Genomic DNA, 263,582 nt, shown 5'->3' on the forward strand with positions numbered 1-263,582 from the left:
TACAGAACCAAGATGGCGGCCCCCATGGGGTCACGTGACTAGGGACCAACATGGCGGCAGTCACGTGACTGGTGACCAAGATGGCGGCGACCGGGGGTCACGTGACTCGACAGCTGGGATGATGGCAAGTGCTCTGTGACGTCATTTACGGCAAGATGGCGGCCGGTGACGTCATTTACGGCAACGTGGCGGCTGTAGGGGTGACGTCATTTACGGCAGCAAGATGGCGGCCGCGAGGGGGGTCACGTGGTACGGGGGACCAAGATGGCGGCCGTCGTGACGTCGTGATGACTCATCAAGATGGCGGCGCCCATGGAGTCACGTGACCGGGGACCAAGATGGCGGCGGTCACGTGACCGGGGAGGCAAGATGGCGGACCCTGTGATGTCATCCAAGATGGCGGCGCCCATATGGTCACGTGGTGTCGTACAACATGGCGGCGCCCATTGAGTCACGTGGTACGGCAGCCAAGATGGCGGTCGCCAGTCGGTCACGTGATCGGCGACCAATATGGCGTCCGGCGTGATGTCGTGATGACGCGTCCAAGATGGCGGCGCCCATACGGTCACGTGGTCGGGGATCTAATATGGCGGCGCCCAGTAAGTCATGTGGTGTGGATCCAAGATGGCCGCGCCCATGGAGTCATGTGATCCCTGGTCAATATGGCGGCGGTCACGTGACCTGGGAGGCCAAGATGGCGGACCCTGTGATGTCATCCAAGATGGCGGCGCCCAGTGGGTCACGTGGTGTGAGGACCAAGATGGCGGCCGCCGGGGATCACGTGATCCGGGAGACAAGATGGCGGCCCTGCGCGGTGACGTCATTTACGGCAATATGGCGGCCGCGGGGGGTCAAGATGGCGGCCATACGGAGTGACGTCATTTACGGCAACATGGCGGCCGCGAGGGGGTGACGTCATTTACGGCAACAAAATGGCGGCCGCGAGGGGGGTCACGTGGTGCGGGGGGGCAAGATGGCGGCGGGGCGGGTGACGTCATTTACGGCAAAATGGCGGCTGCCGGGACCGGGATTTTTTTCGGGGTTTTAGGGGGGTTTTGAGCGGTTTTCGCGGGTCGTGCGGGGCTGGAATGGCGTTCCGGTTTGCGTGGGGCCGGCGGTGGCGCGCGTGGGGGTCCGGGGGGCGCGGGGTGGGTGGCGCCGTTTCGATCGGGCGACTGGCGGGGACGTCTATGCGCTGGGGTCCTTTCTGGGGCATGTCGCGCTGGTGATGTCATCGGGGGCGCGCCGCGGGTGTAGTGTGCCGCGGCAGACGGCAGGGGGCGCTGTGCATGCAGTACTGATGGGCGGACAGCAGGGGGCGCTGTGCATGCAGTACTGGTAAGCGGACGGCAGGGGGCGCTGTGCATGCAGTACCGGCCGGCAAGCAGCAGGTGGTGCTGTGCATGTAGTACCCGGTTGCAGACGGCAGGTGGCGCTGTGGGTGCAGTACTCGCGAGTAAACGGCAGGTGGCGCTGTGACTGCGTGATCTATATGTAAATGGCATGGGGTGGGGTGCTGGCTTGCAGGGGGTGGGTCTGGTGAGGGGGGCGGCCATGGGGGTGGGGTGTGTGGGCACCATGGGAGGGGTGTGTATGTGGGTGGGGACTGCTCATTACTATTGATTGCTGACAGGTGGGATCCCTATATACTGTATATAGTAAAAAGAAGAAAAACTATATGTCCGGTGCAGCAGTAGGAAATTTCAGGCTCCCGGGGAGTAAATGGTTTGTTTTTTTAAATTTTTTTTTTTCTTTTTTTACTCCCAGGGAGCCTGAAAGTTTTTACTGCTGCTTTTTTAATCTAAAGCTAGAAAGGAAAACAGAGAGAGAGAGAGAGAGAGAGAAAAGGAGAGAGAAGGAGGGAGAGAGGGAAGGAGAGAGAGAAGGAGAGAGAGAGAGAAGGAGAGAGAGAGAGAGAAGGAGAGAGAGAGAGAGAAGACAAGAGAGAGAGAAGACAAGAGAGAGAGAAGACAAAAAAGGGAGAGAGAGAGAGAAAGGAGAGAGAGAAGGAGAGAGAAAAGGAGAGAGAAGACAAAAAAGGGAGAGAGAGAGAGAGAGAGAGAGAGAGAGAGAGAGAGAGAGAGAGAAAAGAGAAAAAAGGGAGAGAGAAGGAGAGAAAAAAGGGAGAGAGAGAAGGAGAGAGAAAAGAGAAAAAAGGGAGAGAGAGAGAGAGAGAAGAACAGAGAAAAGGGTTGAGAAAAACAGAGGGAGAGAGGGAAAAACAGTGAAAAAAGACAGACAGAGAGTAAAGAAGAAAATGAGACAGAGAGAGTAAAAGGCAAAAGAGAGAGAAAAGAAGGCAGAAGAAAAGGAGACAGAGAGAGAGAGGAAAGAGGACAGAGGAGAAAAGAAGACAGAGACAAGAAGGCACAGAGAGACAAGGGAAAACGGAAGAAGGCCAGGATTTAGAGAGAAAAGAAAGGGGTTAGGGTTAGAGTTAAAGTGAAAACTTGGGGTAGAGTGAAAAAGGAAAAGACTAAGAGCAAAAAAGACAAACCAAGGAAAAGGAGAACACAGAGGGAAAAAGAAGCAAGAAGAGTGAGAGTGACAGTTATAAAGAAAAAGAAATAAGGTGCAAAGTATAGACAAAAGAGAGAAAAATAAATACAGTCAGAAACAGTGAAATGGACAAAGAGAAAAAGGAAGCAGATGGAAACAGAGGTACAGAAGCAGAGACACAGTGTCAGAAAGAGTGAGAAACAGAAACAAAGGGTTAGAGACAGATGGAAATTAAGTTATCAATAGAAAAGGAAAGTGAGGAGCAAAAGGAAGAAATACAGTGGATAGAAATGACAAAACCACACCAAAAAAAGGACAGGAGCCACGGTGGGGGTAGGGAAGGGCAGGGGGTATCTTTATTTAGGGTGATTCAACTTTATTAAATGAATGTTTTTATTTATTTATACATCAGCAAAATACATGGAAACAGTGTATACAAATGCAAGTGCAGATACAATCCATGGACACACTGGTAAAAGTCTATTTTACATACAGAGCAATACAGCACTTAATGCAAATGTAATAAAGAGCAAGACATATTAACAGAAAGTGATAACCTTTTTCTATTTTCATTACATGTTGATTTATTGTTACAGGAAAACAACAGGAAAACAACAAAAGGACACAGAAAACAACACTCATCTACCCCTTCAGCTTACACACAAACTCACCATCTCTCTCATCATAACTGCTAAATTACTCCCCAGCAATCGTTGGTCCTCGGGGACGTGGTTCCCGGGAGCCTCCAAAAAATCCTCCTGCCTGACGAAAACCCCGGTCCCTGGACGGTCCGCGCCCAAACTTTGGCGATGAACGTTGCCTCGCAGACCGACCGGGACCCGGGAAAAAAAAACCCAGCCGGGGGGAAAAAAAAAAAAACCCCCCGGCTGGGGATTTTTTATTCTAAATTTAAAAATTAATTTAAAAACCTGAAAAGCAAAAGTCATGTAAGGTTACAACCCTTCAACACACACATACACACACACACCTCCTTCAGCTTACACACAAACCCACCCTCACTCACACCTCAACCTCTCTGCTAACCCCCGGCACGCATTCGCGCCGCTCCTCGGGAACATGGTTCCCGGGAGCCTCCAAAAAAATCCTCCTGCCTGACAAAAACCCCGGTCCCTGGACGGTCCGCACCCAAACTTTGGCGATGAACGTCGCCTCGCTGACCGACCGGGACCCGGGAAAAAAAAACCCAGCCGGGGGGAAAAAAAAAAAACCCCCCGGCTGGGGATTTTTTATTCTAAATTTAAAAATTAATTTAAAAACCTGAAAAGCAAAAGTCATGTAAGGTTACAACCCTTCAACACACACATACACACACACACCTCCTTCAGCTTACACACAAACCCACCCTCACTCACACCTCAACCTCTCTGCTAACCCCCGGCACGCATTCGCACCGCTCCTCGGGAACATGGTTCCCGGGAGCCTCCAAAAAAATCCTCCTGCCTGACGAAAACCCCGGTCCCTGGACGGTCCGCACCCAAACTTTGGCGATGAACGTCACCTCGCTGACCGACCGGGACCCGGGAAAAAAAAACCCAGCCGGGGGGAAAAAAAAAAAACCCCCCGGCTGGGGATTTTTTATTCTAAATTTAAAAATTAATTTAAAAACCTGAAAAGCAAAAGTCATGTAAGGTTACAACCCTAGAACCCTTCAACACACACACACACTTCCTTCAGCTTACACACAAACCCACACTGACTCACACCTCAACCTCTCTGCTAACCCCCGGCACGCATTCGCGCCGCTCCTCGGGAACACGGTTCCCGGGAGCCTCCAAAAAAATCCTCCTGCCTGATGAAAACCCCGGTCCCTGGCTGGTCTGTGCCCAAACTCTGGCGATGAACGTCGCCTCTCAGACCGACCGGGACCGAGGAAAAAAAAACCCAGCCGGGGGGAAAAAAAAAAAACCCCCGGCTGGGGATTTTTTATTCTAAATTTAAAAATGAATTAAAAAACCTGAAAAGCAAAAGTCACAGACACAAGGTTAAAACTAGTCAGCATGTGCTCACACACACAGACGAGTGGACACAGACAGACACAGTCATGTGCTCTCACACACTCTCACACACTTTTCCCGCTTTTACAGGCTCGCTGTGGCCCTTACTCGAGACGCTGAAGAACGTGCTTCGACGTGTCTTCTGACTGCTGCTCCTTGACGTCAAATGGTAGAATCTGGGGAAATCGGTAGCCTCGAGGACCTGTGAGACGATAGGAAGTGGTCAACGAGTGGCTGACAGCTAGGAATTGTCCCCGCTCTGGACCAATAAATTTTCTACCCAAAATCCCATAAAAGACAGATGAACAGTAAAGTTTTTACAACTGTTCTACCTAACTATGACTACATGCCAGGGCAGGGCAGCTCCAGTCATAAGTGGTATAAGTACACACAATATAAGCCGATATGAGTACACGCAATATAAGCATATTCAATATAAGCCGACATAGGTACACGCAATATAAGCATATACAATGTAAGCCAACAAAGGTACATGCAATATAGGTACACGCAATATAAGCACATACAATATAAGCCGACAGAGGTACACGCAATATAAGCATATACAATGTAAGCCAACAAAGGTACATGCAATATAGGTACACGCAATATAAGCATATACAATGTAAGCCAACAAAGGTACATGCAATATAGGTACACACAATATAAGCCAACAAAGGTACATGCAATATAGGTACACACAATATAAGCATATACAATGTAAGCCAACAAAGGTACATGCAATATAGGTACACACAATATAAGCCAACAAAGGTACATGCAATATAGGTACACACAATATAAGCCAACAAAGGTACACGCAATATAAGCCAACACTTGAGATAACTCTGTGGAAGATTAATTGTTGGGCCCCATACTCTTTGAGAAGATGGAACCTACAGAACAACTGCAGTCACTTGAGGAGGGTGTAAGACGCTCCCTCTAGAAGTCCAAGATAATAGCAAGGAAAAAAAAGCACTACCAAAGCTGGTAGTGAGAAGGAAGATGGATGAGAAAATCTTGTGTAATCCTTCCTGTCTCAAAGAGTAAAAATGTAAAGATGCCAGAATAAGCTATATCTGGGAAGGAATGTGAGTAAAATACTGCCTATATGGCACAAAATAGTGCCTGTAAAGCGTCAAGACGTAACAAAGGCCTATGACACAGAAGACAATAGACACAGACTACATAACACGGACACGGATGACACAACATAGACACGGATGGCGTAACACAGAGACAAGAGTAAACTGCCTAGCACTTTTAACTTATGGACCCGAGATTCCTAGCACAAGATGAGCCAGTGGCTGATGATGCCAAAGGAAAGAAAGCCCTATGACGATGGCACGTGATGATGAAATGGAACTCATTAAAAGCAGTTAGTGCCGAAGCAGTTAAGAGGATGCTCGAGAGGCTCGGCGAGCCTAGATAAGGAAGCCGACTGCCGGGTGACCGTGGCCCTAGCTCCGGACGTGAAGGCGAGCTCCTCGGGGGAAAGATCCGTGATGACGTCGAGTCGAGGAAGATGGACGACGCAAAGTTCCCGAGAATGTGGAGATGGGTTGGAACTGCCCTGCCCGGCAAAGGCTCTGGTGAGGCTGAGGAGAAACCATCTCCCTTTACTTCCAGAAAGCCTGTCCTGCTACAGACCTCTCCCCTAAGCTGACATCTGATTGCCTCCTGTGAGAGTAAAGGTTTTTCCCCTTCTCCCGGCCACAGGCCCTGACACTTAGCTTTTGGAAGAGGAGCGGACAAAATCCATCCTCGGTCACACGTGGAGGTTGAGATGTTCTCCACATGTGCTTCGGTGCCGCCGTTTCCAAGCTTTGGCTGAGAGCCTCCTCAGGGTACCTAAGACAAAACAGAAAAGGTGACTATTGCCCTCAACAACAGTAATCCCTGGGACTGCTCCGCACCACTGCCCCGGCTCACCTCAAATCTTGATTTGACTCCAGAGACTGCCCAGAAGATACCTGCAAAGAGAAAAGGTACATGCTTAGCGTGCTGCTGCATAAAATTCACCTATGAGTCAGCCTGCCTAAATGCCAACTCACCTGCCCTCCTCTGTTCCTTGGCGTGCCTAGGGCAGCGACAGCACCTGCAATGAAACAAAGCAGAAAAGCATGCTGAGATACTGTGAAAACACAACCTCCCAAATCTGACAAGTATGCCACACCGATACCTTAAGCTCGCACCCACCTGGCACGGATATGCTCGGCTAGGATAGATTGCAAGCGGACCACCTAAAATTAAAAAAAAAAAGAGATGCTTAAAGCTGCACCAGAAACTGAGACCTCAGCAACAATTGCTTCTGTACGCTAGTCAATGCTCACCTCGCCCACTTGGCCTTGACTGCTGCTCTCAGCCTTGACTTCCTAAAAAGAGAGACAAAGAACAATGCTGTAACAGCCACCATTTATGCTTCCTCTACAGAAACAAATAGTGCCTCACCTGCTTTGGGGAATCCCCTCACCCGGGATGGGGCCCTCTGGCACAGATTTAATCCATCTGAATCTGAAAAAAAAGTTAGGACAAGAGTTAAACTGTTGCAGGATAACTTAAGAGCTCCAGATATCTTGTGTCCATCTACAAATCCCATCTAGAGTCCAACTACACCCCACATTACAAACTTCAAGTCCCCGGGACTTCTCCTATTGCACCGGACTACGCAGCAGGGCAGAGCAGCTCCGGCACAAATGTGTGTGCAGACACCCGTGACACGGGACGGGACGTGACAGACAACGGGGACGCGACATGGACAGAAATCTCCTGGCAAGGAAAATGGCTGTGAGGACTGAGAGAATGCAAAAGGAGATGACCGAGGTCAAACTGATGGTGGGCTGAGGAGGCTCAGAGAACCCTGAAGGAAAAAGATGCTAACTGAATGATTTATTCCAAGAACTGCAAAGATGGATGCCCAAGAATCCTATGGTCAGAAGCCTCTACCTGCCCTCACATTCTTTCAAGTCCTAGTCCGCCATAATGGATCCTGGCGGGGTATAGCTGTCCATACAGCTCAGAACAAGACCTGAAGAGACATCTGACTGGATGCTTACAAAAAGAGATGAGAGTCTGATGCCTGTCTGAGCTCCCGAGTCAAAAGTTTTATGGCCTGGGTGCCGGGCCAAGGAACGCTGAGAGCACAGATGCTAAGACTGGTGCCAAGGTTTCTGGTAGGCCCCTCAAAGGGCTAAGATAAAAGACATGAGACACCCAAACAAGACATAATGCACAGTAGACAAGTGACACAATACACACCGGGACTGCTCTGCCCTGCTCACCTCAGCACTGTGATCCAAAGTGAGACTTTGCTTTTAGGGGGCCTAAGGGGCCACTTCTTGGCTACCCTCATCTCCAGAGCCAACTCAAAACCTCCCCCCCCCCCCCGGAGTGCCAACCCAACACCTCGCTTTCATCCCCTCTGTGGGTCGTGGCCCTCTACTTATCTCTCGGACATCTGGGGATGCCGGTCCGTGTCAGGTGCGAAGAAAGGCCGCCTCGCCTGCTGGGAAGTTCCTGCTGTCACCTGCTGTTGTCTCTTAGACAGCTATATTAAAGAAAACCAAACATCAACGCCTGACCTTGGCAGCCCATCGGCCAAAAGCACACAAGTCTGCTACTCACCCTTCTCCTAAGAAGGCCTGGCACCTCCTAACCGTAACCCTCTGCCACAGGTGTAATGCATTTGCACCTGAAAGAAAGTTAGAACATATGTCAAACACATGCACGATAACTCAAAAGCTACAAACACCTTAGGTCAATACAGGAATAGCATCTAGAGTCCAAGTACAGCCCACATGACAACTTTCAACTCCCCGGGGCTTCTCCTATTACACCAGGCTATGTGGCAGGGCAGAGCAGCTCCGGCACAAATGTGTGCAGACACCCGTGACACGGGATAGACAGGACACGACAAAAAATGGGCACAAGACACGGACAGAAATCTCTAGGCAAGAAGGATGACTGAGAAGATGCCAAATGAGACGACCGAGGTAAGACAGACCGATGGCGAGCTGATAAGGCTCAGAGTGCCCTGGAGAAGGAAGATGCTAAATTGAATGTTTTAGTCCAAGAACTGCAAAGATGAATGCACAGGAGCCCTACGGTCAGAAGCCTCTACCTGCCCTCACATTCTTACAAGTCCTAATCCACCATAATAGAACCTTGCAGGGTGCAGCTGTCCATACAGCTCAGAAGAAGACCTGAAAATGCATTTGACTGGATGCTTACAAAGAGTTGCAATTCTGATGCCTGGCTGAGCTCCTGAGTCAAAAGTTTTATGGCCTGGGTGCCGGGCCAAAGAAACGTGGAGATCGTGGCTGCTAAGAATACTGCCGAGGTTTCTGATAGGCCCCTCAAAGGGCTAAGATAAAAGACATGAGACACCCAAACAAGACATAATGCACAAAAGACAAGTGACACAATACACACCGGGACTGCTCTGCCCTGCTCACCTCAGCACTGTGATCCAAAGTGAGACTTTGCTTTTGGGCGGCCTAAAGGGCCACTTCTTGGCTACCCTCATCTCCAGAGCCAACTCAAGACCTCCCCTCCCCGACCCCAGGAGTCCCGACCCAGCACCTTTCTTTCATCATCTCTGTGGGTCGTAGCCCTCTACTTATCTCTCGGACATCTGGGGATGCCGGTCCGTGTCGGGTGCGAAGAAAGGCCGCCTCGCCGGCTGGGAAGTTCCTGCTGTCACTGGGCTGTTGTCTCTCAGACAGCTATATTAAAGAAAACCAAACATCAGTGCCTGATCTTGGCAGTCCATCGGCCAAAACCCCACAAGCCTGCTACTCACCCTTCTCCTAAGAAGGCCCGGCTCCTCGGGTCGCACGCTTCGGGCACGCTCGGAGGCCGACGCCCGTCCTGGGGGGGGTACGCCTGGATTAAGAGGACAGGAGGTGATGTGGCGTTGCTGAAACCTGAGTGGACCCTCGGTCCTCCTCCCTACTTCCCTGACTCACCGCAACTCCTCGGCGGTTCCTGACTGCTACCCGGAAGACGGGGCTCGTCAGGGTGGAAAATTCGGTCCGTCGGCCGGTTGGGGACGGGAGCTTGGCGTGCTCCGAGTGGATTGCCTAAGGCACAAAAATGAGAATGGAGACTTAGATTTGCCCCCTTAGAATTCAGACCTCAGCAACAAGAAAGGCTACTGCTCACCTTGCTCTCTTGAACTTGACTGCTGGGATCCAGCTATACTTCCTAAAAATAAAGACAAAAACCAGCGCTGTAACAGGGTCACACTTGACACTCCCCCTGCACAGACAAATGGTGACTGACCTGCTTGTGGGAACCCCCTCACCCAGGATGGGGGGCTCTGCCATGGATGCAATGCAACTGCACCTGAAAGAAAGTTAGAACATATGTCAAACACATGCACGATAACTCAAAAGCTACAAACACCTTAGGTCAATATAGGAATAGCATCTAGAGTCCAAGTACAACCCACATTACAAATTTCAACTCCCCGGGGCTTGTCCTATTACACCAGGCTATGTGGCAGGGCAGAGCAGCTCCGGCACAAATATGTGCAGACATCCGTGACACAGGTAAGACGGGACGTGACAAACAATGGGCACACGACACAGACAGAAATCTCTGGGCAAGAAGGATGACTGCAAGGACTGAGAAGATGCCAAATGAGATGACTGAGGTGAGACCGATGGTGAGCTGACGAGGCTCAGAAAACACTGAAGGAAGAAGATGCTAACTGAATGATTTATTCCAAGAACTGCAAAGATGGATGCCCAAGAATCATACAGCCAGAAGCCTCTACCTGCCCTCTCGGTCTTTCAAGTCCAAGTCTGCCTTAATGGATCCTGGCGGGACATAGCTGTCCATACAGCTCAGACCAAGACCTGAAAAGACATCTGACCGGATGCTTCTAAAGAGACAAGAGAGTCTGATGCCTGTCTGAGCTCCTGAGTCGAAAGTTCTATGGCATTGATGCCAGGCCAAGGAATGCAGAGATCACAGATGCTAACAATGATGCCAGGGTTTCTGACAGGCCCCTCCAAGGCCTAAGGTAAAAGACATGACATATGCAAACACACATAATACACAAAAGACAAGTGACACGATACACACCGGGACTGCTCTGCCCTGTGCACCTCAGCACAGTGATGAAAAGTCAGGCTTTCCTTTTATGGGGCCTAAGGGGCCGCTTCATGGACACCCCCCACCTCCAAAGCGGACTCAAAAACCCCTCCCAGTAATTCCCAAACCTGCACCCTGCTTTCATCCCCTCTGTGGGTCGTGGCCCTCTACTTATCTCTCGCGCATCTGGGGATGCCGGTCTCGGGTGCGAAGAAAGGCCGCTTCGTCAGCTGGGAAGCTCCTGCTGGCACCGGGCTTTTGTCTCTTAGACAGCTATATTAAAGAAAACCAAACATCAGTGCCCGATCTTGGTAGCCCATCGGCCAAAACCCCACAAGTCTGCTACTCACCGTGCTCCTAAGAACGCTCAGCTGCTCGGGCCGCACGCTTCGGGCATACTCAGAGACCGAAGCCGTCGTCACAGGGGGTGTCTGGGTTAAGAGAGATGAGGTGATTTGGCATGGCTGAAACCTGAGTGGACCCTCGCTCCCCCTCCCTACTTCCCCTACTCAGCACAACTCCTTGGCAGCTGCTGAAGGCCACCTGGATGGCACCTTTAAATAGAAGAGTTCAGGGTTTCATCACCAGGTCCTGTAACGCATCCACAGGGCTCACACGTGCAGGGAACCCGGTGCATCGGCCGGCAGGTGACGGGGGCTTGGCAGGCTCCGAGTGGATTGCCTAAAGCACAAAAAAGAGAATGGAAGCTTAGAGCAGCACCAGAAACTGAGACTGGAGCAATAACAGCTACTTCTCTCCACTGCTCACCTTGACTGCTGGTATCCAGACTTAATTCCTAAAAAGAAAGACAAAGAACAGAGCTGTAACAGAGTCACCACATACACTTCTGCTGCAGAGACAAATGGTGCCTCACCTGCTCGGGGGAATCCCCTCACCCAGGATGGGGCCCTCTGGCACAGATTTAATCCATCTGAATCTGAAAAAAAAAAGTTAGGACAAGAGTTAAACTGTTGCAGGATAACTTAAGAGCTCCAGATATCTTGTGTCCATCTACAAATCCCATCTAGAGTCCAACTACACCCCACATTACAAACTTCAAGTCCTCGGGACTTCTCCTGTTGCACCAGGCTATGTGGCAGGGCAGAGCAGCTCCGGCACAAATGTGTGCAGACACCCGTGACACGGGACAGGACGTGACAGACAACGGGGACGCGAAACGGACAAAAATCTCCTGGCAAGGAAAATGGCTGCGAGGACTGAGAGAATGCAAAAGGAGATGACCGAGGTGAGACTGATGGTGAGCTGATGAGGCTCAGAGAAACCTGGAGGAAGAAGATGCTAACTGAATGATTTATTCCAAGAACTGCAAAGATGGATGCCCAAGAATCATACAGCCAGAAGCCTCTACCTGCCCTCACGTTCTTTCGAGTCCTAGTCCGCCATAATGGATCCTGGCGAGGCATAGCTGTCCATACAGCTCAGAACAAGACCTGAAAAGACATCTGACCGGATGCTTCTAAAGAGACAAGAGAGTCTGATGCCTGTCTGAGCTCCTGAGTCGAAAGTTCTATGGCATTGATGCCAGGCCAAGGAATGCAGAGATCACAGATGCTAACAATGATGCCAGGGTTTCTGACAGGCCCCTCCAAGGCCTAAGGTAAAAGACATGACATATGCAAACACACATAATACACAAAAGACAAGTGACACGATACACACCGTGACTGCTCTGCCCTGCGCACCTCAGCACAGTGATGAAAAGTCAGGCTTTCCTTTTATGGGGCCTAAGGGTGTCCGCTTCATGGACACCCCCATCTCCAAAGGAGACTCAAAAACCCCTCCTGGTGGGTCCCTACCCTGCGCCCCGCTTTCATCCCCTCTGTGGGTTGTAGCCCTCTACTTATCTCTCGGACATCTGGGGATGCCTATCCTTGTCAGGTGCAAAAGAAGGCAGCGTCAACATCTGGGAAGTTCCTGCTGGCACTCTTGTTCAACAACTCTCTGTTGTTTCTTAGTCAGCTACATGAAAGAAATCCAAATATCAATGCATGATCTCTGCAGCACACTGGCCAAAACCCAACAATTCTGCTACTCACCGTTTTCCCAAGAATGCCTGGCTCCTGGAGCCGCACCCTTCGGCCGCGCTCCGAGGCTGATGCTGTTGTCATGGGGGTAAGCCTGGGTTAAAAGGAGACGAGGTCACGTTGCATTGCTGAAACCTGAGCGGACCCTCGCTCCGCCTCCCTACTTCCCCTACTCACCGTGACTCCTCGGCTGGTGCCCAAGGCTATCCTGGTGACACCTTTAAACAGAAAAGGGAGAGGCTTCATCAACGAGTCCCGTGATTCTTCCGCAGGGCTCAGGAGAGCGGCACACCCGGTGCGTCGGCCGGTTGGTGACTGGGGCTCGGTGTACTCCGAGTGGATTGCCTAAAGCGCAGAAGCGGGAACAGATGCTTAGAGTTGCACCGGAAAGTGAGACTTGAGCAATAACAACTGCTTCTGTACCCTACTCAATGCTCACCTTGCCCACCTCATCTTGACTGTTGATATCCAGCTTTACCTCCTAAAAAGGAAAAGAACAGTGCTGTAACAGAGTCACACTTGACACTCCCCCTGCAGAGCCAAACGGTGACTAACCTGCTCGGGGGAACCTCCTCACTCGGGATGGGTGGATGGATTTTGCCCTGGATTTTATCCTTCTGCGTCTGAAAGAAAGTGAGGACAAAAGTCAAAGGGCTGCAGGATAACTTCACAGCTCCAAACATCTCCTGTCTATCTAGGAATATCATCTAGAGTCTGGCAACACCCCACAAACTGCAAGTCCCTGAGACTTGTCCTGTTGCAGCAGGCTATGCGGCAGGGCAGGGCAGAGCAGCTCTGGCACAAACATGTGCGGACACCCGTGACACAGAACATGACAAACAGGGGGATAACAAACACAACACATTATGCTTGTGGTGAGGGTCTCAAGGGGAAAAGGCAAAAGGGACCCCAAAGACACACTAGGTAACACGGTACACCGGACAACACACCGTGGACCGGAACTGTTCTGCGCTGCCTGCCTGAAAGCTGCCATCAAAAGTAGAACCTCTCCCTTTAGCTGTCCTAAGAGGCCCCTTGGAGAAGATTGCTTTTCCCTCTGCTAATTTTTAAATCTGTCCCAGGAACTCCCAACCCCCTACTCTCCAATCTCCAGGCCATGGCCCTGACTTATCTTTTGGATGATCGGTGATGTGGATCCACGTGGCACCTGAAATGAGTCTGCCTCAGAGGGCCCCGTGATTGCCTGTTAGCCTCTCGGTCAGCTACAATAAAGGAAAACAAAACCAAAGTATAACTACAGAGTTATGTGGGCCAAATCCCAGCAAGTCAGCTACTTGCCCTCTTCTGAGTGTGCCTGGCTCCTTCAGGCTCCAGCTTCATCCTGATTTCAAGGCTGTGGCCATTATTATGAGTGGCACCTGGGTTAGAGAAAGGTAAAGTGAAATAGCATTCCTATGAGTGCAGTGGATGACCTTGTGTGCTGTAAGACATGTGAATGCCTCTGCTCGGCTTCTAAAAGGCCTTGGGTGGGGGGCTCAAATAAACACCCTTTCTCACCCTGCTGCCTTCAAAACCACCCCCCCCAACAATAACTCCTAACTGGATACCTGCTCAGCCTCCCTCTCCTAGTCACAATCCTCAACTCACCTGAAGCCTCAATCTCAAACGTCATCTTTGACACTGGGCAGATCCCTCTTGTGACAGGATGAATCTGCTGAAAAGTGTTGTAGTTGACACAACCTGGAGCCTCTGGAAGCTGTGCTCTTCCTAAAAAAAAACAAAACAAAATAAGAACAAAACCAGAAATTACAAATGCACTTTACTACCCCTAAACACAAAACCCAAAATTGTGAACTTAAATACTCCCTGTATTCTATGCTGTTTTCTTCACAGTATCTTCAAAGTCTCTGTTGCTTTAGGTACCCAGAAACACCTACTGAAAACAAGCTGAGATAAGCTGAAAGAGCCTCTTGACTGAAATGAGAAGAGAGCTCTTATCCTAGCACATCCCAGAGAGGGAATGAACCCCCTCAGCAAAAGCTGGGGTTAATATACCCCTGATGGTGCCCGCCTCTCGTTCCCATGGCACCCAGGAAAAGGGAGGGGGCTGATCCCACCGGGCATAAAAGCCCTCAGAGAAGCTACAGCTGTTTGGCTCCTCTGACTCAAATTCAAGGGGAGCAAAGGGCTTGTTGTAGAAGAAAACTCTTTAGAAAAATAACAGCACTTTCTTTTTTGCAACAACTACTCGGAGTAAAAGGGCAGAAAACTGGTAAGAAATATAACTTTCTGTTTAGGCAGCATAACTAGATAAATTGGGTAATTTGCTGTTAGCTTACTTATAATTATTCCTTAGTGGCTCCTAAGTAGTACTTCACATGTGACTGAGCTGGGTGGAGAAGAATGCTTATGATATGAATAGTCTAAGTCTCCTTGGGACCTCTAATTAGGCCTATCTACATTATAAGTAAAAATAAGAAAAATAAAAGCTTCCCAGGCAGTGTCAGGGTTAAGTGCATGCCAGGCTCACCCTGCTCTGAGGTACTTGATCCTACGGCACAGAAAGAAGGGCCCTGAAATGTAGTTTTAAACCCTTAAAATGCTGAAAAAGGCAGAGCTTCCTTCCAGTGCACACCTTAAACAGAGGAAACGGGGCAGCTACCTCTACTGAAACTAATACAATGGCAAATAAATAGCTTCTGCCCTTTAATTTATTCTCCTTAAGTATTGCGAAAAGAGCGGTTTTCATCACTTTAAATCTCTCCAGTGATGAAAAAAGAGGGATTTTTCCCTCAGTTCAAACTCTTATGGAGGGATAGCTGGGCTTCTCCCTCAATTTAGGCATCAGGACAACAAAAAGGGGCCAGCTACCCTTAATTCAAGCCCATAAGAAACCTTTTCAATATTTTCCCCTTCTACTTAAACTGGAAAATAATAGAAAATGAGGACTCCCTGTCAATTAACACCCCTAACAGCATAGAAAAGGCAGGGATTCTTTCAACTGAGACCATTAAAATTGCAGGGGAAGCAGAGTCCCTCCCAGTTTGAACACAAAAAATAAAGGAAAAGGAAGCTTTTTGCCTTTTTTCTAAACCCTTTTTCTCCTAATAACCCCTCTCCTTTCTGGGAGTGCTGTGGAGGGTCTGGGGGCTCTGGGGAGGGACTGGCACAGTAAAAGGGGAAAGTTGAAAGCTCTCTCCTGGAACCCCAAATGCTGCCTGCCCTGCTCAGATGCTGCCCCTTGGCAAAAGGGCTCTTCCCTTGGCATTTTCTCAAAGTGATGCTCCGTGCCCGGGTGGGTCCGGCTGCTCCCTAGTGCGTGCTGGATGCTCCGACTGTAGTTCCTGGAGGGACCCTTGGGATGCCCCCGTTAGCCCCTCTGGACTAGCGGCTCCCTGTGCGAGTGTGCCCGGGTAACCCTCTGAAAGCAGCTGGGCACACGGGGGCTGCTAGACCTTGGAGTGGGCTTGAGGTGAAGAAAGGTCCTGTGAGGAGTTCCTTCCCCTGCACAGCCCTTCGTCTGCCCCTTAAACCATGGGCTGCCAGACTTTCCTTTCTAAGGAAATTAACCGTCTTTCCTTTCTGTGTGCCCGTGGCCGAAACTGCGATTCGGCCTCCAAAACCTCACGGACCGCGGCTGCCGACGCCGAGAACTCTTGCCGCCCTTGGAGTGCCACGTGCCTCCTGCGAACGGACGTCGACGCGCAGCGGGGCTGAGTTTGGCTTTATGGGGAAGAGGGCCAGCGCAGGATTTGCTCCTGCAGGAGCAAAGCTGCCCCTGCCGAGAACTCGGGCTGCCCTGGCAGTGCCGAGCACCTCCTGCAATCTGGCGTCGGGAGACACGGGGGGTGAGTTTTTCTGTGCGGAAGTTCTCCCAGACCAAAGCTGAGAGCATCTAACCCTAACCACAACAACTTAGCTGGGTCTAAAACTTACAACCTTCGGACTGGCAGCGTGGGACCCAACCCGCTGTGCCGCCGCTGGCCCCTTGCTCAAGCATTCTGCTGCAGTCCTAAAACTCTGCCTTTTTGGAGGGTGTTTTCTCTGACCCTGACCATAATCTTCCAAATATGCCAAAGACTCATAAAATGGCTTTGAAAAAGCCCCAACAATACCCTAAGTAGTCCCAGAAAAGTCCCTTCCAAAATCCCCTAAATACCTTTAAAAGTCCTGGAAAAAAAAACTCAAAAAGACATGCTCAGTCTCCGAACTCTACCTCTTGCTGTCTAGCCCACAGATGTCGTCCCTACCTTTTTGCAGTGGGTCTGTTGTCCTCTGAGGGTTCTGTCATTGTGCTGCTGTGTGAGGGTTGCTGTCTGGTCTCGCTGTTAGGGTTGCTGCGTTGTGCTGCTGTTGGGGGGAAAAGGCTGTTTTTAGGGGGGCTGCTTAGGCTGAGGTTAGGGCTGGGGTGAGGGGTGGTACAGCTGTACCCTGTACCCCTGATCTCCACTGGACTGTCCAGCCCTCAAGCCCTCTCCCTTTACCCCTCAACCGGTCCCTCTGCCCCCCAGCCCTCAGCTCCTGTGTGTCACCCTTAACCCCTCTCCTTTGCCCCTCAGCCCCCAGCTTCTCTGTGTCACCCTACAGCTGCCCCTGCCACCCTCAGCATCTCTGTGTGTCACCCCCTGTCCCCTCTCCCTGTTCCTCCCTCAGCTCCCAGCCTCTGTCACCCTCAAGCCCCCACAGTGCCCCTCGAGCTGCCCCTCAGCCTCCATGTGTTGTGCCATGAAAAGACCCTAAAAAAACCTAAAAATTCCCTGAAAACCTCCTAATCTTCAAAATGTCCTAAAAACCCCATGAAAACCTAAAAACAGCCTCAGAATGCTGTTAGAATACACTGGAAATATCCTACTTTTAAAAAACCCCTAAAAATCCCCAAAGAACCTTTAGAAATCCCTAAATATACCCTAAATAGTCCAAAAAGAGCTCAAAAATACCCTAAAAATTTCCTCAAAAACCCTAAAAATACCCTAGCCCTAAAAAGTCCTCCACATACCCTCAATAGTCCTAAAAAACCCCCAAGAACACCCAAATCCCCCCCCCAAACAATTCTTAAAAGTACTAAGAAAGCCCTTAAAATACCCTAACAAAATCTTTTAAAAGCCCTGAAAAAGCCCTAAAAGTATCCTAAACGTTACCAGAAAATTCCAGGAAAACTCCTCCAAAAAAGCCCTAAAATATCCTTTTAAAGCCATGAGAAAAACCCTAAAAACACCCCTAAAAAACTGCTCAGCACCCAACTCCTACCTGTCACTCTCTAGACCACAAACATCATTGCTACCTTTTTATTAGGGTTGCTGCCTGCAGCTGCTGGGAGAGTTCTGGGGCTGTCCCAGTATTGGGGTTACTGCCTTGTGCTGCTGTTGGAGAAAACTGGGGTCCTAGGGGTGCTCTTTAGGGTGACCTTGGGGTTGGGTTGAGGGCTGCTGCACCTGTACCCTAACCCTACCTGGTACCCTGTGTCCTTTGTACCCCTAACCCTCGGTGTGAGCTCTCCATCTGTCAAGCCTCCCCCTCTTTGCCCCTCAGCCCACAATGTCTGCGTGCCACCCCGAGACCTCTGACATTGTCCCTTGGCCCCCTGGCCTCCACCGTGCACTCTCCACCTGGTTAGGGGTGGTGTGAGGGGTGGTTCACCTGTCACCCTCAAGCAGCCCCCACTTTGCCCCTCAAGGCATCTGCTTCCCCTCACCCTTTTCTTGTCACCCTCAAGCTCCCCACTCCCAGCCTCTCAGCATCTCTGTGCCACCCTGGAGCCCCCCAGTTGCTCCTAACGCCCCCTTCTGCCTCTCAGCTCCCCCCATCCTCTGTGTTACCCTCCAGCCCCCTCCCCTCAGCCCGCAGCCCCTTGTGACACCCTGCAGCCCACAGACGTTGTCCCTGCCTGTCTCGCCTGGGTGTTGTCCTGCTGCGAGAGCCGCGCCGTCCTCCGAGGGTTTGGGCTCCTGGGTGCTGCTGCAGGGGACTCACGGGTGGGCGGTGGGTGAAGTAACGGATGGAGCGGGAAGTGTGGTGGGACGGGTTAAGGCCAGAGTGAGGGATGGAGCAAGGGCAGGCTGGAAAATAGAGTAGGGTTAGGGGTGGAGAAAGGGACGCAGCAGCAGGGGGCTGAGGTGGGGAGGTGAGTGTTAGGAGGAGGCGTAACTCCATAACTCCAAGACCGAGTCTGCAGCCAACGAGAACTCTGAGTGACCTGGGAGCGGTGAACGTCTTTGGCAAACTGATGTAAGGAAACTGGGGTGATGAATTTTGTTTCCCTTGGAAAAGGGATGGCATTTGTGTCCGTGGGCCTGCACCCTGCCCAGGACCTTTGATCTCCAAACATCGCAGGTGAGACAGGGGGTTGGAAATTTTACTCGGGGTAGAAACCAATTAAGTCTGCTGGTGAAACTTGTGTAGTCTGTTAATTGGTGTGCTTGCAAAAAGGCCTGCAGAGAGAACAAAGGAAGTTCGAGGCTACTGCTGGAAAAAGAGAATCTGGGTTACAACTGAGTGCACAGCCTCGTCCCTGTTTGAGTAAAAGTTTGAGGTTTTGCTGGCAGTGTCACCGAGTGCTGAGGGGTCCCCTGGTCGATAGGGCAACTTGGGAGGGTTTGCTTCAGGCTTTGCTTGTGAAAGGTGTGAGAAAAGCAAGCAGCTCTGAAGCAGATGAGCCCCCTCTTGCCTGCTGAAGTGTTGGATAAATCAAAGATAAACCTCAACGTCCCTTCCCACCCAAACCGTTCCGTGATTCTTTGCCCTGGAGGCAAGGGTGCACCTGTCACCCCATTTCTCTTCACAGAGCAAAGCAAGGCACAATTCTTCCCAAGAATATTTCTGGGATTCACATTCTCTGAACCTCAGAGGAAGGAAAAACAATTCTTATCTCATTTTCTGTGCCTGTCTTTGTGCCGAAGTAGAATGCAACGTGGAGATTGTTCACCCAAAGTGATGGTGTTTTGTTTCCTTGGCCTGTCAGGGCCAAGTGTGTGTGTGTGTCAGGACTGTTGGGTGACAGTAACGAGTAGTGTGTGGTGTGTGCGGGGTTGAGTACTTGGCAGAATCGGTTTAGATGTAATGTAATATAGTATAATAAAGTAATTAGCCTTCTGATAAGGCAGAATGCAGATTGGAAATATTTGCACATATGATATTAAAGGACACGTGAACCACCTTTCTGTGAGACAAAGACACAAGACTTGGCCCATCCCTAACTTAGGACACAGCTAAAAAATAATATATAATTTTTAATCTATTTTTGAATAACTCTCTAAAACTAATGGCAGATGATATAGCTATTTTATCTGGCAAGCTTCCGTGCAAAATTTCCTGCTGATGCTGGCTCAGACGGACGGAGATTTGGGAGGAGGGGGAAGAACAAAGTGCCACAGGGTTTTATTGGATAAGCCTTGAAAGGTTTCTGCAAGCTTCTATTGCAAGGCTGATGAACCTTGTGTTTGTTAACTTCAATTTTGCTCAGTGTTTTAACCCTGCTTTATCTCCTGTGGTCCAGATGACACATTTACACATCGTTAGAAAATTCAGTGGGATGCTCTTCAAACAACATGTGACTTTGCACCAGTGAGGGCAGAAACTTGATGGTTTTACCTCAATCTATAGTTTTTCAATATTGCTATAGAAAGTGCTTTTCTGTGAAATGTCTACTTTGGTTAGATCATGCAAATTGAGTGCTGGCTACTTCCATAAGTTGAAGAGTAAGAATAACTCAGGAATGTTTCATCATTTGTCTCTGCACTGGTCAGAAATGGTAATTTGAACTCCAATCTGTAGAAATTTAGCAAAAGAAGTTGGACACTTGGAGGATAAAAATAGAAAAAAATGCTTTGGAAGGATTTTTCCTTGCTAGTGAGTGAGTTTCTACCTGTACGAGCATCAGGGGGTAGCACGGTCGGGATGGACGGAGACGAGAGATCTCTGAAGCCAGGTCGTGGAACTTGGGGTTTATTGCAAAGGGCCTGGGTGTGGGGGCCTGCTGGGAGCTGCCAGCCACAGCTCAGAGCAGGCCTGAGAGAAGAGAGGGGTTGAGAGGATGAGAGGGTAAGAGCATAAAAAGGTAAGAGAGCAAAAGCATAAGAGAGTAAAAAGGGGTAAGCGAGTAAAAGGTCAAGAGAGTGAAGTTCCCATTACAATACAATAAATCATCTTCTGTGTTGAATATTCTACTTCTCACTAACCAATCTAGTACAATACACAAATCCTATAGCATTTCCATACGGCCTATAAGAATCACTACATTACCATACCATGTCACATTTTAAACCCTAAAAGCTCCTCTTTGGACCCCTTCTGCCAAGCTGGTAGGGTCTGCTCGGCCCCTTGGAGCTGTCTGCAGGCAGAGGGTGTTGTTTCATCAAAGGGGATTACCTTCAGCTGGCCACACCATTGTTTTCCTGTTGTTCAGTAACTGAGGGATCTCAAAGCTCGCTTTCATTTCAATCTTGCTTATAGAAATGTTACCTCATCCATTCCCGTTTGTTCCCCCACTCGTTCGCGGCTGCCCCAGCCCCTGTGCCGGCGGAAGGGGCAGGGGGGTCCGTCCTGCCGTGTGCACCGTGGGTACCGCGCTGACCGCACCGAGGGGGGGTCCCGTCTGTCCCATCCCCGGCTGCCCTGACTCTGCTCGGCTCCCGCCGCTGCAGCCGGGGTCCGTCGCCAGTTTTGTCTCTGCCAGATCAGCCGCCGTGAGCCACGTGGGGCCGATCCACGCTGCAGCTCGGTCTGCACCGGAACAGCCCCTGGGCGATCCCGGCTGCAGACCCCGCCTTTGGAGGACCGAGACTCTGAGCTGTGCCGATCCCCTCGGGCGATCCCGGCTGCAGACCCCGCCTTTGGAGCACCCAGACCCTGAGCTGTGCCGATCCCCTCGGGCGATTCCCCCTGCAGACCCCGCCTTTGGAGCATCCAGACCCAGAGCTGTGCCGAGTTCCCCCGTCCTGCCCTGAGCTCCGTTCCCTTGGTAACCACAGCTCCGGCTGCTCAGGGGAACTCTCTAAAGGAATCACTTTATGGAAACACTAAAAGTTCAGGTAAAAGAAAGCCCTCTCCTGATTCTTCCTAAAAATACGGGAGAAAAGCTATAGAAGATAAAAATCCAAAAAGAATGGGATAAAGGGATTGGTCTATTTCCATTAAAAGAGGTTCCCATAGGAGGGGGCGGACCAGGGTTTCTAAATGCTCCTTTGACTTCGTCTGAGGTCTGAAATTTTAAGAAATAAATAAAAGGGATATTTGGAGGATCCCATAGGCATAGCTGAACAATTAGACCAATTTTTAGGTCCAAACATTTATATTTGAGAAGAGATGAGGTCTGTAATGAAAATAATATTTTTCTCAGGAAGAAAGGCAATTAATCAGAGCAGCTGAAATAAAAGCTTAGGAAAAAAGATAATCTGTGGGGACCCCCAGAGAAGACAAAATGCCAACTGTACCTCCTGAGTGGGGTAAAAATAATAAGGAGGGGAGTAAACACGTGAATAATTATCGTAATTACATAATCAAAGGAATAAATGAGACAGCATATCAAAGGCGAAATGCAGGGAAAAAAAGAGTTTTTAAGGGACAGCTTTTAGAGGGGAAAGAAGAAACTTCAGCTAAATAGATAAACAAACTTAAGAGAAATAGGAAAATGGTCCTAAGTAAGTGGAAGATCTGAAAATCTTTAAAGAGATGGGCACAGAGGAGGAATAGGGAGGTCATAAGCTCTAATTTTTTGGGGGGGACAAATACCATCTGGAGCCTGTGATAACTTTAAAAGTGGGTCCCCAAGAAGAAGAATTGGAATTTGCAATAGACACAGGGGCAGAGAGAACCTGCCTGTTAAATATTCCAAAAAGTTATAGTGTGAGCAAACATAGAGTGAAAGTAACAGGGGCAAAAAGAGAAAGTTTTAAATTTCTGCTCATTAAAGATGTAGTAATTGAGGGAAGAAACTAGAATTTGGATGGGAGATGTCTTATTGGTCCCAGGGGCAGGTAGCAATTTATTGGGAAGAGTCTTACAAGTGCAATTAAGAATTGGAGTTATATCAGAAAATGGGAAAATGACAGCTAGAGTTTTAAAATTAGGCCAAGAGGATGAAGAAAAAAAAATCAACAAAGAAGTTTGGGCTGGAGAAGGAAATAGGGCAGGATTAAATATTGACCCCATAAGGGTTACAATTGAGAGAGGAGATTGTCCCGTACGTGTACGTCAGTATCCTGTATCTTTAGAAGGACGGGAAGATTTGAAGCCAGTAATAGAAGGACTAATAAAGGATGGGGCATTAGAACCTTGTATGTCTCCTCACAATATCCCTTTTCCCCCAGTAAAGTCTGATGGGAGTTATAGACTAGTATAAGATTAAAGGGAGGTTAATAAAAGAACTCAGACTCACTACCCAGTGGTAAAATATCTTAGACACTTAATAAATAAAAGTAGCTAGAAAACCAACCATGAGAAAATTGCAAGGATTTTATTCATTCTCCCTCCCTCTTCAAAGAGAGAGATCAGAAAATTACCTAGATTATTGAAATATTATAGATTATAGATTGAGGGGTACGCACAAGTAGCAAAATTCGTGTATGAAAAAAATTGACCGAAGGAGATGATGTAAAACAGACCAAAGAAGATATTGTTAAATTAAAAGAGTTAAGTTAAAACTAGCCTAAGTACCAGCTTTAAGCTTACCTTTGTTAGAAAAATCCTTTATCATTTATACATAAATACAGAAAATGGAGTAGCTCATAAAATTTTAATTCAAGAGTAAGGAAGAGTAAAAAAATATCTAGTAGCTTATATATCAAAGATGTTAGACTCAGTAAGCCACAGCTAGCCAGTAGGTATTTAACAGCTACTGCAATCCTAGTAAAATAAGGTTGTAAGCCTACTTTTGGAAGTAATTTAGTTAGGTTCACTTCATACCATCTGAGGTGTGTTGAATAAAAAAAAAAAAAAAATAAAAAAAAAAAAACCAAAAAAACAGGTAAGAAGAGAAGAAAGAGAGAAGTTGAAGTAGGGAGGTGGTTATCAAACTCTGAGATGTTAGAATGTGAAGTGATGACATCTTGGTGCTAGAAGAGAGCAGAAGTGTGAATGCGGGTTTTTTGCATGAAAGGCAGGGAAGTGTCTCAACACACGGTTGTTAGGAGGTTATTCAATGCCGAACTGAGGTCCAGAAAGGGTTTAGCAGAATGGGCTCTCCTTGAAGGGGAAAGAGGATAAGTTGACTAGAGAAAGGAAAAGAATGTCAGGAGCACCTGGGGACGCCAGGTTTGGGGTTGTCAAGGTTGGGAGGTGTCTGACCGCTCCGTACGAGCGGTGGGGTCTCGGGGGCCGCGGCAGGCACCGATCCATGGAGGTGACCCGGCGGCGGTGCTGGCAGCAGGGGACACACGGGTTTGCCGGGCAGGAGCGCGCTGGCTCTGTGGCGGAACTGCCGGGGGGCTCCCAGACTGCCGGGGTCCCGAGCCCAGGATGGCAGCGTCGGCCCCGGTAAGTGGGCTGAGACAGAGAAGGAAAGAGAAAGAGAGAGAAGAAGAGAGAGAGAGGGCAAAAGGGACCCAAGGCTGCCCCCAGGGTCCCCATGCCCCTGGCTGCTCTCCCCTGCTCCGGCCCTGCAGCGAAGTGGCAGCACGGCATTGACAGCAAGGCCGTGAAAAGAGCGGGAGGGGGGCTAGCACTAAAAGATAAAATCAAAGCAGAGATTGCTGACTCTCCAAACCTCACAAAGTGGTTTGTTTTTCTTAAGTAAGAAGGTTTTTGGTCTTTTCTTTTGTGTGTTTTGTTTTACTGTTAAAAAGAAGTTTTTTGGTTTTTGTTTTTTTTTCCTGAAGAATGGGTTTGTAAGGCTAAAACAATTAAATGCTGCCCAAAAAGTAAAAAGCAATAGATGTGATACATCTAGTGTTAAAATTGGTCTAGCTTTTCTTATTTAACTAACTGTAACTCACAAAAAGAAGAACTTGCCTCTGCAGCTATTAGCACAGCTGGATAGAAGAAGAAGAGGCTGCTGTGGAAAAAGCTTTTAGCGAAACCCAGAAAGTTTGGAAGAAAAGTGAATGGTAAAAGTTAATGCAGTATTATCTTACTTTTATTACTATGCTATTAAGAAGTCCTATCCAGGTACTACCGAAGCAGCAATCAGAATCATAGAAAAAGGGTGAATTCATGCCAGCAGAATCAAAGGACTATCACATTTAAACCGGGTGATACCAAACTGACTTTCCAATGGGGACTGAGTGGTAATAGTTTGGAAAAAGCCAAATGATCCAAGAAATGTACAAAGAATAACACTGAATTCAGAAGTAAGACAATGCTTATACCACTGTTTTCAAGCACTGCCTGAACATCTCCTTAGGGGAGGAATACTCCAGATAGAAGGATCAAGACTGTTTTTGTGTTCTGACCTTAGCCTGAGAATTGTACAGGGGAGAAGGGGAATTACCATTTCCATCAGTAAACTTTATTTGATTCATTCCAATACTGGACATGCTAGCTGGGTTATAAGTAAATGCTTGAATTGTGAGAATAATTAGTATTGTAGTTCACAACATTTATGCTCTTATTGCAAAAAGTGTTAAAGTAATAACTTAGCTTTGTGGATGGGAATTATTAGTGCCTGGTGAATGAGAGATACCTGAAGAACGGTAAGAGACCACAGTTAAAGGGTGTCCAAAGCAATTTGCCTGGAAATTAGTTAAGAGAAAGTGACAAGGAAATAGAGGGCAAGACCAGATTGGCCTCTGTATTTCGCCACTGAGAAGATCAAATACACCTGCTGTGGATTGCAACCTCACAGGCCTGGGAGATGGGAGTATAAGGCATACTGGACCTCTGTTATTCCCCCTTCTGGCACTCATTTGTTCTCTTTTCCCTTTCGGGATACCAGCAAGATCGTGTCACAAATGCTACAGAAAGCATCACGTGGAAAGAAACCAAAGTTCCTCTTTAATTACACACACCTATGTCAACAGCCACTGTTATAACCCATCCAAATTAATAACCTGTAGGCAAAACGGAATAAATTATTGGATTACAAGAAACTTAGGAAAATGTGGTAATAGATTTGGAATTGAATGTCTAAAAGGAGAGAGATGGATTTGTTTTAAATTTAATCTTGAAGATACGGTTCAAGATTTGGTAAAAAAAATAATAAACAAAAAAGTAAAACCAGCACAGCAATTGAACTCTGTATTGACCCCAAATTATCTATTGAGTCGTATTACAAGACTCCAAGCAGTTATGGAAATGATAGCAAATGGAGCCGCCCAGGCTTAGAGTTATTATCAAGTCAGCTGAGCCAAACAAAACCTGTAGTGTATCAGAATAGGTTGGCTTTAGACTATATATTGGCCAAAGAAGGGGGTGTTTGTGGAAAGTTTAATATATCAGATTATGGAAAATTGATGACCACAGAAAAGTCATTCTAGAAAAAGCAAAAGAAATCAAAGAAGAAAAAAAAATATATATGCATATAATAACCGAGGTACCAGTCCAAAAATTAGAAAACAATGTTAAAACCTGGCTGGTAGGGTAATGTATTAGAAGAAATTAAGATCTTTCATTTTATGTGTTACAACTGTTGTTATATTTCTTCCTTGTGTAATCCCCTGTTTATTTTGCCAGCATAGTCCAGAAGATGCAAGTAGATAAGAAATATTGCTCAAGCCAAATGATTTACAAAGAATAGGAGTGGGGATTGTGAAAAATGCATGTATTTTATGATTGGCTTTTCAGAAATAATAAAATGAATATTATATGTGTTGTGTTAGAAAGTAATGCTGTATTAATTCTCTTAAGTAGTGTGTTAAATATAGTTATAGGTTACAAAAACTGTTAAAATAGAAACGATGCTATGTAAGATACTTTTTTTAAAGAAAGGACTTGCAGTGAGATAGCGGCCACAGGACACCTGAATCTTTCAGAGAAAAAGAATTTATTGCCCTCTTATCAGAAGAAACGAACTTCTCCCCGCCTCCAAGGCACTGTTAGGATTAGAAGGAAGAAGCTGATGATGAGCAGACAGAATCCTGTGTTTGAATGGAATTTATGCATCATGTATGAAGTGTATGACTATGCAACGGGCTATTGCTTTTAAGGGTTAATCCTTTGTTAATGGGGGTCCTTTTTCGGGCCCGTGCTGCCCAGAAAAAGGTACCCCGAGGTCCGTAACTCTTTGTTTTTGTTATCTCATATTGTCCTAATTCAAATTGTCCAAATTATTATTACTCTGATTGTATTACTATTTTTATAACCATTTTATTACTATTAAACTTTCAAAAATTTCAAAAACAAGTGACTGGCGTTTTTCAAACCAGTCTGTTAGTTGAAAATTATCAAAAGATTGTTGTGAGTTTTCTAACTTTGGCATTAATGCTGGCGAATTTTGAGGATTTACTGTCTCATTTTGGGTTGAGAAATCTTTCCCAAACACTGGGGGGACTCTGGAGCTATTTGGGAACGGTTATTTATCGAAATTCTTTTGCGTTGGGATCAAAGGGTTGGCATTTGCAGGGGCAAAATAATTCTGTCTGTCCTACATTTATTAAAGCAGCTGTCATATTCCACCCTCCTCCTCCTCGTCGCACGGTTTGTGTGCATGGATGTGGCTGTGCAGACGAATCATGACACAAAGTAGTCCCACTGGGTGCTAGGAGTGTGAAGGCGAAAACACGGAGGCACACCAGGTATCGGTTGCTCAGGATGACGCGCTGCGGAGGGATCTCTCGGTGCCCGGCAGAAGGAGAGACGCGGAAGGATACATGCAAGGCACTGCAGTTTTCCCCTTCTGTGCTGCCGTGTATAGACGCAGTGGCGGCAGAAGTGGCGTGACAGGGCACAGGGATGCCGGCTGTGCCCGGACAGCAGCACGCAGCGGCTCGGAACCGGGACCGGGCTGTGCCAAAGCTGCGGCGAAAGCAGTGGGGGGTGGCGGCGGGGCCATGGAGATGGGAGGCTGGGCTGGAGCGCCGCGGCGCCGGCACGGGGTGCCTTGGGTGGCTGGGGCGCCCCGGTAAGACAGTCATTAAAAAATTATTTTAAAAGCTCTGAAAAAGCCCTAAAGGTATCCTAAACATTTCCAGAGAATTCCTAAAAAACTCCTGCAAATAAAACCCAAAAAAATCCCTAAAAATCCCTGAAAAATCACCTGAAAGACCCTAAAAAACTGTTTAACCCCTACCTGTAACACTGTGGCCTCCAAACATCATCTCTACCACCTATTAATTGGGGTAACTGCAAGACCCTCAAACACCACCACAATCACCAGCTTGAGTTGGTCTGGACAGCACCAAATAAAATAAAATAAAAAGCTTTAAAAATTAAAAAGAAAAGAAAAAAAAAAAAGAAAAAATAAAAAAAGAAAAATTAAAAGTAAAAATAAAAAAAAAAAAAGCTTTAAAAAAAGAAGAATCAAAACTAAAAATTAAATAAAAAATAAAATTTAAAAAATAAAAGAAATGCTTTAAAAATAGAAAAAGCAAAAAGTAAAAATGAAATAAAAAAATAAAAAAATAAAAATAAATAGTTTAAAAATAAAAAATTAAAACTAAAAATGAAATAAAAAATAAAATTAAAAGAGTAAAATAAATGCTTTAAAAATAAAAAAATTAAAAATAAAAATTAAATAAAAAATAAAATTAAAAAATAATATAAAAAGCTTTAAAAATAGAAAAATCAAAAATAAAAATTAAATAAAAAGTACTTAATAAAATAAATGTTTTAAAAATAAAAAAATCAAAACTAAAAATTAAGATAAAAATAAAATTAAAAAAAATAAAATAAATGCTTTAAAAATAAAAAAAATCAAAACTAAAAATTAAAAAAAATAAAATAAATGCTTTAAAAATAGATAAAGCAAAACTAAAAATGAAATAAAAAATAAAATTTAAAAAATAAAATAAATATTTTGTAAGTAAAAAATGAAAACTAAAAATTAAATAAAAAATAAAAAAATTAAATAAATGCTGTAAAAATGGAAAAATTAAAAATTAAAATTAAATAAAAAAATTAAAAAATAAAATAATTATTTTGTAAGTAAAAAGTGAAAACTAAAAATTAAATAAAAAATAAAATTAACAAAATAAAATAAATGCTTTAAAAATGGAAAAATTAAAATAAAAATTAAATAAATAATAAAATTAAAAAATAAAATAAAAAGCTTTAAAAATAGATAAATCAAAAATAAAAATTAAATAGAAAATAAAAAAATAAATGCTTTAAAAATAAAAAAATCAAAACAAAAATTAAGATTAAATAAAAATAAAAAGGAAAAAGCTTTAAAAATAGAAAAATTAAAACTAAAAATTAAACAAAAAAGAAAATTCAAAAAATAAAATAAATGCTTTAAAAATAGAAAAATTAAAACTAAAAATTAAATAAAAAAGAAAATTACACAAAAAAATAAAAAGCTTGAAAAATAGAAAAATTAAAACTAAAAATAAAAGATAAAAATAAAATAAAAAGCTTGAAAAATAGAAAAATTAAAACTAAAAATAAAAGATAAAAATTAAATTTAAAAAAAAATTAATTAAAAATTAATAAAAAATAAAATAAAATCCATAAAGTGCTGTAAAGTACCATAAAAGTTCCATAAAAGGTAGTGTCGTAAAGCGCGACCGTCGTAAAAATGCACCTTTTACGACAGCCGCGCTTTACGGCAGTTTTACGACAGTCGCGCTTTACGGCAGTTTTACGACAGTCGCGCTTTACGGCACCTTTTACGACAGTCGCGCTTTACGGCAGTTTTACGACAGTCGCGCTTTACGGCACCTTTTACGACAGTCGCGCTTTACGGCAGTTTTACGACAGTCGCGCTTTACGGCACCTTTTACGACAGTCGCGCTTTACGGCAGTTTTACGACAGTCGCGCTTTACGGCACCTTTTACGACAGTCGCGCTTTACGGCACCTTTTACGACAGTCGCGCTTTACGGCAGTTTTACGACAGTCGCGCTTTACGGCACCTTTTACGACAGTCGCGCTTTACGGCAGTTTTGCGACAGTCGCGCTTTACGGCACCTTTTACGACAGTCGCGCTTTACGGCAGTTTTGCGACAGTCGCGCTTTACGGCACCTTTTACGACAGTCGCGCTTTACGGCACCTTTTACGACAGTCGCGCTTTTCGGCAGTTTTACGACAGTCGCGCTTTACGGCACCTTTTACGACAGTCGCGCTTTACGGCACCTTTTACGACAGTCGCGCTTTACGGCGCCTTTTACGACAGTCGTGCATTAGGGCACTACCTTTTATGGAACATTTACGGGGTTTTTTTGGTTTTTTTTTTTTATTTAATCTTGATTTTTAAGTTTTCTATTTTTAAAGCTTTTTTTAATTTTTTAAATCTTATATTTTATTTAATCTTTATTTTTAATTTTTCTATTTTTAAACCTTTTATTCTATTTTTTTGATTTTATTTTTTATTTAATTTTTATTTTTAATTGTTTTATTTTTAAAGCTTTTTATTTTATTTAATTTAATTTTTTATTTTATTTTTATTTTTAATTTTTCTATATTTAAAGCTGTTTATTTTATTTTTTATTTAATTTTTATTTTTAATTTTTCTATTTTTAAAGCTTTTTATTTTATTTTTTAAATTTTATTTTTTATGTATTTTTTATTTTTAATTTTTCTATTTTTACAGCATTTTATTTTATTTTTTTAATTTCATTTCTTTTTTAATTTTTATTTTTAATCTTTCTATTTTTAATCTTTCTATTTTTAAAGCTTTCTATTTTTTTTTAATTTTATCTTTTATTTAATATTTATTTTTAATTTATCTATTTTTAAAGTTTTTTATTTTATTTTTTATTTAATTTTTAACTTTTTATTTTTCTATTTTTTAAGCTTTTTATTTTTTTTTTTTAATCTTTATGTTTATTTTATCTATTTTTAAAGCTTTTTATTTCATTTTTTATTTAATTTTTAATTTTTAATTTTTAATTTTTCTATTTTTTAAGCTTTTTATTTTTTTTCTAATTTTATTTTTTATTGAATTTTTATTTTTAATTTTTCTAGTTTTAAATCTTTTTATTTTTCTAATTTAATTTCCTATTTAATTTTTATTTTTAATTGTTTTATTTTTAAAGCATTTATTTAATTTTTTTGTTTAGTTTTTTTAAAATTTTTCTATTTTTATAGCTTTTTTTTTTAGTTTTTTTTATTTTTAAGTTTTCTATTTTTTAATCTTTTTATTTTATTTTTTTATTTTATTTTTTCTTTAATTTTACGTTTAATTTATCTATTTTTAAAGCTTTTTATTTTATTTTTTATTTAAATTTTAATTTTTAATTTTTATAATTTTAAAGCTCTTTGTTTTATTTTTCTAATTTTTTTATTTAATTTTTTAAAATTTTTTTTATTTTTATAGCTTTTTATTTTATTTTTCTCGTTTTATTTTTTATTTATTTTTTATTTTTAATTGATTTATTTTTAAAGCATTTATTTAATATTTTTAATTTTTTTTTATTTAGTTTTTATTTTTAATTTTTCTATTTTTAAACCTTTTATTCTATTTTTTTATTTTATTTTTTATTTAATTTTTATTTTAAATTGTTTTATTTTTAAAGCTTTTTATTTTATTTAATTTAATTTTTTTTAATTTTTATTTTTAATTTTTCTATATTTAAAGCTGTTTATTTTATTTTTTATTTAATTTTTATTTTTAATTTTTCTATTTTTAAAGCTTTTTATTTTATTTTTTAAATTTTATTTTTTATTTATTTTTTATTTTTAATTTTTCTATTTTTACAGCATTTTATTTTATTTTTCTAATTTCATTTCTTTTTTAATTTTTATTTTTAATCTTTCTATTTTTAATCTTTCTATTTTTAAAGCTTTCTATTTTTTTAATTTTATCTTTTATTTAATATTTATTTTTAATTTATCTATTTTTAAAGCTTTTTATTTTATTTTTTTATTTAATTTTTATTTTTAATTTTTCTATTTTTAAAGCTTTTTATTTTTCTAATTTAATTTCCTATTTAATTTTTATTTTTAATCTATTTTTAAAGCTTTCTATATTATTTTTTAAATTTTTTAAATTTAATTTTTATTTTTTATTTATCTTTTTTTAAAGCCTTTAATTTTATTTTTTTCATTTTATTTTTATTTATTCTTTATTTTTAATTTTTCTATTTTTAAGGCTTTTTATTTTATTTTTTTAGTTTTATTTTTTTAGTTTTATTTTTTCTTTTAGCTTTTTTTTAGTTTTTCTATTTTTAAAGCTTTTTTAAATGTTTTTATTTTAATTTTTTTTTAATTTTTCTATTTTTAAAACTTTTTTTTTTTTTTTAATTTTTAAAGCTTTTTTTTTTATTTGGTGTTGCCCAGACCCACTCAAGCTGGTGATTGTGGTGGTGTTTGAGGGTCTTGCATTACGGCACTACCTTTTATGGAACTTTTATGGCACTTTACAGCACTTTACAGTTTTTATTTTGTTTTTCATTTATTTAAAATTAATTTTGTTATTTTAATTTTATTTAATTTTTATTTTTAATTTTTCTATTTTTAAAGCATTTTATTACATTTTATTTGGTGCTGCCCAAAGCTGCTGTAGTGCATTTTGATACTTTGTAATACTTTGAAGTAATTTTGTTTTGTATCCCCATATTTTTCCCAAATGGTTTTTCCCAAACTGTACCCCCCTCCTTTTACCTGTGTTATCCCTCTCCCAGGATGAGATCATCCCCAAACCCCCACCCTGGCTCTCTGTCAATCACTCAGCCTCCCATCCCCTCCATCCAGAAGTTTCAGTCCAAGTCGTCCAGTGATGAGCCAGAGGTTAGGGGTCAGGCCCCCAAGCCTTGCCCCATACGCTGTCCTATATGTCTATCCCCCAGCATCCATCCCTTAGGGTCACTTAATGGTTGGTAGGATGTTATCTACTTTTGGTTTCCACCTCCCTTTACATGGAACCTTGGCACATCTCCCGGGGCTCTTGGCAGGAGGCTCCCTGAGGTGCAGGAACTCCTTTGGGACTCCTAATAAAACCTTGGATTAACCCCTGCTAAGAGTTGGCCCTTTATCTTCTACCGATGTCTCTGGTGTCTCTTCTGCTGCAAAGGCGACGAGCCCAGGTGCCCTCAGCACCCTCGGGGCACAGAGAGTGTCTGCCCCCAGCCCAGGTGCCCTCAGTACCCTCGGGGCACAGAGAGTGTCTGCCCCCAGCCCAGGTGCCCTCAGTACCCTCGGGGCACAGAGAGTGTCTCCCCAGCAGCCCAGGTGCCCTCAGTACCCTCGGGGCACAGAGAGTGTCTCCCCACCAGCCCAGGTGCCCTCAGTACCCCTGGGGCACAGAGAGTGTCTCCCCACTGTCGGCCGTGTTGGGGCTGCCCCCGCCCTGGTGTCTGCCGACTCAGGACTGGCCCAGGGTTACTGAGAGGCTCGCACAAACCTGCTCGGCTGCTGATTGTGGTGGTGTTTGAGGGTCCCCAGCACAAGGGAAGAGATGAGAATCTTGACTCCACCTTTCAGAAGGCTGAAATATTATTTTATTATCTCTATTATATTAAAAGAAAATGAGATATTAGAACTATACTAAAAGAGCAAGGAGACATCAGAAAGCTGGAAAGGAATGAATAATAAAAACCTGGGACTGCTCACAGCCCCGATGCAGCTGGACCATGATTGGTCATCAAGTAGAAACAATGCACAGGAGACCAGGCCATGATGCCCCTGTTGCTAAACCATCTCCAGCCCACACTCCACAGCCAGCAGATCGTTATTGGTTCCATTTCTGTTCTGAGGCTTCTCAGGAGAAAAATCCCAGCGAAAGGATTTTCATCAAACACGTCAGTGCCAGGTGATGGCACAGGCAGCATCAGCCGGCAGAGGTCACTGTGTCATCCCTGCCAGCCCAGGTGTCACAGCAAGGAGGAGAGAGTTCACCCAGTGCTCACCCTGTGCTCACACAGCCCTGCAAAGGGACCGGCTGCCAAAACAGAGCCGTGCCATGCCAGTGTCTGCATGGCAGAGAGAGGACATGAAAAGCCACTGAGGAAGCTGCCACCTCCTCCCTGAGCTCTGCCCTGCAGGCCGGGTCATGGGCAGCCACTTTGGGAATGCTGCATTTGCTGCCCATCAGCTGCTCTGTGTCTGACAGGAATTGAAATAGCCCAGTTTTGGGTTGGTGCTGAGCAGAGGGCAGTGAGGAGAAAGGGAGAAGGCTGTGCTGCAGGGCAGGTGGATCCAGGCAGAGCCAATTTGGGGAGCAATAATATACTATATATTATAATTTTATGTATTTATGTATTTGTTTTCTATATTTATGTTTACCACTATAATTTTATATTTATTTTTAAATTTATATTTATTTCTATTTCAAACTATATATTAAACTATATATTAAAAAAATATATAAATTCATTAACCTAACACATCAGAACCACAAAAATACTGTACCTTTGTCAGCACCAGTACACAGTACACGCTCATCCATCGCAGCATATCAAAACAAAACCTATTTCTAACAGAACAAAGATTCCACAACATTTAACCCTAATAAAAACTCAAATAAACTTAACTGTAAATAAATTTTAAATCCCACTATAACTAGCCCAAAACCTCCATACATTCTAATCATAAACTTCCTCCTAAAACAATATCTCAAAAACCCAAAAAACTCAAATACGCATTGAAAATGACATAACTGCTAATAAAAACAAACACCCATTAAAAATTAAATCAAACCAACTCACTAAACTCAAAACTCTACAACTGACCATAAGCATTACTAAAAAAGCCCCCAAAGCTCTACCTTTATGCTAACTCACAAATAATAACCAATGATCTAAAAAAATTATTTTAAAAATTAAAAAAAAACTAATTAAAAGCATAAAAATAAAAAAATATAAACTATTAAAACACTAAAAAATATCACTACCCAAATTAAAAAGCAGATTGCCTATAAAAACCCACCATATAAATGCCTGTGTCCCCAAAAATAAAACTAAAAAAAACCCCATTGAACGAGAAAGAAATCGGAACTTAGGAACACTAAAACCATAACATTCAAGAAGTTACACCATATCCCTTATCATACACCAACTACAAACAACACAAAACAATACAATCAATTCTTAAAAACCACCTTAAAACCACTACATTAAAAAACCTTTCAAAAATTAAAAACTGCAATTAACAAAAGCCATCTAATAAATTAACACCCAAAACTCCAGCAGCCCAGCTGGCCCTATCAAATCTCTCTGTTGATACATACAGTAAACAAAACCAAAATCCCAGTAATACCTATCAGAAGTCTATTAAAGAAACCTATTGAAATTAATCCTACCTCAAATACAAACCAGCCCATCCATAAAGATAGCTTCACTCAAAAAAAATTTACACAGAGTTAATAATACCAAGAAATAAAACAACACACAATATACCACCAATGAATATAATAGTGAAGGAAAAAAAAACCCATATTTTTTTCTTTTTTTTTTTTTAACTAACTTCTTTTATTAGCTAGAACAAAAGATTTTGCCAGGACTGTAGCAACAACTTCTTCTTCTCCTTCCTCTCCATCTGAAATGTCCCTTCTCATTCCCAAATTCCTTACAACTTCTGAGTTTAAATCCAAGCAAAAAGCAAAATTTGTGCACTCATGCGTTCCATGCTCCTGTCAGATTCTCTGTTTCACTCCACATCTTCTTACACTTTCAGTCTGAACGCTGTTCTGCCCTGATGAGTTTGACAGAAGAATTGGCACATGGTAAGAGAGGATTTCCCTCCTTCCCTCCCTCCTTCACTCCCTCCCTCCCTCTCCAAAGCTGGTTTCCTTAGCACATTTCAATCAATCCCAAGCCTGTAATGATGCACACTCACCTCAAGGCTCACAGCAAGCATGCAGCAGCTCAGGCTTTCTTGGTTCCAGGGGTCTGTGCCTTAGATAGCTGAGAAAACTTCTGATGACCCTCTGTTCCAATAAATTGGAATGCAAACTCAGCTTCATTTCAGAGCCTCAGTGACCCCAGCCAGCCCCTTCCTCACTTCCCTGTGTCACAATGACTTGCAGGCAGAAGGATGCAAAGCAGGTTTTTGTCTTTTCTCTTGAGTGTCAATAGGTAAAATATTTAGGCTTTGAAATAACTAATGACCCTCTCTATGAACTATCCCAGGGACAATTTTAAAGAAAAGACAGAAGATTGCTGGTAAATCTGTATTGGATAAGGAAGAAAGCAGCAAGGATCCGAGGCCAAGAGCGTGGCCAGGCAGTGTCACATCCCTGCCACGTTGTGACAAGGCACTACAGCTGCAAAGCTCCAAAGCCTGCAAGCCCTGGAGCTGCCACATGGATGGACCTGGTTCCCTTCCCAGGTGCCCAGAGGGACACCTGAGGGCAGGTGTCCCCCCCGAGGGTGCACCCAGAGCCCCGGGCAGGGATGGAGTCACTGGCTGCTCTCTGGGGATGAGACCCTCCCTGCAGGTGACACCGGCTTGTCCTCTCCCTGTGGGACAGGACCTCCAGTGTCTATGACCAGCCTTATTTTGTCAGCATCCAGGTGCTGTGTTAGAGCCAGAGGGGTCAAGGCTTTCCAGAACCATAGGATCCTTTAGGTTGAAAAAGTCTTCTAAGGTCATCGAGCCCAGCTGTTGCCCAGCACTGCCGAGCCCCTCCCAAATCAGGTCCCTAAACACCACTTTTTGACATCTTTTAAATGACTCCAGGGATGGGGACTTCCCTGGGCAGCCTGCTCCTATGCCTGACCACCCTTTCAGTGAAGAAATTTTCCCTCCAATCCAATCTAAGCCTTCCCTGCTGCAAGTTGAGGCCATTTCCTTTTGCCGTGTCACTTCTTACCTGGGAGACCTCGGTACTTCAACCTTACCTGCTCCTTCCCTAGGCGGTCTCTGGCTTGGCTGGGTGAGAGGAGGAACACTCCCACCACAGGAATGGCAGCTCAGGAGGTCCCACACCAAGGCCAGGGGGAGCAGCCGTCCTCGCCAGAGCTCGCACGTCCCTTCTTCTCAGAGATTGGCTCTGCTTTTCCTCCCGGGCAGATCTCTGCTGAGTGCTTCAAAATTGGCTGTTTGTAGGAGGGGGAAAAATAGGTTAGCCAAGTTTTTTATCTGGACTTAGCTGATGTCCTTGCCTGCTTTGCCTCTTCCTGACTTCCTTCTGCTAAGAAAACAGCTGCCTTTGGACTTCTAGGGGCAACTTGCACGTCATGCCTGAAAAGGAACTACAGAAAAGCGCCTCATTTTTAAAGCCTCAGCCAAGAAGACAGAAAATTGCAGCTTCTCCATCCCCACTGCCTGCAGAGCTGGCATGCACCAGGCCAGCCCTGCTCCTTCTTCAATTTGTTCCCAAATCTGCTGGAAGAACTGAAGGCTACTTTGAGGTTCCACTGCTCTGCTTTTCCCGAAAAGATCTTCGAGTGCTGTTATCTCTCCATGGGAAGGGCCTTTCTTGTCTCACACACTCGGTGACACAAGGCTACACGAAGCTGCAGCAGCCTCTGCTCCAGGTGGAAAGGGCTTTCTTTCTCCTCTGGCACCTGGCTGGCACAGGTTGCTCAGAGATGCTGTGGCTGCTCTGAGATGAGGCTCTGAGCAACCTGGTCTAGGGAAAAATGTCCCTGCCCACGGCAGCAGGCTTGGAATGAGGTGATCTTTAGAGCCCCTTCCAACCTGAATTATTCCATGATTCTATGAACTGAAAAAACCGGGGAAAGAAATCTGTAAAGGTCACTAAATACATAAAAGCACATCCCCATTGATCCAATACTCACCAGCCCATCCGGCCAAGGTCAGAGCTCTCTGCCCACCAAGGACACGGCAACCAGCAGGGACCTTTCTCCCACTCTCCAGCATGAACCTGTGAAGCCAGAGAGAAGTTTACAGAGACCGGGAGGCGGCGGGACGGGACGGGATGGGACGGGCAACTGGGCTGACCTTGCAAAGCTGGCGGCAGAAAGGACGGGGAGCGCCACGACCCCGCTCCGCCTCCTGCGCCGCCTGCCCGCCGCCGCCCCGCCAGGATTTTCCAGCCCGCCCTCGCTTCCACCGCCTGGAGAGGGGCGTGCGCGGGCTCGGGGGGGGATGCAGCCCTGTTCCGACGCCGCTCACCCGCCCCCGCCTGCTGCCCCCAGCCCGCGGAGCACTGCGACCGCGCCTCCGCCACCCGACGAAAGCGGCCCTGCCGGGCCGTCCTGGCCCCGGCCATTTTTCTCAGCCATCGTATCCCTTTTGCACTCCTGAATGTCCTTCACCCCTCCCAGCCACTTACCGACCCCACCCCGCCCGCCTCTCGCTCGGCAGCCGCGTCCTTCCCCCGCCCCCCGGCAGCCAGCGGCGAGGGGCAGGGCGCTGGCTCGGGGGGACTGCAGTACCGCTCTCTGGCCACAGGGCGGCAGACATACCGGGGTCTGAGATTTTTTGCCGCCACCTTGAGAAGGTCAAGCAAGTCCGCGACATCCGCGACACGCCACTCCCAAAATGGCGGCCTCTCGGCTGCCTGTCGGTGGAGGGCTGCACTTAAGCGCTCTACCCACAAGGCGGCAGCACTGCCGCCCACCCCAGCCGGGGGTGCCGCGCGCCTTGAGGCTGCAGACAGGGAAGGTGGCAAAAAAGAACAGGGGCGATCCCCCCCAAAAACTCCTCTAAAACAAATGCCAAAAAAAAAAAAAAAAAAGGAAGAAAAAAAACCCCAAAAAACTGGTTCCAGCCCATTAAAAACAAACAAAAGAAAACTAACCCTTTTTTTTAATAATATTTAAATGTATTTTATTTATATGTTTCTCATAATTATATCCACATTTATATTTATAATGTATATTGACGTATAATGCAATTTATATTCTATATTACATATATTCCTATATTTGTATTTCTTCTTTTATACATATCTTTATCTATTGATTATATATTTCTATGTTGAGATTTATATTTATATAGTGCTTATATTATTTAAAATAAAACTCCTGCTTCTACCCAAATAAAAACCAAAAAAGCCCTTTATGGAATATTAATCCCAATATTTCCAGGTGGGACTTGCCTGGCCTCATCTGACCCTTGCTACTGGACCAAAGGCGGCAGCTGCTGTGTTTCACCTCAGAGATACATTTGGCCGGCTGGATGCTGCAGCTAGGTACTCGGAACAAATCCAGGCATAGTAGAAACTCAGTTTACCTCTGGTGGAAAAGGTTCAGGTGACGGTGAAGAGAAACAGGAGAGGATTCTAGAGTTTTATTCCAGGATGATAGACCTCTGAATCTTGTAACAGCTCCCAACAGAATCCAGACCGCATGGTCCCGTCTCCTTTTAAGCCCGGGGACAAGGGGAGGGGAAGGCACAGGTGAGCCACCAACCAGGTGGGAGGAGGGGAAGGCTCAAGGGATAAAGACACTTGGACAGGCCAATGAGCCCGGACCTGAGGGGCATCTTTTGAACTTCTGCCAACCACACCACGACCCTGCTGGAATGTTAAGATTGATGGACAGCACTTAGCAGGAGGGCAAAGGGGAAAGGAGAGGTTGGCACACCTGGGGGGGTTGGGATAGGTGAAACAGGAAATGGCATCACACTGCAACAGCCCTTTCTTTTAAATATTTTAAATATAAATTTTAAAAATTAAATACTTACATTTAAAATTTATTTTTTTTTAAATTTTCATATTTATATTCACATTCACATCTAAAATGAATATTGATGTATAGTGTTATTTATATTCTATATTACATCCCTTCCTATTACTTCTATTTATTCGTATTTTATATATATTTTTATATATCTTTAGATATTGATTTTATATTTCTATATAAAAATATATAGAAATATAAAGTTATAGTTCTATATAGTTCTATTTAGAACTATATAACATTATTATGTATATTCATATTCTTTAAAATAAAACCCCTTCCTCTAACCAAACACAAACCAAAAAAGGCCCTTTCTTTTCAACTATATTTAAATTTATTTATATTTCTATTTTTCATAATTATATTCATGTTTGTATTTATAGTTTATATTGGTGCATTATATTTATAAATGTACATAACAGACATCAGAATGTAATAATATATTTTTTTATTATATATCATATGTACTGCTAATACTTCTATTCATGTAGATTTTTAATTTTTATATATATCTTTATGATATTTCTATACTTAGATATCTACCTTTATTTATATTTATAAATTTTATAATAAAAAATCTCCTTATTACCATATAAAAAAAACCAAAAACCCCCTTTATTTTAAACTATATTTAAACATTTTTATATTTATATTTTTGATATTTTACATTCCTAAGTAGTTGTATACTATATTTACTATTATATATTACTACATTCTATTATATTTACTTTTCTGTGTCCTGTATTTAGATATAGAATATATATGACATATAATAAGATACATACAGTATAATTTGTAATATGTATTGTATTGATTTCTATTATTTTGTTTTGGTATATTTATATACATAGTATATATTTAAATACAATATTTTTCCCTTGCCATTTAAAACCATTTAAAATAGAATGCAGGAATTCCCTGTCAACCCTGTGATACCCCTAACAGCCTGGAAAAGGCAGGTTTTCCTTCAATCAACACCCTTGAAACCGCAAGTGAAGGGGCATCACCCCCAGTTCAAACATAGACAATAATGAAAGAGAGGAGTTACTTCCCTATGTTTAATTTCTTTTGTCCTCATAAGCTCTTTTTTTTTTTCTTTTTTTTTCTCCTGGAGGCACCGGGGAGTGATTGGCAAGGTGAAATTGAAAAGCGAAAGGACAAAAGTCTCCGCTCCAATCCACACGGGCTCACCTGTTCGGCTGCTGCTTCCCGGCACAAAGATTCGTCCCTCGGCACCTCCATTAATCGATGCTCCGCGTTTTCAAGTGCGTATCCAGGTGCTCCCCCAGACCCTGTGAGAAGCTCTCGCAGTCCTTCCATGAGACAGCACCGGGAGCCCCCCATGAACCCCTCCACTCAGCATCTCCATGCAAAAGTGGGCTGAGGCACCCAGCATGACCCCCCCCCCCCCCCCTCATTTGCCACCCACCTGCTCCTCCATCACAGTGTGGCTCCCTTTCCTGGAGACACTGGAGTGCCCGAAATGACATCAGTGCCCCAAGTCTTCACCCCCTTTTCCTGACCCCCAAAGAAGGCACAGAACGAGTCCGACTGCCCTGGACAGCAGCACAGCGCTTCCTTCAAGCCCTTTCCACATGCACATCCCCCCGGAAAGGGATTCTGCTGCAATAAGAAAGGGAGGGCAGCCCCCAGAAGGGTTGAGGTTCCTCCCCAGCCTCGCTGTCACGGGCCAGGGGCAGCGAGAGGGAGCGGCACAGACGGCGGGGACGGCACGGCAGAGAGCAGGGGCCGCTCTCAGCGCAATGCCGGGAAAGCCGCAGCTCCGGCGCTGTCGGCCGGGGTGCTTGGCCGGCACGGGGGGATCCGCCGAGAGCCTCCGGCCCCGCGTGGGGACTCCTGCAAGGGCCGAGGGGCGCCGGGCTCCGGCCCTCGGGGCTTTATTCTCCGGCAGCCCGACCCCCGCGGCTGCGGGGGAAAGAAGGAAAAGGGAGACGGGAAGAGAGGAGCGATAGCAGGGGATGAGAAAGGGCAGGGAGGGAGGTCAGACTGTGGAGGAATGCGGGAGGGGAAGGGAAAGCCCGTGGTGGGGGGGAAGAGGGACGGCAGACAGAGGAGGGAGAGAGGGGGAACAGAACGGAGTAGCGGGGTAGGGACAGGACAAGAAGAAGTGGCGGGGACAGGGAGTCGGGATTGGGAGGGAGACGAGAGCAGGGTCTCAGGGACAAAGAGGAGTATGGGGAGGAGGAAAGAGAGGTAGAGAGAGGGACAGGCGGGGAAGCCTCACAGAGCCCCGGCTCCACCCCGAACCCGCCCCGCCCTGCCCGTGATGCTGCGCTCGGCGAAGCTCGGCTATTATCGGCTGCATACGCCTCTTCGGCTCAGCTCGGCTCCGTTCGGCCGAACTCGGAGCCGCTCGCTGCGTTCGGCTCAGCTCGGCTCGCTGAGGGCGGCGGCGCCGCCTCCCGCCCAACGCGCATAGCTCGCCGTGCTCCTGCTGCCGTCCCACGGACACCCCCCACGGAAGATTAGACAAAGCAGTTTCTATGTTAAACCCTTTTTATCCTATAAGGAGAAAACTTCTCTACCTCCTTCGTTTCCTCATTTTTCTACTTTGATGTCAAAATCAGAGTTTCAAAAACCTACTCAAGTACAAGAGTTAGTAAATAGTCAATAAAGTAGTCCCGTAAATTTCATAACCTACGGAAAAAGTTATACTTCTGTTTCCACAAAAAAAAAAAAACCCACATGAGAGATTCCTACTCACTGTGTCAAACCTTATTTAAAACACACAAAAAAACCCAACATAAATAGTTCTACAACCAAAACAAAACTAATAAGCAACACTAACTAAAACCACACATCCAAATACAGTGTTTATCAGTCACCAATCCTAAAAATCCATTTTCTACATAGCTTGTTAGTATACCTCTTAACAACTAACCTTACCCCTCACAAAATTTAAATTGTAAATCAAATAATCCAAAACATAACATAAACTTAAAAAACAATTTATACACTCTTACCCAAATTAGTTAAACCACAAAAACTATAATTACTAAAAACATCACCAAAAAATACTTGTATAATATTTAGTTACCAAAAACCTCAAACAAAAAAACACAAAAAACTTACCTCAAAGTATCAAAACTATCATTTAAAACAATTAACATGATTAAGACTTAACATAATAACACATCAAAAAAAAAAAAATACATAATCACTCAAACACAAATTTACTCCTCAATAACAATTCTAATGGGAGCGACAAACTGGGTCTGTTGGCCAGTTGCTGAGGGGGTATCAGCGTAATACTAGTGGACCACCTAAAGCACACAAACGAGAATGGAGGCTAAGAGTCGCACCAGAAATCGAGAGCTGAGCAATACCAACTGCTTCCATCCACTGCTCACTGATCACCTTGCCCACTTACCACATTCTGGTAGATAACCTGAGAGCTACACACACTGGTGCAGTCAAACAAGTGCAATAATTACGATAAACAGATTTCAGATATTCATTATAAAACATGTTTTCATGAGCTTCTAAAGCCATCCCCAACTACCCTGGTCAGATTGAAAAACAGCCACAGACAAAAAAAGTAATGCTGAGTCTGTTTTAAAGTTTTAACTGCATATTACCAAAAGGATGAAAGCACTCTGTGCCTTTTAACGATCAAATTGAAACTCGTTCTCCCCATCTCCAACTCTGACGTTCGCAGATCTCTTCCTGATCAACAGTTGTACTGCTACAGGAGAAGCCCACTATCACAGTAGCTGGCATAAGAGAAGTCACGTCATATTACCCAGGTCTACCTAACAGAGGACACGAATAGCAGAACTTTCAACTATCAACATTTACCAGTAGTATTATTGTCTAACATCATTTGTGTTTGGAGATATAAAAAACGGGGCACGAAAAGCTCACAATAGAAAAGAATAAGCCTTTATGCTTGTTAAAAAAAAAAAAAGATCAGAAAGCATACTTTGATAATGCTTTTTGTATTTACAGAAGTGAAATATACGCATTGAAAATACTTCTGTATACCCACTGTTTTTGTTATGACAGCAACGAAACATTATCACAAATTGAAGCCTGGAAAGTGCTAGAGATTATGTCTAAGCATAGCTATTTAGAAGACAGAGTTTCATTCAAGACCATAAATCATTAGGCTATCAGTCAAGGCTGATCTTTGATTATAGCAGAGAAGCTTAACTATTTTTAAAGTTCTTGGTCTTTAGCTACATCTCACATTTCATCCAAAAGTCTTTGTGCACTTTAAAACATGCAATCTCTTTTCTACGTTTAACTAGTACTTATTAGGGCTAAATTACAATAATGCACACAAGTAAAAACATGGGATGTTTAGCTCAACAATCACACCACCAAACCCTCTTCATAAATTTATTATCTACACTCAAAACTCTTCAGGATTCTAAAGTCTAGTGGGCCACAAACAGAAAACATTTGAAATATACAGTCACTTATAACAAAAAGTCACTAAATATGCTAGCCCTAGTTAACAGTGCAATTTGCTTTAGAAGGGGTCAATCCTAGTTACTAGTTTAGTTCAGAACGGGTCAAAGACACTCTTCATGAGCCAGCATTCAGCCGCTACACTCAGCTTTAGTCCAACCCGACAGTGGTGAGCACCTACTTGGGGGACAGCCCTTCTAAGGGCATCTGCCACAGCTCAGATCACCTTCAGTCTGCCAGCTATCAGTTTAGAGTCTACGAAGTTATTTTTCTTGGGGCTACCTGAGGTCTTGCTCAAATGCTCAAAGTCCGGACATGTACGAGTGAAAGCCCTAAAGGAAAGAAAGGCCCATGACCACATACCTCTTGACTACAAAGTCTCTGCCTACAGCTCTTTTCTTCGTGCTATCTCATCTCTCCAGTCAGGGCCCGTGAGCTACTCAGTAAGTGCAGTTCGCAGTCGCAGCAGAAATATCTGTAACAGTTCATTTTACCAGCTTTACAGAAAGTCTCCAGTGGCATTTCTAGAAAACAAAAGGACACAATGCAACAGGCCACATAGCGTACCACACCAGATAATGGGCTCCGAGTATGCTCGAACTAATTTTTAGCTCCTTATTTCTAAGGGGGAAAAAAAAGAAAACCGAACAATCGTTTTTCCTCTAATGCAATTAAAGTGCAAACCAGCCACCTAGTCGAGGACTATCCACACTTCCCCACGTAAAAAGTCGCTTACGGAAAGGGTCTCTGGCCTCTGCAGCACTCCCCAGGCCAGACGATATCCTACCTATTTCGGAGGCGTGTATGAAGAACGACTCAGTCCCCACTAAACGAAAACGAACAGTAACCAGCAGCGAGGAAGCGCTGATGGTCGGCCTGTGCTCCGGCGGCCTTTGGGAGCCCCACGGAAAGCCGCAGCCCGCTGCTCGGCCCACTGCGGAGCGGAGTTCCGCTGCTTGCAGGCGCGTGACCCACCGCCGGCGCGGGCCCGGCCTCCGCCGGAAAGGGCCTCCCGAGGGGAGGGGGCGGAGGGGGAGAGCTGGGGGGAAAGGGGAGGGGGAGTGCGCTGCGGCATCACGGCGGCTGCGCGGAGCAGCCCCGGAATGCCTGAGCAGGAAACTCCTTTTTTGGGCCGCGGAAGCGCCATAAAAGGCATGGAGGAAATGCCAAATATGGTCGGTGCTGTTCCGGACGGGGACAGCGGAGACGGTGCTTCAGTTTAGCCGGGGCCGCCCCCGGCGCGCTCCCGGCGCTGGCGCGGCACCGCGACCGCTGGAGGCCGGCGGGGGGGGGGGGGTGGTCTCCTTCGAGCCAAGCCGGGCGGCCGTTCCTGTCGCTAGTGGTCAGACCTGAATTGGGTTTTAAATCACAAACAGCTGAGGTTTAGTTCCGAACAAATGGGTCTTCTGCGCGTAAGCGCAAAAGCAAGAGGTTTTCGCTTCCTTCCTCGCCGCTGCACTTCCTGCAGGGGGAGGGTTTTCCCCGCCAGTGACAACACCTGCTGTTTCCTTGGGAACAAACTCCTTGAAACCGACTCATCCTACTAATTGGACTAGAAGCAAACTTTTTAAGAAACAGAAATCCTGTCTTCAGGCCAACACCAAACGAAAGATCTTGCAGAAAATGTATGGGCAATGCTTTCTCATAAGGCATTTTTCTTCCCTGAAATTTGTTTTCAATTTATGGGACAAAGGCCACGAAAGTAGTGGATGCAGAAGACCCATGCATTTATTTCCTTTGTGTTACGCTAGCAAGGGTGCACCGCCTTCATTCCTGTATAGCCAAGCATTACTCCCTTACTTGGACTGCTTTTCACACAATGCACCAAAGAGAACCTATCTTCTTTTTTCCTCTTTGGGCATGAAAATTACTCATTTCAAAATGCTCTGGAGAACCTGGGGCACCCTCAGGCTCATCAAGCATTGCTTGACAGCCTACTTGGTCAGTTTTTAGCACAATCAAAATTCCAGAAGGCTAGACCAGGAGAGAGTAATTGTGGCTACTTCAGAAGAGGTGGTGATGCACCTAATGCAAGGACATGAGTCCGCCATCCATGTTTTTTGAAAGCAACCAGACATAAGATTGATTTTGTCTCCTTTCTTTAAACAGGGCTTTTTTTTTTTCCTGGAGACAAGTGGTTATGTGTTGGCATTGAAGCAACTAAAAGAGTTGGGATTGCTGTGGTGCAGTCTTCCTAAGTAGTAATTTCAAGGAAAGTGTAAGTCTGCACAATTTGATGTTTTATTTATTTTTTTTCTGAAGGGTATTGTACACCAAATATCCCAATGGCAGAAAAGCGCATTCAATGTGTTTAGAAGCCAAACAGTCACTTTCATTTTAACAAACACAATTACAAAGTAAAAATAAACCACAAAATAATGAACTGCATGTTCATAACATACAAAAATCGCTGCCTACTCAGTAGGTAACTACAACATTCCAACTCCTGAATATATATATATATATAAATTTACATTTTTGTAACAAAAATAGACTTTGAGAGGTGGAGGGGGAGAGGGTCTGGGGTTGGTTTGTTTTTTTGTTTTGTTTGGGGTTTTTTTGTTGTTTCTCTGATTATTTGTTTTTGGGTTTTGGTTGTTTTGTTTTCTTTTTTGGGGTCTTTTTTTTTTTTCTTACATTCCATCCCCTGGCCCTTTCTCTTGCTCCTCTCCCCACCCATTCCCTGCTCTTCCTTACATTCTTTGAGTAACATCCCTTCCACTTTAAGGCAAGATGCAAAGCATCCACTCACACAAACGCATGACGTCAGCAAGGCTTCACAAAAAGGCACCAAGACTTGTAACTTTTAAAACAAAACTTCTGCCACATGTGAGTGTCTCATCAGATGATAATTACATAGCATCACTCCAACATGCTCGAATACAGTAAGTGCTGTTCCCAAAGAAGTTTGAAACGCATTATAGCATTGTCACTGAAATAGAATTAACATTTACAAAATATGGCCCTGCAAACTCCAAATTATACAATATGAATATGCAAAGATTTTTTCCACATCAATAGTACCTAAAGGAAAGCAAAACCATGGCACATGTACAATTTACATTAGCTAGATACTTAATCAAAAGTCCTTTCTTCCTAATAAAAGACTATTGTTTACGGGGAAAGTTATATTGAACTTATATCCACAGTTCATGCAAATTAAGTCATTCAACAGAGGTGGAAAACTTAAGCAGCAGTCGATTCAGGCAGCTGAAGTTTAAACTAAATAGCCTTGCAACGTATGGTGTTGTGGGAGTAATCGGAGACTCCATGTCTGATAATACCAATGGAAAAGGTGAATTATCCTGTTCCAGAAGGTAGTCTCAGCAGATCTCAATTGTCCTTGGAGAAAAGGCTGAGTTCATGTCTGAAAGTGCTGAGGTTACCTGTGAGCTGAAATTGTTGGTGACTCCTGGAGATGAGAAGGAAGTGGCCACTTGGGTCTGAAAAGTGGCAGTGCCAGAGGGGTAAGTGGTTGCTATAGAAGGAGATGGGAATGTGGTGTGTGCAGGGGAGGGATAGGAAGAGGGAGCAGGAGAAGAATACGCTGTGCGCACTGGGGAGGGATAAGTGCTGGCGATGGAGGAAGGGTAGGATGTAGTCACAGCGGATGAATAGGCAGGAACTGGGGAAGCAGTTGAGGCCGGAGCTGCCTTTTCCACTTTCTTGTCCTTCTGCCTAAGGTGGATTTTAGTGTGCCTCTTCCTCTCATCACTTCTGGCAAACTTTCTGCCACAAATGTCACAAGCAAATGGCTTCTCTCCTGTGTGCGTGCGGATGTGTGTAGTCAAGTGATCACTCCTGCTGAAGTTCCGCATGCAAATGCGGCACTGGAAAGGTTTCTGTCCCGTGTGGATGCGTATGTGCCGTGTTAGCTCATCAGATCGTGAAAACCTCCGGTCACAGGACTCCACTGGGCAGGCATAGGGACGCTCATGAGGAGGCGTCTTGCTGGGACGGTTGGGGTATTTCCTTATCCTGCTGGGCTTGATCAGCTGGGACTGATAATTAGCATTGAGGGTCTTCAGCTCTTGGGAGCCAGTCTGCGTAGCAAATGCCTTGATGGTGGACAGTGGTGTGAGGGAAGGCTGCTGTGCTCTGGTCTCAAGAGCTGGGAAGGGCTTCTGATCAGCTGGAACAAGACTGAGCTCACCCTGTTGCTGAGGGAACAAGTAATCCGGGATCATTGGCACCTGAAAGTTGGTTTTAGCAGTCGGATAAGCTGGAGGTGGATACTGGATGGGGGCTCCAGAGGGGTTGGGGAAAGACTGGGTCTGGGATTCAGGAAAAATGTCAGAGCTGGAATTAGGGAATGTTGGTGCAGCCGAATAAATTGGATTGTTCTCGCTGGCTTGGACAGAACAGCTCAGTGGGGAGCTCTGCGAGGAGGAGGATGGTGATGATGAAGTAGGCGTAGATGTGGGAGGTGCATTAGCCATGCCCACCAGCCCACTGACGAGGCTGAAGAGGGGCTCTGGCCATAGGGGGTTGCTGCTGCTGGGGGCCGGCTCTAAGGAGAAGCGCCCCGTGTAGGTTATCGGTGGCAGTCTCGTCGTTTGGTTGGGATAGCTGGTTTCTGGCAAGGTTTTCTCGTTCAGGGAGATTTCAGGAAAAGTGTCTGCAAAGAGAGGAGTAGCGATTAATTCTAGCAGTTACTGCAGCTGCTGCCGGGGCTTCGCGAGCAATCCCTCTAACAGCGCAGCCCCAGATTCTGGTTAATTACTAATTGAGCGTAACATATTGCAGCGTCGCTGGCAGGTCTCCAGCCGCAGCTAGTCCGGAGCCGCTGACGCACGCAGGAGAATCCCCCCGCGCGGCCGCCGGGACAGAGGCGACGCTGCAGCGCGGAATTCCCGCAGACGTCGCTGCCCCCTCTGCAGACCGGGACTCCCCGCCCGCCTGGGCGAGGTCAGCGCGCTTACCTGCCGCGAGGTGCTCGAAGTGCTGCTCTCCGGGCTCCCCGGCGGCGCCGAAGCCCCCACTCTCGGGTGCCCCGGGCGGGGCAAGGAACTGCGGACCCCCGCCGCTGAGCAGCATCATCTCCTCCAGCTTGGGATAGTGAGTGTCCATGGCAGGGGGCGAGTGCGGGAAGGCGCCAAAGGGGTCAGAGATCTGCAGCGGGGGTAGGAGCTGCATCTCTGCCTTGGCCGCGGCCATGAGGGCGCCGGGCTCCGACTCTGACGGGTGATGGCGCTGCCACCGCGGGGCCGGCGGACGGGCCGGCTGCGGCGAGGCGGCCGTCGCCTGCTCTGCGCCCTGCGCCGCTGTTGCCCCGGCTCTGCCCGCTGGAAGCGCTCGGCTCCCCGCCCGCTCCGGCACCGCCTCTATATATCGGGTCTCACTGGCCGCAGCCCGCCCCAGCCCTGACGTACATGGCCATATATGGAAAGCAGGAAGCCCTTATATGGATGCGGGCCGGAGGACCCCTCCTGGCGTCAGAGCCTGGCACAGGGGAAAGCCGGGCCGGGGGGCCCCGCCCGCCCCGGGCTGAGGGCCCCACGCCCGGCGCAGGTCTGACCCCCGCCATGGGCAGCGCCGCCGCAGCGCTGCCGCAGCATCGCCGGTCCCAGGAGACGGGGTCCCCGGCCCCCGCCGGCTCCGGCCAGCCCGCCGGAAGCACCCACCGTACTTTCCATATTAGGAAACAACCTTATAAGTCTCGATTCCGGCGGAGGCTTCCCGTTCCTTATATGGCGATTCCGGCCCCGGGTTGGGGGGGCGCAAAGCCCGTCTGCAGACGGGTGCGCGCCCGCCCCCTGGCAACAGAAGCGCGCGGAAGACCCGGGCCACGAAAGAGGGAGGATGCTGCCCGGGCGGGTGGCACAGGAGCCTCGGGGAGCACCCGACAGACCCCGGCGTCGCCGCCGTGTTTTCGCGGGCAGAGCTCCCCCTCGTCCCCACCCCGTGTGCTCAGCTCGCATTACTCGCCTCCCCTCCGTCTCCGCGGTGGAGCCAAGCGCTGCTCACGGCGGCTCCCGCGGCAGCCTCGGAGTTTCCTGTGGAGTTTTCTGGGTGCTGGCAGCGCGCCCAAGGCAGGAGCTGCCCGCTCCCGGAAAAGAGGAATCTCCGGGATTCCAGCGGCCTGCCGGGATGGCCCTGCTCCGCCCGCTCCCGACGGAGGTCTGCCCATAGCGCCAGACCGGGACAGACCCCGGCTCCGTGCGCCTCCTTCACGTAGCGGAGAACAGGGCACTGATAAACAGAGAGCCCCAGATACTAAATAGCCACAGCCACCACTGACTTCAGCGCGATGAAATGTGACAGCGCTCGGGGACTCTACTCTCGCGGCCTTAGGACTGTCCCCTGACGCGGCTACAGCTCTTTCCTGCCCACCCCGCAAAGCGCTGGCTGCACCCTGCACCGGCTCCGCATGGAACCCTCGGCCGTCTGCTCGACGCAACACGCACGCCAAGGAGCCGCGGAACATCGCTGCCCGGGCCGGGGGAGCCTCCCGCGCTATAAATAGTCGCTCGCCGCGGCCGCCGCCCCGCCCCGCCCGGGCAGCCCCGCTGCCGGCGCGCGGGGCTCCCCTGGCGCCGGGCCAGGCGGCTCCGGCGACGCAGTGAGGCCGCAGTGCGCGTGCGCGGCCATCGCGGCGAGGGCTTCCCCGCAGTGTGCGGGGCTCCGGGGGCGGGGTCGGAGCCGTCGCCCGCAGCCCGGGGCTTAGGCGGGCCCGATGCCGGTGACGGCGCCTGAAGCTCCGCGGCGCACGGTCGCCCCATCGTCGGGTGCAGTGCGGAACTTGCCGGACGGCCGGCTCGCCGCTGTCTGCGGCTCCATGTTCTGTCGCGGACGGGGCTCCCTCTGCCACAGAGACGGAGCGTAAAGGCAGGCGACTTGGTTCCTCTTCTGGTCTGGCCCCGCTCGCTCGGGGCGCCGCTCGCCTCCGGGCACGTCCTGCAACTCGCGGTCGGTTGCAGGGCTGGCTCTTCCCCGCGGAAATCCCGGGCCGAGCCGGGCCGGGCCACACAGGGCTTTATGCCAGGCGGCCTTCTTTTGCCGTGGGAAGGCAGCTGCATAAACCACTAGCCTCTACAGCCTTTGAGATTTATATTCAAGTTGCGAGCCACGGCAGGCCCCTGTCTGCCCGCTTTTTTAGAATATTTAGACTTTTGCCATGCATACGGTTTTTAACTGAGTTGCTATATTTAGGACAGTGCCTTGCCAGTAACACTGTGCAGTGCCTCCTACACCGATGCATTTCCACCTTAAAATCAGTGATGTACTGTAGCACCACAATCCAGGCTTTGGAGGATAGCTTCTGCTTATCTGCAGCTGCTGTTACTCAAGGGCAGCTACTACACGTGTTCTTTGGTACTTACCCTTTATGGAGAGAAATCATACTAGTTTTCAATGCACCAGGCCAAACCTCTATTTTGAAAATGTGATTTGGAGCTTTTCCTTTTTTAATAGATACCTACTGCAGGTTTTGTGACGTCCCATACATAATGATTTCAACTAGTTTGATTTTCATCAGCATGTCATGGTTTGGAGCTCTGTTAGAAAGGGATGAGTAGCAGAACTTGACTTTTTCTACCAACCCTGTGGTTTGTTTCGGCTTCTGAACATCTTACTGACATCGCATCTGCCTTGTCCTCTTTTTTCATTCTATTCCTTTTCAAGATCACAACTAAGTGCCAGTTTCCTAGAGAATTTCATTCATACACTAGGAGGATGAAGAAATACCGTAGACCACTCTGAATGATAGGCCCAATATTCCTTTACGGATATCGAAGTGCATCATTCAGACAAATTTGGTTTTTTGTCAAAATCCGGAATCACAGATGGAAAAATCTAATCCTCTTTTTCTTTTCAACTACCTTAATTTTAATCAATTTGTATAAGATAAAACAAGAGACCTGCTTTAATAGTTGCAGACAGAGCAGTGTAACTAGCTTGAGCTGCACCTGTGTTACAGTAATAAAGACTGTTTTGCAACGTTGCACTGTTCTGGTGAGGCTTGCTGGCTTCAGGGAAGTACTGGAGAGGCCGTGGATGACTTACAACCTGTGCACTGAGCTAGGAAATGGCCTGTTGTTACGAGTTTTCCAAACTCCTCTTCTGTGTTCAATTTTCTTTTTCTGAATACAACATTAGGTATGTGGGAATTGCATTAAAGTTGTTACATTTTTACTATTGACATCCAAGATCTGTTTAGGTCATCTAGCCAGACATTTGGGTTTTTTTCTAGGTAGTATGATTTGAAGGTCCAAAGAATTTGCTACTATTGACTAGAATTTGAAATGTCTTTCCAAAATGGCAGTATTTTAATAAATTTGTAACACTTCCTCTTAATGTTCCTAGTGAAAGCACAGAAATGTAATAAGACACTGCCACTGGAGCAGCCACAATTTTATTTGAAAATTTAACAGTTTTGGCTCTGATTGTCTACTGAATAAACATGCGCAATACACTGGGTCTCCTTGAAAGTCCGTCGTTATCAAATATATTGTCTCTCAATACATTTCAGTGACAAGAAATGTATTGACAGAACACAGAGTGCAAAATGCTATGGGGTCAGGGAACAAGAACATGGTTTCAAAGTTAAAAATTACCTGAGATGAATCCTTGGTTTTGTTTTGCTTGCTTTATTAGTAGAGGCCGGTACAAACTATTTTATAGTCAGCCTCAACATACCTTTCAATGTTTATTTTTTCACAGGTTTTTTGATTCAAACTAATCTGTTGTGAGATTGTGCCAATAAAAGAATCACTGTGCCTTTATGAAATATGTTTCCACACAGTGGAATTACATTTTTATCTCTGTTACTTTTTGTTAACTGCTGCTTTCACGATGGGCTTACTTCTAGGTTTTTCCAACTTGTACTTTAAATTATGCAAGTCACTTGCATTTCTTGTACACAATTTTCTAGGTAAGGGGATGGTATTTTTTATCTCTAAGTATTCCTCAAATGTCCATCTGTCTTGAAATTTTTAATTTGCAAATATGGAATACAGAGCAGGGGGGACAGGGGGGCAAATCCTCCTTAGGAAGCAAGCTTTAGGGAAACTAAGCTTGCAGCTGCTGTGAGTGTCAGTGCTGCTGCTGGCTCGGTATCCATGGAAACTTGATTTCCCATCTTGCTGCAAGAATTAATTGAAGATCCCAACCCACTTGCTCAGGGAATCACCGTGATATTAACTCACATCCTGCCATAAAGCTCGCTTTAATATCTCAGATTCTCTTTTCATCAGAACAAAAGGTTCAATTAGCTTTCACCAACTTTAAAAAAAAAAAAAAAAAAAAAGGCCATCGAAATCTTTACTGCCTCAAAACCAGGGCAGAGAACATAGAGCTACATCTTGGAGATCTACATCTTTCAAATGGAAAATGTCAACAACAGGAGAGGGCACAGAGTCAGGAATGCTCTATGCAAATCTCATGTCCGACATCATATAGTTACCTCTATTTTTCATCTATGGCAGTAGCTGTATTATCTTGTGGGAAAAATTCACTGTCCATACTTCAGTATCAGAACATAACTTTGTCTTCCACAGTACATTCCTAAGATATAGTGTGCAAAGCTTCAAAGAGAATAAGCCAAAAGGGACTTTTGCTAGGGAATATTGTTTCCAGACTTCTCTTTAAAGACTTTTCATTAATTACAAACATAAGCATGTCAAGTTCCCAGAAGGTCTGCTTCTGGATCAAACATCTCTGATTATCTACCTTGTAACTTTCTTTCCTCTAATTTCATGTTGGATTCCCTAGTTGCTGCCACCATTCCCTTTCTTTTTTTCCGATCCCCAAATAATCTTATCTGCTCTGCAATCTTTTCTCTTAGGACACTGATTTTCTCCATTTTCATCTTTCTGATACTTTGTATTTAGCACCTGGTCCTTTTGTAACCATGACAACTACATCATGATATCAGCAAACAATCTCACTATTATCTGAGGAACCCAATCTCATTAAATGCCAGCTTGAACTGATGTTTAGCGTCCTCTACCCGGGGGACAAGTTTTGTTTGGAGTTTTCTATATTTTATATGTGAGCCAGGAAAGGCCAATTTCTTCTGTTAACCGGTATCCTCCTTCACACAATTGTCCTCCATCTTTTGTTTCCATTCTTGACACACTGACTCTCCCAGAAATGTGGACCACTGAAGGAATGTTAGCACAGGAAAGACGTCGAGGATATTATCATAGACTGAGCATAGTCTTTGGATTAGACCAAAGAAGTTATGTTCTGTTGCTCTGTTACATCTCCAACACTGACAGTTTATAAGCAATTGGTCTCAAACTGTTAATTCCAGGTGCTGCAAAAACTGCCTATACTTGTTACAGAACAGTTTTGGATTTGTGGACATAGCTAAACACCACTGTTTTCTCTGAATGGCAAATGCAGGCAGGGGAAAAGTGAAAGTAATATTTTGAACTGACTTGGTAGTAACTCAAGACATATTAGATAAATAGCTAGGAGGATGAAGAAATACCATAGACCAGTGGAAGACTGCTGAAGTACAAGGACACCAGAAATCATTTCCCCTTCTAGCTGGACTTCCAAATTACATGTTGTGTTGTATTGTTACTCACCACCAAGACTGAGAAATCCATCTGTGGTTAATCACAATAACAATTCTATGAAATGCTGCGTTATGTAGAGTACAAATATGCAGTAATGCATCTGTAGAGTACTACATGCACGCTGGATCAGGTCTGTAGCTAAGACCAGGTAAAGTTGCTCCTAGAATTTTTGCATTTTCCAGGTGAATAGAGAAGGGAGGAAAGAGCAGTAGTTGTTGTCTTGGATTTTTTTATGCTTTACCATAGTATTTTTAGTTACCATGTATGCTATGAAACAAATCAAATACTTGAATTGAAATCTAATAAACACATTAATTTTAGACATGTCACAACAATGAATCCTACAAGCTAGTAATTATGGTGTTACCGACTCATGTCTTGGAGACAAACCTTCCGCTCTTGCAATGAAAACAGGTCAATTCACTTTTTCTTATTCCCAGACTAAGGAAGCCCAAGGAATTGATTTTTATAGAATACAAGAATTTGACAACACCTCCTCTTGTACTTGTTAAATAAGAGGAAACATAATGTGCCTATATTGAACTCACTCTGTTAACGTTCCCATTTGCACTTCCTTTTATTTCTAGACATTCAACTTCAGTGGTATGCAAACGGGAGTTTTTTTCCATTGCACTCAATAAACATTAAATCCTTTGACAAAAAAAAAGTCACAGACATATTAACTACCTAATCTCCCACCCTACCTCTTCAGTAAGTTACTGTTCCTGAACATATCTTTTTTTCCTTTTATTTCTCAAGGTTGATCTGTGACAAAAATTTAAAACTAAAGCAAAAATCTTGCTTCAAAGAAAATTTGAAGGCAAAATTTTCTTCCAAGTATTGAAAGATAAACCAATGCTTAAGTATATAGTAAGCTAAAATTCACAATCTTCCAATAGGAAAAGTCTCACAGTAGTTAAAATAGTCATAGACTTAGAGGATTTTCTTCATATTGATTGTAAAAGCTGAGGAAAGGAGTGTGATTGTAATAACACACAAACACATCGCTAGAGGCAAGGTTCCCCTCCCACTTCATGACTGAAATAGTCCAAATCTGGATTGTATCCTTATCTTGATTTTGGATTTGCTTAAACTGTTCTATTATTGAATGCTAAGAATTGTTATTGGAAGCTGAGCAAGAACTTTAAAATCAGCATGACTGAAAACTCATTGCTGCTTCCTCATTAATATGCCAGAAGGACTGTCTGACATTTCTATGGAATGTCTGTGCTCTTGGGACTGATGATTCAGTGCAGAGCTGTTTGGAATTTCTACAAAAGTTCAGCCCTCCTCCCTTCTCAAATGGCTTAATTTTACCAATCTGTCAAGTAATGCTAAAAATAATGAGTTGGTGTGCAATTACAAGGGGAAGGATGGAAATTTCACTGCAAAGTGTATTAGGTAACTCATTAGAAAGCAGAAGCTGCATTTTCAAAAGCAGTGTGAAATATATCTCCCATGTTTAATTATTTTTTTTCCACAGTTAGAAAAACAAACTATGCTAAAATTTTAAGGTGCATAGTAATACTCAAACTAAAGGAGGATGCAATTAAGATTTCTGTGAGGTCAATTTGATGAAAAGTGTTCCTTGGCTTGTCAGAGTTTCATGAAAGATAAGGAAAAAAGTGATTAGGGTTAGCAACTCACAAATTCAGTAGTCATTTCCACTGGAGCCTGCTAGCCCAGGAGAAGAAGCAGCTTAGCCTCAAGAGCTGCCAATGATTCTAATAAACAGGTAAACTCAAAGTCCAAACCCAGTGCAGCTGTTCCTGTAATCATTCTGCACAGGTCAACTGCTGTTGGAGCAAGTGGGGATATAAAATGTCATAGACATATACAAAGAGCAAAATAACCATATAATTTTTGCATATGCCCAGAAATATAGTCAAACACTTTCTATTTACTATATAAACATTTCAGGTTTCAACTGCTGAGTTCAGGAATGGCCAATCTGAGCTGGCTGAAACAGAAGAGAATCTGCTTCCTTCACAAGGACATCCACAGAGTTGGAAGGATGGCAGTAAGGGTTGAACTATTTGATCTTTAAGGGTCCTTCTAACTCAATCCAATCTATGGATTCTTTGATTCATTGCATTGGCAGGAAAAACTGACAGCCAGGGGGTAAAAAGAGAAAGGCTGCACCTACACAAGAGTCTACTTTGGGGAGGAAAAAAACTGCTACGCTGAATTTCAAAGCCAAAAAGGATTTCAACTCAATCCAAAACAGACTCAGTCCATTACTACTGTTATGAAGTTCCAGCTAGAGACCACAGTTCATCAGCCTCAGACATATGTTACCAAAACACCAAATATAAAGATGCCACTAGAACCCTGCTAGCTGATTTCCTCTCTTATCCCAGCCACTGCAACTGCTAGCTCCCAGCTACCCACTTTACCTGCTAGCTGGGCCTGTGGAAGAACAACGGTTACTGGTAGCTACAGAAAATTCTTCTCACAGCTCATTTTTACCTCTTAATTTCACATACCCTCTGCCAGTTGTCGGTAGCACAGGTTTTCCAGTAAGTAAGCTGAGTTCTTGCTACCCGGCTCTGCAAGACAATTTTTATTTCCTGACCACTCTAATGTTTCATGCCTAGGTATAGTAGCTATGTAGTACTGATTAAACATCTGTGCTTCTGCACATAGACCGAAAAAATATATTCACCATTCTCTAACATTGCACACATGAATACTTTCCAACCTCTGTCCTCCCCAAAAGTTACTTGCCATTACAATTCAGGTAGGTCTCCTAGATGCTTAACAGCAACAGTATTCTGCAGGAACAAAAAGGCCACCTAACAAATACACTTGTGATAGGTATCCAAGTCCTCAGTTAACAGCTGGGAAGCGGACACAACCTGAGAGTGAGGAACATTTATGTTCCTGTATAATGCCAGGACAAACCAGATTCCCAAAATTTGCCTTATTTTTAAGGCAAATAGCAGAAATAGCAGGACTTTGTGTTCATTTTCATATATTTATTCATTCAACAATGGAGAGGGGGAAAGGCAGAAGACTAAACACATAAGACATGAAGATAAACTAAAATGATTTAGGAGCACAATTTGAAAAGACAACAAAACAGCATTTTTTAAAATAATATCCACAGGCATCAGTAGCAAGAAACTGGGGCATGAGGGGGGAGAAAGGTATGTAAACTCACTAAAAAAGAACAAAAATCCATACTTTCAACTAATAAATCTATAAGCCTATTCTGATGACACATAGAGATTTAAATTCAAAGTGTCTGAGACATTTATCTGTCAAAATAAACTGGAAATAAAAAGTAAATAAATAACTTCCAGAATCTTTCTCCCTCACCCACATCAATAACTAAACCTTACCACAGCAACTTTTTCTTTAGAGGAGCCATCATAAACTTGTGATCAGTTGTTCCTGGGAGTACCACTTACCAGAGAGACCCACATGAGACAGTAGAAAGAAGTAGTGTTCAAAATTTAGTCTTTAGATGATGCCTTTTTAGTCTCATCAGCAATCTTCAGCAAGTTGATAAATAAGCCTAAATAGACATAGTAAAATGAGCTTTTCCAAATAATCTCTAACCCGAACAGAAGGGCTGTCTTTCCATGTGTATGGCCCCGATACGTCAGAAAGGAACTTAGTCAGGATAGCCACTTCTAGTGGAAATGTCAAAATAATTGAGAAGAGAAATAAGGACTACTTGCCACACTGTGGAACAAGAGCACATCTGCATTGATAAAACCTTTTGTATTATACTCTGGATAGAAATGGAAGATAAGCAATGGGCCCTTTAAAATAGGCACTTCAAAAAAGACTGTTAAAAGATACCTAAGAAGAGTCTGGGTATTAAAGAAAGCACAACACAAGACTTAGGTTTTGTATATTTAAGTCATTATACTGCAGAAAGTGACCAGACTTAATGACTACAAAAATTAGAGATAGATTTTCAACAACTCCTCCTCTCAGGAAAACTCTATTAACTCAGTCATTTGACACCACAGTGCTTCAGCACGTGGGTAAAAAGGTCGTAACAGTGTCGTAACAAGGCATTTTCCAATGTCTGTTTAATTCCAAACTACCCTCTGATCATCAAATAAACTGAGTAGTATCAGAGACAGGAGACTGCACTAGCTCAACTAATTCGGTTTGGGTTGGCCTTTTCTCTGCTTTCCCTTTTTGGAGGTAATAGCCTTCCTGCACTACAATGGCTCCAGGCATCAGTTACCATATTCTTGTAGTAAATACAGAATGGTCACAACAGCTGTTTACAAAATTAATTTTACAAAAATTTAACTATTAAATGCCGCTTAATTCTATTCAATTCAATATATTCATCGCCCCAAATAAGCAAGCGATAGCAACAATGTTATAATTTCCATTCAGTTGCTAGATTCCCCAGCAGAACCTAGGAAAAAGGAAAAGGTTGGAAAAAAAAAATCTGTGCTTTAGTTTTGGCTAAACTTACATCAGCACACTTCCTATAAAACCAACACTGAGTGTTGACAGTAGGGAGCCTTTATGTTAGCTCTATACAGGCAGAGATAAATACACTACATACAAGGCTTAGCCACAAAAGCCCTTTCCTACCTCCCTCAATAATAAGTTAATTTCTTGTGACTCTTTAAATCATTACTAAATGTTTCGTAGAATGCACTACATGCTCTTGGGATGGGGCATGTCAGGGCAATCCATAACTTGTACTTGAAATTAAGCACCTGCTCAAAAGCACTGTGTTGGTTTACCTAAGGCTGATCATATGATGGGAAAATAGAAACATACTGAATATATTTTATTCTTCATGTTTTTCCCCCTGATGTCTGACATTGAAGAATCCCCAGGATTATTCTAGATTCTGTTTCTCTTTCCTACAGAAACCTCCTGGTATGTCCTGGATCCTCCTTCAGTCTGCAAGTCTCCATCTATGCTGTTGCAATTAAAAGAATTTCTCAACATTGGAAAGAATCTCATACTGTTACATTTTGTTCTAACATCAGCTTTTCCATGTAAGAATGTCAAAATCCCATGGACTCATATTATCCTGTATGGTTAACAAATATGAAAAGTCAAGTTTATTTTGTGAAATGCGTGCACCATTAATTGACTTAAAAAAAACCCAAAACAACAAAACAAACAAAAAAAACCAACCAACCAAAAAACCAACCAAATCTGTGTCTGTTCTTCAGAATGCTAACTCTCTGTTGCCATGGTCACAAATTACCATAGTAACATTAGATACATCTGTATTTTTAGATAAAAATTGCTTCTCTTTTCAGAGAAAACAGACCCAACTAAAAGAAAATACTCATCCTTACCAGGAAATACTACTAAAATTCAGAGTATAAAGTAGCACAGCAATTGGTTAATTGCAAAAGCTGGCAGGGGGAAGAGGGCTGTGGGGAGGGAGGGAATCACAAACATTGCCATTTTCAGAGCTGCTTCCTACAGATAGAAAATGGTTTGAATATACAACAAAAATTAAAAAGTGAGGACAGTTATTCTGTAAGGCTATTGTCTCAGCAAGCCTTACTGGATAGTGGCTCAATAAGAATGCCCAGAATAGCCTTTTCAGTCAGAGGTTAATAGCAGTATTATTTCATGAAATATTTCTCCATTAGAGCCCCAGCTTGTTTTCCCCCTCACTCCCATGGAGGACCTTCACTCATACCTAGGAAATATTGCTGTTTAACTGCCATAATTGAACTAACTGTTATGAGACATGTCTCTACTCTCTCATGTTCAGTGGTTTTATGTTATGCTTTTACCCTCTAGTGGACAAAAAGTAATTCACAACCCTCCTAGTGCCGTACTGCCTTTAGATCAGCACTGTGCTAACGGGGACTTGAGGATGTTAAAATGCTGAGTCAAACCCAAGCATCTCTAATTTGAGATTCATTACAGAAATAATCCAAGACAGGAGTCAGAAATGATGAATTAATTAATGCAGTGCTTTCCCAAAAAAGGCAGCAACACAAACACAGAAAGTTTATATTCAATACTAGGTTTGACAATCAGGAAAATTTCTCTTCATTTTATAATTTTAGTCAACTTTTTTACTTCTTTCTTTTTGGTAAGTTACTAAGCACTACTTGTGATAAAAACTTAGTTCCTTGGTATGTAAAACTTTATATGCTTGCCATCCTGACTAACTTTCCTCCCAAACCTGCTACAAAGACCATGACTGAATGCCCTACCTTTGTAAGTCAGTACAGCAATGCATTTCCACTGTGGCCAGAAATGCTTTACTGCTTTACATAGTCTCAGACAGTCATATATTACAGAAGACTTGAGCTTTTGCTCCTTTAGTGTTCACTTATTTTTGCATTATTCCCATAAATGCTACTTCTAACATGATCTGGTTAAACGCTGACAGAATGCTCTTGGTCCAAAGGGTCTGCAGTAAGCGCATTTCAGCCAGAATCCACTGCAAGAAAAGGGAAATATGTCAAACTATGCTATTTGCAATAGATACTTACATTCCACCTGGGAATCTAGCCTTAGGCCTTGTTGTACCAGTTACATGTATCAATCTAGGTCATAGGTTTAAATAACAAAAAAAGGCTAAATTACAGCTCTAATACAGTATATTTCAAATCTCCACAGTCAGTAAAATGGAAGCCAGCCCTTGCTTAATAAGAGTAAACATAAAAAACATAACCAATTCACAGAAGAACAGGAGCTCTGAAAGAGCAAGAAAGTAACAGATAGCTTGCAAGGGGCTTTAGGCAAAGATTTTAGGCATATAAATAGCAATGACCTAAATCTACCTGCAAAGTTGCAAAAAAAACCCAAACAAACAAACAAAACAAAAAAAAAACCCCAAACACCCACCAACTTGCAACTGTTTCTTTTCACTTAGTATTATTTTAATTCCTATTATCATCAGAAATAGAGCACAAGAAATTCTGACTTTGAATTGTGGGATTCTACAGATAACTGTGTATATGAGCATAGCTAAGTCCAGCATTTGGTTCACCCAAAAATGCAGGCTTTGGCAGGGGACAGAGGGTAGAATTTCCCAGGCAAACATATCCTCTGAAGCTTCCTGCTACTGCTTCTCCAGTGTAACACATCTACAAAAGTGACGAGAGATGCTTGATGTTCATCTGGTCCTCCCTGCAGATCAGCTGCCTGCTGAAGTAAAAGTAAAATTTTATTGCTCTGAAGGGATGAAAGTTTGAAGAATCTTAATGTATGTAGCTCAAGCCCAGTTTGAAAGGGATGGGGAGGCGGGGGAAAGCAAAGGGGGAAAGAAGGAGACAGACAGAGACTGACTCCAAGAGAGAAATCAGGCTCAAAAAAGAAATCAAGCTCTCATCTGTAGAATGCACAGTTAAAGTGTTGCTTGAGGCTCATAAAGTTAGCAGTATTTACTGGACAACTCTGTAACATACACAGCTCATTTTCTACCCTAATGCTATCTATCTATCGATCAATCTATCTCACAGGAAAGGTTCTTAGCTGCTATGCAGTTATTGTCTCCATTTACTGTTGAAACCAACTGTTTTCACAATTTACTCTGCATACCTCAAGATCTTTTTTGAGACCTCTAGGCTTTTTAACAATACCTATAAGGAACATAAGAATGGAGTTATGTTTATAGTGTCTTGCAACAGAGCCAAATTCCAGATGAAAAGTGACCAGGAAACATTTCTCCTCAGTAACACCAGAACGCATTCCCATACAGCATATGCATTTCTGCACATATTATCAGCTCTTAAACACTAAACTCAGCAGATTCCAGACCAGAAATAGCACACAGGAACTGGCAGCGGGTGGCTCTGACTGAACTGAGTTGCGAGGTTGAACCAGATGACCCCCAGAGGCCCCTTCCGACTCTGACACCTCTATGGTTCTACAAGCCCATGTAACTTTGCAGTGCTTTCCTGGTTTTTCACATCTCTGACTTTGGAAGACAACTCACAAAGCAGCACCTCAAGGTGCTTCAGCCAGCATTACAAATTCCTAGTGGCTAAAGCAAGAAAAGCTATAGTACAGACCAGTTACATAGACATGTCATTCAGCATCTGCCCAGCAAGCAGTAATGTGACAATGTAGCGTCCCCATTAGAATACAACTTTTTTCCCCAGATTTCTCTCTTAGGGAGCAATCCACACTTTCCAGCATTATATGCAACTTTGGAAGACAGAAAGGAAACAGCTCAATTCAACAGCTGCTCTCAAACACACAATGACACTTCACAGTTAACTTGTGAGCCTCCTTGATACAATGCTCTGTGTGGACCAGAGAACCAGCACAGTTCTCCATAGATATCTTACTTTTCTCCTAAGGCACTAAATTTCCTGCTGATTAAGATGGCACAGAATAAATAACCATTTCTGGAAAGTTGTGATTCTCTTGTTTTCCAAGGGAGTATATTGTGAAGGAGTCATACTTCCAAGAGCGATGTATAAAAAAAAAAAAGCCCAGCACTGCAAAAGCACAATGAGTGGAAATCAATGCACTAAAATGAGGGAAGGTGAAACTTCCCCAGAACAAGCTTTGCAATTTTAAGAACACCAGCACCCCTCTCTATATATATGCTCTACATACCAAGGAAATCATTCTAGTCTAAAGGAAATCAGTCCCAGAAATGTAAAGCTGGAGAATCACAAACTCCATTTTAAAAAAGTAGGTAACAATGTTAAGGTAAAGTGTAAAGGTCTAAAACCTGACAGTTGTCTCCCCTGTATTTTCATATTTCTTACCCACCACGGAGGATTATTGCCAAACAAGAAAACGCTTTCCCTTTTATGCAACAAATCATTAAGTTTCTTACACAGGAAACCCCATTTCAGTATTTTCTTTTCCAACAGCAAAACACTGACTCATCCTACTACAAAGCATGAAAGTAAAACATTTCTTTTCAAAAGGCAGTCATGGCTTCAACTTTGTATGTCATGGTACAGGTATTTTAGGATAACCTTTAGGCACACGACCACACATACCACCCTCTTTAGCCCTCACCTTCAAGTATCATTTTCGATTACTGCACTTCTCTCTATGGCCAGGCAGATTAGGAAAAGACTCTAAACATTTACCAAACACAACAGGGTTCTACTGCTAGGTGAAGATTTAACCATTTGCTTAATTGCATGATGAAGCCCACAGATGATACTGAAGAGAAACTACATTCCAGCATTTCCCGCTGAAAACACCGAACAGCAGCTGATAAAAGCATTTTATCAAAACAGCACATTCAGCGTTCTCATTAACAAGAGAATTTCTGTGCAAGACAGTGCATCCAATGCAGAACTAGATCTAGAAGCTCACTAAGAGGTCACGTGGGTGGTGGGAGATCTGCAGTGGCTTTGATCAAGCAAAACACAATCTAGCAGTCACACTTGTACTACAAGAAGAAAACAGTATCCATGCTAAGACATTGGTCTTGCTCTGGGTAAGTTCTGCTCCTTGACATCATCAGCTTCATATCACACACTAGATAGTCCCTGACTCTAATGTAGACTCCCTCTTGCAACCAAAAAGCCAATTCCCTTGTATAAAGAAAACTCAGAGTAAAACTGACCTGTATTTACCCACAAGCTAACGACATCAAGCATCAATGCTAAGTAAATGCTACTTAGCACAGGCCCCAGCTCAGGAAGACAAAGACAAATCCAAATACCAGAACTGAATCTTCAGAAATTCTTCCTGTGCTTCAAAGCAGAAAAGCCATTACAAACAAATGAATTTTAGAGAAGATTCTGGAAAGTAGCTCTGTGGAAACGCAGTAATCGTAGACTATCACAGTGCATGCACAAGGAAAGGGCAAGAAGAACAGCACAGGGGGAGACTTGGCTTCCAAATCAAGTCCCTCACAATGATTTACATAAATAATTTGCTATGCACAATTTTAATTTTGAAAAAAAAAAAAAATCAAGAAACATGGTCATAGACATACTTGGTATCTTGGTATACAGAGAACAATGGTTCTCTCTTGCTCAGTACAGTAAAGTCTAGGACAGCAATATCTCAAAAGTGGATCTTCCACATAACCATGAAAGATTTTATCTGTTGTCTGGAGAGAGGAATTTCCTTTGGAAACAGCAAGTATTCCTGCTTCAGGACATGCATTTGCATGTGCTAGTAAGACACAAATATGAAGTTTGCTAATAAACTTAAAAAGAACAAAATAATTGTGGTTATTTTATGAAATGCAGAGCCAAATCAAGCATTTTCTACTGGCTTCTGGATAAGGCCTCGTGGATAATTTAGGACAAATATTTCTGACAAGACGCAAGTTTCTAACATGGACTGTAAAGTTTAAATTTTTTAAAGCTGCAAAAAATAGTAAACCCAACTTAATTGGCTTCCTGAAATAACTGGCGAATTCAACAGCAAACAATTAGCCAACAAGACAATGGAAAACAAGAAAAAAATTCAGTCCTAATCTTCAACTTTATAAACTTTTGAAAGGCTATTCTCTAGGACAGAAATACTTGTGGAGCATTAGCTGCAGAAGTGCTTCTATACCTTGTCGACAGCAAAATACTGGGCTCTGTGAAGAATTCACTGTCATTTCAGAAATGTGACAACAAAAGTATGGGATGCAAACACCTGCATGTAGGAGCCAGGTTCCTTTAATAACTAATTTCAGTGAAAATTAAGACCATCAAGTATTCATTCAGACATCCATGTCTAAAATGGTGCACCTTCATTATGGATCTTGATAACAAGAACCCTACTCTTAAATTTTCATAGGCTCAGCCAGCATGTGTACAGGGGTTCTCCCCTTAACAACGTTCAAGGGTCTAGTATGGCTTGTCATTATGCAAATTTTCTCTCTAGCACTACAATTTCCCTCCCACAATACATATTCTACGTTCCTTGTAGTTTTCTGTCCCAAGTGTTAAGTATTGCTCGAGTCTCAGGACGCCAATAAGCACGGCACATATCAGACAGAAAATCTGTGCAAGGGCTGCAGCAGGATAAAGCAAGAGGACAGATTAATCAGTATTCACCAGTATTGTGCCCTAGTGCCCGCTTTTTATCCCCCAGAAACAAAATCCTGAAGTTAGAGGAACTCAACTTCAGGTTAATAAATCAACTGTTTCAGTTCTTATGTCCTGAGGATTGACTCTCCTAAAGCTGAGAGGTGAGGGCTTCTGAAATTCTCAAGTATGTTTGCAGACTATTTTGAGACAGATTTTCCCCAGACATCTGCTAGAATAAAAGAATTTGTCTGAAGTAACAAGCAACACAACGACATGAGTTCAACCACTAAATGGCAAAGCGAGTATGCTTGCCATGGAACTGCATGAGACTCGCCTCATTCTGATGCTCTCAGAGGAATCAAAGTGAGCATTAGAACCTGAAATAAAATTCAAGCAGTTTAAAAAAGAGCCAAAATCTTAGAGATGTCACACTTTTCTTCTCAACAGTAACTCCTACCTACTCCATCATATAATGTGCATGTAATAGCACATTTCCTTTATCAGTTTTTCCAATGATCTCCCTTCCAGAAAAAATTATCACCTTCCAGAAAAAATAAAATTAAACACAATCTCTTCATCTTCCAGTATGAGTAGTGGGAATCTAGCATATACCTCCCATGAGCCAGTCCTTTATGTTCAAAAGCACTCAGTATACATCACTTTAGTCACTTTCTCAAAGGCAATGGACATATCAGGTATGGTCCCTTCTTAAGGAATATGACTCATGATGGGCACTTCTTAACGACACACAGCTGCAGGAGAATACCCAGAGCAAGAGAAGACATTTTTGAGAGCCACCCACCCTACAGAACTCCAGCTTCTGTGCAATGGATGTCTCTAACCCTAGTCAGTTTTTCCAGCAAAGATTCTCAACTAGAGTTATACAGTGGGAATTCCAAAGCAACTGGCTATGTACAGACATATCAGCATTCCCTCCAACAGAGAGATGAAAAGGAGAAAATTCCTGAGGATTTGTATCCTCTGCTCTGCTTTCTGAATCCCAGCCTCCCCCTTGCCTTGGAATGAGCTCTGTAAAGCAGTATCGGTTATGTACAAGAATCTCAGCTCCCTTCCTTTGGAGAGTTTCCCCATAAAAAGCGAAAGGCAAATCCCAGGACAGAGACAGGTGCTGGGGGGGGCAGGTCGCCTTAGGATGACTCGCCAGAAGCAAGAGAGCCAGCAGCTTTCTTCTTAGGGCGGGCTTTTACACTTCTCACTGGAAGCTGAGGAGAAATAAAAAGAGGCATCTTAGGCTAGTTTATTTTAACATCTAAACGTGTAACAGAAAGATGCAAGAATGCAGAGTGAAAAATAGGACAAAACAACAACAACATGACCCTAATAATGTCATCTGTTGTCTCAAAATGTCTGTTCAACCATTCTTTTTTTTTTTTTTTTTCAATAAACAAATCACTCAACATATCCATCAAATAGCGACCAGAAAAAGGCATTCTAGAACAAGGTAGGTACAGTAGTAAAATCAAAGCCGGCTGTCCAAACAAAAGGTTAAACACAGATATTTCTGACTGGTAACATTCACATAACATTTCACTGCTCTAACTTTTCTGCTTCTTAACTTCCATCACCAGTGCAGTTCTCTGAAAGCTGTAGAAACAACCTGAACTAATTTGCACACTTTACTTCTGTGTCTTACATTCTAGATATTGGTAAGAAGAGCACATTTATTCATCTGTGATGCATTCAGCCTGGGCTGGCAATCTCAGAGATCTCAGTCAAAGACCTCCCACAAGTCCTGCATCTGACCCAAAGACCCAACAATCTGAGCATAAATACCAATATGCCTGCAAAGGGCTTTATCAGTACTTCCGTATTCACAACAAACAGCATAGAAGAGTTCTTTCTGTCTTTTCATAATTTCACTTTGAAAAGCCCTCACTAGGAAGCTTCCACTCAAATTTTGAGCCTCTTGTTTCCCTGCTCCTGTCTAACACAGAAGACAGGAAAGAAGAGGGGTCAACTCCAAAACAAGCCATAGAAAGATCCCAGTTAAATTAAAATGCATCTTTGGACAGAGATGTCCGTTTTTGGAGAAAAATCAAAAGCCACCTGGACCTGGTCCTGGGAACTGGCTCTACACAAGCAGTGGGTTTGAACCAGGTGAATTCAGAGAACCCCTCCAACCTCAACTATTCTGTGATTCTATTACAAGGAGCACTGAAGCAAATGCAAAGGTTTCCCATACACTGTAAAATCAGGTTAACAGTACAACTTAAAATCACACCCTAAGCAATTACTTTCCTTCAAACTATTTCACATTTAGCCTGAATAACTCGGCAATGTGAGTCACTTATATAGCATTCTTTATCTAAGATAAAAATAATAACATTAGAAGTCCAAGTTGAATCAAGCAAATAGGACGCATTTTATCATGTACAAATCAAACCATAAGAAACACGTAAGCAAGTGTCAAGACCTGGAAAGTAGCACCTCAAAAAGCATTTTCTACAAAACACACCTGAAAACACCTGGAAAAAAGATTGCTAAGCTCAAGTGATTCTTGGACACAACTGCATCTACTTTCATGTATGGTTTATTTTAATAATAAGAAATCAGACATCTCATGTCCCACTGAATGGCTGTAAATACCTTGGATCATCATGTGAACAGAAGGAGACAACTGAGCAATCACTAGTTACTCAAACTTTGAGAACAAACTCCAGGAATGGGGTAGGTAGGACTGGTGTAATTTCCCACACCTAATGTGCAAAAGTCAAGGGAGGCCTAAGAGGGTACACAACTCCTGCATTTAGATTAAGACAAAGTGGCTGTCCCAGGGATAAATGTCACTATTACGTATTCAGACTGTAGCAGATAGGAGAGAGGATATTGTCAACAAAACATGTTAAAGATATCTAATGCTCCACCCTTCAATACAAAATCCAGATGAAAGAAAAGCTGGGTTCTGGCTTATGACAGAGGCTTACAGGCATGATAAAAATGCAAAAGCTAGAGACAAGTATAGCAAGTAGACGACAAGTCCTCTGATATAGGACTCAACTAGAAAAGACAGTCCAACAAAATTTATATATATAGCTTCTAAATGCTGAGACTATAAATCTAGAGCCTTTCAACCAAGCTCACAAATCAATGTCAGTGCTGGAAATTATTTATACACCAACTCACTTCAGCTTTCATCACCTTTTTAGGAGTTTTGAGACTCTGGGTACGTTTAGGAAGTTTGTCTCCTGCATCTTCATCTGATGGGTCTGTTCTAGTATCTGACGGGGTTCCATTAGACCGATGTGCCACACTGCTCTCCTCTCCTGAGGAGTAACACGAAGCTAAGGAACAAGAGCAGAAGTTTTAGCAAATACTTTTAAAGAATCTCATGAGGTTTAAAATGGCCCATCCTCAAGGAACACATGACAGAGAGACCATCTTGAATAATGATTATGGGATAAGTATGGAATAAGTACAGAGATGTATATTAAATGAGAAGGCTCTAGGGAAGACAATGCAACTTCTCACAGATAATTTACAATGTTGTACTCCTTTCTGAGACCCAAAGCTCAGGGAAGCCCTCCTGGCTCACAATCAGAGGTCTCATACAATGGCGAGCAGGTGCTCTGTACCTGAGTCTTCAATAGTTTCCAGAAGACTTGCACCAGAGGGGTGCAGCTGTGGATCACGGCTTCGCATATGCACAGTATCTTCATCTCGGATCAGAGTGAGATCCTGCATGCTGAAACTTCGAAGCTTCTCAGACAAAACTCCCTGGCCCTAAGAGGACATAAAATTAGGGCGAAAGGCACCTCACTCCACTCCCCCTCTACTTTTTCTAAGTCAAAGGATGGGATTATCTGCAGGGCAAACTGGAAGGAAGGAAAAGTAGGTTGCTGCCAAACAAGTACTAGTATCCCTAACAGACCCACAGCACCTAACTGCTGGTACACAAAAATAAACTGCTGGAGAATTCATGAATATTACAGAAGGCACTACATTACCTTTGCAGCTGCAGTAACCGCTGCATTGGCAGCAAGGTTTAACCCTCTCTTGCCAACTCGCATCATGGTTTCGTAGCTCTTGTCACAAGCCTGAGTAATGTATTCATCAATTTCCTAGGAATGCAACATGGAACATGGCATTTAGTTGCTCGTTACAAACATGATCAAAGTTTCCCCATTGTCACCCTTAAAAACACAAAGCTCATCTCTTTTTTCAGACTATTAGCATCAGGTGTCATTGATCACATAACTTGAGCTTCTCTGCTAATTACAGAAAACATGTAAATGCATTTAAAATACAGTATGCTATTTCCAAATTATAACTACTGCAACAAAGCAGTTGCTTATACCAACAATGTGAAAAAACAGACTGGCTACAGAACATGCTCCTCCTATCGTGATTCAAGAGGCTTAACTACTGACAGTGACTGTAAGGGCTCATGACACTGGGTTAGCCAAACATGCTTTCTAAGCATTAGGCAAAGTATTGGCTACACTGCAATCTTCAGTAAGCTGCAGTATGCCATCATTGTCAGACACAGAATCATTCTACATTCACTAAGGTCAGCACAAGCAAGATTCACTGATTTCAGTTTTTATTGTGGCATAACTGAATTAGAAGTCAATCAGGTGCCAAGAGAGGTCAGTATCTTCCAACAAGCAAGTACCTTCTCCTTATTGGAGAGCGTTGGGTGCACAAACTTCCTGTAGAGGACACTGGAGCCCTTGGTGTAAGGGGAGAGCAGCCAAATCACAAATGCGATTTTCAGCTCGAAATAAAAGGGAAACCTGAGAGAAAGAGGAAAAAAAAAAAAAAGAAGAAGAAAGAGAAAGATGGAGAACTGGAATCAAGATCAGCACAGAGACAGATGGAGATAACTAGCAGAGAGCAGCACAGGCAGAAAGAGCGTAGGCAAGGTAAAGGCTCAGAAACAAGAGAATCAATTATTCAGGTCAGAAAAGCAGAACCCTTTTTAGAATCCTAGGACATACCTTCTTCGAGTATCATTTAGTCTTTCATCCATAGCCATGAAAACTCCATAAACAGGGCATCTCTCAGCCCTGCAAACACACCAAATTACAATCTGATAGCTACTCTCATCATTCTGAAGTTTCTTCAGAGAGCATCCACTGGATGTTAACATCACATTATTTTCCCTTCTCAATTTTCAAAATTTTCAACTATATATCTTAGTAATGTCACATTGCTGCTAAAGCTGATGGCTGTTTCTGAAACTTCCAACAGGTACTCCTCAGATAAGACACAAAAGCAGGGCCAGTGTAAATGAAAAAGAGCAGGCAGAACATATGCCTGTCCTCTCTAACCCTTACCCAATAAAGTCCAAGAAGATACAATAGCAGAGATTGAAACAAGTGAATGCAAATTCTCTACTGACTCAATTAGTAGGAAGAAACTCCTGTTTTCAGAAGTCTTTTATGTGAATAAGCTGAAGTTCTTATACTTTTTCAATCTTTGTCTGCTTTTCAGATTTTATGCAGGTAAAAACAAAGCTGCTGAGCACTTTTGTATGGTATGTACAGTACTTCATGGCTCTTAAGAAGATGAAACTCTTGACTAACATTGTTTCAGAGGTGTATGCAAAGCTCAAACACTAAAGCAATGAGGCAACTGAAGATACCCAGTTTCAAAGTTGAAGCCCTGTAACAATGAATTGTCATTTTTGGAGGCCTCCATATTGCCAAGCATGACACAGAGCATGGAATGGAGTAACAATCTGCTTTCTTCTATTCCAGTCTGTCCCACCCTTCCTAGGGAAAGCCAAGTTCATCATGCAAACCACTCACAGCACTGACATGCGTGTGATCTGTTCTTCCACATAAAAGGCTGTCAAAGCAAAATAGGTCCCTTCCTTCTACCATTTTTAAGGTGTCTTTTAGACTATCATTTTTCAAACTGTACCAGTTCACATTAACAGCTTCTCAAAAATATTTCAAGTTATGAATGGATGAAGATCCTTTTACAGATACTGTGTATTTACCCTAACTTTGCAAGCAAAGGAGTTGAAACAGCTAAGATGGCAGCTGCTACCCACAGTATCTCGAAACCTGCTAACTCTTCACAGGGACTGAAAACTCCTAAAGGAGACAAGAGTTGATTTTCTTAACATCCTAACACTTCTCCTCTCTGCTTAAAAAAAAGGCAAAAAACCAAAACAAAAACACAGCAATAACAAAAAAAAACCCCACAATGTGCCACTAAGGAACTCACCAAGAAAGAACAATGTCTGTGAGTGTTTCTGCAGTGGTGAAAAAGGCAAATACAATCCAGTACATCATCCACTTCACCTGCAAAAGAGCAGTCACTCAATGGGAATACATCAGAACCCAGAAAAAAAAGTAAAATGTCTTCTCAGTATAAATGACTCATCTCCACACATTAAGACGGATTCAAAAAGAAGGCATATATAATCTGTAATGGACACATACTAAACGGTACATTTTGGTCTGAGAAAACATGTAGGATTACTGTGCTCTAAATAAACACATACAGATACAATTATGTTCATATAATAATGACTTGTTGATGAATGCATGCCCTGGAGCAACATTATGGGTGCAACAGCGTTAAGGTCCCAAATGACCTATCCAAAAGGATTTATCCATTCACTTTAAGTAAAGTTACACTCTTCCGTATTTCATGAATACCATAAAAAAATATATACACGCACATATGTAAAAGCTTAAGTTTCAGCTGCAGCCCTGTATTTTCCTGATGTAAAGATTTTCCTTAGGAAAAAAAGAAAAACAACAAACCAAGAAACATATTATTTTGTGCTAACTCACTAGTAAGCATTCTTTGCCTTAATCATTACTCCCAGAAATCACATGAGCAATTAATTTTTCTTTTTAAATAAAGGCTCACTGAGAGAGGTATAAAAGCAAAGAACATGCCACATCAACCTAATCTTCTTGTTTAAGGTTTAGAGTAGATGTATGTACTATTATGACACATTTGGACACCTTTTATCTATCTCTCTACTTCCTCATGCCCTTATCTGGGGCAGTATTTCTTTCAAAGCACAAATTAATTCCCCCCTAACAAACACAGATACACACTGCTGTTTTGGTAACTGGTTTCTCAGCTACAAACTTAGAATTCATTCAGCTTACTCTTCAAGAGGAGTCAGCTGAATTATAAGGGAAATTGCTAGTTTTCTATCCTGTTGAGAATTTAAAAAGAGCATAAGTAGCAGATAAATGAAGAGGACACCTCAATTAAAAGCAATTTAACACCCTTAGTGTCATCAAGAATGGGAAAAAAGGACTGAATCAGGGAAATGCCACATACTAAATCCATACATTAATCAATCTATAAAAATTACACAAGCAATTATGTTCATATAATAATGACTTGTTGACAATCCTTGCAAATACTATAAAAGCAGGTATTTCCCCAACCTTGCATGTGTTGGAAAATTTGGTGATCTGTTCTTGATTCTCCACAAGTTTCTCATAAAAGAAAATTAATCTGCCTCCAGCTGCTCTAACACAGTGAATGAGTAGTTAATAATCCAAATTATTTCCACTTTACTGCAAACTCTTTTAGAACAGAAAATAGCAAAAACTTGTATTGTATGGCTCTCTCCTGCCTTTTTTTTTTCTTGTATCATCAGTTTGGACAAGACTAGTAGCCATTCAGCTGATCTACAGCAACTTTTTGGAAAGAATGATTAAGTCCTCAGTGCAGCAACACGAATCAGCTCTTGTATGAAGAAGTGTGTGAATAATGATAAATCTAAGTTTGCAAAAAGGGATCCAAAAGGGTGAGAGATTTCAGAAAGCCTATACACCAGTAAATCTTACTTCAGCATTAGGCAACATGAAGGTAATAATAGTAATAAAAGCAATTAGCAAATACCTACATATATATAACAAAACAAAGATTAAGGTCTGTTTTCAGCAAAAAAAAAAAATCACAAGTATAGCAGAACTCTTAGGTTTCCATAAGACTCTGCTAGCTATCGTGCTTTCCTTACAGGGCAAGGGTATATTAAACTTCTAAATAGTTTCTAACGGGTCTATACAAACACTTAAAGAAACAAAATCGTCAGGGATAAAAATGAAGGGACTATTGAGGATTAACAATTGGTTAAAAAAAAGGAAACAAAGGATAAAAGTAAATGGCCACTTTTCACAATGAGGAAAGTTACCAGTGGAATCCCACAGGAATCTGTTGAGATCTGTGCTGCTCATCTTCATGAAACATCTGGAAAAGGCTGTGAATAGTGAGATGACAAACTGTGCAGAAGATACTTTTCTATCCAAGAGATTAGATAGGAGTTGATTAAAGAATTCAAAAAAGGATCCTGATTGATCTCCAGCTGACATTTTGTCTCTAAATGGGATTAAATACAAAGCAATGAATTTACAGTGTCTCCTTTTTCTTAGTGAAAACTATTGCATTTACATATATTAGTAGATTTCACTCAAAAGAGGTCACTGCCGCCAGCCTTAGTGTAAGCTTTGTGCTTATTTTTCACTCTCCTAACAGAATGTTTGGAGTATGAACTGAGAACAGAAAACATTGTTTTGTTACTGTTTAAATAAACTTCATGTTCACATCTTTGATATTGGACACATCTCTTGCCTCTGTCTCCTTCTGGCACCCTTCACCCTATGCTTTAAAGCCAAGGAAAAAAAAGAAGTATAGCTCCTAAACAAACTAGAAGGATTCTACTTCTAGTTTTAGAAGTCCCTGCAGATGATCAGAAACTAAAAGAGCAGAAAGCAGATGGGAAGAAGCCCTATTTTTTTTCTTACAGATTACAAACACCTTCCAAAATTGTGGGCTGAATGAGGCTGCATTTTGTTTTTCAATTTACTAAAAGCAGTCAGGAGTCATTTGCAGCTCATCCTGATGATGACTGGCTTCAGGCACATATATAGTCTCCCGAACTTGCACCAAGAACCTAAACAAATTCAGCAAATGCAAAAGCAAAACTGGAATGTAGACTTGACCAATGCTGAAGACAACATGTAAAAAGAAAGAAATTGCTTTTAGGACAATCTGAGCTACTAGAAGTAGTTTGCCACAACTGATCAAGGATTTATACTGAATTTTTATCATGGTGGTAGAGAACAGTAAATTTGCACTGTACTCTGGTGTCACTGATGAACTGTTTGTGGTAGCTTTGTCCGTGTCAAGTCAAGCTTCACTACACCACTTAAGCACAGATACACCTCTAAGACCTTTCACCACCACCAAACCCTAACCAATGCTGGTTCTTAAGCACTATGAGCAAGCAGCAGTACATAAAAAAGCTACATTTGAAAATGGGCAGAACAGCATTCAAGTTTTCTGCTGACTCCTCACATGAAGAGCATTTTGTACAGATATTGCCCCTTCTGCTATGTTTTCTCCTGTCTTTCTACTTGTGTTGAAAAGGAAGAAGTGTTTCAAATGTAACTGAATTAGACAGATGGCAGTCCAACATCTAACTGCTTATTTCTGACGTGGTCCTCTCAAGGAAAAATAATTAATATGCAAGTTTTTGCAGTTCAAATAAATTTTCTTGAACCACTCTGCTGCAGCAATCCAGACCAACTACTTCAGGAAACCTATACCATTGAATCACTAAACAAAACCCAAAAATTAGTGCCATACTTTTCCACATCATAGGTCTTGTCTCAAGTGATCTACTCAGAATATTGCTTCTGTAAGAAGGCAACACACTACCACAAAAAACACCTGGTGTCGTAAGTATGGTAATTGCAGCAAGGGTGTAGACGGAGAGAGGGAAACGGTTTCAGAAGGGAAGGAGAATGAAGTTTTAACCAACATAAAACACTGATTGCAAGCAAAGTTGATAGGAAGCCACAAACTAAGCAGGATTATTCAGCCCTTTGGAAGAAAACAAAAGTAGTACCGAAAAAGCAGTAAAGGACACAAAGCAAGGATAAAGTTACAAGAAAGAACTCGTCCTGGACTTTCATGTGCTTCCAGACTGCAGTGTTTCCCCCACTTTCCCCTCCTCACTCAGCATCGCCTGAGAAAATACAGCCCACATTTACGGGTTGAAACCTCCCATTTCAGAAAGCGCCCATCCTTGGCAGCTTTTCCAGAGACGACTGGAGCTGCTGCTCGGGCGGCCTGGCTGACCCGAGCCCCTGCGGAGCCGGAGTGCCATCGTCCCGGGGACAGGCCGGGGGCTTTCGAGGCGGCCGCGAAGGACGAGGCGGGCGCTGCGCCGGCACGGTGAGCCCGTACTCACATATTCCTTTACGTTTTTCGTCTTCACGGCCTTGTAGGAGGAGTACGCGGGGTAAAGGGTGCCGAAGATCAGCCTACAAGAAGAACAGACCCCTCAGCGCCTCGCGACGCCCCGCACCGTCCCCGGCCGCAGTGGCGGGCACTCCCCCTGGGATGCCGGTGCCGGCGTGATGCCGATCTCCGGGCGGGGCTCAGCCGCCCTCACCGCGGCACTGCCCGTGGGCCGCAGCAGCCCGCGCGAACCCGCCCGTCTGCGGCCGCAGCCATCCGCGAGGGCGCCCGCCCCCCAGCCGCCCCTTCCCGGGCGTGGGGTCCCGCGGGGCAGCACTGACGCCACCGCCAGAGCCCCGCTCTGGGCCGCGGCCCCCGAGGGACCACCGAGGAAGGGCCCCGCCAGCGGCCCGCACCTCCCCGCGCCCCGGCCGCACGCACTCACACCACGAGGCGGGAGATTATCCAGGAGACCATGGCGGCACCGGGCGCGGCTCAGGGCTGAGCAGCGGCGGGAGGCGGCTCTTAAAGGACAGGTTCCTGCAGCAAGCGCAGCTCCGCCCCGTGTGCTCGCATGGGAGGAGCCGACGCGGCGGAGGGAGAGGCCGCAAGGCCTCAGCATCCTCAGCCGCGCTGCGGAGCCCCGCGAGCCCGCCCCGCGCTGGGGGAACACTCCGCGTTCGCTCGCACCAGGCCGGGAGATGCGGCGGGATCCCGGGAACGGAGCCACGGCAGCGGAACGGCAGCAGCGAGGCAGACAAGTGGCGTTCTTGGAACGATGGCAGAGAAGCAACATGCGCAACGTAAGGAAAATTACAGGAGAGTGCTGAATTGAGATCACGAGCACTTGGGAGGACAGAGTAAGAGAGACAGCAGAAGAAGCCATCTTCCTTCCAGTTGCCTCCTCCAGGGAAATCAAGACAACAGCTATTACATGCTGCAAACAGGGTACTTAAGTGTAAAAGCGTTTCAGAGTTCCACGGCTCCGTGTTTCGCCCAAAACAAAACTCAACTAGCCAATACTGACGTTTACGTTATCAAACCAGAAGAATAAAGGCTGTTACTTGTAGTTTCCAGGTAATTTCAGTGTTGCCAGATACTCTTTCTCGTAAGCTGAGAGGTGGTCAAGGATTCCTTTGCTAGCTACACAAACAAGGCTGAACAGTGTATGTGTTGGAATATCCTTAGTGCAGGGTGGGAAATGGGTATAAATGTGTATACTTAAGTATACTGGAGTACCGGAAACTGTTGTATTTTAACAGCTCACCAAGGAATACTGTTAAAAGAATCTTCCTCCTCAATCAATGCCAGAGTTCATTACTGGGTCCCTGGGAGCCTGTAGTATATTGCAGTCATGGATTGATTAGGCCCTGTACACAGATCTCTGAATCACACTGAGATAACTATTACATAAGTTGGTTTTTAATGGAAAAAAAAAAATCACTAAAATCTACCATGGTTCTTCAGCTAACAAAAAAAAAAAAAAAAAAACCCAAACAAAACACCAACAAACAAACAAACAAAAACCCCCACAAAAAACCCCCACCACTAAAAACAAAAAAAAAAAAAAAATCAAATTTAAAACCCCTCCCCCCAAAAAAATCTCACAAAAAACCAGCCAAACAAAACAAAACAAAAACAGAAGGAAGGCACTACAGCAAAGTCTCATTAGTTACCGATGGTTGCTGAAGAGTCTTTATGAAAAGAAATGAGACCAAGGAAAGAGTCATAACAAAAAAAAAGAGCTGTTTGGGAAAAAATTTCTCATGAATGCATGAAATTCAGTATAATGAGCAATGAGACAAATACAAAACATTGACAACTTCCCATTACATGCAAGAGATGAAAACACAAATGTCTCTACAGACAGCGACAAAGAACATTTTGTCACAGTCTGCTTTTGGATATGAATGGCCAGAAAATGATTGCATAAGGGACTCCACAATTTACACCACTGATGGCATAACTGACCTACTAATAGGATAAAAGGAATCTGCTTTCACATCTCCAAATAACACGCAAAACCTTCAACAAAATGACTACATTTCTAACTGCATCTGTTTCCTACTGGTGACCAACACAGCAACAGGTCCGTTACTTGCGTAATTTGTTCATGCTTGGGTGAGTGGAAGACACAAACAGGAGGGGGAAAATGCAGAGATCTGGTGAGTAACACACATGATTGTGCGAGAGCGCTAAATAACTGCAGCATGGGTAAGTTACACCTAAATAAAATGTGCCTTAGTGTTTTAAGCTATTTAATGTGCCATGGGGCATTATGAAAATCTACAGTGCATTAGACACAAATGGTGGTAAGAACAACAGAATCTCAACATCGTTAGAGAAGGTGGTGTTGTAAATGTAGTGCTAGCTCACTGTTTAGTAGCATGTTAAGCTTTAGAACAACTTCAGAAAAGGTATTTTAAGCCAGCAATTTACATTAGCAATAAGTTGTTCAATTTTTTCCCTATCATAAATAAAAATGAAAGATTAATTAATTAACTGACCTTTCCACAAGAAGAAACTACTGGTAGTTTAAGGGCTATTTTTGCAATAAAAGTCACCTGCAGGTTAAGTGAAAATAAAAATATTTATTTGTAGTCTTCTTTTTATTAAGTTATTAGTAATACTGTACAGTGCTGTGTAAATAAGACCTAACCAGGAAAGCAATTCATCACTTGTTTTCAAATTAAGGCTGTATGGGGTTTTTTTGCAGCTATGTCACTGCTGAAACAACTCATGATAAACTTGTGTTCTACAAGTAGTCCAAATAGGTCACCAAATATCTATCAATCTGCTATGGCTAAACAACAAAGCATGGAAATCAAATAAGCTGTTCCTCGAATAAAGCAGCTTAAGCAAAGCTACATTAAGAAAAATGCCAGGTCAGATTCAGAGATCCTGCTGAAGCTGAGGTTCAGGCAGAAGCTGCAATGATGAAGAAACAACAATTCATCACGGCTCAAGAATATAGGATTCTCTCTGGAAAAGTTTAGCAGACTAAATATGGGTCTTAGGAATACAGGTGAAGTGGAAGAACACAATGGGAACCCTCTCTGAAGCATTAAAGTGCAGATTGTAGTGGAAGAGTATCAAAAGTCGAAAGAAGTAAGGAAAACAGAAAAAGTGCAAGCTGACAGCCAAAAATGACACTGTAAGAGCTGGAAATTGTTCTGAGAACATTTCTTTAACAGTTTTGCTTTGCGACTGAAAGCTGTTCTTTTAGAAGATACCTTCCTAGAGGAAACAGCTGTACTTTGTTGTATCCAGCTCTTGAAACTTATATTACCATTTTCCTATTAGACTATATAAAGGCAGAGATAAATAAAAAGCTCCCCTGCAAGGCGGGGGAATGAGGGACATAAGAGAGAAAAGTAAGATGATTTCTGCCTGGTTATTTTTCAAATACATGGTGGGAATGTGCAGCTCTTTTTCAAAAGTTGAGAATAGGAATCTTTAAGACACTGCCAATTGAGAGGAAAGAAGCTGTGGGCTGATTTTAGATTCTGAGATGCACTGGAAGATAGTAAACACAAGAAGGCATTGGCAAGCATACCAGCTATTGGGGTAAGTTTGAGGAAACACTGAAGTTGACAATCAGAAGATAAGATTCATTACTGTGACCAGAACTGGGAAGATGCACTGTCAACATCTCCTTCTATGCTACGCTTCACTCACATGCTGTGTAGTTTCACAATCATTTTCCACTGAATCAATGCTTACAAGGTGTGGTTGATACATGAATAAATCACTAGTGTGTCATACACCTCAACCAATACCTCAACTGTAGAAGCTCAGAGCTATCCAAGGGCTATCAGGAGTGAGGAAGAAGGAAATTATACATACAGGGGAGCAATAGTTTTAAATAATATTCATGCCTCATAACTTCTTTTATCTTATTTGGATTGTAATTAAATTCCAGTTACTGCTTAGCATCGGATTTCACTGCTCCAATTCTGATTCCACATCTTCAGGTTTTACAAAAGGCTGTCCAAGAATCTTTCACAGAAACAACACACGGAACATAACTTTAGATGTGTTAGGTACTTATTTTTTTCCTGTATTTATGTTGCCTGGTACAGTTGCATCAGAGTAAAGATTTAGGTTTTGTAAAATTAAACCTTGCATGCTGCTACATTTTTATTCATTATCAAGAAAAGGGAGGCTTTTGGTTGAAAAGACATCAGAGTTTAAAGCCCATATTCAAAAATGGTGCTGCTCACTGTCCCATGCTCCTCCATTTGGTAATGGCAAGAGAGCATTAGATAGAATAAGTGTGATGGCTGCAGCAAACTATATTAAGTCATGTAACTCAAGTTTTTATTCTCCCTCTGCTAAAGCCTCTATGATTTTATGATGTCTGCTTTAATCTGCTTACATTCTATGTAACATACCAGCTGCCCGTTAAAATCTTGATCTAGAAAATACTGTGATAAAAACTACAGAGTTTATATCTTAAGTCAATTTTATAACCACTTTGGCTGGCTACTTGTGGTATAATCTCTGTATGATACGTCAGAACAATTTTATGAACTTTGAGATCTCTTCCAAGGTAGGCCATTTTATGATTCTATGGTATTTCTTAATTTTAGTAATCCCTCTGATTTTGGCTGAATATTGCTTCAGGTTGATTGTACTCCACGATTAGTAAAAAAGAAAACTCAAGAGACAGAAGCAGTACTCAATAGACTCAAACTAAACAAAGGTTTAGAATGAGACGCAAAACCCTTATTGTAGATCACTGGATTCAAAATTACTCATGCTACTGTATTAAGATATAGCCAAGTGTCTACCTTTTTGATCTTTATCCAATTCTAATGCTTATATACACACACACAGAAATGAGGGAAACATCTCAGCTATAATTAATCTGTATGCACAGAGTACAATAGATGTGCACAAGAAATTGTACACAACAATTATACAGTGAAGAATACAGTGAAGCTGAATGATTCATGCGTCTGGAATAACTCTTTTTATCTCCAGCAGATAAATTAGCCCATATTCACAGGATAGCTGCAAGGGTATGAGGCAGCAAAAGCCTGTGACTGGACTTTGCACCTAATAACCAAACTGAGAGGCTGCTAGAATGCCACATGGCAGCGAACAGAACTGCTGCTGCCATCACAACCTCCAAGGTCAGAAACCACAGAATTTTTACCACCCCATCCATATCTCCAGTGGAGAGGGCATCTCTGGACCTGCTGGGAGGATAGAGATGGGAAGCACAGTACAAGAGATGTTTTTTATGACAAGACAAATCCTCTACCCAAACTACCTTGAAGAACCAAAAATTAGCAGGCAGCTTGGTGTGCTCCCAGCACATACTTGGCACGCCAGGCTAAACCACATGAGCCTTCTGGTCAAGCACAGCAGGTCAAAATTAGCAAACAGCCTACACTACCAGGGGCAGAGGCTGAGACAACCTCAAGGCAGGAAGATCAGTGTACAGGTATGAAAAAAACTGCCCAGGCTGTTACAGTAAATGACTTTTATTTTTTAAAAAATGAAATAACCGTGAACATATTAACAGGCCTGCAAGTGGCACTACAGTACAGCTGGAGATAAGGTCAATACATTTCCCCATGTACCTGGACAATGAAATCCATTGCATCAATGCTGACATTAGTAAATTCTGAATACAGTTCTATCAAGCAGGAACATTTTACTTAAAATAGTTCTGGACAAAGTTGACACCAAAAGTTAACTTTTCCTTCACTTTGGAAAGGATATATGTTTTATAGATGTTTTCAGGTAGCACTGGTATTGGGTGAATATTGCCTGCAGTCACCAGTGCAGGGAGAGATGTACAACATCTCCTTGTGAGAACAGAGTTTATACTCCTTTTTTACTTTTCATTCTGAGGAAGCAGGGTGGCGTAGAGAGAGGGGGGAAGATAGGTGAGGTAATGTGGGCAAGGGAGGTGGGATGTCAATTTCTATTCAATTCTCCTTTGGCTGTTTTTGTGCTATTTTGGACTGCTTTTTAAAAATCACTTCTTGATTTTATTGAAAGGAAGACTAAATGTAATACACCTTTCCTTGAAAATCCAGGAACAATTGTGGTACTTCAAAAATACTAAAAATATCTACTTTCATGAAATATTAACTGTTTCACTACAAACCTATTTTTTCACTAAATACACAATTCTCTTATTTCTGGAGTCTCCCTGGGGAAAAAAAAAGTGGGTTCTCCCTTTAGTTCTGCAACTCTACAGTGTATAGAGAAACAGCTAGAAGAATGGGAGTGCAGAGAATAGCTTTATCCTTTTCCTTGGCCAGTATCTCACACAGGGAGTTTTGAATTTCTGCAGTTGGGCTACTGTTGGTCACATTCTTTCAGCAGTTATCAACCAAGTCTGCAGTAGGACAACCCACCTCCAGCACGTTCTGTCTAACTTTGTGGAGACTAAGTAGGCATGAGGGAAAAAAACATCCACACTCTTTCTACCATTTTTGATCGTAATATGCAGGAACACCAAGTGGTTTCCATATTCTTTCAATTTGCAAAAGGCCACAGGAAAGGGATATGGCACCTTTTAGAATTCTGCATTTAAGAGTGCAACCTTCCATTAGACCTTCGGTGTTGAGGCAGCGTAGAAAACAGTGGCTGAAGAGTGTAATACTGACCACACCAGCTCCCAGTGAGAAGCTTTTGCTCCTGCAGAGGCAGTCATGTGCAGTCCCTGTATATACGGTGAGCAAAAGGCCTACTTGACAGGGCATTTGGAATTAGCAATTCCTACGATCTAGCTAGTTTAGATTCATGAGCTTTCAGTGTGCCAACAGCATCTTTCACTGCATGGTAGATAATGTTCTTCACCTGCAACAGGAAAAAAGAAAAATCAACTTCTACAGACTAACAAGGAGAGTATTACATAGCTATGCCATCAGCTTTGACAACTGGATTTGTAATAGTTGGCAAGTATACATAAAATATATACTATTTTGCTTCAGAATACCAACAGCACAAATTTTAATTGCCACAGATGACAAGTATCTTAGACACCTGCACTGATTTATTAACTCATTTTCTGGTCACCCAGCAACATATATTTACTTGTGTTGTTTTAAGATAATTCCTTCTCTTGTGAGAGCTAGGAGGAAGTGCAGTACAAAGTTTTATATATATATAAGTTTATTTTGAAAAAGTCCTTGTGATCGAAGTCACTTAGAGACTCACATGAATCAAATCTAAAAGCTGCAAGAAAATTATATGGTTTAATCCTATGAAGACTAATATGATGCAACAAATCATCTTGTTGTCTTTGCATGGAGGCTAGAAATACTTCAAATTTGTGAATCTTGCAGAAAGACAAGCCCAAGATGAGAAATCCACTAGTACTCACTGCTATCTTTTTCACAGTTACCCATTTAAGAATCAAAAGTTCTGTCTAGTTTCTGATTTTTTCTGATCTAAGTTTATCTGAATTCTGTTTCCAGGTGCTGAACAGAACAGTTTCACCTCCTAAGTGAGTAGCTCAATTGCACTTGCTCAACTAACTAGCAACAACTATCATCTTTTCCTGATGTACATGTGACCTCATTTTTGGTAGAGTTTATGCAGCTGTTATTGTCTCTGTGTATTTTAATATATAAAAATATAGACAGAGGTTTATATAAAAATATACATTAAAAATGACAAAGTTTTTTTAAAAAAAGATGGAGACAAATACAACCAGTATTCCTTTTCACAGGATTACTGAGTTGCACTTTTCTTGGGGTTTTTTTTTTAATAATAAGCATTATTAATTTGCAACTTTTTAATTTACAGAAACATTTCTGCATTTGTATCATCACAGCTGAAGAGGTACAGTGTTAGATGCCAGAATGAGAGTTGATACTACTTCTGCTTTCCTTTATAATCCCATGAAAATTCACATAGCAAAATAGAAATAGAAATTTATAGCAAACTTTCACTGAATTGGCATGACAGAATTAACATTGTAGATTCTGACATCCTTGGGTGACATTCTGGAGAGTGACCATAAACTGTATACTTCGATGAGGACAATCATTCTGCAGATCTCCACCCTCCTTCCTTTCACATACGTGTAATTACTGATACACAAAAAATGCTGACAACAAAATCTGCAAACAGAGCAGTTACTAAAGTTGCTTCAGAAGCATTAGACAAAATCCAACACAATATTCTATGGTCTTCTCTCTGTACAACTGACTGTCTTACATCCAATGTCCTCGTGTATCTATTATGTTCTGTGCATAATTATTAGTTGAAGCAGTCACGGTTCCTCAAACCAAATCACATTTAATTTTAGGACTAACATATGTTGGATAAGACCTTTAAGATCATCGAATCCAACCACACACCTAACACTGCCAAGTCCATCACTAAACCATATCCCTGACTTAAATAAGCCGTTCGCTTTCAGAGGAGTTTTCCTTTAGGCAATAAAGAAACAAATGTAAGAGTACTTGCTCAAAAAACCATCTCTCTTCAAAACAAAGCACTGCTCTTTCCTTTTTAAGATTTTTTTTTCTTCTGGTCTGCTCTGCTGTCATTAGGATTCAGCCATTCAAAAACTTATTAACACCAATGCGTGCATTAACCTAATGGGGGAAAGCTCTCTGGAAATGCAGAAGTCTATTACTAATTTTTGTTTACATAATACTGTAGACAGAAGTACTTAATTTTTAAATAATGTACCTATCAAATGAGAACCTCCAGATTTGTGGGAAGTCGTTACTCTTTCCTTAGAGATACATTTCTAGTACTGAAGTAAGCTGGCCAAACACAGGATGTATTTAATGTTCACTGACATAAAATGGTTACCTGCAGTTTATCCTCATGGTTTGTATGAGTATTAGACAGATGCCTGAACTCCTGGGTCAGACGGAAGCAGTGCTTCACATGTTCGGGAGATACAAAATCTTCTGCCACTTTAATGCAGCTGTACAAATTATGGACCTAAAAATCCATATCAAATGACTGATATATAAAGACAATGAACCATACAAAACAGAACAAATAAAACCCCAACACCCAAAAGAAACATCAACAACAACAAAAACCAAACCCTCAGAACCCCCTCCCCCACATATTTAGGCTCTGCTACATTTACTGATCAAAACCAGAAAGTGACAGAGTTGTATCTAATAGCAAAATGAGAACAAAATACATGACATCTAACAGGCTTCCTGTTCTCCCATATATATTAGTGTTCCCTAAAGCAAGTTCTCTTAACCTTTGAATTTGGTTTCCTTGGCTGAAGTTTCACTACACAGAAATGCTTTCCCTCCATTCATCCCAGCTTTTTTTCCCCCTGTAATTTCATCAGTTATGTACACATCGTGCAGATATTTACATAACTTTTAGTAATGTAAGAACTGCATATGTAGAAAAAGAAACCTTAAGTGTGCAATATTAATTACCAGTTATTTTAAAACTGTAGCTGTTGTGCCTCCAATTCAATTCTATCTGTCAATATGGCCTAGAGTTGGTATAGTTACCTGATGGGGAGCACCTGCAGGGATGAAGACGGCATCGCCAAGGAACTGCACTATTGCCCAGCCTTGCACACCATACTCATCATATAGTCTCTTACGTAAGGTCTGGTCCAAGTACCAGCTTTGGTCATGAATGGGGTCATGATCTGGAGGATTTTCTTGGCCTTGTTCTTCTCCAACCTAGGGCCAAGATATGGGGTGGAAGGAAACCATGACACAGCACCTTGATATTGCTGGCTCACAAAATGGTCTGTATCTAAAAATTTAAGAAACTATTTCAAGGTAGAACATGATTTTCATCAAGGTCATTTAGGTCTTAAACAGCAACATGCATTAGTATGAAGATTCCAGACCAGGCTGCAAACCTGTGAACATAGTAACTATCAGTGCCCTCAAAGACAGGAAGTGCAATACCTACACACTTGATGTTGATAGCAATTGGAATCATTCAGCTGCTATAAGCAAGCTAGTCAAGGAACCCTGTAAGCTCCAGCTTTCTTTGCAACCAGCATACCTTCCGGAGAAGTTCCCGTATCTTTTCAGCATCCTTGGCAGCATAGATGTGCCACAATGCTCCAGGTTTCTCTCTTCCTTCATGGATTCGCTGCTTTGTTACATCATCAGCATCTCCCTCATCAATTGTTTTCAGAACCTCTGAAAGGGGAATCCATGTAAAAACTGCTCATTTTTTGACACAGAGAAGAGGAAGGAGCATTTTGAGCTACTAAATTCAGTCACACTGCAACTGTTGCATTATATAGTGCCCTTCCTAAGCCCATCACGCTTCATCTTAACAGAATTCAGTGAATGTGTCAATTGACAGCTAATCACAAAGCTCACTCTTGAATTTAAACTAAGCTACAATTATTCAAATACAAGGAGAAGAAAGGGGAGTAATCTACTCTTTCTTCTCTTTTCTTCAGGAATGTACCTAATTTCTAGCAAAACTCTGCTGCTCACACAGTTGGAAACTAATGAAGCATTACTGCACTTTTAATTATGTGCTGCAAATGTTGCAAACTGCCTTGTATATTTGAATTATGTATCATAGAAATGACAAGCTTAAACAATAAAAGATACTCTTCTTACAAACACAATTGATTTTTAGTGTACAGAAAACAGCTTTCCTTAAGCATTACCATCGTCATGGCTCCCTTCCCCAATGGGAATCCCAACATACACCATGACGTTAACAGCATCAGACACATCCAAGTGCAGGTTCGTGGTACCAACTCGTCTGTCTTCTGCAGTAATTAGGCCTATAACAGAGTGCAAAATAAAATAAAATTCTGTGACTAATCTCTTATAGAAATAACCTAGCTGAAAAACCTGTTTAAAAAGCTAACTTTGTACGGCAATGAGAGCAGAAAACAAAGTCAAACAGCAACTGAAACAGGTATATTCATGTCATGTGTAGCGTAAGTAAAAAGTTTACTGATAACTAGTATTTTTATTTTACAGGAAAACAGAAGCAAACCTAGTTTACTCAAGTCATGAGAAAACAAGCATTTTAACACCAAAGCCATAACTTGTACTTTACAATTTTCTCTCTGAGAGTCTTTTATACAGCCTGTACTAGAGAACTTAGCTATCATAAGCACAAAGCAAGTCTTCCTATGCTTGGAGGCAAGAGAGAACTGCTTTAAATGGCATTAGCATCCTACTATGTGCAGCAAGTCAATGATCTGTTAGAAGTATAAGCCTCCAGCCATTTTTTATTTTCTCATACTAGCTGTAAAATCCATGACCAGCTGAATTCACAGCAGTTAGTGATCAACTCATCATTAACAATTCAGATTACAATTCAGTAAGGAGAAACACCTGCAGACTCAAGTGCTTGTACCTTTGCATGTTGAAGGAACTTATGTCTCTCTCAAGTGACTGTAAGTAATGGAGAAAGATTTCAAATGTTTGCTTCTTAAAACTCTTTGACCTTCTTATTAACATGTTCCCTTTTTTTTTCCTCTGGCCTTTCAATAGCACCCTCTCTTTTCTACCTCTGCTCAACCATCTCTAGCAAGGAACATGGCAGGGAACCAGAATATTAAAAAAAAAATAAAAAAATCTTTGTATCAGCAAACAGTAACAGAAGCGTGCGCCCACAAGAGTTTTCAGGATCACCATCGTATTTATTTTTTGTTTAAAATACAAGCTTCTGAAGGTAGGAACTCAGCTCACTGAACAGTACCTATCATAAAAGACCAGAAACAGGTCAAAGTCCCCAGAAGGTGGGTAATTTTCCTCTTAAATACTTCAGTTGCTCTCAAAAACATACTAACTTTTCCTTGAACCCTGTATTGGTATTATGCCTGTTATATGTATTAATAATTGTTTGCAAACTTAATTTACTGTATGTACATCTCTTGGATACACAAGGGAGAAAAGGGCACATCTGACAGAGAGAGAGCTAATATAAGAATAGATTTGCAGGACTAAATGAAAAAAAAGAAATAGCAGGCTCTAGGATAAGCACTGTGTTTTGCCACAGCCACAGCCTTGTGTAATGCCACAGCCTTGTATTTACCCTAAGCGTAATAAAGAGTCACAAACACCAGTATCTGCAGACCTATACTCACATACCGTATGCATTGTACATTTTAGGACCCAAGTCAGGACGGACAAAGTAGCTTGGCAGCCTCGAAGCCAAATTCAGTCTGCCATCTCTCTTGGTATATTCAGGAAGAGGAAGATTTTCCATCAAGTCCTCAAACCTAGAGAATAAAGACAGACAAAGGCAGGTTATCCTCCTGTAGCACCTACAGCAGTCCTGTCAGCACTGATACTAAAGGTTACTTACCTTGTAGGCATCATATCTCTGAAGTCCTCCCCTGGAGGCCAATCCTTTAACTTTAGTACCATTGGCTGACCATCATCTGACCTGAGCCGTTCTGCAAGAAACAAATTAAGATTTCTTCATGCAGTACCTTTTTACCACAGCCCACTACCTTGTTAAAGCTGCAAGGGTTTTTGTACCTCTTACAATTCACAGCAAAATGGATCCTGGTTTTGTTTTGGGCTTCCAAGCAACATGATAGTATGATCAACAACAGTTTACCAACTATATAACTATACATACACAGATATAATCACTGACAGCAGAAGTTTGACAGAGCTTGCACAGCTGCTAAGTTTCAGAATAGTTTTTATTCAGCTTCAAAAGCCTTTCCAAAACATTCTTCCTTACTCCTTTTACCAAAGTCTATGGGAGTTTTATCATTAATTTCAAGAGAAGCGGTACTTCTATAAAATTAAAGTTATTGAAATCAATCCTAACTTCAGTGCAAAGCAAGAAACCATCGTACACTACGTTCAAAAAAGCTAAAGAGCAGGTGGTCACAAAGGAAGACAGCCTTTAGGTTTCTTTAATTCTTCTTTGCTGAAGGAACTCAAATTAGCAGAGTGCCAAAACCAAACATTTGTTCTTCACTTTAGGAGTTTTACACAAGTCCTGACTGGAAACAGAAACTGAGCAGCACAGAAAGATGGGATTACATATGCAACAGTGGATGTATGCTATGACAGTACTGACCATATCAACTGCCGTTCTACCTCAGATCTTAGGGCTAAGAGAGTCTATCTGGAAGTGGTACGCAACTAGCAGAGGACTCACTGTAACATTTAGAGAAAACCATAGCTCACTCTTCTACGAGATTTTTCACAACTCTACATGAAGCCACCAATTAAAGAACTAGGTGTACAACAGTCTTAAGAATTTAGCATGCCCATTTCCCCAGAGAGTAACACCCTTCACTGCTTCCTACCTTACTGAGAATTGTCAGCCAAACTGATCTAGCAGAGCTCCTGACAGCATTGGAAGAGAAAGCATATCTAAGAAATTAGGACTTGGAGATCTGTGAATCACATCTGTGTTACATATCAACATGCTACAGAAGACAGCCCGAGTTTGCAATATAAAAAAATATTTTATTGAAATTAAAAGGAATTAAGAACTGCAGATATGTAGTGACTGAAGTGACTGATTTAAAGATAAACTTTGATAAGCTACAGATTTTAGAGAGTTGAGTGAACTGAAAAGCTCAAGGACTTGAATTTCAAGATGTTTCACAACTTCCCATATTCAAGATTTTGCATTTGTGAAGGATCTTTGATCTAAAGAAGAAGCAGTTTGTAGGGAGGCTATTCAGAAAGGACAGAGTGAAGAAATACTTGGATGATAACACAGATCCGACAAATTACATGAAACTGGACAAACCCCAGAAAATATCAGCAAAGAAAAGCAGGTGTAAGAAGGATCAAAACAAAAACTCAGACCTTTCAAAAGTCTACTTTGAGCCCAAAAATATTAAAAGAAGCAGCAAAAGATTGAAATTAATTAAAGTATCATATAGAATAATCTCAGTAACACCTCCAAAGTCAGTGGCTGTTCTACATCTCCTTGGTAACTTAATGTGAGAGCAGGAGCCAGCCACACATTTAAAAAATTTAGAATTCATGTAGTGCAGAGAAGTCAGAGATATTAGGTAATTTACCAACAGTTTTCATAAGAATTAGAATGTGAAATATCTGGACTAGCAGCAAATAACATTCCTCTATACTAGGGACTGAACATGGCTGAAGAAACTCTAAATAAAATGTATTTAAAAGAAATTATCAAGGGTGATAAGGTTTTCCAACCTAGGTCATTAATATTTCTCATGTATAGTGTGGTAAAGGCTTTGTCTAAAAGAAAAGCCAAAGGTGATTTTGCTGAAAGAAGCATATCTGTCTGGAGACAAACTGCAAGTAACATTTCTCAAAGATAACTTGACCCATACAAATTCACTATTTTCATTCTTGACCCCAGCACAAAAGTGAAGAGTTTGTGAACTTTCCCAATTACTGTCAATACACAAAGACCACACCATTATATCCTCCAAGGCCATTTATTTATGATTAATAACAAAACCAGTATGAAATTTAACAGTACAAAATACAACACTCTGTACTAACCATATAAAAAAAACAAGTCAAAAGCAGGGAGTTTATTGATTGGAAAATTACTAGGAAAGGAATATTCTTGGTCTGCAAATCTATAATTTTGTTGACTGCTGAATGAACATTCCAATAAGTCATCCAGCAGTTCACCATTTCTGCAATATGCACACAGCAATAAATACAGAAAACATTTTATACACAACTCTAAAATCAGCAATACTGCAATGAACTTTTACAGCTCTAACACCTGTAACTATAAGACCACTCGGAACTAGGTATATACAATCTAAAATGGAGCACTCAGCTTGTCAGAAGCTCTTTAACCTGACCTATTATGTCCTCAGAAATTTTAGTTGGTTAGTTTTCCCATCCACACTTGACAGAAGGTTTTCTCAAAGACCTTGAGCATTAAACAAAGTGTTATCATGTGAGGCACACATATAGCATTGCTATTCATAATAGATATAAATTTGCATTTGTATGTCAGATTTACTTGACTGATGTATTCCACCAAATCCAAATTTTCGTACTGAAAGTCTCCATCTGTTTTAGGAGAGCAGGTTCCCTTTAGTTTTACAATAAAACCTGAGGTTGAAAGGAGAGCAAAGGTAGACACATTACTTACTTTCTTAAAAATGGAAACTGAGGATTAATTTCACTGGGAAAAGTTAAACAAACAGGCAGTTTCCCATGAAATGGAGCACTTTTTGACACATGAAAGTTACACACACCAACACACTGCAGTAGACAGTTCTCTTGGACAGTCCTGCCCTAATCTCCACCAATAAAGCATTTTCCAGGGTGTGCTACATATAAGGAACAATAGCTTCTTTGGATGAGACTGATAGGTATTCAGATTTTTTCTTCATTTATTTTTTAGGAAAATAGGTGGAAAATTAAGAGTTGAAGATAACAAGACAGACTGCTCAGTTAAACTAGTCAGCCATAAATATTACTTACTAGATATTATCTCAAAGCCATCCCAGAAGTCACGCACTTTCACGTCTGAAATTATGGCACAGTTCCTGCAGTTCACCAAATCTACATCTTGATCTCCAAATTCCAGGCTGAAAGCTTCTGGTTTCCAAAGTTCTGACTTCAACTTCTTATGGACACCAGATACCAGCACGGGCTGAGAATACAAAGATGAATGCTTACTCCACCATAACCAATTATCTTACATATGCAGCCAAACTTTCTTAAGAGAGCCAAGACTCCTGGCTACCACCATATAAAAGACACCACAAATCTATTTTCATCATGTCTGGCTTTTGTGCATCAAGCAAATAACCAGAGTCAAAGCAAACTTCAGTTCCACGCCACGTGCAGTTGCCTTAGAAGTGGCGTTGGATTAGACTTGCCGAGGCAAGTGCATTAGGTCTCCATGGCAAGGTGTTGGCAGCAGGTATAAGCTCTGTCAGAGGAGGCTGGGAGCTGCCCCATGGTGGACACAGATGGTTCCACCGGGCTCAACAGACCCATCACTGGCAAAAGCTGAGCCCACAACTGATGCTGGTAGCATTCTCTGTAATAATGAGAAAGGGTATAAAGTTCTCCACAGCTGACGCATGCGCGCATGTGTGTGTGTGTGTGTGAGAGAGAGAGAGAGAGAGAGACGGGGACACACAACACACGGATGGCAGGCAGGAGGGAGGGAGAGAAACAGTTCTGCATACACCAAGGTCAGTGATGGAGGAGGTGCTCACAGCCCATTGAAGAGCATGGTGAGGCAGGCTGTCCCCTGCAACCTGTGGAGGACCACGGTGAAGCAGAGATCCACCTGCAGTCTATAGAGGATCCACTGCAGCAGAGGGATATTTGCTGGAGGAAGTCCATGGAGAGCCCATGCTGGAGCAGGTTCTGGCAGAAGCCGCAGGGAGAATCCCACTTATAAGCAAACTTTCCAGCAAAAACTGCCCACTGGGGACCCACGCTGGAGCAGCCCATGGAGACAACTCATGTTAGAGCCATTTGTGAAGGACACTATCCTGTGAGAGGAACTCCACACAGAGGAAGTAGCAGGAAAGTGTGAGGAGGAAAGGGCAGCAGACACTGTGTTGTGAACTGACCACAACCCCCATCATCCCCCCTGCAGGAAGGAGGTAGAATAGTCAGAGATGAGAGAGTAAAGTTGAGTCTTTAGGAAAAAGTTGAAGTGGGCGGGGAGAGGTAAGGTGTTTACTCATTTGTCTTTCTTCTCTCCCAGCCTACTCTATTTTTAATTTGCAATAAATTCAACTCCTCTATCACAAATGAAACCTCTTTTGCCCATGACACCAATCCCTAATGGATCTCCCTGGCTTTATCTTGACCCAGAAACTTCTTCACCTGATTTTCTTCCTGTGTTCTGCTGAGAAGGGGGAGTGAGAAAGCAGCTGGGTAGAGGGTCTGGCAGCCAGACAGGGTCAATCCACCTGTGGCAGTAGAGTAGGTGTAGAATCCCACCACCTGACCTTTTTCTTAGGCACACATGCAACTACCATTAGAAACAGCATGTGTAGTAAAGCCTTCTCATGTGAAATTTTTGTATTTTAATATGAATTGTTTAACTATTTCACTTGTTATTTATGTATAATCACAGATCAACATCAACTCTGTAGGACAAAACCAAGCAGTGGAAAAAAGGCTGCTCACTTGCAAAAGGGGTTTTAAGATGCTTAGGCTAACGACGTACATGTATTCCAAACAGATATTTCAGTGGCCTCTCCCCATAAAAGCATTTAAAATGCTTTAATGAATTAATTAATATAATCAACCTCAAAGCATTTGCTAAACTGACAATTGGGAAAGTTATACCAGACAAACCTCCCAACACTGCCAAAACCTTTTCAGTTCCTCTCACCCTGCTATCTCAAAAGAGAGTTACCAAACTTGAGAGAAAATGAAGAGGGCATAAAGTGAACTTGCACATGAACTATTTCCACCTGAAAAGCTTTACTTTTGTAACTGCTACCTATGTTCAAATGGCAGTTCTCATGGCTATGCAAGTTTGAATTAATTCCAAGCTGTGCCCTATACATTAACAATGTATAGTGATGGTGGGTCTTGGTTTATTCACATGAAGAGCTCAGCACAACCCTGAGAAGCACACATGACCCTAGATGTAATATCAGCGTGCTAGGCCAAGATACCTACAGAGCTATATACAAGCGACTTCGAAGTTATGCTGCTTAAACACACTCCAGTAACTAACTGCTGCTTCTTTTGTATTGTCCAATAGCCTCTAAAAGGCCTAGTTTTGATTTTAGTCCCTAAGTGAGGACAACTATTGACTCAGAAATGACTGTAAAAATCCCAAGTCTGGGGATAACGGAAATGGCCTTGGTTTTCAAATACAATACAACATAGCCATTAAGTTCTAGAAGGCAGCAATGAAACCTCAACTTCAGATGAGTGAGATTTAAGAAAACAAAAAGGGGTTGTTTACTTTACTCCTGTGAATTTCAGGGGAATAGGGGAATGAAAAAAAGCAAAAAAGCCCACAGAAACATTTAAACTACCCTCACACCAAAAAAGAGTATTTTCTTGTGTTGAGGCTGAACTTTCTGCACCCACTCCCACTTCTCCTGCCAGTGGGCACTGACAAGAAGAGCCTGACTCCCTCTTAAGATTTCCTCCCCACACTCTCCTGAGCCTCCTTTTCTCTAGGCTGAACAGTCCTAACTTGCTCAGCCTCTCTTCAGCTAAGTGATGCTCTAGTCCCTTCATCATCTTTGTGACCCTTCACTGGGGGTCCCCCTCCCCTCCTTCGAACTGGGGAGCCCAGAACTGAACACAGTAAGAGGAACCATGACTTCCTTTGACTTGCTGACAACCCTCTTTGTCGCGAGGACACATTCTTGGCTCATACTCACTCCCTTGCCCACTGAGACCCCAAGATTCTTCCAGGCAAAGCTACCTTCCAAATGGTTGCTTCTCAGCAGCTGCTGTAGGATGTTATTCTTCCTTGATGTACAGGACATTACATTTTCCCCTGCTGAACATCACTAGATTCTTCTCGGTCCAATTCTCCAGCCTGTTCAGACCCTCTGAATAGCAGCAGAACCCATCTGCTGTATCAGTCATTCCTCCTAGTTTTGTATTGCCTGTAAACTTGCTAAGGGTGTATGAACCCTACCCCATCTAGGTCACTAATGACACGACAAGTACTACTCACTGCAGAAGTGACCCTCTATGATATACCACTAGTGATAGTGCTCTCACACATGGCATTTCAATCAGTTTTAAGTCCATCACACTGTTCACTTACCAAGTCACTTTGATGACATTTTGACAGTGTAAAAAGCCTTTATTAAAGTTAAGACAAAAACAATCCACTACTTTCCTTTCATGTACCAAGCCAGTCATATCATCACAGAAGGCTACAAGGCAGTTTAAGCATGATTCAACCAGTATTCCTGAGCTCCTTTTCTCTTCATGACCATATCCCCATGGGATTCTTCCAAGCAAGTATCTGAAAAGGCAAAAGCCTGCTCTCCCAAAGCCCAAATTTGTGATCATGATTTTTTTGTTTTGCTCCCTCCTCTCAGAATCTTAACCTGAATGCCACCATCTAATAGTCACTGCAGCCAAAGGTGCCCCATATCTCCACATCAACTACCAGTTCTTCCTTGTGTGAAAGCACAAGGTCCAGAACAAGCGCCCTTCCCTAGCTGTTTCCTTGATCAGCTGTCTCAGAACACTGACATCAATGCACTTCAGAAAACTTCAGGACTGCTTGTGACCTGTTGTGTTGTTCCTCTAGCAGGTATCAGGGTGGTCCCATGAGGCCCAGGAAATGTGAACACAGGGCTTCCTCCAGTTTTCTGAGGCCTTACCACATTTTTATGGTCAGTTGGTCTGTAGCAGATACTTGCCATAATGTTGTCCATAATTGCTGCTCAATAATCCTGGCCCCTAAGTTCTTAGATGGCTCATCATCAGTTCCCACACAATTTCAAGCATTCTAGATTCTTCCTCACAAAAACAGCAATGCTCCCTGCTTACTTTCCTGGCTTGTCATTCCTGTGTTGTCCTTCCTGAACAGCCTCTACCTATTCCTTACCATGCTACAGCTGCATGAGCTATCGCACCACTTTGTCATACCAATGAGATCACAGCTGTGCGACTGCACACTAATTCCTTCTCTTTGTTTAATGTGCTGCATGCATTAGTGTACAGGTACTTCAGAAAGACATCTAGTCATGTTGATTTCCAGTGTGAGAGCTTTCTTCACAATGCTGTGATGCACACAGATCCTTACTTACATGCATATACTTGAGGTGGACATCTTTCATCCTTTGTTTCTTGAGTACGGGATTATCCCTGTTCACATCACCTCACACTGCTTGCTTGCCAAATCAATCAATTCCTACCTTGATATCACTGGTCATGCTCTCCATCCCTTGCTCCTGCTTATAGCTTTTCTCATAAGGTTAGCCAGCCTGTTGGCAAAGATCCTTTTTTTTTTTTTTTTTGCTTAGATAGATCCTATCTCTTCCACACAGCCCTCAATCCTCAAAGAGGTTCCCATGATCACAAAACCCTCTTGGTTAAAAATGGCTGTGCAAACCATGGTTGACATGCAGGATCTGTCCACTCCCCTACCCTTCACTGGCAGGAGCAAGAAAACCATGAGGGCTCCACGGCCTTGATTAACACTTCCAGAGCCATACAGTCACTTTTGATACTTTCCCGGTCTCCCCAGTAGTACTCTGAGTGCCAATATGGAAAAGCAGCAGAGGGCACGTGTTTGAGGGACAGATAAGCTTTGGTAGTCTTCCCACTATGTCCCAAATGTGACACCCTGACAAGCAGCAAACCTCCCCAAGATAACAAACCAAATACAGCAATCTCAAATCTGAATATACTCCCTCATCCCAGCAAAAATGGTAGCATTAGGGCAATTAAAAAGTTTAAGCATATTCTACAACAAACACTAGGGATCACCTATGAGTGAAATAACTTTTCACAGTACCTTTCACAGGATGTGTAGAAAGCATTGCCTGGTAGACTTTAAGCTGATAGCTAAACCAGCTGTCTTCAGTGCGGAAAAATAATGACATTTTGATCCCCGCTGTATTCACTTGACCACTTGTAAACAGCAATTAAAAGAAACCCCAAAACAACCAAACTGCTTAACTTAGTAGAACCCTTCTGGCTATTAAGCAGCAAATTTGGAATGGAAGAAAAAAAATATTCTCTCTAGTGAATAACACAGATAGGCCTCCAAGATAAAATGACAGTGGACTTGCCTGGTAGACATCTCCTGCCAAATCTGCTCTCAAACTACTGGGAGATAAAAATAACAAAAAAAACCCCAAAAAACCAAACCAAACCAAAAAGCTCCAGCACCGTACCATATTTTCAGTGTCTCAAAAAAGAGAAATCCTAACATGGAAAGTCAGAAAAAGTCAGAAAATACCAGGTTGCTATAGGATGAGGATCCTAACAGTATACCCAGATGAGCAAAAACCATTTTCAGGAGAAAAAAATGCTCTTTAAAAACAACTTCAAGAATTACTCTTACGGTCTCAGTGAATTCTGGGATAAGACGAAGTTTAACTAGTTTCTGACAATTTCTAAGATGAAGGACTCAAAACATGTTGCTCTTTTTGAGTGACACTGAAAGAGTGCCATTATTATCTAAGCATTAAGGGAAAAGAATTTTCTCTTTTAACAATTTGGGATGCCATCATATCCAACATCTTCATATGGCACAGACCTAGTGTACAGTGTGCATTTATTGTGCTGGGGAGGGTGGCTAAGGGGTTTTTTCCAAATAACCTTTCCCAAAACACAAAGCAGGAAGGGGATTTGGGGAATAGTGGTAGAATTAATGTTCTTTCACTTGACTTTTAAAGGTGCAGCTGGGATGTACAGGAGGATGTAAGCCAAGGAAGTACAGTGACAGAGAACAGTTTCTTCAGAGAGTCTCTGCTTGAAGAAATTATTTTTAAAATACTCTTGTTGAGACAGTAACACCTGCCTGGGTCACATGCTCTCTCTTATGCAGGAACAAGGGAGGTTGTTCAATTCCTTTTCTCATTTCAACAGGAAACTCCAATGACTGCAACACCACCTTGAGGACTGCTGAATGAGCAAAGGACTTGTCCAGTCTGTTCCTATTCAAGGGGTCCTCTGAATGATTAAATGATCCAGAAGCATCAATAGCATACCTTGGAGCAAAGGCTAAAATAGCAGGTCACAAAGTACCTGCTATTTTAGGTACACAAGCATGGCAATTGTAGCCAGAGCCTCAGGGTGTACACTAACTTGGATGGCGCTGCACACTGCAAGCTACACATCGGACACAAGATTCATAATCACATCTCTAGACTCCCTAAGCAGTCTCTCAAGACTCATCGCCAGTCAAGAACCACACGGTCACAAGCAGCATGTTGCACATGGTGATTAACCAGTCTCACTGGCAAAGAAACTGACAAGCACATTTTTTGTAGGCATTCCCAAGATGTTTAGGATCATCCTAGGAGAGGCAGTAGTATTTCCTGACAGAAAGTGTTGAGAAAATTATCAAAGTATGCTAACCAGAAACTAAGAAGCTCTTAGCAAAGAAAAGCAGATGATGGACACCACAGCACTGCAGAAGAATGATCTGAAATCTCTCATAAATCAGAAAAATATAACAGGACAAAAAAGAAAATAAATAATAAAAAAAAGAGATTCCTATGTACCCCAAAAAAGTCAGGACAGGTAGGCAACTGCACTTAGTGGGAAGCTGGCAGTGAAGTTTCTAGTCAGACAAGCGAGGGTGTGCTGCACAGTACCTTCCTCCAACAATTAGGAGCTGGCCAGAGGAATCATGAACAGAAATGAGGCATGTGGCACAACAGCCATCTTTGCAGTTCTCACAGCTATGTGCTAGCTGTGCTTGTGCCCAGGCAACCCAGAGAATGTGCAATTCCATGGGACTACATTTAAATGAAAAGTACTCTACTTCTGTCAGGAGTAGACTCTGAGTGCCAAAAGAGGTATATGCAGCCTGTTCCCCCACCACACCTCAGCGTCTTGTGAAAAACCACAAATAAGCATGGAATATGACTGCCAAGCGCACTGTAACATAAACTATCCGACAACAAGCACTTCTCCAGAAAAGATGATGACAGACCTAATGGTCGAGCACTAATGGCCTCAATTCTGAGTAGTTAGTGAAGGTAACTGTGACAGAGGCAGCTGCAGAACCAAGTGCCAAGAATACAGTTTGAACAGCAATGCCATTATCCTCAGTTAGAGCTGTGGGTACACTTCTTTGCAGCAGCAATTACTCATCCATTTTTTAAGATTCAGGTTGTCAGACCAGGCTGATCTTACTGTCCCTCTGGAGAAGTCTAAGCTGCAGCACTACAGACTGACATCTGAAAAAGTGGCTGTGCTGAGAGCAGGTCTAAGGTATAATCTGTTGTCTGAAGGCCTAACTGCTTGATGGCACCTCAGACAATCCATGAGAGCGCTCCATGCATGAGTTGCTGAGTCCACAACAATACTTGGGTTCCCACCGGCTGTAGGGCTCAGGGTGAGACACTCTATCAAGTACATCCAAAATTCAGTAGATTACTGCATGCAGCATTTTCACTCTTGTACACACTGTAGCTGGAAGAAAACGCGTCTTTCCCTGAGGCTATATAAAGCATCGAGCGTGGGGTAGATGCCAAGGTGCACTCAGGAAATCAGAGTGGATTCTCTACTGGGCTGTAGTAGAGCAGAGGACGTTCAAAGCACACTAAGCACACTACAACTAAAAGGGCTGTCGCAGCAAACACTCTCATGATGGTAAGCTGAGAAAAGCTCAACATGCAAGAGGACATGGACCCAAATAAATATAGCATAAAGTGAACACGGCTGCTGTGTCCCCTCTTTATAAAGCTACAGTTGAAGTATTCATTCACCATATTCACTCAGGAGCCAAAGTTTGAATAGACTGTTTTTACTAATGTACAGACTGCAATTTCAGGACACTAATAAGCAGTAAAGCTTGGATACTTATCACCCACCTGGCCTTGTTTCCAGCATTCCCTGAAGATCTTCCAGTTGTTTTTATTGCTGGGATCATGAAGGCAAAGAAGTCTACCATCACACAGCCAAGAGTGGGAAGTGTGTGGATCCAGCACATTTAATCCCATTACCATTTCCTTCACCTCTTTCTGTGTGTCAGCTAAATTACTAGCTCGTTTTGCAGCATCAGACGTCTTCTTATTTTCCACCACAGAAGCAATGATATGGTCCAAGAAGTTTGGCAGGCTGGCTTTACCTTTGACCCCCTAGAAGACGTAAATCCAGAGGTAAGTTTAGTCTTGCAACAGTATAAGTATTAAGGTATATCTGCTCTCCTTCAGACTTTAGCACAGACACCTTGCTACCAGGAAAACATGCATCAGAAACAAACTGGCTCAGAGACAGACATGTATCCAACACAACAGAACAGAGGTGGCTAGGGCTCTGTTTTACAATGGTAGAGGTTAAAATAACCAGCAAAAGGCTACCTATAAAAATATTATGCAGACATAAAATAGAAAACTTTAATGATCTAAATTCAGCTACTTTGATTGTAAAAATAGTTCATAGTTTTTCCAACTTCATTAATATCTCAACTCCATTTCCCCATTTTCCTCATCCCATTACTAAGGAAGTGAATTCAACCTTGGGACACATAAGCTGTTCACGTATGTGAACACTAAGTAAACATGGACAGAGAAATGAGAAAGTGCTTCCTGTATGTTAGTGGAACCACTAGTAGAGAGACTCTCTGGTTCTGGTAGCCATGCTCCTCAAGGGACATTTAAAACTCAAGGGGTGTTTAAAATTCGTAACAGGTTATCAACACAATCTTAAAATTTCGTTTTAACTTAAAAAAATAAAAAGTCTGCCTATAGACCTTGCTTATAGCAAAATACTTAAGACATTAAACAAATTTCATATATTCAACAGAAGATAAACACTTATTGGGCCTTGTTTCACACATTTGTGGGAGGAGGCAGAGCAGTGAAAGATTTCTGGTAGAAAAAACTTCTCATTCAAGTGAAAAACAAAACAAACATAGCAAACCAATCAACACCACTCTCTCCTCCCTCCCAAAAACTCCCATCATCTTAAAAACTAAAGTTCAATAGATAAAAAATTCACCATATATAGAGCTATCAATCTAAAACATAACATTATTCATTACTGAATATATAATTCAGTAAAAAATAGCTATGGAATTGTAGAAGAGTCTCGGTCCAACAGAAGTTCTAGAGATCATCTGCTGTAAATTTCTGTTGAAATTAGGTTTTGTTCCCCTGGGCTGGGTCATGCCAACTTTAACTTCACAGGAAAGGAGATTAATTCACTTCTTAGGGCAGCCTATTCCACTCCTTGAATGTAAAGGGAGAATTTTTCCTTAGATCCAGATAGAATTTCTCCTAAATGAAACTTGTATTGACCCTTGCCCTGTTAACCATGCATCTTTATGAAATGAGTACCTCCATATTCCCTACAAGCACCTTTTAGAAATGGTAAGATTGATCAGATCCCCAAAGCATTCTCTTCTCTAGGATGAAGAGAACCATTTTCTAGAGCCTTTCTAAATGTGTCAAGCTCTCCAATGCTTTAATCATTCTTTATGGCCCTTCACTGGATCCCATGCAATTTTTCACTGTCATTCTTCACCTGGGGAAATCAAAACTGGAAAGTGTTCCAGGTGTAACCGGACAGGAGCTGAATGAAATAACCACATTCCTTGATGTGCTTCGGCTGTATGCTTCCTGATACAGCCCAGGACTGTTCACCTTTGCAGCTGCAGGTGTGCAGTGCTGGCCCAGGTGCAGCTTGTTGTCCTCCAGGACCCTGGGCTCCTTTAACAGGCACTACCTCACTGCTAGTCTGATTCCACTCTCTACTGCTGCCTGGAATTATGTTAGTTTTCTACAGCCTGTCTTACCCAAATAAGACTAGATCATAATATCATCCGCTTTGGATGGTCTCAAAAATGTACCATTACTCTGACTCACTAGAGGCTGTAAGATAGATGCAGCTTGATTATTAAAGATAATGCTTATTATTCTTCACAACAGACTATCAATGCTCCAGAAAGATCAAGATGATTCTCTCCATGAGCAGCAGTCTTACTTCTCTCAATTTGAGTAACACACCTGTTTCTCAGGTTTGTTTTGTTCATTCTATATGAAGCATCCAGACATTTAAGTCAGGAGATGGACCAGAGTTCTCCATAAGTTCTTTAAATCTAAATTACTCAGTGAAGATCAGAAGCCAGGAAAGTGAAAAACACATTACACAATACATCTGATTAGATGTGGTGAGACAACGCGTAGAGTTGCCAGGACAGGGATACAAGTTCAGACAGGCTATCTCAAGCCTTGAAGGAATAAGTTGCTTTAAAACAAGTGACCACAATTTCTTTGCCTGTACTCAGTGATGAGAGGCAGAAGTATTCTTAGATTCACTTTCCTGGATTTAAAACAAGTGACCACAATTTCCTTGCCTGTACTCAGTGATGAGAGGCAGAAGTATTCTTGGACTCACTTTCCTGTAGCAGCATCATATTTTCACGTACAGTTCCCTCTCCCAAAACCAACCAACATGAACTATTATCAAGGTGCTAGCCAGCTGGCCTGCCTGTCAGAGAGTTAAAAAAAAATCCACTATGAGACAAGCCATTTCATCTTCCTTCTTACTCTATCTGCCTAAGCTTTTGGAGAAAGTATTCACCAAAAAGAGCTAAGTGTTGATAAATTCCACAGAATTTATCCTTCTCCTCAAACGAAATGCTTCTAACCACTCCAAACAGCATTGATTAGTTCAGGTTTTTTTTCAAAGTTATTTCTTCCAAAATGGATTAAAGTATCCTTATTCCAGAAAAGGCATTCAGAAATAGCAACTACACCTTAAACTCACAGAATCACAGAGCCACAGAATATGCTAAGTTGGAAGCGACCCATCAGAATCATCGAGTCCAACTCCTGGCCCTCCATAGGACACGCTAAGAATCCCACCCTGTGCCTGAGCACGTCGTCCCCTATTCAGCTGTCTGCTGGACATTTTGTCCAGAAGGATATTTGGAGAGACATCATCAAAAATTTACCGAAAGATGACATCTACTGGCTTTCCCCGATGAATGAGGTGGTGCCGTCATAGAAGGAAATCACATTCAACAAGTAGGACCTTTCCACCCACACTGCTGGCAGTGACCAATGACTGCATTGTATTCCAGATGTTTTCAAATACTTCCCAGAATAATATTTTCCATTATTTTACTGGACACTTAAGTGAGACTGTCACGCCTGTGGTTTCCATGGTACTGCTTTTTGCCCTTTTAGGAAATCAGGACAACATTTGCCAGCTTCCAGTCAGCTGGGACCACTCCAGACTCCCAAGACCACATGAAACTCATTGAGAGAGGCTTTGTAATGACATCAGCAGCTCTCTGAAGATTCTTGGATTAATCCCATCAGGCCCCATAGATTTGTAGTGATGCAGGTGGAGCAGCAGATCCTGGCCAAGTATATTCTAGCTCAAATGCCTTTCAAGTATACATAAGTTTAAGAAACTGGTTTACCCTGAAGTTTTTGTCTTTTTTTCTGTGGTATGCTCTTACAATATTTTTAAAGATGTGAAATTTAATGTGAACTTTGCAAGGATTCTGATTATCAAGTTATAGGCTGTATTTAAACAAAAACAAGTTATAGGCTGTATTTAACCCACTTTCTTGGTCTCTTGAAGAGAATAGCCTCTCCTCAGCAGTAGTACACTAAAACTAAAAATTAGCATGAAAATTCTCTACAAATTTGTGGGGTGGTGAGTTTTGATGAGGCATTACATTTGTTTCAACATTCAAGAGTAGAATACTATAAAAACATTTAGATGAAAATCCTTCCCTAGAACAGATATCATTGAAGGAATACAAAATTATTTACCGTAGAAGCTGCAGAAAAGACTGGAGGAAAGGGGATTCCTGTGTCTGATGGGACCTGAGGAAGCTTTCCTGGCCCTGTGTGTAGCAGATCTCTGAGGCTGGAGCCTTCAGCTTTGTTGCTAGATGTCACTGGGCCCAACAAGAGGCTATTAAACAGCTTTGGGGTTAGCGGGGAAACCTTTGTACTGGAGTTGAAGGAATCTAATCCAAAGGGTGAATGGGATTCTTTATTAAGCACTGATCTCAGTGATCCTGATTCTGCAAGATAAATATAAACATTACAGGGAGGGGAGAGAAAAAAATCCCCAAGAGGCAAAGTTAAAATGATCACAAAGTTTTCTGAAATTATTTCCTCTTACATTAAATAGGATATTAACAGAATCTTGTGGTAACAGTAAATTATCACTGTAACAGTGAATGAGGAACCTCAATGAGCATCAAAGATACTTCACGTAGATTTTGCCCTTCATATGCTGCTATGGTTTTGAACAGCACAATAGATCCAATCAAAGATCTGACACATGTAAACACAACTTTTTAATGGATTCAGTTAAAAAAACATTTCCCTCACTTTCTGAATTAATGTTTTGATTTTAAATATTTAAAATTTTAATGGTAGACAAAATATTACAGTGACCTGCAAAACTTGCAAGTGATTCATCAACATTTAACATCAATATGTAAAGTAGTCCCTTCTAGACATATGGACAGGAATAAATCCTGTGTTAGTCACGTTACCTCTGACTTCTAGGAAGTGTATTCATTCCAACTACTGAGTATTAGAGATGCTCTAAGCTTTCATCTAACTCTCCAACTGGACTCTAGTCTCAGTTCCTTGGAAATACATTCTTCACATAGCACACAAAAGAGCTGTATTTACTTCAACAGTTATAAAGTGACAAAGCCAGATCTGAAATGAATTACTATCATTTTACATCAGGATATCAGCTTCTGAGAAAATAAATACACAACCTGGCACAGAAATAAACTGTGAGACAGTATTGTCTGCAGCTGTATCATCTTTCCAGCTTTGCATTTTTCTAAGCCTGTAGAACAAAACTGGTTCTAAGATGCAAAGGAAGAAAACTTACCTTTTTCTTTTCTGTTTAGGGCAAGGCACTCTCACAAAGTATAGCAATCAAACAGTATGTTATCATTTATCTTTTAATTGCAACCCCAGAGGGCATTTCTTCTGCTCACCTTTTGTTTCCTCTTTCGCTTTTTGCGTTGCTAAATCTGCAAGCCAGTGTAAAGCTGACGATGGAGCTGTTTCTGGACAAAGTGGTCTGTTAGTCTTTACTTCCCCAGTGTTATTGGCTGGTAACGTCTCTGCTTTTACAGATTCTTCTATCCTACTGTCAGTTGCTTCAGATTTTGGTAGAGTGTCCATTTCTACTTGCCCTACTCCTGCTGTCCCTGCTCCAGTGGAAAAGGTGTTCTCATTTCCAGAGACTGATGCACTAGGATTTACAGTTGGAAGCTAAAACAAAAAACATTAAAAAACTGCTAAATGTTGAATAAAGGGAAGAGTTCAACTTGGAGACATTTTCGATATCCAATGCATTTGATTTTGTCAGCTGTTTTTCCATTTGCTATAAGCTGACAGTAAAATTCATTTATGCTTAGCAGAATACAGGAGCTTCTTTATCTGCGTGTATTCACCTTTGCACTGTGGTGTGAATTCTTACCATGTCATCTTTTAGACATCTTTTAACATAAGCCCAATCTTTTTGATTTCTTTCCTTTTCTTTCTTTTTAATTACAGGAGGATTTTTTGTGTTGACAGTTACAGAACTGCTCTAGATTCCTTCAGGAAGCACAACAAAATAAAAACACATGTTGCTAGCTACTCATAGTGGTTTGTTTTAAAATACAGCATCAATATTAATGGCTTCCTCCCCAATTTCTACATAAGAGTATTAGCCCAAATAATATCTTACTTGGTAGATAACAGATACAATTCATGTCCCTAAAAAGTGACCCAGATTTTGCTACCCTCAGAGTACATACAGAGAAAGCAAAATTCCTGTTTCACAACAGATTAGCTTAACAGATCTAACATCCTAATAGATCTTTAAAATGTAAATGTCGAACAAGGTAATTTCAGCTTCAAATTACATACCTGTGATATTCCATTAGTGACAGCTGGTCTCAACACTGATTTGTTCTGTCTGTTAATACATGGACAATTGGCCTTAATACCCCATTTGCCTCGTGCTGCATGAACCATGTCTCCAATATTGTAAAGTGCTGTAAATGAAGTTAGATCTTGAATATCACATGCAAAGAAATCTAAAAAAAGGCCAAAATTATTTATATCTTCAAAGAGTGGGGTTTTTTTAGTATTACCACAAAGTATCTTTAAGGTCACATGCTACATAACAAGACATTGTCCCTGATCAGTAGAGTGTGGCGAACAGTGCTAACACTGCCTTCACAATGTCACTGAGAGGCTGTCAAACCTGGCAAATCCTACAGATTATCATCTGCTTCTACTGTTCCATGTAGGGTCCAATGATACTGCAATGAGGTGACTTTACACCACCACAAGAAGCTATATAACCCTTGAAGCAATGCTGAAAGGATCTGGAACACAGGTGTTTACCTCTATCCTCCTGGTACACAACAGCTGTAATGAATTGACCAGATGAATACCTGGCGGCATGGCCAGTGCCATATTCAACAGTTTTACCTTCTATGACCACAAATCTACTTCTGAGAAGTCAGGTCTCCTGGGAGCAGATGGGATTCACCTGCCCAAGCAGAGCAAGAAAGCCTCTGCCAACAAGTTGACCAGACTTTTATGGAGAACTTGAAAACTAGATTTAGTGGGGAAAGGGGATGCAGATTTGAGCAACAGACAAAAGCCAGGGGTTACCAACATATTAGGAAGCAACAGGGAAACACCTGTGAAATAACTCAAAGGAATTTGGCTATATTCCTATCAAGAGAGGTAAGGTTGATAGCCCAGCTGGAGGGCCTCATCATACTAATGCATGCAGATCAGGTGATGAGCAGGAGGAGACAGAAGTCATTGTGCAACTAGAAAGCGACAATCCAATCTTTATCACTGAAGCACGATACAATTAATTGTGGAACTGGCGAACTGTGGGTAGGTGCTCTTCATGTAGAACAACATACTGACCACAGAGAACGATCCTTGAAAAACAGTGATGAACAGGTCAAGAATTTATGGGCAAAAATGAGGGACGAAGCCAACAAAGAAAACCTCACTGCTGGGGTTTACTCCAGTCCACTCAGCCAAAGGGAGCCTGTTGAAAAAGTGTTCTTATTTCAACTACAGGAAGCATCATGCTCACATGATGATTAGGGAAATTCAATCACCTTGACATCTGCTGGAAAAGCAACATAGCAAGCTGCAAGCAATAAAGGATAATTCTGGAGTGTTTTGAGGGTAACTTAATCCATGACGTAGAGACCAACCACAAAAGAAGCGTTACTGGACCTGTCGCATACCAACATGAAAGAACTAATCAGACATGCCAAGACTGGTGGCACCCTGGGCTGCAGTGATCAGGTCATGGTGGAATTCACAACCTTGAGGAGTGGAGGCCAGATCAAGAGTAGAGTCAGAAGACCGAATTTCAGCAGAGCAGACTTTCACTTGCTTAAGGAATTAGTGTATGGGAAGCTCTGGAAAACTGCCCTCAGGGACAAAGGAACAGAACAGAGCTCGCAGCTCTTTAAGAACATTTATTTTGGAGTGCAAGCACTGCCAATTCCCCCATGTAAAAAATAAAATAAGGAAGACAAGGGAAGAACATGGGTCAAGAAGGACATCCTGATCAAACTAAAATCTAAGAATGAAATGCAGAGGCAGTAGAACCAGGACACATAATCCTGGATGCTGCCTGGATGTGCAGAGATGGCATCAGGAAACCTAACACAAAGACAAAAATGGATTTGACAAGGGATGAAGAGAATAATAAGGGTTTCAACAGTTATCCTGGACAGAAAAAGAAGATTAAAGAAAATGTATACAACACATACTATCTGCACTAAATAAGATCTCCAAGCAAGTGACAACTGACATGGAGAAAGCTGACATACTCAACATTTTTATTTCCCATCAGTTTTCAGTTTTATTCCCTTTTCTCACCTCTCTTGAGACCCTGAACCTCAAAGGAGAAACTGGGAGAATAAAGTTCCTCCTCTCATTGGAGAACCATACAGAATCTCAAGCAGGAAGAGGATCATGAGGATCACTCAGAACAACTCCCTGCTCCTCACAGGAGCACCTAACACTAAACCATACAACTAAGAGCATCATCCAGATACTCCTTGAACCCAACAGGCTTGGTGCCCTGACCACGTCCCTGGAAAGTCTGTTTCAGTGCCCAACCACCTACTCAGTGAAGCAGAGTCTGAACCTCCCCTGATGCAGCTTCATTCCATTTCCTTGTGTCCTACTGCTGGTAACCAGAGAGAGGAGATCAGCACCTCCCCATCTGCTGACCCCCTTGAGGAAGCTGTAGACCGTGGTGGGGTCACCCCTCAGCCTTCTCTTCTCCAAGATAAACAAAACAAGTGACCTCAGTTGCTCCTCCTAAGCCTTGTTCCTTGACACCTTTCCCCATCTTGGTCGCCCTGCTCTGGACACACTCTCACAGCTTGGTATCTTTCTTGTACTGAGATGCCCAAAACTGCAGACAGTATTTGAGGTGGGGCTGCACCTGAGGAACCGGAACGTATAAAAGTCCATGAAACCTGGTAAGATGCATCCCAGGGTCCTGAGGGATTGGGCTGATGTAGTTGCCAAGTCACTCTCCATCACACTTGGAAAGTCCTGGCAGTCCGATGAAGTCCCTAGGGACTGGGAACAGGGAAACATTATGCCCATTTTTAAAATGGTTCAAAACGAGGACCCTGAGAATTATTGACCCGTCAGCCTCACCACAGTAACCAGGTAAGATCATGTAGCAGATGCTCCTAGAAGACATGTCAAAACATACGGAAGTCAGAGGAGATTAGAGACAGCCAGCACAGCTTTACCAAGGGCAAATCACACTTGACTAATCTAGTGGCTTTCTTCAATGGAGTGATTGCATCATTAAACAACGAAAGACAAATAGCTGCAATCTACCTATACTTCTGCAAGGCCTTCAATATAGTACCTCACAACATTCTTGTCACTAAATTGGAGAGATACATTTTAATGAATGGACTATTCTTGGGTAAGGAAGTGACTGGATGATCACATCCAAAGGTTATCATAAATGTCTCTATGCCCAAATGGAGAACAGTAACAGGAGGTGCCCCTCAAAGGTCCTTACTGGGACCCATACTATTTGCGTCTTCATCAACGACATTGACAGTGAGATTGAGCACGCCCTCAACAAACTTGTGGATGACACCAAGCTAAGGTGCGCAACAGATTCCAGCACGTCCTTGACAAGCCTAAGGAGTGGACCCACCCAAGCCTCATTAAGCGCAACAAGTCCAAGTGCAAGGTCCCGCATCTGGTTTGGGGCAACCCTCAATAACAGTACAGAGTGGGGGAGTGAAATGGATTGAGAGTAGCCCTGCAGCAAAGGACTTGGATACATGGCTAGGTGGAAAACTAGACATGACTCGGGAAAATGCACTTGCAGCCCAGAAAGCCATCCTGCAGCCTGGGCTACATAAAAAGAAGCATGGCCAGCAGGCTGAGAGGCGATTCTTCCCCTCTACCCCAGCCCACCTCCCCACCCGGAGTTCAGCATTTCAACTCTGGGGTGCCCACTACGTGACAGACATGGGCCTCTTCAAGCAGGTTCAGACGAGGCCATGAAAATTACGAGAGGGCTAGAACTCCTCTCCTGTGAAGAAAGGCCGAGACAGTTGATGTGGTTTGGCCTGGAGAAGAGAACGCTCTGTGGAGACCTTGTGGTGCCTTTTCAATACATCAGGGGGGATGATAAGCACTGAGACTTTTTTTTCAGGGTCTCTGGAACAAGATTTTTAAACTGAAAGAGGGTATGTTTAGATTGACTATTAGGAAAAAATTATTCCCTGTGAGGGTGGTGATGCACTGGCATAGATTGTCCAGAGAAGCTGCTTGCCCCATCCCTTTAAGTGTTCAAGGCCAGGTTGAATGGGGTTTGCAGCAACCTGGTCCAGTGGAAGGCAGTCCCTGCCCGTGGCATGGGGGTTGAAGCTAAATGATTTTTTAAGGTCCCTTCAAACCCAAACCATGTTATGATTCTGTGATTTTTAGGACCAGTTATGTAAATAGTCAGCATGGACCATTTAGTTTCCCTCCCTGTCCCCAGAGAAGAAGGGAAAAAAAAAAACCAAACCATCATCAAAAAACTCTTTCTTGCTATTTAGACAAATTTACTTAAAATACAACTAAAAAACAGCTGACCACAACAAGTCACAGCTAATACTAGAAGGACGCACGCTTCAAATCCTTAGTTGCATTACCTTCGCTTCAATCCCTCTGCTGTAGCAAGTGGAATTTTCCTCTAAATCCATGCTAGAAGAGGTATCAGCTACAACATCACCTATCTTTATGTTTTTTCCATTTTCTTGCTCAGAATTAGTACAAAATTTGCTATTTTTCCTTTAGTGTTTCAAGCATTACCTGTACCAGGGATGATCTGTGTTGGCATGAGATTCTCTGGTTCATGAGACTGACCCTTTGCACACTTCAGCCATGAGAAAACTTCTTCATCACCAATCTCCTCTGTATCTGGAATAAAGAAAAAAAAAAAGATTTTTGTACTAAAGCTTTACAATGCAGGATATTTGTGCATTACTATTGTTTATTTAGATTCTTTACAGTGCAGGAAATTAACCTGGTGATCTCAGAAATAAACTATAAATACAGATCATTAGGACTGGATATACAGCAACTTCTGCCTCCTCAGATTATACAGCTACCACAGTAATTTCCCCTCAGTCATCTATAGCAGCTTGTTTTCAATCACCTAAAAACCTTGGCTTCTAACCTCAATTTTTAAAATATGATACTCTTGTTCTCATTATACTTTTCTAAGTTATCATAATGAATACACAGTAGTATTCACACTTATTAACATCCAGTATTTTATACATCTGCTCTATGTAATAATGTAACTGTCACTAATTAATCTCACTGGGATTACCATTTGTTTGCATCCATGCTACCAAAGTGGTCTCAGTACAGTAGAGTACACCAAAAAACCCAGCCAGGTATCTACTTTCTCATGCCTCTGCTTCTTAAAATTGAACTTACTGAACTTCTTCCTGAATTAGAAGCCCTGGTGTGTCACAGAATAAAAAAAAAAAAAAAAAAAAAAAAAAAAAAAAAAAAAAAGGAAAACCTTCCAATCTAAAGACAGCTTTCTCTGCAGTGTCTGCTTACTAGTTCCCCATACAACAGTTCTGAACTGTTAAGATAGTACATAATTTTTCTTTTATACTTTCTGAAGAAAAGAACTATACAGCCTGAGACAGTCAACTGTCTCAGTAGACACTCTATGCTTGTGCCTGCTGATGCTGTGATTTTAATAATCCCATCCTATGCAAATAGATAAAACTCAGGTACATAAGGAAATGAAGAATGGAACAGCAGCATGTAAGACAAGTTCCAATCATGCAGCCTTCCAAGCTGATACTCGGTAACTCTCCCACAAAACCTTCTACAACTTCCCAGAAACTATTACCTGACTATACTCAGCTCAAAGATGACAGTGGGAGAAAAATGCCCAGTACTCACCACTACGTGGACGATTCTTCCTCAGCCGATAACAGTCCAGACAGACGCCAAAACCACACTTCCGACAAACCCAATGAATATTGAAGAGTGTTGTCTCACATACATCACACATCTCCCTCACACCACGTACTGCTCGCTTCCATGCCACCTTCTCTATAGAAAGAAAGCATACTACGAATTATTGCTTTGACATTTCGCATTTCTCCCACCTGAGAGTAGCACAGCAACATCGATAAATTCCTAGCAACATGACACAAAGGCAGCATAGAAACACATGCTTTTTACATTCATAGCCCCATTCTTTGAGTTGCTAGTCCAGTGACACTATTAGAATTCCCATTTCTAAGAATGGGTAAGGTCAGGTATCAAAACGCACACTACAAGGAAATGCAGAAATGCAGCACCTTACAGTGTTCTGTAATAACTGAATTTAATGGAGGACTAATGAACTTACAGCAAAATCACAAATCTTCTGCTAGTTTTATCAACAAGTGATATCAATATATAAAACCATAAAGAATGTGTATTTAGTTTTAGTAATCAGATCTCTGTCAACTATTTAGATTCTAAACCAACATATTTGCCAAGGAAGGGGTTCTCCAAATGGCTGCCCTTGTACATTCCAGAAACTAACAGGAAAAAATTAGATAGTCAGTTATCCCCATGTGATAAGCTTAACTGGCTACCCTCCCCACGCACCGCCCCCCCCCCCCCAAAACCCTTTCCCCCTGAAATGGAAAGCTGGCAACTAGATGATCAGCTAAGTCCTTGCGGGATGAATTAAGGTACTGCTCCCTCCCTAGAAAACCCTGAGTTTTCACATGAGGTCCCTGGAGCATGAAAGGATAGGAAAACATCAGAAAAATCTGTTCATTAAAGCATAGCTGGTCAGTGTGGTAGGTGCTTGGGCTTATTTCTGTTTTCTTAGGAGCATGAGCCAGCTGATTTCTGCATTTAGTTATTAAAAGAATAATATCTGGGAAAGTTACCATTAGATTCCTTGGTGGTAATGTTGCACCGATCCAAAAGAAAGTCTCAAATTCTGGTCCCTCAGTCACACCCCCCACCCAAGAGTGAATATAGCCTCTCTTTGGAAGAGCAGGAGAAGCATTTCAAAATGAAATTTTAAGACATTTTCAATTCTATTCCACTGTATTGTACATGCATTATACAGAAAGGGTGGGAAAAACCATGACAAAAGCCCAACGTACGATGTGGCTCCACCATCATCATTGCCTCCTTCTCTGACATAACAAGCTGGCAGAACTGGTCCCCAACATTGGCCAGGATATATTTGGAAGTTTCCAGATCGATCCCCTCTGCAGGGGAGGAAGAAGGAATCCATAGGCTCATAGCATCAGTGTCACTTTGTTGCGGGTTCAAGAAACCTTCTACTCGTAGTATACCTTTCCGGGTAAATACCAGCCTGCAGAAAGTAGGAGGGAGTAATTGAGAAACTGCTCTATCACCTTTAATTAACTTATAATGACATCTATATCAGAACATAAACCCTGAAAGAGGGGAAAAAGACTTCAGGTAGAGTGCTATATTCTACAGACAGTACACTTATTATGCAAATCCCAGTAACACCGAGAATAAGGCATACAAAGCAGTAGCTACAACACCCATTAGAATGAATCCCAAGGTCATAGTAAACATTGGTGGGAAATTCCACCTAAAAGCAATTGCTACAGTTTGCTTCATCCCACTTCTCTATCTCATTAATAGAAAGAGATGACAAAATTCAATTTGACCTGCTGCATGATGCTGCTTGCAAAATTCTGAATGGCTGTCATTCTCAGTTTTAATTCATGAGAAAGTTTTTCCCAACTTTTGAGAAAACGGTATTTCAGTTCTGGCTAGGGCTGCCAACACTTGGCAACTCTTCCAATAGCTCATATGACGATATATGCAAAAATCCTTGTCCCACTGGTCTCCACATCGATGAATCACTACTGTTTTACCAATAGCTGTTAACCCTCCCTTTACCTTGTGTGGCAAAAGGTGTAAAACCGTATGACAGAACCCTAAGCATCTCCTGTCAATATCAAAGATAACTTCATTTTTAAGCAGAAACCATCTTATCTTTAACCTCAAGCTAGATTATTTTTAACAAGTTTAGGAAAAGAAGCAGCATGTTTACTGGATGGGTGACACATACTAAAAATTCAATTCATCCTTTACATGTCAGAAAGTCATTTAACTACTTTCGGAAAAAGATGCGTAGCACTTGCTAGGATCGACAGTTAAGGAAGACAAAAAGAAACACAACAGGTCAAAGAAGAGTAAGTCATGTATATAACACAGAGGGAACACAGACATAGCGTTCTACTCCTAAAAATTAGTCCTGTGCTCTACAGAATATGGTCGAACATTAGCCTCATGCCGGCAATGTTTAATTACTTGTTGAGTGGATTAAAATTTTACCTTTGTTCTGAATGCCTTATGAAGGAGTGAGAGTTATTGTTTACTAACTGCCACCCAGAAGTAAAATTCTACCCAATAAAGCAAATTCAGTTTCCTGAGGCTGTACCCAGAAGCTCACTTAGTATCTTATAGCTTTATCTTTGAAAAGAAGCTCTTACTGGGCCAGTGAGGGAATTCCCGTCAGGTGATGCAGGGAAATGCAAGACACTCAAAACCTTCACTATTGTACCCAAGCATATTTAATAAATAAAACATTGTGCTTGGACATGGCCCAAGCTCTGCACACAGACTATATATGAAGAAAGGAAGAATTTGAGCACCTCCGGAAATGGAAGAAGCGACACGCCACAGTTGAGTCATCCTGCTCTTGCTCCTTAAATTTGCGGTACCGCTCCAGACGGCACTCCCGACACTTGTGAAGATGTGGAGCTACATTGATGCAAGAGCCATCCTGGAGAAAAGGCTCACCTGACTGCTTCAGCTTCCTCACCTTACTCATATCTTTCAGCACAGACTGGCCAACTGGGTGAGGCAAAGTAGAAGTAAAAATCTATTAGTTAACTGCAACAGCAAAAGGATACTGGCTCCAACAACCATCTTTTCAGAGATCTGTATGTTCATACCCATATAAAACCAGTAAGTCTGTTCAAGCCTACAGCATACCACACTTCTGTCCTGACACACAGGCTTAAACATTTATCAAAGTGAACACCAAATTCACATACATGAAGCATTAAGCTTCAGCCTTGTAAGCATCCTGTGTGCTGCCTACTGAATATGTATGAGGTCTACAACTGTGGTTAGTTTACGCAGTTTATTACACAGGAGATAACCCAGTATCCCACCTCCTTGTGCTTCCAAAACATCATCTGCATTCAAGTCATCACCTTTTAGGGGAGCTGTGCGGGGCCGGCCCTTTGGGGCTTGCTTCCCCTTTCCTTTACCCAGCAGTAATTCTGCATTGCGCTCCACATTGGGGCCTAGCTTCGCCATCAAATGGTCTGGGATACCCTTCATACAAGCCTTAGCCTGCAACTGGTCTTCAGAGTCACTCAAATCTGACAGATCACTATTTGTACTGGAGTCAGAGTCCTGCTTGGACGTTAAGCTCCGCTCATCTAGGGAGAACCTTTTCACAGCTTCAAAAGGGGCTTTCTTCTCCTGTGGAAACTCTGCTTGTGAAGAGAAAAGGGTAGGTGCATGTCTGCCAAACACATTAGAAAAAGTTTTCAGAAGAGGATTGTCCTGCTGCCCAGGCCCAACAGCTGGTTTTTCTTCTGTTGGACTGGAGGATAGTGTGGGCATCTCAATAGGCTGTGTCAGGCTGCTGCTCGGTGAGCTGGAACGGCCATTCCCTACAGTGGAAGGGCTTTGAACACCAGCAGTAGCTGTTGAACCAGAAGCACTAGAGATCACCTTTGAGGAGTCAGTTGTTATAAACAAGGTTTTCTTCTTCGCTAAAGAGTCTGTACAGGTGAGTGATTCCGGCCAGCCAGAAGTGGCCTTATGACCCACAGGTGTTGACGGAGCACAAACCCCCGCCTGAGATGAAGATGCAAAGCCACTGAAAGGACTGAATTCTGCTTTCTCAGCAAATGCCAGGAAAGGGTTCGAGGGTTCCTCTCGTGATAGCTTTGGAGGCTGTAAAAATAGGTTTTCATGGCTATCAGAGGGACGAGTATTCAACAGACTTCGTGAAAAAGCTGGAGTAAGGGTAGGCATAGATTCCACAGGCAGCTTCCGCTCTACAGAACTACCAGACTGGGCTCCTGGCTTACAGTCCACTGAAAGAATTTTACCTTTACAAGTCCCAGCACCCACACTCTCTGTACACTGCTTGAATGAGTCTCGACTAGAGACATCTTCAGTCAAGCTCTCTGAAATGACCGTGAAATAGTTACTGGAAGGAAGATTCTGGGACATGCACTGAAAAAATAAGTTCTTGGATGAATCAGAATCTTTTTGAGCCTCTTGTCCAGTACCACAGCCAAAAGGAAATCCAGAAGGTTTGCTTTCTGGAGCCATCACTCCATTTGATTGGCTCCTTCCAGCCCCAAATATCAAGGACTGGGAAGCACTTGGGAGAGAGACTCCAAATCCAGGAGAAGCCAAAACTGAATTTCGGGAATTCTGGAACAAAATTAGTAAGCATTAGTCTATTATAAGATTGTTATTTGAAACAAGACTACTTTAGTTCATCTTGTAGTACTATCAGCATTCTCCTTACCCATCAGGAATAAAAATTTCCAGCAGACTTACAATTACTTCTTTAAAGATTCCTACCCACAAGCTATTGAAATTGAAGACACACAGAGAAAACTAATACTTAATGTCTTATCACACTTTAGAACAAAGGTGAGGCACCAGACAGGTAAACTAATTCATAGAAAAGCAAGTTAGTAAAACTGCTGATAATTTGAATTCAAATCAACAAAAAGGGAACCATAGTTGAAACTATTTTTGAATACCCTCCAATCTTTCACCCTCCCCCAAGAGCATTCTGATAAGCTTCATCTACTTAAGTAGCACCCCTGAAATAAGTATCTTAGTTTGCAAGTTAAGTAAACAAAGCAAGCCCCTAGCAGTTATCAGACAAACTATTCCTGATCCCTACAACTCACATCTGCTGACAGGTAGACAGATGCCTAGGACGTGGAGCCTTCCAGGGAACAACTCAGTAGAGGTTAAGCACAAAATGCTTAATTTTTATGACCATTAAATACAGGAAAGTTTTGTGAATGACAGATTTCTACTAGAACCATAACTGTGATATGGAATATTCACTTGCTCTCTTCTCAATTGGTACTTGTTCAGATTCCAATTCTGACAGTCCTACTATAACTGATTATATACTGTGACTAATTCCTCATAGAATCATTTAGATCAGCTCTACTCCTTTTCTTTGAATTTCCACTTAGAAATCTGCTCATCATTAACACAATTTTATTTCAAGGTCATGTTAAATACAACCACAGACTCTGTGCAACACATCCTACTGGTCACTAGTGTCCCTGCACACCTACCTGACTGCATACTAATGTTTAGCTGGCTCCTCATTACCAATCTACAGCTGTAATAACTTTAATAACCTATTAACAGTTCTTCCAGATATTAGAATTTTAGATATTTCTTTTTAGAGATAAAAATAATTTTAGAAAACTGTGTTCTAATAGTTTCTAAAAGAATATGAATTTGAATGGAAACCAAGGTTGTGAAGCCATCTCAAGGACCCAGTTACACTATGATACAGTAGATAAGTCTGAAACAGTAACATATATGAACTATCTACAACACTCTTATTGATTTATGTCAGGTTCCCTCCCTCAAAAAAAAAAATAGTTTAAAATGGACTAACGGCCTGCTTGCCAACTCTGAAGCTGAATTATTAATGTTTTAAAAAAGTGATGTGGGGTTGGAGAGAGGGAAAGAAGGAGAGGTGGTACCAAAATTTCTCAGTACAATTACACAATCTACAGTTGCTCCCAACTCTGAATTTATTTATTGGGGGGTGGAGGATAGAAGAGTTCATATTACATCATATTATGCTCATATGCAACACTCCTGTTTTCCACAATTCTATTCCTCCTTTACACCTTCCCATCCAGGAATCTTTATCCCAAGGTAAATATTTAACCTTTCCACCCATTCCATTATGTAATACAAAAGACAGGGATGATAACAATGCCTTCAACTTCCTGGCAATCACACTGGACTCTCTTAACACATCTCCCATTTTCTTCACTTTCTTTATACAGCAGATGGCGAGATTCTTTATTTTTGTTGTACTTAATTGAGGTGGGTTTCATTTTTGTTTTGTTTTTACAAACCTTCATTTGATTTATTTTAGAAGTCTTCTATTTTGCCTTTAACAGGGTTTCCCTTCTATTTTTCTACTCTTGTCCTTGTAAACAAGGCATAACTAAAAGGCCTTCAAGTTGCTTCCAGACTGACCTCTCATCTCAAATATTTTAATTATTTCCTTGGTTTTAGTCCTAGATAGTATACAATGCAACTGGCTCCTTTTTCTACTATATAGGTAACACAGCTCTAACACACAAGACAGGCATCTTTCAAAGGTCTTCTAAATGTAGGCTCATTGTTTTTCTAGTTTTGAGGCTTTTTTCTTTATGTAACTTGAATGTTCAATTCAGTGTACATGTGCATACAAATTTATTTATATAAAGGCAAGAGATTTTAAGAGGGCTGTCTTCTGTAAGACACAACAAAATTAATTAAGTGCAGTGCTTAGTATTATTTTAAAGCTGCATTTCTCAGATTAAGGCTGGATAAGCACAAGAGTGCTGCTGCAGTTATCTCTTACTACTCCTTCACCAATTATCTCAATTTTCTTTTGAGTAATTTTTTAAGTCAGATAACAGGTTTTCTTTGGGAGGAGATGGACTCATGAGAGAAAAAGTAGTTTTTTCAGTTCCATGGGCACACATTTTAACAGGAGTATATTGCAGAACATCTGTTGCAAACATGTAAATCTTTCTAGAACAAGTGGGATCATGAGCTACTCACCTCTCCCTGGGTTTGTGATCGGACTGTTTTCAGTTTTTCCTGTCCAGTAACAGCTGGCAAACTGGTATCAGAGATCCTCACAGTTGTCAGTGTCGAAGCAGTTGTAGTAACTGCAGTTGCAGAAGTCACTGTGCCTTGGCCAACCTGTTCCAGTGATTTTCCTGCCTCTTTACACCCAGATCCAACTTGCAATGGCTGTCCGGCCACAGAAGAAAATGGAGTGAAGGGCAATGGTGTGTCACCACCAACTGGCTCGTCTTGGACTACTAATGTTCGGCCATTCTCTTTGGTGTAAGTAGCAAAACGAATATTGCGACTAATCTGAGGAAGAAATGAAGGCAACTGCTTGGCCCTTGGATCCAGTCCTGTTTCACTACCGGAGACTCCTTTCCAGGGACCTCTGCTTGCCTCACCTCCATCACTACCATTGCTATCTGCCTCACCCCTCTCCTTTAGCTTCTTTGTTGCAGGATCACAACCAGGATCTGATACATTTTTCCTCCTCCTTCCATCCTTTCCCTCCAGGCTTTCCTTCTTCTTTTTCCCTTTAGATGATGATTTAGCTGCTTTTAGGCCCCCTCCCTATAATAGACAAAGCCATGCAATCACTAAACATAACAGTCCAGATACCCATTCAGAGAACTTTCTTCTGTTAGAACAGAATATATTACACTGCTCTGAAGTTTAGGAACATTTTATCACAAATTGAGACATCTAAAGAGAGATGATATGTGAGCACAGAACACAAGCATTAAGCACAGTCTTGTCTTTTTTGTACTAGAGTAAGATCTGCACAAGTAATTTTTTAGCTGAGCAACCTTGCTGTAGCTTGAACCACATCCTGGCCGATTTTGAGAAATACGCAATACTCCAACAAAGCTCTTAGTAACGTATGAATACCACCTGCACACTAATTTTTGCTCCAAGCATAAACCCCATGATTCTTTTGAATGGCACACTTTCTGTTCATTACACAAAGCCTACAATATTTAACTGCAGGAGATAGCTTGCCCTTTAGCCTAGGGTAAAAATTCAGGTTCAAACATTATCATGGAACATCTCAATCGAGGCAGTGAAATGCCATAAATATATAAGCCTGCTTACAAGGCACAGCAGCCAGATGGTAATTTTTAGAAATGCCTTAAAAGGTCTGTGAAGGAGCACAGAATGATCCTATTAGAAAAAGGCAGCAACACTCCACCTTAAAATGGAGTACAACCACCATGGTTACATTGCTACTGATCATCCCTCTAAGATCCATGATAAATTTAATAAACAGACCTGAACAAAAAGAGAAGATAGCTTAAAGAAAGCTATGACCATCAAAATGGTAAACAAAATTTTCCTGTTCAAACTTTAGGAGGAAAATTACTAAAATTATTCAAAATCCACAGTAAACACTGCATCATTTTTCAGTCCTTTCCAGATTTTACTTATTTCACATCAAAAATTTTACAAAGTTGCACACTGTGTATACAAGACCTGAATGAACTGCTGTACTACCTCGCCTGGAGAAGTGTTATCCATCACCACGTGAATCAGTCGAGGATCCACCGACTTTATCTCACCACTCTAATTTTTAGACAGATTGATAATGAGGAAATAGGAAAAAGAAAAGCAGAGGTTAATTTTAAATTCAAAGTATATAGTATCAACATAAGAGACTTAAACACACTGTTACTGCACAGGTCCTCTCCCATTTACATTTTCTTCTTTTACTTATTTACCTTTTACTATCTTTATTTACCTTTTACTATGTCACTTCCTTAGTAATACTACAGCCTTCTAGTTTACCTTCTATCCTTTTGCTCCTTCTCTATTTCAAAAACTTTCAGATTTGATTCCTACCACTGTTTGTATATTTGCTCCGTTGAGCATTTCTAAGGTATTCTTTGCATTAAATGTAACTCTTGAATTTCATTTAACATTGTTACATATATGTTTACTCCCTTAGATCTAGAAAGGACCACTGGAAGAAGCACATCGGTGTAGCCCAAGTATCCTCATCAGCGTTTCCCCAAAAGAAGCAACAAATATCCAATCTCTGTAACTGTTCTTGGAGGTTCCTTTCTATTTCACAGTAAGTACACAGGAAACTCCGTGCTTTTTAGCACGTATCTGCTGAACGCACATAACTCCACAATTTCTATGGCTCTCCAAAGTACTATACTGATTTACCATACAAAGTACACTTTTTTCCCTGTGTGCCAGCAATAGCAGCACTCAGAGTGCAGGATTACTGCTCATTCAGTGCATTCCATCTACACATGGAAAAGGCTACAAAGGCAGTGGGCGCAAGACACAAGATGGGCTCTAAAAACCAAGATGCATGCTACTGCTACACAGCACCATGGACCCGCTCCCAGTTGTTCCAGAAAACGGAAGCTATCAGGAGCAGGCCACCGGCAAGACTGAGCTACCTGTCAGACTGCACAGAAGCACATAATAAAAACCAGTAACTAGCAGTGCAGATTCTCTGTGCTGTACACAGGTTTACTGATAGGAACAGGGCAAAAGTAAATAGTCTGAGCTAAAATATATAAATCAAATTTATTTATATAAAGACTTCATCTGCTGTGCTACAATTATTTCAAACTACTTGTACAGTCTGTCAGATGGAAACCAAGAGAAGGCATAGGAAAACCACAACGTAAGGGACCCAGAAGGTAGCTTTCTATGCATCAGCATGCTTTCCCTTCTGGAGAGTAATTTCCAATATTTTTTCTTACAGCACTAATTTCCAATGAAACTCTTACAGCTTTTTTTTTTTTTTAATAGAAGTGGCCTGTGTGACATCACTTTTTCAAGAAAGTCATCCTAATAGGAAAAAAAAAAAACCCTGTGAATCACAACACAAATAATTACTAATCTTTTAAAGCAGAAAAACAACCCAAAATAACAAGTTTTGGTGAAGCTGTCATTCTCCACATACAGATATTGAGGAATGGTATTTTAGGAACACCAAAGCAGCGCTTCATATTTTTACCTCAGTCACAGACACTTCCATAAGACGAGTTATTGGGTCTTGGTGGCTCACAACACCACAGAGCCAGCTATTTTCATCCTCTGGTTGATAAACTTTAACTCGCTGGCCTTGGACACTGTAAGGACCTGGAAAAGAAGGACTTTGAGGACATTTTCCAAACCAGCTTTGTGTCATACAATAAAATGGTTCTGTGTACTTAATTAGGGCTTGAAGTGTCATCTTCCAGGTGGAAAGAAATTAAAACACCAGGGCTTCTGCTGCAAATCCTGTGTAAGCAGGCATTTTATCCTAAAAAGTCAACAGGTCCTCATTGCTGTAACTCATGAATACAGTTTACACATAAAAAAACCTAAACGTGAAAGACCAAAATTAACTCACTCCTTTGACAAAATCAAGCTACATGGGGGGTTCCTTGCTAACTAAATTCTTTTTTTTCTGTTTTCTAACCTACAGGTTAGTAATTATGCACCATCAATCCAGTGAACAGTCCCAGTATTCTGACTTAGCCCAGATGTTTCAAGCCCCAGATAAAAAGCTATGCATTTCAGAGTAAAAACATGTATTTGGATATCCAACATCTCTAAACCAACCAGTCTTAGTTCTTTCACACAGATAACAGATCATCTACAGAAAGGTTTCCTCTCACCCTGCCCTTGCTCTCCAGATCAGCATGCTGAGCTTTCCTCCCACCCTAAGTCCACACAAAATAAAACTTCTGCTTATCTTGGATCATCAAAATCTACATGATGCAACAACCTGTATGTGACACAGCCAGAATTAGGCACTTTAGAAGAAGGCTTCAAACTGGACAATTCTTAAGCTACTTGCTCATCAAAGAAGTATTGTCCTCAGAACTTCTATGAATACACATTTTATTTGACCAAAAGGCACCAAATTCCCATGAAGAACTACATCCTCCTTCAGATTTAAGACACTGGTCTGTCTGTAGGGTGGCTCCCTGGCACATGAACTCTGGATAGAAATTATTTTAGTACTTGACCAAGATGACCCAAATCTGACAACCAAAGCCACAATCAGGCTTAACCCTAATACACAATCCAGACAACAGATATTAACTCTATGCTTACCAGCCACATCCACACATATATTCAACTTAAGCAATGGATGTATTAATTATCAAAACATCAAAATTTGAATTGCTATTACAAGGAAAGTTTCTGAGGATCAGCAGCTATAAAGGAACTTCACTTTTAAGTTCCCACAGTTACAGAACAGAACCATAGAAAAGGACCAACACTTTAAAAATTCAGAAGTAAAACTTAAAATAGGGAAGTTGTAAATACACAGACATTGCCCTACTTGAACTACACCTTACGTGACCATTCCCAGTAGGTATTTCTGGTTGTATCTAAGCAACTGCTTACCTGTACCTGTGATAAAGTTACTTTGTAAAGGATTTGCAAAATACAGAACATTGACCCCAAATGAAACAGTAACAGATACTGTTACTATCCCCCTTCACAAATTCCACCGCAGCCTTACGGCGGTTGCACAACAAAGTAGCTCTGCGAAAGAAAACACACCTCACCTCTACTAAATATCTCCTGAAGCTTCTGGTCGCTGATCAGCGCATTGACAGATTCTCTTAGTGAAGGCTGCTCCTGTAGAATCTGATTTTGACTCTCTGTTCCCATCTGCCAAAAACAAACAGTTTTAATAAAGTATAGTCTTCTTGGATAATAGAAACATTAGTTTTTACAAAACAGCTCTTCTTGGACTGCAGTCAGATTGACAAAAAAAAAAAAAGTAAAATTAAAGAAAAATATTACTGAACATGCCAGGAGGAATAAAGGAATTAACTATGCAAAAGCCGTATATATAAAATGTGTATTCATAGAAATTCTGAGGACAAAACTTCCACTGTAATTAACAGCTACACAATGACAGCTAGCTCTCCAATTGAACCATGTAGAGAGTGTCAGTACTTTTCGAATGCAAATGGAGGTCAGTGTAAGGACCTGGAAATGCGGGGAAACAAATACAAATATGTGACAGGGCAGTGAAAGGAGAAAGATGGGTATGTTGTTGAAACAGTAAATAAAACCCCAAAACTAATCTCACAAGCATAGCACAAGGCTAAATTTACATTTCAACTGAACATAGTTCAAATACCTGAAATAAACGTAATCCACTGGCATCAGACAGGAAACGTAAATGTCTGTCCAGAAGAAACTCCACTGGGACCACAGAGCCTAACCCCAGCTTATCTACTAGAGGAGTAAAGGTCTGTGATGAACAACAAAAAAAAGAAGTTACCAAAACGACTGAGCACACATACAGGCCAACAACAGTCGATTTCATACTACTCAGGGTTTTAAAAAATTTAAAATGGTCATTTCTCAACTTGTACTGCCCAGTGCTTGAGTTTTAATGTAAAATACTAGTCATTATGTCTAAGCCAGTAATTCTTGCATTACAAGCAGGAATTACAGACAACTGGATCCACTTTTTCAGTAAATCTTAAAGAAGAAATGAAAACACCTGTGGTAGTGTTTGGTTTTTCATAGGTAAGCACCTTCTGATGCTCAGGTTTAAAAAAAAAAGCTTTGGTTAAGGTTAAAAAAAAGCTTTGGTTAATAGTTCAAACTATCTAACATATTTCAGATATAGCCTCATGAAAGGAGTAGTTTTATTCTTCTACAGAAGCTAGCTGTAGGGAATTTATACACTTATCAAATGAGAGCATTTTTGGCTAGTGGTTTGCGAAAAGCTGAAGTTCCTAGCAAGTGTATTACTGATGTTCAAGATGCAGAGCAAATCACTAAAAATACCTAGTGAATTCAGAAACCTTGTAATAGTAGAATCAGACAACCTTATAACATAACTTGCTGTGGGAAGAGGAAGTTGCCAACCAGAGTCTTTGAAATGTGCTACTTGTCTCAAGCTCTCACATACATGATTTTAACACAAGTATTCACGACATTTTTCCCTTAACAGCTCTCATCAACTTTGCTTACATTCCATTCTCCCGTACACAACAGAATAAATATAAAAATATAAAAATTTAGTCACTCAGTTTATGCAAAACTCTCTCCTGAAAGCAAACAGGATTACAAAAAAGAGACAATGAAGAATGAAAACACATTCATAAGTGATATATCTTAAACAAACAAAAAAAGAACCAAAACCCACCATCCCCCACACTCCTGAAACATACCATTCCCTTTGTAATGCTAAGCAGTTGGTTTCCCATTGCAAGTATGTACTCTGGTGCTTTGACTAACTCCAATCTGCATTCCCATGCAGTTATCTGAGTAGGCCTGTAGTACCTAGAGAAAGCTCCAATGCTCACGTGGCTGTCCAGAGTACAGAGGATGGAAACATTTTTTCAGCAAGCCTACAGATAAAGCTTGAGTTGTAGTGGAAATAGTCTGGAATTACACAGTCAGCATGCAGACTATTGTAACACCCCCGAATCACTCAGATTTTGACCAATTTGGAAATCAACTGAAAGACGCTGATCCTGTGTAAAAACAGTTTCCCAGATGAAAAAATGAACTGGAGTTCATTTTTGGAGACAAGCTGGAAATACACCAACAGGAAAACTTCACCTATGGAAAAAACACTCTCTACAGAGTCACTGCTGTAAAGGCCTGGTCTTCTTCTGCCTTAAACCAAACGCAATAAAAGAAATCTTCAGAGAAAGATGCAGTGATGAACTTAGTGCTTTGAGCCTGAATGCCCATTCAAAACACTAAATTCAAATTCTACCAAGGCACATGATCCTTGACAGGAAAAAATGTTTCAATGTATCCATGTACAAAACGTATTAAAAAGCAGAGAGTAGGATACCGAGCAGTCCAAGGCCTGGTGGGAGGACAAAAGAAACAAAAGGGGCAAATAATAAAAATTAAACAGCATAAAAATGAGGTAAGGATTCCCACATATAATGATCGTTCCTCTTCAGAAGTCACTAAGAGAAGAAATATATAAGGAATGCTCTTCACTATATACTACTCATCAAGATGTTTGCAGAATGGGTATATTCAGATATGCTAGCTAAAATAAACTGGCTTTGTTTTTAAGTGTCATGACATGTAACTGCCATGTAAATAGCAATATGGTTAACCACATCAAGAAACATGAGAAAATTTTGCACGTCATGTTAGTTAATGCTGACAACAAAACAGAAATAGATTTTTTAGATTAGGAGTGGCCAATTTATGGTTTATATATCAGGCACAGCATGCATTCTCTTCCTGAAGATTGCCTTCTGGTATGCCTATTCAATTGATGCAACAGCCTTTACCATACAGAGCTCTGGAAAGTCCTTCGTAAGACCAAAAGGGTTATTCTCACAATGCAGAAAGCCCTGACATACACAAGGTTTTAAAATAGGGAAAAATAATATTTTCAGATATATAACACATTTCTTCAGAGACTAACTTTAAATAGTAAATATCACTTTTCTGTACAATATGTCATAGCAAGTTCTGGGGTAGGAACTGGAAGCATACTGCCTCTCCAATGCCTTCCCAAAGGCACTATTAAGTACCAGTTAAGGAACTCGTATTAGTAAAAGTCCATGCCCCAAGCAAGTTTTGAACCTGCAAAACGGTGCCCTCTACAATATCCACGCATTGAGCTTCACAGTGGAGGTGATGAAAATCTGTGAGGATCTAAGGGCTTCTGGTCAAATACTCACCAGCGCAGGCCACTGCGCCTGTGAGATTCTAGTCCCCTGAAGCATAACAGGATCATTTCGAGGTGCCCAAACCAATGATCCTTCCAGCAGCAACACTATAACTTCTTCAGCATGGACTTTCACCCACGCATGTTGTTTCCAGTTACAGCCATCGAATTCCACAAAGATCTGATTTTCAAAAAAAAAAAAAAAAAAAAAAAAAAAAATCTTATTTCAGACACAATAGAAAATAAGATTCCTACAATCCTTATGGAAAATGAGATCGCACTTTTAGTAAGAAAAATCAGGGTAAGTATTGCAATGTTATTACTGAGAATACATCTACATAGCTACAGGAATCAAATTAACAATCACTAACCTATGAAAAACTATTTAAGCCCAAACATACATCACTGGCTCCAAATGCTGTGTTTTCCTATACAAAATTAAAGACATGAAAATTGTTCATCCCAAAATACAGATGATGACCCAATGCAAGCCTCTTTCACAGCAGGAATTTTTAGAGAATCTCAACACTCTTACTTGGCACTTCAGTAGACAGCCTGTATCAGTATGGTTAACTGACATTCACAGAACTAAATTCTTCAGCCTGCAAGGTTTGTGTTTGCAAAACCCATTCTAAATCGGAAGCTTTGTCTTGTCTTGTATGTTATTAAACTCCCTGAACAAATGCAAATATTTTGGATGGCATGAGATTACCCAGAATTACCTACTTGCTAGATTTTTAATAACCTTATTTACAAGTGTAATAATATAAACCACACTATACACACTACAAATCTAAATCACTATTCTATCTTTTTCTTTCCTATCACAAAGGACAACTGTTAAAATAATTTGAAATTACATGGCAAGAATGCTAAGGTCTCAAATCTCATTCCATGTCCTAACAACTGAAGCTATAATCTGTTAGAAAAGTCACATTCCAATCTCTCACCAACAGAACTTACACACTTGCCAAATATAATCAAACATGTCAGATGAACAGCAAAAAATTACTAATCGGTTAAGGAACACCTTAAGCTGGATATCAAAACAGGGTTTTGTAACCATCGCTGGGAAGCAACAAGGCTAACCAGAGACAAACGACTTTCTGCTTTACCAATACACCGTATTAAAAGAAGTACTAGAGACCACTTAACTCCTCTACCCCATTCCTCCCCCCAGACTCAAAAGCTCAAACCCCAAGGGAAGAATATGAAGTAACTCTCTTGATCAATTCTTGAACTCCATTACTGCTTAAGCTGCCTTGCTGAGAAACAGTGTCAGACCTTCCAAGATATCCTTCCACCAATTAAACAATTTTCAGCAATATAGTGGAAATTAGACTGAACATCTTTCCATTTTCAGTGGGTCTATAGCTTTCTTAATACTACATTTGTGCTATTTTGCCAACACTTTGTGTCCCAGGCCTCCTAACTTTTATGGTATTGTAGAGCTTGCCTATCAATTAAAACAATGATCTCTCATACTTCTATTCCACATAAGAAAAGCAGTACTGTCCTTCATGTGACACATTGAGTTATTTTCCCATTAGCACACACTTTTACAATATTAGGAACAGACTGAGATAAAGCTCAACAGGTCTTTAATGATCCTGTTCTAGTAATCATTTTGAGAAGGAGGGTAATACCTGTTTCCATTTAGAAGAGGCAAAGCTGTTTTCAAATGGCAGCATAATTTTTCCTCAGGATTTCTTCTAGATGCTCTGAATATGGGACGACAACTATGACTGACCTTTATGTGTATTTTTTTGAGGACTAACCACAATTAGGTTACTCCACATTATAGCAAAGTAAGAAGGTCTACGAGCTACTCTCTGTAACCAAAATTTTACAGGGGAAAAAACCCAAAGATCTTTCAGAGGCTTTCCTCTACCAGGAAAAAAAAAACCAAAAACCAACAACGAAACCCATACTTTTGAATTTTATATTTCTTTCTATTCCCAAGATTTCTGCCCTAGAAAGGTGGAGATATTCAACTGCACTTTTGTACTTCTATAAGCCCAATATGAGACTACAGGCTAGCAATTGATACCATCCTTCCAGGATACTATGAGAAAGGACAGACTTATGTAGACCAAAGAGTAGAAAATAAATTTTTCCTAGCCTTTATCACACCTAGTCCACATTGTTACCTTAGAAGAGTATTTCCTAAACAGTGGTTGACTGCTTGGTGCCTGCCAACTCATCACTTCTGATAGAATTACTTTAAAGAGAACTCTTTTCCAATAGCATATCATTGCCATTGTCACAGCAGCATTCATTATGCATGGAAGAGTCCATGAAAACACTGAAATGTCCCACATTACTCTAAATTCTGCCTCGACTATTTTACACATTTCACATTTTACAGTTCTTGCATAGATTTTTGAGAATACGCTGTTTAGAGACAGCTATACCCCTGAAACAGTATTAAGTGGAAGGCTACTGATGAAAGGAGCTGGGGAGAGAACTGCAGTGCTGAATGAAGGTAATTAATTCACACACCAATGAAAATGCAAGACTACTGATGACACACATGTCCAATGCAGTCTGCTACAAGAGCAGCTCTTCAGCTGGATCTTAGCCCCGACACACTTTCATAATTCAGATAGTTTCAAACACCTGACACATTTCCCTTTTGAAGAAACGCTTTATGCATGGGCTTTTCCTTCCTCCTCCTTGAACAAGTTAGAAGCAGCTAGAGTACACAACCGCAGCTCTCAACTGCAGACATAGGGTGCCAGGCCCACCCGATTTGCAGAGCCAAACCTAGCACACTGCTTTCTACTGACAGCCATAGGTGAAGTTCTAGAACAAGGACAAGAAAGCAGTATCACTAGAGGACAGAGGTCAAGGTAACAGCTCAAATTTAGAACTCTGCAAACAAGGCCAAAGAACTTATGGTAACTACTAATTTTTTAAAAAATGATCATAAAGAGAACTAAAACTCTTCACAAACACAGAACCTCATTCCTACTACCATGGGACACTAAATCAGACACAGCCCTCCAAAGCATGCCAGCACTTAAAACAAGTGCCTGCAGAATTGACACATGCAAAGAGACACTCCACCAATACATTTCAAGAGCTCTTTTTAGGATCTCCACCCAAACGTTTCACTGAGCTATACTAGAAATAAACCAGACAAATGCTAGGGTGCTTAAATACATTACATGAAGCCCAAATTCCTACAACTAAATACAAAACCTGAGAAAAAATCAAATGGATGAGCCTGACTCAAAAGTCAGCCCTCAATATGTATTTTCATATATAATTCACGGTAATCGAGAATACTTAACATCTTCCCGGCGGAAAAACAAAACGAAACAACCTAAAAAACCCCAAAACAACGCTTTGAGGTTATATACATACATATCCATCAGCACCAGAAATGTCCCAGACGTATTTGTTTTACACCTATGTTACTTCCAACCACCGCACCGGCGGTACCGGACCCCTCATATATCTGCCCGGTCGCTCCGCCGCTGCGCTCGTCGCAGGCTGGACCCGCCGCTTCCAGCCCCGGAGCGCGTCCGGCGGGCCCGGCGCTGCAGGAGGGCTCGGGCCGCCGGCACAGTTCGGCCGCAGCACCCCGCCCGCCCCCAGTCTAGCCCGGCCCGTCCGCGGCCCTCGCGGGAGGCTCGACCCGCGGCCCCGTCCACGGTACTGTGCACCCCACTCCCGCCCCAGGCCTCACCGCCAGGTCCTGGGGCACAGCTCCGCTCATGGCCCTCACGGTGCCGCTCCGCCAGGCCCGTGCGGGCAGCGCAGGCCCCGGCTCCGACCCCGCCGTCTCGCCTTCGCCCGGCCCCGCCGCCAGCAGCAGCAGAAGCCGCTTTCCCACGGGAGAGGCCGCCGCGTCCGCCATCCCCGCCGGGCAGAGCCGCCGCCACCGCCCGAGCGCTCCGGCCGCAGCCGCCGCCCGAGGCACCGAGAGGCTCCTGCCCCGCGCTGGGCCCGAGCGCCGCCCGCCGCCGTCCCGGCGTGCACTGCGCGATCGACCCGGCCCCACAAGGCCCCGCGCGGGACGGGCGGGACCCGGGCGGTCCGAGGGGCCGTCGGGAGGGACGGGCCTTGTTGCGGAGCGGGAGGGCCGGTCGGCGGGCGTAGGGCTTGCCTAGGCAGAATCCCACACGACCGCCAAATTCAAAACCTGGAATTATCGCAGAAATGAAGGAGTTTTAACCTAAATTTTGATGTAAACACATAGGAGAACCACTACCCGCGTCTCAGGCAGGATCCCACAGATAGCATGAGGAACTGCTGCCGGCCCCAGAGGACCGGCAGCACCGCACAGAGCGGGGTGCTTCACTTTCCAGCGAGGCAGATTTTGGAAAGCAGGTGCATTTAGGAAGTAATTAAGATACAAAATCAGTAGATGAATGAATTCAGCTGTCATGATTAGCTCATAAATCTGAACAGTTATCATGTAGCACAGCTCAATGTCCTAAACCTGCCCCTTTTCAACATGAACCACAAAATACTTAAGCATCCTATAGTTAGAAAAATGATATGTGGTTTTATATCTGTTTCTGCTTTTGCAGTAAAGGCACAGTAGCAGTGCTAGAAACTGTAATGAGGAGCAGATGCTATACTCCATACCAGCACAAGGATACTCTTGTGAAAGTAGGTTGCTCTTTTGCACGTATTGTTTCTTCACTCTGGCAGAGTCCCATTTGACACTGAATTAGCAACAGCAAAGACAACTTGCTTGCTTTCACTTCCATTTATTCAAATGATTGTGCCCAGTTGTTTTAAGCGGATGACATTTCCTCTTTGTTACTTTCTAGTTAAAGGGATGCAATGTACTGACTGGAACATGGGTAAGGCAATGCCCAATACCAATTGAACAACTACACAAAACTTCAAAGTATCAGTGGCACTAGCACTCTGTGCTCTCCTCCTGTGCTGTACAGCATCTCTCAGTTTTGATTTACTACACACCATTAGATTTACTAACTCCCCTCCCCCGTTTTTAAGTACAGTACTTTCATGAAACATTACTGAATGGTAGCAGAGCCATTATGTCTTACATCTAAGTGAGTGCCATGGTAAATCCAAGATCAGTGCTACATTCTTTAAAGACCAGTCTTTGTCCTCATGTGTTCCTTCAGTTTCTTTACTGAAACAGTAATATTATCAGCTGTTTACCACAAATAGTACCACCATGTGAAAGATTCCAAGTGCTCCTATGCCCCTTCTCATTCCAGCAGTTCAGACTCCCATTGCTGTGATAAAGCAGACCAGCATTTCCCATCTCCCAAGCATGGTGCTGGATATTCCAATGGCATACAGCACCAGGTGGGCCAACAGTGATAAAATTCACCAGTACCAGGGGTTTCCTAAGTGTCATTAATAATTGACCCAGACAGCATAGGTCATAAAACATGAATTAAATTCATTTTTAAAAATACCTAACAACTTTTCTATGCTAATTCTGTTGCACCAACCTCTACTACAAGGTAGAAAAATTAGTTTCATAAGCTGTGTGTTAATTTCCAATACTATTTTACTGTGAAAGGGTAAAGACAGCTACTGCTGCTAAACTACATACTTAAATGGCTGCAAAACAGATATCACAATTTCAGCTTGTGAGAAATCAGGTAAGTAACCAGCACCCTACATCCAAAGGTGTCCCTTAGGCACTGAACATGGCTTCTTCTCCAGACTGCCACCTGCACAGCCTTGAGTGATGGTCAATGCTACAGCATACAAAGAAAGTAACTTTCCAGAGTGGCTGATCCAGGGATCGATTTTGTGGAATTTAAATAATTTGAGATGCGGACACTCACCCGTACAGGTTTTCAACCCTCCTTTTCAATACTGTATCTAAGGCTACCCCTTCCATAGACAAGCAGCCATGTTCTTTGGAGAACTTTATTAAAATATATCCAAGATCAGTAATCAAACATTTTCTAATGAGCCAGGAGAGAACTGAAGTGAGGAAAACATCTGTACAGAGGACAGTGCTGTAAATTTTTGTTTACATGCTTTATTTCAATGTTTCACAGTTTAATCATTGTCTACAAAAATATATTTCTGAAACTCTGAGTCCTCTATAAAAAAAGCTGGTCAGCAGCAGTGACCCTGACAAACAGAATGTACCTTGGGATAGTGTGAGCACCTCCTGTAAGCAGATTAGTGCGGCTAGGGAACGCCTGCCTCACCCTGGGAGACTCCTGTTCTTTGGGATTAAAGCTCTGCACTAGTTCTGAAAGAAGGCATTAAAAAAAAGTCACTCCATTTCTGTATACTGCACTAAGCTTGGAAGGGGGAGCTGCAAGTTCAGTGTATCACAAAACAAAGAGTGCTGACAAAGTACTTGGCACTCGGGGAAAGAAGACCTCAGGATGCTTTAGTACCAGTAAATTTTTCTTTGAGCTGTCCATTCAGAACAGCCTTTGTCTGGTGATAATAGGTTCAGGCTGTCAGCAGAGGTACAAACAGCACACAAGCAGAGTAATCCTATAAATGCAAAGAGAGTCCTTCTTTGAGGACAAGACGAGGGTTCTGTTCATTTTTACCTCAACATTTTCTGCTGTGGCTTTAACCAAGAGGAAAATTACCATCATATCCAATAACAAGTGTACATTGTGTTGGATAGAACAGAGCCACTATCAATGCTGTCAGGTTCAACTCCTTGGTACCCATAACTGGAAATATTTCTTACATCATCAATCATTTAATTCCTATGTTTACTAATCACTAGTGTATCTAGCCACCAAAAACACGAACTGAGAAACTCATGTTTCCCCCAAATGAAATTTTTCTACTCTTTCTCTGCTCAGTTATTTGACTGTCTATAGAGATACTTGCAGTAACAAAGAAAAAAAAAATAAATTGCCTCTTCTAAAAAAATAAATCTATCTTGCATTGTGCTCTAGAAAAGACAAGGTCAATGTACTCTGATCCTCAAAGCTCGTAACTAGAAGCCCCTTACAACAAAATAGTCTCAGTCCTGAACCCCTAAGCAGGGCAGGAATTTTCAGCAGCAAATAAAGAGTAGTTATTGACAGACTGCTTCCCTAATGTGGTAATAGAAGATGAGCTCTCTGAAAACTTTTCCACACATGCCTGTCAGAAGATCTTTCTGAGCCAGCAGCTTGTGAAATCTTCATTTCCTAGAGATTAGAGAATTCAGGAGAGTGCTGAGTATTTTAGGTACACCTGCAATCAATGGGCTTCTGAGCTCCAGGCTTTTGTTCAGAAAAAGTTCTCCTGTAACTCATGCCTACCACCAGTCTCAGTCTGATCTGCTAGACCTGAGCAGCCAAGGAGGTATATGAATTTGAAGTAGAATCAGAATCATCCACAAAAACATAGAAGCCAAGAATCTTCACTGAGACAAATACCTTATCAAAAAAAGACACTCAGCACTAGAAAACTAGCATTATCTCAGTAATACTAAACAGCTCAAGTGTAAAATTTGTAAGAAAACACCTGAAGTTTACTTCTTGACTATTTTCCTTTCTTGAATTTCTGAGAGGAGTGGAGAAGGGGAGGAGAAAGGAATGAATCACTGTATTAGTAGTAAGCCACTATAGAGAAGGCAGTATTGGAAAAAAAAATTAAACCAGAAAAAAAATCTGAGAACTTAGTTATTCTGAAAGCTTTCCTTACCTTCCTAAACTAAACAGCCTAAACAGAAGACTTTGTCCATACTTCAAGTTCTTTTACCAGTCTGTTCTCATCTGTTCAGCTTCCAGTCACAGACACACAACAGAGAGAATAATCAAGGGAGGCAAAGAAACCCACACATAGGGTATGCCTCCCATACAGCACCTACTTTAATATATCCAAACAACATAAACAAATCAATCAGATATTGTTACATCTTGCGCGTGGAAAGACTATAACTGAAGTGTAACAAGATGAAATTAAAGGAAGATGTGAAATTAAAGAAAAATATTCTCCTGTGGAACCTCTTTGCTGAAGACTCCACACCCCTTAAAGAAGCAATTCATATTCAGTCATTTGTGAAATGAAGAAGACTTGCCAGCAACAATCCTGCCTTGGCTTCAGGTGAAAAACTGCAAGTATTAATTCCCCTTTTAGTATCACAAAGCCTATTCATGTAAAACAAACTGCTGTCTTGTGCTGCCCTGCTGCCCTGCCCTGCTATAGAGATGCAGTATATCACAAAATTATAGACTATGCTGAGTTGGAAGGGAGCCATCAGGATCATGGAGTTCATCTCCTGGCCTTGCACAAGACACCCCAAGAATCCCACAATGTACCCACAAGCATTGTCCAAACACTTTTTGAACTCAGATAGGCTTGGTGCTGTGCTAGCCTCCTTGGGGAGTCTATTCCAGTGGTTAGCCACCTTCTGGGTGGTAAACTTTATCCTGACTGTTAAAAGCTGCCTTCTCTACCAGTACAGACAAGTGGGATGTTACTTCTAGCTGATGCAATTATGCAAAAAGAAAAAAAAATCTGTATCTTAAAGCTTAGAATTCTAGTGTGATGGATCCCTTGTGGATAAACACTGCCATAGACTACGAGGTACTTTGTGTGAAGAACCAGCAACTGCAGCTGCACATTATTGCTACTTGCTGTCTCTCAGTGCATGCTTTTCCTATTTCAGCATTTTCTTACCTTCTCCAAGTTATAGACTCCAGGGTGAAAAATTCTGAAGCCTCACAAACATGGTTGCCACCAAAATACATTTTAATCCCTTCCAAACTATTTAAAAGGCTGGCTTTGACAGTGCTACTTTTAACTTCAGGCCTAGAACTGCATAGAGAAAACTGTGTATGGTCAAGAATTAACAGTGCCTGCGCTATGCCTGTTCTCACAGGAAACGTTAATTAAAACAAGCAAAGTAACACAGAGAGCTTAGCCTGGCTGCCTTTTATCAAGGGCATAATAAAGACAATAATCACAACTTCTCCAATTCACTAATATTTTTTTCTAATATTCCCCATGGCTACACTTAAAAGAGGTTCAGCCAAATTAAATTTAAGCTACAAGTCACAACTGAAAAGTGTGCACTTAAGTTTGAACCACCAAGGACCATCCCTGATCAGGTGGCTTCACTTCCATTTTCAAGCACACAAAGACAGTTCCCTGTCACAGACAACTGAAGCAGATACATGGGAGAACTGATTCATTAAGCCAATGGGAGGCAAGGTCACTGCTGCCATGCCCCAGAGAAGGAGAAAGATTCATCAAGAAATTATAACTAAAAGGTTACAAAATAAAGGCAAGAGCTAAAGTCTGTCGGCAAGGAAATGCATTCTCCTGTCCCATGTGAACAGGAAACAGTGTCTGTAGGGTGTTAAAAAGGTCCTAGGAGGAGATGTCCTCCTACTTTTTCTGCTGACAAAGGAGAGGAGAGAAACACGCTGCTATTGGTCAGCAGGAATCTCTCTGTCTGCCTCCAGTTTGCTTGTCTCTCCTGGGGAAGGAGTACGTGGTGCAGAGTGAGAAACAGGAGGGATCCCATGAGCTACAATCCCTTCCACTACTGGTGGTTCTGGTAGCCCAGGGTTGGCTACTCCCACTACTCCTGGAGGAAACCTAAAACCAACAAAAACATAGAAATTACAAGCTTGTCCAACAGAGTTATTCAAAGGAAAAGGAGCCATGCCCTCAGACGTGCTGAAAACAAATCCCTCTTTCTAACAGAAACACTCTGAGATAGAACACAGGAAAAGTCTCCAGAACTGAGGAGTAGCAGTGGTATCCTAATGCCAAATGACACCTGTTTGCAGACAGACCCAGACAGTTTGAGGTCACATACTAAGCATTTGAAAACAGATACAAAATTTATCTCCAGTTGAAAATATTGTGAGGCACTCTATGAAGGCACCTGGAGGCCTAGGAATTCCCTCCCCATCAGCAGGAAGGGTGTAAGCTGCAGTTATCCTTCACTGGGCTCCAAGACAGAAAAATTAAGAGGCTGAACTAATAAAACAGCTAGATGCAAGATGAAAAATTGGAGAGTGACAGTCATGAATTGCTAATTAACTATTCTTCCATCACTTCCATTCTGCTTCCCTATGCCCTCTCCTATACATCTCAACTTCTCTAGATCTCTCATAGAAGGAAGGAAAATATATTTCCTACCTTTGCAGATGGGAGACAAACAGAAGGGAAGCAACCTGTCCACAATCACTTTACAGGTTTGTAACAGATAAACTCAAATGCACTCTGTTTAGACTACTGAACAAATCCACTGGAACAGTGACTCAGTAATAGTCCGTATCTGGGCTACATGTAAGAACTGTGCTTTGTTTTTATACAGGCCTAATGCTATGCACAACTTCTAATGTAGAGCTGCAGACCTTTTTTAGGACATTCAGCAGGCTTTCTTATATTAAGGTATCTCTTGGGCATGTCTTCCAAGGATTTGGAAATACTGACCAATATGCAGCTGGAACTCAATATGACCAAGTACATGTTAAATACTCATACACCTTTAGAAGTGCTACTGTTAAGTTTGGGGAAAGAACTCATATAGAGTGTACAGGAACAGAGACATACCTGTTTGCAGGTACAAGCAGTTCTCAAACGCCCTGGCCTACTTCAGCAGGAAGATATGCTTGGATAACCTATGTATCTCACCTGTAAGCTGCAGCTCCGTTGAGTTCTGGGTGGACAGTTGCAGGATCAATATTGGACCACTGAGCTGCTAACAGCAAGTACTCCTTATTAACACAGTTTCTCAAAGCGTCAGGTATATGACCTGCAAGGGCACCAAGAATGACAAAAAAAACCAGAAAACAGGTAGGAGAGACTTGTTCCCTGCAGCATTTACAAAGGAAAGTAGAAAGGAAAAGCGCAAAATCTTTTCATCCACTTCCACAGGACACACTGGATATGGGAGACTCTCCTCTAATCATCTGGTGTCTGGGGATGGCAAGAAACTGATCTTTTCCTCCCACTTCTGTGATCAGGTAAAAATTATTGCCACAAACTGCAACTGCCAAGTCTCACCTTTTTCAAGAGACAACATGTACTACTCAAGGAAAAAAACATACAGTAAAACTGTCAAAGGAATTATTGCAAAGGATTTGGAAGATGTGGGTAAAAAGGCTTTTCCAGGGAAAGAGCCACTCTGGCACTAGGTACAAGAATTCTCAGAAGCCAAAGATACAATTATCAACTTACACTCCAGTCCCAGACACCACTTAATGAGTCTAAGTTTTCAGAGCAATCAGCATAATCCTTGCAGTGAACTAACAAAATTCAGCAGCAGCTGCAAATCTTCTTCATTACCTGTAATAGCTCTACGGATCTCTTTAGCTGCATCTTCTCTGGATTCAATGGAAGCCTGTTCACTGTACCAAGCAGTGTGAGGGGTGCAGATAACATTGGGTGCATCTTTTAACGGCCCCTGAGCAAAACTGGGGGGAAGAAGAAGGTTTTTGTCCAGAAGTGATAACCCCATCTGTAAGCCAAATAACAACAAAAACCACAAAAAAACCCCAAACCCACCAAACCGCCAAAAGAACCATCCAGTTTAGGTGAACCACCAGACAGCAGCAGGCATGCAGGTACATTACCTGAAAGGCTCAGACTCATGCACATCCAATGCTGTTCCTCTGATTCTCCCCTCTTTCAAGGCTTGTGCTAAGGCTTTCTCATCTACCAGCCCTCCCCGGGCTGTGTTCACTAAGAAGCAGCCCTGACGCATCTGAAAGAAGAAAAATAGTACATGCATTGAGAATGAGACTTTTCATGGAAGCTAAGTGAATCTTGGGAAATCTACTGGAAATGAGCAGGAGTCTGCAGTGACTAGATGAGGTCTGGAGGAACTAGGAGTGCTTTCACTGCAAAGCTTCCACAGGGGAAATGCCTGCAAGCAATGCTTGAGAAATTTGCTCTAAAAATCAACAAACAAAACCATAAGACAACAAGGGCAAAAGTGGAACTCTCAAGTTCTGCACTCCATATTCATCCTACTACATATTAAAAAAAAAAAAAAAAAAAAAAAAAAGAGGACAGGAACCATGACTCAAGTATCCAGCTACACAAAACTGGACTACAACGTCCAAATGTCTCTCATAATAGCACTGGAAAGCATTCATAGACTGCTTAGCCTGAGACTGGCTTTGCAGTGGGCTTGGGCAGAGAGGCTTTGGCAGCACTGTGTAAAACAATGTACACAGTCCCAGCCATGCCACATCTATCTCTAACCAGTGCAGTAAATTATTTTAAAGATAATTTGAAATTATGGAATCACCTAAAATATTCTTTATAAAGGAAACTACTTTGCAAGAAGAGCCAATCCTATTCTTCTCTTAACATAAAATTCTATACAGCACAAAGCACAGGCACCCAGATCCACACGCTCCCAAGCCTCCAAAGGCAGCAGGAGGCACACAACAGAGGCAGCAGGATTCACACGCTCTCAGCCTCTGTGAAAGCAGCAGTTTTGGTTTGCATTCATTTCCACAGTGCTCTGTGGGGGAAATCAAGCTCCTGCTGCACCTGTTTAATAGTGAAGTCATTGATGAGGTGATGGTTATGTTCATTCAGGCTGCAGTGCAATGTGATGCAATCGCTGTGCATTAGTAGATCCTGCAGGGTTCCTACTCGTTGTAAACCCAAGGATCGCTCCACTCCATCCGGCAGATAGGGATCATAGAAAATCACGTTGAAGCCAAAGGACTTGGCTCGCAGAGCCACTGCCTGTCCAACTCGGCCTTCACAAAAGAAAACCCACAATCATCAAGGAAAGGTAAAACAAACTTTAAAGACATGATACTGGGGTAGACTGGGAGCGTACACTGAAGTTTACTACCAGGGCCCAAGGTACTGCAGCCCTGGAAACCCCTAGGATTGCCATAGGGATCCAGAGGAGGCTATTCAGTGCTGCTCCTATGTAGCTAATTCTAGTTCTTCCCCATGCAATAGCCAGAGTGTAGTCAAGAAGCAGTTCTGTTTTCAAACCAAATCTAGACTCTGAGACAGAGATAATAATCTGGCTACAAGAACTTGGAGAAGAATTGGTAGCCACCTTTCAGGCAGTTTTGCTACTGATACAGTACTTAGCACAGAGGGAAACAGTCACTGAGAAGAGCTGTATAAATGTTCCAATTCTTCTAACCATCTGGAATCAAAAAAAGAGTAACCAATCCCTGGACATATACCCAGCTCTTGAAGATATCCAGAATAGGGCACTAGCATTCCTTAGGAGTCAGTGTGTTTCACAAAGAACAATTGTAGAATTATCACTTTTCTCAGTATGTGACTCTTAGCTTCCCAAAAACGTTCACAGTTCTCTTTTCAGTCTAACAATTCCCATCACTTACCAAGTCCAATGATGCCCAAAGTCTCCCCACGGATACGCACAGCACCTCCAGCTACCTCTCGAATCTGTTCTACGCTTGAGGCTCGATTCCCTTCCCGCAGAGCCTGATGTAGCCAAGTAACACGGCGATAGAGGTTCAAGATGTGGCAGAGGGTAGAGTCAGCAGTCTCCTCTACTGAAGAGGAAGGGATGTTGCAAACAGCAATGCCTGCAAAGCCAGAGAGGTCATATAAGATTTTTAGCATCACAGTCCTAAACCAACATAAAGCACTTTAAGCACAAATGCCGAAAGATAAGTGAGTACTCCAGAACTCAAGAAACACAGGATTCATTTCAGAACCTCATTCTACAACAACACAGATGATCAGCCATCTTTTCAGTCCCCCAGGATTTCCCCCAGGAAATACCATTCCTTCCTTATAAATATGTATTTGATTAACACACAGCAGAAAAACAAACAAACTGAAATGAGAAAACTGGGCCATACAAGTGATACAAGCAACTAACTGTTTTAGAAGACCTGCATTCAAAAAGATGCACTCCTTCCACAGATACTCCTGACAAATTAACAGGCATTCTGTAGAAGAATTGAGACAAATGGCTGAGCTCCTCATGCCTCATGGTCCAGATGTTCACTGCAAGCGTCAGCCTCCCCAGGACAAACAATAAGTAACTAACTAATTAAATGAAGACAGAAGTCCCAGGAGCTTCTCTAAATCCACTTGAAGTTAAGCTTAAAAATAACAACACGTAACACTCCCACTCTAGAATAACATACAAACACAAGGACCATAAAACCCATGGCTACAACTATCAAGTAAATTAGTAATGCAAACAGAATTGAAGTCCTAGAAGCATAAATTACTATCAGAAAGGGAAAGATGGAACTCTGTATCAAAATCTGGTTGAAGTTCTGGGCAATCTATGAAAAAAAAATAGGAGGGGGGAGGCTGGAAACATACAATTTCATTACTGCTATCCTTCGTTTGACAAAGCAGCAAAGAAATAAAAATAATTAGATGGAAAAATGGTCTATTCCCAAATATAACCCTAGTCACTTGACAAACCAAGGCAACTCTTCTACCTCAAAAGTCCACCACCTAGCCAAAAACTGGAAACAAAATCTAGGCAATGGTTGAAGGCATCATTGTTTCATAAGCCTAGTCAGAGGGTAAACTCAGACCATGCTTTCCCATGAGAATTAGGAGAGCAATGGCCACAGACAACCCCAGATATCCAACTGTTTTTCTCTATCAAACTATTTCCAATTTTGCCATAATGCCTCACAGACAACTCAGAGGACATGAGTAGGGCTAATAGAAAAAAACAGTTTCTCTTAATCTCACTGGTTGCCATCTCATTCAACTCTAGTCAAGCCCCATGCATTCATCTGTTACACAGTCAGACACAGATTGTTTTAACATACAGTATTATACCTAAATGTAATAAACCACAAACACAGACAACAGCCCTTTGGTCTGAAGATTCAGAACACACAAGGAACAGTATCTTACCTCTGAATGAATAAAAAGGTCAGGCTAAGCATGAAAATAACCATTAATTGCCTATTAAAAAGCAAATCTGGCCACATGTAAGGGTCATCACACTGTCACTCCACAGCAAAAGTGGCAAGCAACGGTCTGATAGTGAAGGAATTTTGACTCATTTCACCTTGGATTAACGAGTGTGCAGTGGAGGAAAAGGGAAATCTTTGAATCTGAATGAATCAAAGACATGGATGGTGACCTTAAGTAGAGAAGCATTAAGACTAGGTTAGGTTCCAAATTCAGCACAAATATGGCTGGATGAAAGCCAAGGACCTTGACAGGAACTCTTGAGACTATTCCTTTGAATCATCCAAATGAAAAGGTTCTTTTGACCTAATTCAAGCACTAGCCCAATACACACTCTTCATTTATTAGAAATTCACCTGTTTTACAGATCTGAAAATTGCAATGCTTGCCTATTTCAATTTTATATACTAATACCTGTATTTGATTTAACCTTAACAAGACCTGCATTAGATTAAGGAAGCTTTAGAATCCCTTACACCTGTAAGACTTAAAAAAGAAGGGGAAGGATACTTGAGTGATACATCTCACCTATGAGACTAAAAGGTCCAGAAGTCTCACTACCATCTGTCTAGTAAATAACATCATCTCGTCACCTTATCCAGACACTTTTCACGTGCCTAGGATTCTAAAGGGATAACTAATAAAGTTTTGTATCAGAACCTATTTGCATATGCAAAATTAAGAAGAAAACTCATGAAGCATTTACAATGAGTTTATCCTGCATCAGCATTTGCAAGCAGCTTTTTTCAGACAACAGTTTGCTCAGGGGTCACAAAAAGACCAAAGTCATCTCACCAAAAGTTAGCTAGACACCATATTCAGATTCCTGAATCCCAGACAACAACAAAGACATCAACATCAATAGCAGAGCAATCTGAAAACTGAGAATTTTTCTTTTAAGCCACCTAGCAGCCCCTCTATTGGTCAGCTTCCTAAAGATACCTGATACTGAGCAGCTCCAAATCTTTGTACATAGAAGTTTTTAAATGCACTCAACTCACAAAGCACAAAAAGATGTGCAGTGTTCAATTTCACATTCAGTTCTGATCACAACAGACACCTAACAGTGTCATCATACCTAATTCTGCAGCGGATTTGATGTCAACATTGTCATAGCCACTGCCAATACGCACAATGACCCTGAGGGCTTTGAATTTCTCCAGATCCTGACGAGAAAGGGTAATGGTGTGATACATCAGAGCTCCTACTGCCTCATTCAGCACCTATAACAAAAACCAGTCCAAATCAATATCTGGTTTGGTTACCTAAGAGGCAAAGTTCTACTTCTGAATCTTGCACATCTTCTTGCCCACCTTTTCATGGATTTCCTGAGTTGACTGAGCATCACAAAATGCCACTGTAGCAACATCCTTCAAGATGGGCATCTCCACAGTGCAATCTCGTCCATCCAGGAGTGCAACCAGTGGCCGTGCTGGCATTGGGCCATTCACAATAGGAGGCCGTATGCCTATTAAGAAAGTCAGCAGGAGTGATTACATAACAGACAAGAATTCTAGAACCCTCATCTGCTAGTCCAACAAGTTGCTAATAGCATTTAGGAACAGATTAGGCAAAGCAAAAGACATGAATACAAAACACAGGGAAAAGACGCTGAGAAAAAAAGCACAACCACCACTTAGATGAAGGAAAATAAAACATGCATTATCAATAATAATATATGAGAGGTGATCTGCTCAGCAGCATGCCGTGTTACTCCTGGCTCCTGAAACAAGTGACAAAGTCGCTTCATACCTCCTCCCCAGTGACCGGCCCTCCCTCCATCCCAGCATGCCCAGATAATATTTCCCCCTTAAGTGAGCAGAACTTGTACGTCCACAGAACCTCCGACAGTCAACAGCATCCGGCCCTTCCCAGAAGGCCGTAGGCAGCGCCTCCGCGTGCGGCGGGGCCCTGCTCGCCGCCGGCCAGGCGGACGCTCAGCCCCACAGGCGCGCAGCGGGTCCCCGGGGGGGCAGGTGCCGCTGCCCGCTGCTGCCGAGAGGCGCCCGCCCCGCCTCACCTTCACAGATCCGGTCCAGACGCTGCCGCTTCACTTTGTGCCGGTCCATGGGCCGGGCGGGGCCGCGCCGCCCTCGGCGCCGCGGAAGGACCCGGGACCCGTCACTCGCCGCCCGCGCCGCTCCGGCGGAACCGGAAAGACGCGGGCTGAGCCCACGCGAGCGGCATCGCCGCCACCGAGGCGCTGCGCGCTTCCGCTTCCGGTCCGCGGACTGTGGGCGTGCGAAGGGAGCGGAGCGGGGCCGGGCCGGGCCGGGCTCGCTCGGTACTCCCGGGTCAGAGCCGGCTTGGGGCCGGCTGGGGCTGCAGGGAGTGGACCAGGAGGGTGCTAACAAAAAGCTGGGAGGTGGATCCTGGGATGTAGCTGCAGGTCTTCCTAGAAAGCTCTCTGTGCATGAGACAAAGAGGGAGTCATTCAAATCGGCTCTGCTTCTGTTTTGCCACTATTGCAGCCGGGTCTCCTGCACTTGTCCCGTGCTTCTGGGAGCGGATCAGCGCTGCAATACCCGCTCATCCCGAGAATCCACTACATAAATCATGACAAGGACGTTACTAAGCAAGTTCTGTGCGGTTTATTGAGGAACAAATTAAAGCTATTTATTACACAAATGTTCCTGGTACCTGATGTGAAGTTCATACGGTTGATCTACTTTCACACGGTCCTTTTCTGAAATACCTCCCACATTCTATTCAGATAAGCCATGGTATGTTTTAACAAATCTGTGTGCTCTGTGTTGGAGTTCGGTGGACAAAAAGCAACGTGACAATTGGAACTGCCAGCTGGCGACTATGTGTCGGTACAAATGGGTTAAAAATAGATGACTGTCTGCAGAGGAGGGTTGTAAACACGAAGCTGGAAATAATCCTTACTAAACAGATGTGAACACTCCAGTGATCCTCTGGCATGACTCCAGTTTAGTGGCACCTATGTCTCCCCTTGTGTGCCTCTGCTAAGGGTTTGCTGTGGGAATTTCCCAGGTAGCAAAAGAAGGGAAATAAATTACTCTTTGGGGTTTAGCCATGGGTTTGTGGCTCTCCTGACTGCTGGCTGCCTGTGCTGACACTCACTCCAGCAGTTTAATACTAGCAAGGTAAGTATGTTTGGCAAAGATAGAGTGCTTAGAAAAATGTGTTTCAAGGCTCACTGGGTTAGATGACCCTTAAATATCTCGGGTTATTTCATGAACTGGTTGAAATAGTGACAAAACCATGAAGAGTGGCTCTGATACCAGGAACCTGGAAGAGGCAAAAACCCACCTGTGTGGAAAGAGACAAGAGGATAGGCTAAGGAATATGAATTCGTTAATTTGCCTGTAATTAAAAAATAATCTGGCGCATGTAAGTTGTTTGTGGCAATCTGTGAGACTACTACTTGTTTCCAACAGTTTGTCAAAAATTAATTCAGTGTCTGTGCTATATGTGGCTACTAAAAAAACTGGGTAGTTTTACCCATTTGGCTTGCATGCCAAACCTCAGAGGCAAGCCTTCTAACACATTACCGAAGCAGCCCTAGTCTTCTGGAGCACAATTGCCTATGGCCCAGAGAGTCTCCCTTTACATTTATGCTGGCTGACCTTCATGTCTGTATAAAAAACCTCAGTTAAAATCTCCCTGAGTGCATTCAGGTATCCTCCTCAACTGTCAACACTCTTGCTGATAGCTCTTCACGCAAGTACTTTGTTGGATGCTTAAAAAAACAGAAGGAATAGGAGGCAAGAGAGGATTTTCCTGAGGACAGACAATGAAATTGGAAATCCTAGAAACCCTGTTGCCAGAGGCAAAATTAGTAAAGAAAGCCTCATCTATCTGGGTACAGCTACTCTGTGCAGTGGTCCAAAGTCCTGCTATGTATCAGAATCATAGAATAATAGCATTTGCTTAGTTGGAAGAGACCCATCACAATCATCAAGTCCGACTTCTGGCCCTGCACAGGACGTGCCAAGGATCCCATGATGTGCCTGCGAACAACGTTCAAACACTTCTTGAACTCAGGTGCTTGGCGCTGTGACCACTGTTCTGGGGAGCCTGTTCCAGTGCTCAACTGCTCTTTGGGTGAAAAACCTTTCCCTGATACCCAACCCGAAGCTCCACGACTCAGCTCCATGCCTTTTCTTCGAATCCTGTCACTGGTCACGAGAGTGAAGTGATTGGCACCTGCCCCTCTGCTGCCCCTCATAAGAATGTTGAAGACTGCAATGAGGTCTCCCCTCAGTCTCCTCCTGGTTGAACAAACCAAGTGACCTGAGCTGTACCTCATAAGCTTCCCCTCCAGTCCCTTCTCTACCCTCGTGGCCTCCTTTGGATGGTCTCTAGTAGCTTAATGTCTTCTTAATATTGTGGTGCCCAAAACTGCACACAATACTCAAGGTGGGGTTGCACCAGTGCAGAGTAAAGGAGGACAATCACCTCCCTTGACTGGCTGGCAATGTTTTGCTCGATGCACCCCAGGACATGGTTGGCCCTCCTGGCTGCCTGGGCATACTGTTGACTCAGTAGGAGCAGCTTGTACCTCAGTCTTTCCTGGTAGTCTCTAAAGCAGATAATGCTGCTGATAAGATGTAAAGTAAACAGGCCCTGTGCTGCTGCCCTGCCATGTGCCCATCTCTCTCACAAGCAAAGAGGAGATAATATACAGGAGTGATTAAAATAAGAACCTACAGGAATGATTAAAATAAGAACCTACTGGTTCGTGTTCTGTGTTCCACAGCACTGAAAGGCAGTGAAGGTGTCAGCAGAGTGGCATCACTGATCTTTGTGGCCTAATGAAACTTTGAGTCTTCTGTCTCATGGCTTGGATGAATAGAAGTCCAGTCCATTTCACTGTGGAAAGCAGCTGCAGGACTGCTGCTGAAACAAGGGGAAATAATCTAATCCATGTTCTTTAACTTGATTGCTTTAATACCTGTTTAAGTACCTTCCAAGCCTACATGAAAGTAAAATCTTTGATTTGGTTCCTGTTCTGGTTTTGGCAGAGATCAGTGAGAGTGGGCATGGCCAATACCCTAATATTATTTGATACCACCTCAAATCATTGCTGGGGGCAGAGAAAGGAACTCTCACTTCTGAGGAGAAGGGGTTCCTTCTGGTGGGGGAAAGCATGGTTGGGAAGAGCCAGTGAGTATTGTTGGACTTTCTGTGCAAATAATTTCTTTGTCTTATACCTTTTGTTATTAATATTGTTGCTGTTACTATTCCTTATCTCATTCCCGTTTCTTATCTCCACCCGTGATATTTGCCTTTTGGTCTTCCAATTGAAGGAAGGCAGGGGAGCAAGCAGCAAAGTTTTAGTGGGAGAACTAAATTGAGAAATACCCTTCCAAAACCATGACGTTATTTTTCTGACTACATTGAACAGCTATGACCCCTAAGTCCTGGGTCTGTCTTGCCTCTGCCAGATCCACTGTCCTACAGCTAATTAAGCTTCACTTGAGACAAGGAGAGATGCATCATGGATATATCTGGATCAGAAAAATGGGCTCACAGTGCATCACTTAAATGTCTTTGGATCAAAATATATTGTAATGCACTATTAAAACTATTTATTTTGTCTACGTTCTTGCCTCTGAAAAAATTTAGACTTAAGGTAGTAGAGCAGCGCTGTTATAAGGTACTCCTCCTTTCTTCTCTTAAAAAAGTATTTTTGCTTTCCTTTTTTACAAATAATTTTTCTTCTGAGCTGCTCATGCCTTAAATTGCTTCTGTCATCCAAGCATGTGCACACTAACCATTGCCTTAACTAGTTGGTGAAAAGGGACTTAGAGAGTTTTTGATCCAACATCTTTGTACTAGTCAGTACAGACTCTTTTAGATAACCTGTTCTAGCACTGCACCAACATCTTAGTGAAAAAGTTTTTCATATCACTCAGCCTGAACAACCCAAGGTGAAATTTATGGCCATCATAATTTCTTGTATCACCTGCCATTTGGGTTTATCACCTTTGCAGCTCACCTTTAAATAGCTGTAGGGTGGTAGTAGATGGTCTCTCAAAGAAGCCCAGGTCTGATAATCAATTTGTAGGTCATGTGCTACCATCTTCGTAGCCCTCCACTGGACCCTCTCTTGTTCCTCCTCATCCCCCTTGAACTTCAGGGGCAGGAAACTGCACACAGCAATCCAGGTGTGGCCACTCCACTGCTAAGCAGACATTAATAACTTCTTTCACTCTCTGGCCATGTTCTTCCTAATACAGTGTGGTGTGTGGGTTGTTTTATCACAATCACATCTTACTGGTATCCATGGCAACTTCTAGGTCCTTCCAGCAGGACTGCTTCTCATCCACTCAGTCCTCAGTGAGGAAAGATGCATGGGGTTGCTGTGCCCTGTTTCAGAAGGGGATGGTCCTTCCTAAACATCATAAGGCATCTGTTAACTCGGTTCTTTCATTTCTCAAAGTCCTTCTGGATTGAAGCTAAGTTGTTCAGCATGTCCATTGCTCATCTTGAATTTTTATCATCATAAATTTCTTAGTTCCCTTTTCCTGTAGAATGACTTACAATTACTCTCACCAAAGATATAGTCTACCCATTGAGCTGTATGACTGTACTTAATCAGACAGACACCCAAATGTCTCTGACCTTCCTGCTGTGACCCACACTGAGGGTAAAATACAAGGGCAGTTTTGAATTCTTTTCTCATAGGAACAAAGAGTAAAACTGTCTGAGCCAGAAGTGGCCAAGCGTCCCAGGGGCTGAAACACAAAACTATGGGTAGCTGCTATGGATGTCAAAGCCCTGAACCTTCTTTGGCAATGAGCAGCCAGAGCTGTTTAGGGCACTAGCACTCATGCTAGGAAATGGAGGAGGTTTTTATTTGGTTTTCCATAAATATAGACATCAACTTCTGCTGGGTTGTTTGCATTAGGTTAATATTTCTGTAGTGCACAGGTGTTACTATTAGCTGTGAATGTCTGCTGTCTGTCTCTAGCCCTGTAAAGAGCAGAGTGTGATGGCTGTAAATATTAGCCCAGGCATAGAAGTGTTTGCTCAGCCCTCCGCTGTGCTACCTAGTTCTCTGATAGTACTCCCGACAAATGGTCAAGACTCAGCATCCTTTGCACTTCCCAGTAAAATGCTCTTGTTTTGACTGAAGAAGGGTTGTAGTGGTCAAATCCTGAAAAAAAGCAGCAGAAGCACCAGCATGCTGTAATCTTCATAAGATTAACACTATTCAAAATAAGGTACAACTAAGTAACTCAGCACCTACAGCAAACAAAATACTTCCTTGGTAAAACTCACTTTTCACTGGCCGTGGTAGTCATGTATGTCGAGAAGAAATGTCTAGTGCATCACTGGAACTGCTACTTGTTTTAATATGGTGATATACAGTAAATTCCACACAGAAGAATTCTCTCGCACCAGTTCCTTGCAGTAAGCAGGAGGACTAATCTTTCTTAAAAACTCAAGAAGAGGAGGGCACCACTGAATTAGATATTCATGTACATTGAATACTTACTGTATCTGCACAGTTATTACCCTTTCTGCTGGGGTTTTCAGGCAAATGGGGTAGGTCTCTCTATTTATGCAAACAACAGACTTACAAAAACATTTGCCCTATTTTCATATACTAATGTTTGATGTGCATGTGTTGGACTGTAACTTTTCCACACTGGTTAATTTGATTTTAGGATGCTGACTAAATGCCATATGGGCTCTCAGAAATGCCATCTTTAGTGTGGCTGCAGACAAGCAGCTCAATCAAGACAGAGCCAGCACCAGGTAAGAAACTGAAATAACTGCCTTCACAACAAAGCCAAAAGGAAGAAGCCACAAGCTCAGTCATCCCATCCACAGACCAAAGAATCGCTTGGGGAGTCTACTCAAAAGCCAGTCTGCCTCTGTATCCTCCAAGAACAATCCCTCCAGAGTGAAGGAGACTCCCCTAAGTTGGAGACTTACTGTCCTTTACCCAAATAGGCCCCCGAGGGTGCGCAGTCACAGCTCTGCTCTCGGTACTGAAGTATGCTATCAATCAATAAACAAACCCCTTGCGCAGCCCCTTCCAAAACGGCCCTTGTGAAGCGTCCCTACACTGCCCGGCCCTCGGCTCAGCGGCTTCCCGGTCGCCCTGGGGACAGCGGCCGCCGGATGCGTCCCTACACTGCCCGGCCCCCGGCTCAGCGGCTTCCCGGTCGCCCTGGGGACAGCGGCCGCCGGATGACCCCCGTAACTCGCCCCACCTCACACCAGCCCGCCGACCGCCAGGCCCCTTCGCCCGCTGCGGCCGCCAGGCGCGGGCCGCGGACCCGCGGTGGGTCGGGCCGGGGGCGGTGCTCGCTGCCCGCACCTCGACGGGGCGGGCCGGGCTCAGCAGCGCCGAGGCGGGGCCGCGCAGCTTGCGAGCCGCAGCCCCGGCGCTCGGAGCCACTGACCGCCAGCATGGGGCCGGCGCTGCTCCTGGGGCTACTTCTCTCCCGAGCCGGTAACAGCGCCCGGGGCGCGGGGCGGGCTGGGCAGGGCGGCACGACCCCGTCCCTCTCCCGGCGGGCAGACAGCGGCACCGCTCGCACGCCGGTCCCGCCGCGGGTTGCAGGGGCGACGCCGGGGTTCGCGGTCGCCAGGGCTGACCGCTGCTCCCCCGATGCCGGGCGGGCGCGGAGCGCGTCCAGAGCACGGCACTCCCAAAAGCTGCGCGGCTCTCCTGGCCCCCGGCTCCAGCTGCCCCGCGCGCCGGCGGCGGGGAAGAATTCGGGATTCAAAGGAAAGGCGGCTGTTGCTTTGGCCCGAAACGGGGAACCTCCGGTGCGGTTGCGGTCAAACTGGAGGGACGCTCTGGGGAGGGGACCGTCTGCCCTGGAGGCAAGGCGCGAGAAGGCAAGAGGAGATGCCGGGAGCCGATCCCTGAATGCGGCCGGATAGGCACAATGCGGAGATTCATTCGCCTGAGCTGGTCCCGGCTGCGCCGCGCTCTCGCTAGCTTCGCCCAGAGCAGTTTTTGATACTTATCCCCCATTCATTCGCCCTCTGAAATGCTTAAGGCCCCTAGTTTTCCGAGGCTAGGCTCGGTTTGCGAAGACCAATCCAAGGAACTCCTGCAGAGATGCAGTTGATTGTTCTACTCTGCCTCCAAATGACAACAGCTGAGGATTGAAATTATTCCTTTACCAAGTTCATCTCTTGTTCAGTCTTCAGGGTTGATGTGACTAGGAATAAGGAAATGAGAAACTGCTCTGAAGCATTCCTAGTTTCTGTCTAGGGGTGCTTTGCACTCAGAAAAAGCTGCAGCTTTTTACCTGCTAAAAGATGGGCTGCTGCACTTACACTACAGTAGCCACTGGCGGCAAACGATTGCAAAAGATTTCCCACAATTTGCCATGTCCAAATGCCAACGCTTCTTTGGTAACTGATAAAGGAAAGGTTCCCTTCTGTAACTGTCATCTCTTTAAATGGCATAGTGCACCAGGGGAAACAAGATAGACATATCTATATGACAGGACATTGAAAAGGGAGAATAAAGGTGTATTGTATTATCTATCCATTTTTTTCTAAGGTATAAATAATCGTCATGTGTTAATTGGTTATTACCTTTTAACTTTTTTTTTTAACTACAGATGGGATTCCAATACACATACATCTTTAACATGTTCTGCAACCTACACCACAGATCTAGGAAAGAATTAGCTTTCCTATTCTTTCACATTGTTACTGGACTACTAAGACAAAATTTAAAAAAATTAAACAACTTGCCAAACTTCGGGCTTATAACAATGCACAGACAGTAAATGATGTCTTTAGAGGAGGAATGTTTTAAAGTTGAGGTTTAGAGCACCTTCACCTGAACCCACTGTGCTGGATACAAAGGATTCCTGATGAGAGATTTTTCAGGGAGTTTGAAAAGTCATCAAGTCTCTATGTAAGGGCCAGATGAATTACAAAGTACAGTAAGTTGCTGAAAGAACAAAGAAACTTGTAGAAGTGAGACAGAGGTACCTAGATAATATTACTGAGCTGTAGGGAAAGTAGAAACTTTGAGAAGCAGGCTGGCATTCTATTGCTCACAGCAAATAAACTGATGAAGCTAGCAAAAATGAAGGAAGTGGAAGAACAAATTACATGGGGAAGATGGTACACTGGGCAATGTGAGCTGTACCAAGATTTTCTCCTAATTTATAGTGATGGCAGACTGAAATAGTACTACTGCACCTGCTGAACAAGAGAATAAGTAACATGATGTACCCAAAGAACACTAAAGACAGATGTAAGGCTCAGCACAGTCATTTCCAAAAGCCAGCCAAGGAATATTGACCTGAAGGGAAGAAACATACCAGCCTATATATTAATTTTATTAGGAAACTGTCTTGTTTCAAGACTTCATTGTAATTGTACTGTAAACATAGATTCATATACTGCAGAAATGAAGAAAGATTACAGACTGAATTCATCTACCCACGACAACATAATCATAAAATTATAGAAAGACTTGGGCAGAAAGGAACCTTAAAGATCATCTTGGTCTACCCCCCTGCCATGGACAGGGACACCTTCCACTAGACCAGGTTGCCCCAAGTCTCCTCCAACCTGGCCTTGGACACTTCCAGGAATGGGGCAGCCACAGCTGTTCTGGGCAACCTGTGCTGGGCCCTTACCACCCTTTGAGTAAATAACTTCTTCCTAACATCTAATCTAAATCTTTTCTTTTTATTTTAAAACTGTTCCCCCTTGTCCTATCACTATCTGCCTGTATAAAAAGCTATCCCTCCTCTTTTAAAAGTCCCCTTTAAGTATTGAAAGGGGATCCAGTGGAGGTCTCCCTGCAGCCTTCTTCAGGCTGAATAATACCAGCTCTCTCAATCTGTCTCATAGTGGGAGGTGCTCCAGCCCTCGGAGCATCTTTGGGCCTCCTCTGGACCCATGCTAACAGGTTAATGTCCTTCCTGTGCTGAGGGCCCCAGGGCTAGATGCAGCACTGCAGGTGGGGTCTCATAAGGGCAGAACCTACTCTCTCAATCTGCTGGCCATGCTGATTTTGATGCAGCTCAGGACTATTTGCTTTTTGGGCTGCAAGTGCACATGACCAGCTCACCCCTGAGAATCCCCAAGTCCTCCTCTGGAAGGCTGCTCTCAATTCATCTCCCAGTCTGGACTTGGGTCTGGGATTGCCCTGACCCAGGTGCAGCACCTGCACTTAGACTGGTTGAACTTCATGAGGTTCTTATAGGCCAAGCCTTTATCTGCATTTTTGGCAGGGATTTTAGGGACTGGGCTCTATGTTCTTTAATTGACTGCATATCATCCCTTCCATATGAAGCTACTTGCATCCTTTGTTGTTAAGGATTCATTTTATTATGCAAAGAATACATATTCTTAAGTCTTCAGGCTCATTAAAGTAGTTGTTTTTTATACCCTACAAATGGTTTTCTCAGTACATCTCTTAATGACCAGCATATACTTTAGTAATTGCAGCAGTACTGACCCACAGTACATAGTATGGCGTTGCTATGTGCTTATTGCACTGTGGTTTTCAGTGGCCAGATAGAAGAGCTCTTCAAAGCAGGCCTCAGCAACCCCAAGGTTTCACAGGCATTTACTAGTCCCCAAAATACAGAGCAATCCCTGATCCCAGCCAAGTTGAACAAAATTATTATGTAGGCTTTTATTTAACCTTTTGTTCCCTCTTTCATTTATACTCATCCTTTTTTTTTTTTTCTAAATGGAGACAGCTCTTGTCCCTTAACTACTCCACATGAAAGATCCCAACAAGTTCTGTTTCTTGCAAGGAGTCCTCGTTGAAGACAGAATCCCTGCAGAACAATTACAAGATGCTTGTGTGGCATTCATTTTGACTGGGGCCCTAACACTCTTTTCTCTACTTGATCAGGAGACTTCATGGCTCTGCCCAGCAGCGACTGTGTCATGGCAGAGCAGCTATGTCTCTCTGACTCCACCTGCAATGCCACATACAGGACCCTGGAAAACTGTGCCCTGGCCAAGACTCGCCTCCTTTCACTGGATCACGATAGCAGGGTCAGATGTCTGAATGCAGAGCTTGACCTCGGGAACAGCTCTTTGCTGCACTGCAAGTGTCACCGGCGCATGAAGAGACAGGAGCACTGCTTACGCATTTTCTGGACCGTTCACTCCAGCATGACAGATGGTGAGATGAAGTAATATAAATTTACAAGGTACTAGTAAGGCTTACCCCCACCCCCTAGGTGAAAACAACGGTCAATGTCCACTTCTCAGCTCTGTAGGTAATTGCTCCGGAACCGTATCTCCTAGTAAAGAGAATTCACTACTACTCTGATGAGCAGAGAAAACTGATCTGGTATGGGACCAGCCCTTCAAATACACCAGCAAACCTGATAGCTACACTGAGATAGTTAGATTTAGTGCTGTGAAAAATACCTCAAAATGGTCCTGTCTGTCCATCACTGAAAACACATGTGATTATGACACAAATTGCCATAGCATCCCTAAGTGTTCTGCTGCTTTCTTTTGTGGGATGCTTCTACTTGACCTCCCACTAGAGCCTGCCTGTGCTGCTCAGCTCCTGACACTTACTGAAGCTGAAAAATCCAAATGACTAGATAGACCCAATTCCAGCTGGACAAAATGTAATGAGGGTTTTATACGGTAAGAGCTTTGCATTTCCAGAAGAACCATTCTTGGCATTTGGCTTTGAGTGAGACAGAGCATTTCTGAAATCCAGCCTGAGGAAAGAACCAGGCATAAATAAGAAAAATATCCATTTAAGAATAAACAAACAAAACTGGTCATAAAGCATTTCTCCCATGTCCCACTGCATTAAATATCTTGTATCTTGCCTAGGTTATCTCAATTTGGAGACCTCTCCCTATGAGAATTCAGCAAATGAAGAACACTGGAAGACAGATTATAATAAACTGGCAGCTCTGGTATCAGGTAAGAATTGTAATGGTTACATGATATAATGCTGCCCTCTCTTATCTTTTCATGAGTTGAAGATTATTAAGAACAATTTGGGGTAATGGCCTATTTAATCAGAGGAATGCCTGCTTTATCTACTTGCCTAAATTTGTCACTCCTACCACGCATAAATAAAGCCACAGATCCAGGCCCATGAAACCGGTAATAACCCACAATGATCCATATTCTGAAACAAGCACCCTATGAACCAATAAAAAAAATACTCTTTTGTAACTAGTATAATCACATTGTCATACAGCAGGCACATAGAAGGACAGGTTTGCTTTGTTGTTTTTGATTTTTCGAATCTGACCATCAAGAAAGGAGTGCTCCTGCTTCCATTCCAAATCTCTTCTGGAGACTTGCTTCATGGTTTTTGTGTTTCTTTTGGCTTTATAGGCTCACAGTTAGCAGGAGATGCAACAAATCCATGTCTGAGAGCAACACACATCTGTAATCTGAGCAAGAAGTGTTTTCGTCTGCGCACAGACTATGCCTCCATCTGCACCAAGGGAGCAGCAAGTGAGGATGTGTGTGACCGGCGCAAGTGCCACAGAGGGCTAAGGAATTTCTTTGAGAAAGTTCCTGAGGATTTCACCAAAAGGATCCTGTTCTGTCCATGTCAAGATGAATTTTGTGGAGAAAGACGCCGCAAAACTATTGTTCCTGATTGTTCTTTCCAGTATAACACCAAACCAAATTGCCTCTGGCTTCTGGACTCCTGCTTAGAAGACCATATCTGCAAGTAGGTCAGGCAGCAGAGGATGTTAGCCAAGAGAACAACATCAAAACTGATGGTCCCATTTTCCTTCCTACAGATCCCGACTGGCTGACTTCCAACAAAATTGTCAACCTGTAGACACGTCTCCAGATGGCTGCTCTCTGCACAACCATGCTGCATGCCTGCAGGCTTACATGGGGATGATTGGTAAGTGATATCCACAGGAAGATACAGGGTAGATGCTTTCAGGCCACAAACTTGCAGGCACTCTCTGATGCTGTGAAGGACCATTCTGGTCTCCTGCAGGAGGTAGCACTCAGTATACTGGTGAATATGCCTTACTGATGGATGCTAGTGCTCTCCCTTGCCTCAGAGGTAAATGCAGTCCAAAGAGAGCTCTTCCATGGCATTTTTTGCTGTACTTTGCCCCATCCTTGCCTGAGATTTCTGTATGCCTGCATCATCTGCTGGTGCAAAGCACTCCAAGTACCTCAGCAACAGCACTCTGTGGGCTTGTGTGAACTAAGTCATTGTCATTCCTAATGCTGGAGTTACATCCCATCACAGCAGTGATTTAACACAGCGTTCCGTCAGTGCCTGACTTTTAGATTCCTGATGGCTTGTTAGTATTGTGCGCACTGTGTTCTCAGAGGCAGCCAGAACATAGGACTACCAGCTGTTAGAAGGAAGGTCATCTTTGGTTTTAGTTATTTACTATCTACCAACCTACTAAAACATTTTCAGAGTAGCTCAAAAGAGGATGTAAAGAGCAGCAGTACCTCAGAAGCTGTAAATCTAGACTATACCTTCAATTTTTCCTGATGGCTCTGCTAGTTTTGAGCTACATGAACACTGCCTGAATGGCACGCTACAGGTGTGCAGTATTTGTTTGTCAAAAGACACCTGGCTACACAGTGTTGCCAGTTACCCAAGAAGCAAGAGTACCTTTTGCTGCCATATGTCAGCTGAGTCCACGCAAGTCCTTCACATCCTAAAACAAAAATCCTTCACAGTTTAATGCTTGCACCATTAAATTGCTTTCCCCTCATCAATTTGCACTGAGCTCTGCAGGTACAGTTCTCACCATTGCATCTGCTGTGTACACATCACAATTTAATGCTTGCACCAGCTTCAGTTATCAATACATGTCAGAGTGTCTGTGTCAGGGGTAGCAATCTCAACACTTTCTCACAGCTCAGCAGACTTCAGGTAGGTTCATCAAGCCTGACCTCGTCTGGGTAACACGCTTATCACAGTGGAAGGCTTCTGCCTCCAGGGCAGCATTTCCTTCAGCATAACATGATTCATAATGCTTCTTTCATCTGGGGGTTTGGGACAGGCACACCCATGACACCCAACTATGTCAGTAACTCCAGTGTGGAAGTTTCCTTGTGGTGTACATGTGAGAACAGCGGCAACCAGAAGGAGAAGTGTGACCAGATACTCGGCCTGTTTGAGAGCAACAAATGCCTTGGTAAGCATCAATCGCATCACAGAGAAACAGCTCAGCAGAGAGCAATTTAAATCCTGTGGTTTCAAGATTCTGTGTTGCATTGCTCTTGTGTATAGTTCTATCTTCTGCAATGATCCATCATCTCTGCAACCTATGGGACCAGCCTGGATTTGCTCTAAGAACTGTTTCTGTATCTTTTGGCAACATTTCTCTTCACCTCGAACACCCTTGAAGCTATCTCCAAACATCATTCAAATGAAGGGCACTGCAAAAACATCACCAAGGGGAGATGAGACATGCTGTATCCATAGGTTGCTGAGTAACCACATCTGTGCACCAGGATTATGGGGTCAGGATTCCCCTCCTCATCCTCTGTTTCTGTACTCACCCCCAGCCCTCATTTACTCAGTCAAGATAAGTAGCTTCTGATGCAGCCTGTTACTAGATTCAGCATAGCAGTTGCAGAAGTCCTGTTATATGCAACTGTGCAATCCTAAATCTGTATTTCTTTTATTTCCCTAGTGTTTTAGCAACATACCTTAATGAGATTTAAATATTTTATGTTTGTAAAAGCTTTAAAAGGATACAAAAGAAAGCAGCATCATTACATAAATGATTAATATTTAAACCTGCCTCCTACAGTATATAAAAGCCTTACACCCAGCACTATAGACACATCTACAATATTAATCACCTCATCCGAGATACTACAAACCTGCCCCTTACAAAATACAGAGTTGGGAAAGTCGCAGAGGGGCCCCAAAAGTCTTCAAGTACAGTTCAAACTGTTTTTGCAGTCTGCTCAATCTCACAAGTAAACTCACAAACTGACAGGCCATTTACAAAACAGAGAATATGTATTTTCTAAATCAAGACCACACAGCCTGTGAGTGCCTTTCCTAAAATAGCTTCTCTAGATTTCTGCTCACTAGACTCCAAGGTGTGCACAAGAAAAGCACAGTAAGACTCTTACTTTTCTTCTGTTTGCAGAAAATACCATTTGGTCTCAAATGCACCTGAAGCAGACAGCTCTAGAAAGACAAGAAGACTTATTTTATTCATCTTCCCTAAGCTTCCAAAGAGACAGTGCCAGCACATCTCTCTCTTCGGCAATGTCCCAGGTACGCAATGCTTTGTTGCCTTCACAAAGCAGCGAGTCAAGTAGCCTAGAGACAGTAGTTGAAAAACCTTGGATCTGGAAATATGTGACTTTGGACATCAAACCAAGGAATGCCATGTGCATGCAGAACACTGGACTACTCTACCTTAAGTTAGTCCTTCAACAGACAAGGAAAAATAGGAGGCTGTATGTCTGGCCACAGGAGTTTCAATAGTCTCACACTAGTGCTCAGAACCAGAGGTTCTGCAGCCAGAAGTTTGAGCATAAATGTGTCTAACTGGGATTCATCCCTCCTTTTTATTTCCTAGGTGGCTGAAGGGAAGACACAACGAGACAGCTCCAAACAGAGCAGTATGCCTATGGCCTCCTCTGTATTTTCTGGAGCTGTTACTTCCTGGCCTTCTTTGGCTCTGTTCCTGCCCCTGTTGCTTAGCCCACATTAATGTGGTATAAAAGGAATCTTTCCTTCCCATGTTATTAATATTATTCCATATCTAGGCATGTCCCAATACAGATTTACCTTTGGGAAACAGAAGGCTTTCAGACAAGAGGAACGGCCTTAATGCAGAATGGCAGTCACTGGAAACCTCCCACATACTTGTACCCTGCTTTCCCCTGTCAGTTTGCACTGAGCTCTGCAGGTACAGTTCTCACCATTGCTTCTGCTGTGTACACATTCTGAGTAACAGGCTAATGTTCCAGCTTAATAGGTTAAATCAAAGATCTGATTTCTTTCAGAATTTGTGCAGAGTTTGGTTTCTGACAGTAGGGATGATCTGACAGTGTCTCCGACCACCCCACCATCTGAAGCTCCTCCTCAGGCATAAAATCATTGAATGGTTTGGGTTTGAAGGGACCTTAAAAAATCATTTAGCTTCAACCCCCATGCCACGGGCAGGGACTGCCTTCCACTGGACCAGGTTGCTGCAAACCCCATTCAACCTGGCCTTGAACACTTAAAGGGATGGGGCAAGCAGCTTCTCTGGACAATCTATGCCAGTGCATCACCACCCTCACAGGGAATAATTTTTTCCTAATAGTCAATCTAAACATACCCTCTTTCAGTTTAAAAATCTTGTTCCAGAGACCCTGAAAAAAAAGTCTCAGTGCTTATCATCCCCCCTGATGTATTGAAAAGGCACCACAAGGTCTCCACAGAGCGTTCTCTTCTCCAGGCCAAACCACATCAACTGTCTCGGCCTTTCTTCACAGGAGAGGAGTTCTAGCCCTCTCGTAATTTTCATGGCCTCGTCTGAACCTGCTTGAAGAGGCCCATGTCTGTCACGTAGTGGGCACCCCAGAGTTGAAATGCTGAACTCCGGGTGGGGAGGTGGGCTGGGGTAGAGGGGAAGAATCGCCTCTCAGCCTGCTGGCCATGCTTCTTTTTATGTAGCCCAGGCTGCAGGATGGCTTTCTGGGCTGCAAGTGCATTTTCCCGAGTCATGTCTAGTTTTCCACCTAGCCATGTATCCAAGTCCTTTGCTGCAGGGCTACTCTCAATCCATTTCACTCCCCCACTCTGTACTGTTATTGAGGGTTGCCCCAAACCAGATGCGGGACCTTGCACTTGGACTTGTTGTGCTTAATGAGTTTTGTTGGTATCCATTTCTCAAGCCTACAAAGGCATAGAGCATATCATCCTAAAGACTAGAAGCCTGTGCTTCAGGGTGGGTTTCAAGTAAAGCTCAATAAATATACATGTGAAGTCCTCGGTAAACACCATCTCTGGATTACTTTCAGTTCCCTTTTCAAATCCATTCTTTTAAGTATATGAAAAATACCAGTCCAGATCAAGAACACTGTACTGGAGTTTATGCTCCATTCTGTTGTTCCTTCAACATACACGTAATCCATTATCGCAGCTAGCAACACACTTGGGTTTTGTTGTTCAAGATGAATGGTGCTCAACTCCAGTAGATTTAGGCTTATCCAGCAAAAGATGATGCCTGGCCTCAGGACAGACCATCTCTGTAACCCTTAGAGAATACATTTGGCTCTTTGAAGGCGCATTGATCACAAACCCTGGGACGTACAGTTGCAAGAATCTCCTTGTATCTGTCCGCATATTCAAGTTACCATTGTCACCTTCCAGCCACTTGCCTCATCTTCCTCTTCTGCCAAGCACCGTCTCATAACCTATTTATTCTGAATGTAAATGTGTGCGCTGTGTAACTGCTGTTAGTTTGTACTGCATTTGTCTGTTAAAATGTGGTGTTAAGTGAATATTGATTTCTGAGCATAGGTTAACAGTCTACAATCAATTGTGTGCAAGAGTTGCCTCACCAGCCATACAACATTTTCAAATAGTCAGAAACTCAAAACAGCTCCTCCATGCACACATGTCGAGCCCATTGCTCATACTCAGAGAGAGGCAACAGATCTGAACAATACTATACACATCCAAACAAGATAATAATCCTGAACAGAGGCAGAGTAGCTGAGTATTTCTTTTTATCCTGTGTTTTATCTGTTGCCAAGAAAGCACAGTCGCTGTCAGACACCTTATTACACAACCTTACACCGTCATGTGTATCAAAGTAATTATCCTACTACAGTGGTAATATTTTCATTTCCAATTCCAGACTTCTGTTTATTTCCTAGGCAGGTAGAGCGAAGAAAACATGCATGCAGCAGCATCATCTCCTCTGTCACACAGAGGAGCAATATATTATTTACATGCAGTAGGAATGAATATGTTTTCTTAATACACAGGTGTACTAATGCTGATATTTCTCCTTACCTACTGAAATATGGCTATTTGGAGCAAGACACAGCACTGTTTCCACATGTTTGCCACCATTAGTTAATAAAAATAGAGTCCATGTAACCCTAATATAGTATGTACATTAGACCATCCTCCATATTGTGGGACTCAGAAATGTATCAAGGTTCTTGACTGTAATGTAATAGCATCTGTCATCTCTAGAAGTTAATGGAGAATGACAGGGAAGAAGAAAATGTTAGTCTTTTCACTATTCCACACAACAGAGAGAATACTTGTGAGAAAAATGGAGTAGATTTCTGAGTGATCTGTACCACACACACTGGTACACAATGTACTGCATTGATCTCCCACTCATCTGTGCTGTGATCTTTCCTCTTTCCCAAATTTAGTGCTGTAAAACAGATTGATATGGAAAAAGGGATTAGAAATTTCTTGTTCATGTTTAGGGCACTAAATTCCTACTAAGAGGATTATTGATTACAATTGCAGTCTTCTGTCATATCCTGGATTGTATAGGAAAATGCTTAACACTTGGACAAATCATACTCTAGGCTGAAATTGAAACAAAACATGTCAGTTTGTTGGGTTTTCTTTTCCAAGTGTCCTGTGTCCTTTTTTCATGCACCTTTATATACACAGCTGCCTCTTAGCTTGTTCATCAATAACTGCAAGCAAAATTCACTTCTAACTACCCTTCATTCATAGGTACTCACATTGTTGTGAGTACAAACCCATTTTCACTTAGACTTTTCTAACACCTGCTCTCCATATATCAGAGTTTTTCAACTACACAGCATATATGCATGCAGAACTTAACTGCTACTAGAAATGTCATGCCAGTATCACTATCAATTCAGTTCTGTCAGCACCATCAATGTTCCAAGACTGGCAGACTTCCTAAACCCATTCAGAACAGCTTACTAACCATACTACAGGGCAATTAAGAACCCCCCTTCAGCTTCTGTTCCCAGAAAGTGGAAAACAACATCCTGTGAGCACCTATGGTCTCACAAAAGATAATCCACAAAACACAAAATTAATCCAATAAAAATTGTCTATCCAGACAGTCTTAAAAATGAGCATTCAGCAAGCATATAGGAGGAGGGAACCTTCTAATTACTGTAATGCAGATTATTTTTTAAAGAGTAAAATAATGTGAGGTCTGACTAATAAAATTTATCTTGCAACTCTAGAAGTCTCCTGCCTTCCTTTCCATTTCATAGAAGCTACACTCCTTATCTCCAGTGCTGGAGGCATTATGGAACAGAAATGTTAAGAACAGAGTTAGAATCTCTTACAAAGCAATCTTAACTTTTACTTTAGATATCACTCACTGTCAGGTACTTCAGATGGGGCTTCTAGAACTCTGATAGAGCCTTAGGTCTCTTGTAGCATTTACAAAGGGCATTCATATAGTCCTCCAGCAGTGAGCTCAGGCAACTGTTAGATAAGTGGTTTCTTGTGACAAGTGGGAGAACCAATTCACATTTCCTGCCCGAGGTCATAAGCAAGATGATGCCAGAGATAAACCTTGATTTTGCAAGTCAAAAAATAGTGTCCTTGCCTCATTCAAATAATTCCCACTGCCTCCAAGAAATGTCTATGTTTTAGTAAGAATCAAATGGCTGCAGTTTTCCTTTCAGAAGGGCGAACAACATGTTATTGCAGATGACGAAAAGCTAAAGCACTTTTGGTTTCAAACAGTGATTCCTGGACAGGTCTCCAGCACACCTCTCAAAATCAGCTGACAATAAAAGGTAACTTTCAATTGATAGGAAAGGGCTACAGGTTCAGCATCTATAAGGAATGAAAATATCTTTTTCAGTACATCCTAAAAATCATGTCACTCCATTTGCCAAAATGGTAGGCAACTTCACACAATAAACTACACAGAATAAAAAAGAGAATTGTCAAAGCAATCTTTGAGGTGTCCACGAACCACGCAAAGCTTTTGGGGACAGCAGTGGAGAAAGAGGAAGCCAATCAGCACTGCTGAGCTCCACAAGATGGTTCCCCACTGCTATGGAATCACAACTCGCAGCTATTCCACAGCTGCCTCCCCCACTGAAACAGATCCTGGTAAATACAATCAGAGGCTAATCACTCCTACTCCAGGGACTTTGTGGCTGAACCTTTTTTCATTTGAGGCAGGGTCGGTTGAGCCTGAGCTTGGTTAGTCTCTAATGGAAGCTCTTCTGATAGGTGATTAGCTCTCCTCCAGGAAGTGACTTGGTGTTTGGGTTTCTTGCAAACCCCAGGGTTAGCAGAGGTCAGGGGATGCTGCACTTTCTCCAAGTGCCTCCATGAAAATAGCCACACATACTTTCCATTTACAGATGATCACCTCCATTATCCCCAAGCCAGGAGGAGATGATCAGCAATTGTTAAGTGCTTGAATCAGACTAATAGCTCGCTGCTAATTCCGCCAGTAATGGGAATCTAAATTCCTGGTAAACAAACGGACTGCTTTTCACACACAGGGATGAATGCCAAAAACCTAATATTAGAGCTCTGGAACTAAAGCTTTTAGAGCAATCCTGTCCACTAGAAGATGTTTAATGACATTACCTACTAAATAATTAGAAAATGAAGGCCCACTTGGAATCAATGGCTTACTGTCTAATTAAAATGACAAAGGGGCTCTACCCTTTTTTAAACAAGTTTATACTAAAATGGTATACCTGATAAATGGCTCTGATAAGTATGTCTTTACCTTTGGGCAGAACAAGCAGACATTAAGCTAGCACAAAATAATTGTGTGATTTTTGGCTCATCTTTCTTCCCATTGGTCCCACCTGTTTTCCTGTAAGGCATGTGATTCAGCTGTTCCCCCCCGCCATCAGATGACAAAATTTATTAAGCAACACTGCAATCACTTACCCTGATGCAGAGAAAATAATCTTTGCCTTTGCTTTACTGTATGGCCAGAATCACAGAGTTCACACCATGAGATGCTTGAAGAGCTAAGCGGTATGGACTGGACCCTCTAGAAGCACTTTGCAAGAAGAATTGCTAGTGAGCCTGAGAGCACAAGAGAAGATTATTTATATACAGAGATAACTGTAAAAAGACTGAGAAATGTCCTGCTGATAATATGGCCGGATCAAAATTGATTAGTAAATCACATGACATCCTTATCTCCAAATTGAAGAGAAAGAGGTTTGAAGGGTGGACAAACTGGTGGATAAGGAATTGGCTGGATGGATGGAACCAGAGAGTTGTGGTCAATGCCTCTATGTCCATACAAGCTGAGCAAAGTGCCACTGCACTCTCCCCCCTTTCACCTTTTTCCCCACACCAGTCTAGTACTTAAATGACTTTATCATCAATATAAGTTTGCCCATTAGATACTGATATTATAGGTCACTGAGCTTCACCACAAGAAACTGGAATATCTTTAAACATCTGTACAGTTACTTGTTCTCCAGCTTTCCAAACCACCAGCTTCTTCCTTCCCCCCGCCCCCCCCCCCCCCCCGCCAAAGAATCTTTTGATTAACTGAAGTCAATTTTGCTAAGTGCTAGTGGCTCTGAGAAGCTTGTTTTGTCAATGATCCCCAGGGCTCCATTATGTTTTCAGGGCTACAAAACAGGAATTGCTCAGTCTTTCTGTAGAAATGTGAGATTAGCAGCTAATTCTTCCAGCCACAAGCTCTTTGGATTTCACACCCATCATTCCAAATCAGAGTATGTGATATGTTATGATGGTTCTACCAGAATCCAGCTAAGATATTTCCCATCTTTTTTTCTCAATTTCAATCCGTTATTGTGCAAAAATTTTAATGCACAAGGAATCCAGTTCTACCAATACACTACACAACCAATTGCTATGCTACTCCCAACTAGGAGCTGCAGAGGCATCACAACAGAAGTTCTGTTGTGCACTGAACACTTCATTTTTAATATACAAATACAAATCACAGTCTAAATGGAACTAATACAGAACTACAAATGACAGTGAAAATGTCAGTTTTATATACATTTTGAACACAGAAAGGCTCTGAGAGAAAGACCATGACTTGGCATGAAGCAATTTACTAAAATATTTGGAGTAATATCTGAGCCGTTTTATTCATACTTGTAGGACATAATAGTCCCTCTACAAGCTTGAAATGCTAACACTAAGAGCTCAAGGCTGGCCTGTCTTCTCAAGCATCACTGAGTTACATCTTCCACCTGGTAAATCAGACACAATAAAATGGTAATGAAATGGACAAGATGATGAGTTGATTGATTTACTAGTCTATTTTTCATTTGTTTTTGGCTGATCTCAGTTAACAGATGTCACCAGGAGTCCTGCTATTACGATAGCATAGTATTGCTTAGGTAGCTACTTGAGCCTGTATTTAATTCAGATTTTCAAGCATGAACTTTTCAATTCAGATTCCAGTTGCCTATGCCAAGATATTTCCAAGACTGAGTCTAACGCCCTGTTTTAATTTTTCTTTCTCAGATATCATAAGAGAGATGCTCCAGTCCCCACAACAAGAAAAAGCAAGAAGCAATTTCCTGCAGCACCTGCACTGGGTTTGAAACTTCTACAAAGATAAAAATGTGAAAGAATCTTGACTTCACATAATTTTTCCTGAGACTCCCAATCTTCTCCTAGAGAAAAACGGGCGAACACATAAGTGACAACAGCACACATAATGAACCTAAACAGCTGCTCGTGATGAGCTTTCTGCAAACTAGCATCTTTAATTTATTAAATTATATAAAAAAACCTGTGTTTTATTTTTTTCATATGTTAAATCAAAATTTCCCAAACTGAGAACTAATTTAATTTTGGCAACATGGATTCATAAGCAGATTGCCTATTCCAACCTAGCAATGTTTTCTGCCTGATTTAAGTCCCTTACATCTCAGTTGTTTCTTAACCTAAACTATACAAAATGGCCCATTATCCTCAGGTCTTCATAGCACATCTTTATCTCAATTTACACCTTTCTTGGCAGCCTCAAATCAGTCAAAGGAGCTAATAGTCCATGGGGAAGGAAGGTTTAGAAAAGCACCCAGTCAGTGAACCAGCTCTGGACAGGCTTCCCAGCAACATACGCCCTGGAAAAACAGGCAGAAATGGAGACAGCAGAAAGATAAACTTGTTTTACAAGGTATTTAAAAGGAAAGTCAATCCTTTAGATGGTCTATTTTGCACAGACTGACCTAATCTGGGTAAAATGTAACAGAAGGACACATTTCATAAAACAAACAAGTAGACAGCTTCAAGCAGGGGGGTCTTATTCAGCCTAATGCAGATGTCAGTTAATTAGAGTAGAAGGTTATATCATTAGCAGCCAAATCAATATAAAAGGAATTAAGAGCTTGAAAAGCAAGCTTTCCTGCTTTCCAGCACAGCACCCGGGGCTGTATTTAGCTAAAATTCAATACACATTAGCGGACAATCAGTGTAGTCTTGTATGGGGATGTCTTCTTGAAATATTTTAATTGGACTCTCTAGCTTTATCAGTGCTAAACAAGATGTCAGATTATTGTAGATGCCTTCCCAAATGGGACTGGCAGCCCACATGCTGGAGAAGCATATTTACTTCTATTAAAACCTCACTGGTTTTCCAACATGTATTAATAGCACTATTTTCACAGCTACCTTAAGAGTGGCTGAAAAGCATCTTTACATACAGCTGCTCCATCCTGTAAAACTCAACAGCCCCCATACTGGCAGCAGCAGATTCATCCCTTTTTGCCATTTCAGTGACAGAAATTACTCAAGAGCCCATCAGTCATATCAGACTGACAATTTTTACTCTGTATTTAACAACTCTGCAGAGAATACATACCTAAATTGAAATCAGCAAATGTAAAATACTCAACTGAGAACTCCTGTAGCTGGTATGAGATTTGACATGGCAATGTTACATGTTTCGGCCTACACTTCTCATGACAAAAATTGAAACCGCTTCCCATTCTGCAGCAACACTATCGTGGTCCCCTAACCAGGAAGTTATTTTTACTGTGTTGAATTTTATCTTTAAAGGCAGCATACAGCAGCTACACTACAAATTTTCTGCATTGTAGAGTGGATGTTGCAAATTTGAAAGTCAAATCTTTCCTCTGAGATGTTTTATCTAACAAGATCAGAAACAAGTAGATTTACAGAAGGATAGTACTCAGCTTAGCGAAAATTCTTAAGTTTATATCAATGCAATCTGTGTAGCTTTAAAATGTCACATCACTTTCATTCTGTGTCTTGGAAAAAACATGAAGCCATTATTTCTCCCCAGTAATAAATCATCAAAGCAATCTAGTACTTTCTGTAATGGAAGAACTATACACTGTATCTTCCAATTACCTTCCAGTTTAATGAAATATTCCTTGAATAAATGTTGTGCTTACACTCTTGTGACATGCTACCAGTGCTTCTCCATTTATATACCAGCTGCATTCAGTCCACTCTGGACACCGTCACTCACCTATTGTACCTGTCGCTCACTGAAAACTCAGACTCAGTCCTCCTTGGACCCTGCTTTCCTAGTTACTGATTTTATATGGGTGTAGAATTGAATTAATCATACAAGCTAGGTACCGACATACCTCTTGTAGCTCACTTCTTTAGAGTGGCCAAGAGGTTGAAGGAGGACAGGACACCAACATTTTTTGAAGTGAAACTACTAGAAGAAACTCAATTTATAAGCAGCAACACAGGCACCTGATTTAGGTTCCATTTTCAGTTAGGCAGAAAGCATTGATTCAGTGAGCATGAAAAGCCTCCTCTTTGCCTTTGAATACAGAATTTTCTTACTCATCTCCCTTAACAGTGCAATGACAGTGTGAGATGATGAGTTCTGACAAATATTGAGCAATTTTAAAAGGATTTGAGTATCCTTCAAATGGCTATACATTTCTAGCCCACTGAAAGGCCATGGTGATGTAAGCTAACCTGCTTTCCCTTTAGTGATAACAGATGAGAATTTATGTTCAGCTGCCTTCCTTCAGCAGATAAAGGGATATCTTTCAGAGAGGATGTAGTTGTAGTAGTAGTAGTATAAATCACTATTAACTTAATGATTTCAGTCATCTGACCAAATGACACTATGCAACCTTGGAAGAGGTGGCCTCAAGTGCCATAGAAGTTATTCCAGATCATGTCAACACAGAATAAGGATAAGCAGTAAATCATGTGCCACTGGGAGCAAACCTACATAAAGTGGTGTTTTTCTTTCCTGAACCAAAGCGGTTACCAGGAATTGCTGTAATGTTGCATTTTGATATACAATTACAGTTATATGGGGATTCATCCTAACTTTTAATGGTGATAAAACCATAAAAAACTTTTATCAAAAACATCCCTACAAATTCCCTTATATTGCATCTCCATTATGGAGATGCAGTCTAGTGGGCTTTTTGGGGATTTTATATTTCCTGCTCTTAAAAGGGAGGGAAAAAGATATAATCCATACACATGTTTACCTGGGCAGCTAGACAAAATCCACAACACTCTCTCAGAAATAGTTTAAAAGCATGAATTACAGAAAATAAATACTTCAATGGCTAGAGGTAGCACTGAACATATCAGTGTCAGAGTTGAACTGGAAGTCTCTATTACTTCAATTTCTGTTGACCTGTGGAAAATTCATAGGAAACAAGCTGTCACCAAAGTGGCTATTGGGTTTTTTGGACTTTCTAATCCATCATAACGCAGCTAGCACCAGACAATTTAGATATACTTAATTATGTTTCAGAACAGCATCACCCTCAAATAACTAAAATAAAGTCAATTATATGCAGAACATACTTTAGAAATACTTAACGTAATTTTCCTCAGGATGTCTAGCATGATACACTGATACAGCAAGAAAATAAGTTTTGCACTTCTCTCAGATCCAGCGACAACAGAAAATATTTTTGCATCAACTTATCAACATGGTAGAAGCCTACATGCACACTACTTTTTCTTCCATCCAAATCAGTACACTCAGTTAACAAGCTAGGAACGTTAATCTAATTAGCACAGGTTAAAAAAAGCCTTGTAATCTAACACTGCTATTTACTTGGATACTCACTATGTCCTCAAAAATTCTTCACTTGAGCAAGGCTTGCAAATCATTATGTTCCAAAAGAACTGGTAAAATTTTAGGAGTCATCACAACTATATTGAAAAGTCTATTAAAATTCATTTTACCACCACAACAGTAGAAAATAACCTGCTAAAAACCATTTTAAACTTCGTTCTGACAGCAGACCTATGAAGCAGAAAGAAAATTACTTACTTAATACATGCATCAGTTTATGCTGGAGGCCACCCACCGAGGAAGCTGCGGCAGCAGCTCTCTGGCCACAGAGAGCACAGACACAGCTTTCCTGGGCCTGTCCTGGGGAAGGCTGTGAGAAGATCAGAGAAAAGAATAAAAACAATTCTTATCTTCACCTGCTGCCCATGTTGTTGTGAGCATGTGGAATGTGTTAGGGAGATTTGTTTACCCAAGGGTGATTTCTTGATTGGCCACTGGTGATGGTGTTTGGATCCAAGGACCAATTGGGTGCCCCTGTATTGGACTGTCTGTAAGGGTGATGGGTTTCTCATTGAGTACAGTATAATAAAGTGATTGATCAGCCCTCTGGAATCATGGAGTCAGTGCTAATTGCTGCTCCTTTGGGGATGCCTGGTTACAATAGGAAGCTGCTTTGCCCAAAAGGACCTGGATATCCTGGAGGCGCCGGGCTGCACCCAAGCTGCAGATGGAGTGGGATGCATTAGGAGAGCATTGTCAGCAGGTTGAGGGAGGTGATCCTGTCCCTCTACTCAGCACTGCTGAAGCCACACCTGGAGTGCTTTGTCTAGCTTTGGTCTCCCCAGTACAGGAGAGACACAGACCTACTGCAAAGAGTCCTACAAAGGGCCACGAAGATGATGAAACAGAAATATTTCACGAATGAAGAAAGTTTCTGTAGTAGTCCTAAAAGCCTTCTAAAGTACCATGTTTTATACAAGTTTCTTCCTAACACATACTATTTTTTTCCCGTAGGAGTAAAGGACAACACACAACCCAAGAGTTCTGTTTCATAAACTCCTCAACTATCATTCATTTACTCACCTGCTGAACTTCTACTTACTCTGGCTATTAAAAAACCCCTCAAACATACAAAACCAAAAGCAACCAACCAAAGAAAAAAGCAAAATCAAATCAAAAGCAAACCTAGGTGACTCCCTTTACTTCATCATCTTGCTCAGACATTAGTTAGGGTTTCTGCTCTTGAGCAGTGATGATGATACTCATCAACTTTCATAAGCTGTCCATAGCTGCCAAGACAAGCTATTCTTCAAGGTAAGTTCTACAAAGCTATCCAGAGTACCAACATCTTCAGAATATTCGTGAAGATGTCAGCCACACCCTTTTGACAACCATCCACCTTTGTTTTGCTTTTGTTCTCCAGTACATAGAGCTCTACTTTGCACTGTGCCTTCATTTGCCTCACAGGAACTTATATGCAGAAAACAGAACATTCTTTTCTGGAGATTCACTGGTTTTATAGCAGGTATTTAAAGAATTGCTTTTTCATTGATGCAGTATGCAGAAAATATTAAATGCTAAGGTTCAAAAGAACATCAAAGAAACACTGTGTTTTATTTGAAAAGATCAAGTTGATGATGACATCCTTCCTATTAAATATATATCCTCTCAGTAACACTCATGCTAAATGGAAATGCTACCTAGCATTCTGATTTTGTGTAGCATTGAGCAACTGTAAATCCCCTCCTACAATCAGGAAGAGCTGTGGGTACCTGGCATTTAGTTATTTTGCAAGGTCAAAACTGTATAAAATGGTACTGCCTTAAAACATAGCAACGGATTGCTGTTCACCATGAAATATCCTCCTCTTTTCTCAAATGGAGAATAAGTATAATGAAAAGGGGGGGAAAGTGCCTGGACACACCAAATATAAATAAGGATTTTCAGAAAGAATTTGTAAATTTCCTGACTAGAAATCTGTTCTTACTTGCTCAGTAACAAAGCTCACACATAAAGAAACTAGCAGCAGCTTTTTTACACTTTTTTTTTTTTTTTTTTTTTTTTTACCAGCAGCACTATTTACTTCCCTCCTTCAGGGAGGTTAGGGAAAAAAAAATCATTGCATATCAATGACTTCTACTTCTTCCAGCATAAGCTTTCATCAATAACAAAAGGGGCAGTTCTGCCTTCCCAAATTCACTTGCCTCACTCTTGACTTCAGTGGCCACAAGAAAAAACAGCAATGGATTTGAAACCAAATTAGTTTTTCATTACTGCCTGGGTACATAGTCATTAGCACTGAAGGGAGGATGACAGATGTAGGACCAACCTTCTCACCGCACGCTTGTGTCAGACAGCAGTGCCAGTAGAGCCACAGGCTGCAGGATCTCAGCAGTGCCCAGGCTGCTCAGCAATTGTAGATTCCAGCTGCACGTGTGGCAAAATGATCACTACTCCTTGTGTTGTATGCAGACTCCCCTTCTCCTCCACGACTTCAAGGATGCACAGCAGCACACTAAATACAACCCAATTAAACAAATTCCTAGTTCCTAATGTTCAGTCTAACCATAATTTTGACAACTGGTTAAAACAAATTTCTTGGTCTCCTGAAAAGGAAGCAAGTCCATGCTCCATTACATAGGGAACTGCAGTTTAGCAACAACATGAAGGTTCTTGAATAACAGTATATTAAGTGTCTGCATGATTCTTTAGAATCTCACTGTGATATCCAGAGGTCTTAGTGGGCAATATGCTAAGCAAATGGTGCATGCTGGTTTTCTCAAAGCATATGGGCTAGATATGCACGCCTAACTGCCACTACTTCCAAGCTCATCAAAAGCTGCAATTAAACCAAATCTCCTAAAACTAGAAAATACATGTCATGAGTCAATGAATTTTTCAGATATGGAGAAGTGATTCAGACATAATAAACACTTTTGCTGCATTAGTCCACAGCTCTCAAAGGCATTCAGAGGCATTTTATATCACTTCATCTCAATTAACCTCCCAAGAAAACAACTGAGATCTGAACAAGAGGGAGAGGGGGGAAAATGACATTATTGACTACACAATAGCCTACTCTGATGTCACAATGCTATATTAACTGAGTCATAGGCAGATTTCCTGGAATTCAGGTCTCCTACCCTTTGAAACTATCCCCAGTTGGTGCAAATTTATTATTTCGTCTCAATTTAAATCAAGTATAAATGGTTTCCCTCATACTTTAGAGTCACGTGGTTTCCAAGTTTTAACATGAATGATGTCCCAACAGACTACAAAAAGCAAAAGTGGGAATTGTGTTAACTATGCTAGATGGGGAATACAACCAATAGTAGAAAATAAGTTCTTATAACATCAGACTTCTCAGTGTAAAATTATACAGGAAACTGTAATCATGGTTGATCTTCTAAAAAGTTAAAAACCACAGTTTTACAGCATCATAATAAAGAAGTTCAATTCTCTCACTGCCAACAGATGAAATGAACTGTATTAGCAAGACGCTTCACTCGGTAAAGACCACTTAACAGGACTTCATCGAGATTAACTGTAGATTTGAAAAAAAAATTCCTTTTAAAGCACCTACACAACCCATTGGGATGATGGACACAATTCCCACCCTTCCATCACCGACATTCCTTGTTTTTGTCAGTATGTTTCTCGGAGGGACTAGAGACAATCTCATCCAGGTAGCTGTGGAATAAAAAGGGGCACAAGGTCCCCGCTTCCTAGAGCACCCGGTCAGTACTGCTCAGTTAATCTGCATTTCCCCAAGATGCTATCTGTCTGTTTTCACGCACAGAGGATTTAATTAGTCTCCTGGCTCTAAATGCCAGCCTCGGGTGTTACTTCAGAGCCATCTATCAGAGGATGGAACGGCGGAGAGTCGCGGGTTCCCGTTACGGAGCCGCGGAACCGCCGGGCCCGGCCGAGCGCTCCTCGCCCGCCCCGCTGCTCGCGAGCGCGCAGCGCCCTCTGCTGCCGCGCAGCGGAACCACAGGGACCGGCTCCGGCCGCGGGAGCGGCCCCGGGACCCAAACCCGCTTTAGGGACCGGAACACGAATTGCCACGGGCAGCGCCGTGTGTCACCGCTGCCAGAAACGCTTTTCTTCCAGAGGAGCAGGCACGTGAAAAGCTGGGTCGCAGTTGCCCAGGGCTCACACACAGGAACGTGACTCAAAGGGTATTTTGCTTAGATTTCTCCAAGAAGAGAAGTAGCACTTCGTGCATTTTTGCAGCAGGTTCAGTATTTTGTATTGAAATCTCACTTCAAACATATTGTCACAGTTTCCATTGGGAAAACAGCACACAATACCCAGTGGGCCCAAAACTGAAGATAAACAGACCTTAATAAAATTACTTCATACACCTCACACACACATACAGATTTCTTTAATTTTTTTTTTTTGTATTCATGTAAAAACTGAACATCCTTATATTAAAACCAGCAGAGAATCACAGAATCATTTTGATTGGATAAGATCATTGAGTCCAACTAATGGACTCAAACAAATACCAAATATAATGTTTAGGAGCATAGAGCACTAACAGCTGATCCCTACATATGGAGAACATAAAAGAGATGGGAAGTACAACAAAAACGTATCATCGAAAAAAATTCGGAAGCTCTTTTCACATGTGTTCTGAAATGGGGCAAAGAGAGAGAGAATGAGGTATAAGTTAGGCTTTGTGTTGACTAGACCCATCTGTGTAGTAACAACAATAACAAAGAAGTTTTTATTTGTGTTTTGGACATATGGGCCGGCAGAGTAATAGAAGTATTTTCTGTCAAAGCTACAACTGAACTTGCAAAACATTTGGCTAAAATTAAGAAAGGGAAAAACCCATGTAACGCTAAAATTATACTTCAAATAATGGTCTAATTTGCTTTGTCTATTTGAAAAACCATTGAAGACTAAAAATAACTCATGATTTCCCACTTTAACGACAAACTGGGCATTTCCTATCTCTGTAAACCTTTCTGGAGCAATCTTAATTTCAGTAGGTGACTCCAGATGAAACCGTTCCAGATCAACGCACCCTTGAAATTTTCATAGTATTCATCACTACAGTGAAGGCCAGTGGTAGCCTTAGACTCTATACTGGAGTCAGTGTAAAAATTAGTGTCATTCACAGCTCATCAAAAAACCAGAAATCTTTTACGATGCGACGCTCTTCTCTCCATCAGTGAACTTGCTGCCAGTTCAAACACAACCGGCCAATCAGGAGGCACGGCTCCTGCGCGCGGCCGCCACAATCGGCCAATCAGGCGGCACGGCTCCTGCGCGCGCCTAGGATTGGTCACGAGGCCTCTCGCACTCGCCCAAGCAGACGACTCCGTATAGGGGCGGGGGAGCGCAGTGCTCGAGGCTTTGATTGGCCAGGCCGGCAGGCGGGCACGCAGTGTGCGGGGTTGTGATTGGCCAGAACGGCGGAAGGGACTGTGATTGGTCTGGCTGGCGAGTTGGCACGCAGTGTGCGGGGCTGTGATTGGCCGGGCTGGCGCGATGGCGGCGGCGGCAATGGTGGCGGCGGGCGGCGGCGACTTCTCGGATCTGCGGGAGATCAAGAAGCAGCTGCTGAGTGTGGCGGAGCGGAGCCGCGAGCGCGGGCTGCAGCACAGCGGGAAGTGGTGAGCGGGGCCGGGCACAGCTCGGCGGACCCCGGGCTAACATGTTCTGTGCCGGGAGGGAGGATGGGACGGAGCTAGGTTTGTTTAGTCTCGACAAGAGGAGGCTTGTGGGTACCTCATCATTTTTTGCAGCTCCCTGAAAGGAGTTTTTAGTGAGGTGGGAGCCAGTCTCTTCTGCTGTGCCTGCGGGGAGGGGACCAGAGGAAATGGCCCTGAGTTGAGATAGGGGATATTCGATAAGATATTGGAAAATGTTTTTTGAATGTTCAGGTGGTCAGGCACTGAAATAGGTTTCCCAGGGACGTGGTGGAGTCACTGGAGGTTCTTAAGAGGTGTCTGCATCTGGCGCTAGATGATGTGGTTTAGGGATTACGCTGGTAGTGCTGGGCCGACGGTTGGACTTGATGATCTCACAGGTCTCCTCCAACCTCGATGATTCAATAATCCTAATGCTCTCTTTCCCTCAGGGCTGCTGAACTTGCATTCGCCCTGGAGCCACTGCCACTGAGCGAGCTGCCGCCTCCCCCCGTGCTCACCGAGGTACGGGCCCAGGCTGTGCTCAGGGGGAAGTGGCTGTGAGCCCTAGAAGGTGCTGCAGCTCATGTGGGTGGGCTGTTTAATCTTAACTATGGAGGAAAATATGCGACTGCAATCTCCCAAATCCCACGGGCAGGAGTCAGCGGTGGGCTCTGATCTTGCCATAATGCTGGGAGCATCTTTCCATAGTGTGTTCAACAGGGCCAGAGAGCTCAATGTGCTTTCCCAGATGAAAGCATTATCTGTTGCTGTGTCCTAAATGAAGCACTCTGTAAGCCAAATTTGAAATCACATGCCTGCTAGTTTATTTTTATTCCTCTTTACTGAGGTCAAAATTTATTTTAATACAAATTATGTTTTGCCATTAAACTTGTGCTTGTTAGGACACAAGAGAAACAAGTTGTGTCTCCATCCCCACCTCTGCAGGAATACAGTAGAACTCATAGGTGCGTGTCCTGGTGTGTTATAGAAGTGTAACAAGTCATAAATGCATTTCAAGGTATAATTACCAAGGAAGTGTTCTCTTGTATGTTAGCAGATTAATATTCTCTTATATGGAATTCCTGAGCAGATTTCTTGTTTATGGTTTTTCATACTAATTGAACAGCTAAGCCTTGCCTTCTGGCAGCTTGCCACAATTTGTTTCTGAAATCTCACCATTTATTTTAAATGTTCTTAAATAGTCTGTACTCGTTATTTGAGAACTCTAGAATCAGATCATGCAAGGGAGCGGAGGAACTTTTCTGATACTGCTCAAACCATCTCTAAAGATGGACAAACTACTACATTTTTAGCTTTTGGAGCAATTTCACTGCTATGTTTGTAACCATGATTTTCCTAAAGTATGTCAGAGCTTCTTGGGTCTTAAAACTCTTGTGTGTCCCTGCAGGAGGATGCTCGTGATCTGGATGCCTACACGTTGGCCAAGTCTTACTTCGATCTGAAGGAATATGACAGGGCTGCCTACTTTTTACAGGGCTGCAAGAGCCAGAAAGCTTACTTCTTGTACATGTACTCCAGATACCTGGTAAGGTAGAAAAAGGGTTGCCTCCTAGCACTGAACTCCTCTGCTTCTGACCCCTCCCTGGCATATATTATTTTTTTGCTTATTCTTTTGCTTGGTTCCTAATGACCACCTTGAAGTCAAAATTCTGTGGTGGGGTAAAGAAAGATAGGGCTGTTCTTTTCAGAACTGTGCTGTCTGTGAAAACTCCGTTTAAACACTGCTGCAAGTGCTGCAGCAAACACAGGAAAAACACTATTACAATGTAATCTTGGATTTTATTTCTTTTCCACAGTCGGGGGAAAAGAAAAAGGACGATGAGACAGTTGATAGTTTGGGTAAGTCTCTGGTGTCAAGAAATGCTTGATGAGATAATGAAGTTTTTGCTGTTGACTCTTCTTGTAACTCATCTTGGGTCTATGGCTTTCCCCTCAATTTTTTGGATAATAGGTACTGTAACATGATTTCTTTCATTCTCTTTCGATTCATTGGCTTAATTACAGGTTGCAGATTTTCATCTCTTAGGGGTCCTCTTTTAAACTGGACAACCAGACTAAGCAATTTTCTTTAAAATGGGGAACATAAACACAGGCTGGGAAGCCGTCATGCCAGTGATAATTCTGACTGTACCCTAGACTTGGCTTTGCTGTGGTGAGACTCCTTATTGAAAGCTAGCTGTGTGACTTTCTCTTCATGTAGGACCTCTGGAAAAAGGACAGGTGAAAAATGAAGCTCTACGAGAATTGAGAGTTGAGCTCAGCAAGAAACACAAGGCACAGGAACTGGATGGATTTGGCCTTTATCTGTAAGTGTTTGCATGTATTTCTTATATATTTGTGTGGATATGCAGAATTACATGATTCTTGTCAACCTGATACTTTTTTTTTGCAGGTATGGTGTTGTGCTGCGGAAACTGGACCTCGTGAAAGAAGCAATAGATGTGTTTGTTGAAGCTGCTCATGTTCTGCCTTTGCACTGGGGAGCTTGGCTGGAACTTTGCAACTTGATTACAGATAAAGAGATGGTAAAACTTTGGAGATACCAAGATGTGGTAACAAATCTCAAGAGTTTAGCCTGATGCAGTGAACAGTGTTTCTGTTTCCACAAGATTGATGTTGCCCACTGCTTCATTCTGTGAGACACTGTCAGACAAGGCAATCCATGACTGTAAATTATGTTGTAAAAGCCCCTTTATCTTCAATAGCTTGTCGTGCTGTAGCTTGAAAATCTTTATACAGGCACGGCTAATTTCTTATCATTCCCCCACAAAGTGGTTTAAGAAATTTCCAATTCATGTATTTTTGGAAGCAGTTGTCACTGTCAGGAGTTATTATCTTGTCACATGAAGGAGATCCTCCTAAGAGGTACCCCTTTCTTATTTTTTATTAATCTGGTTCTAATTCCTCAGTTATTGAGCACTTCTCATTGCTTGAAGGGATATATAGAATTGCTGTTTTCAAAGCTGAAAAGATAATGTACAAAGCCACATAGGAGGTGAATTGTATCAGGGAAACGAACTTCAGATATAAAACCAAAATAGATTATTTTTCTTTCTGTATGGAATTTGAGTCCACTTCTGGAATTCTTCAGTAAATTCTGGTTGATGAAGTATTTAAAACAGTACTTAAAAAACGTTTTAAAAAGTGATACAGAAGAGTGTTACCAATTTGTGGAAAAAGGGAAGTGCAGTTTTGTTATATAATTTTGAGTCTGCTTACATGGTTCATTGAAATTAGTGTTATGATATTGATGTATAAACATAGGAAGAAAGTCTGAATTTAATAGCTGCAGCAAGAGCCAGGTAATGTCGTATTTGAAGGCAATTTCTTCCCTGATTGACCAAATGGGTTTAAGAAAGCGACTGCAGGAAGGCCTCCTACCTCAGGACCATCTACTAAGTCATTGGAGGGAAGATAATGGATTCCTTGCGATGTGTACCTTGTAGAATACTTCTGATTGTTATCTTTTCTGATTGTCATCTCTTTTCTTTGATTCTTGCTAGCTGAAGTTCCTGTCCTTGCCAGATACATGGATGAAAGAGTTCTTTCTTGCACACATTTATACAGAGCTGCAGCTGATAGAGGAAGCTCTACAGAAGTATCAGTCTCTCATTGATGCAGGATTTTCCAAAAGCACTTATATCATCTCTCAGATTGCAGTTGCCTACCACAATATAAGAGGTCAGTGACACTAAGTAGGAATGACCTCCTTAATGCAAACTGGGCTTTTATAGTTGTTGATGTCCCATATGCTGTTCTTTCATCAGATATTGACAAAGCTTTATCGATCTTTAATGAGCTGAGGAAACAAGATCCTTACAGGATAGAAAACATGGACACTTTCTCCAACTTGCTCTATGTAAGGGTAAGCTTTCTTCCTGTGGCCTGTCCATAGTGATGGTGTTTGTTGGAGGTATGTTAAACACTGGTAAAGCAGCTGGTGCTGTCTGGCCTCTCTGAATACTTGCTCTCCTCTTCCCAACTCCATGGAAGAGAGGCACTGTATGCATTGCCATTTGCTTACTGCAATTTCTTTCAAAGCATAATGTACTCTCTCATTACTTGATTCTTTTGTTCCACTAGAGCATGAAGCCTGAGTTGAGCTACCTGGCTCATAATCTCTGTGAGATAGACAAGTACCGTGTTGAGACCTGCTGTGTAATTGGTGAGAGCCAATTCTTTAACATGTTATTTTTACATCTTATTTTGCTGTGTGTAGGCTGTGTGAGGGAATCTTGGAAACACTTGAGGAAGTGATAAGCTGGGAAGGCAATTAAAATCACCACTTTTTGAATTTGGATTCAGGCAGCCTGAAAATTAGACAAAATGAGAGAGTACCCTTTTCCCTCATTTCTCTCTGAAAGCTGCTGTAATAGTACTAGGGTAGAAAGTAGACCCATGTACCTAAAAATCTGTGTATAGTCTTCAAACTCCAGTAGAAATAGTTGTGTGTCAAGAGCAAGAAATTGATTTGTTAGATCATGACACGCCAAGGCAATGGAATCATAAATGGATTGGTACAACTGGAAAAGGATTGACCAGAAGACTGGTGAACAGAATGCTATTAGGTCTCTTGAGGTTTGAGTTAGTTCTCTCTTTATTAGGACTCTTTTTAATTTCTTAGTAGATAATGCACATTACATCATTTTTTCTACTTCTCTATTGGTGTTGGCTTTTTTCGTTAATTGGTTGTGGGTTTTAAAAAATTATTTAAATATTATGCCTTTTACTTTAGGAAATTATTATAGCTTGCGTTCCCAGCATGAAAAAGCAGCACTCTATTTCCAGAGGGCCTTGAAACTGAATCCTCGTTATCTGGGAGCCTGGACACTTATGGGACATGAGTATATGGAGATGAAGAACACATCTGCAGCTATCCAGGCTTATAGGTACCGCTCATGTACTGCACAAAATTGTGTTTGCTTCTGAAGTAGTATCTTCTATTTTTCCTTAGTGTTTTGCTGGACTTGGTTTTGATCCTGACTTTCTGCCTATTTCATCTCCTTTTCATTGACAGGCATGCAATAGAGGTGAACAAAAGGGACTACAGAGCATGGTATGGCTTGGGGCAAACCTATGAAATCCTCAAAATGCCATTTTACTGTCTCTACTACTACCGACGGGCCCACCAGCTCAGGTAGGGTTGAGAATGGAGCCATGTTTATCGGTCTTCATTCTGACCTGGTTGATACTGGCTAAGGAGTTTACATGCAAGAACTAAGTTGGGGAAGGAAAAAAACATCTGTGCTTTGTGATGTGTGCAGTCCCACTGTTCCAAATCCTTTTAGTTGTGTCAGTTAACTGTTAACAAAAGCTTTGTCAGTTAAATGTTGAGGGTGACTGGTTGGGAGTAAGAGTGATGCTTTATGCAAAAGACATGACAGACTGCCGGGTGTAGATTATTTTTTTCCCTTGACCACCCCCCATCTTCTCCTCACCCTGAGATCAGCTGGCAGTCCATTAAACTACCTGAAGAATTGCTCTTTTACAGACCAAATGACTCTCGTATGCTGGTTGCTCTAGGAGAATGCTATGAGAAACTCAATCAGTTGGTGGAAGCTAAGAAGGTGAGAACTGATGTGTAAGACTAGGGTGTCTTCCAGAACACTGGGTGAAATTGCAGCAAAATTACATAGCTAGTGCTACCTAAACTCATTGGCAGTTACAGCTGGGGAAGTACTGCTGCAGTATAACTAGAGCAGCTGATAAATAAGGAGTTGTCTACAGATACATGCCCCTTTTGCTGACAATCCCTGTAATTTTTTGTTTCTGATTTGCATGCTGGATTCATGAGCTGGACTAATTTTTGTGGCATGCTTCACTGACTTTCCTTCCTTGACAGTGCTATTGGAGAGCTTATGCTGTGGGAGATGTGGAGAAAATGGCACTTGTGAAACTCGCCAAGTGAGTATGTACCCTCACTGAACTGTCACGGTTGTGTTAAATGCAAGTCACACTTTGATACCCAATGATAAAATATAGAATGTAAACAAGTGGAATTGCTGTTAGCTAATGTTACTTTTGGAGCTGTGTAAGAATTGGTATCTTTAGGGCTGTAGTGACTGCAAATTTTGGTGTCCAGCTTTATCTTTGTTTCCATCGGGATAACTAGAGAGAATGATAGCATTATGTGGGTTGCAAATGACTTCTGAATCCTGAGGTGTTTTGAGCATGTCGTACTAGCAATTTTATTTGTTGTATTGCAACTTAAAAGCAGACCATGACAGTACATGATGTATAAAATTGTAGTTTGGTTTTATTTTTCCTTTCTAGTATATAGCTGTGACATTGAAAGAGGTCTAATGTGAATACTGTGACATCAGCACTAATTTTTTTTTGGTGGGGATAAAGTAGTATAAAGTGGGAAAAGTGAAGAGGGGAAAAAAAGGGGCAGATGAAAAGTGAAACTGCTGTACAAATTTGGATTGTAGCAGGGGAAGAAGGAGCACTGGAGGAAATAGTGAGTAAGTAGAATGGCAAAGGTCTGTTAAGTTTTAAAATGCAACAGAATATACCAAGGCCCCTGCTTTGGTTGTCACTGCTTCTAGCTGTCTAGTCACTGTCTGACTGCCTCTCTGTCTGCCAGCATGAATGCAAACTGGACCATCTCCTTCCACAAGGGGTAGTACATGTTGCATGTCCTGCAAATTCTGAAGGAAAGGACCTGGCTTTAGTCCAGGTCAGGGTGAGCATGTACATTCTCATAGACCGAGAAGGTCTTCAACAGGGCAGCCTTGTTCCAGTGACCCACTTTTTTCCTTTTGTAGGTTGCATGAACAGCTGAATGAATCTGAACAGGCAGCTCAATGCTACATCAAATACATCCAGGATATCTATTCCTGTGGGGTAAGAAGATAGCTTGGGAATAAAAGGAGAAGTAAACATGGTGTACAGCTACTTTGGAAGGCACTTACAAATGATGTTTTTTACCCCACTCACTGTAGGAGGTAGTGGAGCACCTGGAGGTCAGCACTGCATTTCGTTACCTGGCCCAGTATTACTTCAAATGTAAGCTTTGGGATGAAGCCTCAGCATGTGCTCAGAAATGCTGTGCCTTCAATGATGTGAGTACCTGCGCAGTCTTTGGTGCTTCTTCCTTAAGGGATCTATGACCTTGACCTTGGCTCCCCTCAGAGTAGAAGGAGTCTTCTATGAAGGAATAAGGGCTGTCTGCCATACAAGTTACATCCTGAATGGTGGTTGTCATCTATGCCTGATCAGTTATGCTGAGTATGGTTGATAAAAGTCATGGAATGTGGTGTAGATAGTGAAACTGAACCATTCCTCATTGGAATTCACTAAGTAAAAGAATTTGAAGCTTCACATGGCAGTCTTAAAGCTGCTAAAAATCTTGGTGTTAGTGAAATGGTCTCAAACTCCCACACACTGTGTAGTGGTGGTACTTTTAAAACCTTTTTCCTCATCTTCTGTGTGTAGACGGCGCAGAGAGCATAATAGTACTTGGGTTTTGTGTGCAGCTTCATACTCTGTGATGTTATGTATCTGTAAGTGGGCAGTTCGGGATTTTTAATTTCAGCCTAGTGGTAGACACTAACCATGAGTGCATGGTGTTTGGCCTGTCCTTGACAAAGCTGCCTGGAGCTCTCTACAACCTGAATTCACCTTATTTGAAGTTTTCCCAATCTACTTCTTGCTGGAATATTTAGACAGCTTCAGTGGTTGGTGGTTCTGTTCTCTGAAATACCCAGGAAACACACCAATCAGGAGTAAAAGGAGGAAAGACTAAAATGAAAAAAAGTGACTTACCTTAACATTTCTAAGGAGCAGAAGAAAAAAGAGTTGAGAATGGCTTTTATAGCTTGTAGCCTTACAGAATACTTACTACACAAGCTACTTTAAGTTACACTGCTTACATACTGAATTTGACCCAGAAACCATCCATTCATAGTTGTATTGTTCTGTTTTCTACAAATTAATTTCAGACTAGAGAAGAAGGAAAAGCCCTGCTGCGCCAGATCTTACAGCTTCGCAACCAAGGAGAAACATCATCCACAGATGTTGCTGCTCCCTTTTTCCTTCCGGCATCATTGTCAGCCAACAACACTCCCACACGTCGTGTTTCCCCTCTCAATCTGTCTTCTGTAACACCATGAACAATTCTGATACTTCTAACTTGTGCATTGGATGTGACATTGCAAGTGGGAGATGCAACCACTTCTTTCTAGGGAAATTCCTCCTTTTGTTGTTGCCCTCCCATAAAGGGAAGGAGTTAGCAGAGTCCACAGCTGAAGAGAGATGGGCCCCAACAGGGAAAGGGGAGCCTGATGTGAAAGTGCCTGAGCTGCAATGTGAGAACCTGCTCTACTTCTCACCAAGTCATTCCAGTCAGAGGGCAGACACAGGACTGCTAAGTGAGGCATTGGGAAGAGCTGTCTGCTTGAGTTAAAATACATTTTAAGTTTGATTCTGCTAAGTTACCTCTGGTCTTTACTGCACTTCTTTGGAGGACCTCTTAGTGGTATCACTGCTGTCCTCATCAGAAACTGTTACCTACCTATCTACGTAATGACTTTTGCTTGTCTTGAACTACACAGCAGTAGAATAGGCACTTAGAGATAGTCCCATGGGTATGTTAAAGGATTGGCAAATGTCAGAGGAATCCCAAATAGCTACAGGTGACAGCTGTCTGAGTTCTCACTGTAGATCTGATGGATAGTTTTTTCTTTCAGTAGAAAAGCAGTTGGGATAGCACAATTCAAAAATAATGAAGTTACAGTTCTTGGGCTTTATGGTTCAGGTTCCATGTGTCCTGTAGCAATGGAATCAAATGAACTATAAAGGATCATTTTGTCAAGGAGGCAGAAAGATAATTATGCCTTTGTTTCAGAATTTACAGCCTATAGATTTTCAGAATTTACAGCCTGTAAATTTACAGCCACACCCCTGTGTCTGTGGCATGACTTTAAATCAAGGACAAAGCATTTATAAACCCTTCCCATTTAGCCATAGCTTCCTGTGTTTCATGAGACCAGTTGTACAGGTGGGCACATCAGGAAACCTGGGTCACAGCCCTGGGCTCTCTGTCCATGGAGCAGAGGGAACCCATGTTCTTAGTTCTGGGCATCTCTAGAAATTACTGTCCTATGTCCCATAGTATCCATTCAACAACCATTTCTACTGCAGATGGTTTTAAACAGTAAAACTGGATCTTGATGTATTTTCCAAGAGCTCTCCGAATTCCATGCAAACCTGAGGATATCAATGAGACCATTTATAAAATTGTTGTCACTAGGGTACTGGAATAATCAAGCAAATTGTGCTTGATAAACTTGGTACTGGCTCTCTGCGTGGGGATTAATGTGCTGGTGGATAAGCGAAGAGTGACTCTTGTCATTTACTTGCGCTTGTGCAAAGCATTTGATACTGTGGCTTCCAGACAGTGTCCTTGTCTCTAAGCTGGAAAGACATGGATTGGATAGGTCGACCCCAGGGTGACGAAGGTCACACTCCCAAATATAGTGGCCATTTACGTGCTGTCCAAATGGAGACTGGTGATGAGGTGTGTCCCTCGGAAGTCGCAAGGCTTGGGGCGAGCTCCAGCTTGAGGCCACGGAGACGCCGGACAGCTCGAGTCACTGCGGTCCGAGGGCTGCGGCCCTTCGCCCTCAGAGGCTGGTTTGTTCGGGCCCCGCCGGCAGGGAGTCCTGAGGGAGCCGGGCGCCGCGGGCCCCCCTCAGCCGGGTCGGCCCGCGCTCCCCGCCGCGCTGCCGGCGCTGCCGGGGCGCTGCTGCGGCGGGGCGGGCGGGGCTGCCGCAGCCCCGGACCGGCAGCGCAGCCTCGGCCGCGGGGCGGCGGCGGCGGGGCGGGCGCGCGCCCTCAGCGCCGGCGCGCAGGAGGCGGCGGGGCCGGTGCGGGCGCTGGAGCCGCCGCGGCGGCAGGAAGATGGATGCGCCGTGCTCATCCCTCGCCGCTCGGCGTCTTTCCTTGGCGGCACGGTGAGCGGCGGCAGCGGCCGAGAGGGTCGCCCGGTGCCCGCGGCGGTAGAACAATGACCGGCCGGCTGCGGGGGCCGGGGCGGCGGCGCGGATGGAGGTGATGGACGGGAGGGGAGCGCGAGCGGGAGCCAGCGGTGATGGAGAGGAGATGGCGGGAGAGGTGTGGCAGGCGCAGCCCGCAGCCGCCTCAGGCTCCCGCCGGCCCTGCACCATTGTATGCCCGCCGGTCATTGTCCGCCCGAAGCGGGCGCGGCGCGCTGGGTGCGGCGGCTGGTGCAGGGAAGGGAAGGGATGCTTCAGGGCTGGGGGCGTTCGGCGGCGCCCGGGCTGGGCCTCGGCGCCGCGGGGAAGCCCGAGCGGAGCGAGGCCAGCGCGGCCCTTCAGGCGTTCTCTGCGCTCATTTCCACTCGCGATGCCTCTGTGCCCGCTCCACCGCTCCCACGGCGGTACGCAAGGTTTCCAGCCCAGCAGAATGTTCATAATTGCACCTGTACGTGTCCTGGGCTGTCAGGGCTAGCGTGTCTATGTGTGAGAAGGCATTCTGTCTTGCAAACACAGACCCCGCAGAGTGCATCTCTTTGTACATGCAACGCATGCCTTTTTCACAGCTACTGATGGAGGAAACCTGCCTCTTGGACCGGTGTGCAATTTATGCTTAAATTACTGGATTGCCATTCCTCAGTTTCATTTTGACCACTTACGACAGATCTAGATCCTACATTTGAGTTACCTTATGGCACTGAATACTCATTTTATACTCGTTTCTGGTTTTTGCTGAGAATGCAAATAAAAGATGCTACTCATACCTTATAGGTTGGGAACATAGAAACATATTTTTAAAAATTTTTTTTGACCTCTTGCAAGAAAAAAAATGCAGAGGTGCATTTTTATAAAACATTTGTATTCTGATGCTGTCCTGTGCCTAACCTGTAAAGTGACATGTTGGACTCCCATTCTCAACATCTCTGATTTGCTGGGTCAGATTCTGCCGTGGTGCAGGTATCATGCTTGATCTAAGCATCGAGGTAGCCTATCAGGAGAATGTTTTGTTCCTTTTCAGGCAGTAATATGAGGTTTATTACTTCTGCTCTGACTCGGGTTTTGTTTCTATTGATCTGGCCTACTGCTCTGCATAGGAATTTCAAACCCAGCGCTGCTGTGCTGTAAATGGTACTCAACCTGGCTCAGACAGAACACTTGCTGATTTTGAAAGGTTTTCTAGGAATGGGTATGATTTTGGTGAAATCTGGGAGTGGTGAGATAGTCATTGTTGAACAGGGAGCAAGACACAAGTACGCTGTCAGTAGTTCTGTGTCAATCAAAAGGTGCCATGGGCACCACGATACAAGGACATCAGACTATTGAGAGTGGATCCAGAGCAGGCATGGGGAAAAGTCTTCAGGACAAGGATTAGGAGGAGCAGCTGAGGTCACTTGTTTTATTCAGCTTGGGGAAGAGAAGATGAGGGGTGACCTCATCACAGTCTATAGCTTCCTCAAGGGGGTCAGCAGATGGGGAGGTGCTGATCTCCTCTCTCTGGTGACTCAGTAGGACACAAGGAAATGGAATGAAGCTGCATCAGGGGAGGTTCAGACTGTACAGTAGGAAAATCTGCTTCATTGGGAGGGTGGCTGGGTACTGGAACAGACTTTCCAGGGAAGTGGTCAGGGCACTAAACCTGTCAAAGACCATCTGAATGATGCTCTTAGTTGTGTGGTTCAGTATTAAGTGGTCCTGTGAGAAGCAGGGAATTGGACTCAGTGGTTCTTATGGGTACCTTCCAATTTGAGATACTCTGTGATTCTACTCAAGCTGTGTGATTTGAGCCAGTTCCACCTTTGCTTCTACAGGAAGCAAAATCCCAAGGAGAAGCCTCAGGGAGGAAAGGCTGGAAAGTTTTTGCTGGGATTTCCATAGGAGTTACCCAATGGAGGTGGCTGCCAGAAGCTGTTGATGGATTGCCCCTTTGACTTTGTTTCCCAGAACTGTGGCAATTTGGTGGTCTGCTGGGATTCCCTGCTTTGTCAGCAGAACTCCTAGCAGAAAGGAGTAGACTGTCAGTGACATACTGCAACCTTTCTGACTTCCTGCTCTCTGACTGTTTTGGTAGTGCCTAAGATAGGGAAATACGGCTCTCACCTTGGAGATGATTTTGAGCCAGGTATTGCCAGTGTCCTCTCCAAGCCTAAGTTCAAGCTCTGTGATACTGCTAATGCATTGACTCTGCCTCCGTTCTGAGAACCTTGCCACTGTCACCTTTCAGTGGCTTTTGATAATCCTTCTGCTTTCAGAGGCCATTCCCAGCTAAATAATCTTCTGTGTAAGAACTTTGGTATCCTGCACATTAAGAATTGAACATAAGGTGGGGCTTATGTATGTATGGTTATGTATGGTTGTGTATGGTTGTATTTTAAGGAGGTGATTGGCTATTTTCATTGGTAAATATATGCTGGGTTCTGGTAGACTTTTTACTTTCAAGACTTCAGTGTAGCTGGAAAGATGCTGCATAAGTTCTCTGTCATTACAAAGCATAAGTGACCTCAGGGTATTCAAGTCAGGGAAATGCTGTGAAATGTAACTGTAGAATGATGCCCAGAATACTTTTCAATGTTGATCTCTAATAATTCATTTAATAGTTGATATTGTGGTTTTGAAAGTTACAAAAATAGTCCTCCAACTATAACAAAGGTGTGGGGATGGATTTCACTGCTGTAATGCTGGTATAACTCAGATGTAGCTTGAGCACTTGAAATCCAAGTAGTTTGTTAATTATAACCTCTGGGGTTTTCCTCTCTTCTTTTTAACCAAACTGTGAGAGCCTGAAGATGCTTTCACTACTCAGTCATGGTAATTTTTAATAGTGGTAAATATTTTGCTTTCTATTGGCTTTATGAAGTTGTGAGGCAGCAAAATAACCCTTGCCAGATGCCCGAATTTTGAATCACTTTCCAGTGATGTTGTATCTTCTACATCCATCAGATTTCTCTTTAATCTTTGTGCATGGCAGTGCAATATTTGTACTACAAGACTGCAAACCAAATGTTCTTGTTTTAAAAACCAAATTTAAAAATATTTATGTTAATATTATTTACTTGAATTTATAATTACATGTTTGCATTATGTGTTTTCAAATCAATAGCCTCCAAGCAGGTAACATCTTCAAAGCTCCTCTATGAATCTATATCCCTTCAAGGTCAGGTCTTTATCAGATTATAGCAAATTTATCTTCCCATCTTCAGAGATGGATTCCCTGCTACCTTCTCTTTATAGGTCTGTGCAAAGCATCTGTACAGTTCTCTGTCATCAGCTCTCAAAATCCAGAATCTATGAGGGTAGAAAAATGTAATTTTGGTAGTACTTCTAGTTTCTGTATCTTTAAAGTTTGTTTGAATTTCTCCTTTAAAATACGAGGACTAGAAATCTTTGCTCCAGGAGGTAGGGCTCTAAATAGAAAATTCAACAGCATGCTAGAAGAACCATGAGCAAGCTCTGTGGTGTGGCCACACTGAACGCTGTCAGGTCAAATGAGCGTAAACACAGCTTCTTTGGAAATGACACAGCAGAGTGGATCATAGTCTGCAGTTTGGTTCTCTGAAACATCCAATGAAGTGGAAAGGAAAAATAAAACATGAAGTATTTTCAGGAGCATGGGCTTTCAGTTCTTCTTGCTAGAAGTGGTGATGCTGTATGGTTTGCTTGCCATGCATTTGGATCACTGTGGGTTGCTGAGAAACCATCACTCATCCTGTAAACTTTAGGATCTGTGCTTTCTCTAGAAGATCATACTTGGACATCACATTTTCCTGTGTTGAACAGTGTGCATCAGCCATGGTCACAAGAGAAGCAAAGTGAACTGATGTATGTGACCATCCACACAGTGGCATTTCACAAGAGGCACACAAGTGCAGCACACACTTTAGTACACAGCTGTGCAGTGAAACCTTCTTAGTTAAAAGTTTAACAAATACCAACAAATAAGGAATGTAAATGAAGATTAGATAGACTACAGTTCTTTTTCTAACTTTGGATTAAACGTACTCTAATAAATAATAAAGCAGACTGATTGCTTGAGAAAATTGACTTGACACAGTGCTTGAGAAAATTGTTAGGCTAGAAGAGCTAGTCTGGTATAGCTAGTATGGCAGATCTTCTTTTATGTTAAAAATGATAATGCAAAGTATAACAGCATCTCAGATTATTTTATAAAAAATAATGAATTTTTTGAATTAATTGAGAGCAGCTGATGCTAAAATGTATGTTGGCTCACATTTTTATTTTGTGCATTTCTTCCATCTCCATCCAGAAGGTAATATCTTCATCCCATACTCCATTTCTCAAGCTATTAGTTTATTTTTTTTGAAATTGGATATTACAATACTTCTCAAAGTGCTTAAGGGAAAGACCTGTTAAACCTTATGTTACATGGATTGTAAACAAAGGGCCTAAATAACATGGAAATTAAAACTGAAAAGAAGAAAAAACAGTTGTTGAAAATCGCATTGAGGTACCAGGTGGTTTAGGGTAACAGTAATAAGTGAGCGTATAAAGTTGTGAGAAATGGTGGTGTCGGGGCTTCTGGATTTTTTTTTCCCCTGTATGTGCACTGGTTTGCTAATATTCACTAAGCTGATTTTTTTAATGGGTGCAGAAATACTTTTAATTTTTCATTTCTATAATGTAAGCAAAATACTAAGAACTCTAAATGTTACACGTGATAGAAATTAATTAGAATCAATACTGTATTGTTTGGCATGTATTTGGGGTAGGCTTGGTATACAAAAATTATGAAAAGACTTATAATGATGTTAATACATAACATACACTTAGATTTTCATGAACATGAATGTGATTTTTGTTTTATGTTCTGTGATTTGTAGGTAAGTCCTTGGGGTTTCTTTTCCCTGTATTTATTTGTACTTAATATTTAGGGTTCTGTAAGATGCTCTATTCCATCTCTGTGCATTGGTGAGGAACAAAATGAGATGCAGTCATTTTTTTAAGAATCTGTCTTATTTAATATAGGCCATAATAATATCCCCTTTTCATGTCCCCTCTCTGACAGGAAATTGTGCTCAGTTACAATAAGTCTTAGGCAAACAAAGAGTATGTGGGGACTGTTGCACTGGAAAAAGATTGGATTATTTACATCTGAAAGAATAATTGTGCTGGTTACTGTTTGGTAGCTTATAACTTAAGGAAAGACTCTGTAATTAATTAGGAAGCGCTTTCAGGAATAAACCTGTAAGTTTTGTGTGTGTCCAGTACCTGTTTCAGAGGCGCACTGGACAGCTGACAAACATCTGTGCCTTTGCTGTGGTTGGATCACTGCCCCAGCCATGTCCAGCAAGGCTGCTTGCAGATCCCTTCTGCATTATGTCACGGATTTTTGTGGGTTGCAGCGTGACCTACATGTTGCTGTTTCCTTGGAATATGCGGTGGGTATCTGTGACCAGCATGGTAGCCTATGTTGGGTGAACTCAATGAGGATTTAAGCATTGTCCTTGGAAATTTATTTGAAATTAGATACAATAGCTTAATGCTTATTCAAATCTCTCTGAAATTACCATAGAATATTTTTCTGGTTTCAGCCTTAATGAAAAACTGCACGTTCTCCTGAATGCCTTATAATTGAAATGTCTTAATTTTTTTTGTGCTTTATCACATCATGCATCTCAGCTGGATCTAGTGGGTGGTGTTTCATGCTTACACCTTTTCCAGCTCAGAAATCAGTTCATCACCTACTTACATGGGAGGAGAGTGCTGCTGCCCTGGTCATCATAATACAAATGGAACGTGGTGCTTTCATTTATAAAGCAGCAGAGTTCAGCTAAATATCATCCTGTAAATTTTCAGGGGTACTTTTTAAATAGTAAAGTGTAAGGATAATGCTACATTTAACATGAGTTTCACTTAATTCCAGTTGTTTATTTGTCAAGTTCTGTTCTTCCCATTATGAGCAGAGCTACCTAAGTCAGCATGTATGGTACTATATGGTATGTTTTAATTTGGATTGTTTTGTTGGGAAACAGGCAAAGCATGACGGGTATTTTTTTCTCAGCTGAGCTGTGACACTGGTGGAAAAGATTTCTGTTGTTTCAGACCATTCTTAAAGAGTTCACAGCCTGTAGGGGTGACAAAGGAACATATCTTTCCTCATATGATAGAAGGGTAAGATTCACAGCAATTTGCAAATGCGAAAAAACTGTTGCTTGTAATGTTTTTATTTTTAGAGGTATTTTGAGTCTAAACGATGTATAGAAATGACTAATTAAAAGATGTGTTTACATTTCTGCTAGAAAGTTAATGTGAAGAGATAAACTGCTAGTTTTGACTTTGCTGAACTTCCCTGGTAATGGGAACATCCATACTCTTTTCACAGAAAATGGAAGAAAAAGGCAAGAGGGATACAGGACACGTGAAATTAGAGCAATGTGTACATGAGGTTCTTTAAGGCATTGATAGATAGCAATAGAGTGGGAGAAGAAAATACATTTTTTAAGCTATATTGAACTGCAAGTTGATAAGAAACTGCAAGAAGGTAGCAATCTAGTTGGAAGTAAGGTATTCAAAAAAAGAAAACAGTTCATTGTAGAGATCATTGTATTGTTAAAAGTGAATGTGGGAGGCCAGAGTACAGATTTTTTTAAAAATCTGTTCTGAAACCAATGTCTGTCTTTAATGGCTGTATCAAGACCTGAGGTAAAAATGGCAAAAACTTCCAAAGTTAACCTTATTCCTTTAAGTAGAGAAATTACTTAAATATCTGACAATTTTTAGTAGTGAAAGTAAGATACCTTCCTCTGGTATCTGTAAGAGAAGAGGTGATCATTCATATAGCTTTAGAAGGAAAAGGAAGGGATTTCAGGAGAAGGATCTGGGACATGGGCTTTCCCTCGCTGTTGTTTTCTTGTTTATATGCATTTCAATTAAATAAAACAGGGTTTTGTTGGGTTGTTAAAATCGAATCAAGGAGAGGCTGATACAATGAACTCCATGAATTGAAGTATTTCTCTTCTAGGTGGTGCATGTTGTCTGTTGGTTGAATGTGATCCACTTGCATAAAATAATGCGCAAAGTACAAAACCACTAAAATGTTTTGTTAGGCCCCCATCTTGCAGTGAGTGGAGCAGGTTGTTAGCGCTTGTCCTTGTTCTGACAATCCTGCCATTCTTAAGTAGAGCCTCCAGTCAGTATGCATTCGCATCTTATGGCAAAAAGTACTGATTCTGAAAAATGTTCACTTGCTTTTAGGATAGGGCAGGATTTTCTTTATCACTGTTAGTGTTCTCTGTGTGCATTGTGTTATGCCAGCTTCTAGGAAAATAACTGTGTGAGAAAGAGACAGATGGTATTTTAGCCACAAAATACTAGAATATTGTTTTAACAAATCTGCTTAGCTTTGCTGCGGGTAACAATAATGCTTCTGTACCCTTTTTACTGTTTCCATGGAGTCATCAGCTTGGATAGGGCTTTTTTGGTTCATGTTTTAGAGCAAGGGCCAATGGTAATTTTAGCATGAGCAGCCTAGCAGCACCAGATTCATCCTGTATTCCTTGTATAGAGCCTCATATCCAAGGGATATTGTGAGCTCAGTTCAGAAGGTACTTTAATATTCCTGAAAATTATTATGGTATTGATTAGAAATCTAACTACAATACAGTGATTTTTGTGCAGTCAAAATCAGAGGGTGGTAAGGATTTGTCCTGAAGAGCTGTTTGTCAAGTCTGAGCTGAGTTTTTGAGTTGATGTTGACATGCTGAATTATGATGAAATACTAAAATAATGTAACTCATGCTTTTAATCACAGTTTTCATTAATTATGTATTTTGTTATGTGTCGTAACACACACAGAATGGTATGCAGTAATTAGGGGTTGAATTTTATTCTGAAAAATAGAAAACATAGATGAAACCTGGTAAATAAAATCCAAAGCAAAGACTTAATTTAGGATTCATTCAAATCCCACTAGGCAAATGAGACAGATTTTGGAGGCACAGGGAGTTGTGTATTCCCGTTGTTGCAGTAATGGGATTTAGCTTATGTTGAAATACTATTTCCTTAGAGTATTGCCTAAGGCCGGATCAATCAACAAGTGTGAATCCAGTCTGGCTACTGGAATTTCCAGCAGGTAAGCATTTTAACTGCTCCTCTAGTTCCAAGGGATTTTCACCATTTGCGGGAGTAGAAAATGCCTCTCTCAGAATTGTTGCAGATTGTTGGCAGAGATGGTGAAGCTCAGAAAGGTCATGAGAATTTGCCAAGGATGAAAAAGTTTCTCATAATACTCTCATCATGCTTGCCACATTCTGAAGTTCTGGTTCTAGAGTGAGGATTGGGATCTAGAGCCAGGGTGCTTGGATCAGCAGTTGTGATTTGGAGCATCCCCTCATGTTAGAGTTACCTAACCTGAATCACAGCTCTCTTTTTCTGATCGAGAGTTGGGTCAGTGGGTTTCCAAATTAGCATGTTAATTGTTGTCTTGGCAAGAGCTGAAATGCTGGCTCTGGGCTCAGAGAAAAACAAGTTTAGATCGGAGTTTTTGCTTGTTCACATAGGTAAATTCTCTTCACAGTGGAGCCACTCTTTGAGCAGAACCAACTGTCTGAGAGCAAGATGTTGGGAGGAGCACATGTACGAGTTAGGGTTTCTGTCTGTTCTTGCCCTCAGAAAGCAGAAAATTATAACTGATGTGTGCAAGTTTTTGTTGAGTTAAACAGTCTTTCATATTTGGAGGTCTCTTCTGTTTTAACATGGGAGATGATAATTCTATTTATGTTTTGTACCCAAAGCAAATAAAATATAAAAAATTAATGTGCAACCTGACAATAATGGAGGAAAGCTTACCTGGAATCTAGCACTGGAGCACTAATTATTATTGCTGGGAAATTTCATCACTACCACTACTACACTGTGCTCTGTCCCGTTCTTTGCAGTCTTAATGTTTCAGCACTTTGCCTATCTCCAAACTGATATACCACATCTCCAAACATTATTTCAGCTAGGGGCCACAAATGGGAATAATAATGCTATAAAATTAAAATGAATACAGGGATAATAATGATGTTTGTCCAGAATTTTATTTTTTACTGTTCATAACCAGATGTTAAAACCTCAGTTGCTAGACTACAGTGTGATACTGTCATTTCTTGCCTCATTTGTAAATTAGGATCTTAATCCTCCAAAAGGCATAGGCATTAATTTCTCACTCCATGGGGACAATTTCTAGTGTAAACAGGCCCTTGCATGTTAGTAGTTTTCTGCTTCCATAGAGACCTGGAATGCTGATTGAGGACTTCACTTGCCTATTCCTCTTGTGACAGATGGTAGCAGTGTTGTGGAGAGTCTTTGAGTTTGGCACAGGATCTTGAAGAGGATCAGGGGTTGAGAAGGGGAAGAGAATGATATTGTTGGTAGATTCTTGAGATTAAAGCATCTGGTTTGTGGTTACCTCAGACTGCAAGGATTGGAGTAAATAACCTGTCCCTTCCAGTCTCGCACTCTCAGTAGCACTAATCTTTATGGTAAATGAACACCTGTCTTCAATGCATGGTGCCCCTTTCTGAGAACAGGAAAAGGCAAGCATGGAATTCCCAAAAGTGTGGCAGGCTGGTGTTCAGAAGCATGATTGTGCTGGGATCTGCCTTGTAGGTTTTCAGGCAAAGATTGCAGTGTTTTGGAGATGGGAGTGCTCTGTTGTGTTCTGTAAGCATGTGAGCTGTCCAGATGCAGCATCCGCTGACAGATAATAGTATGTCTTATTTCTTAACAGGGCTTCCAAAGCAGCTGAGTCAAGGACCTTAAGGAATGTCACGCAGTAGTTGTTGACCTAACTGACACTGAAAGGAACAGAAGAAGATGGCAATCCATATTTGAAATAAACGTGTGGACTCTCTGATAAAAAACCATGTCAAAAAAAGGACGGAGCAAGGGCGAAAAGCCTGAGGCACTGATTGTTGCCCTACAGGCTGCCAATGAGGACCTCAGGACTAAGCTAACAGACATTCAAATTGAGCTGCATCAGGAGAAATCTAAGGTGAGTGACAGTTCAGTTTTAAATAAAAGTGTCTGCTGAAGAAGGCAAACACGTGGAAAAAATAGTAGCACAGAATTCAACAGAGGCCACACAACTCTTTCCTAAAAAAAGTGGTCTGACTCTTTCCCAACTTAAAACATTTACTATGGATGTCCTATGACTTCCCTGGAAAAGACTCCATTTTACTGAGCTACAAGTTGGAGAAACCTCTGCCCTCAAATGGAGCAGTATGTGAAAGTTGTAGGAATTTTGCTTTTTCTGAGCCCTCCAATTTTCTGGTGAATTTGACTTCTGGGTTAAAAAGCTTTTACATAAATGCACACATATATGTGGAGTCTTACTTCTGAAGGAAATATTAAAAGTACATGTAGCATCATTGTGTGAGGCAGGACACCTGGAGAAGAGAGAGGTTTTTGTTTGAGTAAAGACAATATAATCTATGTGAATACCTCAGGAGCTGGCCTATATTTCGTTTTAGGAATATGGAGGATTGTATAGGGTCTCAGTGGGGTTTTTTCTCAATTTGACATGGATGTGTCTGGGTGGACTTGTTTTGATAATGTTATGTTGGCAGCAGATGACTTTCATTTTATCTTAATGTAGGTTGCTAAGCTCGAAAGAGAAAAGACTCAAGAAACGAAGCGTATCCGTGAAGTGGAGCAACGCAAGCAGACCGTGCAGATCACAGAGCTAAAAGCCAAACTCCATGAAGAGAAAATGAAGGAGCTGCAGGCTGTGAGGGAGAACCTCATCAAACAGCATGAGCAGGAGATGACGAGAATGGTGAAAGTCCGAGACAGTGAAATCCAGCGCCTGAAGTCGGCGCTGTGCGCACTGCGGGATGGGAGCAGTGATAAAGTACGGACTGCCCTGACTATTGAGGCTCGTGAAGAGGCCAGGAAACAGTTTGACTCTGAGCGCCTTAAGCTTCTGCAGGAAATTACTGAACTGAAGTCTGCCAAAAAGCAGGTAGATGAGGCCCTTAACAATATGATCCAGGCTGACAAGATCAAGGCAGGCGATCTTCGGAGTGAGCATCAGTCCCACCAAGAGGCCATTTCCAAGATCAAATGGGAGAGTGAAAGGGATATTCGACGCCTGGTCAGTAATCAAAACAGTTCATGTGTTCTCTTAGGCTGCACTGAGTTTACATTTTTTGTCTCAGCTCTTTCTGTGTAACAGATCTCTTGCAATGCAACTCACTTTGAAAAAGTTTTACAGATTTCGCACTGTCATTTGTCAGAAATAAATAGATCACAATGAGTCAGCTATAACACTGTTATGGCAGTTAACAGCTTAAATTAGGAGAGTGATTGGTCTAATCCATGAGGATCTGGCTCTCTGATTTGTTAATACATGCAAGGTGCAAAGGGTTAGATAAAGAGCATTTGCATCTGCACTTGCAGCTTTTTGGTTTCTCCAGTCTGTGTTATAGTATCCTAAACACAATAAAACATAGCAGGAGAGGAAAAATCTTTTAGGTTGGCCTTGGTGTAACCTTCAGTAATTTTTGTGGAAAATGAGCAAAAGGAAGCTCACACCAGCAAAGGTGCATTGTTTCCCTGTGTCATGGTTTAGAAACTTCCCAATTTGTGCTCCCACTTTGACTTTCCAAACCATACTGACACTTGCTCACCCCCCATTCCCTGCAGTGGGCTAGAGAGGAGAATTGGAGGTACAAAAGGTAAAGATGAGATCATGAATTGAAGTAAGACCACTTGGCTGGAAACAGCAATGAAATATGTACATGAGAGAGGAGAGTGAACTTAGGTGCAAAATGCTCATCGTGGAGCCTGTGACCTGACCACAGCCATGCTACCCTCATCCAGAAGGGAGTCCTTCCCCCATCCCCAGAAAATGACATGAGATGATAGAGAATAACCTCTGGCTATTGCAAAAATTAACCTTGTCCTGCCCAGAACCACGACACGCTGTCGTGTGGAGAGCTGGACCTGCTTGTAACGGTAGAAAGTTGAGCTTGAAAATTGGAATTCGAGAATTTACAATTTAAGTAAAATAAATGGGAATTTAAACTGTCAAGAATGATACCACTGCCCCCCCCCCCCCCCCCCCCCCCAAATTCACAGTCTGCATCCTAGAGGTGTATTCTTGTGTTGCCAAAATGCTCAATGAATGTGCTCCTGTGCCAAATTATGGGTATGGCTCAGACTGTGCTGTTTTACAGGCCTGGTGCAGTATGGTAGAGCAGATTTGAGGGGTGATCACTGCTCTTAAGTAAATCACACAATACAAATTGGAGAAATGTGTTGCCTTCACATGGTAATATTGTTCTGGTGTTTCTTTCATTCAGATGGATGAGATCAAGGCTAAAGACAGGATCATATTTTCATTGGAGAAAGAACTGGAGACACAGACAGGCTATGTGCAGAAGCTGCAGCTGCAAAAGGAAGCTCTGGATGAACAGCTCTTTTTGGTGAAGGAGGCAGAGTGTAACATGAGCAGTCCCAAGAGAGAGATCCCAGGAAGGGCTGGAGATGGTTCGGAGCACTGCAGCAGCCCTGTATGCAGGTTTTACTGGTCTCTGCAAAACAGTAGCGTGGATATGTGTTTCTTTCTGACATACCTTCTCAGGCCCTAGGAAAACATTCCCAGTCATTCACTACAGACAAGTTAATGTCCATAGAATCTTCAGAGGGCATGCTAGTTGGACAAAACTTTGTACTGCTGGTTTTCATCAGTTGTTCTAGTCACAAGTATAACACATCCTAAATAATCAGTGCCCTTTTGAAAGAATCATCGATGAACCTAACTACCTAGAACATGCATCCTCATAACCAGATAGAATTACAAGGATGAGCAGGGAGGGGCAAGGAAAACGCTGGGTGTGGAGAATCTGTGAGACCCTTAGGAGATCCTCCTCTTTGTCTGTTTCCCACAGACAGCCCTTGGGTGTCATTCACAAAGCACACAAGTCACCCATTGTGTGACTAAACAGAAGATGTCTACACAACCAATGCATATTTAAAAGCATATTTTCATATATACAAATGAGAAATAAGAAAGTAAATGTAATTGATACAGAAAGGATTGTCCTAGCTTTTTCACCCGAGGCAGTGGCTCAGCTAATAGAAGCAATAGGAAAAGGGAAGAAAAATTAGAATCTTTTAGCTTTTTTATCTGTCATAAAAATTTATCATCTGTTTGGTTGTTTTCTCTTAATTTTTTTAATGGCTTAAAATTTTCAATTAAAGTATCCCCTAACCAGATGCTTTCTCCTAAATATATATATATATATATTTGCCAACATATTCAGTACTCTGAAAGTCCGTAAAGATAATTTGTTGGTGATGACAGCTTAGGTTGACTGTTTTTTTAAGGATTCTTTTCCCAAGCATGTATTTTGAAGAGAATCAGTAACTGTGTGACATTGTTGCCCGTGCACAGGACTTGCGCAGAAACCAGAAGAGGATAGCAGAGCTGAATGCCACCATACGGAAGCTGGAAGACCGGAACACCTTGCTTGTTGATGAACGAAATGAGCTGGTATGTGAGCTTTTGCACTGCAGACAGAGGAGGTTGAGAGCCATGGGGAAAGGCAAAGAGGGGGAGGATCCAAGGGTAAAGCTGGTCATGAACATGCCTTGTCCTTCCAACAGGCCTGTCACTCAGGAGGCTGAGGAGGACTTTTTATCCTAGAATAAAATAGTAATTTAACAATAAAACGTAATTGAAATTACGTGAATACAAAATCACAGCAGAGGTTGAGGCAGCAAGGCTTGTAGGATTCTGTGTAATGCTTCTGTTCCCTCCTTTGAGCACACAACATGTGCTTGGTGACTTACCTTATACACAGTGAGACTTACCTTGTAAATGAAATAATGTCTGTTATGTCTGTAGTCCAGTATTTGACCAGGTTGAAAATAGTGAAGTACTGAGTCTAGGAAGAATTGGCAACTTTGAATTGATCCCTTTATCTGATTGTCTACTCTGTGGTGATATCTGTGTGTTGAATCAGGACCCTGGCTATTTAACCTGTTTATATTCCTACTTCTCTGCTTAAGGATGAGGGTGATAAATTGAACTCTTGATGGGTTTTTTTATTCCTGAGCTAGAAATCTTAATGCACTCCTTTCATATCAGTTTAGCCAGCTTCAATGTTCTTTATGTCATAATTGCAAAATAGATGTCAAGATTGCAAATTACAAGTATATTCATGTGTCTCTCATGACAATTATTAATTGCTATTATCAATCCAGTTGAAGCGTGTCCGAGAAGCTGAGAAACAATGTAAACCTCTTCTGGAAAAGAACAAGTGCCTCACGAAGAGAAATGATGAACTTATGCAGTCTTTGCAGCGCATGGAGGATAAACTCAAAGCAGTCACTAAAGAAAATATAGAAATGGTTGGTACTGAAGAGCAAAATGATTATTACTGGGGGATCTGTGTGTTGGTGGCCACATCTGCATAATGCATGATGTATATGAATAGAGAATATGCATTATATATAATGTGTAATACTATTGCTAAGATAGAGCCATGTTTTGGTCTGTATTATTACAGATTTACATACTATAACATTGTGTATTATGCATACATGGGCAATATATTTACATGAATGTATAATCCCAGTTAATTATATTTTCAAAGTTAGAATATTGAGTGTCAATCATTTCAAAAAAACGAAAGAGGAAAATGTTATATCATTGAGGCATGTCCTACTGTGCTATTTTTTATCTGGAACTCAAAAAGGAAGCTGTTAAGATGTTTTCAGCCGGAATGATGTTCTTACATCATGTACACGTTCCTTTTAGAGCTGATGATGACAAAGTAAATTTAAGGTATGGCACTAAGCACATAAAATCTTTCCATAAAATATATGCGTGGTAGGTGGATATGAGAAAGGAAGAATGGTGGTGTTTAAATTTAGTTAGGGCTATACGTTTCCCATGTCAGGGCCAAATGAAGCGGGGTCAAAACAGTTATGTTTGTATATCGTTCAGATGGGATTGCCTTGATTATCAGTCTGCTTCCAGGCCCTATATTCTGACACACGCACTGATGTGGCTTTGGCATTAATGAAAAAGGAGGTGGATGTTCTAGGCTGCCGGATGTAAGCTGGCAGACTGAGACGACTTGTGTCCATGGACCTTGCCCTGACCTGTAGTAGCCACCGTCCTGAGCAGGCAAGTGCCCTGCAATGGGAGCAGCTTTCCTGCTGATTAGGCGGAGGTGATCAGATTAACTTTCCTGTCCCACAGAAAACAGACTTTAGTGTTACACAGTTAATCCACTTAAGGACTCTGCAATTTACCCGTGCCTAGAAGACAGATAAACTTATTGCAGGTGTCATGGGTCAGAATTATTCTCCCACAGCTGTGGCAGTGCGGATCACAGTCGCTTGAAGTCTCCCACAGTAAAGAGAAAGGACTCGGGAATCTGCATGCATTAGGCATCAGTGGGCAGCACCACTGGTGCATATCTGTGGACACAGTGTATACGTGCTCAGTTAGCTCCCTGACATTTGCTCTTCACACTATGGATGCCCAAATCACGAAAGCTGTTGGTGGCTAGAGCAGTTCTCACAGGTTTTAGCCATCTTCTTTCCCACAGGAGCAGGCAGGATATTGAGCTGTGATTAAAATAGATCTGTTATCACAGTTTTTGCCTTTCCTCCTGGTGTGACTGGATGCATGTCTTTAACATGAGTAAAGCAGCTCCATTGCCTCACTGTGTACAGTCCTACATTGAATATCAGTAAGGACATGAGGTCGTGAGAGTAGATACTATCTGCCTACCCACTGGACAGGTTCAACTCTGTTTGCCACACGTGGTGGCATCTTGATGCATGGCCAAGGAAGGGCTACGATATGTGACCTTTAAGGCGTGGAGAGGTGTGTTGCTACATGGTAACTAAACAGCTAAAGCTTTGTTGTTCTGGTTGAAGAACTCAGCCATGCTGTGTTATTTTATTGTTAAGAAGTGCTGATGGACATGAATGAAAAAATGGTATAGCTGAAGCATATTTAAAGGTCTGTATAGCTTAAATGAAAGGTGATGTTTAGTTTTTAACTGAAAGGTGGTCTTTTAATTGCTGGATCTTATTTTATCTCTTTTATCTTTTCTTTTTACCACAGAGAGAAAAAATAACATCACATCCTCCTCTAAAGAAATTAAGATCTCTCAATGACCTGGATCAGGCTAATGAGGAACAAGAAACGGAATTTTTAAAGCTTCAGGTCATAGAACAGCAGAACATAATTGATGAGTTAACAAGGGTATGTCCAGAGCACAAGGAAATCAGGAATGATTGCTGTGTACAGTTTACCGCTGATAGTATTTTTTCTTATAACTAGAGGTCTGAGCATTAATACCTTACGTGCTTTTAACATCTGCAGATGTTTAGCTGTAGGTGTGCATATCTGTAGTTTACTGAATTTGTAGTGGAGCATCAGCCCCTACAACTCAAACCATAACATTGTGAATTGAGCTCCAGAAAGGAATGCAGACTAAGAGCTGTGGAGCTTGGCAAGGTACCTACATGTTCACAAGGCAGGACTGTGCTGAGGTGTTTTACCATTATAACTAAGTCATGCTTAAAAAGTTCCCTTAACAGGAGGCTGGCCCACAGTGCCATATCATGTGCTGGAAAAGCTTGTACAGCTAGACAGTAGGTTTCCAGTTCTTCTGTCATTTAATGCTGACAATTCCTTTGTCAGTGAACTTTGCATTATGATACTGAGGAGAAGGAGAAGGATTCCAAAACAGGCTGTTGTCTCTTCCGAGATGTCATTGCTAGGAATGGTGAGATCGCCACTCCCATCATTTAATGACTTCGAGACAGGGGCAGCATCTCCTCATCATGGAAGGCAGACAGCCTCTTATACAGTGCCCAAATCCATGCACCAGGCGTCCCAGTGATTTTAGAGGGTGATCCATCAGCTCCTATTGTTTGACAGCTGCTCAAGGCAAATGCACAAAGGCGTTTTTCAGGTGGTTTTTAGGTGACACACTTACAGATTTGGATATGAATCCTCCCTTCTACCTGCAATCAGATTCCTGTTTGAACATATGGAGAGAGTCACTGGAACTTCTATTATTTATTTCCTCCATGTATTTGGCCATCTGTCAGCTTTAAAGAAGAGAAGAGAGAGTAACTTTTTAATCTTACTTTCTAGGACAGGGAGAAACTCATTCGTCGGAGAAAGCATAAAAGGAGCTCAAAACCAATCAAGGTAAGATGAAAAATTGTTTCTTATTTACAGTATTCAAGTTGGCTGTGTAGGAAAACACACTTTAGCAATCTGATTAAACAGAGCTTTGTGGATTATAACATCTGCTTTAGTGATCAGGTTTATAAATTCCTTAGTTACTTTGGGAGAGCTTTTAAAATCCACTTTGAAATTCTGTTAAGAGCGTGCAGCTATTTTATTTTCAGCAAAATGGGGCTCCTGTCCAATTCATTGTCCTTCCCATGCCCACCCCCCCACTCAGTAGTAATAATGGTCTTTCCATTTGGTATCTATAAGTATGTTCTCAGGGTCTGTTATGCTGAGAGGTATTAGTATTATCAGAGACCTTCCCATTTTTTTTCAGCAATCTATTTTTCACAGCACATATGGGCTAAAGCCAAATCCTTGTGCATCTCTATTCTTCAGGTGGAAATTTCTGCCTGAGATACTGTGTCATTCTCTCCTGCTCAGTTCCACATGCCTTTCACTAACCTTTGTATCACTCTGAATTAGGTTAAGTCCAAAGCTGGTACAATTTACAACAATTTTAGAGCTGAGTAGTCAGGAGTGGTTTGCATAGCTCCTTTATCAGCTAGATGTGAAGCATGACTTTGCAGCATTTATGTCCCACCTCCAAAAAGTGGAAATATGGGTTACTTGGTTGCACTCAGTCCTCCAAGGACATCCCTTAGTGTGTCAGGCATGTTCTTTGAAAGTCACACAGCATTGTCTATACACTGGGAATTTCAGACCAGTAAATCCTAGCTGTGTCATCACATTGTTTCTCTGTGGGTTGTGAAATGGTGTACAGCAGACACAGCAAGGACCAAATAGTATTTTCATCAGTAAATTTTATTTCTAAACCAGAGATTATAACATTGGAGAATATGGCAACTGTTTTCACTTGACAACACAATGAGCAAAAATTATAATATATGCAAAAGTTAATTGACATCTTCAGTACATGTTTTTTTTTGTGATTCAAACTCCAGGTTTGGAAGGTTTTAACCTGTCAGCAAAGTGAAAGATGTTGCTAAGAAGAAGAGCATCTTAATTGCTCATTGATCAGTTTGTCTTCAGAATTATCCATAAGCCGAGTATTTAAATGCTCAAATTGGTACCCTGAAACCAAGCCTTCAGGGTCAAGCATCTGTGTCTTCACAGGACACATCTCACAGTTTTCATTTAATTTAATTCAGCTACGAAATTGGCAATAGGGAGGTGTCAGACATACAGCCAAACTGTGGAGCATGAGCAATTGTTTATAATGGGTGCCAGTTACTGTAGTCCTGGAAAGATGCAATAAAAGTTCCTTCACGTTAGTTTTATATTAGCATAGCTTTCACTCATATGATCCAACAGCAATATCAGCAGGAGAAGCACCTGGACATTAAAAGTATCAGCAGTGTCTGTGAGAGAAGAAGGAGGGCTGCCTATTCTACATGTGTTTCTAGCCCTTATGGTGTAACCTTTGCACACTACACTACACTTTGCATGTTGATAGATGTCTTCTGAAGAGCTTCTTGGTTTGCAAACAATTTTCCTGCCTTCCTGCAAGGGCAGAGACTTTTCCTCTGGCATGTTGCTGCTCACATTAGGTTTTCCAAATAGACTGAGACAGACCCTTAGAAAAATTAGTCAGCAAACTTATTCTCCACCAGCACAAGAACTGATCTTCAATGGGTTTCCTTTGAGTTTGCGTGAAGATGGTAATTGCAGGGGTAGCCCACTGTTCACTTTTCACACCTCATCTTTTAAGTAACTAGCAACTCCCCCCTCTGTTTACATGAAGGTTCAGAAATCACACTTTTCCTTCTATAGAGGCATGTGGTGGATACGGTTTTTGGGTATGATGATGATTCTATGGACTCTGAAACATCCTCTGTGGCCTCATATAGAACAGACAGGACACCAGCAACCCCAGATGATGATCTGGATGAGGTAAGATCTGACTCTTTCCACAGACAAGTTACAGGTTTTTAAGAGACACCTTTGAAAACAAGCGCTCAGGCTCTCAAGAACACTTGGGTTTTTATAGTGCATACTGAGTGATAAATACTTTTTAAGTTTGACGTTAATTTTGATTACTCATATACTAAAATGCTGAGAGTTTCTTCCACAGTATAGTCTGTAGAGTCTTTGGTATGACTACCCTGCAATTTGAGGTGTTTTTTTTTCCTCTCCTCTTTCAAGGAAACATATCACATTTCTTGTAGCTTAAAGACATATCAACGAGTTATAGTGAATGGGATGACATCATACTGGTGACCTGTCACTAGTGGGTTTTTGCAGGGCTCCATCTTAAGCCCTGTGTCCTCCAATTTCATCATAAATTACTTGGACACAGGACTGGAAGGGATACTGAGCACGTTCTGCAATGATACAAAATAGGGAGGAGCTGTTTACTCCATCAAAGGCTGGGAGGCCCTGCAGAGAGACCTCGATGAATCAAGAGGGCTGGGCCATCACCAACCAGATGAAGTTCAGCAAGGGAAAGTGCCAAATTCTGCACCTGGGATGGGGCAACCCTAGATCTACAGATGGACTGGAGAATGAGATGCTGGAAAGCAATGCCTGGAAAGAGACCCAGGGGTTGACAGAAAGTTGAATATGAGTCAGCAGTGGCCTGGCAGCCAGGGGGGCCACCCATGTCCTGGGGGCATCAGGCCCAGCATTGCCAGTCAGTCAAGGGAGGGGATTGTCTGTTGTTCTGCTCTGCTCTGTGGTGGTCTCACCTTGACTATTGTGTGCAGTTTTGGGTGCCGCAATATAAGAAAAATACTAAATTGCTAGAGAGTGTTCAAAGGAGAGCAACAAGGATGGTGAAGGGCTTTGGGGGGAAGCTGTATGAGGAGCAACTGAGGTCACCTGGTCTATTCAGCCTGGAGAAGAGACTAAGGGGCGACCTCATTGCAGTCTACAACTTCCTCATGAGGGGAGGAGGAGAGACAGACACTGATGTCTTCTCTGTGGTGACCAGTGACAGGGCCTGAGGGAATGGCCTGAAGTTGTGTCAGAGGAGGTTTAGGTTGGATATTAGAAAAAGGTTCTTCACCCAGAGCGTGACTGGGCATTGGAATGACCCCAGGGAAGGGGTCACAGCACCAAGCTTGACAGAGTTCAAGAAGTGTTTAGACAGCACTCTCAGTGACTCTTGGGGATGGTGCTTTGCAGGGCCAGGAGTTGGACTCAATGATCCTTGTAGGTCCCTTCCAACTCAGCTGATACTGTGAAATAAATGCTGTATAATCTCCCCATTTTTTAATTTCAGATCACAGCAAGCTCACTGTGATCCAAAACACTATTTGAATCAAGACCTGTAAAGCAACTACTGTGCTTAACAAATCACTTTTGCTTTCTTTGCTTTGACAGTGCTTTGCTCTCCATGGCTTAGACATGTCCCTTCTTATTCTTCAGGGTTTAGCAGCAGAAGAGTCAGAGCTGCGGTTTCGACAGCTGACAAAGGAGTACCAGGCCCTGCAGAGAGCGTATGCACTGCTGCAGGAACAAACAGGAGGGGTCATAGATGCTGAAAGAGAAGCCAGGGTCAGTATTTGTTTGCGAGTAACAGTATTTCATTGCTGTCAGGACAAGAAACCCCTCAAAGGGACATACAATGGAATGGTGCTACATACAGCATCCATAACACTGAGAAATGTCTGTTCACTCATTTACTGAGTACATTTTGAAAGAGAGTGACCATTAAGAATGAACACAATCACTCAGTTTACAGGAAGCTGTCCTCCACCTGAACCTGAAAACTCTGCAGTCAGGCAGGCATGCCAAAGCAGACAACTCTGCAGCCTGACACAGAATCACAAGAGTTTTCTCATCATTTGCCTAGGTGTGATGGGAGTTGGGTTTTAAAGGCAAATGAAGGCCTGTGGGTTTTCACAAAGGCATACATTGCGCCAACTTTAGGAACATCTGAATGTTTCTAACAGATAAGTGCAAATTACATTTACATTTTAATATGAGGCAGGCTACAGTAAAACTTCCAAGGCTAAAAATATTGTCCCTCTAATAAAACAGTAGAATCATTCAGGCTGGAAGGAACCTCAGGCAGTCTCCAGCCCAAAAATCTTGCTCAAAGCAGTTAGCTGTGAGATCATACCAGTTTTTTTAGTATTTAGTTGAGTCAGCTCTTGAAGAACCCCCTGGCAGTTAAATTTGCCTCTTCCCACTACCTGTTGCCACTCTTATCTGCTAAGCACTTTTTTTGTAATTTAGGGATTGCCCCTTATGAGGGTCTTGGAGCAGAGCACCCCAAATACCTGAGCTTCTGTTTTGCTGCTCCAGAGCAATCCGATGCAATGGTGGAACGGGCTTGGGTGGGGAGTTGGGGCAGATCCACCACTCTGTTCTCTTGTGTCACCTGTGTGCCAGTCTAAGGGGTGGCACAAAACATCACCAAGTCAGAATCTTTCTAATGGTTGCTCACTCAGTGGAACTGACAGCATGAACCTTGGCTCTGCTGGTTTTGGTTTCCTTTCAATACCAGTCACATTGCTGGTTTTGTTACTTTTAATGTGGTGTTTGACTTCAGGCTCAGGAGCAACTTCAAGCTGAAGTCCAGAGGTATAAAGCCAAAATTGAAGATCTGGAGAAAACTTTGGCTCAGAAAGGGCAGGTAAGTAATTCTTGTGTGTTTTTTCCCCTATTCTGTATCTTACCCACTCTGCTTACAAAATACCAAGCACAATTTCAGTATAAACTTCCATGAGATGTAATGTTGCCAGTCAGTAAACATGCAGATCTGGCAAGTTCAGAAGCCTTGCTACACCTTGGTAAACTTAAAATGTTGTTCTGTAAAAGACAGCTTGTTCCTGTAGGATGTTAAAGCCTGAATATTGTGGCTCCAATGTTCAATAAATGTGCACAGCCTTATGGAATTTGATTATTCTGTAATACTACTGCTTCATTCAACAGGACTCACACTGGGTGGAAGACAAGCAGCTTTTTATTAAGAGGAACCAAGAGCTTTTAGACAAGGTACATTCCAAAGGTTTGCATGTTCACTCTGAAGGGTTATCTGGATGCTGTGAGACATCTTAAGGGTTTAGATTTTGCACAGCCTATGCTACCTCAACTACTACTCACCAAATACATTATGATTCTTGTAATAGTCACACAGGTCATGATTTTACATATTTCTGTTAGATAGAGAAAACGGAAGCAGAAAACAACCGTCTGCAACAGGAGCTGCAGGATGCGCGAGACCAGAACGAGCTGCTGGAGTTCCGCAACCTTGAGCTGGAGGTGATGGATGCGCTTCTTACAGTAGAGCTGGTAGAAAATTAAATGACTGCACTTGCACTGGACACCGGCTTTAATCAAGGATTTACACAAGTGTTGTAGCAATAAAACAGAGTAACAAATCAGGCCTAGCATTTTTAATTGTGAGCTGAAGTATGTCAGCTCTAATATCCTGGAAATAGTAAGCACCATACCCAGCTGGTTCACTTTAGCCTGAGCCAGGTGCCCAGTGTGCACAGGTATGCTTAACTGATTAACATGAGTGTGCCTCTTAGCTGCCACACCTGTGGGTAGGATTTTTCTAATACTTGGAGATGCCTGTCTGTCCATGTATGAGTGCTGCTCCTTTTGCGGGCACTGGACACATTCCCTGTTGAGCAGCTCTTCCATGACCTGCAGTGGGTGCAAACAGTCTCTCAGGTGACACTGGACATTGGTGCAGGAGCTTTAGAAGCCTCTGCAGGACCTCAAGCTCCCTCTTCCCAGACTGCCTCTAGTTCCAGACTCTTCTTTGGAGCTCCAGCCAACCAAAATTTCACCTGCTCTCTTCCCCAGTGTAAGATGGTTTATTTTTTATTTGTTCTTTTCAGTTGCTGTCCAAGGGCAAATACATTTGCCACACAGAGCCCTTCCTGGTTCTCATAACTTAATGCTGTTCAGACTTGCCCCTTATTCATAGAACTGTCCTACAGTTTTACCTGACAGCTGTGTTTCCATATGGCAGGGAACTGAACTGGTCAAATGAATTACATATTCATAAACCAAAAATGTGTGTGAAAGTAAAGTCTAATCTTTACTTCCATGCTTGCCTGAATACCTGAAAGGAATGAGAAATAGCATCTTAAATTTTTTTCTTGTCTTTGGTCCTTTAAAACTGGACAAATATTTGTAAATTTTAAGCAATAAAGGTCTATAAATAGCTATGTTGATCAGGTTTTTTTTAACACATGGTTTTCCACAGATGTTAGAATGTACAGCATACCAGGATGAGGAAAATATGTAATCTGAGTCTCCCAATATCTGAAGTCAAACACCTGTTTCTAAAGGGAGTATTTACAATCATGTAGAATTGTTCAACACTTAATAAAGCAAATCACTTGAATCTCAGCTAGGTAACAGCCTTTCCACAGCCAGTTTGCAAATTGACATAATTTATCAAATATTTTCCTGTTGAGCAGTTACCTTGGATTTAGGATCCTGTCCCACTTGGCTCACTTGTTCAGACTAGGTGTACATGATTCTTTCCTTGGCTTATAGAATGAAGAGCTTGGCTTTGCAAGCCAAGCATGATATAAACAGCAGCTATGGCATTCTCTATGTGCATCTCCTTCATTCTAATAGATTCTCTAGCATCTTTTCAATTAATTTGCAGGAAAGAGAGAGACGGTCCCCACCATTTAATCTCCAGATTCACCCATTCTCAGATGGTGTGAGTGCTCTACAGATCTACTGCATGAAGGAAGGGGTTAAGGTAGGTCAGTTGTATAAAGGAGTGCTTCTCCCTAAGGAGAAGTGGGAGGAGTGGTGGGTGCTGCCCATATAATCCATTACAAATAATTCCACTAGACTTTAGGTATTTAAAAATGGTCTAATGTAAGAGTGTAGTGACAGACGCAGTTCAATTAGACCCAAAATTCTCTCCATAATGATAAAATCTGGTTCAAAGGCAATTGAAATCAATGTGTGATGCATTTCCATAGGATAAAACAAAATGGCTGACTTCCATGTTGTTCATAGGATAGATGGATATTGCAGCCATGATAAAAGGTGGATGCCATGCCTTTACCTTACTCTCTCTTTGCAGGATGTCAGCATCCCAGACCTTATAAAGCAGTTAGACATCCTAGGTGATAATGGGGTAAGTTGAAATGGGAGATATTTTGTCTTTACAAGCTGCATTTTGTACAGTGCAGTAAGTGTTATGTATAGTTATGACTGTTTTCAAAGATACTTGTTAAATTATGCATCTGTTCCATACGGGCAAGAATTATCAAATTCCCTGTGGCTTTCTAAGAAGGCATAGCTGCCCATGTAAAAGAGATGCTGTATCTCTGGCCAACATTAGATACGTCTTAAAAAAGTTTATAAGAAATAAAAACAAAGGATCATTATTGTCTATTCATGTGCTGATGTAGATCAGCACTATTTTTACAAAAGCTTTAATGGAAATTCAGCTTTGTAAAACTAGCATGAAGACAAACAAATGGGTCTAATTTTAGTTTACATTTCTCTTAAGGTGTAATGGAATGAATGATACAATTAATCCATATCATGTAAAAAGGCAAAACTAGTGGTCTTCTTAAAATAATATGTGAACAGAGACTGAATGTTTCAATGGAAACCAAATACTCAGTAGTACAGGTATCCTCTGAAAACTGTAGACCTTGTTTGTAGTCTGGATTGTCTTTGTTCATGAAGGAAACTGCTGCCAATTTTCCTCTTTCCTGTCTTTCTCTTCACAGAATTTAAGGAATGAAGAACAAGTGGCCATAATTCAGGCTTCCACGGTATTGTCCTTGGCAGAAAAGGTAAATCACATCCTTGCTTTTCTCACGTGTTATCTAAAGCCTCATCTAACACATTTTCTGCCCTGTTGTTGTCATTAATATCATTAAACTTTCTGCTGTTGGGAGTATTCCCCAAATAAAATAAACTGTGCCAGCACAGTCCCAAACACCTTGCTGAAGCAGCAAAAATAATAAACTGAGCTGGCCCAAGCTGTGCAATAGAAAAAACTACAAATACAAAAAGAATATGAAACAAAACTTGCAATTGAAAACCGAATGAGAAATCATCAGAAATTTAAGCTGTAACTAGATAAAGTTTGGGATTTCTAAAGCTTCCAAAAGCATCTGTATGCCAAAATATCACTGAAAGTATGTGTCTATATTTCTTGTTCCAAAAATTAGGAAGAAAGTGGGGGGTGGTTAAAATTGCTTTCTAAGGCTCAAATGCAGCACACAGATTTCAACATGACAGCTTCCAAGGGTTCTGCACAACAATGCCTCTGCTTCAAACAGAACTGCCATAAAGCCAACTAAGGTATTTTTGAAATGCTATAGACCCATTGTGGGCCTTTATGCATGGGGTGGAATGGGTTCCTTGTCCATCAAAGGGTGTGTGCTTTTCCATCTTCTGGTGACCCAGCAGTGGTGATCCTCTTGCTTGCTTCCCTGCCTAGTGCTACATGCAGACATCATGGCCTCTGTCACAAACAGCCTCAAGATGAGCCCAGCAGCAATAGGCTGCTAAAAACAGACTAACAAGATGCTGTACATAGCCCATTTGCCACTGCTTGTGTGCTAGAAAACACAGCAGGTTACAGGTCTCATTGTCTTCTCTCCAGTGGATCCAGCAGATTGAGGGAGCTGAAGCTGCTCTGCATCAGAAGATGATGGAACTGGAAAGTGATATGGTAAGAAAACTTTCCTTATTACATGTTTTAGGGACACTGATTGTGTCATACTTACTTGATGTGCCAAAAAATAACTAGGAAAGTGTATTGACAAATGAACTATGCAGCTTTTGTCTGATTATTGGTGAATCCATAAAATTGTTCCTGGTCCAGTTCCCATGCAGAATAACAGTAACAGAAATAGTAAAAGTTTAAAAAATGCCTCTCTTTCTACGAGGATGACTGTTTATTAACAAGTACAGAGGGTTCAAAGGTTTCTCAATAATTTTCAGAGATGCATGCATTGTTTGTCTCATAAGATTCACAGCCTAAACATCAGCTGTTGTATTGCATTTTTTTCAGGACCAGCATGTGAGAAATTGTTGAACTGAATCATAACACTGTTGGCTTTCATTACACACTAAGTGTGTAAAGTTAGTACCTTACCCTGTTCTTATTCTAGTTAATGGCAGCAGCCTACAAGATGAACAAACATAACTACAAGAATTAGACAGCAGTAGTGGCTTGTTTTGTTCCTGTGATATGTCTGTACTTAAGTCTGTTCAGCTTAAGGTGGACTGATAAGATAAAGCACAGCAGCTGCTCCCAAGGAATGTGAATGTGAAAGTATAGTTAGTTCCTCTTTAGTTCCATCCACTTTTACACCTCTTCAAAAATAAGAGAAGGCACAAGAAGAGTAATTCCTGATGCTAGAGGAAGTATCTTTAGAAAAATCACACAGAACACCCTAAATGTCACTCCTGAAATGCCAAGCAGTACGACTGAAGCCAACAGAGAGGATAGATTTAGTTCCATGTATATCAGATGTATTCACTTACAAGAGCAATCTACAGCTATTTGCCCTTCCTTCTGTTCTAGCTGAGTCAGGTATTAATAACTCTGCTGAATATCAGTCGAAAACCAGTCTTCTTGTCCTGCTGAATTAGATATCTGTAAATGATTTGATAGTATTTGGAGTAAAGTATTTGGAGTAACTAATTTGTTTTTCTGTCCAAATGATCCTTCATTGTAGGAGCAATTTTGCAAAATAAAAGGTTATTTGGAGGAAGAATTAGACTACAGAAAGCAAGCTCTTGACCAAGCGTACATGGTATGTACAAAGGAAATTCTGCAGCACATACTGGCCAACTCTACAATAGCACACAGACTTTTCTTGAATCAGCAGAAGAGATTTTTGCTTTTTGTTAGTACTGGGTTTTTTAAAATTTGTTCTTTCCTCATTCTTCTGAGTACTAGCATGCAATCTGCACAGCTTCAACACAATAGCTCACCTTTTCATGTCATAAAAGGGCACATCTGCTGAAGTCTGGAACTCCTGTCAGTTTCAGGCAGATATTGCTCATTAATATCGGCTTGTCTAGCTGGAGTTTTTTAGCGCAACAGGTGGAAATTTTAGAATTGGTGAAATAATTTACACTTCAGATAGGAACATTCCGTCCAACTCTTAACTCCATAAAAAAGAGTAGAAGTGAAGGATATCAGTGAAAGTTAATATTAAAATACTTTAAAAATAAAAGTTCCTATCCTTTTTTCAGAACATAGAACCATTTTCTGAGTTCAGTTTTTCACATTTTTGCACACTTGAGCACAGGGACTGCCTCTCATGCAGGGGTCTGAATCTGCCACCAATCCCCCAGTTTCCAATGTGGTTTAAACCATGTTTCATCTCTAACTGACTTTTGGTATTGCATCAACCAGAGGATCCAGGAGCTTGAAGCCACCTTGTACAATGCTTTGCAGCAAGAAACAGTGATAAAATTTGGGGAGCTACTCACTGAAAAACAGCAGGAAGAGCTGAGGACAGCAGTAGAAAAGCTAAGACGTCAGATGCTGAGGAAGAGCAGAGAATATGATTGCCAGATTCTTCAGGAGAGGATGGAGCTGCTCCAGCAGGCTCATCAGGTAAGAAGAGGAAACCACACACATGTGGTATCTTCTCAGCCTTTCTTTGTAAGAACACAATCTGAGCTCAAATCTAAGCAAGCTGCAGGCCATGAGGGAGCCTGGCATCCAGCTTTTTGAATTGTCTCTTACTTTGTCTTTTCTGAGCATGCAAGCACACATGATACTAGCTTGTGCAAGATTGTTTTGGCATATTGTGAGTTTTAAAATTCTAGCCTTAAGTTTTCATCCAGAATTCTGTCTGCACAGTTCTAGCTTTGTAATAAAAATGGTCATCCCTAGTTACTGGACTGGGCATGAGAGAAACAGAGTAAATACTGCTGGCTCGTATGGCACAGGAGAGCTGTCTGTTTTTCCAGATACTACTTGTCCCTCCCAAGTGGGCATTTGTACTTTTCACTGCTGAGATAAGGTACTGCATTTTACCTTAAAAGACTGATGTTTGCTGCTCTGCAAGCTGTGAGGTCCCAGAGCAAAACGGCAAACTGTCACAGCACATTGAATAACCTGAAAGCTGCACCATGAAACAGATCTGACTCAGACATTTATGGGAGTAAGAGAAGAAGCACATCCCCAGTGGTTACGGGGAATTGGCTCACAGGAAGGCTCTCACAGTTTTGCCTGATCCTGAGTTGGGCACTTGAGACTGGGTCCAGCTTTTGATACCAGGCCTTTGCCACATAAGAAGCTTCTTGATTTTAAACATGCCAGCTGCCCCGAGGGACACTGCCCTGAGGGACACTGCCACAGCAGTTTTGGCTTCTCAGAATGACTCTGAGCCAGCCTCAGTTGGAAGTGGCTGAGAGGCAAAGGAAGGAGGAGGTAGCCAAGCAATAGGACAGGAGGCTGTGGGCAGAAACTGTTGTACAAGAGGTTCCACCTGAACATGAAAAAGAATTTCTTCATTGTGCGAGTAACCAACCACTGCTCAGATTACCCAGGGAGGATGGATAGTTTCCTTCCCTGGAGATATTACTTATCAATCATTGATACTAATTTCTAGCATTTAAGGATCCAGTTACATATATGCAGGATCATATTTTGAGCAGTTGCACACATGGTAAAGCTGTGGTTTGGCGGGATGAGTGGATCGAGTCACAGTATGACACAAGATTGTCCCTGCCACAGAAATGGATTTGTTGATTTCTAGGGTTTTGGCCCTTGGAACATTAAGCTACTTCTTCAGCGGGATAGATTTACTGAGAATTTAGTGTATATGCTTTCTTTTGTGATTTCCAGAGGATCCGAGATTTAGAAGATAAAACTGACATCCAAAAGAGACAAATTAAGGATCTGGAGGAAAAGGTTGGTTCTGTTAGCCTTTGAAGCACGCTGATTAACTTTGTTTTGAAAGTAGTCATCCAGTTCTCTTGAACTATATGACCTTTTTGTTCTGCTCAGTCAGCTGCACCTGCTGGTGTTGGTCCACTGTCCTTTTTTTTTAATTTGTGTCAGTAGATACAGAGTTTAATCTTAAAACACTACATTACATTATGAAACATGTTATGGTGAGTGTTTGATATAGGTGTGTGTAGGTACTATAAACATACATGTGTACATATATATAAGTTTATATTTATGTATTTATAATCCAGGCTATTTCTAGCATGGATTGCAGCCACTGTCTTTTAACACGCTTAAAAATACCACACATGCTATTCTTGTTATCTAGCTTTATGACTTGTCAACCCATGGGGTTATCATGACGTGATAGTTACACCTCAGGCTTTCAATATGGTGCCAATTGTAATCCATCACCAAAATTATTTGGATCTGTTTTCTAAGCCTGGGAGGTGGTGTGGTACTTACAGAAGTAATGAGGAAAATAACAGTGTTTTCTGGATTAATAAATATTCTGTTCTACAGAGTGCAAAAATAATTCTGATGCTTACAATGCCATTATCTTTCATTTTTACACAGTCTTATTTTTCTTCTGCAGTTTCTATTTCTGTTCTTGTTCTTCTCTCTTGCCTTTATTCTTTGGCCTTGATGTCAATGTGCCTCTTGGAAAGGTAAGACTGTTTTATTTATTTCCTCAAAGCTAGCACTTCTTGCACAGACCGGAGGATCACATCCTTGTGTGTTCTTGTGGATGTTTGGAGTCAGCGAATACAGCAGGTTGTTGTTGATTTGCAATAGTTCACAGTAGGGGATTGTTGTACTGCCAAGCTGCTGGTGATATTGTGCTATTCATAATTGTAAAAATAAAAGCTAACAAGGAATTTCACAGTATCAAAAAGCCAAGGGAATTGCAGGGGAAATTTAATGTTGATGTTTACAAAGGGATGCAGATGGAAAACAGTTAAAATAACCTCAACTGTAAACACATTCTGAACTAACACTCAGGAAGGAGATCAGGATTTTAAACAAGTGTCCAGCAGCAGGAAAAATACAAAGAAGGACAAGGAAGAGTGATCAACTGCTGAAAGACAGGAAGGGAGAGATAGAGAAATGGAAGGATTTTTCTGGCTCAGGAAGTGACACTGCTAATAGGAGGTATTGGAGAGGTCTAAAAAATTTGTCATAGAATGGATGGACGGACAGACAGACAACTTGCTATTGTTCACTGTCTAATACAAACAATTACCGTGTGATAAGCTTAAAGAAACAAAAATTCATAGTTAAGGGTGCAGGTGGTAAAGAAGTCTGTCACGGTATGCTTAGCAGCTGAAAGTTCAGAATTCAAAAGGTAATGTGAAGATGGGGAAATAAATCAGAGAACTGTAATGGTCCCATTTTTATCTGTGAGCCACTTCCAGAACAAGGATGCTGGGCTAGGACAATTTTTCTTTTGATCCAGGATAACAAAGTAGAACATAGCATAGAAAACATGATGTTAAAGTCTCAAGAACATGTAATGACAGCATAATTTTCTGATTTGAGGAGAGACACATACCATTAAATTTCTCAGTCTCTCTTGGCTCTGGCTTCAGCTGTGTTAATGAATAATTCCTCTGCTCTCCACTTGATACAAGCTGAGATACAGTTGTGTGAAAGATGTTCTGCCATGCCCTTCCACCATTTGTACCAGCTCATTCTTTGTTTCCAGATACAATTCAATGTATTGATTATAATTAAGTGGCATGGGTATGTTTGGTGGGTTTTCCTTTTCCCTTTAAGGAAAAGCCCCTGCTTTGTGTTTTGTTTCAGCTAGATCAAAGCTTTCATTTGCAGTTTTGTGCTGATGCAGAGACAACTCTCAGAATTATCCACATCAACTGGAATCCACTGTGTCCTTTTTTGGCCAAACCTCAAAATGAATGTTTCCATGGGCTGAGGCAGCAATTTACATGGAGGTTGGCTTGAACGGGGAACAACCCATAGAGAAGAATTAGGAGAAATGCAGACAGATCAGTGATCACAGCTCTTGTGAACAGGAGTCAGTATCATTATCAAGTTGCTGCTGTTTCAAACATACTGCCTTGATCCAGTGATTATGAAACACAATAACCTATGACTGCATACTTAATTGTGTTCCTCCTGCAGGATTTCTGAGAACCATGGTACAGCATAGTATGGCTGTGAGATGTTTTAGGTGTCTCTGACTGGTGGTAGTTTGACCACAGAATCATGAGTCTAGAACAAGCAGTCAACCTAGCGGAAGATTCCAAATAAAGAAAAATATTGGATTTAAGGTGCACCTTGAAAAATCACAGGAACCTCTAGTGATATTTATGAGAACCTGCCTGCATGATTTTTTTCCATTTGCCTGTACTGTTGTCCTTTTTTCGTTCCTGTCACAACTAAAATAAGGTCCTTGTGCAGCATATGAGAAAAACTTGGCCAATAAGAGGTTCAGAGTTTTCTATATATACAGTTTGCACCTACATTTTCCACCAGTGTGGGTACGGCATTGGTTGTCTAATGAGTATTTGCCTCTTCTAGTACAGCTACAGAATTGGTGAGAAGCTTTTATGTCCTAGTATTACCAATACAAATCTGCTAATACCATTTGCTGATAACACTTAGGTCCTTTTGGCCTAATTTGAGGGCAAGTATTGGCTGGTTAGAAAAACTAATAAGATGCTTGAGGTCAGAACTCCATATTTTTCCTAAGTTCTAGGAGGTTTGCTATTTTTCACTTGGAGTCATCCTGCCTCCATGGGCTGCTGGGTCCTGTTCAGCTCTTGCTCTTCACGGAGCTGTTGCACACCTTGCTGTCATGTTCATTGAACAGGACTAATAGTCAAAACAACATAAACATTTCTGTGCTGTCTTTAAGGCATACATGACTGTCCCAGCTGCACAATTGACTGATGTCTTTGCAGGGGAATTTACGTGGATCCGTTAGGGACTGTGTCAAGAATTCACTTCCCTCCTCACACCCTTTCTCTCTCCACCCTCCACCCCCCATTCTGGCCCAATCTCCTTCAATGGGTTTTTCTCTTGTTTTACATAACATCTAAGGTTTAGCAGGTGTAAATCCCTTTGAGATCACTTTGTTGAGCCCAGGAATGCTGCTCTAAGTACAATGCCAAGATGAGTTTCACTCATTGAAGTCACTGTTGCTCCATAATGGCTGGTCCTGGAGCACACAGGGTTCTAGTTCCCCATAGAGAAGATGAGAAGCATCAGCAGGGGCTGAAATGTGGGTTACAGCTCCATAAAGCCTTCCTAGGACCACCCAGGAGGTGAAGGGTTCTTTTGCCTTTCCCATCCTTCTTTTACATATTTGGCTTGATGAACATCAGGTAGGGATCAACAGGACAGATTACGGTGAGCTGAGTGACAGAGGAAAAGAGCCGTGACAGTGGTGGAGATACAGTGATTTAGAGAATCGACATTGACTCTGAAGGTGGAAAAATCTTACGGGTGAGGTGTGTGTGGGGGATATATAAACTCAATGCTTTTCCAGAGGATCTGCACTGCTGTGAACTCCCTTGAACTGTAAAGACAGCTGCAGCAGGCCCAGCATCACAGCACGCATGATACCTGTAGAGTGTTTTACCAAGGCCAGTCACTCCACAGGTGCAAAGCATCAAGTCTTGTAGCAGTTCCTCAAAAACAAGGTAATGGTAAGCTCCTCATCCCCTGCCTTCACCCCTGCATTTTCCTCTATGGGATCCTCTCCCTTCAGTACCTGAGGGGAAATCTCCAGACACAGGCAATTTGGGAATGGTGTTGGCAAGATGGAGAGGGATTTTAGCAAAGTCATATTCTCCAAGGCTGGAATACATGGAATCGGAGAGAATAACTAACATTGATTTGTGTTGCCCATTTGCGTTAAAAAACACCTGCCTACCCGGGTGATTTAATTCAGCAAAGGTGAGCATGGCATGGGGAGTGTGCCATCAGCATTTCTTCTTACAACTATTGAGCTGTATGTTTTGTCATATGTATAGTATACTATATATATATATACTACAAAATTCCTTTACTTCTACTGGATGCAAGTGAACTGTCGTAGCCTTATCATAAGGGACTTCATACAGATAGATCCCTGACAAAACAAACAAAAAGCCCAGCTCATCCTGGGGAGCCACTTGATGGTGAAAAGTCTTTGGTTTTGTTCATGCCTTGGTGCAGGTTTTTCTTTGCCAGAGAGAAACCAGGAGAGAGAAATCCACAATGTGGTCACAGATGATACCTTCTGGTTTCCTTCTCACCCAGAGTGAACACTTGACTCAGTGCTGTACTGCAATAACAAAGGACAAGAATGTGCAAATGAAGGAAGCCATGTGCAGCAGATACAGTATCCGGACCAGAAGCTCTCTGATTCCTGTTTATATGGGATTTTCCTACCTGCATTTTCTCTGTGCTTGTGAACATATGTATTCACTTATTTGTGATCACACAAGGAAGTGTGGTCTGTGTGGACTTTGCACACAGTGAATTTTACTATGTAGGCTTAAATGCTGAGATAACAGACAAAATATGCCCTTTTTTCCCTGGTCTCAAACCTGAGAACCAAAGTTACTTTCTATAGGTAGGGTAGGCTTTCTCAGAACATCAGCAGTTTCTGTTTGCCTCGGTGCTGCATTAGCCAAAATTCCGGGCTTGCTCTGACACCCCAAGGATATTGCCTGCTGCCATGGCTCTTGTTATGGGTGAATTGTAGGCAGCTTTGGTTCAAGAGTCATTGAAACTTATGCATACTACTCATGTGAACATGCCCATGGGGACTGTTATGCACCACAGGGTTGAACTTCGTGGGGTTTAAATGGACAAGCTTATCAAAATGCACAGAATTCTCACAAGTGCTTTTCATGCAGACAAAACCAGTTTCACACTGATAGCTACAAGAACTAGCCTTTTCAGCTTCCTGATTGATATATTGATTCTATCTTGGCAAATCTGGCATAGGTAGGTAGAGGAACTTAGAAACTTGTACCTTATCTGATACAGATGTTCTTCTTTTTTTTTTTTTAACTTTTAGAGTGCCCGACCACACAGATAAGTCCTTATAAAGGCAAATGCTTCCACCCCTCGATGAAGAGAATATTGTTTACACCTATTTTCAAAAGTATAAAAATGAACAACCTGTAGCCAAGACTGCAACCACCTTGTATTTTAAAGCCATCACTCAAAATTTGTTACCTGACAATTCCTGTCTAAAGCTATGATATATGCTGCATCTAATGAAATCCTGTATGTTGAAATTACAAAAGGGGAAGAAAAATAAACTGACAACCCACATCACCTAGGAAGAACTTAAAGGGAAGGGACCACTTTCAGCTGATCAAGTCAGTGTGTCTTGGGCATGGAACCAAAGTTACAATTGAAAAATCTATTCCTGCTGTGCAGGGCAATCATTTAAATGTTACCCTGTCATCTGACAAATGGATCAAAAATGAACAGATGAGAGTAGGAGAAACTCAAGAGAATGCTGACAACAAAGTGTTCAATTTGAAGTATGTGGCTTTCTCGCTGCAGGGACTCCTGCTCTCCTTCTTTGGTTTTAACCTCAGGAACAAATGACAGCTGCAATGTGGAAGGAAGAAAGGAAAAAAACCCCAGTCTGTGTTACTGCAGGGTGGGCAGGACAGGTCGCCATGTTTTGTGCTTGAGATCGTTACACAGCACCTCCTGCCTTGGCCAAGGAATGGAAGAAGAGGATGAATGGCATAAGGAAGGTTTCCAGTGGAGTTGAAGCCTTATCTCTTTTCACCATCCCTCCATGAAGAACAGCCTGTCTATTATCAGATACTTTTCATACTCTTTAAAGACTGCCATTGAGATAATAATGACTATACTTGGTTTGACTATAGAGTAACCACTGAATTGGACCTACAGAGTAGCTTCTGAGAAAGAAAAGAGACGTTGGAGGACAGGGCAGGGAGGAAAGCTAATCCCCTTATCCATGTGACATGATTCACAAAGCATCAGCTTCCAACTGTTTTGTCCCAGCTTGGAAAAAATGTTTTGGTTCAGCTTGTCAACTGACTTTGTTGGCTTCCTGATCAATGATACATAGACCAAAAATGGGGAAAAACATTGTGAACACAACCTTATTAGAGATAAGAAATATTGCTAGTCTGTTTAGATTTTTCCACAGTTAAGAGTAACTAAAAGCAGTTTTCATTTGAAAGCATTACTTACCTCTGTAATCATGAAGCCTGGAATCCAGCTGTGGTGCCTCCCTGAGGTCATAGGTCCATGCACCCATTACTTTGTCAGAAATGTAGGTCCATGCACCCCAGCAGTCTTTCAGAAGAGTACTCCCTGAGGAGCATAATGCCTGCAGCAATCACTGTGAGAGTCCTGTGCTGAGGGAAGGAGTGCAGCCAGCTGCACCCACCCTCCCTTTCTCACTGGTGGGCTGACAGTACACTTCTCAGTGCCTCTGGTTTCATTTTCTGGGGAATGGAGTCCCCGCCTGTTCAGACTTTGGATTCCTGTGGCCAGGCTCTGTCTGCAATGGAGCCTTAATTTTAACTGGAAGAAATGGATTTCTGTACTAAAGACTAGAAAATTAAGGGCCAGAATACAGCTTGTGCATTACTTACACCTTCAAAGCAGGGATCACATGTACGAACATCTTACGCACATCAGAAACTTTTAAAGAGCTTTCGAAGAGTTTTTCAAAGATCTCTTTTGGTTGCCTGTTTACTTTTACAGACAAAGCAGCTGAGGCACAAAGCAGTAAGGTTACTTGCCAGAGCAACTCAGCACATCAAAAGCAGTTCCTTAGCCATAGGAGGGAGGAAGTTTCTCTAGTATCAAGGATGCCTGCCCCTCACAGATACCTTTTTTTTTTTTGGGCCAGAATAGCTTTTAATCAGTAATGTTCATTTGACTAACTGCATTGCAATTCTGGGCTCAGTTTCTCCACAAAGACTGCTAACATCCTTATTTCTTGAGTGCCAGGAGATAGTGTTAAACCGTCCATGGAAGATTAGAAGTTATTAGCAAGTGATTTCTTTCCTGCTCCTTAAAATTAATTTAAATTATAGAATGACCACATCTTCTTGAAACACTGGTTCAGCCAAGGGGTTTGCTGAGTTCTGGCACCAAGCTGTATGTTTGCTGGCTCATTTTAAAGAAATATGCTTGTAGGTAGATACATTACATGACTGCAGGCACATTGCGTGTCTTTTTTTTCAAATTCCTTTCTCTAGCAGAAGACTGTGAATAAGGTTGTGCTTTCCATGAGCTAGCAGTTCAGTCCTGAAGCTCTGGAGTTAGGCCCTGAAGAGTGGTCCCACTCCTGTGACAGCTGGAGATTACTGAGCAGCTTAACAGCAGCTCGTTAGCTACAGAGGGAGCTTCCTCTCTGGTTGTTCCTTCCCACCTCACTCTTTTCTCCTCTGTTGCAGCATCAGGTAATTTCACACCTTCAGGTGGCTTTCCTCAGTGTTAGGGCTGGCAGTTAAAGCACTGAGTTCTTGCAGAAGAATTAGCAGGTCTTGGTTTCAGTGATGGTGCAATAACTTCCACCACTGGTTTGGTTTTAAAAAAAAATCCCTAGAAACATTTATTTCAGGCAATCATACAGAAGGTTTATGGCACAGTTAGAAATACACACTTTTACAACATACCTAACTGGTCTTGTGGCAGGCTTCATTATTTAGACTCCCTAAGTCATGTTATCTTATTTAATTTCTCTTTTTTTTGTCAAATTTGCCCTCCCTTACTCCTGTGTGTATACATATGCATGCAGGTATTGCATTCCCAAGGGTTCAGGGTGGGATGGGGGCTGGTAGTCTGACTGCAGCAGACCTGGATCTGCAAACTTTTCAAAGATTGTTCTTCCCTCCAGGGAGCTGAACTACTACTACTTTACTCTCCTTGCAGCATAACACATGCCATGCTGAAAACACACATGCTGATGCGAGTTAATGCGAACTTTCTGCTATCAGCTAGATAAAAATGAGTTTCATGTCTGTGTGTATATATATATATACACACATGTATCTATATGTATATGAACATATATATACATATATATGCATATACTTAGCAATTCCCTGTTGTATATAGAAATTATTGCTGTAGTTTACAAAAGTATACTTTAATCTAGGCATGGGGAACTGAATCCAGATTATTCCTCCAGGTTTAGTTTCACATCTCATGGGCAGCTAATTTTTTGATTCTTTTTTTCTGGACCCTTCACTCTCCTTGGACTGTTAATCCTGGGTTTTCTGCTGATGTTCATTGAAGCAAAGGATTGAGAATCCTCCCTCAGATTAGTTACTGTAGCCAACCTCACCTCCCCAAAGCCAACAACAAAAAGAAAAATCAATTTACTGCAGCCTTTGAGGGCAGTGAATACAGCCCTGGATCCCTCCCGTGCATCCCTTCAAGGCTGTTCAGGAGTGGCAGCACTCCAGGCTATCCATCCTGCCAAAGCAGGAGGTGAGCCACAGAAGGTAGTACAAATCAGCTTGACCACAATTTGACTTCATTTTTTTTTTTCCCCCAGTGACCAAGTTATGAGACTTTGAAGACTGTTTTTTGAATTTAAACACTTCAGATGAGGGTCTGGTTACGTGAGATGAATTTAGGCAATTGGGGTTGCAGTAAGGAAATGGTACTTCTTGCAGTGCTACCAGCCTGGCTCACAGGTCCATCCTTTCTTACTGATGTGCCTGGAGGACAACGGAGAAATTTTTTTTTAGGTGTTGTTAATCTTCCAACCACCTACCATTATGTCAGTGGGAAACATCCTCTGAAACCCGAAGCTTTCAGTTCTATGGCATCCCATGAGGATTGTCCAGGCCAGGCCCTCCTGACATGAGCAGGGCTCAGAGAACACACAAATGCTGCTGGTGATCCAAAGGGTTTTTTCTTCCCCTGCCCTCTCTCACATCAGCACCTCTGTGGTTTTATATATATACTTTTTGTTCCAGATTTTTTTGGTGTCTATTCCAGAACAAAATTGTAAATTACTTGCAGAATGACCCTTTGATAAACACTGGACATGTACCTGTACTATATGTATTAACGTGTAGGAGAGAATCCTTATTGTATGTAAAGTTTTATGAATGGTTATTTTTTAATTTATGTATTTAATATAGGATTCAATGACCTCTGGTGTTTTAGTTTGTATAAAAATAAAACAGCAGCATTTTTAAAAAAAAAAAAAGCAACCAACACTGTACGTTCACGGAGATATTCAGCATATCTGGAGCTGGTTCAGAGGAATCACGTTCAAGCTGAGTTACGGAGGCACATGCTGGGGCGCGGGGGCTGGGACACAGCAGGGCTGGGGGGTACGTGGGGTGGGGAGCACACCGATTAAAGAGTGAGCGAGATCCTGGCGCGATCACTAGGAAAAGGGACGGCAGGTAGCGGTCCCTGCAGGGGCCAAGGGTGAATTTACTGCTGTTTGCCAGGCCTGTGCAGAAACCAAAACGTAACAGCAAGCTGCTGCCTTTCTGGAGTCCGCGGCGCACGGCCTGGGAGCTCTTGAAGGCTCTTGCCGCGGGTTGAAATACAAAACAGCCGCCGCTCGCCGCCTTCCGCTGGGCCCGGGCTGAGGCGGGGCCGGGGCGGGGCTGAGGCGGGGCCGGGGCGGGGCTGAGGCGGGGCCGGGGCGGGGCTGAGGCGGGGCCGGGGCGGGGCTGAGGCGGGGCCGGGGCGGGGCTGAGGCGGGGCCGGGGCGGGCCTGAGGCGGGGCCGGGGCGGGCCGGGGGCCGGGGGCCGGGGGCCGGGGGCCGGGGGCCGGGGGCCGGGGGCCGGGGGCCGGGGGCCGGGGGCCGGGAGCCGGGGGCCGGGGGCCGGGGGCCGGGGGCCGGGGCTGAGCCGGGGCCGGGGCTGAGGCGGGGCCGCGGCCCCGGCCGCTCTCCGCGCGTGCCGCCAGAGGGCAGCGCGGGAACACCGGGCCGGGACGGACCGAGCGCTTTAGGAAGGCTCGGTAGAAGCGCAGGGACGTGAGCGTAACCCTTGGAAGTGACGGTGATCCCAGAGCCGTAACGGCGGTGACCGGCTATAGGGGCGCAGCTGGCTCCCGCTTCTGTTCGCGGGGGTCAGCGCTGCACCTTCGGACCTTGAGAAGCTCAGATTCTGGATTTGCCAAACAGCCCTTTGGGAAGAGAATTGTCAAGAAAATCTTAGAAAGTAAATGGGAAGCACATTTGGAAGTGCAAACTTGTAGCCAGGTATTTATACCTCTCTCATCCTTTTTGCACTCAAGAAATCTAAGCTGAAGAATATCAGATTGTTACAGAATAGCCCAGTACACTAATGTATTCTTTACTAAAAAAATCCCAAACATTATCTTTCGCAAGATCCAGTCCTCAAGAACTGCTGTTCGTATCTTTAAAGTGCTCTTAGAAGACTGAAACGCATTAAATGAGTCTGAAACACAGAAATTTGGATCTAGATTTAGTTATCTACTATTAGAGAGTTCAAATATCAGAGAGTTCATTTCCCTTGCACAATAATCTTTAAATAATGAATGAAGCAAAGAACTTGAGCCAAGCAGTCTTGTTTCCTTTGACTGGAAAAAAAAAATGGAAGGAGCATTTAATATTACAATACACTAACTTAGAATTAAAGATACACAATATAAAATAGATGTGTGCTACAGGGCCTGTGGAATGAGCTCAGCTCAGAAGGACTTTGAGGATCCTCTCTGGATAAGGCTGTGCAGCTCATTTGCCTATACAAACATCCCTTACATCAAATGATGCGCAACACAGTAGTTGCTCAGTGCCCAGACTAGGAGGCATTCACTTTTCTAAAAATCTCTAATAAAATTAGAAATGTATTTCAGGGAAACTGCTGGTAATGGAAGTTGGATCAGTAGGGGTGTAGAAAAGCTCCTGCATGAGCTCCTAGACTAAACACCTGCTGGAGTAGAGGAGGAGTACTTTGCCATCGGAATGAAGACACAATGCAAGAAAACCCACATCCTGTAGAGATACAGCTCAGAATGGTAAGCCTAGGTGTTATAACATCTGTTATGTCTGATTTTGCCATCTCCTGTATACACACGGAAGCATGGCCATCCTAGGTATCCTTTTCTTGACAATAACAAGAACTCTGCACCAGATTTTCGGTCCAAAATGCTCTGGGTGTTTCTCTGGGACAGCTGCAAGGTATCTTCAGCTACAAGACAATAATATGATGGGACAATGCAAGGGAGATGCAAACTGTCCTGGGACAAGCCATGGGCAGGCCTGGTGTGAGTCTGTCCCTGGTACATGACAGTACATGTCACTACTACCCCAGGCAGGCTGTAGGGTAATCATATGAGGCCCATGGTTGCAGCCATCCTTGAGGCATCGCTATTTTGTCTGCTATTTGATCATAAAATACTTTGGCAAGCAAGGGACTAAGCCCTGTCCCTGGCTGTGCTTTTGCCAGAGCAGGCATGGTGAGTGCTCATGGCTAGACTGAAGTCTGACTGTGCATTGGAAGGTCTCTGGCTTGTCTCTGTAACCCCTTTGGATGGCAACAGTTTTCCATTGTTTGGGATATCATCTAAACATAGTAAAAGCCCTAAAAACTGGCAGTGGGCCCTCTGCTTTGTGTTGAAGGGGGCTAAGTCTGAACATGACCAAAATATACATTTCAAAGCCCTGTTCCTGCTTGGGCAGAGATGCATCCCATAGCTTGTGCTAAACTGACAAGAGGCCATTGTGCTACATCTGCTCCAGTGCCTGAACAGCAAGTGCCAGCCATGAACAAGCTGCTTTGCACAACAAAGAAAATCCTGTGAAAACCATTTTAGAAGCCTGAAACAGGACTGAGACTAGAGATATAATGATTTCAGTGTGTGGAACAGATGGAGACTTTAGAGTACGGAGCTACTAATCCATGGATTACAGACTCCCTAATTATAGACTAACATTTACCATTTATGAGGCACTTCTGCCAAGGGAGGGATCTTGCAGGTCAGTGCTCAACAGCTGAATGCCATTTTAGGGATAACTAGGGAAAGCATGAAGATTGGAAAATGTCACTGTACCATTTTCTTGGTCCTTTTTATCTTCAAATGCTGCATGGAGTTCTGGTCCACTGCAGATCTTGAAGCTGAAACGTGCGCAGTGGGCTTGACATGCACTCAAAGGCAGGACCCCAGCTGCATGAAACAGGCTCCTCCACACCAGGCTCCCTTGGGGATGGACTGGCAGTCCCATTTCTCAGTATAAAGAGGGAGCCTCCAAAAACCAGTTACAAATCTCCAGGACCTCCAAATACAATCCTGAACATTGACCATAATACTAATCCCTGTATGGTCCCATCTTACTGAGTTCTGGCCTTGGAGAAGATGAAAACACTCTTCCCACTCCTTTGTGCCTTATTTTGTCCCAGTCAGTTACATAACAAACAATATAGTGAGATGTACAGAGCCCACAAAACTAGCACTACACTCAATTGATACCTTTGAGTCCTGGGACAAAAGAACTAAAAGCAATCAGCAGCCAAGCAGGTGACCCCATTGTCATGGGCCAGACAAGGGTCATCTATTAACTAAGGTCAACAACACTTTTACTCCAGATCCCTAACCCTAAGAATTCTAATCCACACGGTCAGCTTATCCCTGTGTAATTTGTTGTTTCCAGACCTAGCTACATGATAATGACTGGGAGAGAAAACAGCTTTGGCATTGATGCACCTGGAGTGCCTGGCTGGAGCCAGCAGGGCTTTGAGTCCAGAGCCATAACTGAGACCCTGTCACCAACACTGCTTCCTGTTGTACCTAAATTAATGGTAACTCTTTGGTTTACTTCTGGCCTTATACTACACCAACCTACCAGGTAAAATGCAGAAATTAACCTACAGAATTAGCCCAATGCAGAAATTAATGCTACAAATTGCCCAAATTCCCCAACTGCCTCAGACACAGGAAAACCATGCATATTTGAGCCATGTAGGGCACAATCAGAGAAACAAACCCACTCAGCAAGTGAGACAAACTCTCTCATGTGCTGGGATATCAGCTGCTGACTCAAGTGCTTTAAATGCTCTGGTCTTGAGCAGACCATTTCCTTTAACAACAAACTGTGATGAAAATGCAGTAAGGATCATCTTCAGGAAGATCCTTCTGCTATAAGGATCAGTGACTCATTAATTCTGATTTTTTTACAATAGCCATGGTTATGTGCATTCAGAGATTTGAATGGAACTGGAAGTCTTTTGTTTGTACATTCTTTGTATGTTTTCAACTGTCCCAGAAGTTAAGTCATGTTAACGTGACACAAAACATACTTTATAAAAAAAGATTATTATTCTGCTTTGCATGGTCCAGGGGAAACATAATGAACTTCACTTCCTGGAGACAGATAAAGGAGGTCTGAGACCTGGCAGAAGACAGCATATTTCAACAGCAGTTTCCAAGTTAATGATCTGAACTCCTGTACAGGCATGCAGAGAACACAAGTGGATAGTTTTTAGGATTAATGGAGAGACTACACTGAAAAGAAAATGGGAAAATTACAGATTTGGAAGTGCTTAGCACACAGGAAAATCAGTGTGTTTTCATTAGTCATCTAAAATAGGTTTTTATGAATGGAAGCCAAGGAAATTCTACATAATCATTCTGACAAGTGGCACTGGATGCAGTTACATTTTAGTCCTGAGTTTGTAAGCTGTGATAGTTTCCTTAATTTAAATCCAGAGAATTATTCTAAACTACAAAAATATCATTAGTCATCAGTGTAGAATGTGTAAACAGTTTTTCATGAGGAGAACCTGTCATGGTTTAACCCCAGCCAGCAACAAAGTACCACGCAGCCACTTGCTCACTCCTCCACCAGCAGGATGGGGAAGAAAATCAGAAGGGTAAAAGACAGAGAACTCGTGGATTGAGAAAAAGATACTTTAGTAGGTAAAGCAAAAGCTGCACACACAAGCAAAACAAACCAAGGAATTAATGCCCTGTTTCCCAATGGCAGGCAGGGGTTCAGGTACCTCTAGGAGAGCAGCGCCCCATCCCACATGATTCTAAATGTCTCACCTTCCTCCTTCTTCCCCCCATGTTACATATGAGCATGGCACCATCTAGGATGGAATATTCCTTTGGTCATTTCAGGTCACCTGTCCTGCCTGTGTCTCCTCCCAGCCTCCCATGCACCCCTAACTTCCTTGCCATTGTGGCTGTACAAAAAGCAGAAAAGGCTTTGGCTCTGTGTAAGTCCTGTTCAGCAATAACAAAAATGCCTCTATGTCATCAACTCTATGTTCAGCAGAAATCCAAAGCATAGCCCCATACTAGCCACTGTGAAGAAAATTAACTCTGCCCCAGCTGAGACCAGCACAGAACCACAGCAGCTTAGAACCACAGGAATTCTCTCAGTCAGTGTGCTTTAGGACTTTCCTTGCCGTGTTCCCAGAAATGCTTCCTCAGTTGCAGACCGCCCACGGATGCCTGCACTGTCCCCAGCACTCCACTTTGGGTTGTTCCATAGCTGCCCTTGTTGTTAGACTCTGCCAGGAAAATCTGGTCCTTTCTTTATTGTTGTGGAAAGTGCTAGTGATACTCAAAGGAAAAATGTGAATGCATTAGAAACTATTACTAAGCAAGTTTCAATGTAAAGTACAGAAAAAATTACAGAAATGGTACACACTCCTTAACACAATTAATGCATACATATTACATGTCTATAAGACAAGCCAGAGGAGAGCAGTGGGCAGCTGTATGAGCTGTAGGTCAGACCCCCTGCAGCATTAGGAGTTCCAGAGGTGATGCTGGAAAAGCCCTCTGTGTAAACCTCTTCATCCAGAACCAACACACTCTCTCAAACCATTCTCTTGGTTTTGAATACAAAGCATTGGTGCTAAACTTTCACTTCTGAGAATTACGAAGAGATAAGAAGAGTAAAATCAACCAAGAATATAGTAAAAACCTGCAGAAGTTTGGGCTTCTTTGTATACAAAACAGAGAACTTTTAAAGTGGCCAGTTCCCTCAAGATCCTTCTTTAAGCCCCAGGTAAGCCGGCCAGTAGTTACAATTGCTTAACTGATGGGGGCTGTGAAAAGAATTCAAGCATTCCAGCTTGGCAAGAAAGACAAACCTCTGTTTTTACATTCTCAGCACAGAAACTTCAGAAGTTACTGTGGTATCTATTACTTGGATTTTTATCAGCTAGCCTAGTCACTGAATGAAGGATTTGAATATTTTGAGGAACAGCCACTTAGTCTAAACCTGTAAGAACAAACAATGGATATGGTACCTAACACTGTTGAACCTGCACCTAACCTGCACAAATGTGCGGGTTACACACAGGTTCCCACTTCTGTATCAACGTATACATCAAAAATTATGGAAAGGTAAATCACTAACAGTGAATCAGAAGGGGCACAATGCAAAAGTAACCTGCCATGTTCTTAGCCATGTTCTATCAAGAGAAATCTCTTGCTCCATAGCGATGGAACAAGTGCAGGGAAAGGGAAAAGGATTTTAGCTTCACAGAATGTGAGTGGTTCATTTGGCAGTTATGGGTCTGAAATTCTTAGAATTATATATGCTTTTTGGATGCATAAAAGCTGCATTGCAGGTAAGGCATTAGCACATCTGGGACGCAGATTGATTTCAGTCTCAGGCATTCAAAGCTTATAATAAAAGATGCAAGATTTATATGCTATCATAGGGAAATGACTAACAAGCTGCCTTTCACCTTTTCCCAATCCAAAATACCTTACTGTGATTCAAAAATTCACAGCAATTGATGCTGATAACTCGCCTATGCTCAGGAAAGGACCAACATTAAAATGCTGCAATTTGACCTTGGGTTCCAGCCTCTCCATCAAGATAGCATCTGGCTCACTATCTGTTCTCTCTTTCATCTTTATTTTTTCATATTTACAAAATTCACAAAGCAGTGACACTCAGCACAATGGAATTTTGTGATGCACAATTCCCTGTTAGACAGCTTGCAGTCTGATGAGTCATCTCAGCTCTTTCCACCACTGTCTGCCCAAGGTGAGGCACTCACTGTCCACTGGTTTAGAAGTAAAAAGCAGCTGAGATGAAAGAAGCAAGCCAGAAGTTAGGAAGCTAGGAAAAGCAAGGAACAAAGGTGGTTATGAGCACACAGACAAAACCTTGATCTTAATTTAATGTCTGTGCAACACAGTAATCCCATAAGGTAAGGTAAGGACTTCCCTGGGAAATAGCAATGAAAGGTAGTCTGCAACTGGCACAATCTGCTCTTCTCAACCCTTGGGTCTGTCACGGGCTGAGTCTGACCTTGATGTAGCAGGCTTTATTTGGGATGAAGTCCCCCTTTTTCATGCAATTTCTTCCAGGTGTATTTGATGTAGCTGAGATTGGATTCTGGCCTTCAGACAGAGTCTTGGGTTTCACATGAGCAGCTGAAAAAGAGTTGAAGGAACAACCAATCCCAAGACTGCTTGCAAAAGAGTGGTCTTACAAAGGAGTGGAGGGCAGGCTATGTTTGGGTGATGGATTTTGGTAGTATAGAAGCCTTTTTCTTCTATACCCTGAAAAGTGGGGACTGTAAGTTTTTCCCTAGGACATACTTAGTGAGCAGCATAGATGGACATCTATTTTTACCTATTTTAACATCTGTGTGGAGGGGATAGCCCACCAGTCCTTAATGGTAGGACAGTTTAACACTGATTTCAAAGGAGAATTTGGTTGGACAGTAAATACAGACTGAACACAATTTCTAATATAACTTGATCAGCTGGAGGTATGAAAATTAAGTGAAAAATTAAGAAGTAGTCCCAGCCATGGCAAGCACAGGTTAGAGCTTCTGCATGGCATCAGTCACTCCAATTTACAGAATACAGTTTTCCTCCAAAGCAGCAGCAAACAGACTGACAGGCAAGCAGACTAGGATCTTCTGTCTCAGCCTGGTTTCTGCAGTACTTCTAGAGCTACTTCTGTGCATCATCCAGGCTGTGCAGGGCCATGACAAAAAATGCACAAATGGCAGCTCTGTTTCCCTCAGCAGCCTGGCAAAAGTATATTTGACTGCTTGCTTCCTCACAGTCACATGGAGCCATATAAACAAACAAGCAAACATAGTACCTTTAAATCCACTGTGATTCTACTCTGCTGACATCTAATTATTTGTTACAGGCTTGTAATCACTGGCACATAATCACTAATTATCTCTAGATACACCACCCATTTTTGCATCAGTGTGCTCCCCTGAAGCTACAGGTTGAAGGAGAGAGAGGTTGAAAGAAAGGACACTTTAGGTCTGCAATGGTTGATTAGGTCAAGTGCAACACCATGGAAACAAGGAAATCTCAGCTTAATCCTCCAACTCATTTCTGGGAGTAAAAGCAGGCACAGAGGAGAGTAGCTGGTGATCCCTAAGGTAAGCTGGAATGAGAGGTAGTCACAACAACAGATATGACTGGAAGCAAGTCAGCATTTGCCATCACAAGAGAGGCCAAACACACAGTGAGACCAGCCAAACCAGGCTTCACAGCTTAGGGAAGATGCTAGACAATGCCATACAAGAAGCAGGGAACAAACAGGATCGGGTGGAAAGAGACTGATTTTGAGATGCAGAACATGAGCTCAGAGGAAGTGGGCTGACTGCTCTTGAAGTGAATCTGGTGGCACGTGTCTGTCAGAATATCCTGGGCTTCAAACTTATATGGAATGTGTGCTTCCTTACATAAATCCATCTCATCCAGGCCCTAAGAGCCCGCACCACACCAAGCCAGACAGATGTTACAGTGGCTAAAATCTCACCATTCCTGAAACTGTGATCCTGAAGGTACCTATTGACATGCAAACAACAGAAGTATCTACAAGTTTACTTGGCTGTTCCTAGAAATCTGGAGTGACATCTCTGGGTGTGTCCATCTTAATAGAAGGTGGCTGGAGCTCACCTGATGTGCAGAACCTCCAGGGTCACCACCTTTTCCTCCTTGTTGGTTCAGGTGGGCCGAGCACACTCTAGGCAGGTTGGAATATTTGGGGTTTCATACTGATGCCAGATCTGTGCTTCTGATCCTCTTGAAAACGTTACTTATCTCTGGTGCCTTTTGTCCCAAACAACTTCGTAACTCACTCAGTTTGCATCTGACTGCAAGGCCTGCAGTGCCACGGGAGTCCTTTGGCACTGAGAAGACAGTAATCTTTCCTTGGAGGACTTGGTGAGGGAGAAGGAGAGTCTGGATTCCCCACAGAAAATTTTTCAGAACTCTTTTTCCACTATTACAATTTCTTAATATTTTGTCTAGCAACTCATTTTAGGAGGAAAAAAATACCCCATGTGTGGAAATACTGGAATTTTCCACAGGGTTTTGCTCAGCACTAAAAAAATCTGTGAGCAAAAAGCATTACTGCATTTCAGAAATATTCTTGGAATAACCAAGCACAGAAGATTATAACTTCCAGCTGCTTATCAGATTTGTGGTCTCTGTTAGTACGACACATGCTGAAGTCAGGCTGTGTGTGTTGCTTGAAGTTACTCCCTCCAACAATACAATAGCATTCTGCAGTAGAAATAACCACACTATTAACCCGCTCTCCCTGTGGTTTTGGCATGAAATACTGAACAAGCTTTTGACAGAGTCAAATGCTTTGGCTTTCTGACTCTGCAGTGGTTTGGCTTTGGTAAAGGATTTCAGCAAGGACAACACCCTGTGCACAGCAGTTCCCCAGGGACCAATGTGCAGAGCAGGCTGGAGGATCACAAAGGTCTGTCTCATCTTCTAACATGCCTATGTCTGAAAGTTTAGAAACTGGAGTGTGGTGATGCAGGCATCAGCCACTGGCCCTCCCCAGCTGATTGAGATAGCAGGCTCATCAGTCACCTGCCCGTCCTAAACCTGCCTTTTTTGAGTGAACAAAGAAGCCCACCCATCTCTGACCTCTGCTTCTAAATGTAAGTGGGACAATCAGATTTTCTTAACTCCTTCACTGTTTCTTCTGCATTTGTACTTAGCCTGACTTTCCCTGAGACACATGAAAGGCAGTGCCAGGGGCTGTCCTGACATTGCTGCAAGAATGATAATAGAACAACCCTGTTTATCTGTCAGCCTCCAGAAACAGGACACACTTGTAAATCACGATTGCAGAGTATGAGAAGGCAGCTCTAACTTTGCATGAAACAAGACAACTAGGACTTACTTCATCATTGCAACTTATCATGCATGTAATAAAGGGATGCAGTTTTATCAAATCCTGTAGGAATCAGAAGAAATCAGTGTTAACCTGCTACTACCACTGTCCTGCTGCTTCTCCAGCTGAACCCACAGGCATTAGAAGAAAACAAGCTACGAAAGCTGATGTGCATTTATCCTGCTCACAATGCTATGCAGTCATTACATCACATCCTTTTCACATGCAATCAAAGATATGCTGCCTCCAGACTCACAGGAAAATCAGTGTAAGACCATTCTGTATAGAACTGACATCAAGGAAGGAAATGTCCTCACTCAGGACACAGCTCAGGCTTGTCAGCTTTGGTGAAGGAAGGGGTCAAATCCCAGCTAATGTCAACAGTCTATTTCCTTCAAATAACACAATATTCTGAGTCTAGTGAGCATTGTAGTCACAGCTATGGAGCCTGAGATGCTTCCTGGTGTAACGAGCAACTTTCAGTGACACAGGCGGCATTATGTGAACAACGTGTCACAATCTGGGACATGCTTCACTCTTTTAAACCATTTTCTATTTTAAACCATTTTTAATTTTTATTACAGATAGAATGATGTTGCACAAAGCATCTGGGAGCTGGGAAAAGGCGCAGAAGTTTGCTAGCAGAGGATGTAGAGTTTTTCCAAATAAGAAACTACCCACTGCCCTGACAAATGGAAAATAAATTAGCAAAGTCATCAGAAAATACGTATTGGAGGACAAGAGTGTCTTGGCAGTGGCAAGCAAAATGACCTAATTTGACTTCTCTGTCAAATTTGAATGATTCAGTTGGCAATTTGAATTCCTCTTCAAAGATTTAAAAGATAACCGTAAGCCTGACAGCCCCATGAAGAAAATGCTTGAGAACGTGACACGCTACGTTGTGCCTCTCACTGGGTACTCCGAGGGTCGGCGTTTAGAGCCTGCGGTTCCTGCACAGGCTCTGACCGGAACCCAGCCTGTGCTCTGGCAGCAGCCAGTGAGGACAAAGAAAACCAGCACTGGGGTTTTGAGAGCACAGAACAAGAAAATGCACACCCCAGATGGGGTGATTATGTCCCATCTTATTAACTAATCCTTTTGCAGAAAGGGATTTGCTTAAAGACCACTTCCCAGAAGGCTGCACCATTCCCCCATTCATAACCAGTGCACCTCACCTTGTAACATGACGGATTTCCATTTCTCAGTGTGCCTTAGACAGTTCTTACTCAACTAGAAAGACATGAATTAGAAGCTTGCCACTACAGAATTTCCCATAAAATAAATGCTGCTCCCTAGATCAGAAAAGCAGCCTATTTCTATTCCTTCATGAGACAACCAGCGGTGCCCATCTATCAGGCTCAGCTCAGATTCCTGACCCAGGAGGAAGAGCACTTCTGTTTTGGGGTCAGGATGGGAACCCAGCCCTTGAGCCAAGGAAACCTTTCCAGGACTGATGGCTGGCTCTGGTGAGTCCGTGGCAGCACAAAGCACGTGAGCTCACATGCCTACCATCTCCATCCTCCCTGGGCTCAGGCAGGGGAAGCAGCCTTCCCACTGGATCCCTCCCTGATTTCTATCTTCAATCTACTTTGTACAGAGAAGCGAGAGGAGAGCTGCTTTGCCAGCAGGATTTGAGGTTGCACCACTCATGACCGTTTGCCTGACAAACATTTTTGTCCATGAGCATATAAACATGTGATTTAAAGAAGAGAACATTTACTTAACTACAGGAGGCAGACATTTTGGCACTATATAATTAAAAGCTTTACATCTGATCCAAGGCATACATATACAGAAATATAAATAATGCCTTCTGCTGGACTCAAAAGCAACTATGCAGTGAACACACACTGAAAACAAACTTCAATTTTCATGGTATTCTTGAACTAGTAGCCTTACAACACCTAACAAAAAAGATATTAGAAGTGAATGGCAATTTGAAAAGTATAAATCAAGAACTGTCTTTTATACAGGGAATGATTTTCATTAAAAGTCAGGTTTTAAAGCCTTCACTCCCCAGAAGAGCCCTGTACTCCTTTACTGTTGCAGATAATTTCAGTGCAACCATCTATGCAGCAAGGCACTAGGAAAGATAAACATTGGAATCAGGATTTAAATAAATATTGCTATTAAAGTACAATGCTGAAATTTTTGCATGTTTGCAGAATCAGACAAAGGCCAGGCCCTGTTCCAGAGAATTTTAACTCCCCATGAAGTTGCAGAGCTATACGGAGGTGTCCCAGCCAAAACAAGGGGTTCACTCTAACTCCACTGTGGTTAGCGCACGCAGGCCCAGGGCAGCCGGCAGTGCTGCTCCTCCCGGGAGAGGCTCAATCCTCGCATGCCATTGCTCAGCCACGAGGAGGCAGGGGCTCCGCTCGCCGTGTGAAGCGTGCCAGCCGCCGGCTCCAGCATCAGCACATCCCTCTCACGGGGGCAGAAGCTGTCTGAGAGGGGGCTTCATCCTCTGTGCAGTGGATCCCACTTGCAGCAGGAGGATTAATTCCTTTATGCTAAGGCAGTCCCTTAGGAAGGGAGAGACCTGGTGGGCAGCCACTTTGCGTGCATTTGCTTGGCCAGTACTGGTGGTCTTGCTGCTAAGCATCCGTTACAGAGGAGGGGCATTTGCCAGGAGAATAGGAGTAGAAAAAACTCCGGAACAAACGTTTTCTGGCTATTTGAAGGGATACTTCCTTCTCTAGCTGCCAGCCACTGCTGCTGCCCCTGCATCTGAGACGTCACAGTGCTGGGCTCTTCTCCTGGCACATCCTGGTGAGGCGGCAGCGCGGCTCTGGTGCAGACATTACACTCATGGTGCTGAGCACCTTGAAGCCACAATGCTGGGGCAGCTGCATATTAAAGTTGACGTAAGAGCCCAAGAACTACCAAATGCAACCCTCTCTGGTGTTGCTTTAGAGAAAGTAAGGGCAGACAATGATCAGTATTTCACTGTGCTGTGTAACACAAGGCTTTTAAAGTAACTCTTCCAAGTTTACAGACACAGTCTGTTTATATTTAGTCCATCCTCTCTTCTCCTAACCCTTTAGACCTGAATAATTGTTCAGAAATTCAAGTTACTGTAGATTATTCCACTTAGCTGGAGAAAAAAAATGATTCAGTTAATGACACTGGTACAAGTCCAGTTAGAAAAGCAGACTGCTTCCCAGCGTTGAAAAGGAGGGAAATGATCCCAAACCATTTCCTCCCACACAGCCTCAAGCCTCAGTCAGCCAGTGCCCCCAGACTGCCTCTCCAGGCTTAATCACAGGGTCATTTTTCTGACCCATGATGGGTCAGGCTCCATGTGGATTTTCCTTAAGAACCACCAGCCCTTGGAGGACTGGCAGAGATAATGGCACTGTTTTGTTTTTGCAGAAAAGGTTGAAAAAAACATGACTGACAATATCTCATAACACAAAAATGTGGTGTGAGAAATCACTTGACAGTATGTCGAGCCCAGGTACCATGCACACTTGTTCTAGATAAAGAAATGAGCACTTAACAAAACGATTAAGTCAAAGCTCCAGTTTTGGGGCTCACGATCGATTTCACAGGTTACTACTGTTATACAGCCATTAGCATTTGTAAGACCCAGTCTTGGCTGTCTGTCTGCTCTTCGGGCCTCCAGTACTTTTGAAATGAAGTCGCAATGGAGCTCTCCAAGCAACACCTTGAAGTAGCCAAGACACGGAGCTTGTTTGTGCAGTCAGTCAGGAGCAGCCGTGGTCGCGTTTGGGAGCAGCGAAGCCTTTGTGCAGGGGACATTGCCTCCGTCCGGCTGTCGCGTCCGCCTACGCGCAGTGGGTCTGCAGGAACCACGGCCCGAGCAGAGCGAGGTAGGGCCCCGGGCTTGCGAGCGAACGCTGGTTTGCGGGCTGCACCGCGTACCGGCGGCGGAAAACCGACACGCGGCTGTCGGGGCCGCTGCCGGTGCGCCCGGGCACAGCCCGTCTGCCAAGCGCCCCGCACGGTCAGAGGCGAGGCGCTCCCGTGCTCCGCTCCGTCCTCACGGCTGGAGCGTCCCAGGAGAGCGGCCGGCGGCAGCTCCGCACAGCAACGGCCGGCCCGAGGCACACCGGAGCACCCGACCCCGGTTCCGACCGAGCACCACCCACCCGGGTCCCGCCGCCCCTCAGCCTCCCGTCGGGTCTGCCCCGCCCTGCGGCCCAGTCCCGCCCCATCCCGCCCCGTCCGTCCCGTCCTGGCGGCGCGGCGGGGATGGCGGCGGACGGGCGGCGCGACGACGAGGAGCTGCCGGTGTACCTGGCGCGGCCCGGCTCGGCGGCGGCGCCTCGTCCGAAGCGCGGGGGCCTGTTCTGCAACGTCGAGGGCGCCTTCGAGAGCAAGACCCTCGACTTCGGGGCACTGCGCGTTGGGCAGCGCCGCGCCCCGCCGCCGACCGGCCCCGACCCTCCGCCCGGCGCGGCCCCCGTTCCCGGTCAGACCGCTGGCGGCCTCCGCGCCACCTCCGGTGAAGAGCGGCTCCAGGACCCAGCCGCCGCGGACGACAGGGTAGGGCCGGCGGCGCGGCGGGGCCGGGCCGGGGCCGGGACAGCGGGCGCGGGCCCCGGGGCGGGGTCTCGGGGGGCGGTGTGGGGCCGCGGGTGGGTCCGGCCGCCGCTCGCCCCCCTCCGGGCGGCGGCCCTGGAGGAGCCGCTGGTGGTGCTGCGGTGGCTCCTCCGCCCCGGCCGGCCGCAGCTCCCCCGCCGCCCCCGCGGCAAGGCGCCGTCGCGGCCGTCCCCGGTGCGCGGAGCTCCGCCCGCCGAGCGGGATGTCGGCGGTCTCGCCGCGGCACCGGCACAGTCGGAGTCGCTGGCTCGGTTTGCTGCAGGAACTCTTTTATACTTATATGAAAGAATAGCTACTCCCGCGGCACCGAACATGGAAGAAAAACAAAAACAGCGGGGATTTTGGAGCTGCTACTTCAAACCAGGCAGATCCTTACCTCTCATGGACACAAACTAGAAGTACCACACCAGCGTGGGGGGGGGCTGCACATTGATCTGGAACGGACAGCGTTGAAGGTATCACTAGGCGCAAAGTTTCTCAATTTACACCAAACTGAAAGTGATAAATTAATCCATGCGGCTCCACGGTATAGTCCTCCTGCTGGAGGGTGAGATGGCTTGCTGTGCTGGTTCTGGTCCTATTTGCACTAGCAGTTGGGCAAGAAGATGATTAAGTTAATAGTGTTGCGTGAATATCTTGTTTGGGATTTCAGTGGTCCTGTGGCTGATTTTTGCATCAGGCAAGTAAGGCTATTCGCTGTTGTTGGTCAATAAGTTTGTTAGGAGCTGAACTTTTTAATAGCCATCTTAAAGTCACTCTTTTTCAACTGTGAGCAGGGGCAAAGCTCCTCCCACCTCCCCATTTTTGAAGATGGAATAAAAAATCACCTGCATCGTAGCACAGAGAGGTGTAGTGGTTGTCTTGGCATTCTGCAGAAACCTCCACTTGGGTCTGGAGTGCAAACCCTGATAAACAGCAGACACTGGTGATCTGGAAGCCTAACCTCACTAGCATGAGCCTAGTGGAAGCACAGCAGTGAACTGTGGTAACTTGAGCTGTCTCGATTTTGGGAAAAAGCATCAGGCTGTCCTAAGTGTCCACTGTCTTCTATAGGAATGTCTAGCTAGGCAATGCTTAATTTGAGCTTTTTTCATTGCACTTTAATTTCTTCAGCCTCTGCTTTTTGGTTTCTTACTGGCATGCTTTGGCATGTTTCTCAATTCATGTTCTTGAGCTTTGCAGCTATTTTACAAAGTCGGGAACAAAATTAACATTATTCCTGTCAGTATCAACCTTGTCTACGTGATTTAAGTAGCAGCTGCAGAACTAACCACTGCATTAACAATTTTATGCTGTTGCTTGTTGGAAAAGGAGCTGAAGCTCCTGACAGTCTGTCTGCATGCTTTGCTGTGAGCTTTTCTTTATTAGCTGTGCCAAAAATTCAAAAAGAGCCTTGTTCCCTTTTAAGGTCTTATGTAGACCCTTATCTCCGGTGTTTTGTAGCTGAGGATTTCCTTCAGCAGCTCCTCTCTTCCTGATGATTTCTCCCTCTAGATTTCTTCCTCTCAGGTCTTCAGCTGATAAGCATCAGAAGAGTAAGGGTCACTAAGTAAGTAACCCCTTTTATCTGTACATCTTGCCTAAGAGGGTGGGCACCTTCATGCATGTGTTTTTGTGTGTGCCTGGCTAGAAGGAATTGTATGACTTGGTATTGTGGCTTTCAAGCTTTGAGGTGACCCAGTATAGGACAGTGCAGTGGGAAATGAACTGTGCATGCTGAGCCCCATTGCCTGCACAGCCATGGGGAGTTTCCCTGTGTTGGACTCTACAGATTCAGGGCACACAAAGGCACTTTTGTCAAGGCAAATTGAACTTTGAATAATTTCACAGATTAAGAAACAGTGAGAGAGCTCAAGTCATCTACTCTTGCCCAAGCAACTTGTTTATTAGAGAAGCTGAAAGTAAGAGACTTGCCTGTGCCCAGGACAGCAGACAGATCTGTCTTCTAATTTTTGCAGTGAACAGTTTACTGGAAGTACAACAGACCAACACACCTTGTTTGTTTGTTTTCCTATAATGATATTAATCACAATTAAAGCCACAACATTTCTACAGGGAGACAACTCCGGTGAATAAATGCCGAGTGATGACATGTGGTGTCATGCAACTGGGCAGCATAATATAGACTCAGGCACATGGTCCAACCTTATTTTGTTTTATCACAAAGTCTATTGGAAGGACAAAAGCTCGGCTGTATATTGAAGTGTACTGAAGTCATAGTGGGGATATAGCTCAAAGCAGTTGGGAGCTATGCCTTTGCTCTGTCAGTGGGAGTTTGAGCTTTGCCAGTGGATTTAGGGACAGAGAGTGACAGTCATTAGCGTGGTGGCCCAGGGGACTACTACTGTGTGGTTATGGAGAGCTGCCTCTGTGGGCTGGTGGGCTTCCTGGGGAACAAGAGCTCTTTGCTCAAAGCAGGAGGTTAGTTTTCCCTACTACTGAGTTCTGCTGCAGCAAGAGTTTTTGCCACACAAGACTTAAGATTTGGAGGAACAACACTGCAGGGCCAGATTCAATGCTGATCTGGGATATTTGTTATTTTTAATAAGAGTGATTTAACTCGGTGCAGGTTTTCATCAGTAATAGCCAGTGTGGACTCTACCCTTCTGAAGTGTCTTGTAGTTTTCTCTGAGAGCTGTCAAGCATTTGTTAGCCAGAGTGGATTACTGTGTTCACTTTGCTATCATGAAGTAAAAAGAGAGTTTCTCTGTAGGTCACAGACAGCACCCTGTGAATTCCTTTGGCCAGGATGTTCATGGAAGGTGGGTGATACCTGTACAGGTACTGGAGAGCTGCAATCCTGGGCATCTGCAGAGGCAACAGGGCTTTGAGGAGAGGGGAAGGAGCCTTGCACCTGGTGCCTGGGAAGGTCAACCAGAAGCCTGTGGAGGCATCCTCCACATTTCTCCTCAGTGCTCAGCCATGCAGAGACCCTGCATTTTCACCCCCCTGTGCAGTCACACAGGTAGGAGCACATGGTGCTAACCCCCAGACACTTGGTCCTTCCTGCTGCATGGTTCTGCAGCTTAAGTTGTCATTTCCAATGCAACTGGCTGTGGTTCCACAAACATGGGATTGTGGCTTCACCTCAGGCTGGGGCAGCTCTATTGGCTGGAGAGGAAGGGGAAAAGAAATGCAAGGGAAACTAGTGGGCAGTGAAAGCAGGCAAAAAGTTCGTCCCCTCCAGAAGACTGGGAGGAGCCAGTCCTTTGCTTTTTCCTGGTGTGCGTGATATCTAACTTGTGATACACCCTGGAAATACAGGCAGGGCTGCCTCAAATGGAGATCAAAGCTTGGACTAACTTGATCCTCTCTTCGTTTTTCTGACACTTGTAAAATGTGCTCTGACTTTAGCATTCAGCTTTTTGGTTTCCAATGCCAGCAATTTATAGCAGGAATACCAAGCCAACAGCAGTCTGTGCCTCATGAGGCAGCTTGGCACAGCCTGAAGTTGCAGTTGTGCACTGCCTTTAGCAGTTTAAAATCCTGAATTTGTGGAAGGGATCCTAAAGCACTTCAATAGCATTAACACCTCAATATCACCCCATTCAGCATCTGTGGTTTGGTTTTACTTGTTCTTTTTATAAGAGAATAATTTGGATGTCTGTTACTTTTAGAAACAATAGGAACAAATCCAACCCACTGAACTAGTTCCTACATAACAAATGCAACAGTTAAACTTGCATTACAGTTTGTGGAGTTGAATACTAAATATTCAGGTCTTTATTGAAAAAAATCCCACATATATGTGTTTGTGTTTTTTTAAGAAATCTGATGCCTGAAGCACAGCAATAAGAGTCAGTTCTTTGGCTGCTTGTGCTAGGACAGAGGTTATTGCCAGCACTTAAGCAAAACTGTTGAGTTTGTTATCCCACCCTCCTGTTTAAGAAGACAGATATTGGATTCCATGGGAGTTATGCAGCAGGGCTAGATTTCCAGAGAAATTGGGGATTCAGTTAAAGAGTTCCTGCTTGCTGCAAAGAGCTTATGTTTTACCACAAAACTTACCCTAGCATGGAAGTAGTTTGATTTTTCACACTAGCTTGTGGCAATGGTCCTTGGTTTCCTTCTGTCCTCACTCTCTGGGCTCTGGCAGTGGCTGGCCCCGGTGTGTGGGCAGTGCAGGGGTGGCAGGGATCTGGCTGGCAGGAGTGGCCTCTGGGGTACCTGGCCTCTGGGCACTGAGGTGCCAGGCCAATCTTGCTCTGCCAGGGTTTTGATATGATGGTGCCAGTGTTATTTGGGCTGATGTGGTCTTGAAAACATCATGCTCTTCTCAGGACATGTTGTTCACTATGGAATTTGTAAGCAGAAAAGAAACTGGGTTTTGCAGTCAGGTATAAAACAGATAGCCAGCTCCACATTGACACAGCCTGTTTTCAGCCTGCTTGAAGCAGATATTTCCAGGAACATGGCAGGGGCTCTGGGTGTGGTGTGCAGGAACTGTTCTGGGGGCACAGGACATCCCACTTTGGTGAAAGGATGGTGTTTCTGTCCCTTGGATTCACTGCCTCTGAAGTAAGTTAACCCCTGAAAACTCATCTGCTAGGAGAGCAGAGGGGATGGTTTCATGCAAAGAATATGTATGGGAGGAGGAGATTGTATGCATGGGGACAGGCTGGCCTGGCAAATCTGCTGAGCATTATGACATTTGAGCCCAGATAGTTCCATGGTGATATCCACTGAATGTTGGTCGTGCTGTATAAGAGTCATTGGTCATGGACTCAGGGTGGTGGGATCTGCTTTTTCCCTTTGCACTAGAGTTGGGTCAGAAGCCCCCTGGTCCCCACAGAGGGGGTTGAGCCAGGCTGCTGAGCATTGGTGGGCCACAGTCGGAGCTGCATTTGTTTTGGTGCCAAAGTCCTTGCAGCAGCACGCGCCTTCTATTCAGTGTTCACACCACTAGTGCCCCTCACCCTGCTCTTCTCTTTTGTGGCTCTCCACAAACACCTGGAGCCATGAGGAGCTTTTGAGCTCTGAGGATTGCCATTTTAAGTAACTTTCAGATTGACCATGCTTCTCATAGCGGATATTTTAAAGTGTGTGAGTAGCGTCTCGTACACTGCACCTGGAAGAGATCCTATGGAAAAAGTTTTTTTCTGTTTTGAATGTTTTGGGCCCAGGGCAGGGTGTTTGATTGTATTTGTGTGAGTGTCACATAGCAACCATGAGGAAAGCACATCTCTTCAAACTAGGGATCTGAAGTCACTGTGGCTGGCCAGCATCCAGGGGGCTGATTCAAGCTTGACTCTTGAAACTGTCCAAGTGTTGAAGTCAGCAGCATCTGTATAGTCATTTATCTATTATTAACTAATTAACTGCTGCTCTTTCTGAGTCTAGACAAAGTTGATGTGGCACCACCAGGCATGGGGATACTGATAAACTTTCCAGAAAATGTGTGAGTGAAGTTTTGAGAGGTTTGGTGATGGGAGTTGAGGCTGTTTCTCACCTCCCAGACCCAGCCAGTCTAATTTCAGTAGAGACCAGGACCCATTCTTGATGCATTGCAGTGTTGTGACAAGAACAGTGTGGTTTGGTACCTGATCTCCCCACAGGCTTTTGGTTGCAGAGGCTCTGGCACAGCCCTGCTCCCCCATTCACTGCCTGGTGCTTGCAGACATCCCCTGCCCATGGATCTGCCATAGAGGGGAAGGTTTCCAGCCATCTCTTGCTGACTACAGGGGTGCAGCAGCTCACCAGCAGTGGCATAGTAGCTGGGACAGGGAAACAGGAGGGCCAAGCAGCCCTTACAATTTTGTCAGTATTCTCACAGTCCAGGTAGTAATAAGTAAGTTGTTGAGCCTCTGCTGACTTTGACTTCAAACTGGTGAAAGGTTTTTGAGTTTAGAATAAACACAAATTCAGTAAAACTAGTGTGCAGAAGCACACAGAGTAACAGACTCAGTGGGTAGTAAAAGCTTTAGGCTGGGTTACTGCAGAGCACATGGTACTGACAGTCCACGCTGCTGTCACCCACTTCTCTCAGTCAAAGTTGGCTGCAGTGTCAGGGGTTGTGCTGTGAGATGGCTCTGCCTGGGCACACACTGGTGAGCAGGGTGCTTGTCAGGCCCCTGATGCCATTGTTAGGTTCTAGTTCAGAAAGCAAACTGGAGGGAGGGTTTGGGTGTTGGTCACCCAGGCTTGTCAGATGGCTTGTTTTTCTGCCAGGAAGTAGAATTGGATTTACAGCAATGTCCTTGCCAGGTGCGGCTGTAAAATTTTCCTAGTGGAGCTGCCTGGCAGCAGAATCTGTAGGAGCATCTTTTGCTGATGGTGTTCAAAGCTCTGCAAGAGTGGAATTGCAGCTGGCCTGGAAGAGAAAGCAAGGTTCAGGGTGGCCATGGGTCTTATGACCTGCTGGCAACACAGTGGATTGTGGCAAGCAGGAAAGAGTAGACAGATTTGTCCCATTGTGGTACAGCTCTTGCTGGCATGGTCCTGGCCAGCTGTGGGCCAGGCTCAGCATCGTCTGTTTCAGTTGTTTGCTGAGTACTTGCAAACAATTCCACCATTTAAACCTTCTACCAAAGTCACAGCAGAGAAAAGGAAAAAAGTCCTTGGAAGAGTCCTTGCCAGCACTTGTAGTGTTTGCGTCGCATGTAGGATTCCTGGAGCCAGATGTGTGGTGTATTTTATTGTTTTTTAATGCTTCCAGTTCTTGTGCATGTGAAAGAAGGGTGAGGTGATGCAGGTGCATTCCAGCAGCCCAAGACAGCCTGTTCTGTTACAGACCATGTTCATTCTACTTGCCAGTGCTAGATGGAGAGTCTTGGCCAGCACAGAGCCCTGATTGTGGCCGCTCCCGTGGGCCATCCCTGCAGGCTGGGTTGAGACGCAGACTGGACGCCGTTGGTGTCTGGGCCGGTATCGGTGCTCGTTGCCGGTGCTTGTTGCTGGTGCTGATGCGTGGTGTCAGTGCTCGTAGCCAGTGCCCGGTGTTGGTGTCAATGCCTGGTGTCAGTGCTCATTTCTGATGCCCAGGGCCAGTGTCGGTACTTGTTGCCGGTGCCCAGGGCCGGTGTCAGTGCCCAGTGTCGGTGCTCATTGCCGGTGCCCGGTGTTGGTGCTCGTTGCTGGTGCCCGGTGTCGGTGCTGGTTGCTGGTGCCCAGGGTCGGTGTCAGTGCCCGGTGTCGGTGCTCATTGCCGGTGCTCGTTGCCGGTGCCCGGTGTCGGTGCTCATTGCCGGTGCCCGGTGTCGGTGCCCGGGGTCGGTGCTCTTTGCCGGTGCCCGGTGTCGGTGCTCATTGCCGGTGCTCGTTGCCGGTGCCCGGTGTCGGTGCTCGTTGCCGGTGCCCGGTGTCGGTGCTCATTGCCGGTGCCCGGTGTCGGTGCCCGGGGTCGGTGCTCGTTGCTGGTGCCCAGGGTCGGTGTCGGTGCTCATTGCCGGTGCCCGGTGTCGGTGCCCGGGGTCGGTGCTCGTTGCCGGTGCCCAGGGTCGGTGTCGGTGCTCATTGCCGGTGCCCGGGGTCGGTGCTCGTTGCTGGTGCCCAGGGTCGGTGTCGGTGCTCATTGCCGGTGCCCGTTGCCGGTGCCCGGGGTCGATGCCGGCACCTGCCGGGCCGGGCGGGGCGGGGCGGGCGCGCCCTGCGCGGGGCCAGGCCCGGGCGCCCCCTGGCGGCGGCGGGCGGCGCGGTGGGCGGGGCGGGCGGCGGCCGTCCCGGTGCGGCGGGTGCGGACTCGGTCTCGCCTTTGTGAGAAGCGGCGCGGAGGCAGAACGGGTGGCGGCGGCGGGTCGGGCCGGACCGGCGGTACCATGTCGTACCAGGGCAAGAAAAACATTCCGCGCATCACGGTGGGTGCGACGGGCGGGGCAGGGCGGCCCGTGGGGCGGTGGGGAAACTCGGTGCCGGCGTCCGGCGTTGCGGGTCGGAGCGGGGCGGCGGCGGCGGCGGCGTGCAGACAAAGAGCCGCCGCCCGCGCAGGTGTCCCGGCCCCGCTGGTGACCTGTGCTGGGCAGGACCCGCGCCCCCGCGGGCGCAGCGCGGGCTGGAGCGTCTGCGGTGGTCGGTGCCCGGCAGTGCCCGGTGCCGGTGGGGTGTTCCCCCGTGCGGGGCCAGCCTCCCGCAGGGCGCTCCCCGTGCTCGATGCCCCCGCCGAGCAGCTCCTCGGTCTCGCCGTGTCAGGTGCGGCGGTGCCGCTGCAGCGCCCCGGGACCCGCCCGCCCGGGAGAGGCGGCGGCCGGTGGGTTGGCCCTGGAGCTGCGGGAGCCCCGGTGCCAGCGGTGCCCTGCCGTGGCGCTCCCGCTGCGGCTCTCCTGCTCTGATCTCTGCCTGGCAGCTCTGCTCCGGGCGCGCCCTGCGGAGGCCGCCGAGGGCTTGCTGCTGGGAAGGCAGTCTGGTCTTTCATCTTGTTGGCTTTTCGCTGGCTTCTTTGTAGCTCCTGGTTTTTCTATTGAGGACAGTTCTGGCTCTCTGAAGAAAAAGGAAAAGCAAAGCGCTCGACTTCCATTATTCTTTTTACAAATGTGAACAAAATGCTCTTAAAGAAGCATTAAGATCTTGACCACTGTAAAGAGAAATTCCTTTGTCAGCCTAGATTCAGATGCTTTCACAAGCTTTACACATGGCTTTATGGCTTTACACATACTGCCTTTTCTGTATCCTTAGACCACAATGGAGACACCCCAACTGCTGCTGCAGGTGGGATTTCTCCCATTCTCTGGGGCTTTTTCTTTATGATAAGCCTAATCAATATGCAGGGCTTGTGCCTGCTCCTCTGGGATCCAATGGCAGCTTTCTCCCCTCAGTGGTAACAAAATCTTCCAAGCTGCTTGATTTATCCCTATTAAATCCTTTGCTTTTTTCCTGAAGCTGAAAATGCTGCACTTCTGTCACCTGAGCAATGGGCAGGTTGGGCTTTCATGAAGGATGTATTGGAAAACTGGGTATTTGTACTTCCCACCAGCTATGTTTCAACTGCCTGGTGTGTTTCTGGAGATGCAGAAACAATCCCTTCTGGTTCCTCTTGTACTCAACAGTGCTGCAGTCAGTATTTGTAGTCGGTTTCTGCCAGTAACATCTGAAAAATCAGAGTTTGCCTATTGTATCTGTTTGCAGCAGTTTCTCATCTTTTCCAGGACAGCCATTTTAGTGGAGAGGCCAGGAGCACGAGTGAGTGGTGCATGTGTTAGTGCGAGATAAATTTCTGTGCAAATTATTCCCAACATGAGTTGTAAAAGCCTGGTCAAAAGCTGTATGTGACAGGCAAGACTGTAGTCATTGATGGAAGGCTGGGAAGTACAGGCACGGCCGTCAGTTGCGCCATGGAGGAAACACAGGGAGGGGAGGTGAGCCAAAGCTTTGGCTTTCTCAGTGATGGCTCCATCAGCCTGGTATGGATGTGTTGCTCCTCCCTGTCTCGTGTTGTGCACCATGCATCAGAGACCACTAAACATCCTATTACTTTTTACATGTGTGCTGATTCTAGGGTGCCCAGCTCAGGAGAATAGCAATTTCAGATCTTGTGTGTCTGTTGAGAGACTTTTTATTGGTTCCTTTTCTTTGGCTGTTTGGAAAGGTGATCAAAATATTTCCCCTCTTGCAGTATGTTTTTCTGCAGGAAGAGAGGTGGAAGACTAAAATCTTGTCCTGATTTTACAAAATACCTGTTAACAGAACTGTTGGTTGAATCAAAATTACTCAGTCTTTGTGCTTTTGTCATAAAATCCTTTCCTAGGCCAGGTAGACTGGAGATCCCATATTTTTTCTTGGTGTGAGCCATGCCCACCCCAATTTCCCTGCTGGAGCCCACAAATATCATCTGTGTGATGTCTCTGCCACCTCTGAAAACAAGGAGGTGTGTATGGTGTTGGCCAATATGGTGTGTCAGGTACACATGGGGCAGAAGGCCTCAGTTACTGACTAGATGGGTTTTGGTGAACTGGTAGCTGTCAGTATGTCATTTCTAAGCCACAAGCCGTAGGGAATCACAGTGTAGCTGGCAGCTATCTCTCCCTATGACACTAGCCAGGGCTTCTTCCATGCTGTTGTGTGGTGCATTAGTAAGGAGGAACCATAAGCTTCTGATGAAACACCTCTGCAATTAGTGTCTCTGCTTCTACCAGGGAAAAAGCAGTAAAACCGTACACCTGCTTCTGTGCTCCCCTAATTATGCCCTTGTGCTTCGTAAATGAGGTGAGCACTGTTCTTGGCTGGGTTCAGCAGCCTTCTGGAAGTGCTGCCTGCCTTTTTTTCTGCAGCATCACTCTGAAGACCACCTGATACTTTGGGATCTCAACATGACCAGATGATGCTTAAGGGCACCAGGAGCAGAGTGTGGGCATGAGGGAATGGATAATGGGTTTGAAAGCTTGATCCCAAATGCAAACGGGCAGAGAGACAGGGAGAGTTCTGCATAAAGGCTTACCAGCATGGAGAGGTGTTGAGGGCTGGTGGCGAATCCGGCAGATTTTGGCAGAGCTGTGCTGGAGGGAAAGCTCCAGGCTTGGCCTCGTAGGCATCTCTTGTGCCTGAAGGCACCAGAAGGCAGCACACCGGTGGCAGAGGAGCTGTCCCTGGCTGCTTTGGAGGCAGTGTCAGCAGTGAGGTCAGGCCAAGGGGCCTGGCAGGTCAGTGCCAGGGTGGGGCAGGGCTGTGTATGGCCACAGCATCTCGTGCTCACGGCTGCTTTGGTGCCCTGTGCCCGAAGGCTGTGCTGGCACTGGCTGCTCCCTCCCTGGCCAGGCCCCATGGCTCCTGCTGCAGGAGGGCTTTTCCCTCTGCTCAGAGGCTGATGACACAGCCTGACACTGGCTGGCAGGAGCTGTGGTGGGTGTACAGAGCACAGTGAGCCCTGATATGGGAACAGTGCATTTATTGTGGTCTGGGGCTGCTCTGCTAGCATGCACTGAAGAAGCCTGGCTATTAAGTCAGACTCATTTCCTCATAACTGCTTCATTCTCTTCCTTTCTTCTTTCCCTGCCTCTTGTCACCTGGGTGCACTCCTGAACAGTGCCAGAGCCTGTAGGCATGTCATTTGGATTTTCTTCAGTCAATTTAGTTGCCTTTTTTTCTTTGCAGTCAGTGGTTGGTGCTGGTGCAGTCCCTTCGCTGTCGGGTGGGCACGGTGGGTTCTAGCAGTGCCTGATCTCCTGAATGGATGCCTTGTTTGTGCCTCAGCCACTGTGGATCTCTCAATTTTGTGTACTGACAGTTAGCACTGAGCAGCCCTTCACATCTACCGCAGAATGACCTCTTGTGAGTGTGGAGCAGGCATATTTCTTGAGCTCATATTAACCCTTTATTCAGTAATTGTCAATGGGACAGTCTCCTGCACCCGTGCTGCCTCTGCCTGACTCCCTTGGCTTCCTCCAGTCTGATGTGCAGGGAAGGGCAGGCCAGCATCAGTATTTGCTGATGTTCCCACACTCTAGTGAGAACCAGCTCCAGGAATTCAAGAAAGCAAGTTGGAGAGGGCAAGACAAAAAAAAATGGAGGGCTGTTAGTGCATTTGGGCAGTGAGATTTTTTTTGTTATCGTGTGTGTGCTCAGGGCCCTCAGCCCCAAAGCTGAGCATCGCCCAGCATGTGCCCCATGGGCAGAGGCGTAGCACAGCTGTGCTCTGGCCCAAGCACCTGGGGCTGCCAAGCCAGTGCACACCAGCTGTCCTTGTGCCCCAGCTGCTCCCGAGACGCGTCTGTGCTGCCCAGGGACACCTGGCTGTGGTCCCCAGGTCGCTGGTCAAGATCAGGATCTCTGTGTGCTCATGGAGTGCAGGATGTCGAAGGGGCTTTACGTGCCCTTGCTTCCAGGCCCCCCTGAGCGCAGTTTGGGCACGCCTCTGCCCGATGTGTTAGTGGGGTCAGGGGAGAAGCGGGGCTGCCCGCGGGTCTGCTTGCTGGGGAACCGGAGCAGCTCAGCGGAGCGCTTTTCCTGGGGGAGGAGAGGCTCCCTTGGGCTGTGCTGGCGGGGAGGGTAGGAGCCCCCTCGCCCGGGTGCCGGCCGTGTGCGGGCAGCCCGCGGCCGCTCCCCGGCCCTGTGCGGGGGCTGCGCTGCGGCGGCTGAGCAGGCGCCGGCATTCCCCTCCTTTCCCCACCCAGTTCCTTTGTCTCCGCTGCGTGTGCATGAGATTGCTGTGAAAACGCACGCGGGGCTCTGGGCTTTGGCTGCTGCCGGGATGCAGGAGTATTCTTTGCATCCTTCTGTTGACAGAGGGATGCAAATTCCCACTATGGTGGCGATACTTAAGAAATGGCCCCAGGGGTGGTGGGTGGAGAGCAAACCCATTTCCCTGCGGAGCAATTAACCATGCCACAGCGTCACAGGGTGAGGCTGGCATGTGAGCGCTGCTGAAGGCTCTGGTCGGCTCTTGTCCAGGCTCAGACTGTGGAAACGGAGTGTATTTACGTGCCAAAACCTGGGCTGTGAGCAGCAGGGGTAACAGAGAGGAACAGTAGGGTGTCATTAACAGCTGAAGAGTTGTTGGAGGTGTTTTAAGCAGTCAGGTAGACAACATGTTCTCTGGCACAGCAGTTAGCCAGTGTCACCTGAATCCACGGCAGGCATATGTGAGATCAGGTGGTTTGCCCCTCTACTGCCTGCAGCTGCTTGTGCAGACTTGTGCAGGTAGAGGAAGGTAGGAGAGCAGGACCTCAGCCATCCCAGTTCCTCTGGACAGGGTCTGTTTCCCACAGGACAGTGCCCATCCCCTCCCATCAGTGTATGCTGAGTTGTCTGGTCCAAAAGTGTGAATGCAGGAAGAGCATAAGGACAATTCTGGTTGGGGTGTTCCTCTGGTGTCTGGCTGTGCTCCTATGGAGAAGGCTGCTGGCCATTTTGGTCAATAGAAAGGAGAACAGAAGAGGTGGTAAATCATGAGATTGGAATGCAGTCTAGTGCCTTCTGGTTTTTGTATAGACCTGTGAAATGCCTCAGAAGCATTACCCCAAGCACAGCAGGAGAGTGACAGATTAACAGCTGGTTGCCTGTCCTGTTGGTGGTTTTTGCAAGGTGGTAACAGAGGAGAGAGTAACTTGTCTTCTTTAATGCAACTTACTTTACATGGTGTCATTAGAGACATGCCCTTAGTACAAACTTGCTCTAACTGCTGATGTGTGGCTCATGCTCGCTGCCAAGTAATGTGCATAATGTCCCAGCGTAGGAAGCTTTTGACTTCTCTCTATATTTTAGGGAAGCATATTTGCTGTGTCCCCAGTGACTCTCCCCTGTGCTCAGTCTGCCTCGGCGGTGTTTCTGGCAGCCCTTCTCCCCCTTAGAAACATCTGTAGGAGTACAACATTTTCAATCCTTGCTCTCGTAGTGTTGTTTGGAGTGTTGACACAGGTCCAGTGGCCCTTCTGCAGCATCAGTGGTTGAGGTGAGCAGTGGGAGAGCACCTATACAGCGTGCTGAGAATCATAAAATCATAATATATTAAGGGGTTGGAATGGACCTTAACAGATCATGTAGTCCAAACCCCCTCTAGTGGGATACTTCCCACTAGATCAGGTTGCTCAAGGACTTAACCAACCCGGCTTTGAATACCACCAGCATTGGGGCATCCATAACCTCCCTGGGCAACCTGTTCCAGTGTCTAACCACCCTCTCAGTCAAAAGTGAATGAAGCATGTGTGGTATGTGCTACTGACAGCTGCTGTGCTCTTCCCTTTTCAGAGTGATCGTCTCCTTATTAAAGGAGGGCGAATAGTCAATGATGACCAGTCATTCTATGCTGACATTTACGTGGAGGATGGCCTCATAAAGTAAGTATTTGATTTCTATTATCTTCATCTCCTTTTAAACCGGCTTCAGGTTGGGTGGTTATTGGCTTTTTGTGGGTGTGGTATGTGCCCAACTTGCCAAGCAGTAAAACCTGATAACCCTCTCTATTCAGAGGCTCAACTCTCTGCAGTGTGTGTAAGCACATGCGTGATTGTCTCATGTGTTCTCAGAGGAGCTCCAGCGACTGAATTGCAGTCAGGCTTGTGGGATTGTGATACTGCGTCCATTGTACAGCAAAGTTGTTTCTGATTGCACCAGAACAAGGTTTATCTTTGACTTCTCTTTTGCTCTGTGCTAACTGTATTAGCATGAATGACCCCACACAGGATGCTGTTTGTTAGTGCTTACAAGGATAGTGCTGTGCTGCAAGTCATCTGCATCCTTGAGATTTCCAGGAATTGCAGGGAAACCTCTGGGTTCCCCTGGCTTCTCCGTGTATGTCTCAGAGCTGCAGGAATAGCTCAGTTCTTTGAAGTTTGCCATTCAGACTTGGCAAAGGAATTGTGCTGGGGCCAGCTCCACACTGGGTGAAGTGAAAGAGCCATGATAGTTTATAGCCCTGAGATTTGAAAAGGCATTGCTTGCTCTATGGTAACAGTTAAATATCCAACCTTACCAGGGTGGTAGATGCTAAATATCCAGCAGCAGATAAATACTTCAAGAAGTGTGATTGTATTTTTATCTGGTGGACAAGACCATTTGTGATTGACAAGTGCTTGTACACAGGCAGGGATCAGAGCCAGCTTCTGGTGTTGCTGTGGTGCATGCTTTCTGAGTATTCATGGGCAAATCACTGAGCCTCATCTGCAGCCTGGAGGCCACAGAATTTCACTGCCATGGGAGCTAAATGCTCTTACAAGTGAATTCTGCGAAGAATACAGTAAGCAATTAAAAACCTTTAGTGATGGATTCATCTCCATAAAAGCAATAGGAAGAGCTGCTGATTTATTGCTGTGAGGACAGTAAAGTGAGCAGTTCTGTCCACAGAAATTTTGTTACACTAGGGAAAAAAAACCTGCAAAGTGACTCAGCTTGAATGAAATGCAAAAATGGAATTTGTTTCTCATTTTTACCTCCCCAGTGTGCCAAGGAAATCAGAAGTTTTCCACTAAAACCAACTTACCTTTAATCTTGATTTATCAAGGAGCACTGAGAAAGGCTTGATGAAAGTAGGATTTCTGAAGGAAAATATTTGAAGGCTGAGTTGAACATATGGACACATAAAGGGGTTGAGGGAACAGGGGCTGAAAAAGGGAATGCTGAGGTTCAGGTAACTTGGCCTGCAGGAGGGCTGGATACGTCAAGCTGTGCTCGAACAGGACAGGATCCAGAGCACTGTAGTTGTGTATTAGGTTACTAGTGCATTTTTGCTGGAACTCTCTAGATTTCCTGTTTTCAGAAGACATTTTTAGGTACTTGTGATTTTAGCTGCCTTAACTACAGTGAGGCCCTGATGATAGCAAAACTGTTCTTCAGGGTTGCAGAAGAGACAAGGTGAGAGGGGGAGGACTGTGCACTTCTTGGGAAGATGGTGAGCCCAGAGCTTGCAGGTTGTGCCATGAGCCCAGCAGGCTGCAGCCAGTCTATCTGGGCACTTGCTGAGCTATTTCCCAGCTCCCAGGAGTCCCTTCACTCTTGGGACTTTGTGCTGTGAGCAGCATTACAAGTCCCTGATAAGCCCTGAGCTGGTCTAGCAGCTGTGGCATTACAGTGGAAATCATCTTTATCTGTAAGTAAGCTCAGACTTGATCCTTACTTAAGGTGGGCAGAAGGACGGGAGACAGGAAAGATTAGGGGTGTAGCTCACTTGGCAGCAGGGCTGGTGTTGGGTTTTGTGAGCGTGCACCCTGGGTGAGCAGTTAGAGCTGCTATGCTGAAATGTGTGCCTGTTTCCTGAGCCTGAATGGGATGAGGTGTCCTAGGCAGGTTCTCGCCACGCACTGCAGAGATCACCGTGAGACCAGACTCCCCAGCTACCCCAACCCAGTGTGTGCCCCAGGCAGCAGGTGCCATCCGAGTCACCCGCAGAGCAGCTGGACAGATGGCAGCCACCCCTGAACTAAGCACAGCATAGGTGTAAGCAAGCCAGACAATCCTGAATGGGGTGTTCCTGTTGGCAGGGAGCTGCCCTGGCCGTCCCTGTTCCGAGGTTAAGGGAGCTGTTCAGAGGTTAAGTTGTGGCAGGTTTTCCTTTGTGACAGTATCTTGGTGTGATCTTATCAGGCAGATCGGAGACAACCTGATTGTTCCTGGAGGGGTCAAAACCATAGAAGCCAATGGGAAGATGGTGATCCCTGGAGGAATTGATGTCCACACTCGCCTGCAGATGCCATACAAGGGAATGACCTCTGTGGATGATTTCTTCCAAGGAACAAAAGCAGCTCTGGCTGGTGGAACCACCATGATTAGTAAGTGCAGTAGGCATGGCCTGTGCATGACACCTCCCAGTATTCCTGCAAGATCACCCAGTTCTTTATTTTTTAATGTACTTTTCTCAGTCTTCTGTGTTTTCAAAGCCCATGACAGTGTGTTCATATTTTCTGTGATCTCTGTCAATGCAGTCTAGGGAGTAAGGATTGGGATGAATCTTTTGATCCTTAGTAATGATGAAATGATAGGACAGGAGATGTGCATAGGACCCCTTGGCCTTGGGGATCCTGTGTTCTGCAGTGCTTGTCTGCAGCCACTCTTGCCTCTGGGAGCCTCCAAAAGGAGCAATGGCATAACTTCTCTGTTAAATAACAGTAGGGCAGCATGGTGCTCAGATGGCTCTGAGCAGAGGAACAGAGCAGTGTGTTGGCATCCCACACTGCTCAAAAATAAACAGTGCTAATGAAAAAGGAGAGGGAATTCTGAGGTCCTTTCCTGGAGGATGCTATGGCTGTGCACTGGTTTGAGGTCCGGGTGTTGTCCTGTGCAGTGGTTACAGTTGTGTGCACTGCAGGGTTTCTTGGGATGCAGGAGCAAGTGTTGATCCTTCCAATAAAGGGCTGAATTCCTTGTCCTTCCCCCACCATTTTTCCTTCCTCTATGCCAAAAACAAAAATGTTTTATGAAATGGTCTGTGGCGAAGTGTGGAGATTCCATGCTGTGCAATTAAAGGTGCATTAGTGTTGCAGTGTGGCAGGAGGCTGTGTGCTAATGGGGTGGGATAGGGGATGGGGAAAGACAAGGCTCTTCAGCTTTCAGACAATTTCTCCACAGAAGCATGTAAAAACCCCAGATCCTATGCCAGAGGCCATTAAACAAAGGCTCTGTGCACTTCCCTGCCAATAAATGCACTTGAGGAGGCAGGCATGTTGTGCAGGCGAGCTGCCCTGAAGCGGTTGAAGAGGCCAGCCTGGGGCGGTGAGCTGCCAGGCCACGGGGCAAGGGGAGCCCTTGGCCAGCCCTTGCTGTGCTGTGCCTGCAGTGGATCACGTGGTGCCAGAGCCGGAGTCCAGCCTGGCCGAGGCGCTGGAGCGGTGGCGGGAGTGGGCTGATGGCAAGGCCTGCTGCGACTACGCCCTGCACGTGGACATCCCTCGCTGGAGCGACCACGTCCGGCAGGAGCTGCACACCATGGTCCAGGAGAAAGGTTTGTGCCTTGTGGCTCCCTGCCTGGCCTTGGCCAGCCCCCTGGCCAGGGAGGGCAAGAGGTGGCTGCGCTGTTGGGCGCCTGCAGGGTTTTGTGCCCCACAGGGCAGCTGGTGGGGAGGGTGGCCAGAGCAGGCAGCCTAACCTACCCAGCTCACCTCTCTCTCCTCTCTGCCCTGCCCCAGGTGTTAACTCCTTCATGGTGTACATGGCCTACAAGGATTTGTACCAGATGTCCAACACTGAGGTGAGACCCCCCTGCACCGCCATGGTTGTGTTGATTCAAGGAGCAGTGCAGGGTGACAGCCATGGCGGGCGTGGGGCAGCTCATAAGGCTGGTACCTATTGCCCCTGGCCAGTCCTTGCTGCTGCTCACCTCTACCCTGGCTGCCTGTGCAGGGCTGCTCCAGGCTGTGCTGTGGGCTGGCTGGGCTCCTGTACTGCAGGTGAGGCACAGGTCGAGTGTGGAGATCACCAAGAGCATCTGCTGGTGACTGCGTTCTTCAGAGAGCTGGTCCCTGCACAGCCAGAGCTCTGCCTGGCATGGCTACACTGGGTCCTGCTGCTGCCAGGGCTATGGGTGGAAGGGCCATGAGGTGTGCCAGGGCCGTGGGCAGCCTGCTCACTAATAATTTCTTCTTGTCTCTCTTTTAGCTGTATGAGATTTTCAGCTGCCTGGCAGAGCTGGGTGCCATAGCTCAAGTTCATGCAGAAAACGGGGATATAATTGCACAGGTAACTAACTACTTCTGGTATACAAGAACTAAAAATTTGTATCAGGCAGATTTGGTGTGGAGCATTAGTAAAATGGCTCTGAAGCTGGACATCTTGTGCAAGGTGATATCTTTGCTGTTCAGCAGCAATATCAAAGTTAGCAAGATTTTTTGTTGTGAATACCATGTGCATAAGCGAATGTGAAATAGTGCATTAGCAATTACCTAAATGGAAGTGAGTGTCCATCAAGTAGGATATGTTTGCTGTAGCTGCCTTCAGTGAGGAGAGGCAGAGACCTTTGCCTTGCACATAACAAACCAGGAGAGGTAAAGTCCATTGAGAACTGCCTTGGCAAGAGAGATTTTCTCCCTGTAAGCAAACAGGTAGCTAATGAAGCTGGATTTACAAGGCAGATGTTCTGAGGGACATGGTTGAGTGATCAAGTGGGTAGTGTGTATTGGCCTGCTGTGCTGTAATTGGTGCTGGGTGACAGAAGGTCCAAATGTTTTCAATTCTCATTAAGACGCAGAAGACATTGCTCAGTTAAGCTCTACAACTATTTGTTTTTTTCTCTCTCTTGTTCTTGGGAGTTGAAGGAGCGTGAACCAAGAGGTCATTCTTTGAGCATCTTTTCAGACTACAAGAATTAGTTCTTGTTTGGACTTTTTAGAGCTGCAGTGCACAGTTGGATGGCTCCTTCACATGAGAACCGAGTGGTCAGAGGAATTGTATTTGCCAGAGCTTATCTCTGTTTTAGCACCTGCCTAATCATAAAATGCCCCAAAATTACTAATTAGTAGCACTTCACAGACCTGGGAACTGGAGAGGATTGAGAGTTTTGTAGGCCTGTTTTGTTGCCACATTGTTCTTGTTTCACTGAAGTGGTTTAACTCAGTGCCTGCCCTCCCACTGCCCCATGTTCCCTCCTTCTCTTTCAAATCCCTTGAGGGTACAGCAGCCTCTCCCCATGCTTGGTGGTCCCACAGGACATAGGGTGTTGATGGTCCTGAGGGAAGGGCTTGACACAGAAGGGATCTGCTTTTTTTGTGGTTGATAGTTCCAGTCCTGTAATATCCCTCTGTTCTTCTGATGTCCTAGGAACAAGCCAGGATGTTGGAGATGGGAATAACAGGCCCTGAAGGCCACGTGCTGAGCAGACCTGAGGAGGTAAGATGCAGAGGACAGCTCAGCCTTGCTTCACTGAAGAGTTTTCCCAGTCACAGTAGGGCTCAGTGTGTTCAATGGGGCCAAGCAAGCATCAGGGCAGGGGAGAGTGTGTGTACATCCAGGAGTATCCATTTGTACAGGCACTGCTGCCTTTTTCATCAGCAGCCCAGGAAAGAGCAAGATGCATGTTTGTGACAGACATTTCTTAGTTGTGCTTGAGTTACCCAGCAGAGACAGAAGCCCTTGTTCTGAGTCTCACAGAGAGGAATCAATCAACCAAAGTGTCTGTATGGCTGTAGCAGTCTTTGAGGCTGTTTCGGTGGCATTTGTCTTATATAGGTGACTCCACAGGTGTGAGAAGCCTAAGAAGAATCTACTGACGAGTTTTAGAATTCACTGTTCACATCTAAGTGCTGACAGATTCCAGCCTTTTCCTCCTTTATATCTGCTTAGTCTCTAAATTGTGCTTCAGAAGCAGACGGATGAAGACATTGTTTGAAGGAGTGGGAGGGAAAGAGAAGGGGAATTCTCTGGTTACAATTCATTGTCAGAACACTAATGAGATTACTTCTAATTTTAGCTTGTATGGATTTTTCTGTTTGGTCCATTAATATGAGTTGAGTCTAATTTTAGATAGGTTCCCTTCACATAACTCCCTGCTGAGAGGTGCTTTGACTTCCCACAGCATGTGAAAGAAGAAAACAATAGGAATTTGGTACAGTAGCAAAGTTGAGCAGGGAAGAACAGGGAGAGATTTGTACTTCAGGTCCTTCTGAAATAAAATCAGTTGGCTTAAATTAAAAGTGTAGGAAGTTGGCTGTATTTGGGCTGGTAACAACATAAATGGCCTAGTGTAACAATAGTATTTACTCTCTTTGAAATGCAAGAGTATAAAGCATTTTCCTGCACAGGGAAGAGTCTCAGTGTCAAACACAGTGGCTCAGAGTCCCTCTTATTTTTATGATTCCAACCTGTTGCCACTAGTTGGCAAGCTGAAGTGCAATTCCGGGAAGCTGTGGTTGTGCCCAGATTTGAGAACTGTCCTGTTACCATAAGCAGTGCAGATCTCATCCAAAGCCAATAAAACATTGTTAGGTGTTTGATCTTGAAATGCCATTAAAGTATAAGGCAAGTGAGAATAGTGCAAGGCTGTAGATATTATGCATTCAGCCAAATTCAGATCTCATTGCCTTTGAAAATAAACAGTGTCTTTCTTCCAGAACATACTCTTCCTTGGAAAATGTTAGGCGGAGCACAAATGACCCTGCTACTGCATAAAACCTGCAGACAGATGGCAAAGCATTAGGAGAGTGCTCTGTGGCTGTTCTCTGTCCTGGAGGGACCTCAGTGGGGGTTAAAGGCATGTTCTTCTGTCAGGTGATGGTGGTGACTTGGTAGGGCAGAATGATGCAGCTCCAGATGGTAACCTGCTCTGAGGGTATGCAGTGATGGCTGTTTGCTCCTGTCCACATGCTAAACCCCATCAACTACTACAGCCCTAAGTATGGTGATAAAAAATCACTTCTTGCTTAAATTTCTGTTTAAAGAGTCTTTAAGAAGAGAAAAAGCTCTTTTCACTGTACAGCAAATAGATCTGCAGAAGTATGAGAGAAGTGCATGTGTGTCTGGATGCAGTGCTCTGCTTCTCTGCCCTGGGACGTTGCAGCTGGCATGGTCCCAGGCATTGCCCTGGGGGCTGGATAATTGTGTCTTTTTAAGGCTTCTGTTTTGAACTTTCTCAAGCCAACACTTGAAGCCAAATGGAGCTAACACTTGGAGAACTCTGGGGCTGAGCTCAGGCTGAGCACAGGCTGATGTAATGGTCCAAAGATATCCCTCCTGGTGGAAATCTACCCTCCACTAACAGCAGGACAGTGAGATGGGGCGGCTGTCAGCAGGCTGGGGCAAGCAGAAGCTGCACTACAGGATGGCCAGGCCTCAAACACAAATTGCCTGCCAGCGTGCAGCCCTCTGCACCCTGCCATGGGGGTGACAGGGGACATCTGGTTAAACCTGCTGCAGCTGTAGGACAGCCTGGAGCAGGGGAGTGCTGTGACAGGGTGGACCTTGCCACTGCCTGGCAGCAGCCTGCAAGCTGGGCTGGGCAGCAGTCCCTGGGCTCCTTGGGCTGTCGTGAGAGCTGGAACCAGGCAGTGGAAAAAACAGCAGATGCAGCTCTGCTGGCCCCTGAGCAGGGTTCAGACAGTGCTCCTGTGCCAGGCATTGTGCTGCTGTAGCCTGCCTTTGGGCCAGGCCCTGGGAGATGGAAACTTCCCCCCTCAGGTCTCCCTGATGGAACTGCCCTGGGGGAGTCAAGGGTAAAAGCGAGGGCACAGGGTGTCCGCAGCAATCAGTGATGTGTTGGGAGTAACAGGGCCTTGTCCCTGCCCAGCCAGTGCTCCTCTGCAGCTGTGTGCCATCCTCTTTTCCAGCTGGAAGCAGAAGCTGTCTTCCGGGCCATCACTATTGCCAGCCAGACCAACTGTCCTCTCTACGTGACTAAAGTGATGAGTAAAAGTGCAGCTGACCTCATCTCACAAGCCCGAAAAAAAGGTGAGTGGCAGCTGGTGCTACACTCAGCCCTGCTGCTGCCACCAGGATGCTGGATTATGCGGTCCTCATGTCCTTGTGGTTGTTTTGCCAAGATCAGCACCGTGCTTCAAGTGCTGTCTAGCGCTTCCCCTTCTGCTAGGGAGCAGTTAGCTTAGGAGCTTGCCTGACTTGTGAAGGGCAGGGTGACACTGCAGCAGGCCACATGGAGACACCTCCTGTTGACAGTCAGGTAACATCAATATGTGGGGCACAGGTAGCAGCAATGTTTTAAACACCACAGTTTGTCTGCAGCTGTGAAGGGCTCAATGAGGGTACTTGTTCAGTGCATGTGGGTTGAGCTGCTGTGTATAGCTCTGGCCTCCCTTTGAATTGCTCGCCCCTTGGAAGTGCTTGGGTGCCTTTTCGGGCGGCTGGGAGCTCCATTTGTCAGTGGTGCTGGAGCACAGAGATGCCCCACAAGTGCAGGCATGTGCATGGCTCTATTAAGTGGGCTCTGTGCCCCTGCCCCTGGAGGTGTGAAGGGGGATTCTGGTGCATGAAGGATTTGTGCCCTTGAGCAGGAGGACCCTATGGTGATGGCGTGGGTCTGGGTATTCTCAGGACATTGCAGGCTGTTGGTAGTGCTGTGGAGCAGAGCCTGCCACCAGGCTCCACCTAAACACTGCTCTTTCTGTGCCCTTCTGCAGGCATTGTGGTGTTTGGTGAGCCCATCACGGCCAGTCTGGGCACTGATGGAACACACTACTGGAGCAAGAACTGGGCAAAGGCTGCAGCGTTTGTGGTCTCTCCGCCACTGAGCCCAGACCCAACCACTCCTGACTACCTTAACTCCCTCCTGGCCAGGTGAGTGACAGCTCTGCTGGGGGTACTGCTAGGAGAAAGTGGACTCTGGATAGGGAAGAAAGAGGTTAGTCCAGCCTGAACCACTTCACTGTAGGTATGTAATTAACTCAGCAGTGAAATGGCTCTGACCCCAAGCCATGTTGGTTTGTCCTCAAGAGTGGAGGGAGGACATGTTAAGCTTAACATCACTAATGAGAAAAATACCAGTAGTCATGAACCATTTTAAAAGCCCTGAAGAAGACAGAGAAATGAGGACAAGCTAAAACAGACTTGTCAGTGGAAGGATTCACCGAGCTGGAGAAGTGGGGAATGGATGCTTGAATTGGGATGCTGCACCAGCATGGAGAGCATTACAGGTTAGACAGGCTGCTAGGAACCCCAGTCAAATACAAAGCAGATATATTCACACACCTATACAGCGGAGCAGTAGCAGAGCCTGCACAGTGCAGGAGACCTTCAGGAGCAGCTCCTGCACATCTGGCTGGGATGGCAGGTTGTTTTTTCATCCTGAATGCAAGAGGGTAAAGAAAGGATTTTGTGAAAACAAAGACAAACCAAAAAAGCACTTCAGCAATTTGCAATGACCTTTCACAGTTACACTCCATTCTCTCACTGGCAAGGCCAGCACAGCAGCTGAGGACACTGGATGTTTCTGCCCTGTCTGTGTGCCATGTGTCCATCCCCCTCCACTCTCAGCCCATGTTTGTACATCAGTTGTGCCTGTGCTGCCTGATCTGTTAGCCAGGGGAATGGCTGACACTGAGAGGGCTGTAAATGGAAATGTCCTTTGAGGTAATGCTGGAAACATCTCTACCAAGATGAACAAGGGATGAGGGGTCACTAAGAGGTGTCTCCAGCAGGGCATGGTAGGATAAACCTGGGTTGTGCCAGAGTGGAGATGGCGTGTCTGGGTGTAAGAGAAGTGCCAGTGCATTTACAGTTTGAGTATGCAGTTTACTCTGCATTTTCCATGAGGTGTTCATTTGTCAATGAACAAGAGACACCTCAGCGCATACTGGATGTATTATATAGGTGCAGGTCTTCACAAGTGGCAAGGAAATGTGAGCCCAGCTTCTGAACTGGTTTTCTACTCCTTACCTTCCACTTCCAATGTAGCCCAGTACTCAAAGAAGACACAAGCAATTCTTGGTCCCTGCAGCTCATAGGTGTCTGTCCTGACACCTCTGCCATACCATTTTCTGTGAGGCTGCAGCAGGAGGAGAGACTGTGAGGTTCCAGCTGGGCTGGATGGCTTGTTTGTCTCCAGCAGGAATCATGTTGTCTCATCGTTCTGGGCCTCTGTCTGTACAGTTCATCAGACATATGGCAGAAATGGTCAGAGGAAGGTGGAGATTACCAGTGGATTAGAGCAGATTTGCAGCCTCAAGGAGAGTCACTGTCTGCACTGTTGAGGTGCTTGAGCCCCCTTGCCTCATGCAGGCAGTGCTGGGAGCTGGCCTGCCTTGGTCTGCTTCCTTTTGCCTGGCAGCAATGACTTTCCAATTACTGCCTGTCCAATGTTTCCTGAGGACCGAGCAGCAGCTGGATGACTTCAGGGAGCCATGGACAGCTGCTTGCCCTGCCTTGTCTGTGGGCAGCTCAGTTGTCTTCCTCATACCCTGACCCATCCCACTCCTAGGAATCTCTCCGTCCAGGTACCCCTTTGGGCAGAGGGTGGCGGGGCCTCAGTGAAGCAGAGAGCTGCTTCTGGGCACTCCCAACTCCCTCCATCCCAGTGCAGCAGGCTTTCATAGGGTGGGGGAGGACTGTGCTAGCCCTCAGCATGCAGGAGCTGTCAGTGCACAATGCAAGGGCTGGCTTGTGCAACTGGGAGACAGCCCTGGAGCAGGGAGGCCTCTTCCTCCCTGTGTGGCAGAAGGGTTCTCTCAAGCAGACCTGACAAACTGCCAGAAATGGAGTCCAGTAGGAAAGGACATCTTCTGGCCTGACAAAAGACCACCATGTTGCCTAGGACCTGAGCTGTTGGCTTTTCCTTTGTGCAGGATGCTGTCCATGCTCGGGTGGGTGGCACAGCATGGCAGAGGTCTCTTGCCCCCATGTGACACAGCTGCCCCAGGGGCTGGGTCAGGTGGAAGTCTTCAGGCTGAGGGACTGTGGAAATGAGGGTGCAGAGTAAAAACACTGAGCTGGGGGCTGCTTGTGGCCAGAGGAAATCCATATCTGTCATGTCTCTGTTGCTGTCTGACTGCAAACGACTGACAGTGGGTTTGTTCCACCCCTCTGCAGTGGTGATCTGCAGGTGTCAGGAAGCGCCCACTGTACCTTCAGCACTGCGCAGAAAGCCATTGGGAAAGACAACTTCACAGCAATCCCAGAAGGAACCAATGGCATAGAGGAACGAATGTCTGTCATCTGGGACAAGGCCGTGGTGAGAGTCCAACCAGGGAAGGGGCAGAGTGGGAAGAGGTGGTTGCCATCTCACACACCCATGCTGCTGCCCCGTAGAGCTGGGCACCCAGCTTGTTCCCTCTCTGGCTTTGAGAGTCAAATCAAGCTGGGGCAGGAGAGGTGGCTGTTGCAGGCTTGGGGTGAACATCCAGAAGCTGTAACTGTGCCCCCAGTTCTTGGTCTGTCTGGCACTAGCTAGTAAGATCAGCCTCAGAAGCTTGGGCCCAGCCAGCCAGCGCCTTGTGTGGGAGTGAGGAAGGTGCTTCCCAGGGCTCTTACTCACCCTTTCCCCATAGATGGACTTAGTTCTCTTTGTGTGTGTGCAGGCCACTGGAAAGATGGATGAAAACCAGTTTGTGGCTGTGACAAGCACTAATGCTGCCAAAATCTTCAACCTGTATCCACGAAAAGGGAGAATAGCAGTGGGCTCGGACAGCGATCTGGTTATATGGGATCCTGATGCAGTAAAAATCATCACAGCAAAAACCCATCAATCTGTAAGTCCTCTGCTCTTCTGTGTGAATGCTGGAGGGTGGTGGGTGAGTAGTTTTGTGGCCTGGCTGCTGGGAGCCTGGTACTGTCCTGCTTGGCTCTGAGGAGGAGGGACTGAGCCCAGGCTCTAGGCAGTGCCTGTTGTGACTAGGGATTGAATGTCCATGTGCCCTAGGCACATGGGGCTTTTTTCCCCCTGCTTGAGTATTCTTCTCCTGACCCTGGCCTATGCAGGTGGAAAGACACACATTTCTCCTTACCTTGGTTCCTCTTCCAGGACAAATACTTTTCCTGGCATTGTCACAGTGCTTTGTTTGTGCCTTACCTCAAGCCTAGGTCCTGCTTTGTCTGCTCTGGGAGTTCTTCCTCATGCTGAGCTTCAAACCAGCAGGTCCTGGTTCATGTTGGGGATTCTGGTGGGCTTTTACTGTGATGGGCTAGTGAGCTACAGGAGGCCTCTGAGCATGCAAGGCTTTAGGGGTGTCTTCTGCCTGCATTGGTGACTCCAGCAGTGAGGTGTGGGGACTGACCCACCCTGAGTGGGCAGGCAGTGCTCTTGTCCCTCTTGACCATCATCCTGGGGTTGCTGCAGGTGGCTGAATACAACATCTTTGAGGGGATGGAGCTCCGTGGGGCCCCACTGGTTGTCATATGCCAGGGGAAGATCATGCTGGAGGATGGCAACCTGCATGTGACCCAGGGGACTGGACGATTCCTGCCCAGCAGCCCTTTCCCTGACTACGTCTACAAGCGCATCAAAGCCAGGAGGAAGGTGAGGAGGTGGGGATGCCAGGAGACAGAGTTGGGTTATTGGTAGCCTAAATTGCTCTTAGTAACTGGTTGGTTTTCATTTGCTGTTCTTGCTGGACCCTGTAAGCAGTGCTGCAAATTCCTGGTGTATTTTGAATATACAAAATAACTGAGGCTTGGTTAGGGAGCCCTTTGTGTTAGTGATGTGCCATGGTGGAGACAGATGCTCCTTAAGGTTAGCAGTGGTAATGTCTCTCTTCATCCTATCCTGCTGCATCAGGAGTCTGGAGGGAAACACTGTTTAAAATGAAGAGATTGGCCGAAATCGCCTTCTCCTCCCTGATTTGTGCAGCATAAATCCCATCTGGGGGATAGCCTCTTGCACTGGCTCTGCACACCTTACAGGGCAGTGGGGCTGTGCCAGCCCTCAGTGCTGCAGGCCTGTAGCAATGTGACATCCTTCTGCAGGGGGACTAAGGAGCGGGTGGATGGCTGGAGCTTGACGTTCCCTGGGCTCAGATAAGTGTCATTGTGCTCTTCTCTCTGGTGACAGATGGCAGAGGTGCATGCTGTGCCCCGGGGCTTGTACGACGGACCCGTGTTTGACCTGACCACCACCCCCAAGGGGGGTACCCCTGCGGGGTCAACTAGGGGGTCCCCCACACGGCAGACCCCGCCCGTCAGGAATCTCCATCAGTCTGGATTCAGCCTGTCAGGTGAGTCCGTGTTGTGGGTGGGCTGGGAGAGGGCAGAGCCACTGGCCATATGTCCCTGTCCCTGGCCTGGGGCAAGGGGCCTACGGCAAGGTGAGCACGAGAGTGGATCATGGCAGGGCAAGATCCCGTGTGTCCCTTAAAGGACATGGCTGGAGCTGCACCTCGCAGGAGTAGCCAGTCAGACTGCCTGGATGCCACCGTGGCCGTGGAGGCCAGCACAGCATCCGATGCTGTTCCTGCTGTGTGGGTCTGTTCACAAAGAATCTGCAGAGACTTTAAAGCCACTGCGGCTCTGAGTTGCTGCTGGAGTTGGAGAGGGAGCGGGTTGCAGTAGATAGCCTCTGGAGGGCCTTGGCAGGACTCCAGGCTGCCTGACTGCTCAGTCTGTGAAGAAGATGCTCTTAACTTTACTTTCCCCGTTCCCTTTGTACTGTCTCATCCTATCCCAGGTACCCAGGTTGATGAAGGCATGCGCTCGGCAAGCAAGCGCATTGTCGCGCCCCCGGGAGGCCGCTCCAACATCACCTCCCTGAGCTAAATGTCCCGGCTGAGGAGGAAACAAAACCCCTGTTCAAGCAAAGGAGGAAAAATGGTACATTGGTGTTGAAGAATGAAAAGAAATAAACCTGTTCTGAAGAATCAATAAGCCTCAAGCCTTATGTTTCACAAATGCTACTTGCTACCTAGCTTTAAAGATGTTGCTTCATTTTGTTTTTGCATAGCCTTAAAGTTCTGTTGTTGTTACTGTTGTGGGTTTGGTTGGGTTGTGTTTTGCTCTTCCTCTCTGTATGCATGCTGCTCGGACAGGTTGCTCGGTTCAATGTTATTGGTGTTGAACGTGTGTGGGATGCCGTGGTGTGGGACAGTGGGAATGGCCCACAGGGCGACCCGGCCAGGCAGGTGAGGGGCAGGGTCTGGCCGGAGGCAGGATGTCAGATGGGGAGGGCAGGTGCACTGAGCTCGTAGGGAGAGGTGGGTCTGTCACATTCATCTCCTTCATCTCCACCCAATGCTCTGGCGTTTCATCATGAGGCCTGTGGGGGAGCTCGAATCATCTCTGTAACAGCTGTCACAGCACCTTGTGTAAGGAGTTTTACTACTTTGTACACTTTATTAAAAAAACAGTTGTTCCTTCAAACAGCTCGTGTTGTCGGTTGGCTCTTCTCTTCCTCGGGCCCCTGCTGCTTGGCAGGGGCAGTGCCCAGCTGCCCCCTAGGGAAGTGGGCTGGGGCAGCAGAGGGGTTTGGGTGCTGTTGGGGCTGGAGGGGCTGCAGCAACAGGCTATGGGGGCTACAGCATGCAGTGCTCGCTGCTACACCTGCCAGGGTGTTGGTGTAGCTTCTCAGGCAAAGGTAAAGGTATTGGCAGAACAGCACAATGCAAGTATTTGTAACAGCTGTTCAGTTTGTCCGTGCAGTCTCTGAGCCTGGCCTGGCCACCATGGGCTGTGACTGCCTGGCAAGAGCTGTGCCTGTCTTCTGTGTGTTGACAGGGACCAGCTCCACATGGCACTGCCTGGGCACAGCTTTGGGGTCATCCTGGCCAGACAGCCTTGGAGGCTGTTTTCTGTGGACTCCTGTCAGTGAAATGCTCCCCTTCCATCAGGCATTGTCTGAATGAAAGGCACTGTCCTTTAAAGCTTGCAAAGCATGTTAAAA

At 43.6% G+C, this 263,582-nt stretch overlaps 9 protein-coding genes and 2 long non-coding RNA genes across 29 annotated transcripts; 4 read left to right on the top strand and 7 right to left on the bottom strand.

Moving 5' to 3' along the window:
- Positions 1-3,152: 3,152 nt before the first annotated feature.
- On the bottom strand, positions 3,153-11,081 carry LOC143695279 (uncharacterized). Of its 2 annotated transcripts, XM_077186480.1 has the most exons (13): positions 10,964-11,081; positions 9,798-10,886; positions 9,678-9,715; positions 9,482-9,595; positions 9,316-9,398; positions 9,096-9,238; positions 8,139-8,205; positions 6,966-8,061; positions 6,848-6,889; positions 6,714-6,757; positions 6,569-6,612; positions 6,447-6,487; positions 3,153-6,365 (listed from the first exon to the last, which is right to left on the bottom strand). In XM_077186480.1, exons 2-7 carry the CDS (start codon positions 9,839-9,841, stop codon positions 8,166-8,168), a joined length of 462 nt encoding a protein of 153 aa, XP_077042595.1. In that variant the 5' UTR covers positions 9,842-10,886; positions 10,964-11,081; the 3' UTR covers positions 3,153-6,365; positions 6,447-6,487; positions 6,569-6,612; positions 6,714-6,757; positions 6,848-6,889; positions 6,966-8,061; positions 8,139-8,165. The 2 variants fall into 2 exon arrangements, with proteins under 2 accessions (XP_077042595.1, XP_077042596.1); XM_077186481.1 differs by lacking the exons at positions 9,096-9,238; positions 9,316-9,398; positions 9,482-9,595; ... (1 more) ...; positions 9,798-10,886; positions 10,964-11,081 and having other exon boundaries at positions 6,848-6,885; positions 8,139-9,078.
- A 90-nt stretch (positions 11,082-11,171) lies between these two features.
- LOC143695282 (uncharacterized) lies at positions 11,172-13,309 on the bottom strand. The gene is made up of 7 exons (XR_013184385.1): positions 13,214-13,309; positions 13,098-13,139; positions 12,836-13,003; positions 12,671-12,752; positions 11,488-12,593; positions 11,382-11,409; positions 11,172-11,294 (listed from the first exon to the last, which is right to left on the bottom strand). It is a non-coding gene; the product is annotated as an uncharacterized LOC143695282 (long non-coding RNA).
- Positions 13,310-33,061: 19,752 nt separating this feature from the next.
- On the bottom strand, positions 33,062-44,682 carry LOC143695246 (uncharacterized). Of its 10 annotated transcripts, none has more exons than XR_013184344.1 (8): positions 44,396-44,679; positions 43,972-44,132; positions 40,604-42,947; positions 37,957-40,487; positions 37,327-37,412; positions 36,424-36,621; positions 35,420-35,510; positions 33,062-35,275 (listed from the first exon to the last, which is right to left on the bottom strand). It is a non-coding gene; the product is annotated as an uncharacterized LOC143695246 (long non-coding RNA). The 10 variants fall into 10 exon arrangements; XR_013184346.1 differs by having other exon boundaries at positions 37,957-38,854; positions 40,366-40,487; positions 40,604-44,132; XR_013184347.1 differs by lacking the exon at positions 40,604-42,947 and having other exon boundaries at positions 37,957-40,466; positions 44,396-44,682.
- Positions 44,683-45,827: 1,145 nt separating this feature from the next.
- Positions 45,828-48,908, bottom strand: EGR1 (early growth response 1). Its single transcript, XM_054642784.2, has 2 exons — positions 48,531-48,908; positions 45,828-48,226 (listed from the first exon to the last, which is right to left on the bottom strand). Exons 1-2 carry the CDS (start codon positions 48,763-48,765, stop codon positions 46,932-46,934), a joined length of 1,530 nt encoding a protein of 509 aa, XP_054498759.1. The 5' UTR covers positions 48,766-48,908; the 3' UTR covers positions 45,828-46,931.
- Positions 48,909-59,149: 10,241 nt separating this feature from the next.
- Positions 59,150-75,804, bottom strand: REEP2 (receptor accessory protein 2). 4 transcript variants are annotated; one of them, XM_077186643.1, is made up of 9 exons: positions 75,681-75,742; positions 75,246-75,318; positions 73,185-73,369; positions 71,243-71,319; positions 69,681-69,801; positions 69,013-69,126; positions 68,641-68,788; positions 68,192-68,349; positions 59,150-66,270 (listed from the first exon to the last, which is right to left on the bottom strand). In XM_077186643.1, the coding sequence occupies exons 4-9, from the start codon at positions 71,308-71,310 to the stop codon at positions 66,196-66,198; spliced, it is 684 nt and encodes a 227-aa protein (XP_077042758.1). In that variant the 5' UTR covers positions 71,311-71,319; positions 73,185-73,369; positions 75,246-75,318; positions 75,681-75,742; the 3' UTR covers positions 59,150-66,195. The 4 variants fall into 4 exon arrangements, with proteins under 4 accessions (XP_077042758.1, XP_077042759.1, XP_077042757.1 ...); XM_077186644.1 differs by having other exon boundaries at positions 73,185-73,250; positions 75,681-75,725; XM_077186642.1 differs by lacking the exon at positions 73,185-73,369 and having other exon boundaries at positions 68,207-68,349; positions 75,681-75,804.
- Positions 75,805-80,711: 4,907 nt separating this feature from the next.
- KDM3B (lysine demethylase 3B) lies at positions 80,712-128,839 on the bottom strand. Of its 3 annotated transcripts, none has more exons than XM_054642581.2 (24): positions 128,531-128,839; positions 124,850-125,017; positions 122,317-122,430; positions 121,733-121,838; positions 120,184-120,308; positions 118,701-118,769; positions 117,198-117,779; positions 113,561-114,803; positions 112,994-113,195; positions 111,458-111,672; positions 110,247-110,399; positions 109,131-109,238; positions 104,667-104,794; positions 103,745-104,024; positions 102,546-102,802; positions 98,628-98,894; positions 90,598-90,769; positions 87,500-87,590; positions 87,283-87,413; positions 85,842-85,961; positions 85,217-85,356; positions 84,706-84,882; positions 84,029-84,163; positions 80,712-82,057 (listed from the first exon to the last, which is right to left on the bottom strand). In XM_054642581.2, the coding sequence occupies exons 1-24, from the start codon at positions 128,699-128,701 to the stop codon at positions 81,977-81,979; spliced, it is 5,235 nt and encodes a 1,744-aa protein (XP_054498556.1). In that variant the 5' UTR covers positions 128,702-128,839; the 3' UTR covers positions 80,712-81,976. The 3 variants fall into 3 exon arrangements, with proteins under 3 accessions (XP_054498556.1, XP_054498554.1, XP_077042756.1); XM_054642579.2 differs by having other exon boundaries at positions 113,519-114,803; XM_077186641.1 differs by lacking the exon at positions 122,317-122,430 and having other exon boundaries at positions 113,519-114,803.
- Positions 128,840-130,694: 1,855 nt separating this feature from the next.
- Positions 130,695-141,855, bottom strand: LOC129126629 (C-terminal-binding protein 2-like). Its single transcript, XM_054642714.2, is given in 10 exon segments — positions 130,695-134,355; positions 135,403-135,523; positions 136,057-136,184; positions 136,344-136,474; positions 137,272-137,486; positions 138,096-138,302; positions 140,747-140,891; positions 140,982-141,136; positions 141,689-141,833; positions 141,835-141,855. Coding segments are annotated over 10 exon segments (1,440 nt in total). The 3' UTR covers positions 130,695-134,183.
- Positions 141,856-147,756: 5,901 nt separating this feature from the next.
- On the top strand, positions 147,757-163,312 carry LOC129126780 (GDNF family receptor alpha-4). Of its 2 annotated transcripts, none has more exons than XM_077186434.1 (8): positions 147,757-148,105; positions 151,502-151,777; positions 152,452-152,544; positions 152,968-153,313; positions 153,387-153,496; positions 154,629-154,763; positions 155,733-155,863; positions 163,040-163,312. In XM_077186434.1, exons 1-8 carry the CDS (start codon positions 147,772-147,774, stop codon positions 163,046-163,048), a joined length of 1,434 nt encoding a protein of 477 aa, XP_077042549.1. In that variant the 5' UTR covers positions 147,757-147,771; the 3' UTR covers positions 163,049-163,312. The 2 variants fall into 2 exon arrangements, with proteins under 2 accessions (XP_077042549.1, XP_054498946.2); XM_054642971.2 differs by lacking the exon at positions 163,040-163,312 and adding an exon at positions 156,171-157,579.
- Positions 163,313-172,023: 8,711 nt separating this feature from the next.
- CDC23 (cell division cycle 23) lies at positions 172,024-180,660 on the top strand. Its single transcript, XM_054642948.2, has 16 exons — positions 172,024-172,183; positions 172,651-172,723; positions 173,610-173,747; positions 174,019-174,061; positions 174,423-174,528; positions 174,615-174,747; positions 175,726-175,903; positions 175,990-176,087; positions 176,306-176,387; positions 176,958-177,111; positions 177,240-177,359; positions 177,714-177,789; positions 178,065-178,126; positions 178,990-179,068; positions 179,167-179,286; positions 180,166-180,660. Exons 1-16 carry the CDS (start codon positions 172,059-172,061, stop codon positions 180,334-180,336), a joined length of 1,758 nt encoding a protein of 585 aa, XP_054498923.1. The 5' UTR covers positions 172,024-172,058; the 3' UTR covers positions 180,337-180,660.
- Positions 180,661-182,023: 1,363 nt separating this feature from the next.
- Positions 182,024-220,444, top strand: JAKMIP2 (janus kinase and microtubule interacting protein 2). 2 transcript variants are annotated; one of them, XM_077186594.1, is made up of 23 exons: positions 182,049-182,178; positions 190,241-190,306; positions 191,948-192,211; positions 192,815-193,312; positions 194,523-194,732; positions 195,617-195,715; positions 196,429-196,575; positions 198,308-198,448; positions 199,349-199,405; positions 201,224-201,343; positions 202,820-202,948; positions 203,949-204,032; positions 204,332-204,394; positions 204,563-204,661; positions 206,031-206,129; positions 206,463-206,516; positions 207,121-207,186; positions 208,005-208,073; positions 209,086-209,163; positions 209,772-209,975; positions 211,215-211,280; positions 211,915-211,987; positions 216,352-220,444. In XM_077186594.1, the coding sequence occupies exons 3-22, from the start codon at positions 192,083-192,085 to the stop codon at positions 211,963-211,965; spliced, it is 2,463 nt and encodes an 820-aa protein (XP_077042709.1). In that variant the 5' UTR covers positions 182,049-182,178; positions 190,241-190,306; positions 191,948-192,082; the 3' UTR covers positions 211,966-211,987; positions 216,352-220,444. The 2 variants fall into 2 exon arrangements, with proteins under 2 accessions (XP_054498949.1, XP_077042709.1); XM_054642974.2 differs by lacking the exon at positions 190,241-190,306 and having other exon boundaries at positions 182,024-182,178.
- A 14,167-nt stretch (positions 220,445-234,611) lies between these two features.
- On the top strand, positions 234,612-263,064 carry DPYSL3 (dihydropyrimidinase like 3). 2 transcript variants are annotated; one of them, XM_054642712.2, is made up of 14 exons: positions 234,612-234,928; positions 248,597-248,685; positions 250,928-251,112; positions 252,117-252,281; positions 252,466-252,527; positions 252,935-253,015; positions 254,093-254,161; positions 256,594-256,714; positions 257,401-257,557; positions 259,805-259,946; positions 260,293-260,463; positions 261,051-261,230; positions 261,762-261,924; positions 262,374-263,064. In XM_054642712.2, the coding sequence occupies exons 1-14, from the start codon at positions 234,635-234,637 to the stop codon at positions 262,460-262,462; spliced, it is 1,968 nt and encodes a 655-aa protein (XP_054498687.2). In that variant the 5' UTR covers positions 234,612-234,634; the 3' UTR covers positions 262,463-263,064. The 2 variants fall into 2 exon arrangements, with proteins under 2 accessions (XP_054498687.2, XP_054498688.1); XM_054642713.2 differs by lacking the exon at positions 234,612-234,928 and adding an exon at positions 242,618-242,778.
- The last annotated feature ends 518 nt before the right edge of the window (positions 263,065-263,582 follow it).

Source organism: Agelaius phoeniceus, chromosome 15, assembly GCF_051311805.1.
Source record: "Agelaius phoeniceus isolate bAgePho1 chromosome 15, bAgePho1.hap1, whole genome shotgun sequence".
Lineage (NCBI taxonomy): Eukaryota > Metazoa > Chordata > Aves > Passeriformes > Icteridae > Agelaius > Agelaius phoeniceus.

Coding starts and splice junctions, on each gene's coding strand:
- KDM3B (XM_054642579.2), bottom strand. CDS start 128,701: ATGGCGGACGCGGCGGCCTCTCCCGTGGGAAAGCGGCTTCTGCTGCTG. Junction 125,018..128,530: donor CTGTGCCCCAGGACCTGGCG/GTGAGGCCTGGG, acceptor TTTGAAAATCAG/ATCTTTGTGGAATTCGATGG. Junction 84,883..85,216: donor TACGGGAACTTCTCCGGAAG/GTATGCTGGTTG, acceptor TCTTGGCCCTAG/GTTGGAGAAGAACAAGGCCA.
- CDC23 (XM_054642948.2), top strand. CDS start 172,059: ATGGCGGCGGCGGCAATGGTGGCGGCGGGCGGCGGCGACTTCTCGGAT. Junction 176,388..176,957: donor TGAGACCTGCTGTGTAATTG/GTGAGAGCCAAT, acceptor CTTTTACTTTAG/GAAATTATTATAGCTTGCGT. Junction 177,112..177,239: donor GCAGCTATCCAGGCTTATAG/GTACCGCTCATG, acceptor TTTCATTGACAG/GCATGCAATAGAGGTGAACA.
- REEP2 (XM_054642584.2), bottom strand. CDS start 75,712: ATGGTCTCCTGGATAATCTCCCGCCTCGTGGT. Junction 75,319..75,680: donor ATAATCTCCCGCCTCGTGGT/GTGAGTGCGTGC, acceptor TTCTTCTTGTAG/GCTGATCTTCGGCACCCTTT. Junction 68,789..69,012: donor CGGTTACTGCAGCTGCAAAG/GTAATGTAGTGC, acceptor ATGTCCTCTTAG/GGCCAGGGAGTTTTGTCTGA.
- LOC143695279 (XM_077186480.1), bottom strand. CDS start 9,841: ATGGCAGAGCCCCCCATCCTGGGTGAGGGGGTTCCCACAAGCAG. Junction 9,716..9,797: donor GAGGGGGTTCCCACAAGCAG/GTCAGTCACCAT, acceptor ATTTTTAGGAAG/TATAGCTGGATCCCAGCAGT. Junction 9,596..9,677: donor GTCAAGTTCAAGAGAGCAAG/GTGAGCAGTAGC, acceptor TTTGTGCCTTAG/GCAATCCACTCGGAGCACGC.
- LOC129126780 (XM_054642971.2), top strand. CDS start 147,772: ATGCGTCCCTACACTGCCCGGCCCCCGGCTCAGCGGCTTCCCGGTCGC. Junction 154,764..155,732: donor TGAGAGCAACAAATGCCTTG/GTAAGCATCAAT, acceptor TTCTGTTTGCAG/AAAATACCATTTGGTCTCAA. Junction 155,864..156,170: donor TCTCTTCGGCAATGTCCCAG/GTACGCAATGCT, acceptor TTTATTTCCTAG/GTGGCTGAAGGGAAGACACA.
- JAKMIP2 (XM_054642974.2), top strand. CDS start 192,083: ATGTCAAAAAAAGGACGGAGCAAGGGCGAAAAGCCTGAGGCACTGATT. Junction 194,733..195,616: donor CGGAGCACTGCAGCAGCCCT/GTATGCAGGTTT, acceptor GCCCGTGCACAG/GACTTGCGCAGAAACCAGAA. Junction 204,662..206,030: donor TCCGCAACCTTGAGCTGGAG/GTGATGGATGCG, acceptor ATTAATTTGCAG/GAAAGAGAGAGACGGTCCCC.
- EGR1 (XM_054642784.2), bottom strand. CDS start 48,765: ATGGCCGCGGCCAAGGCAGAGATGCAGCTCCTACCCCCGCTGCAGATC. Junction 48,227..48,530: donor CTTCGAGCACCTCGCGGCAG/GTAAGCGCGCTG, acceptor CTCTCTTTGCAG/ACACTTTTCCTGAAATCTCC.
- DPYSL3 (XM_054642712.2), top strand. CDS start 234,635: ATGGCGGCGGACGGGCGGCGCGACGACGAGGAGCTGCCGGTGTACCTG. Junction 256,715..257,400: donor CTCACAAGCCCGAAAAAAAG/GTGAGTGGCAGC, acceptor GCCCTTCTGCAG/GCATTGTGGTGTTTGGTGAG. Junction 261,925..262,373: donor GTCTGGATTCAGCCTGTCAG/GTGAGTCCGTGT, acceptor ATCCTATCCCAG/GTACCCAGGTTGATGAAGGC.